Source organism: Pecten maximus, chromosome 12, assembly GCF_902652985.1.
Source record: "Pecten maximus chromosome 12, xPecMax1.1, whole genome shotgun sequence".
In the NCBI taxonomy this organism is placed as follows: domain Eukaryota; kingdom Metazoa; phylum Mollusca; class Bivalvia; order Pectinida; family Pectinidae; genus Pecten; species Pecten maximus.
The window spans coordinates 18,747,274-18,971,095 of NC_047026.1; the positions used below are offsets into that span (position 1 = coordinate 18,747,274).

At 36.5% G+C, this 223,822-nt stretch overlaps 7 protein-coding genes across 9 annotated transcripts; 5 read left to right on the forward strand and 2 right to left on the reverse strand.

Annotated features, from left to right (window-relative positions):
* Positions 1-5,187: 5,187 nt before the first annotated feature.
* On the forward strand, positions 5,188-29,810 carry LOC117339739 (delta-1-pyrroline-5-carboxylate synthase-like). 2 transcript variants are annotated; one of them, XM_033901452.1, is made up of 15 exons: positions 5,188-5,540; positions 16,102-16,423; positions 16,738-16,875; positions 17,187-17,291; positions 17,637-17,801; positions 19,260-19,478; positions 20,039-20,201; positions 21,522-21,665; positions 23,058-23,275; positions 23,671-23,808; positions 25,553-25,748; positions 26,167-26,288; positions 27,545-27,731; positions 28,102-28,197; positions 29,460-29,810. In XM_033901452.1, exons 2-15 carry the CDS (start codon positions 16,109-16,111, stop codon positions 29,675-29,677), a joined length of 2,424 nt encoding a protein of 807 aa, XP_033757343.1. In that variant the 5' UTR covers positions 5,188-5,540; positions 16,102-16,108; the 3' UTR covers positions 29,678-29,810. The 2 variants fall into 2 exon arrangements, with proteins under 2 accessions (XP_033757343.1, XP_033757344.1); XM_033901453.1 differs by having other exon boundaries at positions 5,189-5,540; positions 17,637-17,789.
* A 9,228-nt stretch (positions 29,811-39,038) lies between these two features.
* On the reverse strand, positions 39,039-71,117 carry LOC117339115 (puromycin-sensitive aminopeptidase-like). 2 transcript variants are annotated; one of them, XM_033900521.1, is made up of 22 exons: positions 71,100-71,117; positions 70,734-70,917; positions 61,645-61,720; positions 60,977-61,056; positions 60,100-60,225; positions 59,630-59,737; positions 57,235-57,435; positions 56,480-56,576; positions 56,162-56,310; positions 55,049-55,213; positions 53,181-53,285; positions 52,078-52,233; positions 51,148-51,229; positions 49,110-49,246; positions 48,644-48,778; positions 47,273-47,492; positions 44,940-45,082; positions 44,639-44,695; positions 44,198-44,305; positions 42,688-42,840; positions 42,355-42,402; positions 39,039-40,710 (listed from the first exon to the last, which is right to left on the reverse strand). In XM_033900521.1, exons 2-22 carry the CDS (start codon positions 70,854-70,856, stop codon positions 40,570-40,572), a joined length of 2,610 nt encoding a protein of 869 aa, XP_033756412.1. In that variant the 5' UTR covers positions 70,857-70,917; positions 71,100-71,117; the 3' UTR covers positions 39,039-40,569. The 2 variants fall into 2 exon arrangements, with proteins under 2 accessions (XP_033756412.1, XP_033756411.1); XM_033900520.1 differs by lacking the exon at positions 71,100-71,117 and having other exon boundaries at positions 70,734-71,083.
* Positions 71,118-71,400: 283 nt separating this feature from the next.
* Positions 71,401-96,786, forward strand: LOC117339114 (alanine--tRNA ligase, cytoplasmic-like). Its single transcript, XM_033900519.1, has 23 exons — positions 71,401-71,455; positions 77,907-78,150; positions 79,282-79,470; positions 79,748-79,893; positions 80,339-80,530; positions 81,918-82,062; positions 84,399-84,544; positions 85,436-85,544; positions 87,176-87,214; positions 87,391-87,511; positions 88,255-88,397; positions 88,647-88,773; positions 89,858-90,021; positions 90,575-90,691; positions 91,209-91,349; positions 91,704-91,844; positions 92,262-92,344; positions 93,167-93,275; positions 93,744-93,857; positions 94,372-94,485; positions 94,864-94,941; positions 95,127-95,225; positions 95,365-96,786. Exons 2-23 carry the CDS (start codon positions 77,920-77,922, stop codon positions 95,581-95,583), a joined length of 2,967 nt encoding a protein of 988 aa, XP_033756410.1. The 5' UTR covers positions 71,401-71,455; positions 77,907-77,919; the 3' UTR covers positions 95,584-96,786.
* A 5,800-nt stretch (positions 96,787-102,586) lies between these two features.
* LOC117339648 (deleted in malignant brain tumors 1 protein-like) lies at positions 102,587-130,516 on the forward strand. The gene is made up of 25 exons (XM_033901357.1): positions 102,587-102,775; positions 102,945-102,984; positions 107,609-107,753; positions 109,687-109,850; positions 111,208-111,358; positions 112,118-112,260; positions 113,183-113,333; positions 113,772-113,941; positions 114,280-114,430; positions 115,615-115,787; positions 115,955-116,111; positions 118,462-118,634; positions 118,890-119,034; positions 119,630-119,817; positions 120,355-120,499; positions 121,620-121,780; positions 122,481-122,625; positions 123,751-123,917; positions 124,660-124,829; positions 125,168-125,309; positions 126,892-127,094; positions 128,700-128,966; positions 129,524-129,678; positions 129,938-130,164; positions 130,420-130,516. Exons 1-25 carry the CDS (start codon positions 102,761-102,763, stop codon positions 130,458-130,460), a joined length of 3,789 nt encoding a protein of 1,262 aa, XP_033757248.1. The 5' UTR covers positions 102,587-102,760; the 3' UTR covers positions 130,461-130,516.
* A 7,358-nt stretch (positions 130,517-137,874) lies between these two features.
* Positions 137,875-161,435, forward strand: LOC117338898 (WD repeat-containing protein 6-like). Its single transcript, XM_033900263.1, is given in 25 exon segments — positions 137,875-138,171; positions 138,644-138,745; positions 139,004-139,155; positions 139,581-139,690; positions 140,180-140,327; positions 140,486-140,731; positions 141,147-141,209; positions 141,758-141,805; positions 142,404-142,505; positions 143,086-143,100; positions 143,102-143,160; positions 143,929-144,092; positions 144,598-144,725; positions 145,350-145,538; positions 146,654-146,806; positions 152,091-152,171; positions 153,741-153,920; positions 154,187-154,244; positions 155,157-155,225; positions 155,710-156,136; positions 157,764-158,349; positions 158,931-159,081; positions 160,106-160,197; positions 160,412-160,482; positions 161,155-161,435. Coding segments are annotated over 25 exon segments (3,552 nt in total). The 5' UTR covers positions 137,875-138,095; the 3' UTR covers positions 161,237-161,435.
* A 638-nt stretch (positions 161,436-162,073) lies between these two features.
* LOC117339161 (mitotic checkpoint protein BUB3-like) lies at positions 162,074-171,667 on the reverse strand. The gene is made up of 7 exons (XM_033900584.1): positions 171,578-171,667; positions 170,022-170,219; positions 169,446-169,515; positions 168,741-168,892; positions 165,850-166,033; positions 165,037-165,256; positions 162,074-164,711 (listed from the first exon to the last, which is right to left on the reverse strand). Exons 1-7 carry the CDS (start codon positions 171,578-171,580, stop codon positions 164,552-164,554), a joined length of 987 nt encoding a protein of 328 aa, XP_033756475.1. The 5' UTR covers positions 171,581-171,667; the 3' UTR covers positions 162,074-164,551.
* Positions 171,668-171,902: 235 nt separating this feature from the next.
* On the forward strand, positions 171,903-213,523 carry LOC117339139 (protein mono-ADP-ribosyltransferase PARP14-like). The gene is made up of 28 exons (XM_033900553.1): positions 171,903-172,033; positions 175,753-178,757; positions 179,168-179,202; positions 179,467-179,635; positions 180,308-180,538; positions 182,565-184,208; positions 185,654-185,787; positions 186,537-186,770; positions 187,791-188,009; positions 188,827-188,875; positions 189,292-189,365; positions 190,205-190,453; positions 190,608-190,829; positions 191,557-191,617; positions 193,768-193,835; positions 194,304-194,540; positions 195,535-195,750; positions 196,430-196,727; positions 197,205-197,318; positions 201,893-201,961; positions 203,110-203,289; positions 206,906-207,079; positions 207,834-207,997; positions 209,299-209,505; positions 210,414-210,621; positions 211,290-211,471; positions 211,729-211,915; positions 212,429-213,523. Exons 2-28 carry the CDS (start codon positions 175,763-175,765, stop codon positions 212,716-212,718), a joined length of 8,910 nt encoding a protein of 2,969 aa, XP_033756444.1. The 5' UTR covers positions 171,903-172,033; positions 175,753-175,762; the 3' UTR covers positions 212,719-213,523.
* The last annotated feature ends 10,299 nt before the right edge of the window (positions 213,524-223,822 follow it).

Genomic DNA, 223,822 nt, shown 5'->3' on the forward strand with positions numbered 1-223,822 from the left:
TATGGAAAACATACAGACCTGTGATTAGTAAATATCCGCTTAAAAAATGCGTTACAAACAGTGCAGCCATGTTGGAACTTCCTGTATATAGAAAATATGGGGCCCAAGATATGGGATTGGCTATTTCAAACTATCTTATTATGTCGGAAAACCCAGTTCAGGGTGTATTTTATTTTCCATTTATCTATTCATTTATTTATCTATTAAACAAGGTTGAAGAATTTTCAAATGTATATTTTAGATTTTATTAAATTCAAATTTAGTATACAATGATAAACATGTTTTGAATTCATTTAAAGAGTAAATATGTTTATTGTTAAAAAATCTTTTTTTTATTATTACCAAAGAACATGCATCTATACAATGCCTGTAGCTTGAATTTATCAGATAGCTGTTTCTGCCGAGGATTTCCGTTATTTCGGTTATTATCTAAAATCGTTTGGGTCTATATGACATACGTGTCGGGCCATTCCACCTCATTGCCAGTCAATACGTGTGCATTCTAGCACATCATCAAATGTTGAGCGTCTTGAGAGATCTTTGTTGATATACTGGACTCGATTCTAGAATGCACTGTTAGCTTACCATAGTTTGAAATAAATATATACATAAATAAATAAATAAAAACCGTGTTCTTCGTGGTTACAAATTAAAATAGAAATTTTCATTTAAAAGAAACTTATTGCAATAAAAACATTTTGATATTGTGTGTCAATCAGCCATGGAGAATGGGACATTCAGCTAATATTTTGACATATAGACACGCGTTTCCGGATCCACTAGTGTATTGAGACGTATCTCGTACACCTGTGTACCTCCTAATACAGATCTCCAATGCAGGGTGAGCATACTGCTATCTTTTCTCGATTGTTTACACTGCTTGTCGCCAAAACTTATAATATATCTAATTATCACCAATACGTCGAAAACCACCCTCACCCCAATATATCAGCGTCAACTACCTACCAAATCTTTCGGGGTGCAATAGTACATATCTAAATAATGGAGATAATAATTAAGGCAGGGATCCGTGAGGGGACCTTATAATACATCTAAATAAGGGAGATAATAATTAAGGCAGGGATCCGTGAGGGGACCTTATAATACATCTACATCTAAATAAGTGTAGGCTAAGGCAGGGATGCGTGAGGGGACTTTATAATACATCTAAATAAGTGTAGGATAAGGCAGGGATCCGTGAGGGGACCTTATAATACATCTACATAAGTGTGTGAATAAGTCAGAGATCCTTGGCGAGACCTTTATAATACATCTAAATAAGTGTAGGATAAGTCAGGGATCCGTGTGGGGACCTTATAATACATCTAAATAAGTGTAGGATAAGTCAGGGATCCGTTTGGGGACCTTACAATACATCTAAATAAGTGTGGGAATAAGGCAGGGATCCATGATATGACCTTATAATACATCTAAATAAGTGTAGGATAAGTCAGGGATCCGTGTGGGGACCTTACAATACATCTAAATAAGTGTGGGAATAAGGCAGGGATCCGTGAGGGGACATTATAATACATCTAAATAAGTGTAGGATAAGTCAGGGATTCGTGAGGGGACCTTATAATACATCTAAATAAGTGTGTGAATAAGGCAGGGATCCGTGAGGGGACCTTATAATACGTCTTAATAAGTGTAGGATAAGGCAGGATCCGTGTGGGGACCTTATGATACATCTACATAAGTGTAGGATAAGGCAGGGATCCATGAGGGGACCTTATAATACATTTAAATAAGTGTAGGAATAAGGCGGGGATCCGTGAGGGGACCTTATAATACATTTAAATAAGTGAGGGAATAAGGCAGGGATCCGTGCGAGGACCTAATAATACATCTAAATAAGTAAGAGAATAAGTCAGGAATCCATGGCGAGATCTTACAATGCATATCTAAATAAGTGTGGGAATAAGTCAGGGATCCGGGTTCGGACCTTATAATAAATCTAAATAAGTGAGAGAATAAGGAAGGGATCCGTGATATGACTTATAATACATCTAAATAAGTGTGTGAATAAGGCGGGGATCCGTGCGGGGACCTTATAATACATCTAAATAAGTGAGAGAATAAGGTACGGATCCGTGATATGACCTTATAATACATCTAAATAAGTGTGGCAATAAGTCAGGGATCCGCGAGGGGACATTATAATACATCTAAATAAGTGAGAGAATAAGGCAGTGATCTGTGGTGTGACCTTATAATACATCTAAATAAGTGTGTGAATAAGGCAGGGATCCGTGATATGACCTTATAGCACATCTAAATAAGTGTAGGATAAGGCAGGGATCCGTGGTGTGACCTTATAATACATCTAAATATGTGAGAGATTAAGGCAGGGATCCGTGATATGACCTTATAATACATCTAGATAAGTGTGGCAATAAGGCAGGGATCCGTGGTGTGACCTTATAATACATCTAAATAAGTGTGGCAATAAGGCAGGGATCCGTGGTGTGACCTTATAATACATCTAAATAAGTGTAGGATAAGTCAGGGATCCGTGGTGTGACCTTATAATACATCTAGATAAGTGTGGCAATAAGGCAGGGATCCGTGGTGTTACCTTATAATACATCTAAATAAGTGTGGCAATAAGGCAGGGATCCGTGGTGTGACCTTATAATACATCTAAATAAGTGTAGGATAAGTCAGGGATCCGTGGTGTGACCTTATAATACATCTAAATAAGTGTGGGATAAGTCAGGGATCCGTGGTGTGACCTTATAATACATCTAAATAAGTGTGGCAATAAGGCAGGGATCCGTTGCGAGACCTTTATAATACAGATGTGACAGAAGGCTTGGCTTGATCAAGTGATGTATAAAGATACCTTTAATTCGTCAGGACTTCACTGTACCAGCCGAAAATTAGTTAGAAATCCGAACACATGTGTTCACTATAAATAGCCCAGTAAATAAGGTGTGAATTACAATTAGATAGACATTTTACTGGTATGACCCCTCGTGGTTTCTTTACTAGAGTATACTTATCCAAGTTACAGCTCCATTACGACACCCAAAAAATCATGACAAAATTTAAGTCAATACACTCGTTGTGTTATATATGCGTACAGATAATGCAGTATTGAGAACGTATACATATGTATGTAAGGAATATAATGTGTATCTGTAGTAGATACCAGTGGAATCCTTGACGTTATTTTTCGGTTTTCTTCCCCGAAAGAAGTAAGCTATACTCTCTGTAGGGGAATGGCCTTTCTGTTATATAGAAGTTACTTCCCTTCCTTCATTTTTGTCTGTACATGTGTTTTGTCTCTAGTTTCATGTTAACCACAAAAACATAATGTTGCTTGGAATTAATTCTAATTATGAAGTAGTTTCTCATTCATGCATGATGTCGACAAAAACGTTATAGTCACATACTGGAACCACTCACATTATTTCCCCTTTGTTCGGCTGCGTATACGCACAATGCACATTATTTTAGTTTGTACAAAACCGAAGGATTGCTACATTTGTAGTTCGAAACCAGGCACGGACACTCTAGTGTATCCCTGAACAAGATAATTCACTCTGTTGTGTCCAAGTCGACACAGCTGTGAATTAGTGTTTGGTAGGTCAATTCAATAAATGTCGTGTATAAACTGTTACATAGGTGTAGCGCCGAGCCGTACGCTCCCCATGAAGTTGAAGAAGATACTGGCTGGCTTGCTTAAGGCCAAATAACCACGGTCAATAATCTGTGAAGTGCTTTAAGACGCCCATATTGCTGTGAAATGACGGTATATTGGAACTTCAATTATCATTAGAAAACAATCTTCCTTTTTTGACGAGTTTATTTTGATTAAATTCGCTAGATAATAATATTCTGTGTTGCGCAGTTTTGATGATACTTTGACCATTATGTTTTATTTATACACAGGAACAACTCACACTTTATTTCCCCAATATGATGCTTCATTTCATACATAAACAATAACCAAATGGGGAAAATATCAGTGTATTTGACAATTTCAAATTCTGGAGGGACGATGATATTTTATAAAAGGTTGATTTCGAAAGAAAATTTACCCCAAATGTGTTAGTGACACCCCAAATTCTTTATTTGTGTTCCCGTGTTAATATACAAATGTACCTAGTTGTCGTCCATAGTGTAGATCTATACAAACATAATTATAATATGTTCTAAGTAAACCTTGTCCCATTGTACAAATTGAGAGCAATTTCCCAAACCGGATATAAATATTTGCATTTTATCAGTGGTGCAAGTGGCTTTTGGGCGATATATATTTTTGTATTGTTATATTGAATTAATCGTTTGAATAAGATCTTTATATTTCATTTTACATTATTACTCTTAGACTGGCTACTAGCACCAGAGACATATATATATGTCTCTGCTAGCACATGAGTTTGTGAAATAATTGCCCAGATAAATTTGCACTGTACGCTACATTATTCCCTCCTTCGATTGAGGAACACATTTATAGAGTTCAATCTTATCTATAATATTAATAATAGTCTAAAGACACTGACCAGTCCGAGTATTATACCCTTTCCACTTATGTAAGTGGACTTTCCTTTAGTAGTACATACACTTGAACCCCTATAATCACGTGACAAACACGCGGCCCCAACGAGGCAGACATGCAGAACATTCGGATCACATGCAGAACACCGCCACGTGTGTACTCTATAAATTTACTTTCACGATCTTCCTCCATGTCGTCACTGCGTGAAGCAATGAAACTTTATTTTTAAATTTTCCCGACTCTCATTTTTTTTCTTATTTGCTTGTTTAGTTCTGTGATCCATTGTTTAATCAAGAAAATTGCGGTCCGCTGTGCTGTGTGAATTAATTAATATCATTTAATCACATTAAATTATTTTCCTACTGTAGAAACGTATGTGAATGTGCCTCTCTGTCTATTGTAACATTTAGCACTGAGTAAACACTGTACCTTATCAGCACGTTAACCTTAAATATGGAGTATTCATATGTATGTATAAAAAATATGTAAAGATATCTTCAATGCTTATGATTGTCTGTATTTATTAATCAAATGAATTGCATAATAATACATACATGTACATATAATATGTGTTAAATACACACAGAAGTGTTGCGGAAGTTTGTGATAAACATATGCCCGCTATGGTATAATTTACAGGAATCTGCTACAGTCGATAACTTCTATTCGCTACAAATACTGAGGTGATTGCATCATGGTCTCGCACTGAAAACACTGACTAAAACGCTGCTTTAGCTGAAAATAAACGAGGATTGCGTCAGCGGGTCCTGGCAGTAGTTGTACTGATAAGGTAGACGGCATATAGGACATCGAATTCAGATTTGATCAAGACGGTTCAAAGTCTAGCTAGTGAACGACCCTGTAGTGAAGTGATAGCTGACGATACTTACTGGAATTATATTATACGAGTTCTCATCAGAACACAGACAGGAACATAGTGTCACTCAATCACGTCCATACATGGATTATTAGACGAGAACAACTGTGGGTTTATATAAAAATAACCGGATATACATGGTAGATACATCTGTTGGTAAGTAGACTATAACTATAGTACAAAGATGCTGATACAAAGGAATGGAGTTGTTTAACATCAATATATAGTTAGTTTAAATCAATTTCATTGCAGATAAAAGCAAATAGATTGGACAAAAGTTATTCGGCAACTTACCTACGTCATTTCCGTAACAAGGGTGTATTTTGTCATGCAACAGATATTGTATTATAACGAAGACGGAGATAAAGATAGGAAGGAGATAAGGAACAAAACAAAAATAGAATGTGTTTTGTAAGGTGCAGAACATGTATGTGGTTTAATCAATATATAAATCTTTTTATCAATGTAACTTATATATGTTTTAATTAACATCTTGCCATAGTGAGGTTTAGCTATTACTAGTTTCCATTTAAAGTTTGTTATTTCTTTGAAAAATCTTATGTTTATTTAGTTAAATATCTGCCTATAGGGGGCAAGGATAAGGTGTATCGTTAGATATATGACAAGTCACTGTAGTGGTGTATGTTAGATATATGACAGGTTACTGTAGTGGTGTATCGTTAGATATATGACAAGTCACTGTAGTGGTGTATCGTTAGATATATAACAAGTCACTGTAGTTGTGTATCGTTAGATATATGACAAGTCACTGTAGTGGTGTATGTTAGATATATGACAAGTCACTGTAGTGGTGTATGTTAGATATATGACAAGTCACTGTAGTGGTGTATCGTTAGATATATGACAAGTCAGCGCTGTAGTGGTGTATGTTAGATATATGACAAGTCACTGTAGTGGTGTATGTTAGATATATGACAAGTCAGCACTGTAGTGGTGTATGTTAGATATATGACAAGTCACTGTAGTGGTGTTTGTTAGACATATGACAAGTCAGTGTAGTGGTGTATGTTAGATATATGACAAGTCAGCGCGGTAGTGGTGTATGTTAGATATATGACAAGTCACTGTAGTGGTGTATCGTTAGATATATGACAAGTCACTGTAGTGGTGTATGTTAGATATATGACAAGTCAGTGTAGTGGTGTATGTTAGATATATGACAAGTCACTGTAGTGGTGTATCGTTAGATACATGACAAGTCACTGTAGTGGTGTATCGTTAGATATATGACAAGTCACTGTAGTGGTGTATCGTTAGATATATGACAAGTCACTGTAGTGGTGTATCGTTAGATACATGACAAGTCACTGTAGTGGTGTATGTTAGATATATGACAAGTCACTGTAGTGGTGTATGTTAGATATATGACAAGTCACTGTAGTGGTGTATGTTAGATATATAACAAGTCACTGTAGTGGTGTATCGTTAGATATATGACAAGTCAGCGCTGTAGTGGTGTATGTTAGATATATGACAAGTCACTGTAGTGGTGTATCGTTAGATATATGACAAGTCACTGTAGTGGTGTATCGTTAGATATATGACAAGTCAGTGCTGTAGTGGTGTATCGTTAGATATATGACAAGTCAGTGTAGTGGTGTATCGTTAGATATATGACAAGTCACTGTAGTGGTGTATGTTAGATATATGACAAGTCACTGTAGTGGTGTATCGTTAGATATATGACAAGTCAGCGCTGTAGTGGTGTATCGTTAGATATATGACAAGTCAGTGTAGTGGTGTGTGTTAGATATATGATAAGTCAGCGCTGTAGTGGTGTATCGTTAGATATATGACAAGTCACTGTAGTGGTGTATGTTAGATATATGACAAGTCACTGTAGTGGTGTATCGTTAGATATATAACAAGTCACTGTAGTGGTGTATGTTAGATATATGACAAGTCACTGTAGTGGTGTATGTTAGATATATGACAAGTCACTGTAGTGGTGTATGTTAGATATATGACAAGTCACTGTAGTGGTGTATCGTTAGATATATGACAAGTCAGCGCTGTAGTGGTGTATCGTTAGATATATGACAAGTCACTGTAGTGGTGTATGTTAGATATATGACAAGTCACTGTAGTGGTGTATGGTTAGATATATGACAAGTCACTGTAGTGGTTTATCGTTAGATATATGACATGTCAGTCCTGTAGTGGTGTATGTTAGATATATGACAAGTCACTGTAGTGGTGTATGTTAGATATATAAAAAGTCACTGTATTGGTGTATCGTTAGATATATGACAGGTCAGTGCTGTAGTGGTGTATGTTTGATATATAAAAAGTCACTGTATTGGTGTATCGTTAGATATATGACAAGTCAGCACTGTAGTGGTGTATGTTTGATATATGACAAGTCACTGTAGTGTTGTATGTTAGATATATGACAAGTCGCTGTAGTGGTGTATCGTTAGATATATGACAAGTCACTGTAGTGGTGTATCGTTAGATATATGACAAGTCACTGTAGTGGTGTATCGTTAGATATATGACAAGTCACTGTAGTGGTGTATGTTAGATATATGACAAGTCACTGTAGTGGTGTATCGTTAGATATATGACAAGTCACTGTAGTGGTGTATGTTAGATATATGACAAGTCACTGTAGTGGTCTATGTTAGATATATGACAAGTCACTGTAGTGGTCTATGTTAGATATATGACAAGTCACTGTAGTGGTGTATCGTTAGATATATGACAAGTCACTGTAGTGGTGTATGTTAGATATATGACAAGTCACTGTAGTGGTGTATGGTTAGATATAGGACAAGTCACTGTAGTGGTCTATGTTAGATATATGACAAGTCACTGTAGTGGTGTATCGTTAGATATATGACAAGTCACTGTAGTGGTGTATGTTAGATATATGACAAGTCACTGTAGTGGTGTATGGTTAGATATAGGACAAGTCACTGTAGTGGTGTATCGTTAGATATATGACAAGTCACTGTAGTGGTGTATGTTAGATATATGACAAGTCAGCGCTGTAGTGGTGTATCGTTAGATATATGACAAGTCAGCGCTGTAGTGGTGTATCGTTAGATATATGACAAGTCACTGTAGTGGTGTATGTTAGATATATGACAAGTCACTGTAGTGGTGTATGTTAGATATATGACAAGTCACTGTAGTGGTGTATGTTAGATATATGACAAGTCACTGTAGTGGTTTATGTTAGATATATGACAAGTCACTGTAGTGGTGTATCGTTAGATATATGACAAGTCACTGTAGTGGTGTATGTTAGATATATGACAAGTCACTGTAGTGGTGTATGTTAGATATATGACAAGTCACTGTAGTGGTGTATGTTAGATATATGACAAGTCACTGTAGTGGTGTATGTTAGATATATGACAAGTCACTGTAGTGGTGTATGTTAGATATATGACAAGTCACTGTAGTGGTGTATGTTAGATATAGGACAAGTCACTGTAGTGGTGTATGTTAGATATATGACAAGTCAGTGTAGTGGTGTATGTTAGATATATGACAAGTCACTGTAGTGGTGTATGTTAGATATATGACAAGTCACTGTAGTGGTGTATCGTTAGATATATGACAAGTCAGCGTAGTGGTGTATGTTAGATATATGACAAGTCAGTGTAGTGGTGTATGTTAGATATATGACAAGTCAGTGTAGTGGTGTATCGTTAGATATATGACAAGTCAGCGCTGTAGTGGTGTATCGTTAGATATATGACAAGTCAGCGCTGTAGTGGTGTATCGTTAGATATATGACAAGTCACTGTAGTGGTGTATGTTAGATATATGACAAGTCAGCGCTGTAGTGGTGTATGTTAGATATATGACAAGTCACTGTAGTGGTGTATCGTTAGATATATAACGAATCACTGTAGTGGTGTATCGTTAGATATAAGACAGGTCACTGTAGTGGTGTATCGTTAGATATATGACAAGTCAGCGCTGTAGTGGTGTATGTTAGATATATGACAAGTCAGCACTGTAGTGGTGTATGTTAGATATATGACAAGTCAGTGTAGTGGTGTATCGTTAGATATATGACAAGTCACTGTAGTGGTGTATCGTTAGATATATGACAAGTCAGTGTAGTGGTGTATGTTAGATATATGACAAGTCACTGTAGTGGTGTATCGTTAGATATATGACAAGTCAGTGTAGTGGTGTATGTTAGATATATGACAAGTCAGTGTAGTGGTGTATGTTAGATATATGACAAGTCACTGTAGTGGTGTATCGTTAGATATATGACAAGTCACTGTAGTGGTGTGTGTTAGATATATGACAAGTCACTGTAGTGGTGTATGTTAGATATATGACAAGTCAGTGTAGTGGTGTATGTTAGATATATGACAAGTCAGTGTAGTGGTGTATCGTTAGATATATGACAAGTCAGTGTAGTGGTGTATGTTAGATATATGACAAGTCAGTGCTGTAGTGGTGTATCGTTAGATATATGACAAGTCACTGTAGTGGTGTATGTTAGATATATGACAAGTCACTGTAGTGGTGTATGTTAGATATATGACAGGTCAGTGTAGTGGTGTATCGTTAGATATATGACAAGTCAGTACTGTAGTGGTGTATTGTTAGATATATGACAAGTCACTGTAGTGGTGTATGTTAGATATATGACAAGTCAGTACCGTAGTGGTGTATGTTAGATATATGACAAGTCAGTACTGTAGTGGTGTATCGTTAGATATATGACAAGTCACTGTAGTGGTGTATGTTAGATATATGACAAGTCACTGTAGTGGTGTATCGTTAGATATATGACAAGTCACTGTAGTGGTGTATGTTAGATATATGACAAGTCACTGTAGTGGTGTATGTTAGATATATGACAAGTCACTGTAGTGGTGTATCGTTAGATATATGACAAGTCACTGTAGTGGTGTATGTTAGATATATGACAAGTCACTGTAGTGGTGTATCGTTAGATATATGACAAGTCACTGTAGTGGTGTATCGTTAGATATATGACAGGTCACTGTAGTAAAATATATATATGCTAAGTGTGTAGTGAGAGTCTGAGATGATGCAATCACAGTAGTAAAATATATATGCTAAGTGTGTAGTGAGGGTCTGAGATGATGCAATCACTGTTGTTAGGCAGTCGGAACGGGGCGCATGCTCTGTAGAATGTCACAAAGGAATTTATGACATTTGTGTTAGTAGCGGACATTAAATTACCATCATTATGACATTAACTATTCTCTAAGTAAGTCTATACTCTATACAGCGCAATAACACATTAGCAGGTCCCTCGCGGGATCCGTGTTATTGATGGCAGTGTGCCTGATGACCATGGTTCTCGTGATGTAAGGCCAACTTTTTAACATTATTTTTGCATTGTTCACGGTAGACAGGTAGGGGTAGGGCCAATATTTTACATGTCCTTGTCGTCATCTATGATGTGATTAATTCTATGGTTAAATGTGTGCGATGACATACAAATCTACTGTCTGTCTGTCTGTCTGTCTGTCTGCCTGCCTGCCTGCCTGCCTGCCTGCTTGCCTGCCTGCCTGCCTTTTTTGTCTGTCTGTCTGTCTGTCTGTCTGCCTGCCTTTTCTGTCTGTCTGCCTGCCTTTTCTGTCTGTCTGTCTGTCTGTCTGTCTGTCTGTCTGTCTGTCTGTCTGTCTGTCTGTCTGTCTGTCTGTCTGTCTGTCTGTCTGCTCTGTCTGCTCTGTCTGTCTGTCTGTCTGTCTGTCTGTCTGTCTGTCTGTCTGTCCATTTTATTCATATTTATCAAGGCATTATAATGAATATATTTCTGGAATTAGAAAAGAAGTTTCATAAAATCAATTTGTACCCTTGGTTAGATTTTGGTGGTCATCAGTTAAGGTTAATAGATCAAGGTCAAACACTTGATCGCACGCATAGTACAACGTACTTATAGTGTCCCGTGTATCTTCCATTGATTTAGTTCATTTAATACCATAGTTGCATAAAATGTATTCCATATTCATAAGCAGTATTTCAGTAAAGCTCGTGTTTCTGTAATTAGAAGCATTACGAGATCCCCTGATTATTAATAATATTAGCATGTTGGGTTTTTTGGGTTTTTTTTTTTTTACATCATTACGGCCTGTCAGCGGACAAGCTATCCTCTGATGTCTATACACGCGACATCTGGTGAAGGGTTTTACATGATATATATTACTACGAGGGAATGAGATATATTTATCTCGTCTTTCTCATTTATATGCACATACAGTAACTGTATACCTAACGTAAACCGGAAAACTGGAATGTATATCGCAGTGCACTATGGAGCTGACACTGCAGTAGGCTTGAGTTAACGCGCACTGTGCAGAAGTTAACATAGCAGTTCACTCAGGTAAATATAGTTCACTGAAGTTAACACTGTAGTACACTGGAGTTAACACTGTAGTACACTGAAGTTAACACTGTAGTACACTGGAGTTAGATTGTAGTGCAAGGGAGTTAACACTGTAGTACACTGAAGTTAACACTGTAGTACACTGAAGTTAACACTGTAGTACACTGAAGTTAACACTGTAGTACACTGGAGTTAACACTGTAGTACACTGAAGTTAACACTGTAGTACACTAGGGTTAACACTGTAGTACACTGAAGTTAACACTGTAGTACACTGGAGTTAACACTGTAGTACACTGAAGTTAACACTGTAGTACACTTAAGTTAACACTGTAGTTCATTGGAGTTAACACTGTAGTACACTAGGGTTAACACTGTAGTACACTGAAGTTAACACTGTAGTACACTAGGGTTAACACTGTAGTACACTGAAGTTAACAGTGTAGTTCATTGGAGTTAAGATTGTAGTGCAAGGGAGTTAACATCGAGGTTCACTCAACAAAACAAAATAAACTCTCCAATATCACATGTAGTGCGATACATCATTGTGATACGGGAAAGCTTGTAAGACAATTAACACCATACGAATGACCGCAACAGTTGTGTAACGGTTTTAAATAGGGGAAGATCTAGTTCGATAGAGTTGTATTAACTGTTAATGATCCGCTTTAAAATACTGTTCATTTTGAGTGTGGAATATTTCAACCATTCCCAAATATGTATTACAAAGGATTCTTGTCAAGTATAGAGATGTTCTAGAAAATAACAAAAACAAAGAAGGAGTACATGCTGAAAGAGCTCAGCTTCTGTTGGAAGAAAATCGGTTGAAGATATTAAATGCTCCCACAGAAATTGATGAGAATCAGGACGGTGTGCACGGAGTGTGACGAGGTGTACAAATATAATTATTTACATATCTGGTATGTACTCTCTATTTGGCGTTTCCAGTGATGTTGACGTATTTAGACTTTTACATTTCTGTGAACTTCAGTCTGGTGCGTAGGGATACATTGTTGACAGTGAGTGAGGTTGGGCCCCGATTCGGCATCAAGTTTAAACTATGATTCAAATCAAAGCATATATGAATACGTAAATTGAAGCTGTAAATGCATAAAATACCTAACGGAAATGGAACGAAAAGATGATGTTATTGTGGAACTATATTCGGTTTACTTAAGCATTGATGTCAATTTTTTTAGTTTCATAGCTACGCAGATTCATACAGTTTGCAAACAAAATTTGTTTCATACTCCGATGAAACTAAAAAAAATGACACCAATGCTTAAATGAAAAAAATCTCAACCAATCAGAAAGCCGCATTCTGCGTACAAACAATGGAAAATTAATTATTTCCTATTGACAACTTTTCTCAACCAAATTGGAATCAGCTGTTGCCAGACTATTCCGTTAGTGCTTATTGGTTGGTTTTTGTTTAACGTCCTATTAACAGCTAGGGTCATTCAAGAACGTGCCAGGTTTTGGAGGTGGAGGAAAGCCGGAGTACCTGGAGAAAAAAAACACCGGCCTACAGTCAGTACCTGGCAACTGCCCCACGTAGGTTTCGAACTTGCATCCGAGAGGTGGATGGGCTAGTGACGAAACCTTAACCACTCAGCCACCGCGGCCCCCTTCCGTTAGTGCGTGACTATTTAATTTGTTTAAGTAGTAAAAATGAAACAAATGTCAAACTTTAAATATAAGATTTTTTGTTCACTGTTGTGTACTAGCAAACAACAACAAATATTTCGGAAATAAGTTCTTTTAATGCCTTAAACAGTCATAACTACCAATTTTCATCCACTCTAGGATTTATGTTCGCTTTCACTCTGTAGCAGAGTTTATTATAAATGTGCTACAATGTGTGTTTTCTGTGTGTGTTCACATGTGTGCTTTTAAACACATTCGTGAAAACTATTTTTGAGTTACAGGGATTCGAACGTTCTTTTTAGCTTATTTGAAAAACATCGATCTATTTTATAGACTTTGATGTCCTTTTACATGTACCTTACTCTCTTTGACATTGATATCACAAAGTTCACATCAACTGTTCGTTATATTTTTTTTATTATTTTAACCCACTTTTTGATTTAATGATCTGAATATACAATACAAATGTATTCTTTAAAAATGAACATTTTATCTGATTTTAAACTCAAATCAAATAGAATTACAATATATTGTTCGGCCCTAAATGACCTTAGCTCTCGATGGGCCGTAAAACCCCAACAAGCAAGCAAACAAAATGTGTTTTATGTGTGTGTGTGTTTTATGTGTGTTTTTATGTGTCCTATATGTTATGTGTATGTTTTCTACGTGTATAGATGACATAACAATTTAATATATTGATTCGTTGACCTGTGACATTCAAGGCAATAACTGAACTGAAGAACTCAACCATCAAATTAATTAGGCACCAACGTAAGTTTTCTCCCAACCGTTCATATTTATCTACACTTGTACAACTGACCCATTCCACCACGAGGCAAGTGGAATATGGATACCTTGTCCCATTCACCAAGATACAAGTGGAATATGGACACCTTGTCTCATTCACCACGAGGCAAGTGGAATATGGACACCTTGTCCCATTCACCAAGATACAAGTGGAATATGGACACCTTGTCCCATTCACCACGATACAAGTGGAATATGGACACCTTGTCCCATTCACCACGATACAAGTGGAATATGGACACCTTGTCCCATTCACCACGATACAAGTGGAATATGGACACCTTGTCCCATTCACCACGATACAAGTGGAATATGGACACCTTGTCCCATTCACCAAGATACAAGTGGAATATGGACACCTTGTCCCATTCACCAAGATACAAGTGGAATATGGACACCTTGTCCCATTCACCAAGATACAAGTGGAATATGGACACCTTGTCCCATTCACCACGATACAAGTGGAATATGGACACCTTGTCCCATTCACCAAGATACAAGTGGAATATGGACACCTTGTCCCATTCACCACGATACAAGTGGAATATGGACACCTTGTCCCATTCACCACGATACAAGTGGAATATGGACACCTTGTCCCATTCACCACGATATAAGTGGAATATGGACACCTTGTCCCATTCACCAAGATATAAGTGGAATATGGACACCTTGTCCCATTCACCAAGATACAAGTGGAATATGGACACCTTGTCCCATTCACCACGATACAAGTGGAATATGGACATCTTGTCCCATTCACCAAGATACAAGTGGAATATGGACATCTTGTCCCATTCACCAAGATACAAGTGGAATATGGACACCTTGTCCCATTCACCACGATACAAGTGGAATATGGACATCTTGTCCCATTCACCAAGATACAAGTGGAATATGGACATCTTGTCCCATTCACCAAGATACAAGTGGAATATGGACACCTTGTCCCATTCACCAAGATACAAGTGGAATATGGACACCTGTTTGCATTCCACTACGATGCAAGTGGAATATGGACACCTTGTCCCATTCACCAAGATACAAGTGGAATATGGACACCTTGTCCCATTCACCACGATACAAGTGGAATATGGACACCTTGTCCCATTCACCAAGATACAAGTGGAATATGGACACCTTGTCCCATTCACCACGATACAAGTGGAATATGGACACCTTGTCCCATTCACCACGATACAAGTTGAATATGGACACCTGGTCGCATTCCACTACGATACAAGTAGAATATGGACACCTTGTCGCATTCCACTACGATACAAGTGGAATATGGACACCTGTTCGCATTCCACTACGATGCAAGTTGAATATGGACACCTGGTCCCATTCCACTTGGAGTCAAGTGGAATATGGACAACTAGTATTCCATCACGAGGCAAGTGGAATTAAAAGTTGATCCGATTACACTGCGAGAAAATTAGTGTATGATAATACCAACGCATTAGGTGTCAGATTCAAGAGGTTTCACTTTAATATCAGTCTATCCATCTACATCTATACATTATATACAGGTTATTGTCAAGTTAATGGCGTAAACTCATGTTAGATATATGACAAGTGTGTATTTATCACATATATATATATTATCAACCATCAAGTGTGTATCCGGAATTATAATTAATATCATCTGTTTATGTTAGTTTATATATTGTTCCGTAATTTGTGTCCGTCCATCACCGGAAGTTGTTTTTATGTTTAGTTGAGAAGAATAAAATATAAGTTGGAGGCAGCACGTGTTCGAGATTTTCTATATTGTACACACAGCCAAGCAACCCCCAACACAACATGAGATTTTCTATATTGTACACACAGCCAAGCAACCCCCAACACAACACTCAGACAATAATCAGAGTTTGAATACATTTAAACAATACTGTTTTGTTACAGGTAAATAATGTATCGGGTTCTACTAAAACAAGGATATCCAGTGTCCGGAGGGCGGTCCGTGTCTGTCGCACGGTCAATTGCGGAGGTTTGTGGATGTGGTCAAGCTAGACGCCCATATGAACTCGGCTACGTCACATCCGCCTTGACAAGACATGGAATGGCGATGTCATTCGGAACATCGGTTAGACGAGGTCAGAAGCATCATATCCGAAGTGACCTTCCGGAGTCAAAACGTGTGATTGTCAAACTTGGCAGTGCTGTTATAACGAGAGAGGATGAGTGTGGCTTGGCACTTGGACGTTTGGCTTCAATTGTAGAGCAGGTCAGTCAGTAATTTAGAGCATACAACTCCAAAATCTGTCATGTGGCTGTAAAAGCACTAACAGTGGAAGATTTTTCATGGAGGACATATTGCAAGTCCCCATGGTCTGCCGTAATCAGCATCTCACGTTTTATTCATTTTGATTAGTGACACGGTCCAGCAGATTATATATATTTATATACAGACGTTCGTTTGAAATCTAATGTTGAAAATTGTGATTTCAATGAATTATGGGAGATTACACTTCCCCATCCATACTTCATCAAATTGTCAAATGCAGAATCATTCTTTCGTTTATGTAAACATTGTACCAGGTATCGGAGTTACAAAATCGTGGAAAACAAATGATGATGGTCACCAGTGGCGCCATAGCGTTCGGGAAACAGCAGATGAGACAGGAACGCATAATGTCTATGAGTGTACGCCAGACATTGGCTAGTGCCACCAGACATGTAAGACATACGTCATCAGTCTTTTACGCGTAGTAATATGTAACTGTTTTGTTTATAATAACACTTCCGCCGGAAGTCCCTATAAAAATCCGATGTTTTATTAAAAATGTTTGTTTCCAGTGAGTTTTCCCATAAACCTGTGATTTAGATACAATGACGAAGAAAAAATGTAAACTTGAACATAAATCCTTCTTTTTATCCCGTGGATGTCGATTACTGGCATTTTCATCTTAAGTTAGCACAGCAAATAAGATAAATTCAACCGATAACTCTTCAAAAGTGTATTCATTTATTTGACGTCTTTTTTCCAGACCGGTCCTTTGATAGAGCCACGAGCTTGTGCAGCAGTCGGACAAAGTGGCTTGATGTCCCTCTATGAGGCGATGTTTATGCAGTATGGTGTAAAAACTGCACAGGTTAGCTGTTACATCAACTAATTTACAACAGAGGTCACGTGATTGTTAGCTATTATGCAATCACCACATTACAACATTTAGTCAATTTCCAGCCCGAACGGAATTTACCGAGATATGTCTGTGATTGTCCACCATGTCCATCACGATTTCCTTCAAACATGAAAAAAACGAACAAAAAACAATTGAAGGAGCAGATTTTGAGAAAGTGTTCATCCTGTCTGCGGTATGAAATACGGTATATGGTTCTATTTACATCCCTTTATATTAAAGCTTGGGACATTTGACAATCCTAATATTGGCGTCGTAAACGAGATCAGTTTTGAAGGTGTTCTTCTTTTTTAACAGGTGCTGATAACGAAACCTGACCTGTATCACGAGTCTAGTCGAATGAATCTCATGGAAACTTTGATGGAGCTTCTAAACCTAAACGTCGTTCCCATCCTTAACTCAAACGACGCTGTGTCACCACCACCTTTAGCTGACCAAGACCTTTCCGGGGTAGGTTCTCAGGTAACGACACTACTAACCAGACATATAGGACGTCACTTGTAACATACATGGCGTTATATATGGTCACGTGTAAAATACAGGGCGTTATATAACCTCACGTGTAAAATACAGGGCGTTATGTAACGTCACGTGTAACAAACAGGGAGTTATATAACGTCACGTGTAAAATACAGGGAGTTATATAACGTCACGTGTAAAATACAGGGCGTTATATAACGTAACGTGTAAAATACAGGGAGTTATATAACGTCACATGTAAAATACAGGGAGTTATATAAGGTCACGTGTAAAATACAGGGAGTTATATAAGGTCACGTGTAAAATACGTAACGTTATATACGTGGCGTTATATAACGTCACGTGTAAAATACATGGATTTATATAAGGTCACGTGTAAAATACAGGGAGTTATATAACGTCACATGTAAAATACAGGGAGTTATATAAGGCCACGTGTAAAATACAGGGAGTTATATAAGGTCACGTGTAAAATACAGGGAGTTATATAAGGTCACGTGTAAAATACGTAACGTTATATACGTGGCGTTATATAACGTCACGTGTAAAATACATGGATTTATATAAGGTCACGTGTAAAATACAGGGAGTTATATAACATCACATGTAAAATACAGGGAGTTATATAAGGTCACGTGTAAAATACAGGGAGTTATATAAGGTCACGTGTAAAATACAGGGAGTTATATAAGGTCACGTGTAAAATACGTGACGTTATATACGTGGCGTTATATAACGTCACGTGTAAAATACAGGGAGTTGTATAAGGTCACGTGTAAAATGCAGGGCGTTATATAACGTCACGTGTAAAATACAGGGAGTTATATAAGGTCACGTGTAAAATACAGGGAGTTATATAAGGTCACGTGTAAAATACAGGGAGTTATATAACGTCACGTGTAAAATACAGGGCGTTATATAACGTAACGTGTAAAATACAGGGAGTTATATAACGTCACATGTAAAATACAGGGAGTTATATAAGGTCACGTGTAAAATACAGGGAGTTATATAAGGTCACGTGTAAAATACAGGGAGTTATATAAGGTCACGTGTAAAATACAGGGAGTTATATAAGGTCACGTGTAAAATACGTGACGTTATATACGTGGCGTTATATAACGTCACGTGTAAAATACAGGGAGTTATATAATGGTCACGTGTAAAATGCAGGGAGTTATATAACGTCACATGTAAAATACAGGGAGTTATATAAGGTCACGTGTAAAATACAGGGCGTTATATCGGGTCACGTGTAAAATACAGGGCGTTATATCGGGTCACGTGTAAAAATTCTTGGTGTTATAAAACGTCACGTGTAAAATACAATGCGTTATAATACTTCTTGTCTTCCACAATAAAGCAGACAATGCGGTCGGTGCATTGTTTTTCATGTCTAACTACTCAATATTTTAAATCGAGTTGACCATACCTTTACAGGTGATCAGTCTGAAGGACAACGACAGCTTAGCCGCCCGCCTGGCGGTGGAAATAGACGCCGACCTGATGATAATTATGTCTGACGTTGACGGACTATACAACCGACCGCCTTCCATGGACGGGTCGTGTCTTCTCCACACATTCTGTCCGACCAAGCAAGGAGCGGGGGTCGTGTTCGGGGAGAAGTCGAGAGTGGGACTTGGGGGAATGGAATCTAAGGTAAACTTGCTTGAATACGGAAATACTTTGTTGGAATACTGAATAAGGAAAACTCTCTTTAATTCTTCAAAAAAGCGTCAAGAAACTTTCTTATTCTCTTTATACTGCAGGAACTGTACGATTATAATTAATGCTTTGTTTCAACAATATTTTTTAAGTAGCATGTGCCTGACCCGTCATGCCCAATAACACAACAATATGCAAGATTACGTGGCGGATTAAAATCCGAATACAAAATTGTCAAACGTTTCCATAATTGTCATAATATACATGTATATTTGTCATAAACGGTACATATGTCAAAACACTTTAACATGTAAAGCATGTCTATCCTTTCCAATCATAAAATTTTTGGTTTTCTGCATCGAGAACTTAAATTTACTTTTGAAAAATCTCTTCTATAGTTTAAACTTGAAGAACCCATCAGGTAAAGTTCGTTGGTAAAGTCTGATTGTAATATTAATCGTCGTCAGTTTATTTATCCATTTTCTGTCTTTCCCTACCCCTTTCTCTCTCTTTATTATGTCCTTGTTGTACCATTGATTATCGTCTCTCGTTAGGTACGAGCAGCCACCTGGGCGTTAGAAAATGGCGTCTCTGTTGTAATTTGTAATGGGACAGACAATCGAGCGATAGCTAACATCATTGACGGGAAGAAGATAGGGACGTTCTTCACCAAAGAAGAACCACGAGGGGCTACGGTCGAGGAGCAGGCTCTACAAGGTTTCTAAAACTATATAATTCAATCTTGCTTGTAACAAGTATTTTCATTGGCTTAAAATTTATCTGAACCCATAACGTAAAAAGTGAGGTCGTCGTTTGTAACGTCGCTTTTTATTGGCTTATTTAGGGGCGAAATAATTTCCACGAGAAAAGAGTTCGTCAATAAATGTGGATTACTAGAAGGATTGTGTTAAATTATAAGTATTAACTTGAACATATTTGTATGTAAGGGAGATAAAACTAAAACACGGAGTGTGCTCAAAATAAAACTGCAAAACGATTTATGATAGTAGTATAATTCTCCAGTTTTTGTTTTTTGTTTTAGCTTTATAACATAGAAATATATTCAAGTTAATCCTGAAATTACATCGCTTTTATTATTCGAAAGATAATTGGTTACAGCTTCCTATAATGATACTACAGTACTGCTTCAAACAAAAATCAATAAAATGGCACCCACAGTATTCAAATAAAATGAAAACAGCGCTCTAAAATGATCGGTTTTTAGACCGAAAGTTACATACACAATAGAGGCGTATTACAGTAGACTTTTCGGGATGCAATGGATTATTTGATCACTTCATATTTAAAAGATAAGAAGAGAAGCTCAATTTTGTTTGGATTGTTTACAGCGAAAAGTATGTAACCTTTGGCATTGTATACAAATATACAACAGTTAATTTATGTTTTCAATCGATCATTGGTCGGCGATGTAGCGCCTTAGAGTATACCGAATCAATACCAGTCCGTTGTCTATTTTATTTCTAATTATTTCACAATAACGAATGCCTTTCGACGCTCTTTAAAATATTGATAAAAATCGTAAATCCGTTGAAGTACAAATGAAACGAAATAAAAAATATGCCGATTTAATCATTTTGTTCATCGTATTACATCCAGATTACAATATATGCCATCGTGACATTCCTACCTGCATGTTAAGTAGTTAGTGTACACAAACATGGTTTCATCACTATGTCCATATCTAGTATTACATATATTTCCCCTCTATTCCCATATCTAATATTGCACATACATGTATTTAATACATTTAAAATAGAACATACCAACTGACGCACAGACCAAGGTATGGAATAACTAGGTATGGATTTACAGGTATGGAATTACAGGTATGAAATTACAGGTATGGAATTACAGGTATGGAATTACTAGTATCCTATACATTTATCATATCAAATTGTTTGATATTATCTAATTAATTCAAGATCAAATGTATGTTTGTTTGATACTAGAGATAAAAGGCAGACTAGCTTTAAATTTATCAAATAATGACTCTTTCCTTCTTCAATATTTTGATAGCGCGAGAGGGAAGTCGACAGCTTCAAGCGATTGCACCAAGCCAACGAACTGCTATTATTAACAGACTAGCGGACTTGTTGCTGGAGCGGACGCAGGATGTACTGGCAGCAAACAGGCTAGACGTCAGTTTGGCGGAGGAGAAAGGTAAATAGAATTTTACGGCGGAAAAAACCACGAAAGTATTTTGGTTTATTCATAGGTTATTGTACCAAACAGCAGTATCCGATATAGTCGGTGAGACGAAACCTGAAAATAGGCGGAGTTATATTTAGCCAGGAAACCAGTAACTAACTAAAGCTGACAGAACTCTGACGAGAGTCGGTGAGACGAAATGGTAGTAAACAAGTAGGTAGCTAACGTCGACAGAACACTGACGAGAGTCGGTGAGACGAAACCTTGCAATAGGCGGAGCTATGTAGCCAGTCAACCAGTAACTAGCTAACACCGACAGAACACTGACTATAGTCGGTGAGACAACACTAAACAAAAGATGTCATGTAGCCAGTTAACCAGTTAACATATAGATATCACCGACAGAACACTGACGAGAGTCGGTGAGACAACACTAAACAATAGATGTCATGTAGCCAGTTAACATATAGATATCACCGACAGAACACTGACGAGAGTCGGTGAGACAACACTAAACAATAGATGTCATGTAGCCAGTTAACATATAGATATCACCGACAGAACACTGACGAGAGTCGGTGAGACAACACTAAACACTAGATGTCATGTAGCCAGTTAACATATAGATATCACCGACAGAACACTGGCGAGAGTCGGTGAGACAACACTAAACACTAGATGTCATGTAGCCAGTTAACATATAGATATCACCGACAGAACACTGACGAGAGTCGGTGAGACAACACTAAACACTAGATGTCATGTAGCCAGTTAACATATAGATATCACCGACAGAACACTGACGAGAGTCGGTGAGACAACACTAAACAATAGATGTCATGTAGCCAGTTAACATATAGATATCACCGACAGAACAGAAGTCGGCGTAAAGTAGGCGACAAGTAACTAATACTGACTATTGTCGGTGAGACGAAGAACTTTAAACTAACTAATTAACTTGCTAACTAACTTATAACTAACTAATTTACCATAAGATCCGCTTAAACGATCAGGACAACTTTCCACGTCTGACCACGACGAGTGACGTAAGAAAGGTCTAGGTCTTCTTCAACCTACTGCAAGTACATCTGAGGCGACTGGTTCTACTGTATTATAGAGGGTATTTTTGTTTTCCTGATAAGAAAATACGTAATCTCACTACATTAGTTAATTAAAAACTATTTGAAAGTGGAACATTTTCAAGCACACCCTATTACTAAATAATTGATAATATTCGGGAATAATTTAATTTCGCTATATTAAAAACAAATGTACATTTGTATATAAGTGTTTACTGCAGAAAATTTTACACGACGTGTTGTCGAAATTTAATATTAGATCCGACGGAACCAACCCGATATATTACCCCAATGAAATTAAAGTAAACCATTTATATTATTGAAGGAATCGAGGGTCCCCTTGTTGCTCGTCTTGGTCTGACTGAGAGTAAGCTACAGACTCTTGCTACTGGACTACGACAGATCGCATCAGCCAGTGAGAACACCATAGGGCAGGTGTTACGACGAACGCGATTGGCTGATGGACTGGAGCTACAACAGGTCACGGCCCCACTCGGAGTGCTCATGGTTATCTTTGAATCTAGACCAGACGTTCTACCCCAGGTTAGGTATTCTATGCTGGTCACAATTGATAAGAGCATCTATTGAAAAAAATATATCAAATGTCAGAAAGATACTACATATCTACTATAAGGCACTACATCTAATTAAAAATTGACATCCTACCCCCTCTTTCAAAGTTTTTGCCCCGAACGCCGTTTTTCTTGCCAGTTTCTAAATCACCAGATTGCGGACACCACAAATCAAAATTTACAAACTGTAACAGAAAAGAGAGCTATTTGTTTATACTAAAGATCCAATACAAAGCTTCAGCATCCGAGTCCATCGCTTAAACTAAAGGACATTCCCCCTAGCTCGAAGTTGTGTACGACTGTTATCATATTTACAATGAATGTCTCAATATGACGTATATATATCTAGCCTTTCCCGTTTTGCAGGTTGCCGCCCTGGCTATAAGCAGTGGTAACGGACTTCTACTTAAAGGAGGAAAAGAGGCCGTCCACAGCAACCAGCTTCTTCATAGTCTGGTCCAGGAGGCCCTGCAACCATACGTTCCCAAGGAAACCGTCTCCTTGGTAAAGAACATGTTAATGTAAATGTTCCGATACATATTGTTACGGCATCACCTGTCAGATTATAGTGGTTTTTTACTGTTTGGTACCTTATCAAACTTACATTTAAGGCGACCGAGCTGGCCATTATCCGGGATTTGATACTGTACACCGCATTATATGGTGAAGTATTGAACGAATGAGCGGCAGATTTAGTCTAAAAAATAACAAGGATGAAATCTGCCTGTACGTCAAGGTTGCAGGAAAGCAACAGAGACTGTCCATATTAAAATATAATAGTAATTCCAACTCAAACTCAGTAAAACGAGGTCAAAATAATAAAAAGGTCTTCATTGACGACATCCGCCATGCAAATCTATGTCAAAATGAAAACTATGGTGTTGAAAACAGAATTATATCAACAAGCATAGAGCATGTCTTCATATCGAAGAAGGAAAAAGATTATTAACAAATTAGCTCGAACATTTTGCTATAATCTTCATCATCCCCCATTTCTCAATGCCTTCATTGCGTTGTTATATTTGCCCCATCAATAGTCAACATCTGTCACGGAATTGCGAAATTATTGTGTGGCAACAAGTCTTAATATCGAATCGACCGCACACGTAAACATCGTAGGTAGATGAAGCAGGGTTGTTACTAACTAGAAATGGAAAATTAACAATTGGAAAATAAAAAAAAATCACGCTTTTCATACAACTTAGTTGTACATGTAAACTGTCGCTGCTGGTTACGTTGTAAATAAATAAAGCATTATTTTCCTTTGTGCTAATGTGATACCATTATAAACAGCATATTTACCGCCCTGGTAGGTTAAAGTTTTTCCTACAGTAATATGTGAAGTAATAAACATGTCATATTCAAAAGTAGCAATGAACAGATATTTATCAGCAGTATGCAAACAACAATATGATACATACATGCAAGCAAAAACCCAATTATAACTCAAAACCAATAGACAAGTGCAAAATACGAAGGATCAAGTGTATCTCGCTAGAAAAAAAATGAAAATAGTAACACACCTGCTTCCCTTGAAACGATATTTACATGTCAGAGAGTGAAGGGATTGCTCCCATTATCAATATTGCATTGTTGACTGCTGACACAAAAATTCACAACGCAAAGTTTTCAGAGTATATACTAATGTATACACAAAGACAATATGACATCTCGTTGGGAAGTATTTGATTGCCTTGCTCGATATAAGGTTTTACCTTTACGATGCTCAAGATTATGTCTTGTAGTTCTGCTATCACCACTTTGATTCTAATTATGAGAGCATGACATTGGTTGGATTTTACCTGGCCTTTGCCGCGATGACATTAATTGGATTTTGCCTGGTTATTGTCGTCGATTACATTAGTTAGATTTACCTGGCTATTGTCGTCGATGACATTAATTGGAGTTTGCCTGGCTATTGTCGTCGATGACGTTAATTTGGATTTACCTGGCTATTGTCGTCGATGACGTTAATTTGGATTTTACCTAGCTATTGTTGTCGATGACATTCGTTGGATTTTACCTGGCTATTGTCGTCGATGAAACAGCAAAGGCTAATAACACCAGGTCTATTCATCCTTTACATCAATGTGATCTTAGTAATCTTAGCGATAAAGTCATCTTTTTCTTCATGTTTTGCCCTCGTTTTATTGACTTTGATATAGAATACTGGTTTTCGGTAGTGTCGTGTCCTTTCTTATATACTGTGACGTCATATATAGACTGACCTTGACACTTTATATTTCAGATCAGTAGACGCGAGGACATACACGACCTGATACAGCTGTCGGACTACATAGACCTGGTCATTCCTCGGGGTTCCAAGGAGCTCATCCGGGACATTTCGGATCATAGCAAAGGAATCCCCGTCCTAGGTCACAGCGAGGGTGTATGTCACGTGTACGTGGATAGAGAAGCAGACATTGCCACGGCAACCAGGATAGGTACAGTTATACATTGCATTAACCGATGTACATTATACAATAGAGAAATCCAAGTCACCATAATCCACCGCAGATATAATATTCGTCGTGATAGTTTTTATCTGAAATTTGAAGTTCTTGGTAATTATGGAACAAACTTTAAATTTACCTACTAGCTGTAAAACATGTAGTTCCATGCGCTCTAATGTTGAATTTATACAAGAAAGCCAAACAAAACATCGCATCTTCTGTTTTTTTTTTAGTGAATTCAAGACGTACTGTCCCTTCAGCGTCTAGAAAAATAGTCTTTGTAAAATGTTCTGCCTATATCTGCCATCACTCACTATGTCGTGGAAGCTGATTTTATAGATTTTGGCAAAATATTTAATATCTGTTTCATTTTATGTAAATGTTACCTATCCTTGTATCATTGTCCTAGTGTGTGACAGTAAATGTGACTACCCGGCCGCATGTAACACAGTAGAGACCCTCCTCGTCCACATTAACATGTTTGGTACCCACGACTTCGACACCCTCGTCGACACCCTCAAACAGAATTCAGTGAGTATTAGCTGTGACTCTGTAAGAAATGAAAATATCATGTAACACTGGTCATTCCGTATACAACAGGCAGAGGCAGATTTAGTGTTTATGAGGACGGGGTTATTGAAAACAAAAATTGTAAAATATCCTAGATGATAAAAGTGTTTTGTACATTTATAGAAACATTATTTTTGAATCTTTGGTTTTTTTGGGGGTTTTTTTTTTTGGGGGGGGGGGGGGGGGGGTTAACGTCCTATTAACAGCCAGGGTCATTTAAGGACGTGCCAGGTTTTTGAGGTGGAGGAAAGCCGGAGTACCCGGAGAATCGAGAATGCCATATGTGAATAATTTCAAATAAATAGCATCCCGTTCTTGTCGTATAATACACACAATTTATACAACTGGACAATGGACAATTTTCTAAATGATGACCAAGAGAGTATGATAAAAAATTCCGTGTGAGTAAGAATACCTTATGATGCCATAATCCTTAGCTAAGGACCTTTGACATACATGGAAAATTACTTGATGACATCCTATCATCAACTAAGGACCATGGACATTGGAAAAAAGTTCATAGACCGTGATACAAATATAGATTTTTGATACAGCATATTCATTACACAAAAAATCATTTTTATCAAAATTTCACCGTATTTCTTTAATGTTTATGAGTTAAGAAAAAAATGTAACCAAGCATTTCAATACTGTATAAAATGATGTGAAATAAGGCAAATGTTCATGTAATACATGCATATAAAACAGGCGGAGTTTCCTTGATTTTATTAATAACACAGGGAGTACATCCTGTTGATAAAGCTTAACATTTTAACTTACATCTATTTTAAATATCTATTTCAACCTCTGGTGAAACAACATATGATAAACCCGATATGCAAATGAAACCGTAATTTTAACTCAATATTGATTAAAGGGAGACAAGTAACGATCACACAGATGTGTATGGGGACTAATGAAGAAATACAGGGATAATAGCATAATGTGTTTCTCAAATCTTTCTCAATTTACCATCATTTTCCAACTAATTTGAATTATAAACAAGACAGTGACGGGCTTAATACATTACATTTAATTGTTCCACCTTAGACACACCCACTAACAAATATCAAATTAATATGGCCTTTGTTAGCCCTGGCACCATGTCTGGTGTAAGTAATTAAACTACACATAGTGTCAGGGCCAGAGGAAACCCAGGCTAGTCATATGTATACATGTTAGCCAGTACTTAGGGTTTTATATTGGAATCGTTACAGGTAAAGATATACGCTGGTCCAAGACTGGCCAACAAGATGAAATTTGGCCCTCCTCTTGCCAGATCTATGCACATAGAATATGGCGACCTTGAACTGACCTTGGAACTTGTTGATGACGTAGAGGATGCAATATCACATATCAATAAATATGGAAGTTCTCATACTGACACCATCGTCACAGAAAATGGTAATATACCCGAAGACTAAGTGTTCCAAATACTAACTAATACAAATCAATAGAGAAGAAAAGGTGAAAAAAAATGGAATACCAAAATAAAAAAAAAATAAAAAAAATAAAAAAAAAACTGTAGAAAAGAACAAAAATATTATCCTATGAAATACCATTATTTAAGTAACTATTTGCATCGGATAGAAATTTTCTAGTGAGAAATACAAACAAATATCGATCGTTAATATTAAAGAATTATTGATACGGAATATTCATCTTATTTCATGATCATATACATAAACTTTAAACACTTCTGTAACTTTTTTTCTCTATATGAATAATTTTGATTTAAAGGTACTGGTCCGTTTATGCGTTGTTTTTCTTGCAGAACACACAGCCGAAAGGTTCATCCAAGGTGTTGATAGCGCCTGTGTGTTTCACAATGCCAGCACTCGCTTTGCGGACGGATATAGATTTGGATTGGGTATGTATCGGTTATATTGAATTAAATCAAGTGTGCATGAACATTTAAAAAAAAAACACATCCTAAAATGTTATTGAACATCTGTTTATCATATTAATAGTCTTGTTTATACTGACAAACTTTAATAAAAGTTTTTGTTTTATGGAACAAGAATGATTTATGATATCAAAGCTTTCACGTACAGAAATAACAAAACATTGAGAGAGAAAATAGTCTTTATTTTCGCAAAGATAAGCAGATGATGATTAGCACACCAGTAACAATACTTGCCATTGAACACAATGCAAATACACTGTAATCAATAACTAACGCAGTCCTAATTTAGTAGAATGCGTCAATCCCGAAAACTGCTAAGATAAGATTACCGCCAAACTATGTATGTTTACAGTAAGTAAGCAAGACGATGTAATTATTTGTGGGGGAAATACGTTTAACGGCTGTTCTAAAATAGGATCAATTAACGAGGCAGAGTAACAGAGTTAATATATTTATAAAATGACAACGAAATCCGAGGTTTATTGAACGAAAATTAACTGAGAGAGAATATCTCTAATTGATGAATCAGAATAAATCATAAGCACGAAATTGATGGATACGTGTTTAAAATGCATTTAAAAAAAAACACTGGCTTAGGCAACAATGATAAACTGTGAGAACGTCATAGATTTGTAAAGTAATACATATAAATGCTTTGCAAACAAACATGTCATATTGCACAATATGACATGTTTGTTTGCAAAGCTCTGGCATCTATATCGACCATAGACACCAAAAAAAAGACAGTTTAATGCTTATATTTACATTCTCGACATATTCGTTTTGTTATATTTGAAAATTAGCATAAGAAATGCCAATATTCAGCGATTTCGTCAATGGGGTTCGACAAATAGAACAGCCTATTTTTTCAAAATTAATTTGTCATGTGCAGATTGGCAAACAAAAAAGTGCATTGAAATAATACGAAAAAAACACAGTCTGTTCAATTTTTTTTATTATTTGTGTAACAATATTGTATAAAATGTCTTTTTGATACTTTTTTATTAACATGAAAAACAATTTATGTTAGTTACAAGTAGTTCCGGTGGGTAAATATATTCATGCGCGGCATGGATTGATGTCACGTTTTGGGTGTCAATTATGGTCACATAGACTGCAAATCTTTTTACTGAGTTTATATCGTGGCTTTGCCACCAAAATGTAAATATTGAACCATTTACTCTCGGAGACGTTTTTTTACGCTCTGTTGTATTTATCTGGCCTAGGTGCTGAGGTTGGCATAAGTACGACCCGTATCCATGCCCGGGGACCTGTAGGCGTGGAAGGACTACTCACGACAAAGTGGCTTCTCCGGGGGTCAGGGCAGACGGTCCAAGATTTTAACAGTGGGAACTGCCAGTACATACACGAGAAACTGCCTATAGACAATATCAAAAATCACACGGACGACATAGAGGAGGAAGTACAAGCTAGCAGAGCATGACGTAAACTTATGTAAAATAATTTAATTATAACTTACACATAATCATTAATTTGTCTTTTTTAATAACTGACTCCATTTAAAATGTTCATGGGGATTTAGCAGGGGTAAAATAAATACACTGTATATCATCTGATTTTTTTTTATTTGTTATTATCTAAATGTGGATTTGAAGCCACACGGGGAGCAAAAGGATGAGATGGTAAGAGAACAGGATCGCCTACTCTGCCTTTTTATCAAGCGTAAAATTCCAAAGAGCTTTATTTGCAAACTCTTATTAGATAATTATTGTAAAAACAAATTATTTCAGTGCAATTTTACCATAAAGTATACACATAAGAAACTTGCACTTGTTTAACTCGAATCCCTGTATCAACTCATCCTTTGACTAGAGAATGTGGTATAATCACGTTCTTATAGATCACATAAGTCAAGAGTATAAAAATACAGGCATTGTAAAGAGTGTAACCAACGTGTATGGCGTGGTTTAAATAAAACTTGAAACACGATATCGATTGCCGTTAGGTATACAAATGTACATGTCCAGCAGAAGTACTTAAATTCCGTACCTCTAAAAATCCCGGTTAGAACAACAGAAATTTCGATTGTTCTATTTTGGATTTTTTTGTAAGTTCTACATGTAGTTTAGAAAATTTCCAACTGTAAGATCGATGAAACGAGGGGAGGGATAATAAAAAATGTAGATTTACATGGAGATCATGTAGAAGTACAAGGAGAATGAGACCAGGTGTTCTGGTAGAGTAAGCGCCTTTTGCTTCATTGACGACACCCGGTATACAAATCTAGGTCACGACAACACTCGGCATACAAATCTAGGTCACGACAACACCCGGCATACAAATCTAAGTCACGACAACACCCGCCATACAAATCTAGGTCAAATCAACGACACCCGCCATACAAATCAAGGTCACGACGATACCCACCATACAAATCTAGGTCACGACGACATCCGCCATACAAATCTAGGTCAAATCAACGACACCCGCCATACAAATCTAGGTCAAATCAACGACACCCGCCATACAAATCTAGGTAAAATCAACAACACCCGCCATGCAAATCTGGGTCAAATCCGTGTAAAGTCACATTCTCAGAATGAGAACTAGGGTGGTGACAAGAGATATGAGAACGATTAATTAACAGTTGTGGACCATTGCTAATGGCAACCAGGCATCAAACAAGTTTGTGGTAATTAACATAGTATAAAATATAAGCTTTATTCTCACCTTATTATTTATCACTATTGTTGGAAGGGCGCAAAGGTTCTTTCTGTGAGAGGACGTCGCAGTACACGGAGCAATCAATATGGTCAGGCAGGTGAAGAAAACAAAACTTTTTTTCATAATTATGGAGCAGAAAAACGTTGAATTGGACTTTGATACATACGGTATTAAAGCCATTTTTCCAGGTGGTACTAGAGGTGTGATTATGGTCGTTATCTTCGTTCAAGGATTAGACTGTCAATTGAGTGCAGTCTACTTGATCATAAACTCATTAAAAAATATTCTGTTAATGTCCTTCCGTCCATGATTCTTATCAGCGCAACTACTTCTACTTCCTTGGTGGATTTCGATGATTGGTAGAAAGGAAGACCATGGATGAAGGTGTGCCTTGAGTAAGGATTTTTTTTGGTGAGTGTTACGGCTTGTGACACAAATTGTATGCATCGCTATGTATATCTTGTGATAGCAACTCCTCCTACAGTTCATGTTGGAACACTGTGCGAGAGGCTATGAAAGAAAGATGACAGAAAAAGGACATTTAGGATGTTACCATTATTGTGAGTTTGACGGACCGTGACACTCAGAATTTTACGCATCGCTTTATATGTAGAGTTTGCTTTTGTGAACACAATTTTTCTACATTTCATAACAGATTTCGATGATAATTGTGGATGAAACACGTACACCCCAGTTGTTCAAAAAGTGATTAGGATAATCACAGTTTAACAACAATTTTAAAAGCCTGATCAAATCACTCCAGATTTTGAGGAAGATAAATGCAATGAGTTTTGAAGTAAAGAATTTTTTTTTTTACTAATCAAGTGATTAACCTAATCACTTTTGAACAACTGGGCTCTGAAGGAAGCTTACAGTGTCATTAAAATTAACAAACGGACTGGAATAGAAGGGGGAACCTACATATCAAATTTCAGGAAGATCCCTTCATTAGTTTCTTAGAAATAGCGATAACAAGTTTCAATTTTCGAAATCCAAGATGGCTGCCTGTCGGCCATGTTGTTTTTCGATTAGTCTCAAAATACAATATGCATAACTAGGCACCAAGGGGAACCTCCATATGAAATTTCAGGAAGATCCCTTCAATACTTTCTTAGAAATAGTGATAACAAACTTCAATTATCAAAATCCAAGATGGCTGCCTGTCGGCCATGTTGTTTTCCGATTCGTCTCAAAATGCAATATGCATAACTAGACACCTAGGGGAACCTACATATGAAATTTCAGGAAGATCCCTTCATTAGTTTCTTAGAAATAGCGATAACAACCTTCAATTGTCAAAATCCAAGATGGCTGCCTGTTGGCCATGTTGTTTTCCGATTAGTCTCAAAATGCAATATGCATAACTAAGCATCAAGGGGAACCTACATATGAAATTTGAGAAAGATCATTTCAGTACTTTCTGAGAAATAGCGATAACAAACTTCAATTGTCAAAATCCAAGATGGCTGCCTGTCGGCCATGTTGTTTTCTGATTGGTCTCAAAATGTAATATGCATAACTAAGCACCAAGAGGAACCTACATATGAAATTTGAGAAAGATCTTTTCTGTGCTTTCTGAGAATTAGCGATAACAAACTTCAATTGTCGAAATCCAAGATGGCTGCCTGTCGGCCATGTTGTTTTTCCGATTAGTCTCAAAATGCAATATGCATAACTAAGCATCAAGGGGAACCTACATATGAAATTTGAGAAAGATCCCTTCAGTATTTTCTGAGGAATAGCGATAACAAACTTCAATTGTCAAAATCCAAGATGGCTGCCTGTCGGCCATGTTGTTTTCCGATTAGTCTCAAAATGCAATAAGCATAACTAAGCATCAAGGGGAACCTACATATGAAGTTTGAGAAAGATCATTTCAGTACTTTCTGAGAAATAGCGATAACAAACTTCAATTGTCAAAATCCAAGATGGCTGCCTGTCGGCCATGTTGTTTTCTGATTGGTCTCAAAATGTAATATGCATAACTAAGCACCAAGAGGAACCTACATATGAAATTTGAGAAAGATCTTTTCTGTGCTTTCTGAGAATTAGCGATAACAAACTTCAATTGTCGAAATCCAAGATGGCTGCCTGTCGGCCATGTTGTTTTTCCGATTAGTCTCAAAATGCAATATGCATAACTAAGCATCAAGGGGAACCTACATATGAAATTTGAGAAAGATCCCTTCAGTATTTTCTGAGGAATAGCGATAACAAACTTCAATTGTCAAAATCCAAGATGGCTGCCTGTCGGTCATGTTGTTTTCCGATTGGTCTCAAAATGCAATCTGCATAACTAGGCACCAAGGGGAACCTACATATGAAGTTTGAGAAAGATCCCTTCAGTACTTTCTGTGAAATAGCGATAACAAGAATTGTTTACGGACGGACGGACGGACGGACCACGGACCACGGACGCAGGGCGATTTGAATAGCCCACCATCTGATGATGGTGGGCTAAAAACAGTCTGGTCACCCTTACAGATCATTCAAATTTACAGGAAAAGTTGCATTCACAAACAATAAGGACAGGCAGATGATTTTAATTTTATTTCAGGTGGTTCACAATTAGCTGCGATAAAGTAGCTCTGGACTACGAATGGACGACCTCTGGTGGAGGGTAGGCAGGGTATGAATATTCTTTAATACTAGTAGTTATTAGCAGACAGTGTCATCATTGAGTTCTGGTATTTCAAACTTGAATTTTACATTGGCCAAGGTGTATGTCGTGTATTGCACGACTGCTTTTCGTGCTTGCGATAAATTAAATTAATCTAATCAATCATCGGCTTTCTCAAGATATAAATTTGCTCACTCTAGGCATCGGTTACAAGTTTTCTTATATTATGTAAACTTTCATTCTTAGGAGCGATATATTTTCAGTACCTGACCACTTATAAATTCGTCCGGTGACTAAATTGTTCCTTTAGTGATGTTGACGTCAATGACAACTGACAAAGCATGATTGACAATGGCCAATTTGTCCCGTGAATTAAACAACTTCAGTTTGTTCATGTCATAGTATACTACAACCATTGAATTATACTGTACAAAAGACACAGACGATACAGCACCTTTCAATACAGAGAGCGATACAGTAGAATGAATGGCATCATACAGCTGTTTCCTCATTAACAGTAATACTATACAACATTGATATAGCGCTCTAAAACGCTTCACATTACATGATATGATTATATGTATTCCTAATGTTATACCATGCTCCAAAAATAGATCATATGTTCAGGATGTCTACTTCAGAGTCTTAAAAGCAAACGCAAACAAGTGAGCATCACCCCTTTCTTGAATCTGGCCAGAGTTTTCGACCTCCTATTGACATATGATAAGCCGTTCAAAAAGTGGCCGCTACCTTTCAAAAACAACGCTTACCGTAAATCACAGTACTGATTTTAAAATGTATAACAAGGGCTCTGTCTCCGATTGCTGTAATCATGACGGCTAAATAGATTCCCGTAAATACTGAGGAACTGGTCCATTTATTGTATTATATGTGTACATCAAAACAATGCACTTTGTCCTAAATCGGACAGGTAGCCAATGCACTGAATAGAGTACGGGTAGTCAGTACTCCAACAATCTTGGAGGATAACACGGCGAGAAACTTATGATGGGCGCGGCTGGCATCATAACCAAAAGAGAGAGAAAAAGCTAGCTGAAGTAGGGTAGTCAGGCGTATTGCAGTGTTCTGGACACACTGCTGACGGCTAATAAGTGTATCAGATACACCAAAGATCACTGCATTACCAAAGTCTAAACGAGAAAGAACAAGTCAACGCATGTATATTTGGTGACGATCTGCCGGAACAAACTTACAACAGTGTATACCTGTTTCTCCATGTTCAGAGAGCAATCGAAGTGGCCGCTTCCATACTTTGGGCACCGACCTTTAGCTGGAGACCTTTAGTGTACCGACACTTGTGGGAAAGGATGATCAGTTCAGTCTTTTCCCGATTAAGCTTCAGCATATTGGAGTTCTAGACTTGATGTCATCGTGTCCCGGTTCTCTTGGTCTGATAACCATATAGATTTGGGTATCTCCGGTATTGCAAAGGTACCGAGGCAATGGCGACGACGAATTTTCCCGATTGGTTCATAATAAAGACAGTATCATCTTTGTCCCAATACTGACCCCTTTGGAACCCCCGAAGTCTTAAGTATTGTTGTCAGAAGCAGTTGGCACTATGGTAACGAACTATTGTCGTTCTCTCAAAGTGGATTGGATCCAGTGTAGTAGCTCAATGTGTCTTGTTCGTTTATGCATACAAACCGGTTCGTTTGTTTTTAATTTTTTTTTTCATGTATATATCTTGACGGCCTGCATATGTCAATGCAGGCCTTGAAAGTTTTTGTCAAAAGCTTGTCTGAAACAACAAAATATCACCAGGTCTATCCTTATTTCATATACGAACTACTCTGGTCCAACCGTTTGGACCGCGATAAACGAAAACGGGCCTGTCATCCTATAAGGAGAACTCTAAACATTCGAAAAGTATATGTACATCATGGTCAATAACGCCAGAAGCACCGTACAGTTCAAGCATAAGAATCTCTCTACACTTGTTATCTTGGACGGTAGCTGTTTTACTGTGGACACGAGGTAAAACTGTTTCGGCGAAGTGCCCCATGCATGCAATGGAGATGAGCCTCTTAACGCTGGGGCACAATCTTCCCTCAAGATCATGCTCGAGTACAAAAGGAAAATTTGATACTGGAAGGTGGTTCTTTAATTCGTCCTTGTCCATCCCATGCCTGTTCATCATTGGTCTACTAACATAAACGTTCGCGAAGCACTATGGAACCTATGACTCAGCTACTGACTTTATTATGATTGATGTTATCAAGGGAGCAGTGCTTCAACAACACTGCGAGAAGCGGATCATCCTGGAAAAATCGCTTGACATGTTGGATATTGCTGTCTCATAAGAACAGCATGGCAGGAGGATTTTAACATTATGGCCCATTAGGTTTATGGCGAGTTTACAAAAGCTGTACCGAACTACATTCATCGTGCGATTTTGTAACCCTTCTTACATTGAATGAGTGCCAGTGGATGGTTAATTTAGTCTTTTGCTACTGTTTCTCAGTATTTCTCCGACTGTTCTGCATCATAAAGTTGTTGATCGTACCAAAGAGCGCTAGGTCTTGCAGTTATCACGTTTATTTTAAGAGGAGCGTGCTTCTCAATCAGAGCCTCAATACCAGATTTATGTGCTTCAACAAGACTGTCAACTCCACTCTCAGGAGACTGAATATGTCTGAATGTCTTTTGGTGAAATATGGTGCGGAAATACGCAGAATCTGACATGTTTCCTTGCACATCTACCACAATTTAGTGTGGCAAGGACAATAAGATAACCAGGTGGTTATGGGTTTCTCTTAGCATCGCTGAGAGACGGATCTGCCATTGGAGACCTTCAAGGGCATGTCAGTAATGCGAATGACCTTAAGTATGAATACTCCAAATTTGACGAAAGGAATGTCAAATAAACATGTATATATATACACATGTATATAGGGAGCTGCAAAAGTCCCGTAATTCAATATATATATACCAGGTATATACATGTATATAGGGAGCTGCAAAAGCCCAATAATTCAATATATATACATTTGTACATGTATATAGGGAGCTGCAAAAGCCCATTAATTCAATATATATACATGTATATAGGGAGCTGCAAAAGCCCAATAATTCAATATATATACATGTATATAGGGAGCTGCAAAAGCCCAATAATTCAATATATATACATGTATATGGGGAGCTGTAAAAGCCCATTAATTCAATATATATACATGTATATGGGGAGCTGCAAAAGCCCATTAATTCAATATATATACATGTATATGGGGAGCTGCAAAAGCCCAATTCAATATATATACATGTATATGGGGAGCTGCAAAAGCCCATTAATTCAATATATATACATGTATATGGGGAGCTGCAAAAGCCCAATAATTCAATATATATACATGTATATTTGGAGCTGCAAAAGCCCAATAATTCAATATATATACATGTATATTGGGAGCTGCAAAAGCCCAATAATTCAATATATATACATGTATATTGGGAGCTGCAAAATGTGTATATTCTGAATAGGCAGCTGTCAACTGATTTCAGATCAATATAGCTGGCCAGTACTCAGGTACATATACATGTATGACACATCAAACAAGTCATGCTAGCTGGTACGAAATATCAAACAAGTCATGATAGCTGGTACAACATATCAAACAAGTCACGTTAGCTGGTACGACATATCAAACAAGTCATGCTAGCTGGAACGACATATCAAACAAGTCACGTTAGCTGGAACGACATATCAAACAAGTCACGTTAGCTGGTACGACATATCAAACAAGTCACGTTAGCTGGTACGACATATCAAACAAGTCACGTTAGCTGGTACGACATATCAAACAAGTCACGTTAGCTGGTACGACATATCAAACAAGTCACGCTAGCTGATACGACATATCAAACAAGTCATGCTAGCTGGAACGACATATCAAACAAGTCACGTTAGCTGGTACGACATATCAAACAAGTCACGTTAGCTGGTACGACATATCAAACAAGTCACGTTAGCTGGAACGACATATCAAACAAGTCACGTTAGCTGGTACGACATATCAAACAAGTCACGTTAGCTGGTACAACATATCAAACAAGAGGCCCAGAGGGCCTGTATCGCTCACCTGGTTTCATGAGATATGAAACAAGAACTATGCTTAAGTATATTTGCCACTGGTATTGCTATGTCAATATATATCATATGCATTTTATATGGTTACATGAACATTGTTTTTATTGTAATTCTAAAAATGTCAATTTAGCCAAATTGATCCCTTTTGGCCCCGCCCCTCAGCCCCCCGGGGGTCAGCCCCACCAATTGTACAATTTTGAATCCCTACCCCAAGGGGATGCTACCAAGCGAATATGAGCGATATATATATATATCCATTGCTTAGTTTCAGAGAAGTTGTTTATATCAATTTAGGCAAATTGACCCCTTCTGGCCCACCCCTCAGCCCTCAGGGGGGTCAGCCCTATCATTTGTACAATTTTGAATCCCTACCCCAAGGGGATATTACCAGTGAAATATGTGAGATATCCATTGCTTAGTTTCAGAGGAGACGTCGTTTATATCAATCTAGCCAAACTGGCCCTTTTTGGCCCCGCCCCTAAGACACCCAGGGGGTTAGCCCCACCATTTGTACAATTTTGAATTCCTACCCCAAGTAGGTGCTACAAGGCAAATACGTGAGATATCCATTGCTTAGTTTCAGAGGAGAAGTTGTTTATATCAATTTAGCCAAATTGACCCTGTTTGGCCCCGCCCCTCAGCACCCCGGGGGGTCAGCCCCACCATTTGTACAATTTTGAGTCCCCACTCAGTAGTGATGCTACCAGGCAAATATGAGCGATATCAATTGCTCGGTTTCAGAGAAGAAGTCGTTTATATCAATAGAGCCCAATTGACCACATTTGGCCCCGCCCCTCAGGCCCCTGGGGGGTCAGCCCCATCATTTGTACAATTTTGAATCCCCACCACATAGTGATGCTACCAGGAAAATATGAGCGATATCCAATGCTCGGTTCCAGAGAAGAAGTCGTTTATATCAATATAGCCCAATTGACCACATTTGGCCCCGCCCCTCAGGCCCCTGGGGGGTCAGCCCCATCATTTGTACAATTTTGAATCCCCATCACATAGTGATGCTACCAGGAAAATATGAGCGCTATCCAATGCTCGGTTTCAGAGAAGAAGTCGTTTATATCAAAATAGCTAAATTGACCCCTTTTGGCCCCGCCCTAGAGGCGCCCAGGGGGTCAGCCCCATCATTTGTACAATTTTGAGTCCCCTACCCATAGGGATGCTTCTGACCAAATTTGGTGAAATTCCGATCAGCGGTTATGAAGAAGAAGTCAAATAAGTCAATTGTTGACGGACGGACGGACGGACGACGGACGACACGGTATGGCATAAGCTCACCTTGGTCCTTCGGACCAGGTGAGCTAACAAGTCATGCTAGCTGATATGACATATCAAACAAGTCACGTTAGCTGGTACGACATATCAAACAAGTCATGCTAGCTGATAATCCAATGTTTATTTTGTGATGAACCAACATCTTGATATGGTACTATACCACTTCTGACAATGAAATGTCTTTACAGTGATGTTAATCAACTCAAAATTACAAAACAAAAATAGATTCACAATTTAAAACATTGAAGAAGCGCTACATCCCCGATAAAGAGTACCAGAAAATTATAATTGATAAAAAAAAATTAATTTGCTGCAATTTATTTTATACAATTTCAAATGTTACATACTATTAACATTATAATAATTAATATAATTAGCTGGTCTATGAATATAATCTAAACCTTAAAACTTAATTATACTCTGGTTTTATGTCAAATCTTCTCTTGTTTTAAACCTCGCATTCATATTTCACATTCACAATTTTGATTATCTTTAAAACATTTTTCTGTAAGATTAAAATGCACGGTTTCTATAATCCTGCTTATTTGGATGAGTCTTACAATAGTTAACACTAAACTTAAATGTGGAGTAGCATTAAATAGTCTTTATTGTTCTTGATTTTAAGTCCTTTAAGTACAAAAGGAAAAACTGATTAAGTGGCTTTGACATTGTAGTTTGTCAAAATGATGACTCACTGAGTTCGATATACATAGAGTCAAAAAACATCACACATCTTGTCAACTATATCATGATTATACTGTGAGATACAGCCATTTAACTGGCTCTGTCTATTCTGAGTGGCCAGTCAGACCAAATATGGTGTATCAAAAGAGAGGCAAATGATTCTTCATTGAAACTAAAACTTGATGCACCAACCAAGCCTTACTAGTATTGTCTAAAAAACCTACAACTGCTTGTATCAAATTCATAATAAACAACAGACAACCAAAATACAAAATGGTCCCATTAAAAATGAATACACATTAATACATACTGTAACTTAATATCTGTTTAGGAGTATGTTAAACATTGGTTTATAATCTGGCTGATTAGTTTAGAATGGTTCACCTAAATCTCTAATTTACTATAAAATAAAACCTGTCTATAAAAAGCATCTCGGTATACCTATCAATGAATGGCACATCTGTATAGGAATACTTCCAAATATTAGTCTACAAAGAAACAAGCATGTAATTTTAAGCTGAAGTTTTAGTTTTTTCTTCATTTTATGTATGTTTTTATATCTATGGAATGTTCTTCCATTTTATTGTATCAATAAAGAAAATATACATTGGATAGCATCCATTGGTTTTTTTCTTGGTGAAGGTTACAACTATCTGTCCTTACAACATCATCAATACACAACAATCGGTATCAGCTAAAAATAATCATGTAAATTTTTGCACATAAATAATTGATAAATCATAATCAGCACTTTTTTTTCTGTAAATTTAAATAAATGTACAACACACTGATTGAGGAAATATATTCATTACATGAAATCCAAAGCTTTTTAAGCCAGTCTAAGTTGCACGCGATCTTGAATTCAATGTCAGTAGATGCTTGACATCTTGCACAAAATACTTTCATCAAAAGTTTTGGTTGTGATTTTTTGTTTGCTTTTGAATTGAGTCTACTTGTAAATTTGATTCTTCAAAAACTCTGAGACTTTAGCAGAGTCTCGCTGCATCCATTTGGCATTGAGGCGGATGTTTTCACAGGATTGTTGAATGGTTCTTTCAGCAGCTGGCGCAGAATGCTCATTGAAAAAGTTCTAAAAAAGATAAAACAATTGATGATACATAGATATACATGTACTTTGTTCAGCCTGACACTTAAATTTTTAAAGCTCTATTGCACATCAAGTGTATTGATATAAAATTTTGGCAGTATTTCGTTTTTTCAGTATCACTGACATTGACCCTCAGGCCTGAAAAGCTATCCCTATTCTTTCTTTTTTTTCAAATATTTCATTCCCCCAGCATTATTAATATATATATATATATACTTAAGCTATGCCATTGTTATATATATATACATAATTAATAGGGATTGCCAGGGTTTCTTTGGAGAAGCACAGAATAAAGTTGGAGTGCAATTTGTCCAGCAAACTCTAGGTAGACTGATTTCTATCTTAAATAACGGTGACCTTTGACCTCTGGGCCTATCCCTATCAAACACCTTATTTGAGGAAGCATTTCAGGATATGCGCAAGCAATTACCCTACAGAATACAAGACATATTCTACAAAATCCAAAAATGGATAGACAGATGGACTACCTGATTCCTATATGATACTGCAGGTGCCATCTCACAAAACGGTGAAAAAATTAACAATTTAAAGTATTATAGACTATTTCTTAATCATAAAGTTAAAGGTCTTGTTTTTGTATTGATTAATGTCCTATCATCTAAAGACGGCCTCTCCTGTTTGTCACATGCAGTCATGTAGTGCATGTGTGTGTGTTTTTAGAGGCTCAATATGTTCGTGTAAGTCTCCTTGTGATAGCGTCACCCAGTCACATTATACTGACAACAGACGAACCAGTCGTCCCACCCCACGCGGTCAAATTATACTTACAACAGATGAACCAGTCGTCCCACCCCACCCGGTCACATTATACTGACAACAGACGACAGACGAACCAGTCCACCCGGTCACATTATACTGACAAAAGACCAACCAGTCGTCCCACCCCACCCGGCCACATTATACTGACAACAGATGAACCAGTCGTCCCACCCCACCCGGCCACATTATACTGACAACAGACGAACCAGTCGTCCCACCCCACCCGGCCACATTATACTGACAACAGACGAACCAGTCGTCCCACCCCACCCGGTCACATTATACTGACAACAGACGAACCAGTCGTCCCACCCCACCCAGTCACATTATACTGACAACAGATGAACCAGTCGTCCCACCCCACCCGGTCACAATATACTGACAACGGACGAACCAGTCGTCCCACTCCACTCGGTCACATTATACTGACAACAGACGAACCAGTCGTCCCACCCCACCTGGTCACAATATACTGACAACAGACAAACCAGTCATCCCACTCCTACAATGCTAAGTATTCGGCAGGAGTGGTTACAACAATTGTATAGAATCTGAAATGTCTTGGCCAGGAGTCAAAAGACTTCCTCAAAAGAGTGAACTCACAACCAAGAGCCAAAATTGAGGTAGTGTCAAGGGAAACATTCGGAAGAAGAAAAATGTCTAGAAAGAAGATAAATTCTAAATTCTAAATTTAGCTGCTTCTTACGAAGCTAAAGGACAGGACTGATGAAAGCAGGTCCATTTAATTATCATAATATATAATGCTGTTCCCAGTTTTACAGTGCCATAATTCTAAACAAAACATTAACCTTTTTGTGATCATTTACGCCTTCTCAATCAGCTTACCTCAATTTCCTTAGCTTTGTCTTCTGTTACAAAGTTCTCCGTTGTGGTCTGAAACAAAATAAATTGATGCAATAATGGAATAATCAGTTTTGAGTTTTGACAAAAAAAATAAAAAATTCTGGTTTCAAGGTTGAGGTAGGGATCTTCAACTTGAAGTAACTTCCATTAGATTATTGAAGGAAAACTAAACGTTTTTTTTTTTAATCACAATGAATTTGACACTCTAAGCTTACACTAACTGAATTTTTTTTTCAGTTTTAAAAGCTTACTGTAAAGTTGTTATTTTACTCAGCATGCTATTTAAAGCCTGTGAGTTTAAGGTACTGGTATTACCTTCACAAGTCTTGACAGTAGGAAGCCTCCCTTGTAGCGGTTGTGAAGTTCTGTCCAGTTATCCTGTACAAACTGCCATGCTATTTCCCTGCCCTCCACAGAGCCAGTTATCCCGGCAATCACAAAGACTGTGTCCTGGGACCGCACTTTATCCTGGAGACACACAATATCATAAGCTCTACCAGAAATTTACTGCATAAAGGTATAATATATATATATAAATGGTACCGAGAATCAGAGGTGGAATGAGCCAATGGTCTGCACGTCCCAGACCGTTCATGGTTAGACCTCACAGCCATGCCAAATACTAGGACCATAACACATTATCTGAACTGTAGATCACTGAATTAACTTGTCAGAAAACTTAATCCAATTATTGACAGAAAGACAAATGGACACAAACAGATACGGCATACCATAATTTGTCCTTCAAAATATGAAGAGGGTATACTTTAATATAAATGTTAAACACTGAAAGGGTGATACAGACATTAGCACTTTTCATAGGATTTCTTGAATTAGTTAAGAAATAATTAACGATGATTCGTGTATCCGAGTCCGAGTTGTATATCCTGCAACAATACACGAGTCAAAGTTGATTATTTCTATTCTACCATGTACTGTTTAGTTCTGAGATCGACCTCTTTCTAATAGAAAAACAGCAAAGAAACCCCGGGAAAACCTTGTAATTTATTTCTTGAGTATTGCATTATTTGTTGATGAAATATACAGGCAATACAGTACTACGATCAAGAGCATCTATCATATGGCATTGATTTTGAAAATTTAAAAAAAGGATAAAAAAAAAAAAAAGAAAGTGGGGGCCTCCGTAGGATTCGAACTCGCGTCGTGATAAAAATATATTGAAAGACTAACCCATTAGCCCACTCGGCTATAGTAACCTTTTATGAAACGGGTGAATATTAGATATTTAAAATTGTAACAGCCGTGACTCACGAGCGTGTATTATTGGCACGAGCGTGGGTTATTGGAAAATAATACATGGTTTTTAACCAATCAAAACTGGCGTTACATAGCAAACATGGTAGAATTACTATTTTGATACAATAATCAAAACTAAATAAGAATGAAATTGTTTTCTCATATTTCGGAGAGGTCTGCCAGCAAGTGTGCGAGAATCGGGTGGTGGAATGAGACAAACCTTCCTGATTTGGGAAACAGGTGCAATACACGTGTATCTCTAATTGAGCAAGACCACATTGATGGGTATATAAAATCTTTGCTAGTTTGGTTGTAATTTTTCAAGTGTATTTTGATTTTGACTGAATATTCTATAAAGAATGGGAGCAGGATGTTTTGGCCATGGATGTACTAGAGAGAGGTGTGTTTTGAGGTATTGTGAAATTCATCAAATGTAAAGCTAGCACTTGGCACGGTGGAGTCTTTTGCAATTTATTTGAGATTTTGTGTTATTTCTGAACATGGGAGTTATGTTGAATGGATGACACTATACAGTGTTATATGAGAATGAAACACATGGCTGACTTACAGACATGGCAAACTGTAGAACTTTCTTTTTGAGTTCGGGAGATTTGATGCTGCCAAGAGATCTGCTGATGCGAACTCTCTCCTCCTGCATATCTGCTGCATCATACAACTGTTAACAGACAAAGTTAAAATGTCATTCCCAGTATCGAGACTTCGGAAAATATTGGTTACTGCTTCACCAATCAGAGGACTTTGTCACCTGGGATTAAACAAACTACCAAAGAAAAACATCATGGAATTTATATACTGTTAAAGATAAATAAAACAGAGCAGTAACTGTTAAAAGTTTTGGCACATCTTCAATTATCTTATGAAGCATTATTATTCAAATAACATTCAAGATTCCTTTTTTAAAAGCCCTCAACAAGGATTACAAATCACAATTTTTTGGGTTGATTGTAATTCAATATCCGATGTCAATCACTAAACATAGAGAACCTACCTGAAGCATTTTATTGAATGTGTCCTCATTACCATTTGCCAGCACTGTGATGTAGACCTAGAAAGCATATTAAAATTTCAATTTTTACACAAGAACAATATTCTGAAAACTAACAGCAAATTATGTTGAAGTGATGAACGATGAAAAATTGCACTGAGAAGTCCATTCAAAATGACATGGTATTGTTGTTAAGCTTACTCATCAAATATAATTATAATTGAATATCATACTAATACACTATTCTATCATATGTACGATTCTAAATGAAGAGGAAGCTATTCAATATCATCTATATACTTACAGAGGACCTAAGGTTGGCCAGTAACTGTGTGGCTCCAGACACATGAGCTTCAAATCTTTTATTGGCCTCTGCCACAACATCACTGTCACCACAACGGCCCATCTTAGTCAGCATTAAGTCCCTCAACATAGCGTTTAGAGGGCCTACAATGTATAATTGATAAGTAAATTTATCTCATACACAAAAGAAACTGTCAACATCATAAAGGGGGCTAAAATAGTTCAGAATGCCAGCCACTTAACATCAAGTGAGAGGTGCTCTGTATGGCATGCAATAGGCCTCATGTAAGATATTAGTGAGGTAGTCACCAACTACTACAAGGAGACCCTATCACAAAATAGCCCTGGATGTTCATGGGGCTGATATACCCAGAAAAGAAACAAATTCAACAAACATCATCAATATATTCTCGGTTTCCTGTGACCTTCAATGTAGGTCATTCATTTGAACAAACTTGGTAACCCTTCACTTCAGCATGCTTCATGCCAAATCTCAGGTCACTAGACCTCTTGGTTAATGAGAAGTTTTATAAAGATTTGAGCATATGATATTTGACCCCTGTGACCTTGATTGTATGTCATAAACATTCATTTGAACAAACTTGGAAGCCCTTAACCCCAGTATGCTACTAGCCCAATATCAGGTCCCTGGGCTTCTTGGTTATTTAAAAGAATCTGCTTAGAGATTTGAACATATTTGACCGTGTGACCCTGAATGTTGGTAATGTCATTTATTTGAAAAAAAACTTTGTATCCCTTCACTACAGCATGCCACTAGCCCAATACCAGGTCCCTTAATTGGCCTCTTGGTTATTGAGAAGTTGTTTAAAGAAAAAAGTTGATACAGGCTGGACAAAGGATGGAAGTATCAGGTGTACTAACAATGTTACAATAAATAGACAAACAGATTAATGGTGCCTGAATTACAACAATCATATAAATGTATACCAATCCTGGCAATAATTTTTCAATTGGTTCCCATAACTAGAACACTGACACGTCAGAAAGGGCCCCGCTATGTGTCTGACCCTTCAGGGTAAATGTAATAGTTATTGTCAGTGTTTTTCCTGCCTATATAACTGGGTGCGCCAAACGACCCCATTCTCAATGCGTTTTAGCCTGATTTTTTCCCAAAATCAACTCGAAAATTCCCAATAATTTCAACCAATCAGAAACCTCCATTTGTTACCATGGCAACAGACGGTTTCATAAGTGGTACCATTGTGTTTGGCTTCCCTAAAAACCACTATGTACCAATTTTCACCGAAATCGAACAATATAGAAATTTCAACCAATCAGAAACCTCCATTTGTTACCATGGCAACAGACGGTTTTGTAAGTGGTACCAATTTTCACCGAAATCCTTCAACTCTTGTCAATAATTTGGCGCAAAAGAAAAAAACGGACAGACGGACGGACAGACAGACAGACAACCTGATTACTATAGGGCACCACATCTTCGATGCGGGGCCCTAATAAACCAGGTTATTTATTAAACAAAACTACAGTTAACCTGGTTATTGCTACAAATTAAAATCAATCAGGTTATAAGATTAACCAGGTTATAAGTACAAACTTCAATGGGAAATTTATATAATTAACCAGGTTATTAGTACAAACTACAATAAGTTATATAATATTATATTCAACTTAGGTTATTAGTATAGGAGCAGTTGATGGTGATATCACGTCGGAAAACTAAGTAAGCACAAACATTTCATGTTATTAGATGATTTGTGCTGAATAAAGCCTTTTGAATAATGATAGGATTACATTCCTTTTCTAAAAAAAAAAAAGTAAACGACAATTTTAGACCTTTTAAATCCTTCAAACGAATTTAAATTGTTGAAGCAATCAAAGTTTCCAATTGAGAACAAGATCATTCATTGATAAGAAAATGTCAAAATTGTTTTGACTGCTAAAATCCAAAAGGGTTGATTACCTGGCATTTTGAAGCCGACCCAGGATGACCTTGACCGTTGACCTTTGAACTATGAGTTTGATCATTCTGTCAGTTAACTCTTGGTTTATTTCTTGACAACTTTGCATAATCGAATAGTGAACAGTTAAAAACAACAAAGATCCAGTATTTTCATGTTAATGTTAAAATCCAATATGGCCGCCTGACAGCCATTTTGAATCCGATTTGCATGAAATACTACACATCTGATCTAGGATGCATGAGGAATCATCAGTTCCAATTTGATACAAATCCTTCATCTCCTTCAATCATTTTTGTGCAGAAGAAAAAAAACGGACAGACGGACGGACGGACGGACAACCTGATTACTATAGGGCACCCGCATCTCTCGATGCGGGGCCCTAATTACTCACTTTCTCCATCCTTGGCATCCCAGCCCAGGGTCTTGTACACGTTTTTGTAGAGGTTGAGACAGAAGTTCTTGTAGGCTTTATCAGCATCAGTGTACTGAAGCAGAAGTCCCTGGCCACCCAGACTCCCAGACAAATCGGTCCACACAGTGTAGTTGTCCTCATTCACAAAGGCACTTGCCACCTTAAAGGCATCGACAGATGGCACCATACCTGCTCTGGCCTAAAATAACATACAACAAGCAAATTTGTGGATTTAATATCCTCAGCTTTCCTGACATGATATATTATACCATTGCAAGACTTCTGCCATACAAATTCTGTCAAGAATTTGATTGAGCCTTTAATACATTGAATCCTGTTCCTAAGTTGGAAGACTTAATTTAACGGCAAAAAACAATGTTTTCAAGAAATATTTGGGGGAGTTATTTAAAGGCGAAATAAAACAAGTTTTCATCAATTAAGGGAACATAACTCTGTTACTTAAGATTGATGATAATCCAATAATATTTGCTTGACTTATTGCATGAAACTGCAGCTTATATAACATACAAAAGTATCCCATACAGACACAATACCCACCCTGGCCTAATATAACATACAAAAGTATCCCATACAGACACCATACCCACCCTGGCCAAATATAACATACAAAAGTATCCCATACAGACACCATACCCACCCTGGCCAAATATAACATACAAAAGTATCCCATACAGACACCATACCCACCCTGGCCTAATATAACATACAAAAGTATCCCATACAGACACCATACCCACCCTGGCCTAATATAACATACAAAAGTATCCCATACAGACACAATACCCACCCTGGTCTAATATAACATACAAAAGTATCCCATACAGACACAATACCCACCCTGGCCTAATATAACATACAAAAGTATCCCATACAGACACAATACCCACCCTGGCCTAATATAACATACAAAAGTATCCCATACAGACACCATACCCACCCTGGCCTAATATAACATACAAAAGTATCCCATACAGACACAATACCCACCCTGGTCTAATATAACATACAAAAGTATCCCATACAGACACAATACCCACCCTGGTCTAATATAACATACAAAAGTATCCCATACAGACATCATACCCACCCTGGTCTAATATAACATACAAAAGTATCCCATACAGACACCATACCCCCCCCCCCCCCCCCCCCCCCCCCACCCCCCCTGGCCTAATATAACATACAAAAGTATCTCAAACAGAATAATAAGGGCTAGTTTATATGTGGACAGGGGAGCTTTTTTGCATATAAGTACAGTACAATGTAAAACCTATGCTACAGCCATATCATCTTCATTCAATTTCACTGAAAATATTAAGTCCTACATACCAAAGCAAACAGGTCGCTCTGTAGTCCTAATCTGTCCCTAGGGGGAAGGGTCCGGTCTTTTACTGCCGAGATCATGGTCTCGAGGGTGGCAGGTGCATATTGTACCCGATACACTCCCACTGTGCCACTGTTTAGCTGTGAAATACATGTTACCATATGATATATTATACAAAAGAAACAACACTTACTCTACTCAACAGAGTAAAATACATCATAAAATTGTGCCACAAGAGGCCCATATGACCCGTATTACTCACCTGCTACTAAAGTAAAGTTGATCTAGGTCATTTAACTTGATGCTGAACTGAATACTACTTTCTTCAACTAAGAGTAGGCCATGTTTTTTTAACATATTTTGTAGCCTTTGGCAAGTGAACTAAAGTTAATCCACATTTAAAGATGATAATATCATAATGTCATGTACAAATATAGGCCATATGCCATGTATATGAAGAACTTGACTGACCTTGACCCAGTCACCAGGCTTGACATTCTCCACAGTAACTGTTGTTGTGCTGTCTTCCATGAGGATATGTTTGACTGGTGAACTTGGGCTGCTGCTGCTACAGATACTAACTGGTGTCAACCACTTAGATTCATTACCTGTGTATAATATGACCGATCATTATTACCAACCACTTAGATGTACAACCTGTGTATAATATAATAACTGACCATTGTTACCAACCACTAAATGTACAACCTGTGTATAATATAATTACTGACCATTGTTACCAACCACTTAGACGTACAACCTGTGTATAATATAACAACTGACCATTGTTACCAACCACTTAGACAAACAACCTGTGTATAATATAATTACTGACCATTGTTACAAACCACTTAGACGTACAACCTGTGTATAATATAATTACTGACCATTGTTACCAACCACTTAGATGTACAACCTGTGTATAATATAATAACTGACCATTGTTACCAACCACTTAGATGTACAACATGTGTATAATATAATAATTGACCATTGTCACTAACTTCTTAGACATACAACCTGTGTATAATATGATCAATCATTAGTACCAACCACTTTAATGTACAATATGTATACAACCTATCATTGTTACCCACCATTTATGATATAAACCCTACATATAACAGTGGCAGAGATACCATTGATGCAAAATCGCTGCAGAGTTGCATACAGGAAAATTCATCAGAATGAAAGAAATAATATTGACAATTATAAAAAAACAAGTGCTGTTGGAGAACAGCATAGCTCGTCTCGCAAATGTTTATCAATAAATAATTAAAATATATTAATTGGTATGGTTTCGCAAATTACATTAACAATATTTATATTGTTTACTTTATCAGATTGTGTATTGTTAACTCATGCAATTTTCAAAACCATACCAATTTATATAGGTAAATTATTTATTGACAAACATTCGGGAGACAAGCTATGCTGTTGTAGATTGAATGAATATATTAAATACAAATGTGATTGCTTTTGGACCTATTTCTCCCATTTTTTTTTTATTAAATATTATCCTAATGAGAATTGTCTCCCTTGAAAAATGTGGACCAGTAGAAATTGTCTCATGTGAGCATTTTCACATTGTTTTTTTTTCAGTTTCACTTCAAGAAGGGATAGTGTAACTCGATCCAGAGGGACTCTTTAACCAAATATCAGCACCCTAGTACAATCACAAAGTGATGTGTTAATAGCTTTCAACACTTGCACAAAAATTTAAAAAAAAAAAAAGAAGTTTTTTCCCCCAAAAAAATCTTTCAGTTTAACTCCGGCAAGGGATAGTTTAACCCCCACAGGGAACCTAATACTATGCTTTAGTATGCCTTTCAACACTTGCAACCTAACCTAACACAAAGTCCAAAGATTTAAACAAAAAAACAAACAAAAAAACACAGATTTAAAAAGAAAAAATCCATTGTTTTTTAGTTTTACTCCAGGAAGGGATTTCTTACTCCATAGGGACTCTATTGCCAAATATCAGCACCCTAGTACAATTATAAAGTGACGTATTAAAACCTTTTAACACTTGCACCAAAAACTTAAGGCAGAAGTCCAAAAATTTGAGAAATCTGTTTTTTTCCCAAAATCTTTTAGTTTAACTCTGGCAGGGAATAGTTTAACTCCAGGGGGACTCTATTGCCAATTATCAGCACCCTAAGCCAATTATAAAGTGATGTATTAATACCTTTTAACACTTGCACCAAAAACTTAACGCAGAAATATTCGAAGTCCAAAAATTTGAAAAATCTGTTTTTTTCCCAAAAAATCTTTTAGTTTAACTCCGACAGGGGATAGTTTAACCCCCGCAGGGACCATATTACCATAAATTACTATGCCTTTCAACACTTGCACCAAAAACTTAACATTTGAAAAACCAACGCCGACGGGACAACATTAGCTCTCACTCTTCTTCGAAGAGACGAGCTAATGATCAGAAAATATTAGAATTTATGTTAAAGTCTATATTTTGACACAAAAGCATAAATTGAGACATTAGAAATCTTGCCTTCTGGAAGTTGACCATCAGCACAAAACTTCTCCTGTGTAAGGATAAGAACACGATTATCTCCCTCCTGCTTCTCGTCCACCTGTTTTAAACAGCAACAGTGAAAAACTATTCAGTTGAAGAATCAAGATAACGACATGTTTTCTACTTTGATGTAGTCTTTTAAACAATCATAACAGTATTTGTTTTCCTTTTGCATTGTATTGTAAATGCTCCTGCTTCAATCCTATATCATCTGTGTTTCTAAAGAAGAGTGTACAGGTACATTAGGCCAAACACAATTAATTGGTTCTCAGGCCTGCCTGCATATTTTATCGCATATTTGTCCATAACCTCAGTGGAAAAAAATCCAGAGAACTGTTCCGCATTTTAGTTCATGCTCGAGTCTTGCTGATATTTCAAGCGTTTGAACGAAAAGCAGTTACAAGCGCTTAAAAGACCTAGCTAGTTGATGCAAATGGATGAATATCTTCACGCAAGACGATGGCTTTGATATCTGTGCACACACTGTGTGCAGATTTGGAAAGGATCTGCAATAATACTGCCATGGAATGTACTTGGGAGATTTTCGGAAGCTTGTTCAATAGCTGAACTTATACATTTTGATAAAGGACGGGTCCATTGTGATTGTGACATGGACGTTTCTCGACAAACTGAAAGAATGCCATGTTTCGTTTTAGTGAAAATTTTGATGTTTCTTGTTGAAATTAATGAACACAGATGTTGCTCTAAAGGAATTATCAAAATATTTCATTTTTATGTGAATGGGAAATTTAAAAAAAATCGCCTGCATCTGTTTTGTATCCTATAAAATGGTAAAAAAAATGTCCTTCCTCATCTACTTTTTCAAAAATTGGCCCGAGAACCAACTGATTAATTTTACATGGCCTTATTAGAATTTTCCTTATTATCTGATCATTAATATACTACCTTGATGACCGGGAATCCCATCTGCTGGGTCCAAGTGGACATGACTTTCTCGACAGGTTTACCACTGGCCTTCTCCAGAGCTTCCCACAGATCTTCAGTGAAGGCATTGCTGTACTGGAATTTGTTGAGGTACTTGTTCATTCCGGTACGGAAATCCTACAAGGAGTTAACTTATACATTTGTACTTGAGGAAAGGAATACTATACACAAAATATACTTTACAGACTTACTAGTATGTTTTAGGATAGCATCAACTAAATACATTTACAGTTATTGTACATCGAGGTCAGTTATGTTTGTGGGAAGGAATTCAATACAATATAAACTAAATATAACATTACAAATAACATCAAACTAGGTCACTGCTGTATTTATCTGCAAACATACCAATGTCTACAAATAAGCCTCCTTCATTTTTACAAAATCATATCAATTAAGCTAAAAGTAGTTCACAAATAAGCCCTATATAAACATATAACACTACACCTTTACACTAGAGGAGGGAGCTAATTTGTGGATAAATATGGTGAAAACATCTTAACTGGGGAGGAGGATTATTTGAGGATAAATATGGTACGAAACCTTTATACTAGGGGGTGGATTTATCATCGAATCTGAGATCAAATGTCATACATAAGTAAATCAAAGTCACAGTAAGATAAGCTACTCCTTATACAGGAAATATCTGTAAGACATTGAATACCCCTGCTCCTATGCAACGATGTGTCCTGTGCAGATGAGTCAAAGATGACTTTTGACCCATTAACCTTGACCTATATCTACCAGAATGTGAGTAGGTGTAGATAAGCCAAATCTATTGAGGGGTTCTCAAGATAAGTCATTGATTTAGAGAGGGACAAAGAAAAGGAAGGGATGGAAGGACATGGATCACATCATATGACCCCCCCCTCCCCCCCTTATAGCTGGGGCATGATTAACATTTTATCACTGTAGTATATCAGTTCTGAATCCTTTAAAACACTGGAAACTTCACGGCCAGCTAACAACAACCTAACATTCAGTGCCAGCCAAATAATCCATCCAAGCCTACAGCTCAAATGTCATTCTGAAAGTAGAAAGGAAAAAAACAAGAAAGTACTTACCTTGTCTCCTATATAGTCATGCAACATCCTGATGACAGATGCTCCCTTACTGTAGGAAATGGCGTCAAAGATCTCATCAACTTCATCAGGATGACCAACTGGTACCTGGAGGTAAATGTTCAAAGAGGCATGAAATCCTCATTACAACTTATGGATAGTTGAATCACTCTAAATAAGTACTAGATTTACTGTACTTCGATACAGACTTGAATCAGCCTAAATAAGTACCAGATTTACTGTTTTTTTTATATAGACTATGTACATTACCCAAGTTCAAGTTTTTCATTCACCTTGAATCTTCTGACTCATCAGTAGCCGCAGCTTGTATGAACAGGTCCCATCTGCTATACATGTTGCTTCTCTAGCAAAATTCTAGGGATTTCTTTTGCCCATTTGACAATCTTTTGCTTTGTAACTAACACTGTAATCCTTTTCAACCGAAGACAACCATTTCTATTTACATGTATGTGGTGTGTTATCCATTTCTGTTTTACAGGTGTGTGGTGTGTGGTGTGTTGTCCATTTCCGTTTTACAGGTTTGTGGTGTGTTGTCCATTTCTATTTACAGGTGTGTGGTGTGTTGTCAATTTCTATTTACAGGTTTGTGGTGTGTTGTCCATTTCCGTTTTACAGGTGTGTGGTGTGTTGTCCCTTTCTGTTTACAGGTGTGTGGTGTGTTGTCTATTTCTGTTTACAGGTGTGTAGTGTGTTGTCCATTTCTGTTTTACAGTAATGTGGTGTGTTGTCCATTTCTGTTTACAGGTGTGTAGTGTGTTGTCCATTTCTGTTTTACAGTAATGTGGTGTGTTGTCCATTTCTGTTTTACAGGTGTGTAGTGTGTTGTCCATTTCTGTTTTACAGTAATGTGGTGTGTTGTCCATTTCTGTTTACAGGTGTGTGGTGTGTTGTCCATTTCTTTTTACAGGTTTGTGGTGTGTTGTCCATTTCTGTTTTACAGTAATGTGGTGTGTTGTCCATTTCTGTTTACAGGTGTGTGGTGTGTGTCCATTTCTGTTTACAGGTGTGTGGAGTGTTGTCCATTTCTGTTTTACAGGTTTGTGGCATACATGTTGTCCATTTCTGTTTTACAGGTGTGTGGTGTGTTGTCCATTTCTGTTTTACAGGTTTGTGGTGTGTTGTCCATTTCTGTTTACATGTGTGTGGTGTGTTGTCCATTTCTGTTTACAGGTGTGTGGTGTGTTGTCCATTTCTGTTTTACAGGTTTGTGGTGTGTTGTCCATTTCTGTTTACAGGTGTGTGGTGTGTTGTCCATTTCTGATTACAGGTGTGGGGTGTGTTGTCCATTTCTGTTTACAGCTGTGAGGTGTGTTGGGCACATGTTTTATCATACATTTGTATATGACCAAGAAATTTACATATCCTCTTTCTCTAAACTAATGTAAGGAAATCAATTTTAATTAACTTTAATAAAGTATGTTATTCAAAAAATGGCCTAAAATGGTAGCCATCTTGAATTTTGTAGTTTAACAATATTTCAGACACAACATTATCCTGTCCTGATCAATCACAGAAACCTTAAACTTAATCAAAGTTGCATCAGGTCAATGTGTAGCTTGAATTATACAAAATCTGTTTAATTTACTACATTTAAAATGTGTTACAAAGTTGCATCAGGTCAATGTGTAGCTTAAATTATACAAAATCTGTTTAATTTACTACATTTAAAATGTGTTACAAAGTCCATAGCCTGATGCTATTTCCCCTGTCTAAAACAACATTTTTTAACATCTAACTTTTATAAGCAATAGATAAAGATGCAGCAAGAAAACTGACAAATTCAATTGGTGTTTGATGGTTAACACATTATACAATCCCCACTCTGCTATGCCCATCGGCTAAATACTCACCTCTATGGCGTGACTGTTATGAAGGGCATCCAGTTCCAGGGCACGGCCTAAGTCTTGATTTACGAACTGTGTCCAGATGTCAAAGTCAGGGAAACAATGGTCGACACACAGATATTCTATCCAGGAAGCAAAGCCCTCGTTCAACCACAAATGTGTCCACCATTCCTGTAAAATTAATATATGGTTTAACTATACAAATCATGGAGAAATAGATTCAATTTCAAATGGGATCAGTTTTTGATCAGCTTCCATGGACCTTATTTAAAATCTGCATTAAAGAAAAGGTGAAAAAAAAACGTCTTATCAAAATCTTTATGAATTTACACAGGAGCATACAGTATTACATAATTATTCAGTAATTTATCAAACATCAATATAACCTTTAACTATGATTATTCTGATAAACAAGAATATACAGTATACACAATGTCATGTACATGTATATGTCGCAGGTTTTAGGATTTTTTTAATGTTATTTTTTTTTCAGAAAAGGTGTTCATGTGATAGTTGAATATTTGTTGTGACTGTTTAATTTCCTTTCATCACATTAACCCTTTCACCCCTACTGACCATATTGGACTTCACATTATGAAAGAATGGCATAGTCCACTAAAGTTTCATAGGGTTGAAAGGGTTAAGGTAATTTGAGACTATGTCTATACTTCAACAGGGCCAACTTCAGTACAATTTTACAGTGCAAATTCACTACAATACTAAGTCACAGGCCACACTTTAGCACGACAATAACGATGTTTAATAATAGAGATACAATTAATCTCTCCTGTTCAATATACATAGAGGTGTAGAGCCAACACCATACTTCTAGTTACTGTATGTTCCTTAATCCCTTGCTTGGATACCTCCAGGGAGACACAGTAATTTAGATACTAATCTGGACTGGTCGTGATTGATTTCTTAAGTCTCCAGTTCAATGACACCCACACTAGAACATGCCTGTTGGGTTCAGGATAATACTACGATATCCTAGAGAACATCATTGAGAGAGGCACAGAACTTGACCTGATTCTTAAAAAAAAATGTTGAATTTCTAACAATTATTGTAACAAGAGATAATGAGTATCATTTTTAATAATTGCAGAAAATTAAATGTACCATTGTAACAAGATTTCCAAACCACTGGTGGGCTAGTTCGTGTCCAACCACCAGGGCAACCCACTGACGAGTATTGGCAGATGATGTTGTTGGATCGATAAGCAAAGCTGTTTCTCTGTAGGTCACAAGGCCCCAGTTCTCCATAGCACCTTGAAATGATAAAGACAATATGGTGACATGTCGGTCAGAGTTACCTAGTATACAAAATTAATGTCAACTGAAGTTTATATTTTGAAGAATTGCTATTTAATATGAATAAAACTCTTTTGATCAAAACAATATGTAATGGTATTCTAGATCAGTAAGTACACCACCTACCTGCAGCAAAATCTGCTATGGCTATAAGGTCCATTTTTGGCAGGGGATACGCAATCTGGAAATAATCTTTGTAAAAAGGCAGGGTCTTCACAGCTACCTGTATAATGATAAAGGCAATTTTTCAGTAACCTTTAATGACAGTATTATATCGGTCTTGATTACTACAATATTATTCATAATTAAGACTCATTTTCCCTGAAATTTAAAAAAAATCAACATTTTCTTGACATTTGAAATAAAGGTGGCCAGAGTGACCTTCAAATCATTAGTGGGTGATAGAACTCCACCACTTTTTTTCATAAAGAAAGCTGTATCAATTTAAAATTACATACCAGATAAAATCTCACTGAAAACATTTAAACACATCTGACATTTTAGCTATCTAGCTCAAGGTCTTAAGTGTTGGTGATCTATAACCATAATGCTGTATACAACCCCAGGAAATGATACAGAAACATCTTCATCTGAATATCCTAAAATATTTAGCTTACACAACTATTCATCACACAATATCAGATGACCATTTATGGCTATTTGATTGGACTAAATTGACCAATGGGAGGAGGAGAATACTCCTGTAGAGAAGGACACCCCCCCCCCCCCCCCCCCCCCCACCCCCTCCCCCAACCTTTCTCTCCATAGTTTCAGAATGCCAGAAGAAGGACTGGAGCTGGAACTAAAAACCAGGTATTTCTTCCTTTTATTTTGATGACACCCACCATATCTATTAAAGTACGGAAACCACTAGTACATACATCCAGAGCAAACTGGCCCTGTTCCTTCTTGCCGACTGGTGTGTAGACTCGGACTAAGACTCCATCAGCATCTCTCCCTTCAACAAAATCATACTCTCCGACAACAAATGCCAGTAAGTAAGTCGGCATGACAGGTGTGCGGTCGTATGTCATCACCTTCCACTTGGTATCACCTCCCAGGGGGGACTCGGACTTCACCGGCTGGAATGTAATCAATGGACTATCAAATCAGACCAAAGAATTTGTGGTCAGCAATAGTCACAATCAGGGATGAAGAAATACTGCTTAAATGTATGAATCTAACTACAGAACAAAGTAAATATAGAGAATCATAATTATATTAAATCTTCATGAACAAATTCAAAACATCAGTTAAAATATCTTTAAAAGTTTTGAAATTTTAAACACAAACTATATGTCCTAGACTGGTATTATCATACTCAAATTTTGACAATGTATATAATAAAAGCAGTATTTTCCTTCTGTGATAAGTCTGTAAACAAACAGGGCTTTGTATTCATTTAATTTGTTGTGTGCAAACACAACCTTATCATGTTAGAGAGAACCACTCTGCCTTTGGAAACTTACCAAGCTAGAGAGAGACACTTTGTCTTTGGAAACTTACCAAGTTAGAGAGAGACACTTTGTCTTAGGAAAATTACCAAGCTAGAGAGAGACATTTTGTCTTTGGAAACTTACCAAGTTAGAGAGAGACACTTTGTCTTTGGAAACTTACCAAGTTAGAGAGAGACACTTTGTCTTTGGAAACTTACCAAGTTAGAGAGAGCCACTTTGTCTTTGGAAACTTACCAAGTTAGAGAGAGACACTTTGTCTTAGGAAACTTACCAAGTTAGAGAGAGACACTTTGTCTTTGGAAACTTACCAAGTTAGAGAGAGACACTTTGTCTTGGGAAACTTACCAAGCTAGAGAGAGACACTTTGTCTTTGGAAACTTACCAAGTTAGAGAGAGACACTTTGTCTTAGGAAAATTACCAAGCTAGAGAGAGACATTTTGTCTTTGGAAACTTACCAAGTTAGAGAGAGCCACTTTGTCTTTGGAAACTTACCAAGTTAGAGAGAGACACTTTGTCTTTGGAAACTTACCAAGTTAGAGAGAGCCACTTTGTCTTTGGAAACTTACCAAGTTAGAGAGAGACACTTTGTCTTAGGAAACTTACCAAGTTAGAGAGAGACACTTTGTCTTTGGAAACTTACCAAGTTAGAGAGAGCCACTTTGTCTTTGGAAACTTACCATGTTAGAGAGAGCCACTTTGTCTTTGGAAACTTACCAAGCTAGAGAGAGACACTTTGTCTTTGGAAACTTACCAAGTTAGAGAAAGCCACTTTGTCTTAGGAAACTTACCAAGTTAGAGAGAGACACTTTGTCTTTGGAAACTTACCAAGTTAGAGAGAGACACTTTGTCTTTGGAAACTTACCAAGCTAGAGAGAGCCACTTTGTCTTTGGAAACTTACCATGTTAGAGAGAGACACTTTGTCTTTGGAAACTTACCAAGCTAGAGAGAGCCACTTTGTCTTAGGAAACTCACCAAGTTAGAGAGAGCCACTTTGTCTTTGGGAACTTACCATGTAATAGAGAGACACTTTGTCTTTGGAAACTTACCATGTTAGAAACAGCAACTCTGTCTTTGGAAACTTACCAAGTTAGAGAGAGCCACTCTGTCTTTGGAAACTTACCATGTTAGAGAGAGCCACTCTGTCTTTGGAAACTTACCAAGTTAGAGTGAGCCACCTCTGTCTTAGGAAACTTACCAAGTTAGAGAGAGCCATTTTGTCTTAGGAAACTTACCAAGTTAGAGAGAGCCACTTTGTCTTTGGAAACTTACCAAGTTAGAGAGAGCCACTTTGTCTTTGGAAACTTACCAAGTTAGAGAGAGCCACTTTGTCTTTGGAAACTTACCAAGTTAGAGAGAGCCACTTTGTCTTTGGAAACTTACCAAGTTAGAGAGAGCCACTTTGTCTTAGGAAACTTACCAAGTTAGAGAGAGCCACTTTGTCTTTGGAAACTTACCAAGTTAGAGAGAGCCACTTTGTCTTTGGAAACTTACCAAGTTAGAGAGAGCCACTTTGTCTTTGGAAACTTACCAAGTTAGAGAGAGCCACTTTGTCTTTGGAAACTTACCAAGTAAGAGAAAGCCACTTTGTCTTTGGAGAACTTCCAATGTTAGAGAGAGACACTTTGTCTTTGGAAACTTACCATGTAATAGAGCCACTTTGGGAACTAAGCATGTCAGAGAGAGCAAGTCTGTCTTTGGGAACTTATAATGTTAGAGAGAGCAAGTCTGTCTTTGGGAACTTACAATGTTAGAGAGAGCAAGTCTGTCTTTGGAAACTTACAATGTTAGAGAGAGCAAGTCTGTCTTTGAGAACTTACCATGTTAGAGAGAGCCACTCTGTCTTTTGGAACCACCAGGGTGACATCAAATGTTGCTTTCACAGCAGGTTCGTCCCAGCAGGGGAAGGCACGCCGGGCGTCTGTGGCCTATGCACAACAAATACTTCAAAGTACAATACAATATAAATCTTTGTAACAAAACATTTGCATTTTGTTTTAACCGAAAATTCAGTTAATATTGTTTAAAAGTAGCTGCATGGTTCAGGAGTTATGACCTCTTAAGGCACTGCAGTGATCTGGACCCAGTTTCATCCATATTCCTTAAATTAATTAAAAAAAAATCCTAACTTAAAATTAATATCATATGGAAAACTTTAAGTTTAGGAATTTCCTTAAGATCCACTGATGAAACTTGGGCCCTATCATGATATTTGACCTTTTTGTTAAGAAGGGTCATGCTGTAGCCAAATACAGACATGTCTCAGGGCTCTGTGTAGAGAAGGACTAACCTCAAACTGTGTGACTGCTCCAATCCTCTCCTCCCCATCAGAGCTTGTGTACTTGCTGCGATAGAACCCCTTCATTTTATCATTCAGCTCACCACTGAATGATACAGATAAGGTTCCATTTCCAGACTAGAGAACACAAAAAAACAGCTCAACTATCTATGATTTAGGTTCCATTGCCAGGCTAGAGGACACCAAAAAAACAGCTAAACCACCAATGATTTCCACACTTCTCGTAAATTTGTGAAGTCATGCATGTGGTGTTTTAAATTAAAATTGAGGGTAAACGTTTAATGCCTCCTAGCTATTAAAAAGTAAACAAAGCATTAATTGTTGATTCAAACCAAATCTTGTAAAATATCAGATTTTGATTAACAAATAGATGAAATATTAGATTGTGTATTTCATTGGTATCTGTACACCCAATGCAGTGATAATATTCTTGTTACCTTTTCAATTACCAGGTCATGATTTTACATTTAGATATAAAAAAGATTAATTCTTCACAAAGAAAAATAAATAATACAATCAACACATTTGCAGACTTATACTAATAGACCTCTCTATCTACGGGCTTCTTCCGGCAGTAAACTGTGCAACCCTGAGTCTGGATTTTGTCTGAAGAAAGCTTTCACTGGCAGAAAGGTCAGACTTTGATTTGTTATCAATAATATGTAAATATTTTAAGTAACAATTGAAAAATTGTACCCATTGTTTACAAATTTTACTCCTACTTTCATAAAACATCACTCTTGTTTAAATTCCAAATTAATGTCAAGGGCAAAAACACTGTTTTCATTCATTGACAACCTTAAGTTTATACACATGATTGTTTGCTGTACAAACTTGAATTTAATATGGAATTAAATTGATTTCATACCTTAATTTCTGAAGGGAATGAGAATGTAACTGTTTCATCTTCTTTCTTATAAGAAATTTCTCCTTTGATTTTGTCAGATCCTGAAATAAACAAGAATGATTATATAGCTTCAGCTCAAGTTCAAGAACTTAAACCTTTCACATGAACAAGAATTACACGAAATTATGTGTGGCCTGTCCCACTTTGTCAATTCATCAAGCATTTTACATGAGCAATCAATGATATATTTGAAGAGACAAATGAATTTCATTGATTTTATTCTAAGTCCTGAAATTTGTGGTTTTTACCCAAAAAATTCAAAAATTGTAGAAATGCTAGTAAAGAGTGTAATGCATTCAGCTTTACATTCTGTGATACACCTTTAACCCCAATTTGGTTGCTCTAGCTTTTAGTTTGCAAGAGCTAAATGCAAAACCTTAACATTGTTACAGTTGATGCAAAATCCCCCGTCGGAAAAGCAACATCTATGTGCCGCCTTTCCAACATCTGTTATAGACGACACAGTGATAAGGATACTACATGTACTGTTAAGTAATCACTTTTATTTTGATGGTACATTACTGTAATGTAGTTGACTTCAATACCTTTTTTCAGAATGATAAATTAACATAGCTTATTCAGAGTTTTGGATTGTATTTATTACTACGTATTTAACATCAAGAACCTACCATCTGCTTGATAACTTGCTTCCTTCACATCAATATCACAACAATTCAGGGTAATGGATGTCAATGAGTTCTTTACCTGTAAAATTTTTCAAAAAAATGTAAAATATTCACATAAGAATTGTATAAATGAATAGTAGTACATATGTATTTTTTGTCTGTTTGGTTTATTGCTCCATCAGGACACAACAGCCAGGGTGATTTTAAGGTGTGTCCATAACTGCTGGTGGCTAATGAAAAATATTACAGGCGGCCCATCAGATGCCTATGTAATTTTGCCCAAAAACACACAACCAGGAAAGTACATAATTTGAATATTCTGGTGATCTTGGCTTCCTCATAACCACTGACCCACCTGGGGAAGAGAACTAAATTTCATGGATTTCAACTCAGGTTGCATGAGTCTGAGGTTCTGTGCACTGATCATGAATTAGCTTGCTCCCTTGAATGTGTATTGATAAAACATTCTAAACATTCTTCAAATTCCTTGATTCATTTGCACTTTTTAAGCAATTTATAGGTGACTTGAGGTCGGCTCAAGTCAATGGGAATTTTGGTCATGTGATATGTTATAACTTATTGTCAAGTCAAGGACAATTGGCCTATAGCTAGAGTCTGGCTCCACTGACAGCTCAGAAAATCATCTTAAGAAGTTGACACCTTCATGTGTATGCCAATGGATATTTCTAAGTTGAGTTATGTAAAATTTACGTTAACATAATGTTAATGCCAAAATGACCTCATTGTACAAGTGCCTTTGATTCACGATTACTATTATCATCAAATAAAATAAGTATAATCTATATCACATGTTAATTCATATTGCCAATGTTTTGGAAGTATAACGTTTATTTTCTGTTGGAAAGATATATAGGGGATTGCAATTGGTTAACATTGATTAGCATCCGATGGGTAAATTATTGCACTCTTCTACATTCTTTAAGTTGGAGAAAATCGCGAATGTCCAACTTGCCTATTACACACCAATTGAGGCATAGATTTGTTACTGTAAATGACTTAGAATTTGCAAATACTTTATTTCACGAACTTACATCTTCAGACATATTTCCGAATACATGATTTTGCGAATGCTGATCCGAAAATGACTTTAAATGTCACAAATAATCAGCTACTAGACATCATCATCACCACCACCACCATCATCATCACAATAACAGCAACTTGTAGGTTACATAATCCTAGCTCACACCTATCTACACATACTGCAACTACAGTGTACTAAAAAAAATGCAGTCTTCACGACACAATTTTTCGAATCCACTAGATTTAACCAATATTTAACATTCTAAATTTTCTGATATATTCTTAAGAATATCAACTTATTTCAAATTAGACTACAAGTTGACTTCTTAACTTTTAAAATCTTCTTACAAAATTGTAAATGTACAAATGTACATGCTGTGATTTTATTTACCTGAGGCTGGCCATTACGCCTGCTCAGTAAAAATAGAAGCAATATAACATCTAGATGTGTATGTGAATTAAATTGAGCCAATTCATGGACATACATGTATTTATTTAATACGATCTTTGCAAAGTTTCCATACAAATTCCTGGTCTTTTACCTTTCCATGCAATTACCTGGTTTAATATCTTTGTAAAATTTCTTGGTTTAAGATCTTTGTACAATTTCTTGGTTTAAGATCTTTGTACAATTTCTTGGTTTAAGATCTTTGTACAATTTCTTGGTTTAAGATCTTTGTACAATTTCTATTCAATTTCCTGATTTACTATATCTTTGTACAATTTCCTGGTTTAAGATCTTTGTACAATTTCCTGGTTTAAGATCTTTGTACAATTTCCTGGTTCATGATCTTAGTACAATTTCTTGGTTTAAGATCTTTGTACAATTTCTTGGTTTAAGATCTTTGTACAATTTCTATTCAATTTCCTGATTTACTATATCTTTGTACAATTTCCTGGTTTAAGATCTTTGTACAATTTCTTGGTTTAAGATCTTTGTACAATTTCTAAATAATAATATTAAGACTAAAGAATGTGATGCCTCTTTATGTTTATCTTTGGAGAATTTTGTCAGTTGTTTTCAAGGTAACTAACAGACATTTTAAAGATAAGACATATTTTATTTAAGAGTCACACATTTTAGAAAAATAAAAGTACATCAATTAAATACATAATTCACTAAAATGTCCCCCAGCCTTATCAGACTAAGAGACACTATAAACATTTACATTTTCAATTCTAAAATCAGATATACATAAAAACCATTTAAATCGCCTTTCACAGGATGCATTAATTTATTAATCTGTTCTTATATTTTGAATTGTTATTATCACTCTATAGATCTAGACATACTGATAAGAGTGTTAAAATAGATATACTTGAAAATCACTCAAGTCAAATTTTGCATGAGATTATATTCATAATTTGAACGATACATATATATGAATCTATACATTGAAAATAACATTTGAATTTTAAACTACATTTAAATCTCTATCACTGATTCAAAATGTCTAAAAGATGACATGTTTTGAACAGGCCAGACTTGTTTGTGCAGTGTTAAAAAGGATTATGCTTCGTGGGGAGTTTACATGATTATACCAACTACTGAAATTACTGCATACTAACTACCTCTTACAATGGAAAACTGGTGTAATAAATCCTTAATTATTACTATAGAAATTCATGCAATAACCTCATACAGTAGTTGTCCCTGCGGTAACATCTTTGACAGTTTTCCTACTGATTATTATGTAATTCAATAAAATAAATATTTTGCATGTTATAAACTATGTTATTGCGAAGGTTCTAGCACCAGCATGCCAAATACAATTTCGAATCAACAGGAGCAGCAGACAGGACTATACCCAATCACTATTAGTAATTACCGGTAAATGGAAGCTTACCAACTAATAATGGGAAACACAGAACCATACCAGACTGTTTACACGGATGTTGGATCTCCCAGCTCCCGTATATTCAACTAATAATATATTATTGTGGGGAGTGGGAAAATGTCATTGTTTTTATGAACAAATATATCTATTCAGTAGCCCATTCTTCACATGCGAGATGTTGAAAATAAAAATTGTTTGAATTGGACACTTATTATTATTATCATATCCAAATATACATAGGTAGGCAGGGATGTGCAGCAGATGTCTATACATTTCATTATAAAAATCCATTATTTATTTTCAATTTCACATGTTCATTACTTTGACCTGTTGATTTATTTTATTATAAATTTCTATGCATTTAAATTTATATATATAATTACTTATTCATTTCATTTGCATACACTTATTACTAGATCAGAAATTTTGGTATATTTTTTTCTTGTTTTGTGTTTGATACATTGAGAAAATGGTATAAGTAGTCTATGGAGCAACAAAAGCCTGTGTAAACATTCCTAAATATCACACTAGCTATGTATATAGAGTGCAAACAGGTATATATTTCTGTTACTCTGAAAATTTCTTAACTTGTATTCATGAAAACTTGAGCGCGTATATGATTCTTGTAACATTGCAGTAAATTTTAAACACGCCTTCATGACCTTTGATGAAGACGAAAGTTGTACATATCGTTGAATCGCCAGTTCAACTGTCGCAAATATTAAAGACAATATGATGAAGAATAGCCTAGTTCAGCTGCACCCTCCATTTATACAATGTTTGATCTCCTTTGCCAAATAATTCTCCAGACCAAATTTCATCAAAATTCATACTGGCCTTCAAGACTAATAGGGATTTACCTCAATTTTCCCTATTGGGCCCCACCACTCCTGGCTCCAGGGGAGCCACACCACAGTTTATACGTATGATCTCCTTTGCCCAATAATGATCCAGTCCAAATTTCTTTTTTTTTTCTCATTTTTTTTATTTTTCAAGTTCACCAAACAATATTACATTCAAGTATTTAACCCGGAGGTCAAAGCAAAAGTGTAACTTCCACAGAGGTTACTAATGAGCATTATTATTGTTTATACAGGAATCCTGTGGTAAATAACAATTAATATATACAATTAAATTTGTATTTTAGAGCAATTCTTTATTATTGGACCTCACTTTTACTATATGGCATTTTGCCTTTTTTTGTTAGAAATAATATTTATTTATCTTGTAACTATTATTGTACAATATTAACATTCGTATTCCCACAGTATTCCTGTATTATACAATTGTGTAAACATTTCAATAGTACCATATGCCAATACAACAGTAACTTAATATATATAATGAAAACACTTTGTATAGCAAATGACCTTAACTACATCAAATTCTAAGTTGTGAAATCATGTAAAGTTGTTGTTATTTATTTACTGTTCTAGTTGAAGTGCTAGGTCTATATTTGACCATCGTCTCCTTACTAGTTCTACCTTTCGCCGAGAGTAATAAAATAGACTCTGAGTATCAACTTGCTTGTAATATCTGAGCACTGCTCTTACTCCTTCAACAGATGGAATAGTCTTATTGCATCTACAAGTATATATATACTTTTTATAAGCAAGATACAGAAATTTATATCTACAAGTATATATATACTTTTTATAAGCAAGATACAGAAATTTATATCTTCAAATTGAGGATCATTGTTGTTACTTAAAAGAACCGAAATACACGTCATTGGGAAGTTGATATTGGTTTTGGACAAGAAACCATTTTTTTTTTAAATTCCCACGGAACTTGAGAAAATTCACATTCCATGCAAAGATGCTCCAAAATTCATCAAAATCCATTCAGGAGTTCAGGACTAGTAGCAATTTAAAGGATTTACCTTACTTTCCTCTATTGAGCTCCACCCCTCCGGCCCAAGGGGAGCCACACCCTCCATTTATACAACATCAGATTTCCTTTGCCCAATTATGCTCCAGACCAAATTTTATGAAAATTCATTCATGCGTTCAGTACTAGAAGAGATTTAAAGGATTTACCTCAATTTCTCTTAATCGGCCCTGCCCCTCCCGCCCCAGTGGAGCCACACCCTCCGTTTATACAACGTTCAATCTTCTTTGCCCAATAATGTTTCAGACCAAATATATGGGTAAATAAGATATTCATTTACCCCCAAACACTCATTTAGTCCCAAATCGGTGTTCTATTCCATCCATATAGACCCTCGCTTTACGCTGGTCAAAATTTCACACTATTAACCTGCCATTTTGTAAGTGACAGTGCAACTACATGAAACCTTTTTTTTTAAACAAATGACACCAGTTTAATTTTATCAAGAAGCATTATGTCAATAAGAAGTTGTTGGATTTTTAAAAGGAAAATTATTGTTTCTTAGTTATAAAAAAAAACTGGAAAAAAATATTGCTCGCACGACCAGAGACATAAGGTAGCAGTGTACAGTAAAAATGCCAAATTCTGAAAAATATGGCACATGTTTTAGATATGTAAACATTGCCAGTTAACCTTACATATAACCTCTAATAAAGTATATATATTTGAAATCTGTACAACATTTGCAATTTTAATAGAGCTCTGAAGGATAAGTAAACTGATATTTTCTGTGATTTTTAGAGCTGGGAATACCATGGTAACAGCTTAAAAAATTCTCAAAAATTGCAAAATATTATATGATATTTCACCCAAAATGGCACAATTCTCTACACAATTTTTTTTCTGAAACCTATTTAAAATTAAATATCTCTATCCCAAAGACAGAATTAATCTTGTTTGGACATATGTTGTAAATTAAGTTTTCCCGCTATCTTACCTTTTCTGTGGGCTTCCATTTTGCGCTGTAGGCAAAACTAAATTTCCTGTGTAAACACACGTTCGGAAAATCCGGATATTTAAAATCCGGAACCAATTTATTGATTTTTGTTTTAATAAATGTGAAGCCTGTATGTACTACTTCATACTGAATATACCAATTATAGTGTACATTTATTTTTTCATTTTTTATGCATATCATAATACAGGAGTTATTTGCTTAACAAAAAAATTGCCCATGGCCAGGCTGTCTTACTGTGGTGTGCTACCATATACATCACTTTTTTAAATTCTAATTTTACTAAGAACCCCATGAATGTCTAGAATATGTTCCGACGAACAAAATGACATATCGGGTTACTGTGTATCTTTAATAGTCACCGAGTATTGCTGATTTCCCTGAGAGGTGTATTTTGACAACTTTTTCTCCCAACCCAGTAATAAGGGGAGGTAATTTTAAAGATGAAAACTCCCATAATTCTGTATATCTCTTGAATAAAGTTGTGTTTTGAGTTGAATGTGGTACTTAGAGTCTCTGTGCATGTAATCAAGCAAAAAATACTATACAACTATAAAATTTAGCCTTGTAATATGACGTCATAGTTACCATGACGTCATCAGTAACTATGATGTCATCAGTAACTATGACGTCATCATATGGTATCTATGACGTCATAAATACTCAATGGTGTCATAATAAATAACCAAATTCCTTTCCAAACCTCAGCTTAGCAACACATGCAATATTCTAACTGATAAATCATGACATGACATCCAAGATTTCAAAATGTCATGCCTATGACATTACAGTCATCTGTTTCCACCCCGGTAATTCAGATATGTACCAATGATCATATGAAAGTGTCCGCTGATCCCCTTTTATGCGGAAAATGCTATTTTTTCTGCTTTACCGAAGGAAATGACAATAATTGACAATATTGTATCAACCGTACACTTAATCAATTGAAATTACATGCTTACCATTGTATAAATAAACTGAAAATAATGGTTTCACCAAATATTTCAAAAAATAACACTTACTGTAATAGTTTCCATGGATACGGGGTAATAAATCAGGTAAAACAAACCAGAATTCAGTCTATATGGTTTGTTAGATACCCAATAAGTTATTTTGGGTTTGTTATAAAGCACAGAATATCTTTTCAATTTACACTGACTCATTAACATTATGCTTAATTAACCCACCCTTAAAATGGGTAGATATGCGAGTTACCTCCCTTGATTCCTCTAATATGACAAGCCAGATAATAAACAAGTTTTAGATTGTTTTTATGCATTTTTGAGCAATAATGAATTAAAATGAAGCTTAATCAAGCATAATTAAGCACAATTTCCAAAAAATAACATTTTTCAGCCCTTATAAGGTAGCAGTGTACAGTAAAAATGCCAAATTCTGAAAAATATGGCACATGTTTTAGATATGTAAACATTGCCAGTTAACCTTACATATAACCTCTAATAAAGTATATATATTTGAAATCTGTACAACATTTGCAATTTTAATAGAGCTCTGAAGGATAAGTAAACTGATATTTTCTGTGATTTTTAGAGCTGGGAATACCATGGTAACAGCTTAAAAAATTCTCAAAAATTGCAAAATATTATATGATATTTCACCCAAAATGGCACAATTCTCTACACAATTTTTTTTCTGAAACCTATTTAAAATTAAATATCTCTATCCCAAAGACAGAATTAATCTTGTTTGGACATATGTTGTAAATTAAGTTTTCCCGCTATCTTACCTTTTCTGTGGGCTTCCATTTTGCGCTGTAGGCAAAACTAAATTTCCTGTGTAAACACACGTTCGGAAAATCCGGATATTTAAAATCCGGAACCAATTTATTGATTTTTGTTTTAATAAATGTGAAGCCTGTATGAACTACTTCATACTGAATATACCAATTATAGTGTACATTTATTTTTTTCATTTTTTATGCATATCATAATACAGGAGTTATTTGCTTAACAAAAAAATTGCCCATGGCCAGGCTGTCTTACTGTGGTGTGCTACCTATATAGAGAGATTGACAGCTCTCTATTTGCCCCTATGTCTCCGTGGTGGCCCCTGACCTTCCTACAATCCTTTGCGGTCGCTTGGTTCAGCTTTCACCTGACGCCATATTGAAGAAAACTTGAAAACCAGACACATAATTATCAATAATTTCTATTTAAAGTCATCTCCCAGATCCAATGATGTGCTTTAATTTTATTAATATCACAGTGCAGAAGTGTCATGAATATGAAATGTATCACAATTTGCTGTCAAAGTGTTTGTATTTCGAGTATGAAAGTCAAGCACACCGTAGGGAAGATCGGCGGGAATCTCCAATTTTCGAAAAGTCCCTATAGGTTTTTCGAAAATACGGATTAATGACAACAATGTGCATGATAAACAAGACCATATCCCAAAAGTATGATAGTTTTTAGATAGTGAAGTAACTTTGTTAGTGCCCTTCATAAAATGATATGCTTTTTGTGTGCGTTTAAAATTGACGATGTTTTGGTCTGACGTAATGACAGATTAATAACAAAACTACGACATGTCGAATAGGACCCGATGGATTTTCGAAAATACGGATTAATGACAATGTGCATGATCAAGAAGACTATCCCATAAGTATGATAGTTTTTGGATAATGAAGTAACTTGTGTAGTGGCCTAAATAAAACGATGTGCTTCTTGTGTGCGTTTAAAATTGACGATGTTTTGGTCTGACATAATGGCGGCGTAATTACAAAACTAGGACATGTCGAATAGGACCTAATTGATTATCGAAAATACGGATAAATGACAACAGTGTGCATAATCATCAAGACTATATCCCATAGGTATGATAGTTTTTGGATAATAAAGTAACTTTTGTAGTGGCCTAAATAAAACGATGTGCTTTTTGTGTGTATTTAAAATTGACGATGTTTTGGTCTGGCGTAATGGCGGATTAACCAGAACATGTCGAATAAGTTTCGGTATATCGATACCGATTTACCTGTGCTCGCTTGTGTTTGATAGGGGACAAGGCGCTCTCGATAAGGGATATGCTTGACTAGTCACGAATAAAGGGAGCCACCACTTGTACGAGAAAATAGCGATGTTTCTTATCTCTCTACTATATGTCTCTGGCACGACATCTCTAAATGGAATTTCCGGAAAAGTTAATTTCACTGTCGTGCTCCCTTTTATTTGTCCAATGTTCCAAAGAACAAATGATTAATTTGGTGTGGCTTTATTAGCAGCGACACCAAACGATGTCGGAGAATTCCATGTTTTCACATACAGTAGTAGTGCACTCTGGCCCTACACCAGACCTGTTGTACGGGCCAGAGGAAATTCGGGTTAATTTTTACAAAACATTATACTTGCCTCAACTTGAATTTCTTCTGATCCCTCAAACGTGAAGGCCTTCAGGTTTGGTTGAAGGCGGATGCTGTAGTTGACTGGACAAGCATCCAGTGGCAAACGCTGGAAAGGTTTTTTGTCTGGCATACCTACTCTGAGACTGAAGTTACGACAAACTACTGTCGGCGAGATAGACGGACGCCTGTATCTGCCAAATAATGAGTTAGTAAGGTTGAAAAAACCGTAAGTTTGTGCTGAAGAAGAACAGGATATGTGAAAAGGTATACGTCTAATGACTGACAAACCACTTAAACAATACAGCCGAAAAGAAAGTGGGAAAACCCCTTTCATAAAGCAGTCTACTCAGTACAGAAAAAGATCTACGCTCACGTTTCGGTCTGTGTCTGTTCGATGTTTGATACGAACCGCGTTCATTCACAGGGTTAGAAATGCGTCAGCGAACGAGGATTGCTCAATCATTGTTGAAGAGACGCTTACTGTAAATGAAGCACGGATTTAAAAGTGAAAGAAAGAAAAAAAAACTTGTTCTATGGAATGTTATGGCGTTTATTATATTCAAACTTTTTGTAAGTGAAGAAATTTTGACAATATCCACATAACTACAAAATCTGTTTATAATTTTACGGATACTGGTTTTAATATTAGTGTGCCTTTGGCAATTTCCGGTTAAAATTAAAGTCGTCTGCTGTGTGTTTAGCATGTGCTGGAAGACTACATTGGAAAACGTATGCTATATTTAATTTAGCCTCTCTATTTAAGTGAATTTTCAATATCCGTGTATATATAGCTTTAAAATTATATGCGTTACTTTATAGTACCATTCCACAAATCGGTAGAATCGCACTCGCTGTCCAATATCCCGTGTTTCTGCGTTTAGTCAGACTATCATCATAGTCACTTGTCGTCATCGTTTTGTTCTTCGAAGACATAAGGTTTACCACTGTACCCCAGACCTCAAATGAGTGATTTATCTCCACAAAAGTGACCTTACACCTCCCTCAACAGTTTACATGGCAGTATTATATTCCCAATTTTCAAGGACAGTCATTTTACTCTCTAAGAACTCGATAAGGATAACGAATCTTGAAAATTTGTCAAATTCCAAAAACGAAAAATGGTCTAACAAAGATTGTTTATAATAACTTCAAGAGGTGCGAATATATGAACCAAATATTGTCGCATAAACATGTCACTTTAGTCATAGTATAACCACATGGGGTTTGGTTTGGTTTATTTTGTTTAACGTCCTATTAACAGCTAAGGTCATTTAAGGACGGCCTCCCATGCGTGCGACATGCATGCGTGTGGTGAGTGCGTATGTGTGTTTTGGGAGGCTGTGGTATGTTCGTGTTAAGTCTCCTTGTGATAGGCCGGAACTTTTGCCGATTTATAGTGCTACCTCACTGAAGCATACTGCCGAAGACACCCAGCAGGACACCCCAACCGGTCACATTATACTGACAACGGGCGAACCAGTCGTCCCACTCCAAGTATGCTGAGCGCTAAGCAGGAGTAGCAACTACCATTTTAAAGGACTCTGGTATGTCTCGGCCAGGGGACAGAAGCCAAAGCCTTCCTCACAGGGGCGAACACTCAACAAAAGGCCAAAAGTGAGGCATTGTCAAGGGAGACATTAGGAAGAAGAAAGCTGTTAAGAAAGAATAGAAAAGATAAGATCCCAAATTTAGTCGCCTCTTACGATCATGCAATGGGGGCAGCAGGTACAATTCTTACGCCCTACCTGCAGGGCAAACCACAGGGGGTACATGTAGGTGTGGACCTACATTGTATACATGTATGTCACAAAAAATAATTGTCCGATAAAAAAATTGCCTCTTCCAGATATGACCCGTCCTAGAACTTAAAGATATATAGTCGTGGGATCGGTCATACTTGGAAAAGGCTATTTTTTTTATCTGACAATTATTTTTTTGTGATGCGCAGGTCCGTGCCTACCCCCTGTGGGTATAACCACCGGAAGTGGATGTTGCCCAAGTCTTCGGGCAAATTTGGCGAATAATTTTTTTCTTTTTTTTACATAATCTGACATCTTGACCTCGTGTAGTTTTCGAGTGAACTGATTGAATCTACTTTCTTAGTTAATTTTTTTGACACACTAAATCATGTGACACTATATATATGCGACAAAAAAGTTATTTTGATCATTGGTTCTCACGGATATATCGGTCATCACACTCGAGGGGTGAGGTCGCATATAAGGATTGAACCCGCCCCTCTCATGTGATAGCTGACATATCCACTCAAGCCTATGATATAGCCATTACTTTTACTTGCTGACAGTTCTTGACACAAAATTTACAATCTTATATATATAATTGTGTATTAAAGATTGTCATGATTTATATATCTGAATTGTTTACTTAAAAAAAAGAAAAAGAAAATATCTGTATAAGGGAAAAGGCCATAGCAGCTAGTCTCCATTATGACAAAAATGTTAGTTTTCATAGAACAAATGTTTAGTTTATTTTAAATGACAATGTATCACACTATCTCATATTATACAATGTATCATGATAATTTATACATGTACATGTTGTGTTATCTCTAAAGTACTTTTAATTACCAGAAACTTAGAAGCTTTGTTCAATATGATTTATTATCCACACATTCCAACCTGGAAGTTAGGAAGCAGGAGGACGGACCTTTCATGGAACGTCTGTGTGAAATAATGAAAACTAATAAGGAGAATGGGACAAAAGGTATTGAGGCTCGGTAAAAGGCCACAACAGCCAACCAAAGGAACCAAATCACAACCTGTCACAATTACATTTAAGGACCAACAAGCGAAAACTGCGTTTATGGGAAACGTAAAAAAAAATCTTGCAGATGAAACAAACGAAAATATTAAGAAAGTCAGTGTCGCACACGACATGACACAAGATGAAAGAAAATCCCTTAAAGAAAAGGTAGCTGAGGCTAAAATGCGTTCTGATAATTCGGGGGAATGGAAATACATTGTCCGCGGCCCGCCATGGGACATGCACATACTAAAATTGAAGAAAACGCAAAAAAATTAGGCCCATCTGACAAAGGATTACTTACTCGGTTTAGCATTCTCTTTACAAATGCAGATACCTTGATAAAATTTAAGTTACAAGAACTAAAAACAGAAGCAATGCGGGATATTCCAGATGTAATAGCTATTTCCGAAGTAAAACCAAAGAACTTTAAAAGAAAAATTGAACTGTCTGAATATAACATTGAGGGATATGTCACAATATACCTCTAAATATGTCCAAGTATCTGCCAGGGAGAGGCATGATCATGTACCTAAAGCAAGTCTTAAGTATTCCCAAATTACGTTAAGCAATATAGAATTTGTTGAGCTTAATTATCTTGTGTGAAGTAAAACTGAACTCTAAAGAAAACTTACTTGTTGGCTCTCTATACAGAAGCCCAAACTCATGAGAAGAAAATTTCAAAAACTTGTGTAAATTGTTACTAGAAACGGCTAAAAGGAAATACAGCTATAAAATATTAGTTGGGGATTTAAAGTTACCGGGGATCGAATGGTAAACTTGTAACACAAAAACCAACGAAACATCAACCGAGTTCAAGTTTATAGAAATCGCGCGGGATTCATACATGTATCAGCATGTGAGGCAACCAACCCGTGGAAGGGTTAAGACAATCCAAGCGTTATAGATTTAGTTCTAACAGATAAAGAAGATTATATTGAAGCTGTTCAATTCAACCCTCCTCTGGGCAAAAGTGATAATTCAGTTATCAATATCCGCTGTAATTTTACCGCCGAGATAGAAAATGTAAGAAAAAAGCGTTATTTCTACGATAAAGGAAATTTTCACGAACTGTCTCGAAAACTAAAATAAATTGGCAAGAATGTTTTTCGAAGTGCGAAAATGATGTAGAAAGACAATGGACAATATTTAAGGCGATATTAGAAGAATCAATCAGCGACACTATCCCAGTGCAGAAAATAAAATCACAGCGAAAATCCAATAACCACAAGATCCAATTAGATAAAAAGTGCTGAACAAAGTTAAAAGAAAGACTAAATTATGGAACAAATACCTGCGAACACAGGATCATGAAGTCTATTCAGAATATTGTAAAGTAAAGAATCAAGTGAGGACACTTACAAGGAAGGCAGTAAAACTCTATGAGATGCAAATAGCACAACAAGTGAAAGAAAATCCTAAAAAGTTCTGGAAATATGCAAAATCGAAAACAACGATCAAGTCTAATATTTCAAATTTATATACAAGCATGAATAAGGAGGATATTACGGCAACAGATTATGAAAAAGCCAGTCTACTCGCGGACTTTTTTCAAACATTATTTACGCAGACAGACGATCGAGAATTGCCGGAGATTGAAATGATAGATGTAGAACCAATTACTATACCCAATATTTCTCCAGAATCGGTAAAAAAGAAACTGATGGAATTAAAAATTTCGAAATCTCCAGGACCGGACATGATTAATCCTAGGGCCCTCGAAGAGGCTTGTAATGTCATAAGTCATCTGTTATCGTTGATATTTAAAACATCCATAGAGACAGGGAAACTACCTGAGGATTGGAAATGTGCTAATATAACAGCAATATTTAAGAAAGGAGATCATAAAGAAGCTTCCAACTACAGACCAGGTAAGCTTGACTAGTGTTGTTTGCAAGATACTTGAATCATTAATCGGAGAAGAAATTATGATCCACATGAGGAAAAATAGGTTATTTAGTAAAGCACAATTCGGCTTCATGAATGGTAGATCTACGGTTCAACAGCTTCTCAATGTCATGGAGAGATGGACAGATATTTTGGATAATGGAGGATGCGTGGATGTTATATACTGTGATTTTATGAAAGCCTTTGATAAAGTCCCTCATCAGCAAATCGTACATAAACTCTCCAAATATTTCCTCAATTTTCCTCTTGGATTATAGCCTTTTTACTTGGAAGCAAACAATGAGTCGTAGTGAACAGTGAAACATCACAATGGAATCCAGTAATAAGCGGTATACCACAAGGATCTGTGTTGGGACCACTTCCCTTTGTATTATATATAAATGATATGCCAGACGTAACGAGCAATGGAACCGGAACTTATCTTTTTGCTGACGACACGAAAGCATTTAGAGCAATTAATAATGAACAGGATTGTAAAATTCTTCAGCAAGATATATTTTCGTTAAACAAATGGTCAGAAACTTGGAAACTACAATTCCATCCAGAAAAATGCAAAATGATGCGTGTAGGATATACAAATATGGATCCCTTTAACTACAAATTAAAAGAAAGTGCTCAACACTTAACATTTGTTGACTCAGAAAAGGATATCGGTGTCACCATAGATAATAAACTTACATTTGATAAACATATCTGTGAAAAGGTTAACAAAGGTTAACAAAGCAAATTCTATCATGGGAGTATACACGGAGGACAATGGAGTACATGAACCCCTACAGATTTATAATGTTATACACGGCTTTAGTAAGACCTCACATCGAGTATGCGGTCCAAGTCTGGTGTCCTCATCTGGTGAAACATATAGAAACAATAGAGAATGTTCAACGTCGAGCAACAAAACAAGTTCCTGGTCTGTCTAATCTGTCATATTATGAACGTCTACAAAAACTGTCACTACCAACGTTAGCATATAGACGGTCTCGTTGAGACATGATTAAGGTCTATAAAATCATCTCCGTAAAATATGATGGGGAAGTCGCAAAATTGTTTTCTGTAAATGTTGGGCCAATCACTCACGGACGTAACTTAAAATACATAAAGGATTCTCAAGATTAGATGTCAGAAAATATTCTTTCACACAGAGAATTGTGGATATGTGGAATAGTCTCCCATTTGATGTTGTAAATGCCATATCAATTAAACAATTTGAATATAAACTTGATGAACATTGGAAAAATCAGCCACAGAAGTACTGTTTCAAAGAGAAATCAAGCTGTGAACTGAACAATTATTTATTATTTCAATAACTTTATTACGAGCTGACAATCAAAGGATGTAAATCCTGTACATATTTTATGTATGCTGTCAGAATAAATCTATGTATCTATGTATCATGTATAGTTGATGAACAGTTAGCTTTGATCTGGTGTTATCAAGCCTCTTCTAGAAGATCTATTGAAGGTAACAATTATCTCTTAAGTTTTCAATCTGAAATGTACTGTTACTGTCCAGTCTCAGAAATCTTCTAACGAATTATCATAAAACTCCAGTGGCTAATCCAACAGATTCTGTGCATAATATGACAAGATAACATACCCTAGTCAGGCTCCTCAGGCTAAGAATTGTCAAAAGTATCTTGCCGTGTAAAACCTCTAAAATTGTCGGAGTAGACCGTATTTTAGTCTAACCCAACCAGTCAAACGTCCCCATATTTTGGGGATATATACATGGACATAGAAACTATAGTCGACTTTAACAACAACTACTATAAAACCTATATTTTTGCCTCCACTGTAATAAAACTCTCTTCAAATTTATGACAAGTGCTTATCCCCCTCCCTTTTACAAATCAATTTGTTATTTGACATGTTACCTCCATGTTGTAGAGCTCTGTTTGCTGCATTGACTCATTCTAAATGCGTGTACCAATTAAATAAAAACCAGCAAGACAAATGTGTGGCGATAAATTGGCTCACTTTTTTAGGAGTGGCTGCAATTATTTTATTTTATTTTCATTCTTTTATGTTGATAATGATAATTGAAAAGATTTTGATTATTAATAGTATTTCTTTGAATTCTTTGTATGAATAACACCTTATACAGCAAAGGTGAGCGGAAGATAGATTAGTCCGCCAAAATGACAATATATAAATGATATATATTGTCATCCGCCACCCGAACTATCATTACATTGATAACTAAGGAGGGGGCCATTTGCCCCATATTTTCCAAAATGGCCCACCAACACTCACAAATATCTTCAATTTTCTATGTTTTGGCCCATACCTTTTATGAAATCTTGTCAAAATGCCCCATGATTTTTGAGTCCAGGGTGAACCCTGCGATTAGATATGAACATAATCATATTAATGGCATTTTAGATAGCAGTGACAACCATCACAATATTATTTATTCTTGCTATATCTTTTTTGCTGTTATTAGTGAAAATATGTATAGAAAATAGGAAAATACTGCATAAATATTAACATAAGGAATATTGTTTCTTCAGACTTCTATAGAAGATGTGGGCTCAGTCAAGCAGTGGAGGACAAAAAATTTGTCGAAGATGTCTGAGGTTCATCAGATCAACACAAAGATATATCAGTCATCAAGAAACATGGACATCACCCAAGATAAGGAAGGCTTTTGTAGACTTTTTCAAGGAGAATTATGATCACCAGATTATTCCTTCTTCGTCAATTATTCCTGTAAAAGACGGTGGAACATATTTCACAAATGCTGGAATGAATCAAGTATGTAGACTTTAAGCCTATCTAAATATCAAAAACAGCAAAACTGTTTAATATCAGCTGGTAGGATTTTCTAATCTCCTGTACAAAATTAGTTGCAGACCTCACAAAATTCTAATTGCATTAATATTTATTGACGTCTACAATTACACTTCATCAGAAATATATCATAGGTACGCCGATCTCACGAAATTCTATAGCTAACATAAGTCGAAGCATGAAAGTACCCCACTACTGTTAGTTATGCTTAGAAAAAATTTACCAATTTATGCATAAAAAGATTAATAAAGTTTGTACAGACTTGGCTTTTAAGCTTTTTCAGAGCAACAGCGCTAGCTAGTATATATAAAAAGCTTCCAATTAACACTTATAAAAATTGTTTTTACTGGAACATATTCCACCAACATAAACCTACCTATGTACATGCTTCTACTTTTCATTATAAATACTTGCTACTATGATGTGATAATTTGTGATAGACTTTATTGATTGTCATTGTTGATATGTACCTGTGACCATATTACCTTAGGTTTTGTGAGGTAATTTGATTATAAGCTTATACTTTGTCGCCGGTAAATGTAACGAGACACGGATCGGATCGCCCCATGTCAGTTATATTAACAGTAACAGTCTGATTACAGTAGCCATGCGAGTGGGCTTATCCTAAGCCAGGCTCCTGATACAGATGGGATGAGGTTATAGTTTTTAGAGTGTGAGAGGGTTTGTAAACAAGTTTGGCAGTGTTTCCGTATTTCACAGACCTCTGATGAGGGGACTACAAATATGCATCACTGGAAATACCGGTAGTAAAAGTAGTCGTCACTTAAATTATAGTAATTTGAAGCGTATCTGACATGTTTTTGGTTGCTTTTTTCTTATATTCTTATCATCTGAAATATTTTGATTGTTTTCCACTTTTAATTCAGAATAGTTGTGATCATAATGTTTTGAATTACATGTAGATTTTTTCTACACTGTATATGTTTCTTACTACATGTGAAATAATATGCATATGTGAATGCTGACTGATACATGTAACATTCAGCTAACAGTACAAAGTATCTCTTATAAAAAAATATCACCATAATCTTTTAACCATATTTATTAAATGATTCATATATTTTTATTTACAAGTTCAAGCCAATTTTCCTGGAAAGTGTTGATCCCAACAGCAAGATGGCTCACTACAAAAGAGTGACTAACCACCAAAAGTGTATTAGAGTTGGGGGTAAACATAATGATCTGGAGACTGTGGGAAAAGATCTTTATCACCATACTTTCTTTGAAATGTTAGGAAGTTGGTCTTTTGGTGATTATTTTAAGGTAAGAAGGATATACATTATTATAATTGTCATTAAAAAGCACTGGGAATAAAAACATAGTCTTACTAAATGATGCTTTGGAATCTTGTTTAACTTGTCAATTTCATTTTGGACTCTTGAAGTTATCTTGTATATTTCAACAAAAAAGATTTGATTATCATGAAATGAAACTTCAAAAGCTAATCAAGGATTTTTATTGCGGAACAGTTGAAGGTTTATATGTAGAGTGTCATTTTACCCAACAGAATGTATATATATAATTACCTTATGTTTAACAGGAGGAGGCATGTGCCATGGCGCTAGAGCTGTTAACTAAAGTTTATGGCCTGCCAGTTTCTCGTCTGTATTTTACATACTTCAGTGGTGATGCCAAACTTGGGCTGCATCCAGACCTAGAAACCAAAAATATATGGCAGAGTTTAGGGTATGTCTGCAACATGTATAGGAAGTCGAATTTGGTTTCATTAAAAAAACATTTTACAATTGCATTATCAACAAATTCCTTGTAGCCTTGTCTTCTATGATAAAATAGATAGATAATCACCAGATATCTTGTTATTTGTGAATGATTAAATGTAATGTTTCAGGGTATCTATCCCAACAGCAACTTTCAAAAAATGTAGCATAACAAAACCGTAAAATTTGCTCATTTCATTGGTGCTAATTTTGCAGTTTTCCAAACATATCAAAACAAACATGAAGTTACAATTATTCATGGAAACATCCTTGTGGAACAAACTATAATTTGATGTTTAATTTGCTTCTTTCAACTTAAAGGTACTTTTTTCATGATTTTGTTCTATCTTCAACAGGAGCTAAAATTGAACCCACCGAACCAACTTTAAAACTATTTTTCCTGTATATTGCAGCATACCTCAGAAGCGTGTCCTGCCTTTCTACATGGAGGACAACTTTTGGGACATGGGTAAGACAGGACCATGTGGTCCTTGTACGGAGATTCACTACGACCACACAGGGGATGGAACCGGAGTACACCTCGTCAATAGGGGCTCCCCACAGGTTGTGGAGATCTGGAATCTAGTCTTCATGCAGTATAACAGGTCAGTTATTTTCATTCAGTAATCAATTCTAATATAATTTCCATTAATTTATTAACTTAAAGTCTATATACCGATCACCATAATGTTTTATGTCAAATGGTTACTGGTCAGTTTTTATCATGGCCTTGCAATGTATCAAATTTGCTCGATAGTAAGGGTCAAAACCTAGTGATAATGCAGTTATTTATACCAAAACATGCAAAGAATTGCACCAAAATTTACAAAAAGACAGATATGGAATTTTCCCTTTTTAGCTCACCTGTACCAAAGGGCCAGGTGAGCTGATGCCGTGGTGTGTTGTCCGTCATCCATCTGACATCAACTTTTGATTCAAATGACTTCTCAAGAACCAAGAGGCCCAAAGGCCTGATATTTGGCCTGTAGCATGCTGGATGAAGGGCTACCAAGTTTATCCAAATGAATGACCATGAATTTTATTCAAAGTCATAGGAGTCAAATACACTAAAATCTTTAAACAACTTCTTCTCAATAACATGAGTCCAAGGGACCTGAAATTATGCCTGTAGCATGCTGGGGTAAAATAGCATGCTGAGGTGAGGGACTAAAAATTTGTTCTAATGAATGACTTTCACTTTTATTCACGGTCATAGGGGTCAAATAGACTAAAATATTTAAAAAACTTCTTCAAAATACCCAAGAGTCCAAGGGACCTGAAAGTAGGCCTATAGCATGCTGATGTATAGGGCTACGAGGTTTGTTCAAATGAATGTCCTTGTCCTACTTTCAAGATAACAGGGTCAAATCTTTAATCAACATATTCTCAATAAACAAGAAGCCCAGAGGCCTTATGTTAGGCATCTTACAAGCTGGAATGAAGAGCTACCTGATCTGTGTAAATGAAGGACCTTGGTTTATATCAAGGGTCACAGGGGTGAAATTTTATTTTAAACAATTCAAAAAATTCTCGCTTATAATGATGACATTTGGCCAGTGATATCCTGTAATGATCGAATCACATCAAGCTTAGGACATTGATATTCAAATGAATGACGTTAAGATAAAGATGTTTTACGTTAAACCCGACTTCTCAGATTAATGCCAGGTGACTGATACAGATCAATTGGGCCTCTTGTTTTGTAACTTTGTTATTAGTTAATTAGCAAGAGTCAATTTTATATTTCACATTACTTACAGTAAAATTAATTACAGTAATTAGCAAAGTTAATATTTCATATTTCAATTCTGATTGGATAAAATGTATATTTTTGATTGGTTAACTATCACTGTCAATACATGATTCTGATAAGTTAACTTGTACATCACAATACTCCTCATTGGTCAACTATTGCCGTACTTATTTCTAATCGGTTTAAAACACAATGCTTGATTTTTGATTGGTTAGCTATCACTGTAGACATAATTTTAGGTGTGAAGATTCCACTCTAACAAACCTTCAACGACATCATGTAGATACTGGGATGGGTCTGGAGAGGATTGCTGCTGTTCTTCAAAACACAGAGTCTAACTACAACACTGACCTCTTCTATCCTATATTTGATGCCATTGCGAAGGTAGGCTGCAGTAACTGTGAGCTAAGACCACGGTCCCTCAGATAAAGGTTTAAGAAATGAACAAGATAGTAGGACTATTAGGTTAGTTGTTTCTGCAACAATATCATGTTGGTTTCCCATATGCATTATTCTGCTGCATCAGAAATCATTGGCAACTCTTAGCAGCAGGATAGAAAAAGTTCAATAAAGCTAATATGTTATTTATGAACATCAATCAAAGGTAACTTTTAGTTCATGTATTAGGTGGTGAAACACAACCATTGGTTTATCACAATACTTTCAAATTGTGATATCCGGTGCATCAATACATATATTTGATGCCTTGAAAATAATCTAGATACCATTGTATGTTCATCCGATCCATCGTCTTTAAAAGTTTATATAACGCTCATTGAATATATCTCAAATAAACATTCTAACACGACTCGTTTGCAACTCATGTTTTGATTGGATACGGACCATGTTCTAATCTGTGATAGAACCATGATCAATCGCATTAAGCCCAACCCATCGCGATTAAGCCACGCCCTGTTTCTAATCGAAACAATATGGCGACAAGTCGCCTGTATGGAAATTAAATCCGCAACATTTAGGATTAAATTAAAACATATGCTCAGCGATATGATTAAAACCATTTCCAGTGCCACATCCCTAAATTACACATACACCAACCATTGTGTTAGGGCTACATCAATAACTGTTTTGTCACAAGCTGGAGTAGAGTCAAGGGCTATTATGAGAATTTCAGGTCACTGTAACGAGTCGTCACTGAAGCATTTTAATGCTAACAGTTCGGAGTTGCAAAAATGGCAATACTTTGACATTCTCCAAGCTAGAGCTGGTGTTAATCAGAAACCATCATGCCCGATTCAATGTTCTGAACAAACATTCACCAACATCCCCCTTCACAATCAGTTGGTTCGTCAGACCCAACAACAAAATAAACAACCTCGCCCTCAGCCGTCTGACGTCACTCAACAAAGTCAACTTATCTTTCATAAGAACTCTCAAAAATTCACAGGACAATTTGCAATTCATAATTCAACTGTCAATATCTATAATTATTATAGTTTAAATATGTACCTGTTAAGAAAGAATACTCTATATTCATCAAAAGTTTTAACAATGTCTGTATTTCTAGGTCCCTTATTTGTTAAAAATGTCAGGTGAACTGTAGGGCTAGGATTATAACCACGTAGCAAACACATGAACAGAAAGTATTGTACAGTACAAAATGGACTGTATTTTGTTGAATGAATTAAACAAATATAGTTGTAGCGGGACTGGACTGGGTCGATCATCGGTGACCAGGTAGCTCAATTGGTAGAGCATCCGGCTAGTGTTCGGAGGTCCCGGGTTCGAACCCCGGTCTGGCCGCTACATTTTCTCTCTCCTGTTACAAAATTGGCGCCCAACTAAAATACCCACGGTGGTGGTATAAGGGTCTCGTGTGTCTTCGAGGGCGAAGACTTGAAAAAAAGGAGGGAGGTGTGTAGCGGGACTGGACTGGGTCGATCATCGGTGACCAGGTAGCTCAATTGGTAGAGCATCCGGCTAGTGTTCGGAGGTCCCGGGTTCGAACCCCGGTCTGGCCGCTACATTTTCTCTCTCCTGTTACATAGTAAATATTGTTCTTACCGTCATTTATAATATTGATTAAAACGTTCATTCCGTCTGTTTGTAGGCATCTACAATGTAGATCTTGCCAAAAATCCAAAATGAAATGGAACAAGTGCACTGATTTTGTCGAAATGCACATATCGCTATGCATACAGAGTAAATCCAAATATGTATTTAAATCTTCGGTAACAAGTCTTTCACAACATTCCAAACACGCTGCTTCGTCAACATACAGATCGAACTCTCACGATTATGGGTGTGGCCAAATGACCGACTTTGAAAGCTTCTTTCTGATTGGTCAGTCCGCTATAGTATGACACGTCACTAGCGGAGGTCACAGAGTACTTTACAGCGTACTTGTAGCGATGTAAAACAATGTTTGTATGTATATTTGACAGTAAACGTGTTAGAATTGGGATAGTACTTTGTTTTTCTTGTTGATCTTGTAGCTATGTTGCCCATAGGGTCTAATAATGAAGATACTGAATACTACATAGCCTATAAAATTAATAACTTTATAGACTATTTTATAAAATTTATAACTTTATAGACTATTTTTCACAAAAATCAGATTGTTACCACAGAATATCAACCATTGACCGAGATAAATCAGCCTGAAACACAGCTAATGGAGTCTATTAATCTCAAAAATATCTCATAATGAGCGTTACACTATCAATGATACTATTTGTGCTGAAAATATTTGATTTTATTAGGAGACAAAGATGCAACCTTACCAGGGTTTGGTAGGAGAACAAGACAAGGGAGGGATTGATACTGCCTACAGGATTGTAGCCGATCATATTCGCATGTCATCCATATCCATCAGTGACAATCTATTGCCCAATAGAGCTGGTCTTGGGTAGGTTTTAATTACAGATTTAATAATTAACTTGAAGTCAGATTATGTTCGAACAGACTTTTTTGTCCCGGACCGATTTCTTTCCTATAATGTGTTATAACAGATCATGTGCAGATCATTTAGTCAAGGACTGACTTTCATCCAAACTGATAGTTTAGTCATGGACAGATTTAAACCTGAACATATTTATTTGTTCCCAACTTACTAATCTATTCCATATGAGACTTAAAAAGAACAGACAGATTGTTTCTATATGATAAGATAATACGATTTTGATGGCTCACCTGCCTGTTGTGTGTGGTGCAGTGTTTGTCTTCCATTGTCCCTCTGGCATACTCTTTTTCATTCAGTAAATTGTTTATGGACACATGATGAACAACTTGCAACAATAGAAAATAGACAATCACAATTTAGGTATCTTCTTTTCAATAACCAAATACCTAGAATTAAGATATTTAGCTGTTTAGGTTCCTGGGGTAAAGCCAAAGAGTTTCTGAAAAGAAATTACCTTGACCCATATCCAGGCTGAAAATGGCAACACACTCAAACAACTTTTAATTAACCTCAAGACCTAGACCTTATGATTGTCAGTGGAAGATTCCTAGGATTAAGCCTGACAAACTTTCAATAAGAAGTGACCTTGACCGAAGCTCATGACATTACAAGAATAGAATCATGATCTTAAACTAACATCTTCCTGTGATGAAGTCAAGCATATTTTGCAAAACAAAAGGACCTTAACCCATGCTAATCGGGGTTACAGGTTTTTCATGCCCACTTAATACTTGCAGTCCCAACTTATTATTTAGTTATTGTTTCATACATTATATTTAATTGGTGGATTATGTTCAGCGATTTCATGCAGATTTAATTCCATTTTACTTTGTACAGGTTAACCCTGAGATATGTCATGTCACAGTGTTTCCATCAGGCCTACCAGGTATTAGGAATGCCCCATGGCTCGGTGTCTGGGCTGGTGGATGTTGTTGTTGACAGTCTGGTGAGGACATAAACATAGAAAAGCTACATTATTTGATTTACGTTTATTTTGTTACATTCATTAGGACCTTGTATTCAATTAAATTGATGCAGATGCCGTAAGGTAATCATGATGTCCATCTTTTTATATGGGCAATCAGCATTTCTGGAGATATTGAAAAAAAATGAAATTCATCAAAGCTTAATTTTAAATGTTGTAAATGTTTTTAGACTTGTAAACATTTTGTTACGAAAATATGAGAATATATTTACAATTTAACAAGACATCAACTGATGAAATAGTCAGAATAGAAGTCAACTGTCAAAATAGTCAGTGTCACCCTGACCTATAACTGGTAATTTAATGTTCGAGGTAATCAGATCAGATGTCAATGTCAAATTTGGTATTGTAAGCCCACCATCATCAGATGGTGAGCTACAAATCGCCAAATGCCCAAGGTCCATCATTCGTCTGTCGCCCGCCTGACATCTGTCCATCTGTAAACAATCCTTGTTATCGCCATATCTTGAAAAGTACTAGAGGGATATTCCTCAAACTTCATGTGTAGGTTCCCCTTGGTCCTTAGTTATGCCATTTGAATTTAGATTTTTGATCAGAAAATCAAAATGGCCTACAAGCGGCCATCTTGGATTTTGAGAATTTAGTTTGTTATCTCTATTTCTCGAAAAGTACTAGAGGGATTATTCCTCAAACTTCATGTGTAGGTTTCCCTTGGTCCTTTGTTATGCCATTTGAATTTAGATTTTTGATCAGAAAAACAAAATGACTGACAGGCGGCCATCTTGGATTTCTAGAATTAAAGATTGTTATCACTTTTTCTTGAAAGTACTGAAGGTATATTCGTCAAACTTTCATGTGTAGATTCCCCTGGTGCCTAGTTGTGCCATTTGGATTTAGATTTTTGATCAGAAAACAAAATGGCAAAAAGGCGGCCATCTTGGTTTTTTATAATTGAAGTTTGTTATCACTATTTCTCGAAAAGTACTAGTCTGAGAGGAATATTCCTCAAACTTCATGTGTAGGTTCCCCTTGGTCCCTTGTTGTGCTATTTGAAATTATAATTTTGATCAGAAGAAAATATTGCCCACAGGTGGCCATCTCAGATTTTGATAATTGAAGTTTATTATCGCTATTTCTTGAAAAGTACTAGAGGAATATGCCTCAAACTTCATGTGTTGGTTCCTCTTGGTCCCTAGTTGTGCCATTTGAATTTAGATTTTGGATCAGAAGAACAAAATGGTAGACAGGTGGCCATCTTTGATTTTAATAATTGAAGTTCAATATCAATATTTCTTGAAAAATACTGGATTTCTTTGCAGAAAAGTACTGGAACGGATGTTTCTCAAACTTTGCATGTAGGTTCCATGTGTGTTTATGTTATCAGATTAGTGAGAGAAAAAAAAGAAAGAAGGGAAAAAAAGAGAGAAGAGCATGCAGTCTGACATGGAACCTATTCAGATCATTCTATGGTGGGCACCAGGCTCCCTTTGGGATCTCTTGTTTTCTGTAATATTTGCAAAAAAAAAAATTGTAGTAAAAAGGATCTTGAACTGAATTCCACTTCATGAAGGATAGATGAAACTCTTCCCACATTTTGGTTAACTATAGTTTTTGTTTAACTTTTAATTCAGGGAGAGGCCTACCCAGAACTACAAAAAAATCACTCAAAGGTAAGAATTCCTATGTAGTGCTTTACAGGTATATTTTATAATAAGAAAATCTTATAAAATGGGTGCTTTAAAGAATTTTTCATAGAGCAATTCTTCTCAAACTCTTTCTGTCCTGAACTTTTAAAACATTTAGCTCAAAATTTGTTTTCTCTATTGTTTTTGATTTCTGTATTTAGATTAGAAATATTACAAAAGACACAGAAAAGTGGTATACAAGTTTAGTTTCCAGTTCAGAAAAGGCTTTCAGCAGATTTGTTAAGAAGACTTCAAGCAAGAGGGATCATAACAATTTGTCAGGTATGTAAGAGACTAATGTCTCAACTTTCAGCTTCAAGCTTCGGTTTATAGCCCATCAGATCACTGGACTGTTTGTATTAATCTTCAGCAGTTGTCCATATCTGTCACTGATTCATTCTTAACTCTTGCTAAATGAGGCTTGATGATGGGCTGTTCAAATCTCCCATATACCTGTAAAAGTCTGTAGTAAGTCGTTTATCCTTAAACAATTTTTTTTTAAATTTCTCATTAAGTACTGCATGTTAAATAATTAATGGATTTAATTTTGTCTCTTTCTATGTCTTCATAATAGAGATGTTATTACATTATGATTCCCCTACCGGTAACCTATAGGTTTCCTCTCTGCCCAAATGTTGTAAAACCTCACACAATGATAAAGGACAATGATACCTCAAGTTTTAGTTTGAGGGATTTTGGGTCAAGGTCATGGTCACTGTTACTATTTTTAGCAGGGCTGGTAGGGCCGGGATATGTATTGCTTAGGCAATACTTAAGCAATACACAGTATGCTTGTTTTAATTCTTAATTATTTCACATACCGAGCTAATAACTGCATTAAAGTAGATATTCAAATCAGAATTTTGATACATTATATATTTGGAGACTGATCAGTACCAGAAGTGATATCAAAATACTGTTATATCAGATGAGAAATTTCATATTCAAACTGTTGAGTTTAAATTCCTGAACTTTGTGTTATTACCACATAATGATATACTGGTATACACTTTACTGTATATCAGTTGAAGACATGATGAACCTTCACAAAGGAAAATACGGTAGCAAAGTTCCACTCACCATTATGCAAGAAATTGCTGTGAAACAAGGATACTCATTGGATGATGTCGCCTTTCAGGAAGCCATTATACAAGAACAAGAGTTAGATGTAAGTTCATTTGTTTATTTATTGTCTTACAGGAACTGGGTCATAACCAGACATTGTTTTTCATAGGTAATAATAGCATTATATAAGTTGCCTATACATATAAGGTTAAATATTGCCAAACTGTGTTTGTGTTTTTTAATGCAATATTCTTGTTTTGAAAAGAGACCTTAAAAATTGTAATATTGATGTTTAAATGACATAGAATAAATGCACTTGTGTTAATAATATGTTATACTTGTTTCATTGTAGCATAATTCTGAGAAAAAAGACACACTGAAGTTAAATAGAAGTATGATAGAATCTCTACAACAACGAGGCATTCCCTGCACTGATGACAGTTTCAAATATAGCTACTCATCCAATGGAGGCAAATATGGTAGTATGAAGATCGACTTTCCTATGTAATATTATTTTCTTTTACCATATGACTGTAAATCTGTTACTATCATAGACAGCATTATTATCAACTACAGGGAAGATCTTATACTTCACAATATACCTAACAGCATATGTTTGCTTAATTTTTGAAATTTTGAGATATAGGAGAGATTGCACATAATCAAAATATCAAGCTTTAGAAAATAACCTGTGTTAAGTGCAAAAATGCTTTCAAACTACAAATACTTATATCTGAAATACCAATCTAATAGATTGATTACTATATCTGAAATACCAGTCTAATGGATTGATTATATTTTTATTATTTTAATAGAATTAAAATTAAAATTAAAATATTTTCTGTCTACGATTTGGGTAAAAGACTGGATTTCCCTGCAAATTTTGAAATTGTTTAAGCTAGAGAAAGCTATATAAGCCTTTTAAAGATTATGTCCCTGTAAATGATAAGTACTGTATTATCACCTTCATGTTCACTGAGGCATGAACCTCAAACCACACTTTTCTTTTAATTTACTTAAGTTTGAGTCCAGAATAGCAAACAAGGACAATCATTGCAGTTAGATGTGGTACATCGTACATCAATAAAAGGGGATGTCATAATAGTATATCAATGATAGATATAGCTCTGTTTATATCAGTTGAAATGGTCAGAAAACATGTGTACAGTGGTTGTCTTCATGAAGGTACCTAACACAAAGAAAGTCAGGTTAATGAAAGTTTAAGACTTAAATTTAGTAACATAATATCAAGGTATAGAATCTATACCTTGATATTATGTAAATAAAGTCTGAAACTGATCTAAAATTGTACAAATCATCTTTCATTCAGCCCTAATAATGGCTGTTCAGGTCAGATAAGCACTTGGCAACCACAGTTGGGTGTCAGACACTGAAGTTTTGAAAGAAGTTTAGTGTTGAAAAAATATACCCAGTTCATGCGCATGACCCCACCAAATGTCACCCTTATCTTAAGAACAACAACCCAATGTGATACTTATTTTGTCAATATTAAATGTTATAGAATGATACAAATTATCCTCAAATGTAATTTATCTATTTCAGCATTCCTTGATGATTTAAAGTGCAGTGTACTAGGACTTGTAGATGGTGAAGGCTTTGTGGATGAGATTGGTGCTGATGTTCAATGTGGAGTCATTGTTGACAAAAGCATGTTTTATAGTGAAGCTGGTGGCCAAACCGCAGACATTGGCTACATTAAGACGGAGGTACAATTTATGAAGCAACACTAATAGAATCTTTCACCTTCACTTCTAGAGGACATAGAAGGATTGTAAAAGCAAGGGAAAGATGTTTTATTTGCCAAATGTGAGGCTTGTCAAGGTTTTTGCATATTAAGAATTTTCCCAAGATTGAAATTGCTTACCTCGGCCCAAAAGAGGATCCTTTTTTGTCTCAACTCTGGTATACCTGTGATTTATGTGAAATTGATGTTTTACTAATCAGTGTATTGTTGACCTTAATTTAAATAATTGTAATTTGATATCTAAGATTTTTACAATCTATGCTTACAATGGTATCTCCTCTTCTCCACCTGTGTTGAGACAAGAGGATACAGAATCAAATTTGTAACATTGAATTCTAATGTGTAGTATCACAATTGATAAAAAAATCCTTCACTCTTGGGTTGTGAAATATAGATATTTGAATGTAGTTTTTTTCTCATACAACAAAAACATACTTTGGCACACCCAAATATACTATGTCAGGACATATTGGTTGTCAAGATGAAACTTTATCATGATGGTCTTCTTCAAACAGCATGGATCCTTTAAGGTAGAGGATGTGCAGTCATTTGATGGCTATGTGTTGCACATTGGGCGTGTTGAGAATGGAAACCTCAGTCTGGGTGAGACTGTGTCACAGATGATCGACCAGGTACTTGTCAGCCATATCAGAATTTATTGTATAAATGTGGTGATTTCTGATGCTCTATTACATGTTTTCTCTCTCTTAAATATCTTCCTTTCCATCAATTCTCACAAATATAAATATATATATCTATATAATTATGAGAATCTTCAAACATTTGTAAGCATGCTTCTCAACTTATAAATCAGTAAGATCTAACATTTGTGTTTAGTAAGTGTAATTTGATTGAACTTACAAAGGGCTTTTCCATTAAATTATCTACCCAACGGTAGGACTCCAGGCTTGTCGAACAGGGATTACCAAAAGAAGGCATTCAAAAATGACAAAAAGGATTAGACACAAGTTCTTACAACTTGGTTCAACACCTTTGATGTTTTACTGTCTATCAATTGTTTTTCAAACACTATATTCTTGAAGCTTTAAAAATATTTGATTGTGTAATTAAATGTTTACAATATGGTATTAATACTAATAATTTTATAGAATAAATATTGCTATTTAAAATGTATATCTTTTTGTGTAGAAACATAGGTTGGGATGTATGAGAAACCATACAGCTACACACCTATTGTTAGCAGCATTGCGTAAGATCATGGATACCAACATTGAACAGGCTGGTTCCAGCATCTACCCCGATAGCTTCTCATTTGACTTCACTACACCTGTAAGTCAATACATGGCTATGATAAGCCTGCACCAACAGATTTCCCCTGTGCAATATATTGAAACTACTCTTATTATACATGGGTAATTAGCGTAAATTTCCCCCTCGCATAAATTTCCACGTTTACAGTTCTCAATTGGACATTAAGAATTATCAGGGTCACCTTCCTGATCATGACCTCTTCAGTGGTTCTCCAGGCTCTTTGGTTTCCTGCAACAATAAGATAACACTTCCATCCGGACCAACAAGAATGATTGATATAACTTGTTTGCAATTGTTGTAAAATGAATAAATGTTTTTCTAGCAGATTTGGTTGTATTTCATTTTGTTGATATTGAAGTATTTTCTTTACAGGTTAAGATGGAATCTGACCATGTGACACAGGTAGAAGATGTAGTAAAGGAATCTATTCATAGGAATGAGCCAGTGGAGAGAAAAATGTATCCTCGAGATGTTGCTATGGAAATGGAGAACATTGTACCATTGAGGGATGAGGTACAATATTACCTTTTGTTCAAACAAACGTGTTGATTTATACTGTGGCATGCCCTCAGTTATTGATCCATCAACTAAATTTCCTTGAAAATCCATTATGCCAGAAATAGTGGACTAGATATCATTGTTGTTCTGTAGCGTGGATTGGTGAATGAGACTCCATTTTGTATAGATGGGAAGAAGAGGGGCTCTGCCTCACAAATAGAAATAGACATAAGTTCTTACATCCCTCTCCTTCTGTACTTATAAATGGAAGTTAACAAAATTTTGGTAAGGGGCATTTTTTGTATGAAATGGTCTCAATTTTTGTGTCTATATGTTCTGATTCTCCTGGGAGAAGCAGGGTATAGAGCCTAATAAGTGAAATTGAAGTCAGCTTTAAGTTTATGTTAGTTAAATTGTTTGCTGTTTTGACAGGTTTATCCCTCGGATGTGTATGTGCTTAGTATAGGAAATTCTGGGTCTGAAAATCTGAGATCTACAGAGCTTTGTGGAGGAACGTGAGTATAGTTAAATATTTTCCACATCTCTTATTTCAGAGATTGTTCTTGTTGTATTTCCTATATATTAATTGCTTTTAAACATTGAACATTTAATGATAAAGTTTAAAGGTAATTGATTACACTTAAACATATTTAGTATATACTTGTCAAAATTGGAGAAGGGTTTTGTGGTGTGGCATTGCCCATTTATCTGGCATAAAATTTGTTTGTTCTCAGTTTTTTTACCTTTTTTCTTTTGGTAAGCTTTATTATCACGAGACCTCGTGATTTTGTTTTAAAGTGATCTCTCTGAAACTTTATTGAATTTGTTTCCATGGCAGATGAGTTATGACTTCTTATAACTTTTTTATATTAATTTGCATTTTGTTAATACAAAAAAACTCACTTTAATAGCATCAGTCAGGCATACATTTTATATTGTTGATCTATAGTATTTTTTTTTTTTTTTCTTTCTTTGTCAACATTTTCATTTCAGTTTTCACTGTACTGTTTTGCAATATCTAGTGATTAAATCAGCCTTTAAACTTAATAGCATTACACTAATTTGTATATGTCATGTTTAATAGACTCAAGTTCAAACTCATTACATATAATGACATTTTTAATGTTCAAATTTTCAGATAAAATTTGGTCCTTTAAGTTCTAGTTACAAATGATGAAAATTTAGTGTGTTGTTGTTTTTTTCAGTATTTAGTATAATAGTCCAAACACTTTAATTAAAAGAATAACTTCCTCTACACAATATTGCTTCTGTTTAATTTTTGTTTACGTATAATAAATAACACTCTGTCAGGTTTAATGCGGTAGCTCTGTTTCCAGTCATGTCAGCAGTACTGGTGACATTGGAGATTTCTACATCACCTCAGTGATCAGGGCCAATCAGGCTACAAAGAGAATATATGCTGTAACAGGGCAACACACACAACAGGTAAAATATGATATTTCTGACCCATGTACACACAGCTCCACATAAATCACAGGGAATGCATTTCCCCCATACTTTGCAGGTACCGTTCATTTCAGTTTTAGGTAAGTTTCAGTTTTCATGTCAGTTTAAGCACAGAGATACTTGTTCGAGTGCTTTACGTTTATGTTATAGAAGAATTTAAAGGTTTTGAGGAAAATAGATGAAAATAGATTTTTCTATGTACATGTAATTACATCTGAAAATTTCAATAAGATTTTCATCTGCAGTGTATTGATAAAGATCCATAAATCTCACCCTAATGTAAAAGCAAATCAAGGTCCAATGTATATAACATAATTATTTATTTAAGTTCTAGACACCAAAAATCTAATATTTTGCAATTAAGGGCTGAATTTTCTGTAGCTGACACATACTTTCTATATTGAAAAACATTTTTCTTTTCATTAATCTGTTTCAATATGATTTAAGGTTTATGAAACAGGAAAGAGGGCACTGGAGTTACTCCAGAAGGTCAAGTCTGAAATTAATGACAAAGACAAAATCAAAGACCTTAATGAATGTGTCCAAGAACTCAATGATATGGTAGGTGCCGTTTTCCATATCATTAGATTAATACATGTTGTAAAAACATGAATGACGTCAAGGTTATTTTTAAGTTTTGCCTAGTTGTGCCATGTGTTGCCATGTATAATGAAAATCAAATATATCAAACCAGTTTGTGGTTTTGTATGAATTTGTACAAAGAAAATTGCTCTTTTACTGTGTTTGATACAAAGATTTTTTCAATTCAATTATTTGTTATAAGATATACCAAACATAATGTGTATACTTCCACTCAAGTGTCCAGTATTAGGGCCAAATAAAAAGGCCTAGATATTTTTCCCTGGGGCAGAGATGTGTTGATGTCACCTCCCACTGGAAATAAATATTTTTGGTTTCCTTTTAAGGTTTAAATATCACTGTTAAATACTTTTCATGCAAAAACCAGAATATTATTTAAAGACAAATGGATTTACAATATCCATCTGATAGAGATGTCAAATAGATAACATTTTTGTGATGATCACATAACAACTTTTTGTGATTTTGTTTCCAGTTTGGTTTAGTTATGCCAAAAGTAATGAGAGACCAAGTTTATCCAGAATTACCACAGCTGTCAAGGCACTTGTCCGGCCTAGAATCGGAACGGCTTACTGCTAATGCCCAACAGGTATAGAGTTTTATAGCACTGAGAATATAGTTAAGTGTACGAATATTGAATATAAACAAAGGGTCCAAAGGACTTTTCCATTTTAAGTATTAAGATTAAAAAAGTTCAAAAAAAATTAATTTTGGCATGACTTTGCCTAATTCAGTCAGAAATAAATGAAACATTCAATCTTTTTTAGAATTTCATTTTAATGCCAGATTAAAATTTGAAAACATTAAGCAAGGGCACAGCCACAAAAACCTTATACATTCCAGTCGGGAGATAGATATAGTGAAGCTTCCTTATCGACTTTTGAGTGTGGTTTGTTGGGGGTTTACAACTGCTTTTCCACTTTGAAAGGGAACTGGCCCTTTATTAACTTTTCATTTGTCATTTTAGGTTATTACTAAAGTAATTGAAGCCCAGCAACATTCAAGTTTTGTTCTATGCAGAAGTGATTTAAGAAAAGAGAAGCAGGTATGACATTATTAGTTTTGACATAAGATGGAGTCAGGTACTCATTTTATTGAGGTGATATCTGTACATAACCTCAAGTCCCTTTTTTGCTTTTAACAATACCCAGTTTGCTTGTTTTCAAATACATTTGTATTTTATTTCCATGTATACTGGATAGTCTGTTATGAAGTATCTTATACTTGTAGGGTATCAAGCTGTTACTCAGACAGGCAGACGTAGACAAACCTTTATGTCTGGTATCGGATCTGCAGGACTCCATCTTCATAGCTGTAACAGGCCCTAGGGTAAGACAAATGTCCTGACATTGTGAATATCACAACATTATAAAATGAGTCATAATTCTATAATATTCCCAGAAGAACTGATGTAAATAAATTGCAGTTGAAAACAATTCCTAAAAAAACCAATGTTTCATATTTTCAGACTTGTTCAAGGGAGATGAAGGATGTTGTAGATAAAGTGATGAAAACTTACAGCTGTGGAACCATGTTTGCTCAGAGTAAAAAGGACAGACAATTATATTCTACTGATCTGAAAAAACATCTGATGACCGCAGAAGAAGCTGATGTGGAGAAAGTGTATGAAGTTACTAGAACTATATTGAATTCTCTTTATGCAGAAGTTAAACAAGGACTAAACTAAATGTAACCAAGGATTAAACTAAATGTAAACAAGGAGTAAACTAAGTGTAAGAACATACTAGGACAGTACAAGATTCTGTTTGTGCTGAAGTTCAATGGGTATTAAACTTAACACTGAATAATGTATGTGATACAAGTTTTTATTTGAAAAAGAAAATGAAATTTGAAAAAAAAAAATTAAAAAAAAAATAATTTATTGACATGTTTTTTGAAGTAATCTTATAGTAAAACTTTTAAACTTCAGGTTAGAATCAAGATTGTTTTTTAAAATATGGCAAAGAAATCATCGCTGATGCTATACTGAGGCAGATTTAGTTAAAGGTGAAAATTCAATATAGCTGCAGCAGTACTTGTTTATGTTACCAAAGTGAATCAATGTGACTTAAGATTCGCTATGAAATGTTTGTCTTTTTTATGATGTTTGACAAAAATGCCTTTTTCCTCATACTTTATTTTTTTTTACATTGTGATATGTGTTCACTAAATGTGGACATCAATTGCTAACAAGTATTATAACTATAATTATATTCATTTACAATCTATGATGGCTTGAAAAATGTAACTCATTTGTGGGAGAACGAGAAAATTTAGAATATACATTTTAGTTACACAATAAAAAGAAGAAAAAAGAAATGATTGCTTTAGACTGTAAATGCACAAAGTTTTAGCATTGCAGCAATTAGGAGTTACTGGTATACAGTAACTGTATGATATGAAACTGCAAATGTTTAAAGCCCCCAAAAAATAAAATAATGTGCAAGTCACATGAAATTTCTGTTTTCCTGAATTTTTGATAATCTTACATTTATTTTAATTCATATATGAAAATCATTATATGTTCTGTGAAATGAAAATTCTAATAGTTCCTGTCAGAAATCTCATATAATGTGGGAACTTTGTGATCTTCAATACAGGTATATGTAATGGTCCATTTGATACTTGTTGATAAAAAAAAATTGGTAGGCTATCTTAACTATGGAAATACATCGTATACTGACTGTTATTATAACCATTGGTATGCACTATCTGTTTATATACATGGGTCTTTGTTGATATCAAAGTTCATGCATGGCCATATAGGCATGAACTGGTACTGAATTTTTGGATATTTTTACTTCAGTTATGTTCGACGTTATTGTTCTTGTAAAAGAAACTTGCTATGAAAACAAAACAAGACAAATAAATTTATGTATGCTTTGTACAATGAATTGCTGATTTTGTATGTTTGCTGAATGCTTTCCTAAGTAATAGATTAAGATAAACACAACAGCAAAAGAATACATTAAAGCCAAAATTGATTGAAACTGCATCATACAGCTTTGTCCTTTTAGGACTCGTCAGTTATAGTGGTCATAGGAGTCAACCAAAACACTGGAAATAGGTCAAAAGAAATGTCAAGATTTAGATGGTCAGGTACATGTACAAAAGACCATGATTTCAATAAATTCCATAATTTTCAATATTGGGTATTAAAAGAAAGTTATAATTAGCACATGTGTATATTCTGAGATGTGACACTATTCAAATATATTAAGACATGACAAGAAGGTAATGGTAAACCTCGGGGACTAAAAAACACCAGCATTGTCTACCACCTGCAATCTCAAACACATCTGACAAACACTTACAGCAGGGACACACCCCTCTATCTAGCATCATTACCATAAATTGTCTGTTTGCAAACAGTCATGTTTCAAATCGAATTTGGTTTTTATCCATTTTGAAGAAGATTAGCATCTTAAAGCAAAACTTCAGCCGTGTTCCCATTTTGGGGCCACGCCTCTTTGTCCCCATGGGTAGGGCCAGCCTCATTTATATGAATTAATATTGCCCTTCACCATTGATGTTTCACACTGAATATGGTTTTAATCAATTAAGGCATTAAGGGGGAGTAACATTTTAAAGCATTATTTAAGCTAAGTTCTCCTTTTAGGGGCCCCACCATTCTTCCCCCGTGTCGAACCAGACTTGTTTATATAAATTATGATTGCCGTCCTTTATGATATTTCAAACCATATTTGGTTGCAATCCATTAAAGAGGCTTGCCCGCAGAGAGATCAGAAAAATTGGCTAATAGAAAAAGATTTTTTACACATGACAGATTGTTGGAATTGTTGAGTTTTTCATTTTATTTTCCTTATAAAACGCTGAAAAGTGATATTAAAACCTCATTTTTAAATATTATTTATTTAATCGCAACCCGCAATAAGTCTAATTTGATTGACACATCAAAGAAACAAGCACGTGCACAGTGCCGAACGCTGAAAAGTGATATTAAAACCTCATTTTTAAATATTATTTATTTAATCGCAACCCGCAATAAGTCTAATTTGATTGACACATCAAAGAAACAAGCACGTGCACAGTGCCGAACGCTGAAAAGTGATATTAAAACCTCATTTTTAAATATTATTTATTTAATCGCAACCCGCAATAAGTCTAATTTGATTGACACATCAAAGAAACAAGCACGTGCACAGTGCCGCACAGTGATAACTTCAAAGGCAGCGGCGATTTACAAAGAAGATTTGCCGTTATATTCCATACATTTCCCTCTCAGGTTGAGTTTTAAAACGTCTTTTAAATACATATTCTGTAATTGTTTTCAAGAAATAAAGTCGGAAAGCCTCTAATTTTGTCACATAGAAACGTGTACTGAAGTTTATTTAGTGATCGGAGATGTGCTGTTTACTGGTCCGTCTGCGGGTAAGCCTCTTTAAGGCATTAAGTAGGGGTAGTGTTTTAATGCAAAATTTTAGCTAAGTTCCCCTTTTGGGGCCTCACTCCTCTGTCCCCAGGGATCACACCAGCCTCATTTATATAAATTATGATTGCCATTCCCTTATGATGTTTCACACACAATTTGGTTGTAATCTACTGAACAGTTTAGGAGGAGTAGCACATTAAAGCAAAATCACAGCAAAGTTCCCCTTTTGAGGTTCCACTAATCGGGCCCTATTGGTCACACTAGCCTCATTTATTAGCTCACCTGGACCGAAGGACCAAGGTGAACTTATGCCATACTGTAGCGTCAGGTGTCCGTCAGTCCGTCCGTCCGTCCGTCAACACAATTGACTTCTTCTGAACAGTTGATCAGAATTTAACCAAATTTGGTAGGAAGCATCCCTAGCTGGGTGGGATTCAAATTTCTACATATGATGAGGCTGACCCCCGAGGGGCGGGCCAAAAGGAGTCCATTTGGCAATATTGATATAAACGACTTCTTCTCTGGACCTAAGCAATGTATGACATCGATATTTCAGTGTTAGCATCCCTAGGTGGCTGGGATTCAAATTTGTAAAAATAATAGGGCTGACCCGCCAGGGGCCTGAGGGGCCGGACCAAAAGGGGTCCATTTGGCAATATTGATATTAACAACTTCTTCTCTGGACCTAAGCAATGTAAGACATTGATATTTCAACAGAAACATCCCTAGGTGGCTGGGATTCAAATTCATACATATGATGGGACTAACTCCCCAGGGGCCCGAGGGGTGGGGCCAAAAGGGGTCCATTTTCGCAATATTGATATAAAAGACTTCTTCTCTGGACATAAGCAATGTTTGACATTGATATTTCAGTGGTAACATCTCTAGGTGCCTGGGATTCATATTTATACAAATGATGGGGCTGACCCTGCAGGGGCCTGAGAGGCGGGGCCAAAAGTGGTTCTTTTGGCAATATTGATATATTAACAACTTCTTCTCTGGGCCTATTAACAATGTTTGACATTGATATTTCTGTGGTAACATCTCTAGGTGGCTTGGATTTAGATTGATACAAATGATAGGCTGATCCCCCAGGGGCCTCAAGGGCAGGGCAAAAGGAATCAATTTGACTACATTTGTATATTGCTATAATGGACTTATTTCATTTTTGAAACAATTAAGATCAACAGATGAACACAATCCTGATGTAAAAATAAGCCCAGGGGTCTTTCCCCACCCCCAAGGGACTTAATAGGTTTCTTTAAACACAATCATGTTGAGTCTTGACTTCGTTTCAAGGTTATATCTTTGAAGCAGTTGAGATCTTCACCCCATAATCATACATATACAGTGTAGCATTGTTGTAGACATTAACAAATATAGCATGAACATTATTTTTATGTTTGCTCAAATAAATCAGGTGAGCGACACAAGCCCTCTGGGCCTCTTGTATATGATTTCTCCCATGATGTTTTACACCCAACACAATTTGGAGGCGTAGGATTTTAGAGCAAAACTTCACCAAAGTTCTCCTTTTTTGGCTCCGCCTCTTTGGCCCTAGGGGTCAGCCCAGCTTCATTAAAAAAATGTAAGTTATAAATATGAATGCCCTCCACCAATGACTTTTCACATTCACCCAAAGGTTAGGATGGAGTTGGGTTTTAAAGCAAAACTTCACCAAAGTTCCCCATTTGAGGCTCAGGCCCTAGGGGTCACACCAGCCTCGTTTATATAAATATGATTGCCCTCCCCAATGATGCTTCAAACCAAATTTGGAAGTAATCCACCCAAGGGTTAAGGTTGGTTGTTGTTGTTATGAATTATGGTATAGCTTGAAGCAACGTACTAAAGACAAACGAATGGATAACAAAGTTTCCGTTATGAATATGGTAATAGCCAATGTTTGCCAATTATTAGATACTTTGCCGTCCTCTTCGGTGATACTAGAGGTCAACAGTGTTAATGTTAGAAAAGATCGTAGATCAGCCTAAACATTCTTTATATATAGTAGGGTGTGCACTAACGTCCACATGTTTCCTTTTTTTCTTATTAATTTTAATTAAAATGTAAACGGGTATTACAAGTGTACATGGATCCAGTCATTTGGAATCGAAGGATAGTTCAAAAACGCCATTTCTTTTATAAGTTATGATTCTCTACCTACAGATTTATAGATCTCTGTCTAACTTGAGCAACTTGGACCTTAACTTCACAAAAATCATACCTACTTTTCAGTTATTTACACATTATCAGCAAAGCTATATGTTTTATGGACTTGTGACCATCGTGGCCAACTGAGACATAGAAGTGATATATTGTTGTATGCCCGTCAACGACAGGTCATATTATGGTATACCCTGAGCTGTCTGTCCGTCCGTTTGTTAACTTTTTCTTGTTAGTGCTCGTCTTGTCTAAAAATGCAAGTTTTCTAGTATTTTTTTTATTCAATTTTTGTTTTTGTTCACTACAACAAGAAGCAATTATGTTCAACATATATTAGGGGTTTTTATACGCCCGTCAACGACGCTATAGTTTCCTGTGGTAGCTTTTCCAGTGACAGGCGTATCATATGCTCCCGTTTGCGACAATAACAATGACAATTGTTTATTCTCATAAACATAAACAGCGCAGTGCAGAGAATATGAACATTAACAAATGCGGAGCTTTTGTTTAACTTTGTAAATTTGGATTTCTTTAACATAAAAAATGTGTATATTTGAACCGGTGCCACTATTCGTAAGAGTACAGGCTTGATATGAAAGAGGGTAACACTATTTCGCTAACTTTTCGAGTAACTAAAATGTTGGTTTTCTTATATAATCAGAGGACATTAATAGTATATTAAACATTTTCAATCATTTTATTCTCAAGTCAGAAGGTTATTGAAATTTTATGATAGATGCATCATCTTAGAAATAGAAGATACTTGAAGCATGGTATGTTTATCCAATGAAATAGAAAGATGAACAGTATACTTATGCTTCAACATAAAGCCTTGGTCAAGCATATGTTACATAACGTACTCTGAAATAACCTAGTTCAGTGTAATTTAACGACCTTTAACGTACTTAACTCAGATCTATAAAAAAGGTAGTTATATAAATTGATCTCTGCTCTGAAGTTTCCTTATTCTTTATCCAACTTTTATTGCTTGTAACATTTAGGTGAATTTGTTTGTTTGTTGGGTTTATTGCCCCGTGAACAGCCAGGGTCTCCATGTAGTAGTTGGTGACTACCTCACTGAAAAACTTACGGGAGACTCGTTGCATGTATGCTTCCAGAGCAATAAGGGTAAAATTTCTGATAAAAATGCTGTCAAAACAAAATCTGTTTTCTATTTCAGCCAGTAGCTGATTTTTACTAAAAAGGAAATTAGTTTCGATTGTATTGCTATTTTAGAGCGATGTGTTATAAAGGCAAATTTTGAAACGGAGTAACTAATGTTCGAATTTCAATAAGTCAACTTGAACGAAATGTTGTTCTGTTACATGCTGCAGCAAAACACAAACATATCAAAGCTAAATATTTTATGTTAAAATACAGTTCGTCTGTCAGAAGCTGTATACAATACTATTAGAAATCCACTAAACGTTTTTATTTTACCGTGACAGGATTCTGATATGAAAGCACATTTACGTGTATAAAAAGGTCGCACATATATATTTATCAAGTGAATATTTACTGTCTACATCATAAACTACTGGTAGTCAAAAAATCATTATTAGAGATTTTTGGCAATTTGTTGCTTGCTAGATCAAATTCAACATTGAGTGTTTATAAACAGATACACGCTGCTCACAACGTTTACAACAAGCATAAGAATACGCAACATTCTTAATTTGTAAAACTATAATAATTAAAACGTTTTAGTTGAAATTAGAAATGTTTATAATTTGTAATTGTAAAATAAAAATAAATTAAACAAATAGCTACATTTGTAGATACTTATGTGAAGTGATCCTCCGGTAGTGATGTCGAATAACCAACAAGACGGCCAACGCCTTTAGATACAAAATGTATAGAAAAAATTGAGAGAGAAAAAGATATAGATTTAAGATACTGAATACAAATTCCAATATTCATAAGTAAATGGCAACCAGAGGATTGGTTAACTGTAAAAGCATATATCAATATCCTTATATCTTATCGTTACGGCACTTTGTGACTTACTGATAACAGCATTAGCTCTAACAGACGAGAATGGTGAGCCTAACAACGTTGCGTTATGCGACACTGTTGCTTGATCACATAAACTTTCTAATTTCTTTCCAAGGCATAAGTATTCATAATACATTTTCCCAAACCGAAGAATAAGTAAAATATGTTGCTATGTTATTGATGTATTGAAAAGGTAAATATTTAGACGTGAGGTAAGCTGACTGAAAAGCCAGACGCTAGGTTCATTCTGAAGTGTGACAGACAGACGGAAGATTAACTACATTCTTACACAAAGACACACGTACCGTAAAACATGCGGTCAGGATGGGTGCGTATAATATTATATCTATTTGATTTTTTCTATATTATTAATCTATATAAAAATGCAATATAATTTAAAACGTAACTCAGAAGACCACACTTGATGTAATTTAAAAGTCTTTCAAATGTTTCCATGACAACACAAATATTTAATTTATATATTTTTTATTCTACAGCTTTTGATCCTGAGTTTCTTGCTGCACATGGCAACAATAGGTAGGTTAAAATCAATTTCCAAATTAATATCTAAAAAAAGTAATATCCAAATTAATATTTGAATAATTAATATCCAAATATGTAGGTCGTTTAAGTTCTAAGTTCAAGGTGCTGATAATATTTAAATAAGAATACAAATGTACTTCCAATATTTATGTCTTTGAAGACAAACGTTCGTAATACGTTTTGAGGAGGTCAATATTCATATCCTGTGATGGTCAGTACGAGCGTCGTATTTGTACCCTTTTCTGTTGTCATTTCGTTGGCTGGTATTTTCTGTTTTGTCGTTTGACATGACTAATGTTGCAAAATCTATAACAAAAAGGTTGATAAGAGTTAAGTTGTTTCGAAATCTTCCACTTTCTATATCGTTACTGTATGTATATTTGACTGAGTTGAAATAAGATACTGTTTAAACTTGGTCTGCCAAATACAATCACTGGGTAAGCAGTTGTAACCCCCAAGAAGTGATAACTTGTGAGAAAATGGTTATCGGGACTTATAGGCATACAAAGACTAAATAAACACTATACGGTTTGCTGCCATAACGTTGCCAGACACTTCTTTCATTCTCAAAACATAAAACTACTAATGTAACATCAAAACATATTGATAATTTTAGATATATTAAACAATTAACTCGTATTGACCATATATAAACGTGATACACGTTATTCAAAACGTTGACAAGATACTGTTCACCATAACCTAAATACCAAAATACTAAAACAGTAAATATACCGCCGATAAATCATTTTTTAAGCATTTTATGAAAAAAAAACTTATAGATTAAGATATTTTGATTGTTTACCATTTTCAGTCCATTCAAAATCATTTAGCGTATAGAGAACTTTATTACTTACCCTAATCCCGCCCAAAAATTAAAACTTTAACATTTGTGCAAAATGGTAGCATTTTGGCTTTGAGGTATGTCACCATGACTTGTTTAACGATAGTGGACATAACAGACTACCCTGTGACAATTCAAACCTTAATGCACACACATGTCTTTGATTATATATGACATATAGCATAACGCATACAAGTTATACCGATATGTGTAGGCCACGTCCTTAAATGGCCATCGCTGTTAATTATAATTAGGACGTTAAATACGATATAAAATATGACATGACCGATATTGTCTAAACAAATCTTCCAAATCTTCCCATATACCCCAATCGCATTATTCTTTTGATATTACCTTTTCTTCAAGTAAATAGCTTTTATGTCCATGATTTGAAATTTATATAAAATCGCTTCTATCCTATTTACAAAATCTCACCTAATACAGTATCGTTCTCACAATGAGAGATAGGTGTGTAGGTGTGGTACTGTCCTCACAATGAGAGATAGGTGTGTAGGTGTGGTACTGTCCTCACAATGAGAGATAGGTGTGTAGGTGTGGTACTGTCCTCACAATGAGAGATAGGTGTGTAGGTGTGGTACTGTCCTCACAATGAGAGACAGGTGTGTAGGTGTGGTACTGTCCTCATAATGAGAGATAAGTGTGTAGGTGTGGTGCTGTCCTCACAATGAGAGATATGTGTGTAGGTGTGGTACTGTCCTCACAATGAGAGATAGGTGTGTAGGTGTGGTACTGTCCTCACAATGAGAGATAGGTGTGTAGGTGTGGTACTGTCCTCACAATGAGAGATAGGTGTGTAGGTGTGGATTGTGAAGTTGGCTTTAGGAGAGATATTAAAACCAAGAAATCGTTAGAAACATAATAGGTCCCCAGTACAATTGGTTGCTTGATGTTTTAAAAGCAGATGACAATAACTTAACTTATGATCAATATATTGACATGGGTGCAAAGTTTTTTCAAGAATTATCAGAAACTAAAGCCGTAACCTGAAGATCAAAACATTGGTGTTGATGATGATACGTGGCGGAACATCCCATCCTAAGAAGATCTATGTTATGGCCAGACTTCCTAAGCCAAATGCACACTATGAATGAATAGTTTCAATCAAAACTCGAACATTTTGCCCAAGCGCGCAGAACATCAACTCATCTTTCATCACAAACTGTGGTGTCCTTGGTCCTAAAGTATTTGTTCACATCGTCAAGATGATCTTAACCCTTACTTCGAAATTCGCTGTAATGAAAGAGAAATGTTGCCTTTTAGGCTTCCTTCCAGATCAGAGGAAATCATCAATGCTCTATTTAAGATATTCTTTTCTTATTCTTATTTTTGGAGCTTTTTTACTCTGCGTTTTTCCTCTTTGGATGATGCTCAAGAACACAGTTTCTAGAAATTCTTTAACATGTCAGTATCCAGTATATCGAAAACATTTCATTAATGGATAGTAAAAGCATTAGACGTAACTATTGTTTAATTGTTCCTTGGACGTGAACAACATTCTGGAGCACAACACATTATCCTCCAAACCTTTGTTTGGCAAGCAGGCGACTGCCATACTAAACAGTACATCTTTATTCCCGAGTTCTGATCACAAACTCCAGAGAATCGCCTACAGTCTCCAGAAGAAGCGGACCTATTTGAAGTTCATGAGTATTGCCCTGCCTAATGGTTACATTCTGGACACAGTAGGACATTTTCCCTAGAAGCGATAATGATGCGAAATATTACAAAAGCCATCATGGAAAGTCTCTCCCGGCTTAAGAAAGATGGCAATATTGTTCTTGATTGAGAGTTGTTTAGGGATGTTGTGCCGGATTTGGAATCACGTGGTTTGGCAATAAAGATGCCGTCATATCCTAAACCTGGGCAGACTCAACATGACGACCTTCAAGGTAACCTTGATAGACCCATATCTAAATCCAGTTGTAGGTGGAGTCATATCACGCACAATTCAAGTAATGAATGTTTATCAAAACACAATTTGCCTTCAACTGTTTCATTGATGTCATCGCGACACTCTCTAGAGTAGTAAAAGTCTGTCTATATGGAATCCGATGACCCATATATGTCAGAACACCAGAGCGAGATACATTGGCGAGGGAGCTGGCTGACAAAATGAAAGTCCCTTAGTGTTCAAACACCTTAGCTCAGCGTGTGAAAGATGAGCCAGATTCTACAAGAAGGGCCAATTTATTATTGGTCAAACTAGATGCAACTGCGGCTTTCCAGAATAAGACATGGAATACCTTCGGACAGTAACCTGTGGTACATATCAAATATCACTGACAGCTGGCTACATTAGTGAGAACCTCAGTGATGGTGGTGACTACGAGATCTGGATCTATCGGCACACAACGGGCATGGTACGATGTCAGATCCATTGGAGGCATATGGCGCAATGTACAGTGCAATGGTTGGATCCAGCATGACAGCTCCGTCATCATCAATCCCATGAAATAGTATTGCCAGTGTCCGTGTGGACAGAGAATCATGAGAGATATGCGCCCACGCAGCCAGTATCCTGTACTAATTCGGATTCTACATGCATTTGGAAACAAGTAAGCCTTTGCATCCAAAAGTCAAAATGTTTAATACAAACCTTAGGTAATGTAGATTTTGCTATCAACCCGTCATCTTCCAGGTATTAGGTATGGTCGACTTGGACAATTAGATCTACGATGTAGACCAACACGGACATGGGCAATCAGAGTCTAGGCCAAGGAAGCCAAATTGGATTCCAGATTAGATGGTTTAATATGTAAACCAACATAAAGCGTTATTGCCACAGAATTGATTCAGCAGTCAGAACATTTAACATTTATGATTATCAGAGAAAATGGCGCCCATTTTGAAAATGTAAATTTCACTTTAGTTGGTAATTAGCGTAGGTGTCGGTTCCTGGGTACTAATGAAATCAAGTAAAATATTCTATTTCAGTTCACGCTCGTATTTCCTTTAAAAAAATCACATAGTAATGTTGTCAAGCAAGTTTGATTACTTTAAACAAAACTCCTGATTACTATTTTCGGGCCATTTATTTTATTTTGCTTGGAGGTGTATTTTAGCACATAATTACGAATGGACTGCAATAAAATGTTGTATTTTTGACCTTCAGAAAATTTCGCTTAGTGTAAAAAGGGCATATTCTTACTCAAAATCCATCAAATTATCTTCTGTTCCTAATGTGTCCAAAATTGTAACTTCTTGCTTTTGTATATATGATATCGAATATGTTACTATCAGCATGTTCATGTTTAGTTTTCTCAAAAATGAAGAATTGATATTGTAGCATTTTCCCCGAAAACCATACATTTTTTCAATTTTAGCACCAAAAAAGCGCTATATTCTTCCGTATGTACATGCTTGGAATCAAATACATATTTTAAACGTATGGCTATAAAGGCTACCAATAGCACATACAAGTTACCGTATTTACTTCCTAGGCCATTTTGAAACCCAACCTTTAGTAGGAAGCATTCATATGTGACTGGGATTCAAATTTATGCAAATGATTGGGCTGACCCCCAGGGGCCTGAGGGGCGGAGCCAAAAGGGATCCTTTTAGCAATATTAATATTATTGACTTCTATGGAACTAAGCAATGTATGACATTTATATTTTTAGTTGTAACATCCATAGATGGCTGGGATTCCAATGCATACAAATGATAGTTCAGAAACATGAACGTTATTTTGACGTTTGCTCAAATCAACCAGGTGAGCGATACAAGCCCTCTGGGCCACTTGTTATGTTCTAGATTCGACCTCAATCAGATTAGAGCCTAGTGGTGGACATCAAGGTCGGGTCGAGATTTACTATAACGGATGGGGGACTATTTGTGACGACATGTTCGGCTTCCAAGAGGCGGTTGTGATCTGCCGGATGTTGGGATACAAATTAGTGTAAGTAAATTGAAATAGTTGTAAATATTCCTGACACGAATTTACTTTACGCTTATAAGTCAACAGTTGCCTAAAATTCTGGTGCGAGTTTCTTCTGTGGTGTACAGTTCAGTCCCATACTGTGTTATTGTCTTTGACATAAATGTTCTAGTGGGGTTTTAACAAAAATAATGATGTTGAATGACTTCGTGTAAATAGTTTTTTAACTCCGATTTTTTAAGATGTTTGTGATTTTGTTTGTTTCTGTTTTTGTTTTTGTTTTTGTTTTGTTTTTGTTTTTTTTTTTTTTTTATTTTGTTAGCTCACCGGTTACGAGTAACCGTGGACTAATGCTGTCACCCCGGCGTCGGCGTCGGCGTCCCACCCCAAAACTTTAAAGTTTTTGGGTTAAGTTTTTGGAAAGTTTGTAAGTCCAAAAGTATACACCTCACACCCTTCTAGTTTGGTTTTTACATTCATTAGGGATCCAGGAGTAATGTTGTGGCAAAATCATGCAGAAAAAACTGTGACTTTTTCACATTTTACCATTTTGTGGACTTAACTTTTTTGGCACCAAAACTCACTTTAAAGTTTTTGGGGTAAGTCCAAAAGTATACACCTATCACCCTTCTAATTTGATTTATACATTCATTAGAGATCCAGGGGTGGTGTTGTAGCAAAATCATGCAGAAAAAGTCTCTTTATCAAGGAATAAAGTTGTAGTTGCTTTATTTACCATTCATTTCAAATAACTCATGAACTTTAATGAAATATAATGAAGAAACAATGTGCTATCTATATTTGTGACACTATATGGGATATAGGTCTGTTGATGCCCCTAGGTGTGGATGCTGAATTTGTCCTACATTAGGCTGATCCATATTAGACACGATATCTTCTGATGGGGTTTAAAGTTATACATCATATTACTCAAAACATTTTAAATATTTGAAATAAGGAACTTGATTAGATGGGTTGTTTCCTTGAATTCAGAGGTATTTGGCATTACATTTGGGGAAACAATGAAATCAGATTTGAACTTTGTAGTAATGACTATTGATCGATGAAAGTGTTTTAATTTGGAAGAAATGACAGCGGCTACAAGGTATATATAAATATATGTATAAAAACTAAGAAATACTGGGTTTGTTTTTCATTTTAGATATTCTCGAGTCAAAATACCGACATTAAAATGCCTTGCATTATTGCATTAAGATCAATTACAAGCTTATTGTATACTTTTCATTTTCCCAAACTTACACCAAAGGACAACAATGTAAAATCGAGCCAAAGGTTTCGGTAATATATGATATACTCGTTATTATTTTCTTTTTATTCATTGTGATCATAATATGCTTTTTCTCAATTTATATATTATGTGTTGTGTAGAGGGCCTTAGTAATGTTGTAATCATTTTTGCCTAAACCCTTATGCTTTTGAACCAAAGAAAAATATATTTAAATGAAAAAAAGAACACTATCTTAAATCATTACTGTGAAGAACTCTCGGCGACATGTATTGCTTTAGCAATACTCAGTATGCTTGTTTAGTATTAATTAGCAGGTTGGTTTGAGTTTTCTTGTCAATTGTAGTACGGGGAAAATATAAACAATCACTTGTAACAAATGATTACAAATAACAAATATAGCTGTCGTTATTTGTTTTACTGTGTTGAACTATTGATAGGTAAGAAGCAATTTGGGTTACTAGCAACACATAAAGGATATTATTTGATACTGTCCTATGTAATAACTGTACATTTCACGGGTTGAGCTTTTGTCTTTTTCATTTGTGCAGAACGAGTTAAAGATACCCAATTACTGTTGCACGAGTGAAATTAACACTATTTACGAGCTGATATTTATCTTTCATGCACTGGAAAATATAATAGATCAATAAATATCCACCAATGCTGTTAATTGTAGTTTATACATCTGAAATAATGTCTTATCAGTGTGGCCAAGGCTTACAGCTCAGCACACTTTGGTGAGGGAGGCGGTACCATATTGATGGACTCTCTCCAATGTTCGGGGAGTGAGACGGACATCGCCAATTGTCACTTTGACGGATGGGGCAAAAATGACTGTAGCCACAGTGAGGACGCCGGCGTGAGTTGTTGTGAGTAGGATACTAAAATAGAATACATAAGTCATTTTATACCATGTTTGAGTGTTTTAATAATACGAAGGTTTCCTTTAACTTAAGGTGTTTTCCTGTAAAAGAAAAGAAAATGCTAATCAATGAGATGGCGATGGATGGCTGAAATCGACATACATAACGAAAGTTGTCACTTGAAGTTAACCTGTTTAGCTATGAAAATAATATTCATTATGTCGGCAACTTGTTATTTATCATCATTTATCAACAAAGTCGGGGAGGGGATATAGCGTTTCGTCCATACGTGGGTGCGTACATTCGTATAGTTCACGATTATTTTTGTCAGTGCTCTGCTCAAGAAACATAATTTTAAACGGAATTTGTGTAAATCTCCTAAAGTGGTATGAGAATACCTCAAACGAGTCCATGATTCAGGGTGCGCATGTCAAGCACAAGGTTTCTATTACTATTTACAGAAAACCTTTGTCAGCACTCTAGTGACTTCAATTTTAATTGTCAAGTAAGAGAATACGAGGTCGTATTTCAGAGTGTCAAGGTCAAAGACAAGGTCACTGCTACGATTTATAGAAAGTATTGGATATCGCCCCAGCGTCTTCATTATTTGATGTATTTTAATCAAACTTGATAGATCGGTCAAGTATTAGAAGACTCCAAACGAGTTCGTGTTTCAGGTGTAAAGGTCAAAGACAAGGTCACTGACTGTTACTGTTTAAAGAAAAAAATGTAACGAGTTCATTATTTTAACCAAACGTCATTTATTGATCAAGTATGATATTACCTCGAGCAAGTTTGTGTTTCATGGTGCCAAGGGCGAGGTCACTGTAACTATCTTAGTGCAATACCCTTTACGCGACTTCTTTTTTAAACATATTTTGATAAAACTTCATAGATTCGTCTAGTATGAGAATACTAGAATAATACTCATGCGAGGGAATGTGTGTTGCTTGCGATGCCTCGTATTTATTATAATGGGGTGGATAGAGTAGGGATCATAGGTAGTATCCGGGTCAAACCGGAGCTATATTTGGAGATAATCACTGTGTAACACAATGTATATTAGCACATATATAATTGCCAGCCTTCTGTAGATGTCATGCATTCTTGAATGACATTTTATGGGAATATTTGTATATAGAAACCTTCATTAAAATGAAAACGTTGGGGTTTTTGTTTGTTTTGTTATTTTCAATTATTATTATCATTTTATTTGCTGGTTGTATTTTTTTTATTGTAGTGTGTCTTTTATGTATAATGATACATGATAGCATGTATATTGATCAGGGATTAATTTTAAATTCCGTTAATATTCTAGATAATATATTGAGATGTTTCATGTTAATTCTTATCTTGTAAATAGCTGAATTACACATGCGACTTGCGGGCGGAAGTGGTCCATATGAGGGTCGTCTAGAGGTGCAGAATACGGCCGATGTGTGGGGTGAGGTTGTCAACACCAGTGTAACAGCATCAGACGCCGTTGGGATATGTCGTACCCTGGGACTCGGAACGTACGTATTCAGTGTTTGTAAAGGGGGTTTAATCGACATATACAATGTAGGACTGAAATTCATTACACTATGTGTGAATATTTTAAGGATCTTCTATATAGAAGACAGGCTAGAAACTGTATAAGCCTATATAACATGTATATATCGCTACTAGCGCCTAATTTTAAAGAAATAACTCGGACTTTTTGTCTTGTAATTTGCCCTAGCTGTTTGCGAATTTTGGCAAAACATGCACAAAATGCACATATCAGGATTCCATTATGCTTCAATTAAAGCTCATTAAATGTTCCTTTTAGATTTATTAGATATAAAGACTTCTGATTATGGTAAGAATACTCTTTTCAAAACAAAGAGTAAAACTGGAGTTTTATGGGGGGTTTTTTACCAGAAAACATTGTATTTCGTATCACAAACTTAGCGATTGACCTATTTTTTCCTAAACACTTTTTGGTATGTTAAGAGTTCTTAATAGTGTCAAATAAGAGCATGTTTTGATTATTGAAATGCATCTCTATGTGCTGTAATATTATCATGATATTATTCACAACTTCCATTTGCTTTTCAAGGTCCGCGATAAGGCATTATGTATACTTAAAACCAATTAAGTTACCAGCTCATCAGTTTGCTATATATACAAGAAAAGACAGTTTGAAACAAAAAACAAAACTTAAAAATCTTAAACAAACATTTTATTTTTGGAAACTTGAAACAATGTACCCCTTTTTGAATATATCATATATTACACCCCTACTCTATTAGGTTTGGTAAGATCGTTGATGGGACAAAGTTCGTCCAGGGTGCTCACACTCAGTTCAGAGGTAACTTAACCTGTGTCATCAACGGTGAGTGTGATAGTGATCCCTTCATCCAAACTCATGGTGCTCCGCTTGGTATAGAATGTGGTGAGTAGAATGTTCCTGGATGTTACAGACTGTGGGAAATGATATTGAAATGACAAAGAACAAAAGAGGTTAAAAATAAATAATGAATAAATCAAAATTACTAAAAATATATAAATACGTATATCTAAGCGATGAACTGAAAAAGTTTTGTGTCATTTTTTTCTGGAATTGTTAGTATTAAATGTGCTGCAGACATTTCAAGCAATGTTGAGGGATTATTGAAATAGAATATAACGTGATACACACCGCAAAGGAGGTACCGGCAAGAAAACGAAAGACAAAGTGTTTCAGAAGATCAAGCACCTTCGGCTTCATCGACGGCACCCGTCATGTGTATGTTAAATCTAGATAATGTCACATTCTTAAGATAAGAACTTGGCTTGCGCCAACAGATCCACAAGGCATATCAATAAGCATTAAACATATACTTCATATCGGGAAATTGATATCACATTCTCCTGCTCTTCATCGACCTACTCATCAGTTGATATCGGAAACGCAAATAATGGTGATGGAATTCAATCTTTGAATAAATAATTCATTGTTAAAGAAAAGGCTTTAGCATCTGTGAGGAAATCAGCCTGGAATGAAAACAAGTGGGCTAAGAAAGGGATTCATTTTCTCCCAATGTTTTTGACATCAAACCGAAGGAATTCAATTATTCTCACGGTTTCATCATCGATGTGCTACATCCTGTCGCATTTTTAACGGAATATGATATAGTAAGCATAGTTTACTTGTATCACTTAATTTCGACTTTCATGGAAGGAAGAATACTTTCAAGAGAATAATAGAACGAGGACATCTATAACTGAGCGCAAGATGGAGAATTTTTTTTTCTGCAGCTGATCTTCAATAATCATCAATACATTGTCAGGGCAAATGATTTCTTTTTCTAATGCATATTAACTCTTTTCGGAAGCACACACACCAGTGAGGCTCGTAGATGGAAGATACCCGCTAGAGGGCAGGGTTGAAGTCCTTCACAATGGCATATGGGGGACAGTCTGTGCCGAACACTTCACCCCACTTGACGCTAAAATGATTTGCACGTCCCTGGGTGTCGACATGAGGTAACAACAATATAATTTTATTATCACGTACCGAGGGATATATATAAGTAAATTAAGGCATTCGAATTTCTTTCAATAATTTAATTTAAAAAAAACGGATAAAAATGGTAACTAGTTACACAAATACAGAGTAATTGAGTACATTGTAATATGTTAAGTGTAAAGTTAACTTTTAAGTTTATCGAAAAGGCAAATATCAACTATGGACACGTTTTTATGTGATATCTCTTGTTTTTTGATAATTAGATTGTGCTAATATTGACCTCGCATGAGATTAACTCGTTGCCAAAATATTTGATATATTTACATGTATTATTCATCGAATAACACGAAGTTATGGTGATGCATATGAATGAAAATGTAGGAAAGAAGCAAGAAATCATCAATATCAAATCAATAGGCCATTTGATTTTATCTTACTTTCCTCTTTATCTTCAGTCATCAGAATGCTACAGTTTACAGTAATGGAGAATTTGGAAAAGGCAGTGGACCATCGTGGTTATCGAACGTACAGTGTACCGGAAGTGAAAAAGATTTTTTGGAGTGTAGAAATACGTCATGGTCTTATCATACCTGTACATCAGGAAATGCAGCGGCGATAGCATGTCGTACGTACTAGTATTGTTGTACAGAAAAAAATGAATATGATTTTGTTTTGATACACAATTTAGATAAATTAATTTAAATAAGAAATAACATAAATGATAATTAATAAGTTGCACGTTTGTTGGTCATTTTGTTAGAATCTCGTAAATGCAATTAACTATTTTTATATAAAACTTACAATTGATAGACAGTTTAAGTAACGTTTTCATTTTCAGAGTTAAAAAGATAAAGATGCAATAGTAAATATTTCTTTTCTAGATTATAATATTGTATGGCGTCATGTTTGCATACTAGACAAATTATTTGTATTCCACATTTATTTTGTGATTTTGTCCGAAAGCTCAAACCAAAATCCGGTTAGATGGTGGTGTTGGACCATGGGAAGGCCGACTGGATGTGTATCACGGTGGGCGATGGGGATCAGTGTGTAGTCAAGGATTCGGACAACCGGAAGCGGATGTAGTATGCAGAATGCTAGGATATAACGCAAGGTTGTAATCGGAATCCATTAGCAGTTATGCGTTTAGATGCTTCGTTGAAAAATGTTTTATGTAATATTTTATAACACATTTTAGTCAGAATACATATTCAAGCTGCCTTGCTGCTCGAATGTATTGGTGAACGACTATTAAAAAAAGAACATTTTCGTTTGCAACGTTAGTGCTCTCTTTCTAGCGTATTCTGTGTCGCTATTCCTAATGATTTTATAAATATAAATATACTGTATTAAAGACAACTGCATTAAAAGCACTTTTTAATATTACTGTAGTAATTGAAGAATTAGATTCCGAATCATAGATAAAACAGCTGTTTCGTCATCAATTAAAGCACTTTTATTATGATGTAAGGGGCCAAGCATATGGGGATCCAGAAGAACAAAGATAAAAATGGGTCTAAATACAGTTAAAATAAGGACGGGAAAACTCGATACTATTATAAGTTTGGTAAAATTGGGTAATGGATACTTTAAATAGAAGACCTGAATACGTTTGAAATGGTGTAATCATGCAGTTCCATGCTCTAGTATCACTGATGGGTTTGATGTTTCGGCGTCCCCTTTCGTTCCATCTTTTAATTCCCACAAATATTGACACGTACTTCTTGGTGTTCTTCTAAAAAAATATCTTATTTTTGATTTATTGGTTAATGCAGCATCCCTTCTATACTGTTACGTATATGTTTAGGTGAGTTTCCAACCTTTCCGTCTTGAATTCCAGATATTGGTCCCTATCATCACCGACAGCTTCATGGTGCAGTTTTATATCTATTATTAGGCATCTGCTACATTTTTTGTATATACGAGTATATTATCTTATTCATATCTAAGGTGTTGTTTATTTGTGTGTCTCGTATCAACCTTCTAAAATGGTTTTCTAATTGGTTTCATTATTAATTTGAAATGAAGCAAACATCTTGGTCATGTGGTATTTCCATTAGCCATGACACGACAGTATATATAAGATCCCGTAGCGTATTTCCTGTTCGTTACGTCAAATGTAGTAGGAAGAACCCTTTAAAGAAAAGAGGTATTCTCAAATCATTTTGAGCATTTACCATATCCCCATGTTAAGAATAAGATGTCTGCAGTTGAAGATTGCAACCTCTTCTTTCTTTGACCTCGCTGCATTTCCCAAAGACAACTTGTTGTGAATTCGTTCTTTATTTCATTACTTAGAGATGTTGTTGCTGAGATACTGCCCAACTCTTATTACCGACATGTCGAACACCGAGCCATATTGTTAGATCAACTTGGTTGCCAGGGAACCGAAGCTGATATTGAATTTTGCCGAACTCAGGACTGGGGTGTTACCAACTGTTCCAGCACACAAGAAGTCGGCGTCCGATGTGGTGTGTATTTTGTTTTCTTTTTCTTAATCTATTGGAGTCATCCAAACACTTTAAGATATTTATGTAGAAAGTAACATTATAAGACTCTCTAGGGATCAAAATTTCAATAACGCTCTCTATAATTGCATTAGATTAAAAAGGGTTTCAAATACACTTCTTGATTTTAGAGACAAAGAACATTCGTCTTGTTGGTGGATCACATTCACTAGAGGGTAGGGTAGAGGTCAAGGTCAATGGGTCATGGTCAACCATCTGTGACGATGATTGGAATGACGTTGATGCCATGACCGTTTGTCGGAGTTTGCTGCAATATCCAATCGATGGGTAAGTAAATGGTCAAATGAATAAATAATCATAGCATGTTATGTAAAATGTTAAATATTAATATATTTTATACATGACTTCGGACATGACAAGCTTGTTGACCAAAGAAGACAAACAACTAAACCCATAGATTGAATTGAAATTGGCCGTTTATTTATTAAACGACAATTGAAACAAACTTGCAATACAAGTTGATATTCATAAAATCAACCATATGAATCGAACTTTGGTCCAAGGTGGGGATACAAAACCGCCACCTTAAACTAAAAACTTAAGTTACAACAAAATACTCATATGTGTGAAACTTAGATGTAAAGGTAGTTACAAAAATTGACCACATACAATATCCAGAAATTCAATGATATAATCATGTTGACATAAAATGTTCAAAATTGATACAGGTAACATAGTATAACACAAGGAGGATGCTGGGGAGGAGGCGGGTAGATAAATTCCAACCTTAAAATGATGTAAACACAAACTGACCTTGACTTGTGTCCATTAGTGATGCAGTCTGTTTCAGTGGCTGGGTAGCTACTGTTACCGTGTAATAGGTATACGTGTGTATATAGTAAAATCACTGCGCGTGACCTTTCACCTCCATAACCCTGCGCCCTCACTCTGTTATGAAACCCTTTGATAGGGACTATAACAAGCATTTAATATATGCTACATAATTCAAGATGTATTTTAATTTACTCCTTAGCATGTATAAATGATATTAAAATTGCATTTTAATTGTTTAGTAGCTGTTTTATCTATATTTATACCTAGTAATGTCCGTTTTAGTACTATAAACCGAGATGAATATGATCTTGAGATTAAAGTAAACAAAAATGCAGATCACACCTTTCTCTCGTTTGGATGAGAAGTGATAGAAATGTAGCCAATGCTTTTTATCCTCGTTAAAGCACAATCTTGCATCACGTTTTGAAAAAAAATGCATAAAATTTGTCAAAATTGAATAAGTAAGGTCAGACAACATTTGTAGGCCATCGTGATTGTCAGAATGCCCCGTATCATTTCAGTATCGTCTGAAATAATGAAGGCATGCAAGCTGACACGATATACATGTATCTGGAGAAATATGATTCGCACCCTTAGAAACAATGTAATGCGTGCATTCGGCTTTCATGGCACTCAATATATAACGTCCATGTCTCCGATTTCAACAAACAACTGGACACACGCATATTTTACATGACACCCGCTTTACTCAGTTTTCAAATGACAATTTACAAAAATGTATATTTATTGCGCTTAAATACAAAAGATGGCAAGTTGTGAACTGATTTAGATATAAAGATTTTGATTAAGAACATTGGTGCATGAAAGTGTTCGTCCCGGGAACAGGAACATACACTATGGGCTCTCCCGCTAATTTTACATTCCAGATGCTCTTGGAAATATCTTTGTACATTCTGTCGTAATAATTTTTTTCATATTAGGTAAAGGAGTGGAATTATACATTTGGCCTATAACCCGAAACGAAGTGTAGTTTAATGTATGGCAAGCCAAGTTATCATTTATTCGTGGAGCAATGTAGATCCAGTATTTTACCAAATTATATAAGATATTTTATATGTTTATGAGATATCTTATATGTTTATAAGATATAATCTTATATATCTATAAGATATCTTATTTAAAGTTTATGAGATATATTATGTAATATATAAACATACGTGGCTCCGTGAATAAATGACAACTTGGCTTGCCATATTAATGCTTAAATATGATGGGGACTACGAAAGCTTGACCGGTAGACCATCCTACTAATACTCCCTCAGGTGAAGATCTGAGATATTTGGTTTGAGCTCTACCTCGAGTGAATATCAGATGTGTGGTTTGATCCCTACCTCAGTTGAAGATCTGGGATGTGTGGTTTTATCTCTACCTCAGTTGAAGATCTGGGATGTATAGTTTGATCCCTACCTCAGTTGAAGATCTGAGATGTGTTGTTTGATCTCTACCTCAGTTGAAGATCTGGGATGTATGGTTTGATCACTACCTCAGTTGAAGATCTGAGATGTGTGGTTTGATCTCTACCTCAGGAGAAGATCTGAATTTTGTGGCTTGATCGCTACACAGGGGCTGAGATCACGGTCCATTCTGTGCTGACCTGTATGTGAATCTTGCTTTGGATAATGCGATGGTACTCCCACTTATAACAAGAAGACCCCACTCAAAATGACCCTAGCGGGGCGATCAACTATTGAAATAAAGATTTATAGCATTTTATTTACATTACAGATTTACATTATCATACTGTGAATATTAAAAATCACAGTTTAATTGGTTGTACGTTGTCGTATTTCTACTTAAGCCTAATTTAATTGTAACATACCAGAGACGTTATCGGGAAGGCATATCATGGAGGGGTGTTTGGACGGGGTACTGGGCAAGTGGCACTATCGGGCGTACAATGTGTCGGTTCAGAAGAGGATCTATTCCAATGCCCGACGACTGGAAAAAGGCGTGTCAACTGTGATCATACCAGAGATGCGGGGGTAGCCTGCTACAGTGAGTTTTAGTAGTTCCTTTAATTAGGTGTCTTGCGTTCGTAACGAGATCCAGCATCCCATCATGTAATAAGTAAAATTCAGTGGACTATTCCATTCTGAAAGAAAAAAGAAACGCATTTAGAAATTGCCCCGTTTACTACGGGAAATAAAAAGATATAGAATATCTTTTAATTGCACCATTCTGTAACATTTGATGATATAAATATCTTATTGACGAGGGCAGTTAATGTCCTGTACGTTATGTCTATTTTAGTACAAGGTTATAACACAACACTTGTCGGCAGTACAAACATCACAAGCGACAAAGAAGGAAGTATCCACATCTCAGGAAATGCGATATGTGACGAGAGTTGGGACGAGGATGACGCAAGATCTGTTTGTAGGTCGCTAGGTTATTGGTGAGTTCCCTGAGGTGATGTTTTACTTACAAAGGCTTATTCAAACATCGTAGACGATCTGGGTTCAGTTTGTTGACATTTCAGTATTACAAAATAACGTACAAAATCACTAAGAAATGTCTTTATAACTACATAAAATACTTTACAATGCTTTGCAAACTGTATAAATACGATTACATTTCGACTTGGTATGTAATTTGGCTGTTAGCAGCTCATTTTCAATAGAATGGGAGGACATTATCCACTGTTACACATATTTCGTAAAAATGTTGAAAGCTGTCTTGAGAACGCATGTTGGGTACAGATTTAATAGTCAACGCGGGAAAGTACTTTTATAAACTAGTAATGTAAAGGTAACCAAAATTAAATGGTGGTTCAACTGACTTTGGTGTAAGTTTTAGCCAATACTAGTCCAATCCTACTGTAGTTCCTCGGATATGTGAAGCAATGTGAGCTAACAGTGAAAATGATTTATGGTGTAACTGAGTTTCACCGAACAGCAAGGTAACAGTGTTTCATGAATCAAGTCAGTGAACATGTAAACTGATTTATAAAACAATACGAGTTTTAACCAATATCAAATCCCCTCCAATAGGAGCAGCTCACCGACAGTGTATCTGGACAACTGGTTTGGATCATCGTCTGGTGGTGGGAATAACATCTCTCCTCACTGTAGGGGAAACGAAGCCAATCTGGTATTCTGTCCTCTGGCAAAGGAGTGGGGCAAAGTCACATGCTCTACAGGTGACATCGCTGGTGTCAGGTGTAATCCAACACCCCTTGGTAAGTTCTGTAATAGTATTCAGTTTCGTCGGACACGAACTTTGATATAGAAGTGTTCTCAAAATAAAAAGTTCAAAAAAGTAAACTTATCGACATATTTGTACATGTTTGTAAAGATTGTGTACAACAGAAAGGGTAAAATTGTGCAATACGTCATTATACCGAGGCCCACGAGATGTATTGAAGTGTATATCTAAAAGTACTTTTTACGAAACATACATTTTGCAGAAAATGTAATATTCAATGTGTTTCAATATCGTCGAAACAAATCTTAATTAGCCCTCACCAGGAAAACGTATAATGATTGTGCCTTTCTTCCATGTCGGGCAAAATATTAATCTGACTATAGAATAACATACGATGCGACACTATGGATAGACAGTGAGATAGGACAGATAGTAATTTAGGTAATTGGATAGGTAGGCGCGCAATGGCTGCATATGTAATTGGTCATGTCATAGAAATCCAACATCGTAAGTTCCTTAAATTTGTAATCGTGATTTTCAGGGACCTATAATTTTAACATCATGTATTTAGGTTACCGTCGTGTGAGGCTAGAGAACGGAGACCAGCCTGGTAGGGGGCGCCTCCTGGTGGAATACAATAGCAACTGGGGATATGTATGTCATAACGGCTGGACGGAGCGAGATACGGTGGTAGTGTGTAGGATGTTACGTTACAGGTGAGAATAATTCAAACGGTGACGGAAATACCCGAATCGTTCCGATTCCTCGCCTGATGAAAGTGGTAACATATGAAAATACGAATTCTCGCAACATTTCCCTAAAAAAACGATAAAGATCAATAAATTGAAGGGAAATATGAACGGTATAGAATTACACTAAGACCTTCCAAAAAGCACGATGATAAGAACAAGTGTTCAGGAAGAATATGGACGTCTTTTTCTCCATCAACGAAACCCACTTTGTAAATCGAGTCAAATTCAGATAATGCCTCATTAAACATATTTTTCAAAACGCGCATCATTCATACGTTTGAACAAAACTATGTTGCATATATGATATATATATATACGAGTATTGAAAAGGTACAATTCAGACATAAGATATATCTCTTCATTACATTTACACACATTTAAAAATAAATTAGAAAACGAGACTGTTATTCTAACCCAAGATCGATGAAATGAGGGTTATTTGATGTACAGGTTATAGAATAACATCGATGACATCATACATGACTTGAAATTATGGCCTATATACTACATTTACTTAGATCGCCTGTTGTAAATTATCTGTTTCTGGATAGTAACATTTCTGATTCAACCTATGGTGTTTACATGTCTTAGTTGATTCGATAGTCAGGCTATTGCTCCCAAATGCACTACATCCTTGATAAATGTCGACTGCTGACAGGAGTTTCGGTTGATGGAGATTGATGAACGCCATGGTAATAGCTTTATGGCCGAAATCAAAATATAACTGCAAATATTTCTTTAAATATATTATGGTGAGTTTTTGATTGAAATCGCGATTTTGTTTCACCGGAATAATTTTGAGTCCTCCCTCCTCTAATGATACCCACACATAAGTATGGTTCATCAATGTGGTGGATGACTGCATTTTCCAAGCACAAGTGTCTATGAATAAAAATGGTATGGGTAACTCGTTAGTAAAAATTCGATATTTACACCATTTCCACTGGAATATTGCTTATTTTGCTATAATTAATGCAATTAAACTAATTAGTCTGTCATTGATATGTTATTACAAAACTTGTTATGGGTATACCAAATACCTTTAACTTGTTACCTGACATTCTGTAAAATTATCTGGTTGAAGATCTTACAACATGACGTCGACTGCATTATCCAAAGGGACCACCAATCCGATGCTTATTGGAAAGGTAGATTGTCACGGAAACGAGACAGACATCGGGCTGTGTAAAGCAAACTTGGATAAATCTAACTGTACCGACACGGTGGTAGGACTAGATTGTACAGGTAGGTGACGTGGTTCCTTACTAGACCCTGTTCACGTTTAGAATGTGTAAAAATCAAGTAATTTCGTGTTTTTGTTTTAAATTCAGGAGATATAATAGCACTGTCTAATTGTTCAGCAATACGTATAATGTATAACATTGATTCCAATGAATCATTAAGTAGATATAAAAGACCTGCACACATAATTCGCAAGGTGAGACTTACTTGGGAATAAGGTAACGTGGTAGTAATGTAACAAAAAACTCCATTATTTCATTAATGGAGACCATTTGGGTCTGCTGGAGGAAGAGGAAGTGCTACAGTAAAAAAGCATATATCTACAATAATAGAACAGTTTAAGATATTATCGTGGTGCAATATCACAAACGAGCTTAAGAGTAAGGGAATAGTTTCAAAGTGATTTTACCATTTAAATCGAAAACAGTCCGATCTGAAAAATAAACCTTGAAATAAATCTTGAAAATACGCCTGCATATATTTTCTTACGAGCAAATGTACCATGCTATTAGAACTGTCCATATGGAGAGTTATTTATAAATATTTGATAGAAAGTTTTTGTAGTTGTGTTGACGTGATATGTACGAATCTTACATTAGTAACATATATAAACCTTTAAGATACTTAGGCGTATCATTTGCTCTCGCCATTTTGTTATACGACTTCCATGATGCAATAAAGAAGTATATGACCGTTTCCCTAGACAACGTCAAAGCGCGCCTGGTAAACGGTTCCACGGCCCTGGACGGTCATCTAGAGGTATTCAAGGACGGACAATGGGGCATGGTCTGTAGCAGTGCGGTAGATACCACCGATGCAAAGGTGTTCTGTAACATGCTGGGTTACAGGTAAGGTTATATATGTATATACGAATATATCGCCTTAGGGTTACAGGTAAGGTTATACATGTATGTACGAATATGACCTAAGGTTACAAGTAAGGTGATATATACGAATCTTACCTTAGGGTTACAGGTAAGGTTATATGTACGAATCTTACATTAGGGTTACAGGTAAGGTGATATGTACGAATTTTACATTAGGGTTACAGGTAAGGTGATATGTATGAATCTTACATTAGGGTTACAGGTAAGGTGATATGTACGAATTTTACATTAGGGTTGCATGCAAGGCGATATGTACGAATCTTAACTTAGGGTTACAGGTTAGGTGATATGTACAAATTTTACATTAGGGCTACTGGTAAGGTGATATGTAAGAATCTTAACTTAGGGTTACAGGTTAGGTGATATGTACGAACGTGCCTTATCTGACTTAACACTATCACAAGCAATTAAATAGTTAAGGCAGTTTGTTCCCTTTAGGTCATCTTATACAGCTTCAAATGTCAACAAAGCCTAATACCTCGTAAGGTGTAATTGATCCGAAAAGCGTATTCACCTAAATGTTGATTTCCTGGCTACATCATTTTTGTATTGGTTACCCAATCGTTGTAATGTACGCGGCTTGTTTATGTGACGTAGTCTTTGGACATTTTCTCATTAATTTGAATACATTTATTATATAAAAAAAAAAAAAACATAGAGAAGCATGTTCTTCTTACCTTCTTCAATGTAGCTTCTTTAACCTTGCAGAAGCATTCTAACCGTCCTTGTCGTTTAGTCGGGCATACTAGTATATTATATCTAGGTAGCTTACAATGAGTGTTATACAGGTGTCTTAAAAATAAAGGTTATTGAGGTATCTTGGAGTGAGTGTTATACAGGTGTCTTAAAATGCGTGTGATTAAGATGTTTTAAAAATGCTTTTTAGCCAACTAGTGTCTTAAAAATGAGTGTTCTCCCAGGTGTCGTAGAATGCATGCTACCCATGTGTTTTAAAATGCGTATTAACTTGTTGTCATAGAAATATGTATTTACCATGTACATTTGAAAATATTTTCATTATTATTGACCTAACTACTTTCAGTGAGGAAGACAAATATTAACGAAAAAAATGCCATTTTTCCACAGCCATACAAAACCGATTCTTAAAACATTTACTGGTGCAGAAAGTCACGTGTCCGTCAACCAGGTCACGTGTGAAGGATGGGAAGAGCACATTGGTCAATGTTTGCACCAATCAGTCTCCGGGTCTGGATGTAGTCATAATGACACGTATGTCAGTCTGCAATGTTTCAGTAAGTGTTTATATTCTTCCGCACGATTGTATCGACACGGCTAAGCGTATGAAAGTAGTCCAATGTGGCACAGTGGAAAAGAACATTTAAAAATCATCAGCTTGTTTATTTTCATAAAAAGTTCAGTTTTTAATTCTTCGATATTTCAGAAATCGATTAGGTTTGAGGCATTGATTTTTACTTTGCATGCTATTAATGAGATTTATTGTGTACGTGAGTTTTCACAGGACCACAATGAAACAACGTTAGAACGTTATTGTGGGTTCTGACGTTACGTTCATGCACCTGTTACAATAAAGCGTAAGTAAGACAAGCCAGGCCACGTTATTACAATGCACAAATGTACTTTTTAATTGCTTTCGTCATTCCTTAGTCTATTGCCTCGTCTTGTGATTTTCGGGAAAGTGATACTTAAATACTATTTTTGCCTCACGTTTGAACAAAGTTATTGAAGCTGTATTTCTGTAAAGTACTGTGCTTTATGTTATTGATTTTAAAATTTTCAATTGCAAACAAACTTGAAATAATTTGTTGCAAAATGTGTCAAACTAACCTAAATGCGCCTAATTTGTAAAAGAATGATTTTGTTGGGTTTTTTGTTGTTGTTTTTTTTCATTTTAGTTTACGTATAGAGGAAAAATTATATAAAGGTGCTAGAAAATTTGCGTTGAAAAGATTGACATTACAAGAATGTCGATGGCAAACGCAATCCCTTTAAAACATGTCGCCTGTAAAATTGCAGATTGTTCAAGCAGTTATTCGACAGAGACAGGTGAAATTTATTCTATGAACTACCCCCAAAACTACGAAAACAATGCTGACTGTTTGTACGCCATCATACCTCCTTCAAACGGGGTTTATGGACTCGTCATCCAGGATCTGCTCATGCGTGACGGTGAAGATTTTATAGATGTGAGTTCATTGCTGTATTTACGATATATAGATTTCGTTGGGAATAATTGAGTTTTTTTATTGGGCACAAAGTGTACATAAAAGTTAATTTTCGTTATATTCGAAATAGATTTACATGGTGAATGCGTTTGCATAGCTTATATAATGTAATCGTATGTAGATGTAGTTTTACTGTAACTATTAATTTACTTAACTTAAATAACATACTTATTTGTTGAATACAAAGTAACATAATACTGTACGTGTTCACATTTATCAAGGTTTAGTTTATAAGGAGTAGCATTATGTTATTTCTCATATACCGGTATATACAATAAAACATATATTGTATTGTTAAGATACGAGAGGAACCGAATGGCCCTAGCTTGGGAACTTTCTCACATGGTGACGTATTTCCTGTTATACCGGGCCGGAAATTTTACGTGAGGTTCCAAACCAACGGAGCTGGAACTGAAAAAGGCTTCAGAATAACATGGAAGCGTGAGTTTACATTGTCAGAGAAATTTCGGTTGATGTCAAGTGAATACACTGGATTCTCGATATTAGAAAGAAATAGTTCTACCGTAATACAGGGGGCCATGATACCAAGTCACGTTCGTGAGATAATTCTCTTACTGAGCATTCAAATTGAGTAATTAGCCTAATATGTTTAAAAATTATTTAATAGAATCCATCTGAATTTGAAAGCAGTCATCACAATAAACAGATAAACCAATGTATTTATATTAAGGTGTCTTGTGTCAAGAGTACAAATCGTTCATAGGAGAGCATATGGTATTGTATTGAAATTGACACATGTCTTGCAATGATAAGTTGGATGATACATAATATAAGAACTTTTTATACAATATAAAACCAAGTGGTAGCTGAACTTTTTTTTTGTATACATATCCTGTTTCTGATGGCGCGGGAAGGATGTCATAATTCAATATTTTTGCCTATGCAAAATTATTTTTGTATAAGCAATATTTTATTTTTGCAAAATTAGTTTTGCCTAAGCATAACTAATTTTGCACAGGCAATAATAAAAGCAATTTCATTATGCTTCAACCTATGAAAACAACTTATAGGGAACAAATAGGGACTAGTTTGTTCAATGGATCCAATGAAATCTATATTTCCAAGCGTAGTGAATCATGTTCTTGAAAAAATGACAGCCAATCGCGACCGGATTCTTCGGCAATGTGACCATATTGTCCAGACTACTGTGATGTTTGTCCGCATAAACGAACAAGCTCCTGGTACGAACCCAGTAAAGGAACGTACGGATAGTTTAGACTTGGTTACCATCCAGTAAACTTACTGCATCTTAGACTGAACTTACTGGGGAAATTAATCTTGGTAACGTTGGCGAAGTTGACGTCATCTCATCCATTTTCGTTTTTTCGAAACTTCTATCGTGTAGGAATATTTAGCAAGTTGTAAGGTTATTTTTGATTGGCTTTTAAAAAGAACAGAATTCGAATTTTGCCAAGGCAAAAATATTTAGTTATGACATCCTCCCCGCCATAGTTTTTAACGCATTTTGGGATAAGCATCACAGGTAGCTTTAAACTCCACCATGCAGCCTCCATTAGTATCCAATAACGGGTTGTGTCATTTTCCAATTGTCCTTTTCCATATAACATATAAAGGCATGTTGTTAATGCACTGATTTTGGTGCACTCAAATTTTCGCTCATCTCCATGTTTAGCGCAATGAACAATTGGCGCATATATGAAAGTTTAATAAGCCTAATAATGATTTAGAGTTGATAATAGTTTCTATTTATCCATTATATGTTGTTGGTGCACTCACATTTTTGCGTATTTCCAGACTGGCACAATATATTTACTATAAAAATATAAAAGGAAGAATTTTAATCTGGCGCCCTAAAACGTCTAAAATGTACGATATACACTTGGGTAGGTCCAAATACCAAAGACAGTGACAAATTATCATGACCTTTTTATGTAAAGTTCAATCAGCTCAATCATAATATAGAATAATTCGCCCAAGTGACTATGTGTATAACGTGTTGAAGTGACCATGTCGTATAAAACACAAATTAATTGTTGAGCAGCTCTGACGTTAGAGGATGCAATGACCTTGAACTGTGGCAGTACCACCTGGAATGCTGTCGTCAATATGACGATGCTGAAGTCGCTGTACCCGAATATTGGGGTGTCCGACATATATCTCTCAGATCAGTCTTGTACGGGGACTGTCGTTGATGACCTTGTGGTATTCCAGCAATCCTATACAGAATGCTCGTCCTCCAAAACGGTAAACATCAAAAGAAAATAACACAAGATTTCTTATCATATAGAAACACTTTTACAGATATCAAAAATGTAAAGAAAAATTAACAAAACCGTAATAATATAAAAAAAAACTTATCACATTAATTCAACAAAGTTCGGTCTTTAATAGAACTATGTTCGTGGTATATTTCGAATATTTAGATATTGACAGATACGAATTCAAATATTTAAATTCATAATTTGTGTAATTATCTTCCAATAGTACGAAATTATTTTCCAGAATCGTGTAATAAATCCTCCAGTAGTATGTAAGAGGTACCCTCCAGTAGTATTTTAATTAATCTAAAGTAATATGTAATTATCCTCCAGTAGTATGTTATTATCCTCCAGTAGTATGTAATTATCCTCCAGTAGTATGGAATTACCCTCCTATAGTAGGTAATTACCCTCTGGTAGTATGTAATTATCCTCCAGTAATATGTAATTATCCTCCAGTAGCATGTAATTATCCTCCAGTAGTATGTAATTATCCTCTGATAGTATGTAATTATCCTCCAGTAGTATGGAATTACCCTCCTATAGTATGTAATTATCCTCCAGTAGTATGTAATTATCCTCTGATAGTATGTAATTATCCTCCAGTAGTGTGTAATTATCGTCCTATAGTGTGTAATTATCCTCCAGTAGTATGTAATTACCCTCCAATAGTATGTAATTATCCTCCTATAGTGTGTAATTATCCTCCAGTAGTGTGTAATCATCCTCTGATAGTGTAATTATCCTTCAGTAGTATTTAAATATTCTTCGGTAGTATGTAATTATCCTCCTCCAGTAATATGTAATGATCCTTCGTTATTATGTAATTATCCTCCTATAGTGTGTAATTATCCTCCAGTAGTATGTAATTATCCTCCTATAGTGTGTAATTATCCTCCAGTAGTATGTAATTATCCTCCAGTAGTATGTAATTATCCTCTGATAGTATGTAATTATCCTCCAGTAGTATGTAATTATCCTCTGATAGTATGTAATTATCCTCCAGTAGAATGTAATTATCCTCTGATAGTATGTAATTATCCTCCAGTAGTATGTAATTATCCTCTGATAGTATGTAATTATCCTCCAGTAATATGTAATTATCCTCCTATAGTATGTAATTATCCTCCAGTAGTATGTAATTATCCTCCTATAGTGTGTTATTATCCTCCTATAGTGTGTAATTATCCTCCAGTAGTGTGTAATTATCCTCTGATAGTGTAATTATCCTTCAGTAGTATGTAAATATTCTTCGGTAGTATGTAATTATCCTCCTCCAGTAATATGTAATGATCCTTCGTTATTATGTAATTGTCCTCCAGTAGTTTGCTAGTATCCTCTTGTAGATAAAATATCATGAGAAACACCTATCTTTTTAACATGACACAAACAAGAGAGATTGTTAAGTGACTTTCGCTGTATTCTTATTGATTTTGCCACTGACAACAATGTATCCAATTAAAACGCTAGACACATTCCTTTTTAGAATAATTTAATGTTGTAGATACTGTAGTTGCATTTCGAAAACAAGTTATACAGTCTAGTCCACATATTAATGCTGAAGACTTTCAACCTGTTTTGCTTTATCTAGACGACAGACAGTGAAATCATCTACCACAACCAACTGGTGAGCCCAAACTCGGCCACATCCTTCCCTGTTATAGTTCACGGGTACCGTTGGCGGGTAGACATAGATTGTAAGGTAAAGCGACAGACGAACGTTACCCATAACTACATACCGATTGCCCCGACCGCAACACAGACCATAGACTCCGGTCATCATCACCTTTCTGGGTCTTCCAACTACGACATACACCTCGCATTTTACCAAGACCCAGGCTTCTACCAGCAAATACAGGTATGAAAAGTTTGTTTCAGAAATAGTCTAGACCCAGGCTTAATACAGGTATGAAAAGATTGTAACAGAAATAGTCTAGATCCAGGCTAATACAGGCATGACAATTTTGTCACAGAAATAGTCTAGACCCAGCCCAGTATATACAGGAACCAACAAATTAGGGGAAATACAATCAATGTTTGGGTGTCTACCAGCAAATACGGAGATCAGTTTCTCAGGGTTCTGCCAACAAACACAGGTATGATAAGTTCTCAGATCTCAGAAACCGTCTCTGACCCTGAGTTTAATGAACAAATACAGACACATATGTACGTTCGTTTCAGATACAGTCATGAAAATGCCTTCTCACACGTGGGTGTTGTGTGTTTTCTACAACCATATAGATGATATTTCAATAGTTGTATACAGTCTCAAAACAATTGGGTCTTTCATATCTCATTGCTTGAGTATGAGACCAATTTGATTCGGAGACATTGAGAGACATTCATGTCAATAGCTTGAGCAAGTGATCGGGGTTAGAACTGTGATTTTATTATTTTATGTTATAACTTATATAGGGAAATCCTATTACAACACACATTGGAGACAACGTGTATGTCAAGGTCGTTGTCAACACAAATGACCCGGAAGTAAAAATGAGACTAAACACATGCGTAGCGAAGCCAACGGCAGATGCAGGACCCGCTCTAACTTATCCTCTCATAGCAAACGGGTAAATGTTTCGTTATCCTTTCTTTACGCTTAGATGTACTGACAAGAATGTTGTCCTCTGATCAGCTTCTCGATTAGAGATATAAAAGTATAAGTATTTCTGGTATATGTAGTCTTAATGTGTCGATATATGTATTGTCCACAAATCGCTATGGTTATATGCAAAATCTCAATCTTTCTTCACATTTTTACTGAAAGAAAGAAGAATCGGTAAAAGTTTATTATTTATTCATACCATTCACATTCTTATCATTTTGTAGGTGTGTAGTTGACCAGGATACCACGATACTATCTCAGAGTTCACACGAAACAAAGTTTCTGTTCAACGCGTTTGAATTTCCGGCAAATCACAACTCTGTGGTGGTGTCATGCAACGCCACCTTCTGTAGGACAGATGAACTAACATCCCGTTGTTTACAAACCTGCCAGTCGCGAAGATCAAATGATGAAACTATGATCACACGAACCAACTTACATAAACTCATAAGTAAGCATGGCGGATCTGTTTTATATTTCATGTTTAATCATGCGTAATGATTTTGGATTAATGTTTCACAATGAACACGTACATCAGGCATTTAATCTTACTTTTTTTGTTAATCTTCATTGAAGAATGGGACAAAAACCATTAATTGATATTCCAAATAGACATGTATGCCTCGCTTTTTTCTAACAAAACTTTTTTTTTTTTTTTGTAAGTATATATCTATTATGGTATTTAACCTGCTACTTTCTATTTCAGCTATCTACATTTCACAGGACGAGGGAAGAAACAGTATCTAGCTGCTAAAGTAACTACATGTATATGTATTATATCAAATATAAAGTAATACATCGATGTATGGATTTTTGTTTTATTGCTTTCGTTAAAAATGTTGCATTTCAAGCCATTTTTACAGTAGTTAAACCCTGTATTCAATTTAAGTAGAATCGTGAAAAACTACATTGCTTGAAATCACCAATGTAACATTGAAAATATTACGGAAGAATGAATATATGTAGGATTAAACGAGCTTTTATTTCATTTGAGATTTTATGAAGCATGTCTAACATGTAGTGACATTTTTTTTTACCTGACGAACAAAGAAATAAAACTTAGTGACAAGTTTCTAAAAATATCTTATGAAATGAAAACAAATTCACGATACCCTTTAACTCGGAAAAGTTACAGTTTGGCTGGTTTTAAGGTAAACATTTGGAGGGATTAATCAAACGAAGACAGCAATTCATGACACTATTGACATTTGCAAAAATATAACCGGGCGAATTCATTGGATACCAGCCCGATTACGTGATTAAAGTAATTTCAGTGTATGCGGTAATTGAAATATTAAATCAAACATCAAAAATTACAATTTTATATAATTGCTTATATAGTTTATGTAATATAGTGTATAAGGACATTCTATAATATTTTAAAGAACATATCTAAAATCAGTTTATGATGCGCATTATCAGCATTGCTTCTGGAATAACTTAACAAGGAAAATATTGAGACAGGTAAGTCAGGTTTAGTATCGTATTACTAGATAAAAGTGATAAGTGACAGCAATTATTTCTTCCCGTTGTCCCTTGCTCAATATGTTACCAGTATGGTTTTGGGTTATTTCACGGATACAGTTGTGTGCAAAAAGTTCATAATTGCTGTAAATTGTAGTGCAGAATTATTTTTCACATTTTCAACACAGATCAAAACAGGCGCACAATTAGTTTATCTCACTGGAGGATGAAACAAAACAAAAGTAATGAAGTTCGTTTTTTCAAGAACTTCTCCGCTTGCTTTTGACGAGTCGTTTTTATTCAATAGGAAAATGAGCCAAGGGATTTCACTTTTACATTAATTTTCGAACGCGTTATGTACTAGATACTTTATCAGGAATCAGCTTCCGTATACATGTTTGATATCGGGTTACCGGGTAGAATGCTGTGATTTTATCTAAATATGATGAAGCCATGCGAAGTTGTGATCATAGAATTACATAGAAACCCGTCTTAGCTGTCATTCTACATCCGGATCATATCCCAACGAAACAAACCAGAAACATAACAGTACAAGTGTTTGTTGGAGACAAAGTAAATGTTTGAGTACACTCACTGCTTAAAATATCTGCATATGTTACAATACTGTTAAACAACGTAATTTGATATGCCAAATTTTTTTTCAACTTGATGCCTACAGCCTACTTTTTGTGGAAAAATAAGTGTATTATATGATAGAGGTAATATAACACAGCCAATGTGATATTTAAGAGCGTGTCGTTTAGATGACTACACTGTTACCTTTCACCTTCATCAGACTAATGACTTATGTAGTTTCAGAGATGGTAATAGACTAAATCGACTGGTTAGGATGTTTCTTCTCTCAATCATGATCCTAATGACACCATGGCCGAAAATAGTGTGACGAGATGGTAAAAATAAAAATAGAACCATCATAACCCCCTCCCTGATTAGTATTGGGCCGCTGCGGCGTATCCAGATGGCCTCCTTGACCTGCCGCTTGAACTGGTTGTTTTCCCTGTCAGTTTTTTTTTTAATTCTCCCAATCAATTATGTGATTTTGCTGCACAGAATGGTACGTTAGTGCCGATTTGGTAAACTATGACTAAGATTGCCTCCTCTCTGATATGGTGATTGTTTTCCTTCTTGGGATTCCTCGCCTTTCAAATGTTCGTTAAGTCGGACTCCTCTTCTGTACGCTTCCTCGATATAGGATGCGTCGCAGTTCTTGTATCCTATTTTGTATATACACTTGGCGACGTTCTTTTTAAGTGTTTTATCCTTTTGGTGGACTAAGATACTTCGGAGAATCTTGTAAGGTTTCATGGCTGTCGCAATCCCATAACCACGATAAATTCTCTGGGTGGTTTCTGACAGTGATTTGACACAAGGAATAACTACCTGCCATTTCGTTTTGATCTTTTCTTTGGTGTTCCGCCTCCTGGTCATTAATTTCCTATAGCTCGTTGTTAACGTTCTGGATTCCGAGTCGGGGTATCTTCATCTTTCTACAAAGCTATAAATGTGAGTTTTCTCTTATTTCTTGTGATCTTCCGTGACAATAGTTTCACATTTGTTGAGCAAACTTCGTACGACGCTCAACTTCTGGTGTAAGGGCTAATGCGATCGCAAGTTGAGGTATTGGTCTGTGTTAGTCTGTTTCCTATAGACCAATGCTTTGATAGTACCGTCATCTTTCTTAATCAGGAGTGTGTTGAGGAATGGCATAGTGCAATCTTTAGTTCTTCACATGTGAACTTGATGCTGTTGGTGGTATCTACGGTGTTGATGTGTGCAGTCAAATCCTACTGTGACCCCTTCTTGACTATTTCCAAAATGGCATCAACATATCATTTCCACAGGCTAGGTTTGAATTCCACGCCGGCCGTTGCTATGGCCTCCTATTCCAAGTATTCTTTGAATAAGTTAGATCGGAGACACTGGACTGCCCATGGCTGTACCAAAACGCTGCTGATAGATGGTATATCGAAAATGTGAGTACAAATTCTAGCAAATCCATGATGTCATGGATATGGAGATTGGTGTTCTTTCGCCATGACCGGTCTTGCTCAAGGCGGCTCCGAATGCTTTCAAGTGCTTTTTGAGTGGGTGTGTTGGTGTAAAGACACACTTGATCGTGTGGAATAAATTCCTGGTCAATTGGACGAGTACTGTCGACATACTTTCAGTAAGGTTTTGACATGATGTTCCGATGTCCCAACAAGTGATCCTAGAATATATGCGCGTGACCTGGACACATTGTAACAAATCGAACCAGTATAGTCCACTATGAGTAGAGGGTTTCCTTCTTTATGGATCTGGGGTGTGCATAACATTCTTGGGGTGTTCTCTGCAGTGGGATACGGGTGTCTATATTGTGATTCTATTTTCTCGGTCAAGTTTTGATAAGATAGCTACCAGTCGCTGTTTGAATCTCTGGATAAGATTTTTCTTGAGTTTTTCATAAATTTTGTTATCGTCAAACATAGCGACACTTTGTTCTAATATTCGTCAGTGTCCATGACAACTATGGCTTTGCCCTTGTCTGCTGGTAAAGTCATGATTGATTTGTCCTTTCTTAATTGTCTGCATGAATGCCAAACGTTCTTCTTTCAATATGTTCTCTGCTGGTAATTTTTAAGACGTCGGTCACTTGTGAGAACAGTTGAACAGCCTCTGCGTAGCTCAATTTCGTACACGCCTGTTCTGGTGCTTCAATAAAATCATCAACTGGAATTTTGTCTGGAACAATTGAATTGTTCAAACCCTAAGCTAGTAGAGTTTTATTGCTATCTGTAATCTGTTTGTTAGATATGTTAATAAAACACGTATTAAACATGGTTTCATTTAATCCTGCATGCGTGTTATTATTCGTAGATCTTTCTGTCATACTAAACAGTCGATCGGGTCCATTACCCTTTCGGATACTACATATGTCAGTGCTGGTGCTTCACATTGGTCATTATTCTGATGAAGGTGACAGTGTAGTCATCGAAACGTCACACTATGAAATATCATATTGGTTGTGTTATATAACTTTTATATCATACATGTATTATCAACCTGAAAAAAAATGTTCCAGAATTCAGTGTATAGTTGTATTTAAGCATTGATGTCATTTCTTTTTTAGTTTCATCAGGGTATGAAACAAATTTTGTTTGCAAACTGTATGAATCCGCGTTGCGGATTCTTACAGAAGTTTGCAAACAAAACAAAATCAATACGCAACGTCAATTGTCGTATTGTGACGTCACATTTGTCGCGCCATTCTCGGAATTTCTTTCATAGAAAAATGTAAAGAATTTTTCGACCAATCACATTTGAGTATTTACCATGAAAACAAAGAAAAAGTAATTATCATATTATGAACTAAAGTGTACAAGTGTATCTATCAACGGAGCTCATCATGGGCTTTTTGAGCGTTAACTTTCCAATTTTCATTTTCATCAGCATTTAGATACAACGCATGTATAACGTAGAGTTTAAACAGAGTGCTTCAACTGTACTTTCGAGATTTTATATATGTTACTTCTTCCGTAACAACATAATGTTGACTGCGGATTTCGTTCGTTATGTAATGAATGATCATGCAAGCATGTATCTTCTCTGTAAAGTTTGTATATTGCACGCGTGATAATATCGAAAGTATTTGTTGGATTAGTCGGTCTACATGACTACCTGCACAATAAGAATATAGCACCTAGATAACTACCCGTATGATAAAAATATAACATCCACATAACTACCCGTATGATAAAATATAACATCTAGATAACTACCCGTATGATAAAAATATAACATCTAGATAACTAACCGTATGATAAAAATATAACATCTAGATAACTAACCGTATGATAAAAATATAACATCTAGATAACTAACCGTATGATAAAATATAACATCTAGATAACTAACCGTATGATAAAAATATAACATCTAGATAACTACCCGTATGATAAAAATATAACATCTAGATAACTACCCGTATGATAAAAATATAACATCCACATAACTACCCGTATGATAAAAATATTACATCTAGATAACTACCCGTATGATAAAAATATTACATCTAGATAACTAACCGTATGATAAAATATAACATCTAGATAACTAACCGTATGATAAAAATATAGCATCCACATAACTACAAGCAGAATATAAATGTAAAATCTACATAACAGCTGCAAAATACAAATATAACATCTACGTAACTACCCAGACTACTACCCGCGCGATATAAATATTCCATCTACGTAGCTACATGCAAAATTCAGATATACAAGAGATTCCAGGGGAATCTTGGTGGCTACCATTGAATGATCCATATCAGTCAAATGAATGACTGATCTTTTCTCTTCTTTTCCTTCTTTCACTCTTCCTTCAAAGCATTTAATAACTTTATATAACAACATTATATACTGTATATGTAGCAGGATCAACCTGCAATTGTCAAGATCAAAGATGGCCATACTCTTTGTCATCCACCTAGTTCTTTCAATCAGACTTGCATACACAATTAACTGGAGACCAAGGGGAACGTCTACACTCAAATTTGAGACTGACCCATAATAGACATTTAGTACTTACACTGGTTATATCAGAGAAGGAACAGCGACGCAAAAGAAGAGCAGTTGAGCTGGGGCAACAGACATCGTGATATGGTCGCATCAGAGCCGACAGACCGTCTTGGTGGAACGGACAGTTCCGACGAAGTGTGTGATGAGGCACATGAATGATAACCTTCCAACTACCAAGATATTTCAGAGCAGTGTAGACAAAAGAGATCGGACACTTGGCTGTTCCCGTTCGAGATTGGTGCCAGAGGGTTCCATGCACAGTCAATGTTGAAGGTGATTCAGAAAATGGGACTGACAGGCGCAAAACGAATTGCATCTATCATGGACATAGCAGAGCAAGCAGAGATGACATCATGCTGGTTATGGTGCAGACGCGATGAGCCAAACTGGATACTAGTGATTGATCCCCACCGTTGACCTGCCCACCAGAGGACGTCGTGCGTGGAATATGGGATGAAACTATGGCAAGCCAAGTTGCCATTTATTCGCGGACAATATTGATCCAGTATTTTTACCAAATTATACAAGATATCTTATATATTATATAAGATATCTTATATGTTTATGAGATATCTTATTTAAAGTTTATAAGATATCTTATATAATATATGAGATATCTCATAAAAGATATAAGATATCTTATATAATATATCAGATATCTTATAAACTTGTCTTTATAAGATATCTTATATAATTTGGGTAATGCCTGGATCAACGTTGCTCCGTGAATAAATGACAACTTGGCTTGCCATACGAAACGGCCGATGATGGTTGGAATCTCCAGAGCTCCATGTCGCAAATGCCTGATCGAAGTAGCGGTTGGGTTCATCAAATGTAGTGAAATAGGTAAGTTTGTATGCCACCTTTTAGCAAATTGATATCAGCAATTCATTGTGTTGACATCACCTTTTCAATATGAATTGGATCATTGTTGTAATAACACCAAAATGATCACTATAATGAATTGGTGATATCACTTCGTTCTAGTAATATCACTTCATGAATTATGATATCACTAATTTTGTATCATACACTGATTGGTCTACACCGATCACGTGTTATCCCAGTTTTACTGCGACAGTGATAAAACATCTTTGCGCGACAGCGAAATATGATTTTCTTTTTATTATTATTATTATCAAAAATGCGGTATTTATGACCCTGTTGTGAATATTATGGAATCATGTGCTATCTAAATGGCATGGGACCGCGGTGGCCGAGTGGTTAAGGTGTTCCGATACTGTATCACTAGCCCTCCACCTCTGGGTTGCGAGTTCGAAACCTATGTGGGGCAGTTGCCAGGTACTGACGGTAGGTCGGTGGTTTTTCTCTGGGTTCTCCGGCTTTCCTCTATCTCCAAAACTTGCACGCCCTTAAATGACCCTGGCTGTTAATAGGACGTTAAACAAAAACAAACCAGACGAAACCAAACCAGAATCGGCGATGTCATCATAATCTTTGACATTGAAAAGTTATATAAAACACAGAAAATGATTCTATTATGAGTGCCACTGATTCATCCATATATTAAATTCCTCAAGGAAAAGAATGCTTGTCTCTTCAGAGAACAAGCTTCGTCAGAATTTCTAAACAAGAAATATCTTTAAGCAAGAAATATCTTTAAACAAGAAATATCTTTAAAAAATAATAAATGCGCCGTTTCAGCACGGATAACAAAATTATATCAGTTTGAATCATTTTTGGTGATAATAAGATTGCATTTAAATCAGGAATATAATTTTATCAATGTGTCATTTGAAAAGATACACCCACTTATTCAGCTTGCATTCAATCTTAACTTTGTTTCGTTTTTACATTTGTAACTATAGACATCTGTATTTTGCATTTACCGCTACATTGACCAATCACATACTTCATCTTGACCAGTAACGCCACCTGTCGCGTCATATCCGGGACCAAAAGACATACGACATATGCCGAACAAGCATGTTGAAGCGTTCTATTGAGTCTCTGAACAAGCATTATATGGCTTTCTACTTGTAAATTGTAAAAGTAAATCTGGGTCGGAGTCGGAGGGTTAGGGTTGTAATGTGAGTGTTTCTAAACGAACACGACGTTTTCTTGAAATGCGCATAGAACGCGCCATTATCAATTTCCGGTTTCTCACTTCCGGAGTAAACAACGTGTGCTGGCACCCCGGCCCATGTGTTAACAACTCGACAACAGGGACAAAACGGGCGTACACACAACAAGAACAATGATAGATATGTGCGACATAATGAACACAAACATGTTTTCAATAAAATCTTGTCGCTTTCATATAATTACCTTTTTCGAAAGGAGTAATTTATGATTACCTGTACAGCCAAACGAAGTGATGGCGGATGTCAAGTCCATTTATCACACGGGTCCAGTTACGTCCCTGTGTGTTATCAAAGGAAACGTAGTTGCAGGTAAGACTGTTCATATCATTAGTAACCCAGGCTAACTCATGACCGCTTGGTCCAGTTCACAGGCGCTTGTTTCTGTTCAGTGTTTATCAATAAATTAAACATTTTGAATCTTGCATATGCTGGCCAAAACTTTTTTTTCTGGTCAATAAAAACGAGCTCAAAAGTTTTAGATTTATTTCGCTTACTTTTAGATACATGGTCTTTCCAATTGATAAAAATAATAATAGTTATTCATGTAAAATATGGTGATTGATTTGAGAGAAACATGTATCTGTGTATGCATAGTCACATATCTGTATTCACAGATCCATACCTGTTTAGCTTTTCTCACAATTTGACACTATCTTGTAACACTAACAGGTGAACACTTTATATATATATAACTCTCTAGCTTTCAGATTAATAAAACACTATAGTCTATCAATACAGAATACTGCTGGATACAGTCTTCATATACATGTATACTTTACAGGTATTGGAAACAGCCTTTACTTGTATGACTTGGTGGAGAGGCAATGTATGTTAAAATGTGCAGGTGTGATACTGAGTGGCACTATTCATGGAATCCGGAAATGTAAGTAGTCTAACATGATGTATGCAAGAAAATAAGTATGCGTATAATAGTTTTGTCAAATTTCTGTAAAAATAAATGTTTCTCATTGTCAGTTTGCTTCCAAATGATACTTGATTTATATACAGCTTTGCTGTACTGGAAAGATTCATTTCTTCATTACTTTGAACAGAAGTGTCTAAGAATGAAGATTTTTTTTGTAATGATCTGCATTAGTGTCATTTTTTTGTACATAAATGTCAACATTACTATTGTTTTCAGCTGCATACAACGAGGCATTGCTGTGTGCATTTGGAGGTAAAGTTTTACGAGTGATAAGAGTTGGAATGAGCCCTGGGGTGAGAACTTTGGTCCCCCAGGGTGAGGAATATTTGGCTGATGATTGGATCTGGGATGTGTGTTGGCTACAGCAGGTATGTTTTTTTTTATTTGAGCATTTTGAGGCTTTTTAAATGGTTTTAATATTATCATATGTTTTAAGGTAAAGGGAATGATTAAGATAGGATGCATGTGCTTTTTGAGACTTGGACATTATTCACACATACATGCATCTTGCACAAAGGGAAGGCTATCCTTAAATGACCATAGCCATTGATAGTTCATTAAACAATCAAAACAAAACCATCTTGTTTTTTCTGTGGAACTCGTTCAAGTATTGATTACCCACTTTATATATTTGTATTTAGAGTCTTTGGACTCATCAGAATTTTGGTATTTTGAAATGGTATTATGGACTTGCCTGAAAAATACCCACCAAAATTACAGAGTGTTATTGATATTGATAAGTTTACAGTTTAAATATTCAATATAGAAATACAGGTGTTTCTGTGTTTTGTAGCAAGGAGAAAAGGACCAGTTGGCGGTGGCCACAGCTCACAATGTGGTGTTTAGACTCGACCACACGCTGAGAAAGCTAGAACAAGTTGCCTGTGTTGAGAACTGTATTCTGTATCCTTTTTACCTCCATCTAGGTTTATAGTGATAATGGAAGATATTTTTTAGTTTTAAAACAAAATGCCATATGTCTTAAGCAGCATATATGTATATATATGAAACAAAAAGTCATGCTTTGAAGTAGCACTTGAATGACAGTGTCTTTTACAAGTAGAAAAAACATCTCTGTCCCTTGTCTCTATGTAGTAAGCCATTTACTAAGAAAATTTGACCTTGATCCCTTAATTTATTGAATCTACTTTATACACTGTAAGCCAGTTACAAAGGTTATTTGACCTTAACCCTTGAACTAATGTATCAAGTCCTTACATTATAAAGCCAGTTTACCAAGAATGTTTGACCTTGCTTTAAGAATAGCTTGACCACTACTAGGTACTTTACAGTTCATGATGCTATGCCAGGTTCCTACCGTGTAAACCAGTCAACTGTGCTGAATTTTATTGTATGATTGTGAAAATATTTATTTAAACTTGACACCTGCAGTTACTGTGCCAAATTTCTAGGTACTTGCTGGGAACACCTTATCCTTGCAGCAGGGACAGTCTTCAACCAGGTGCTTCTCTGGGCTCCAAATGGTCAGACAAACACTAGTGGACAGTCATTGGTCATCCACAAGCTGGTTGGTCATCAGGTACCCTTTTACCATTTTTGATAAATGGAATTGATAAAGTATTATATCATGAAAAATTGTCAAAAGTGTGAGTAATGCTAAATCTTTGCTGCTATCACCATGCATTGAATATGAACATTAATATGCAATGTATACAAATGCACATGTTTCTATTCCAGGGTGTAATATTTTCTATCGAGTTCAGTGTGACCCGGCGTCAGATCTGCACTGTGTCTGATGATCGCAGTGTGCGGGTCTGGCAGTTAAGGTTCCCCGAGGTAGCAGCAGACATTGACTGTGCTGGAGTTATCCCCCTTGATTGGTGGCACCACTGTCAAAGCACAGAACTGTTTGTGTTGTATGGACATTCTGCCAGAGTGTGGGATGTGAAAATCCTCACCTCTACTATTGTCAGCGTAGGAGAGGTAATTAAGGCTTTAAATAGATAGGGATATGAAATCAAAATGACTTCAATTGCACTGATAGATTTCTTTAAAATAATGAGTTGAAAAAGATGATTGGTCTTGGTAATTTCACATATTACAGATACATAGATGTGTGTGAATAATTTGATAACTTGCAGTACAACATGTCAGAAACCCACAAGGCTCTTGTCTGTTGTTTGTGACATAAACGACAGAGCAACTAGTCTTGTGGGTTTTTGACGATGGCAATAGAGTTGGTTTTTTTATATCACAGAATGGAAGTTGCTGATCTGATTCTGTATTCTGATTCTGATGGGGAAAAACTTAAATGTCTGACATAACATTACAGATATTTGTGAAATAGGTACTAGAATATGTACATTTTTAGGCCACACAAGTGTTTTAAATGTTGCAGGACTCAACTTGTTGTGTGTGGGACAACCAAGGGAAGATAACCCAGAGGTTCAAAGGTCATAAGGTAGATTTATTCAAATATGATATCGGTATATATGCCTGTCAAATATCCAGTTTTATACTGAAATCTCCAGTCAATAGATTCAGAAGTTTTTGCCATTTCCGTTGCATATTTTTTCACCTCAAACTTAAGATTTTGAAACTTTTTATTTTCAGTTAATATCTGATGTGTGTTTTTTTTTTAAACGGAGTTAATAACAGTATATTAGGGTGTACAATAAGGTGCTTTAGCTTCAAAACAATTAAAACTTAAGTCTCACAAACATGTATAAGAAGTTTATAAGAAGTCTACAACTCCAACTATGATATCATATTATAGCGCATGGCAAAAACATATAACTTTGTCATGCCCCAGCTACATCAGTATTTATAAAGAAGATTTCCTTATCAAATATGTTTCCTTAATTCAAATAATACTTTCCAACAGAAAATATTAAGTTAGGAACATTGATGAACCTGGGGCCAGATTTGGATAACATCACACTACATAATTATGCTACAAAATTTTCTCTTCTTCTAACTCCAATACAACAATAAATCAAATCTTTGTAGGGCAAGAGTATATGGAGCTTGGCAGTAGAGGATACAGGAAAATTTGCTGTAAGTATTAAAATAATTAGGTTAAAAATGTTACCTTTTTTTTTACAACAATTGAGAAACAAGTTATACTATAAATTGTTTCTCAATTGTTATAAAACAATAAAAAAGGTAACATTTGTTATTGCAACTGTATAAATCACTCTTGTTGGCCCGGATGGAAGTGTGCGAGGGGTCTAATTGTGGGAGGAAACAAGAGTACCCGGAGAAAACCCACGTGGTCGGGCAGGTGACTCCATACCTTTTCACGTCCAATTGGGGAATCGAACCCCTGGCCACCTACATGAAGGGCAAGTGTGTTACCACTTTGCCACCTGACCACCCTAATTTAGGGGTGTTACATATTTATATCACGGAGAATGTGACATCATGCATAATGTTTATAATGTCAATGCAAATGATTGACAGTTAAAAATTTACCTGGAAGTAAATATCTGTCTCATTAGCTGCACATACATTAATATAAGTTCTTTGGTCATTTCTAAATATAGTTTAAATTTTGAAATTCAAATGAACACCTAGCTTTAGTTGATAACATACTTAAAACCACAAATTCACGACTGTGTATTTTACTATGTGAACTTTAATTACACATGTGTAGGTGACTGGAGGTGGTGACAGTAGCATCAGAGTCTGGCATATGGATGAAGCAAAGACGTCCGACCAGTTGGTTTCTCATGTGTTAGTCCCACCAAAGCAACAGGTAGGACTCTCAACAGATTTTTCACATAGTCAGCTGTAATTATCAGAGGCATTTTATACAGTAATTTGTGGTCACTTGAGCCATGTTTGATACCGTTTCCAATACATCTTTGTCTATTGTTATGCATTGTTTGTGAACCACATGTATATCATATTTTTGACTTTTGATGAAAAACTACTCTGAGGATTTCAATCAGATTTGAAAAAAAAACAAAAAACACTTAAAATAATTGCCAATAACAAGGTTTATAATGTAAATTGTATGATTCCTCCATTTATTAAGGACTCTATAGGGTCCAAAAGGGTAATGTTTGTTAACATTTTAAAAGAATTCTTCCCCCTAGACAAAAATTCTGTCAAATAAATTGAATGAAAAAGTTGCATTGTGTTTTATTTATGAAGTAAATCGTTATTTCTGGGTTTCTAATATTCACTGAAAAGAGGTAAAATCTACTATTAAAGAAAATGATACTATGATATTTTTGTTATCTATTTTTAGTAATAAATAATTCAAGTTTGACAGGAATGGTACAAAAATTAAGAATCTGACCCTAAATTTTTCTACTGTGATTGCCTTACAGAATAAGGACACTGATTTTCCCCCGTATTGTTGCCATGGTTTCCTGGGATTGTGTGATGGTCATGACCAATGAGGGGTAAGTAGTTATCTCTATGTTACCTATGGACCAGGAAGTGCAGCAGCTACAGACCAAACAGATTGTGGCCATTGTTTTGGTTTAAGGACCTCAGATTCCTTAGAATTTTAACATAACCTCTGTACTTCTGAATTTCATTAGAAGGTGTTTTAAATTTGTTTACAGTTTTATGTCTTCACAACAGCTACCATATCATATGAAGATGGGTTATTTTCATTTCAACACATTTTAGCTCAGATTATTTATCTTATGAAGAGATTAAACAATATATATGAGACTAAGTCTATATCAGGTCTTACCTATGTGGGCTGTGACAGCTCAGTCGGTTAGAGTGCTGGCAATATAACGTAAGTGAAGATCCAAGGTGTGTGGTGTGATACTCCCTACCTGTGTTGGTTTGGGTTTTGCTGGAAGCTGAGAAACTGGCCGGTCTGTGCTATCGTGGTTGGGTCCTTGGGCAAGATACTTCCCCCCGAATTGCTCTGGATGACATTTGACGAGCTTCACGTATGTTATTCAGTGAGGTAGTCACCAACTACTACAAGGAGATCCCACCTCAAAATGACCTTGGCTATTCATGGGATGATAAACCCAGCAAATAAACAAAACAAATACCTATGGGCCTCATAGAATTAAGCACATATAATATCTGGTATTACTCTGTATATTACTTGCAAACTTGGATAATATGTCATTTTTGTGTCGCATGTGTGAAAAATTGTAAAATATTTCATGTTTGAATGTCCTTCCAACAATGTATGTTTACAGGCGACTATTGTTACACAGCCAGACTGACAGGACCTGGAGCACACTGATGTCTGATGTGACCTTCACCTCCTATACTGTTCTGTCCCTTAGTCCTTACCACACTCACCTTGTTGCCCTTGGCAACATCACTGGGACGCTTCGCTTATTGTTTACCAGTCAATCTGGTAATGGGCACATTATTGATCCTATCACTATGATTTAACTTTTTTAACACATAACTGTCCTGTTTTATCATGTCATACAGCCATGTCATAATTAATATACAAAGACACCTGTGTAATAACATTTCAAATCAAATAAAAAAACTAATAGATATTAAAATAAATCAAATACAATATTATATCAATTGATCTTTCTATTTGACAAAATAGGACAGAAATGCAAGCGATATTATTATAAGTTAACTTCTTTATTCAATTAATGTGTATCATAATTGCAGAATTTGATACAGTATCTATTTTACAGTCACTGTGGTAAACTAAAAGTTGTTCAGAAATAAGCCTCCTTCAAACTTGAATATCAAAATTTTATATTAGAGAAGGGGGCTTATTTGTGAAAAAATAAGTTAATTTAACCAAGTGTTCAGAAAAATATAAATGGGTGTGGCACCCAACTATCATAGCCTGTGGAAATGCTGACGCTCTATTCCATATTGTATTTTATAAACAGATACATCCTGCAGTACAATGGATATGGAGTGGTGTCAGAAAGATTTTGATGTACATACTGGGAAGGTTTACAGTATTAACTGGATCTCGGCCACCAGTCTACTGACAAGTGGGCCAGATGGTAAAATGGTCAGTATATTATTGTAAAAATAATTGGGTACAAAATTTAACACTTAATGCTGTACTGTAATATCTATATATATATATGTATAGTTAAAATACTGATCACGGTGTCCTTAAGTTAGAACTGCATCAACTTGTTATTTGGTATAAAATATTATATTTAATAGAATTAATGCTGTACTGTAAAATACCCGGTAGATAGCTACATCGATATCATGTGTTATGCTCAACATGCTATGCTTCCACAAGATTTCACCAACACTATAGACTCAAATGTTTGATGTTCGCAATCTGAGCAATTCTGTTTAATGAAACTAAACAATTTGTGACAAGGATGGTTATCTATATACCCTGTAGATAAATTTTGTGAGATTTTAGCAGAGGAAATATAGACATTTTTAAAAGGAGCTTATATATCCCTACACTAACTTTAATAAAAATTAAGAATTGAAGAATAAATATCTGAGTTTATAACAAATACCCGTATGTCTGTATCACATGGCATGATTACAACAAATACCTGTATGTCTGTATCACATGGCATGATTACAACAAATACCCGTATGTCTGTATCACATGGCATGATTACAACAAATACCTGTATGTCTGTATCACATGGCATGATTACAGATCTTCTGGGAGTTGAGGCTCTCATCAAACCAGGCAACCCTACATAAAAAATGTAGTCTAGAGTTACCTCCCTGTAAACACCGGTGGGTTTCAGCAGCCACCATGACCTCTGACCTCTTGGTATGTGGAGACCGAGGCGGTAGTGTTCATGTTTACAGCATGAGGACATCATTCAGCCCACATTCACAGGTATGTTGTTTAGTCCTGTGAATTTTACAAACACATTTCACCCTCTTTAGGACGGAGAAAATATTGCAAGAAAAATTTATTGAATGCTGCATTAGAGAATAACAAAATTGCTGATGATGATATCAATTTACCATTTCCTTCACTGATTATATGTCTTAGTTGTACTGTTTGGTATAGATAATGAAAAGGAAAATGTTTTATACTCAAATGTTTATTGGAATGATATCTTCTTGTTAGTTATTGATAACTTGCAATTGATTAAGAATTATATTTCTAAGGCTTAATTCTGTCAACTTAGGGTGGGTATGATACTGGATAATGCGTTAGCAGTAATTCAGAAGGTACTTGTAAGTTTAGACACAGGATAATGTATGTACACATATTTATTGCATTTTTGCCAGTGAGATATAGAAATTTATCAAACTAATAAAACTTATATTTTCACTGCAGCGATTTTTGTATTAACCTCGTTGAAACTTGCCGATTTTTCCAATTGAAGTGGAGATAGATAAATTGGTTATTTTGCTGTATTTCTGAAATTTTCAGACTAGTTTTTGACAAAATACTCACTTGACGTTAGCTATTCATGCACAGATTCTCCTATAGCAGCAGAAAACGCTTAAATTGCGCTGATCAGTCCTTTCAAAATGGTGCCTTCAAGTTGACATGGAGTAACGTCACAAAGAGATGACGTCATTACTGATTCCCGCACTTTTTGAAGCTATTAATTTTTCGATGTTTTAAATTTTGTTTTTTTTTAGTATATGAAATGCAATAAAAAGAAAATTGAATGGTTTCCTGTTAAATATAACATATATTTCACTCATATGGCAGAATATTTCGATATTTTTCACTCGTGATTGGCACTCGTGAAAATATCAATATTCTGTCATACTCGTGAAATATATGTTATATTAAACGGGAAACCATTCAATATCCTCTATATATTGGTCATAAGGTTGTGAGTTTGTCCCAAGTCCCTGTGTTTGTAGAATTAGTTAGTAACTGGTTTACTGTCTAAATGTTTGTTGCTAGTTTTTGTCTCACTGACTGTAGTACGGCTCCTGACATTATGTTAGTAGACTTACTACATTTGAATCTTATTTCAAATTCAGTCACCTGTTCAAACATTCTACCGGATTCATGGGAAAACTTGTGTGACTCACATCTGCTGCCATGACAACTATATCTACACAGCAGGAAGAGATGGCACATATAATCAGTATGAAGTTAATGAAGAGAAACTGGTTCTTCTCCACAGTAACAAGGTAAGTCCTTAGTAACAAGGTGTATGTCCTCCACAGTAACAAGGTAAGTCCTTAGTAACAAGGTGTAAGTCCTTAGTAACAAGGTGTATGTCCTCCACAGTAACAAGCTTAGGTAAGTCTTAGTAACAAGGTGTATGTCCTCCATAGTAACAAGGTAAGTCTTAGTAACAAGGTGTATGTCCTCCATAGTAACAAGGTGTAAGTCCTTAGTAACAAGGTGTATGTCCTCCATAGTAACAAGGTAAGTCTTAGTAACAAGGTGTATGTCCTCAACAGTAACAAGTTAAGTCCTTAGTAACAAGGTTTAAGTCCTCCACAGTAGCAATGTAAGTCCTCCATAGTAAAAGGTAAGTCTTAGTAACAAGGTGTATGTCCTCAATAGTAACAAGGTAAGTCCTTAGTAACAAGGTGTATGTCCTCCACAGTAACAATGTAAGTCCTTAGTAACAAGATGTATGTCCTCCATAGTAAAAGGTAAGTCTTAGTAACAAGGTTATGTCCTCCACAGTAACAAGTTAAAGTCTTAGTAACAAGGTGTATGTCCTCAACAGTAACAATGTAAGTCCTAAGTAACAAGGTGTCTGTCTCACAGGTAACAAGATAAGTCTTAGTTACAAGGTGTATGTCCTCAACAGTAACAATGTAAGTCCTAAGTAACAAGGTATATGTCCTCAACGGTAACAAGGTAAGTCCTTAGTTACAAAGTGTATGTCCTCAGAGGTAACAAGGTAAGTCTTAGTAACAAGGTGTATGTCCTCAACGGTAACAAGGTAAGTCCTTAGTTACAAGGTGTATGTCCTCAACGGTAACAAGGTAAGTCTTAGTACAAGTGTAGTGTCCTCAATGGTAAACAAGGGGTAAGTCCTTAGTTACAAGGTGTATGTCCTCAACGGTAACAAGGTAAGTCCTTAGTAACAAGGTGTATGTCCTCAACGGTAACAAGGTGTATATCCTCAACGGTAACAAGGTGTATGTCCTCAATAGTAACAAGGTAAGTCCTTAGTAACAAGGTGTATGTCCTCCATAGTAACAAGGTAAGTCTTAGTAACAAGGTGTATGTCCTCAACAGTAACAATGTAAGTCCTCCATAGTAACAAGGTAAGTCTTAGTAACAAGGTGTATGTCCTCCATAGTAACAAGGTAAGTCCTTAGTAACAAGGTTTAAGTCCTCCACAGTAACAAAGTAAGTCCTTAGTAACAAGGTGTATATCCTCAACGGTAACCAGGTGTATATCCTCAACGGTAACAAGGTGTATGTCCTCAACGGTAACAAGGTAAGTCCTTAGTAACAAGGTGTATATCCTCAACAGTAACAAGGTGTATATCCTCAACAGTAACAAGGTAAGTCCTTAGTAACAAGGTGTATGTCCTCAACGGTAACAAGATAAGTCCTTAGTTACAAGGTGTATGTCCGCCACAGTAACAAGGTAAGTCCTTAGTAACAAAGTGTTTGTACTCCAAAGTAACAAAGTGTATGTCCTCCAAAGTAACAAGGTGTATGTCCTCCACAGTAACCAGGTGTATGTCCGCCACAGTAACAAGGTGTATGTCCTCCACAGTAACCAGGTGTATGTCCTCCAAAGTAACAAGGTGTATGTCCGCCACAGTAACAAGGTGTATGTCCTCCACAGTAACAAGGTGTATGTCCTCCACAGTAACAAAGTGTATGTCCTCCACAGTAACCAGGTGTATGTCCTCCACAGTAACAAGGTGTATGTCCTCAACAGTAACCAGGTGTATGTCCTCCACAGTAACAAGGTGTATGTCATCCAAAGTAACCAGGTGTATGTCCTCCACAGTAACCAGGTGTATGTCCTCCACAGTAACAAAGTGTATGTCCTCCACAGTAACAAAGTGTATGTCCTCCACAATAACCAGGTGTATGTCATCCAAAGTAACCAGGTGTATGTCCTCCACAGTAACAAAGTGTATGTCCTCCACAGTAACAAGGTGTATGTCCTCCACAGTAACAAAGTGTATGTCCTCCACAGTAACCAGGTGTATGTCCTCCACAGTAACCAGGTGTATGTCCTCCACAGTAACCAGGTGTATGTCCTCCACAGTAACAAAGTGTATGTCCTCCACAGTAACAAAGTGTATGTCCTCCACAGTAACAAAGTGTATGTCCTCCACAGTAACCAGGTGTATGTCCTCCACAGTAACCAGGTGTATGTCCTCCACAGTAACCAGGTGTATGTCCTCCACAGTAACCAGGTGTATGTCCTCCACAGTAACAAAGTGTATGTCCTCCACAGTAACCAGGTGTATGTCCTCCACAGTAACCAGGTGTATGTCCTCCACAGTAACAAAGTGTATGTCCTCCACAGTAACCAGGTGTATGTCCTCCACAGTAACCAGGTGTATGTCCTCCACAGTAACCAGGTGTATGTCCTCCACAGTAACAAGGTGTATGTCCTCCACAGTAACAAGGTGTATGTCCTCCACAGTAACCAGGTGTATGTCCTCCACAGTAACAAGGTAAGTCTTAGTAACAAGGTGTATGTCCTCCATAGTAAAAGGTAAGTCCTTAGTAACAAAGTGTATGTCCTCCAAAGTAACAAAGTGTATGTCCTCCACAGTAACAAAGTGTATGTCCTCCACAGTAACCAGGTGTATGTCCTCCACAGTAACCAGGTGTATGTCCTCCACAGTAACCAGGTGTATGTCCTCCAAAGTAACAAGGTGTATGTCCTCCACAGTAACCAGGTGTATGTCCTCCACAGTAACAAGGTGTATGTCCTCCACAGTAACAAAGTGTATGTCCTCCACAGTAACAAATTGTATGTCCTCCACAGTAACAAGGTGTATGTCCTCCACAGTAACAAGGTGTATGTCCTCCACAGTAACAAGGTGTATGTCCTCCACAGTAACAAGGTGTATGTCCTCCACAGTAACCAGGTGTATGTCCTCCACAGTAACAAGGTGTATGTCATCCAAAGTAACAAGGTGTATGTCCTCCACAGTAACCAGGTGTATGTCCGCCACAGTAACCAGGTGTATGTCCTCCACAGTAACCAGGTGTATGTCCTCCACAGTAACCAGGTGTATGTCCTCCACAGTAACCAGGTGTATGTCCTCCACAGTAACAAGGTGTATGTCATCCAAAGTAACCAGGTGTATGTCCTCCACAGTAACCAGGTGTATGTCCGCCACAGTAACCAGGTGTATGTCCTCCACAGTAACCAGGTGTATGTCCTCCACAGTAACCAGGTGTATGTCCTCCACAGTAACAAGGTGTATGTCCTCCACAGTAACCAGGTGTATGTCCTCCACAGTAACAAGGTGTATGTCCTCCACAGTAACCAGGTGTATGTCCTCAACAGTAACCAGGTGTATGTCCTCCACAGTAACCAGGTGTATGTCCTCCACAGTAACAAGGTGTATGTCCTCCACAGTAACCAGGTGTATGTCCTCCACAGTAACCAGGTGTATGTCCTCCAAGGTGTATGTCCTCCACAGTAACCAGGTGTATGTCCTCAACAGTAACAAGGTGTATGTCCTCCACAGTAACAAGGTGTATGTCCTCCACAGTAACCAGGTGTATGTCCTCCACAGTAACAAGGTGTATGTCCTCCACAGTAACCAGGTGTATGTCCTCAACAGTAACCAGGTGTATGTCCTCCACAGTAACAAGGTGTATGTCCGCCACAGTAACCAGGTGTATGTCCGCCACAGTAACAAGGTGTATGTCCTCCACAGTAACAAGGTGTATGTCCTCCACAGTAACAAGGTGTATGTCCTCCACAGTAACAAAGTGTATGTCCTCCACAGTAACAAATTGTATGTCCTCCACAGTAACCAGGTGTATGTCCTCCACAGTAACAAGGTGTATGTCCTCCACAGTAACAAGGTGTATGTCCTCCACAGTAACAAAGTGTATGTCCTCCACAGTAACAAGGTGTATGTCCTCCACAGTAACCAGGTGTATGTCCTCCACAGTAACAAGGTGTATGTCATCCAAAGTAACAAGGTGTATGTCCTCCACAGTAACCAGGTGTATGTCCGCCACAGTAACCAGGTGTATGTCCTCCACAGTAACCAGGTGTATGTCCTCCACAGTAACCAGGTGTATGTCCTCCACAGTAACCAGGTGTATGTCCTCCACAGTAACAAGGTGTATGTCATCCAAAGTAACCAGGTGTATGTCCTCCACAGTAACCAGGTGTATGTCCGCCACAGTAACCAGGTGTATGTCCTCCACAGTAACCAGGTGTATGTCCTCCACAGTAACCAGGTGTATGTCCTCCACAGTAACAAGGTGTATGTCCTCCACAGTAACCAGGTGTATGTCCTCCACAGTAACAAGGTGTATGTCCTCCACAGTAACCAGGTGTATGTCCTCAACAGTAACCAGGTGTATGTCCTCCACAGTAACAAGGTGTATGTCCTCCACAGTAACAAGGTGTATGTCCTCCACAGTAACCAGGTGTATGTCCTCCACAGTAACCAGGTGTATGTCCTCCAAGGTGTATGTCCTCCACAGTAACCAGGTGTATGTCCTCAACAGTAACAAGGTGTATGTCCTCCACAGTAACAAGGTGTATGTCCTCCACAGTAACCAGGTGTATGTCCTCCACAGTAACAAGGTGTATGTCCTCCACAGTAACCAGGTGTATGTCCTCAACAGTAACCAGGTGTATGTCCTCCACAGTAACAAGGTGTATGTCCGCCACAGTAACCAGGTGTATGTCCGCCACAGTAACAAGGTGTATGTCCTCCACAGTAACAAGGTGTATGTCCTCCACAGTAACAAGGTGTATGTCCTCCACAGTAACAAGGTGTATGTCCTCCACAGTAACCAGGTGTATGTCCTCCACAGTAACAAGGTGTATGTCCTCCACAGTAACAAGGTGTATGTCCTCCACAGTAACCAGGTGTATGTCCTCCACAGTAACAAGGTGTATGTCCTCCACAGTAACAAGGTGTATGTCCTCCACAGTAACAAGGTGTATGTCCTCCACAGTAACAAGGTGTATGTCCTCCACAGTAACAAGTTATCAGCTGTTTGCAGAAATGAAATTTCGTACAGCTAAGACTGAATGGTCAAGGCTTATTTGTTATGGATGAATATTTATTGGTGAATGGTCATGTATGAATGGTAACGGATAAATGGTAACAAGTGAATGGTCATGGGCGGGTGGTTATGGTGAAGTGTTACAGGTGAGTGGTTATGGAGAATAGCTACAGTTGGGTGAATTATTATGGCGAATATTAGTGGGTGAATGGTTAATGGTGCTATTATTAAATACATATGTATACAGTGTATATTTCTTTGTTATCACAGATACACAAAGGATTCGATTGGTTAGACAGATTGGATTTTACTGGTAAAGATGGAGACCTCCTTGTCTATGGTTTCCATTCGGTAAGTCTGTGCTGTAAACATACTGGTTAATTATGTTAAAATATTATTAGTCAGAATTATCAACACACATTTAAAAGTTCTGTGAAAGTTAGACTTTATGACACAACCAATGGGAACCGTAACATATTTGTGGTTTCTTTAATATCCTAGGGAACTAGATAAAAAAAACACCGAAAGTGACCATTAACACTTTTGACTTTCTGACACACACTCAAACAAGCACATTCAATGATTCCATGAATAAACTTGAGTTTTGCCAGCGGAAAAGAATTGGAGTTAATATGTGGAAAACATTTTTGGCTCGCCAAAACTAAGTCCAGGGAAGCTGCTGCTATGGTAGCACACCACAGTAAGACAGCCTGGCCATGGGCAATTTTTTTGTTAAGGAAATAACTCCTGTATTATGATATGCATAAAAAATGAAAAAATAAATGTACACTATAATTGGTATATTCAGTATGAAGTAGTACATACAGGCTTCACATTTATTAAAACAAAAATCAATAAATTGGTTCCGGATTTTAAATATCCGGATTTTCCGAACGTGTGTTTACACAGGAAATTTAGTTTTGCCTACAGCGCAAAATGGAAGCCCACAGAAAAGGTAAGATAGCGGAAAAACTTAATTTACAACATATGTCCAAACAAGATTAATTCTGTCTTTGGGATAGAGATAGTTAATTTTAAATAGGTTTCAGAAAAAAAATTGTGTAGAGAATTGTGCCATTTTGGGTCAAATATCATAATATTTTGCAATTTTTGAGAATTTTTTAAGCTGTTACCATGGTATTCACAGCTCTAAAAATCACAGAAAATATCAGTTTACTTATCCTTCAGAGCTCTATTAAAATTGCAAATGTTGTACAGATTTCAAATATATATACTTTATTAGAGGTTATATGTAAGGTTAACTGGCAATGTTTACATATCTAAAACATGTGCCATATTTTTCAGAATTTGGCATTTTTACTGTACACTGCTACCTATACATCCTGGCATTGGCGCTGTCTGTAGACACCTAGATTAATTGTTTTTTTAAAACAGTGTTGTGTCAATACTTAGCAGGATACAGCTTAGGTATTTGACATATGTTTTCCTTGTGACAAGACCTTTCTATTGGTACTACATTTGGAGACCTTCTGACCTTGACTTTGACCTTTGCCTAGTTTAACCTACTTTTAAAAAACTAATTCTGAATTTCAACCCACTCAGCAAGCTATGTTGTCTTTTGCCAATCTTTGTACCATTAGTATTAATGACCTCAGACTAAACTAGCTAGAGGTAGGCTATAAGTGATTATTATTACTGTATATCTCACAGGGACTTGGTGCAAATGTCCAACCCATTTATATATTTATAGGAGCATGGGATGGGAATTTGTGCCAAATCTCTGTGGTATGTCTGATTTCATTAACATTAACTTCAAAATTCCTATACTTCATTACAGACATATAAGGAAAGTTCCTTCACTCATATTTTTTTTACTTAAACCCACTAATGCCTTCCTATGGAAAATTAAAGTTGAGGCCAGATTTATGTAGATTAACCTACAGCCATATTGATTTATAGAACAACTTCGTGCTGTGGAGTAGTCAGAACAATCAGAGACTGGTACAGATACCATGTGGGGGTGGACACAGAGCCTGGGACAGCCGTATCCATGGCAACACTATCCGATATGTGTATATCAGGACAGGAGAAGTAGTTTTTTGTGAGACAGAACTCTCTACAAACCAAGTCCTACTCAAGGTAATAGTATAGAAGATTCATTGGCTCAACAGTTAACTCAATGAACTTCTTCATGTTTTGATATTTTCTTCTGTTCATCAAACTGATATGTTTATTCACAAGTGTTGATAAATACAGATAGTCATATCATTATAATTCAGAACTAAGAGGATCCTTATACAAAGTTTTTAACCAAATTGATTCATGTAGTGATGACAGATTGATGAAAGTCTTTGTTGTTCAATTTTTCTACAATACAATGTATGTATTTACATATCTCTTTAAAGGAAAGTCTACATGGCAGAGAAATAACAGATATTCTTCATATTAGGACTTATGATCAAGGTAAGAAACAGGGTTCTTATGATCAAGGTAAGAAACAGCAAAGGTGCTTAAGATCAAGGTAAGAAATAGGGTTTTTATGATCAAGGTAGAAATAGCTAGGTTTCTTATGATTAAGGTAACATTTTATCATAGAAAGATATCTATAAATAATATATACAATGTATTTATATATGTCATTATATCATGTCAGAGTATCGGGCCGACCATCACTGCATCATTAAAACGTTCATTTTAAGAATGCCGATGTGGTGCAGCGGTATAAGCTGTGGGTATTTCTGGCTAGGCGATTGGGTGCCGTAGATCATGAGTTTGAGGCCCGTTCAGGGCACGATCGAGTAAAAAAGATGTCTTCCTTCGTCATTCGTGTTACTATGTTATATAACTATTTATTAGCACAATGTATCATATATATTATGTGTTGGTTGGTGATTCGAAGATATAGATTTGAATTTCCTGTCGTAGTTGTACCGAGAGAAATATTTATAATATATGTACAATCGGTATCCATGTATGTAAATACATTGCGATCTGGGTATTCATATCATCTAATAGACAACTTCCACAATGATCGTGTCAAGAGTATCGGGCCGACCATCACTGCGCCAGTAAAATGTTCTTTTTTAAGAACGCCAATGTGGCGCAGCGGTATAAGCTGTGGGTATATCTGACTAGGCAATTGGGTGCTGTAGATCATGAGTTCAATGCCCGGTCAGAGCATGAGTCAAAAAGTTGTCTTCCTTCCTCATTTGTGTTACTATGAGTTGAATCTTTTTACCACTCAAGAGTACACCATCAGTTACATTTTCATTCTGCATATAATTCCTTAGTATAAAATTCTTTTCGAAAAAAAAATACATGTTCAGGTGAGTATATATAATATGTATATAAATCCTTCATTTGTTTCCTCACCAGGTGGCAGCCCTGTACATGTCATTGGCACATGCAGTGAAGATACCCAGGTCAATTTTCTGTCACTTACATGTATCCTTTAGTCAAAGTAAGCATTTATCTGTACAATATAACACTGAAACAGTTAACATTGTCCTCTAACTCCAATATCAGTAAGTGGTAAGTGTTTAAATAATGTTTACTTTAATATGCTGTTTGTTTTGTTTTTTTGTCATCACCATTTTAGTGGGGGAGGGGAAGGGGTTAATGTTATCCATGCCCATTCAGTCCCATCCCATTCCAAACAGATTTGGATCACATTCTGGTGGTCATTGGTCAGGGTTAAAGGGTCAAAGGTCTCTTTTACCCCTTCGGCATGGAACACATTATTGCAAATGAGCATCCAGAGCATTAATTTCCAGTTACATGTAGCTATAATGTTCAGTAATTCAATTACCAGAAACTAGGAAATGGATTATCATTCAAGCTGTAATAGAAAATACCGTAAATATTGTCCAGAAAATTATAAGTTAGATAGTGAGATTGTACTGTCTGTCTTCCGTAACAAACTCTAAAGACAACCGCTATGGAGTGATGAACCTAAATCAGCTAGCTTCTCTTCAAGGTCACATCTCCAGTGTCCGTACTCTGGCTGTGTGTGATTCAGGGTTACCATGGAAACAGTCAAGTTCTGAAAGGATTCTGTTGTTTTCTGGGGGAGGTCGAGCACAGCTCCTCATATGGAGAGTGACAATTCCAAAGTCCTCTGGTCTCCATGGAAATGCAGATTTAATGGCAGACAATTTTTCACATGAAACTCTGTGTAATTACATGATGGATCATTGGAACAACAGGAACAGGAAACCATGGAAAGGTCATGACCTCAAACCGAACCCGGAGACACGCTTCATGGACCTGGCAGCTGTGAAAGCACAGGATGTTTGGCCATTAGCGCCACCTGGTGTCCACGTTCTAATGGTTGCCTGCTCAGATGGCTATGTTAGGTATGCATTCTACTCAATATTAAATGTCAGTTGGGTAAGTATATATCAGAAATGATTATTATATACTTAATTATTATGAATATTGTGGATTGCATGAAGGAATACATGTCTGTTGGGCCTCTTCTTGGAAAGAATTATTTGGCAAATTAAGAACTAATGAAGTGATCTCCTTAAATAATTTCATTGAAGACTGATAATATAGTACAGTACCTGTAGTTGATTACTAACCATGCAACAGGTACCTATAAACATGAAATATATTTGTGGATAATTTCTTATGCAGAGTCTTAGAAGTTATTTAGATTGTTTTGTGCTACAGATTTTCAGAATGTTTCATATTAAAAGTTTGTGGTCAAGCTTTTCAACTGAATTCCCATGATTTATTTTTGTAGTTCTTATTAACCACAAAATTTATTTTTCGTATGCACATTTCTTGTTATAGAGTAGAAGGAAAGAATAAAAAATGGTACCCATGGTATAGACTATCTCTCATTAGCACCAACAAATGAAGAAAAAAAAAGAGTAATTACATCCTAAACATCATCACTTATAGGATCAAAAAATCAAGTTAGTTTTGTTAGATAAATCATTATAGGACAATCCATTTAGTGGAATGTTCCTTTTACACGGGTACAAACCTGCTGTTCCCATTGATAGAATGTGATGTTCCCCTCCAGAACAAACTGATTATTTAGGAATATTTTCTTTGAGGGTCAAGTTCAACCTAATATGGACGGCAACGAAAGGTCTTCTAATTCACTATATTGTATATGATCTTGGTAATAACCATTTAAACTGGATTTAATTGTGATATTATACTTATTGACTTTGAAACTTGCCACAGTTAGTAAAACTTAATAAGATGAGGTAATACGCATACTTCTATCACAATACCCTGTGTTATTCAACTCTCAGACCATCAGTTAATCATTACAGCTGTTGATTAACAATCTGTTTATACCACACGTGGTATAAACTCTGTACGCATTTCAATTGGCTAACACGGTGAACTTTGACCCAAGCTGCAATTGTTATTGACGTCATCAATAATCTAATGACGTCACATCACCGGGTCCCGGACGTCACCGGTACACTTTATTTGCTTACGCGAAATTATACTTGGCCACGTTTCAATTTGATTCAAGCCGATATTATTGTGGTAGAAACAGGTCACACGACTCGAAATTGTTGGATATGGAATTTATTTCACACTCGTAAGTTATTTTTTTAAAAGTTGCAAAAAACACTCGCTAAAGCTCGTGTCTTTTGTAACTTTTAAAAAATAACTTACTCGTGTGAAATAAATTCCATATCCAACAACCACTCGTTGTGTAGCCTCTATTTATACCATAGCTTGACAGATTTCAGAATTGGAACAATGAGGTCTTTACTGAAAAAAAAAATCTCTTTTTTATTTATTACTTATACATTGTATTAGAATCAAACATTCTTGAACATAATTGGAAATGAACCAATTGAATGCAATTTGGTTGGCCATATTCAAGATAGCTTTACTGGTGGTCAGTTTATATTATTACATGTTCAAATTTTGACATCTGTGAAATTAAACCATTTGTAATACCGTGTCTGAAATGAATTAATTGATTATCAAAAATAATTATTTCAGGTTCTACTGTTTTGATGAGGAGTTACGGACCCTTACCCTCCTAGGGGAGTCTGTGTTCCATGACCACTGTGTGCTTCAAGTGCGGAGCATGATCCATTGCGTGCCCGATAACAGCAGGCATCTTGTGTGCATCTCTGCAGCCACCGATGGACGTGTTGCATTCTGGGACCTAAATCACATCGTCTTACATTACATAGAAAAAACTTATCCCGAAATAAAATCTGCTAATGAAATGTTGTGTATATGTTCCAGTGAAAGAAAAGGACCTATTGACCAAACTTCATTAGACAGTGGTAATGATTTGAAAAATATATGTGAAGGAGAAATATCACTCAATAAACATTGTCTTTATCATAAACATTTACAGCCAGAAAGTGTTCCTGGTCAGGGACAAGACAACTCCTGTCAGGAAGATTGTGATGACACAAAGGATAAACAGGGTGGTCAGAGAGGCTCGGTTGAAACCCAACATTGTAATAGGACAAAGAAAATGATGGCTGCTACCACTTTCAGAGATACTTTGGATCCTGTTTTTGTGATACCGTCACATCAATCAGGAGTGAACAGTCTACATGTCTTCAAATTAGCAGGTTAGCACAGTCCTAAAATTAGCATTTTACCAGGCCTTGAATTAGCAGGTTAGAAGGTTAGCAGTCTTTAGGTTAGTAGATTAGCAGTCTTAAGGTTAGTAGCCTTTGTAATCACAATCCTACAATAAGCAAGTTATCACAGTAATTCAAATTAGCAAGTTACTAGTTGTTTACACCATAGATGTTATTTACTATTTTGTACAAGTTAATAGTCTACAAATTAGCAGGTAAGTACAGCTTCAAATTTACAAGTTCAAATTAGCAGTTAACAGTTTTCAAACCAGCAGACTAACCGTCTACAAATTAGCTGATTATCATGCACAGTCATCAAATTAACAGGTTAGCACAGCCTTCAAACTAGCAAGTTAACAGAGTCTTATTTCAAATTAGCAAGTTAACAGACTTCAACTTAGCAGGCTAATCAGTTAACACAGGTTTATTTTTTAAGAAAATCAATTGATTTGTAATGCTGTTATAGATTCCCTCACCTGTAAATTGATACATGATATTGGCTATAAGTATGGGGCTGCATTCATTATAGTTTAACACTTGATGTGCCCATGTATATATATTACAGAATGTCCGGTATATGGTAGGGAGTGGGGGAGATGACAATGCTCTTAGGGTGTCAAACATCACCATGGCATCCAACAAGGGCAGCAGCCAATTAGAGATCACCTTGAACTGGAGTGTGTTGGAAGGAAATGCCCATTCTGCCCAGATTACAGGTGAGAATGGACAGGTGTGTTTGGTATGCAGCAGTAGTGCTAAGGCTATTTGTGGGAGTGTGCTAAATATTTACGAATATAGAGTCACTAATATTTACCAGACTTTTTCATGAAGGCCCTAAAAGATATGTGTTTCTGCTTACCCTACCAACTTATATTTTTGTGCATACTCTGAATTTCATTTGGCCACTTTGAAGGAAGGTCCATTTAAGAATGATTCCCTATCTATAAAACCTTTATATAGTAAAAACTATTGAAAAATAAAGATTTCCCCACCTACCTTCCCTATTTTTTTTGGCATGTTAGTGATAACATATGTATTATTTCCTGAGGCCTAACCATTATAGATTGTCCTGGAAATATGAAAATCCATGGATGGGATTGTACCACTGAAGGTTTCCAATAGGAGAAATACAAACATTTTAACAACTGAACCAATTCTTTAGCTCACCTGGTCTGAAGTCAAAGTTGAGTCAAAGTTTGTTATAATCATTGAAGTTGAGTGCTGGAATAACGGAAGTATTATAATATTGTATATACTATTAGGTAAAGGAAAGTGTTGAATACCATGCATGGTACTGAGAAATGCATTCCACAATTATGGGAAAAGTATTTGTAATATATCTTCAATGAGAGCGTTATGCCAATAACACCGATACATCCAGGCCCTTTGGGCCTTTTGTTTCTGTGCAGCTTTACCATATTCTTTCTACACTTCAAGAATACTGCATACCAATACTTGTAATGCATCTGTAGGTTAAGGTTCCACAGACACCAGAAACCATTTCTGAAAATTTTATATACATATGTACATCATACAGAACAGAGTTCTTTTAGACATTGTATAATTTAATTTGCACTAGGTTTTGGTTTGTCATGAATTAATTTTGTAGTTAGACAAATTTTGATAAAGATCAAGTGAAATGGTATTGATATGGCTGTAATAGTTATACAACAGAGACAATTAATTGAAGCAAAAATTAATAAAATGATAATAATGATAATGATTATTGCCTTATCCCAGGACTATGTGTGATCGAAGACAGACGAGTGTTGACCGCCTCTGTGGACCAGAGGGTGTGTCTATGGGACGTCTCTACAGAAATGGTTCCTCAGGTATGTTACCACCTACAGGTTTCTGCCTATTGGTAGCTATAGGTTTCATCTTACAAACTATTGTCAGTGTTCTGTCAGCATTCAGGTAAGTACATGTACTGTAGGTGTATTGTATAGGTGATTCAGTGACCAAGAAAATGTTTATTGTTTGTCAATGGCTTGTTTACATATATGCTATACTGTAAAATTCCTACAAATTTATATTGTTTTTCAGGTACAACTAGTGTGGTGTAAATTTGTACAGGTGTCTGACATTTCCAGTATGGCTGTGTGGGGCTCCGACAGGTGAGACATGTGTTACTCAACTTCTGTACCTTAATAGACAGGTGAAAAATGACTCTCAAGTACTAGTTGAGTTTAGATCTCAGGGAATCGGCATTAATTCCCAACCCATATGTGTATTGTATGTATCAGCACATCCTCTTTCACCCACATGTCCATTAAGAAAATTTGTTGTTGGCTCTTCATTTTTCATTAAAATAAATATACATTGTAGATGGAAGCAGTTTGGTAAACATGCTCAAAGGTTTTTTAGAACAAAACAAAAAACTTCAGTATTGAAAATTATGAAAATTGAAAATTATGAAATGACAACTACATACCTCCCTGTCAAAAGTGTCCATTATTGAGAAAACTTCAAGGGAATGCTGCAGAATGTTCAGAATATGGGCATTTTCTTTGGAATGTTAAGAAAGTATGTCTGAATGACTTCACAAGGTCTTCGTTACTTGTTTTAATAAGTTTGACCTTGTAAGAAAAGAAGGACAGTTTGTTATTTGATGGAACAAGTTCACAAGCTTGCCTCCAAATTTAAGATATTCATAGTTTGTCAATAAAACCATTCCAGTCATTCCAACATTTTCCTGTATTTGTTATTTTCCCTCATATGTTTAAAGCCAATGCAACATTATTAATAGATTTCTGTGGATTACAGTGTTGACATGGTATTTGTTTCAGGCTGAACATTCTAACTGCTGGTGTGGGCTTAGAAATGCTGTGTGCTGAGAAAGACAGTCAAGTTGCAGTTTCCTCTCGGTGAATGCCGTCATTTTCAGAGATCTCAGAGACAAGACTCTGTCTTATACATGTAAACATATACATGCCAAATCATTAGGACAAGGAACATAGTAATATAGCATGCTTCTGTTAAGTCATTGAGGTAATGCTGCAGTACATTATCATATTGACAAACTACCTTTTCTGTCAATCCGTGAATAAATTTTACATAATTTTTATAATATCCGTAGTATTATTTGTTATTTTGTAGAGTGATAAAACTTCAAATAAAGAGTTCAGAAAATTTGCTACAAAACTTTGAAGGTTACCATAACATCCAATTTGGTGTCATATACAGTGGACATTATGGTTTCCTACACAATGTCTTTTCCCTAGTCAATTTGAATTTACTATTTTAACCAAGTATATCTTTGATGGTTGACCACACTGTCACCCCTACTTTCAGTCTAAGGAAGGTTGTATGTTGGCCCCCTTGGCTTTTTACAGGATAAATACAGTATACCTGATGACCTTGGGGAGGCAGAGTGTAGCATAACAAAAAGCATTCTTACATTAGTGTAAATCTAGTTGACATGTGTACATGTACCAAATACGACACAGGGACCTGGAAATTTGTATAAGAAACAGCACAGGGACCTGAAAATTTGTACCAGATACAGCACAGGGACCTGAAAATTTGTACTAGTTACAACACAAAAACCTTTAACATCGGTAAAAATTACACCCCAAGTTTTAATTACATAGAGTTCTAAATAAAAGTTGCTATACAATTAATGGAAAATCAGGCTATACAGTAACTATAGAAAGACTTTTAAATTGATACAACTGTTTTACAAAAAAAAAACAGAAAACAATTTCAATCATTGCATTCTCATTTAATAATTCAATCTGATCTACATGCCTGACATGATACAAATTGTGAGTTAAACATCCTTTTACTAATAAAAGAGCAACCTACAAATAGGATCTTGGCTTAGATGTTTGATTATCAAAAATAATGACCTTGAATTTAGATGGACTGGAACTGTATGAGGTTTCGCACGCTGACATCACAATTTAGATTAGCTTCTGTTATATGTACATGTACCACAACATAGATATATCGATGTAATACATGGTATTAGTACTACATGACATATCAAACATCTTACAATGTACAAGAGCTTTATGGTAGTCACAATTCACTCTTATAAAGGTTAGACTAGGGACTGTATTCATCATAATTAGCACAAAGCTTCCCAGATTTCACAGCAAGAGAGATTTTAGGAACAGAAAGGTACGACAGGAAAGATGTGTAGTGATTGGTAGTACACCAGTGGTTTTTACCCGAGAGATTACACCTAGCAGAAATTGGGGAACACAGATTCCTGAATTCTGTGCCCTTACATAAAAAATATTTGATTAAAAGATTTTGGGAATTATGATGGCTTCATTGGGAAATACAAAAAGAATACATATTGTATATAGAATGTAGACAATTGTGAATACAGCTTATATTTGGATCCAAAAGTATGTGTATTATATACTGTTGGGAAAGTATTATATACTGTTGGGAAAGTATTATATACTGTTGGGACACTTTCCCAAACTAATCGTATTAAATAACAAGAGAACTGCGGGGTAGAACAATACATGTACACCACTGGAATGCCATATAGTGTCATATACTGCCTTACTTTGAAATAAGATTGCATCACCTTAAGAATGGCTAGGTGGCATGCTATAACCCTCCCCTTTCATTCCATGTAAAAATTAAGTCAGTGGTTACTTTTCTTACAGTTTGAGGAATACAAGTTATCAGTGATTAGTCTTAAACTCGTTCCACACAACTTGATATGATTACAAGTAAAGCCTACCAAGCTTCAAAGAAATCGGTAGAAAACTGTAGATGATCTCTGGACAAAAAAAAGCTAATGAATAATAAATGTGGTTCAGGGAAACACAATTACATATGATTATAATGCATACCAAGTTTCAAACCAATTGGTGGGAAAATGTAGGAGATCTCGGGACAAACTAAAGTTTATGCAGGATGAATGATGCCACACCATAATATTCCTGTCAAATTTGACAGGCATATATTTGTCTGCTAATTTACCAATTTTCTTCAGAAGCACAAACAAGTGTAGAGAAAAATAAAGGAGAGGATGCTAGTAGTCACAGAAAAATGGTAGATGTTCCAGCTAAATTGTGTAATAAAATATTGATGAAGTATCAATTTCACCTCCATACATATGCCCATCCAGTAAAGTTTTAAAGAACGTTTTTAGCATTCAGCATGTAAGTACTATAGTGTCATTGTAACATCAATTAATTATAATAAATAGGAATTTTGATTTCTGACACTGTCAAGGAAATGTTGCTCGACATTTATATACTTACATTAAAAGTAGAACTATGTACAAGAATTCAGCACATCACATTAAAATTGAACATTACAAACCATTCTATAACTGTAACAGTAGAGAAATGTGGTACACTTGTATTTCCAACAGTAAAATATACATGTTTACATAACATAGAATTCTTCCAAATCTAAAAATACAAATATGCTAGGTTTTGCCTGCTGCTGCCTTCATTCAAGTTAGGATCAGTAAAATATCTACCCAACAGGAGGACTCCAAGTATGGGAAACAGGTTACTACCACCAATATAAGTTAATTAGGACAGTATCATGTAGCAAAATTGTCTCCCCTGCCTATCATGCATAATATTTTTAATTGGTGGAGCCCTCTTGTAGGATGTGTGTATATATTTTACTAACTGGAATAGCTCTATGAATCTTCTAATATATAGGAAAGTTACATTTTAAATGAAAACTATTAATGGTAGTCTTGGTTTTGCTGTAACAAATGTCTATACAAGTGTAGATATGTCATCTGCTATATAACACTGATCAATAAAAAAAGCTATGCTAATACAAAATATCTCTGAAATTCTGTCATAGGGTCTGCATCTGTAGTAGCCAAGTACTTGTTCATTTATGCAGACAATCTGGATCATATATTTTTAAATGTAAAATTTCCAGCATAAATCCTGACTGACCTACTACATGTAACTATTCACAGGCCTTGACGTCTTTGTTGTGGCTCTCCAGAATGTGAAGTAAGATCAACAGGTCATTTAGACTGCACTATGATCTGTACTATATCATAAACATTGTACTCTTATTAACTCTTAATGTACAATGACAAATCTTCTCAACGTGCAAATTCTATAACAAATTCATTCAACATTGAAGCCATTTTTACAATGTAAATTGCAGCAAAACATGTTTGGGTCCCTTAACATTCAATTGAACACAGCCTATGTCTTTATTTTTTGTGCACCAAGGCCATCAGGTCTTTGGTTTCGTTTCCTGGTCACTAACATTTCGAATATATATTGCATCCTCTGGTATGTCCTTGATCTCGTCCGCCTCGTACATGTAAGATGTGGCTATAGCCAAAGCCTGCCCATCATTGCTGAAGGCAAGGGAGGAGATTCCATTGGGGTATCTGTAGTAAAGAAATACAGGTAAGTTTTGGCCTATCGAGATTCTCAAATGTATGGGACTGTTAGGAAATACTTTTGCAAGAACAATGAAAAAATTTGGCATGTGAAGTAATATTTGAGACAACTTGGTTTGATTCCATCAGAAAACCATCTAATATGTCACACTTTTTTTTAAACATTCAAAATGTTGTTATCTTATCTTGAGTTGTACAGGTATGGGATAGTGTGAGAAAACATTACTATTGTGTAACATGAGAAGCAATGTATTCTCCAAGAAAGAAGTTGTTCCTGTTATGACTTTTAAAAGATAATATAACGCATGTTTACCTATGGAACTGACAGAGGCGTTTCTTGTTGAAGCCGTCCCAGATATTTACAAATCCGTCAGAGCCTCCAGAAGCGAAAGTGTTGTGTTGGGTGTGAAATGCTATTGCATTGACTGGATAGATAGATTCAATTCCGTTCTCCTTTATTCGGTGACATTTGAAGGCATACTTCTTCTTCTGTACCTCAGGGCTGGGATCAAGGTACTCAACAGCTACACGGCCTGAAAGTATATCACACAATGCTGTCATGCAAAAAATTTCTCATTGAAAAACATAAAGAACAATTGTCTAGAGTTCACAGACATAAATGAATTTCATACAAAACTAACTTGATGTAATATTTAGAACAGGCATGATGTCCCTTACTTGCCCCTGCTAAAATAGTAATAGTCACCTTGACCTTGACCCAAAAACCCTGAAACTCAAACTTGATCTGTAGCTACTAATACTGAAGTTACATACCAACTTTCATCCAAACATACCTTGAAGTATAGCTGAGGAAAGTGTGGAAAAATTAATGAACAGACAGACAGACAGGGAGGAAACCTATAGTCCCCCATGGCTTCATCGGAAGGGGACTGACAAGGCAGTTCAGTGAATTACATTCATATACATGACCCACCACCTCGGTAACTTGACCTCAGTTAACCTATGCTCCACGTATATGCTAAAGTGTGGAAGGATGAAGAACAGATGGACACAATGCAATCCTATAGTTTTAACCCCCTCCCTACCATTCCTCAGTTAAATTCCTCCTGTGGGACTATCAAGGCTCCTTGTTTCTCCATAATAAATTCTATTCTGTATATTTTACCTTCTATTGAGCTGAGGACGTAGCCTTGTTTGTTGGGGAAACATCGAATACAGCGAGTCTGGTACTTGAGGCTGGATTCCCTTCGCTGCTGAACATAGCCCATGTTACGAAGATCCCACACCAATATCCTGCGACCTGCTGTCCCTACCACCAGCCGGTCACCACAAACTGACATGGTGTATACCTACAAAAAAAACATAACAAGTCATAATTCCACTATTCCAGCATAATTTACAGTCACTAAGAGTATTAAGAAACACAGTAAAATTCAAATAGCTCAGAAACATTTGATCTAGACTTTCAGGTATCAACCATTGGCCAACTGAAGAATAAACTAGCTTGTGATGTTTGTTTGTTTTTGTTTAACATCCTATTAACAGCCAAGGTCAATTAAGGACGTGCCAGGTTTTGGAGGTGGAAGAGAGCCAGAGTACCCGGAGAAAAACCACAGGCCTACGTTCAGTACCTGGCAACTGTCCCACGTAGGTTTCGAACTCGCATCGGTACACCTTAACCACTCGGCCACCGCGGCCCATTTGTGATGTTGCCTTTAAGCTACCTAGCTAATCACTGACAGTGTACACCTGAATTCATATAACCATCAGCCAGTTCCAGGATACTTCACCCTTTGTAACAGGTTCTCTGTTTTGTTATTTTGTATTGTCATATCTCTATTTTGTAATCTTTATATCAAAACTGATGAAATTTTACTTACGTAAAAAAAATATTACAGTTAACCCTTAAATAATTTAATTTTGCTTGTATTATTTACATTGGCTCAAAAAATTATGTTATCATCTCATAACATAAAAAAAACAAGAGGCCCATGGGGCCTGTATCGCTCACCTGGTTGGATTTGACCAAATGTCAAAATAATGTTCATGTTCAATTCCTTTTGTTTGTTAACCTCAAACAATGCTATATATGGTTATAGTGCGGGGATCCCAACATGCATTTATAACTTTATGACTAGTAGCGATTTAAAGGAATTACCTCTATTTCCCCTATGGGGCCCCGCCTCTTTGGCCCTTCGGGGGTCAGAGTCATCATTTATGCAAAATCTGTTCCCCTTCCCGCAAGAATGTTTCTGACCAAATTGGGTTCAAATCCATTCATAACTTTATGACTAGTAGCGATTTGAAGGAATTACCTCTATTTCCCCATTAGGCCCCGCCCTTTTGGCCCCTTGGGGGTCAGAGTCATCATTTATGCAAAATCTGTTCCCCTTCACATAAGAATGTTTCTGACCAAATTGGGTTAAAATCCATTCATAACTTTATGACCAGTAGCGATTTGAAGGAATTACCTCTATTTCCCCATTAGGCCCGGCCGCTTTGGTCCCTTGGGGGTCAGAGTCACCATTTATGCAAAATCTGTTCCCCTTCCCCCAAGAATGTTTCTGACCAAATTGGGTTCAAATCCATTCATAACTTTATGACAAGTAGCAAATTGAAGGAATTACCTCTATTTCCCCATTAGGCCCCGCCCCCTTTGGCCCCTCGGGGGTCAGAGTCACCATTTATGCAAAATCTGTTCCCCTTTCCCCAAGGATGTTTAAATTTTCATTGCGGCTATGAATACAAGTAGCTAGCTACATATCCCGTGGCGCGCGTAGCGGTAGCGCGCCTCGGAGGATATGTAGCTAGCTACTGGTATTTATAGCCGCAATGAAAATTTTAAAAATCTATTCAATTCATATATTTACATAACCTTGATTTAAAAAATTTATATCGAGAAAACGAAAAATTTTATTAAAAAGAAATATTTGTCATGTATACGACGAAACGCCAAATTGTTAGAACAGCTGGGAGATCCCGCCTATGCACCACGCCATTGTTTAAATGTCGTTCCGCATTTTCCAGTCTTTTTTGTTTAATTTTGTATAAAACAAAAAGAAAGAAGTATTAAAGTAAAAATAATATTAAATACAATCATTCAATTCAAATCATATTTATTTTATGTGAACAAATTGCAACAAAAACACAATATTTTCATAATTGAAAGGCGGACTATTTTTTTGATGGCGTATTAATATGACCCGATTAATCAGGTGATTTGCACGAGAGACAATGTTTTCATACGGTTTTCATAGTGTATTCATGGTCATATGTTTGTTGTTTTCACTTGGTATGTTCATATCAGCAAACCACATTAGGAATGTAAATATAACTTTATGACTAGTAGCGATTTAAAGGAATTGCCTCAATTTCCCCACAAACATAACAGCACTGGTCTGGTGAATAATCACCTTTGCCAGATAGAGACAGGTTTAAAAGTGGGACATGTACATGACAAATGTTATATTCTTATAGGTTAAAACCGTTTTTTTAAAGCATTTATCATACAATTTAGATAGAAAACCACTTTAAGAAGTCTTATTTTATTTGTGTGGTAAGTGAAATATTTGTGAGGCTATCAAACAAAATTAATGTTAATTTTTCTTAAGTACCATATAAGAATGTTTAGACAATAGAAATAAAACAAACATGCTGGGTATTGCTACTGCCCCCCCCCCGCTAAAAATAGTAAGTGACCTTGACCCAAAAACCCTGAAACTCAAACTTGATATGTAGCTACTCATACTGAAGTTACATACCAACTTTCATTAACATACCATGAAGCATGGCTGAGAAAAAGTGCAGAAAACTGAGTGGACGGACAGACGGACGGACGGGGAGAAAACCCCAGTAGGGGAACTATAATAATCTCCACAAATAAAACATAACAATTACACATGTATATGCAAGTTGTAATTTAGTGGTCAACAGCAAAATAGTAGAGCCTTTAAAATATATTTTGACACCGGTACCATCTACCATAACAAACCTAGCAAATTGACTTACAATAATAAAATAACATATAACACCTGGAGACTTATACGTTGTATATACCTTATCTGGTTGGCTGAAGGAGCCTGCCCCACAAGGTGTCCGCGGGTCCCATAGTTTCACTGTCGAGTCCCAGCTTCCTGTGATGACCACATTTACGCTGGGACAGTACTCTACACATCTCACCGCTGAGTCATGTGTGCCCACAGTAGTTCCTGAAGAGGAGGTAAAATACAGTCAGTGTTAGACTCTGTATCAAAATATATATAATTGTTAAAATATGTTATATGCTCCTCTTTTTCACATCACTGTAAATAATTTTGCATGTAGTTAAAACAATTAGTAAACCTGGTGAATTTTGCTCTCTTAAAAAACAGCTGCAACTCACTTAAATGTGGAGGCATGCATATTGCACGTAAGAATATCTACATACATGTTAGTCGTGTGAAATTGATGTACATGTATATCATATAAACTTCTTAATAAAAATTGTTTAAAGAATTACAGACGTGGATATTCTATACAAGAGGTCACATTACCATAATTTCCTGCATATACCCATAACTCTACAGGTCTATTATTGGTTCTATACAACTTTTAACATCTGAAGATCATAGATGTCATTTTTATGGGCTATCTAGAGTGAAGCAGGCTACTTGCATTTTCTTTAACACATATATACCTATGCAAGGTAAACTTTACATTGTTTCTCAATGAGACCAGTAACCTTGACCTTTTAAGACTTATTTTAATGAAAATGATATTCACCTGAATTGGTGTTAAAGTCGAACATCATAACAGTATTGTCCAGTCCTCCACTGTAAGAATGTACAGCATCCTGAAACATTTCAATTTGTGAACGAGCCTTCAAATATAAAGTGATCCAATATGTAAGAAAATGGATATATACATGTACATGTATAAAATCTTTACTGGAATTTACCTAGATAATGTCAGAAATATTAATTTTTTTTTTTTTTAGTTTTCTGCAGAGTTTCAGGAGTAGTTCTTGGTCATGAATATTAATGTAACAGAGTTTCAAGGTTTTGAAAATCGATTCTCCTGTATGAATTATAGTGTTGGAAATCACTATCAAATTTGTTATTGAAAATCATGAACAGAATAGGAAACATCTACAAAAAGCATTCATCAAAATAGGGGAAAATATTACAAATATGTTTTAAACATCTAGCTTTGTTTTAATGCATTTTGATGTAAATTCACCAGTGCCTTTGTTTATTTATTCATTGTTCAATTCCATTGTATTTGTAAATCCCTAACTCTTTTGTTTACTTTGGATATTTACCAAGAAACAAATTCTAACTATGACATAGTAAAACTTACATGAAAGCAGCAGTCTAGTACTGGAGCTGGATGCTGGTAAGAGAGTCGCATATTGTTGGCCACAACATCATACAGACGAACTGAAGTGTCCCAGGATGACACCAGCAGAAACTGACTTGAATTCGGACCAAATTTTGCCGCTGAAATTCCATCTGTTGGAGGGTTCTTTAATTTGAATTCATTTGGTGTTTCCGCCATCTAAAATGAATAATATTATTTTCAAGAGAAACTTTACAATAAATACTTAATACAGGAGTAGTTTGATGTGATAGAAATATAGCTGGCTGCTGCAGGTGATGATGAGGTCATGATCATATATATATACTCAATAGAAAAACAGATGATGGGGATGACTATAATAGCTATATAGTCTAGTGATTGTGAGTTGTGACTGAATAATAGTCACTATCATTCAGTCACAACTCACAATCACTAAGGCTGTAGACACAAGACACTTGATTTTATGTTCTGTCGAAATTTTATAAACATATATATTCTTTATTTTGGAAAGACACAGATCAAAACAAAGTACCTTATACTGTACAGTAATGCAGTATGCAAAAAGAGAAATGTTATGTTACAAATTAAATATAAAGCATCAATATATATCACGGTACACTCTTTTCAGGTCATGCTTTTCTTATTCTTTTTTTTTTTATATCAAGTGAATATCAAGTAGGATGGACTTGTATACGTATGTAGCAGGCATACTGTATGCTATACAGCAAGTAAATTGAACAGGTCGGGGAAACCCCGAGATCGGCGTATAATACCTCGATCGGCCTATTATACGCCGATTGAAGTATGGATTTGTTACTAAAAATAGCTCAAATCAATTTAAACTCATCTTTTTAAAAAATTCTATCCAAGTCGCATTTATTTAGGCATTAAACATTATACAAATACAAAAATTAAATTTATTTGAGTGCGGGAAAGAACTGAAAACAGATGTAATACTTCCGGTCTATATGGCCTATGTTACGATGGTAGTGTTACTACGGCGGCATCAAGTTTCTAAGTAGCCACTGCTTCCATTAAACATATTTCAGCAAAATATTATTTATTTTGTCATAAATTCATGCGACTTGGATAGAAAATTTTAAAAAGATGAGTTTAAATTGATTTGAGCTATTTTTAGTAACAAATCCATACCTCAATCGGTGTATAATAGGCCGATCGAGGTATTATACGCCGATCTCGGGGTTTCCCCGACCTGTTGAAGTTGTTTTGAATTCAACACATTGAGTAATGGCGGAGGTACATGCATGTAATGCTAACTAAAGCAGTTCAAATATATAAAGTGGACTTGATACACAATTCTACTTTTTCTGTATATGGCTGATTTGATATCACTCTTCATAATCATAATTTACATATATATGCGTATGTTACAAGGTATATTGTTTATAAATATCTGTTTCTTGAAAAGCCGGTTACAAACATCAGCCAGAAGCACAATGTCACAAATCATTTAATAAACCAATAGGACTACTGTAGTCAATGTTATGTGCATTCATTGTAAACACCCCATATCAAATAATATATCATTTACTTACCATACAAATAGATATTTTAACAGCAAAATGAGTTGTCAAATGCCGCGTTTTTAAAACAGGAAATAGCTATTTGATTGTAAGTTTCGAAATGGAAGTCGTTTGGTTTTTTTCCGGTTTGTTATTAAAAAGCTGTATTATTTAAGTATATTATGCACTTATTTATTTTACAACAATGGATAACTTATTTATGCATTCCAGTAATAGGAATTGAATGCATTATTTTTTTTTGAGATATTTGACAAAATAATGACGTAATTTAGGTAGCCAATCACAAGTACGATCAAAACGAAAGTAGAAAACCACCTCCTCGTCGTTGAGGCGTCGTTACGGAGAAACCCATTGACGATTCTCAGTCGTCTTTCATTCGATGCTTTTCAGCTGCAAACTAATCAAGCTATATGGTTTATTGAATTGTAGAGGACAACTCCAAACTGCTAAAGACTCTCTGGATTGTTGGTAAGTATTCAAACGAAAGTTTATCATGGTAGGAATTGTCCTTTTAAAAACTGGAAAAAAATGCACAATAGGCAAAGTTCAGATTGGAATTGTTAAATTCGCAGTATTTATATAAAGAATAACCCGATGATTTACGTGATAATGTTATGTTAAGATAACCGATCAAGACATATTACTAGATATATTACAAAATATTAAAAATATTGATATTAATGAAAAATTTGAGTTTTTACTTTCGTTTTTGATTTTCATGCATATGTGTGTGCGTTTATAGAGTGTTGGTCACTTTTGATATTGTTCATCTAACTAAAGTTCCAATCTATACATTATTTAACAAAACATTAACACAATAAAAAATGATAATTTTAAATATATAGTTTTGTAACTATATGTGTTTGAAACCAGTGTTTAACCTACATTTGTACTTTCGTTTTCAGTAGATTATGGAGACATTTTAATTGAGCTCTATCTCAAATTCCACTCGTGCTATCATAGTCGTAGCATGTTTACTGCTACATGTATATATGTTTTATAAAGATGAAGCAAGATCAAAGTTTAAAAATAAAGCAATTGCCAATATTATTTACATGTATAATAAAAATATGTTTTTAGCCTATCTGTTGAGCAATATACTTCCTCCTTATGATTGATGCTTTCAAAATGTCAAAATATATTTGTAAATGAGGAACATTGAGATGTGATTTGGTCATTTAAGAAAGAGAGAGAAGTGAGATGCAATGAATATGATGATAATAATAATAATGATTGATAATAATAATATAATTGTAGCGAAATAGCCGGGGAACTATAATCAAAGTCCCGCAGCCCTCGGTAGATGTCCTCGAGGTAGCGTCAGACACCTGCCACAATACCTGAGTTTAGAATTAAATAGTATGGGTCGTCGAGAAACACAATTCAACACCGTCGTAAAGTTTCAGTCTATGTATTCAGCAACATCAGCAGTGTACAGAGCATATATAAATGGCAACACCGCTCTCGCTTTCATCAGCATACGTAGCAACATCCAGCAAAGTAACACCTAGGCACTCCAACTCGATCTCTCCCTCGAACTTCAACTAACTCTCTGAACTCCACGAACTCCCTCTACTGAACTTCGACTCCGCTCTTGCTTTCAGTTATCCCTTTTATACGAAAACCTGCCGGAGCAGTGCCGGAGCGGTGCACACCTGTGCTGGAGCCTTCCGCTCCGGTGACTTAAATGTGTAAATAACAATGTACATATAACACTTAGAAAAACAATTAGCCGCGAGTAAATGTTGACCATGTGTAGTAAAGATGGGGCATCGCTAGAGCTCCCAGACAGGTCCAGCCATTTGTAGTGGGTAATAGGGATGAGAGGCGATTAATACCTCTCTGACAGGGGGTAATAAACATGAACGGGAGCCTGACAGACGATTACTGCCACGGGCGTGGTGAATTGATTACTTCACGGGATATCATCCCGACGTGTCCCCCCCCCATCTAATTACCAACGGTCAACAGATTGACGGGCTATTAAAATTCCTAAAGCAAAGATGGTATAACAGAAAATAGAAACATACTACACTAGTATAGAAAAATACTACACTATGATAATAAATCAGTGCATATTTTAAAACTATTGACAGAGTACTGAAATGAAAAACGAAAATCTGTAACCCTGACAAAATATCGAAATATTGAAAAAGAAACAAATGTTCAATGCTTAAAATAAAAGGTATACAAATAACATGTTCTTCTGATATTCTTAATTACCTTTGGCTGAACTATAGCTTTGCTAAATTATACTAATTGTAATGTTAAATATTAATACTTTATTGACATTAATTATTTTGATGTTATACAAGTGTATCAGGTACAATGTACGTCACAATAGATATAAAATGGTGCATGATTGTTTCTAGAGAAAAAAAAATACTGTCAGAGCCAAAATTCTTATACTTATTCATAAATAGAAAAAATTTCAGTTTTCACATAATTCTCAAACCATTTAATTATATGACGTTATAAACAAAATCTTATTACACTTGTGATTATCTCATCTGGAATTGTTAACGTAAACTTTATTTATTTTACAACAATTTTGAAAAAAAAATCACCAACTTAACTTATATTAATCACTTTTGTTGGCCCGGATGTGGGTACGTATTAATCACTTTTGTTGGCCCGGATGTGGGTACGTATTAATCACTTTTGTTGGCCCGGATGTGGGTACGTATTAATCACTTTTGTTGGCTCGGATGTGGGTACGTCTTACTGTGGGAGGAAACCCGAATACCGAGGGAAAACCCATGTGGTCAAGCAGGTGACCACATACTTTTTCGCGTCCAATCGGGGAATCAAACCTCAATCACCTGGTACCACTGTGGCACCTGACCACTTGCATCTCATCTGGAATTTCATAAGCAAGTCCAATAATTTGAAATCTACCACTTAATTATCTATAAAAACCTGTGACATCCGATATCAGAGTTATTGATCTTGTTAGATAAAGCCAAATCTTTGATACAATGTCTGACATATCATTGTACTTTGATGGTCATAAATTGAATCAATATCATCATTAAGGAGGAATGTAACAAATAGAATAGCTGAGTATGAAGTACAAATGTAGTTTAAAAAAGATTTAAGGATCTGAGATTTCAGTCACATTGAAGTCTCGTTTCGATCTTACATAAAACGTTTTGTAATATATAACCAAAAAAATGGCTGTTTTATAGCAAGATTGTATCTGAAAAATGTGTCAAAATTTCAGACTTCTTATTTAAGTAGATTTGATTTTAGAAGAATTTTAAAAAATAGTTCACTTTGAAAATTGCTGTCTCTTGCATTTTGTGTAAGGCTCAACATTTTTGGACTTAACTGTTTTTACTAATACCATCATTGCATTGGCAATTTTGAATGTTTTTTATTCATTTTTGCTGCAAAACTTTGCAATGTACAAGTCAATGAAAATAATAAACAACAAAGAGGGAAATTACTCCGGTTTTGCATTTTATTTTCATATTTTATTAGTGTAAATGGAGCACTTAAAAATATTTTCCCGAAAAAACTGAAAAATAATTAATATTAGTTCAGGACAAAAAAGTAAGCACACTGACCCCACATTTTTTTCAGTTTTAGAAAGAAAAACCTTTTCCCATTTGATCTGCAAAATATCTTAAAAAGTTTTTCAGCAGAATTTTTTATATTGGGGAGCATATTTATTTAAATCTAGCAAAAATGGTGAAAATTGAGTATATTATGCTTCAAAATTTAGTGGTAGGGGTTACATGAATTGCTATTCTGGTTAAAAAATAATTGGCTAGAACTTTTAACACCTAAATTTAAAAAGAATATGCTTGTTTTGTCAATTCCAAGAACATTCATACATATCTGATAACACCTTTTCAGAAATTGTTTTGATTTGTTGTGTGTGGTCAAAACAGCAGAATTCAGGTAAAATCACATATCATGTCAAATTTTAATCTTTGATCCACCATAGCTCAAAAAACGAACACACCGAAATATGATTTTATTTTTTCATTTTTTTTTATATCTCTGTATTCTCCCCATTAAATGAGGTATAATATTTAAAAAGTTAGTCATCAGAAAATTTTGACTTTTCACCAGAGCTGATCCTTAACATGATTTTGAAGTGATAAGGTTTTAACTCTTCTGTTATTTTGACAGTTTATCTTAGAAACTCACAGTTTCTATTTTTTTTTTTTTTTTTCTAGATAATTTGTGATGTCATCTGATGAAAGCAAAAATACTGAGGATGCTGCTCAGGAGCAGCGTAGCGAGTCCACTACAGGAGGAACTGCTGAAAGAGGGACGAGGTCAATTATATCTCAGATAGAAAAAAGACAGTCAAATCGGCAAAGGTCTGATAAACAGAAAGACAATGTCGGCAATGCTTGGACTTCTGCTTTACGAGGATGTATTCCAAATTATCCGGAAAGTATGTATAGTACAAATGAAAATTTAGAAATTAGAAGAGAAGAATCAAGTGATAGTCTGACAATGGAGGAGAAAAGTGATGATGATGATATGAAAGGAGATATATATGTTATACCACCTTTAAAAAAGCCACAACCAATCCCTCCAAAACCTCCTGAGAAACAAAAATATACTGATATGGCTGAGGAACCTCTGACAGCCGCCGTTCAAACAACTGCAGGTGGCAACACCAACATACAGTCACCTGAAGGTGGCAGCACCAACATACAGTCACCTGAAGGTGGCAGCACCAACATTCAGTCACCTGAAGGTGGCAGCACCAACATTCAGTCACCTGAAGGTGGTAGTGCCAGCATACAGTCACCTGAAGGTGGCAGCACCAACATTCAGTCACCTGAAGGTGGCAGCACCAACATTCAGTCACCTGAAGGTGGCAGCACCAACATTCAGTCACCTGAAGGTGGCAGCACTAACACACAGTCACCTGAAGGTGGCAGCACTAACACACAGTCACCTGAAGGTGGCAGCACCAACATACATCAAACTGAAGGTGGCAGCACCAACATACATCAAACTGAAGGTGGCAGCACCAACATACATCAAACTGAAGGTGGCAGCACCAACATACAGTCACCCAAAGGTGGCAGCATCAATATACATCCTATTGAAGGTGGCAGCACCAACACACAGTCACTTGAAGGTGGCAGCACCAACATAAAACCACCTGAAGATAGCAGCACCAACATAAAACCACCTGAAGGTGGCAACACCAACATAAAACCACCTGAAGTTGAAAGTATTGAACTTGATTCCAAGGGAAGACCTGATAAGAAAACTGAGGAAATGGAAAGATCACAAATGAAACCACCTGAAATTCTTTCTGACAGGCCTAAACTGTTAAGATTTATTGTTGATGGAGGATCAGTTCCAGAACGATCAAGATCTGCAGACAGGATCATACCAAAGAAATTTGACGAAGATACTAAATCTCTAGATATGCAGCCTTCGACTAAAGACGTTTCTTCAGGAGTTGTACTGGAGAAAAGAAAATCTATCCAGGAAATGTTGCATATATTTGAAAAATCAGAGCCAAGTAAACCTGTACCCAAACAGAGGCCAGATCCTAATAAAGACAAATCAAAAACACCAAGCCCTGACAAAGACTCATTTAGGCCGTCAGGCTCTGAAAAGCAGACTCAAATCTCTGACAAGAAAAATACCTTTGACTGTGACAAAGATACATCCAGGACCCCAGGCAACACTGCTGGTGGGCATCCATTAAATGAGGAAATAGATAAAGATAGAGAGGAGGAGGAGGAGGAGGATAGTTATGAAACTGCAGAAGAAGATCAGAATGAAGATAGCCAGAGAGACTCCAGAGAAGTAGAGGGAGCTACAGTCTTTCCTTCTCAATCTGTTGTCCAGTTAACAACTTCACAAGGGACAGACATCAGTGACAACGACGTTGCCAGCATGCGGTCTGATACCTCAGAGGGTCTAGGCTCAGATAATATAGAAAGTGTGACAAGAAGTTATGTTATGGCTAATTCAGCAGCTTCAAGTCTAAATCAGCCTCCATCTCAGCCTGCTCAACAACAACCTGTTATACTTGAAGGGGACCAGTCAATAATACAGGAAAACACTGAACTAGACGACCAAGGAGCTACTCCTGTACCAACAGTACAGCAACAAACCGTCCCTCAACAAGCTACATCAGTAACAGAGACGATATCGCAACATATGGAACAGCAAGGTAGACATGGACCCACACCACCAACTGAAAGTCATCATATCCACCAAGAAAACCCCCCTGAAGTTCTAGTTATGTATGGAGGACAATACCAAAGTCAAGGAGAAAAGGAATTTCATCAACAGGCAGTACATGAAGAACAATATCAAGATCAACATTTTCAGTCACCATATTCTCAAGGTTACCCAACTCAGCCACCTCACTCTCAAGGTCAACCAACTGAGCCACTTCACTTTCAAGGTCACCCATCTCAGCCCCCTCACTCTCAAGGTCAACCAACTCAGATACTACAGAGTGAAGGTTACCCAACTTGGACACATCACTCTCAAGGACATCCAAATCAGCCACCTCAGCAACTAATACAGCCACCTCATTTTCAAGGTCAGCCAACACAGCCACCACACTCTCAAGATCAAACTTTTCAGCCACCACACTCTCAAGGTCAAACTTTTCAGCCACCACACTCTCAAGATCAAACTTTTCAACCACCACACTCTCAAGATCAAACTTTTCAACCACCATATTCTCAAGGTCAACATCAATATTTTTATCAACATCAGCATCTGCAGCATTACTCTGGAATGTTGGATGGAAACTTTGGAAAGATATCCCCACAACAACACCATATGTATGATCCCCAGCACTATCACATGTATGGCCCACCTGGAGTTGACAAACCACACACAATGGAAGAAGATCATTTGCATCAGGAACATGAAAGAGGGACACAAAATCCTCAGGTACACCAACAGAACCCTTCTGCTAAAAAGTTACAGGTGAAACAAGAGAAAAAACCAGAGGAGAAACCAAAGGGTAAACCAAAGGAGAAACCAGAGGGGCAACCGAAGGGACAACCAAAGGGGCAACCAAAGGGGAAACTAAAGGATAAACCAGAGGGGCAACCAAAGGGGAAACTAAAGGATAAACCAGAGGGGCAACCAAAGGGGAAACCAGAAGAGAAACCAAAGGAGAAACCAAAGGAGAAACCAAAGGAGAAACCGGAGGGGAAATCGAAAGGGAAACCAAACATAGGTAAGTACCCCAGTGTTCACATGCTGTAGGCATTTAAATATTCATTCTTCAGTAGACAACTATAAATAAACTTATTATGAAGTCCTGCAAGTAATGACAGCACACTTGTGTGACTTGGATCATTCAGAGTTGTACTACATGTTTAAACTTGTAAAGAAATAGGAACATTTCTTGGAAACATAACTAAGGCACTGATGTAAGATCTCTACAGAAAGTACTTCGTAAAATGACTGAGAGACAGTCAATATGAACTCTTAAAAGTTCAGGAAATTGCTCTTCAAGCTTGTAATAGTTTACTGATTCTGCTTTGAGGTAAAATACTTTCTCAGATATTTTTTAAATATCAGATCAATAGAAATTACAAGTACCCATGAATGATGCGTTCAGCTTTCTTTTCTTTTTATTTACAGATGAAAAAAGGAAAAAAGATGTGGCTAAATCCAAGGTAAAACTCTTTCATTTTGATATCAAACACTGTTTAAGTACTTTATCTTGTATTTCAAATACTCAGTTTTTAGCTTACCTAGTCCAAAGAGAACTGGTGTATTTATGCCATAGTGCATCTATCCGTCAACTTTTCCTTTAAATCTGTATATAAAATAATCTATAGATGTAGATATATAAATAAACATGTTATGATATCTGAAGTCTAACACATTGTATATGTTTCTGTAGTAGATATCTATTATTCTGTTCTATGTCATTGCAGAAGCCAGAAAAATCCTATGTGTGTGTGAAAGGACTGGCTGCCAAAACAGGGTTAGATACACTGTGGCTGTTTCTAGAGAACAAATCAGGCGGTGATGTTGACAAGTCATCCATCTTCTTCACCAGTGACAAGAATATGGCAGTTGCTACTCTCCTTCATACTCCAGCTAGTAAGGGCTACATTGTTATGGTCACTTAACACTCAACTTTACCTTGTAATATCCTTATCAATTTATATATATTTAATGAAACTAGTATTACTTCAAATAATCATTAACAGGGATCAATCTTGGTTTGATCTACTATCATTTATGAGGAGCATTCTACGGTTAGTTAAAATTTCTCCCAGGAAGCTAAAGAAATCCCCTTTGGAGCTAAATATAGCTTGTTTTCAATATAGTTTTTTTTCTTCAAAATTTTCCTCATTGTGATTTTCCTACTGTCAATTTGGATGGTTGAAGATACATTACTTTTCACAATACATTTTCATAATTTCTGTATATTCCAATTTGATTATCAAAAATCTACAATTTGGCTCAAAAACCATGTTTTACTGAAGTTTAAAAGACAATTGTTTTTTCACTATAAGTACTTTTTTCTAGAAATTGATGACAGTTTTTGCCTTAATGACAATTGTCAAATTCTCCCAAAACATCTACAATCTTTCCCTTTTCTGACAAAGAGCAGTTTCCCCAAAAACATAGATTGGTCCCTGATTGAATTTTTTGTCATTTTTCATTAATGATTTTACTGGAACTAAGAATCCCACAAAAAAATGGATTAAGATATATTCCATATTGATATCACTATGGTGACTACTTTATAAAACATTTTCTTTTCAGACTTTGAAGAATTCAAGAAAAAATGCCACCAGAAAAATTTAGAAGGCGCCAGTGTCGAAGTCTGTTTGGTACCAGCTCCAGTCACTGTGATTGTGAGCTCAGAACAACATCTACCTTCCGATAGGGAACTGAAGGCACATTTCGAACAGGACAAGTTTGGAGGGGTCAAAGTAAAAAATATCAAGATGACTGAAGATGGCTGCTACAGAGTGGACTTTAAGGACAATACTGGTAAGCTAAAGGCTATTGGTTCAATTTAATATATTTACATTTAGTACCACAGTCTCTCATTGCCTCATGTATGTCCCATGTATGTCCATTATGTCCTGTCTTATGTCCCATGTATGTCCAGTGTGTCCTGTCTTATGTCCCATGTCTGTCCATTGTACCCTGTCTTATGTCCCATGTCTGTCCATTGTACCCTGTCTTATGTCCCATGTATGTCCATTGTGTCCTGTCTTATGTCCCATGTATGTCCAGTGTGTCCTGTCTTATGTCCCATGTCTGTCCATTGTACCCTGTCTTATGTCCCATGTATGTCCATTGTGTCCTGTCTTATGTCCCATGTCTGTCCATTGTGTCCTGTCTTATGTCCCATGTATGTCCAGTGTGTCCTGTCTTATGTCCCATGTCTGTCCATTGTACCCTGTCTTATGTCCCATGTATGTCCATTGTGTCCTGTCTTATGTCCCATGTCTGTCCATTGTGTCCTGTTTTATGTCCCATGTCTGTCCATTGTGTCCTGTCTTATGTCCCATGTCTGTCCAATATGTCCTATCTTATGTCCCATGTCTGTCCATTGTGTCCTGTCTTATGTCCCATTTCTGTCCAATCTGTCATGTCTTCTTATGTCCCATGTCTGTCCATTGTGTCCTGTCTTATGTCCCATGTCTGTCCATTGTGTCCTGTTTTATGTCCCATGTCTGTCCATTGTGTCCTGTCTTATATCCATGTCTGTCCATTGTGTCCTGTCTTATGTCCCAGTCTGTCCATTGTGTCCTGTCTTATGTCCCATGTCTGTCCATTGTGTCCTGTCGTATGTCCCATTTCTGCCCATTGTGTCCTGTCTTATGTCCCATTTCTGTCCATTGTGTCCTGTCTTATGTCCCATGTCTGTCCAATATGTCCTATCTTATGTCCCATGTCTGTCCATTGTGTCCTGTCTTATGTCCCATGTCTGTCCATTGTGTCCTGTCTTATGTCCCATGTCTGTCCAATCTGTCATGTCTTCTAATGTCCCATGTCTGTCCATTGTGTCCTGTCTTATGTCCCATGTCTGTCCATTGTGTCCTGTCTTATGTCCCATGTCTGTCCAATCTGTCATGTCTTCTAATGTCCCATGTCTGTCCATTGTGTCCTGTCTTATGTCCCATGTCTGTCCAATCTGTCATGTCTTCTAATGTCCCATGTCTGTCCATTGTGTCCTGTCTTATGTCCCATGTCTGTCCATAATGTCCTTTCTTATGTCCCATGTCTGTTCATTGTGTCCTGTTTTTTGTCCCATGTCTGTCCATTGTGTCCTGTCTATGTCCCATGTCTGTCCATTGTTTCCTGTCTATTTCCCATGTCTGTCCATTGTGTCCTGTGTTATGTCCCATGTCTGTCCATTGTGTCCTGTGTTATGTCCCATGTCTGTCCATTGTGTCCTGTCTATGTCCCATGTCTGTCCATTGTGTCCTGTCTTATGTCCCATGTCTGTCCATTGTGTCCTGTCTTATGTCCCATGTCTGTCCATTGTGTCCTGTCTTATGTCTGTCCATTGTGTCCTGGTTTTTGTCCCATGTATGTCCATTGTGTCATCTTTTGGTTGTGGAAATTTTACCTTTCAAGTTGAAACAAGCCTGTCTTTTACGTAAATCAATTCCAGAGTTTTTGAGATGAGTTTTCACACTTTTTCTCATAAATATGAGCTGTGTGATGAACAGTGTCAATATATTATATATAATGGAATTGATTAACCTTGTTAAATAATTTCCATATTACATTAAAACTAATGTAAGATCCTCTATATTCCACATGCACAATGTACTGTATAGCACTTTTAATGTAGGGGGGAGGGGGGAGTCAATGTTTCGTTGAGTTATATTATCATGGAGTAAGGATGCGATACTATATGACACATCTCTGTAATGTTTGTGTACCAGTTGTGTTAATTTTTTCCTGTGTTTAGAATTCCATGATTTTTGTGGAAATGTGAATATAGTGATAATAAAAAACCCACAATCACTATACAGTATTGACTGATGTTTACTTACAGCTTTGGAGAAAGTTTGTCACAGCCCCTACCCACACAGGATACAAGGGACAAGTCTGTGTGTGACCGCACTCTATGAGTGTGAATTCGGGGAGATCTGGGAAATTGACAAACACAAAGTATGCATCCCTGAGGACACTGAACTGACACATGATGACAACCATAAACTGGTACTGGTAAAGAAATATCAACATGTTACGGATTTATTGAAATCAAAACTGAAGCCGAAGCATGCAAAGCTCAAGGTCACAGATCAACTTTGTGTGGAGTGTACAATGGACCAAATGACCGTAGATGTTCGCCGTCTCGTAAAAGTTTGGGAACCAGACATCAAGGAAATCTGGAAGGAATTTATTGATGAGACTGTACAGCAAAGAGAAATTCTGGTCAAATCAGAAGTTTGGAAGCTTCTTATTGATCATATCAGAGAGCACCAAGAGCACACAACTGTTCATGTGGACTACAAGGAGTACCAGGGAGATGTGAGGCTGGTCGTTGTCGGGGTCGAATCAATGTTTAGCACTGTCACCGAAAACATACATCACCACAAAGAATCCATTGAAAATGCTATAGAAAGAAAAAAACAAATCACTACAATCACAAAGAGCTTCAAACCCTTAGAAATCCGACTTCTAGGCCGATTAGAAATCTTAACACAAGTGAACCGTCTGGATGATGATTTAAATGTGACAGGAAATGAAGAGTTTGGTACTATAACTTTTAACGGTGTTATGGAAGATATTGACACAGCTCAAACCGTCATAGCTGAGACGGCACAGCAGTTTCATATATGGACAATTCAGGAAGACAATGAAATGAACAAGGACCAAGTGAGACTCCTACAGAACCCTGAAGTTCTTGAAATGTTAAAAGTGAAGTTTTCAGAACACAAACTGGTTGTAGAATTTGACTTGAAAGGTGATACACTAAAGGTCGGCACAGTGTCACCAATTGCAGGCAAAAACGTGACCAAGATTATACAGGAAACTGTCCTTATTTCTGATGTGCCATTGACAGAAAGAGAAAAGATTGAAGTTCTGAACACTGATGCCTGGAGGCACCTGTGTCGTCAAACAGAAAGACAAAACAATGGTCAAGTTATCATTTCCACAAAGACGGATTATGGATTCTCTGTGGCCTCTATAGATGTTGTTCATCAGGACACCCTGAGAGAACTGTTGGACTTCACAGACGATCACGCCACGTACAATGATACATATGACATGAAGGATGAGAATAAAAGGAAATTTTTTAAAAAACATTACTCACAGGAAATCAAAGAAATGGAATTTGAACTGTCATCCATGTGTGTATCCATAAAAATTCTGGACAAAAGACTGGCTCTGACTGGCACCAGGATGGGCATCAAACAAGCCAAGGACAGACTCATAGAATTCGAGAAAAGAATCGAAACAAAACAACACAACATACAGAAGTATGGTATCAGCACTGTTATTTCCTCCGACAATCCGGATATGTTCTCTGGAATCGAGAATGCTACTTCAACTATTGTAATACAGAAGGATACCATGACCCAAATCTACTCAAGGTCACAGGGGTCAAGTGATGAGGATGAGGATGAAGAGGACTTCTATGGAACCGAGGAAAGTCACACATGGGGCCGAACAGGCCGCAAGGGTCATACAGGTAGGCTGTGTAGAGAATTTAAATCAGAAACAATTACTATTATGGTTTAGCAAACTGAAAGAAAGTACTGTATTTGGAAAAAAAGAAAGAAACTTATTTGAAGTGCTACATCACTAACTAAGAGTAATAATAATGATACACTGAAAACAAGAACAGATCGATAGTTGTATATTTTAATAGAATACCAAAACTTACAGTATTACCACCTTCAAAAAGTTTGAGCTTCTAATTTTCATCTTTTGGATTTAAAGTATTTACATGTATACAGTAAATAATTTATTGCTTAGCCAAGAAATAATTTATAATAATTTATCTTATAAATGAAATTTTTTTAGGAAGCTGTTACATGTATATTTTTTTTTATTTAAGTTTTACTATCAAATTGCTACTTCTTCTTCATGCAAAAGTGGATTTCAACCAAATTTGGTCTGAAACATAATTGGAGGACGGCAATCATAATTTGTATCAATGAGGCTGGTTTAACACCTGGGGACAAGAGGCAAAGCCTCAAAATGTTATCATGCACCACAAATTTGGTCTGAAACATCATTGGGGGACGGAAATCATAATTTATATAATTGTCGAGGCTAGCTCGTTCAATCCCTTGAGAGAGAGTGGCGGGATCTCAAAAGGGGAACTTTGTTGAAATTTTGTTTAAAAGCACTACTCTAGGTATTGCCTGCATTGGATTACAACTAAATTTGGTCTGAAACATCATTGGCGAAAGGCGATAATATTTTATATAAATCAGATTAGTTCTACCCCTGAGGGCAGAGGGGTCGGGCCCTAATAGGGGATCTTTGCTGAAATCTTCTTGAAAACACTACTTCTCCTTCATGCCTGAGTGGATTACAACCAAATTTGGCCTGAAACATCATTAGAAAGGGCAATCATAATTTATATAAATGAGGCTTAAAAGTTAGATTCCTTGGGACAGTGGTAGGGGTTTCAAAAAGTGAACTTTGCTTAAAATTTAACCTTAAAACATTACTCTTCCTTAATGCTTCATTGAATTACACTTCAATTTGGCCTGAAATAATATTGGCAAATGGCAATCATATTTTAAATAAGTACAGTTAGTTTGACGCCCGGGGACAGAGAGGTGAAGTCTTGGCTTTAAATGTTTTTGATGATTATAATGACAAGTCGTTTTCCACTGCTGACCAAAACTATCATTATGAAAATCAAATTCTTGGTATTTTATGGCAAATAATGTGAACATAACAGTTATCATTCTCCATGTTGTAAATCTTAAGTCTGTAGTCAGATAACCATTTAATAGGCCCATGGGCCTCTTGTCGTGAGAAGCAGTATATATACACTAACTGTCAGCTATAAATTGCTATTTGATAGAAATATGTTAACATATTGTCTTGTGGGTAAAATGTTTATCCATTATCTGTTAAAATGGTATGACTGACCTGTTGATATGGTTTATATAACAGGGATGTTGGGTACACTCCCAGAAGTCACAGCACCAAAACCTCCTGTTACCAAGGCAACAAGTGAGCAACCGGTAGTAACATGTAAAAATGGCCTGAAAATCAAACTCATCAGAGGAGAGATAGGGAAAGAGAAGGTAAGGATCTACATATTATCTAATGAAAAAGACATCATTGTGTAATATTTAAAGTAATCAAATTAAACAGTGTAGATTTTTAAAATATTCAATGATAAAGTTAGGCATGATGTTCAATGGTAAAATTAGCTTAATATTCCATGGTAAATTATTGCCATCATATTCCATTGTAAAATTGTCAAATATCATATTCCATAATAAATTATTAACATATTATTTTTTGGTAAATATTGACATGCTATTCAATGGTAAATATTGACATGATATTTAATGGTAAATATTGACATGATATTCAATGGTAAATATTGACATGATATTCGATGGTAAATATTGATATGATATTCAATGGTAAATATTGATATGATATTCAATGGTAAATATTGACATGATATTCAATGGTAAATATTGATATGATATTCAATGGTAAATATTGACATGATATTCAATGGTAAATATTGACATGATATTCAATGGTAAATATTGACATGATATTAAATTGTTAATATTGACATGATATACTATTCCAAGACAAATATTTGAAGAAATATTAATGGTAAATATTGATATGATATCAATAAACAATATTGACATATTTCAATGGTGGAATCCGCTTAATGTTCAATGGTAAAGATCAGGATTATGTTCATTAGTTTGTCATATATTTAAATGATTTAGGTTTATTTTTTGTTAATTGTAACTGAATTGTAATTTTGTTCCTGAAGTCTGTAGCTAAATACACATTTCTTTAGGCTGATGTCCTGATCATATCCACTAGTCAGGACCTCAAACTGGAAAAGGGAGGAGCAGGGAAGAGTCTGGTAAAGTATGGAGGGCCAGGATTACAGGCCGAACTTCAGGCTAACTATTCGGCCAAGATCAACCATGGAGAAGTAATCGCAATCGGTCCTGGAAAACTCAAGTGTAAGCAGGTCTTTCTGTCTAATCTGCCTGATTGGGAAAAAGACAAGAATAACAAACCATTGGTAGGTATTGTAACATATTTATCAACCAATGAAAGGGATTGTAACATAAGTGCCCACCAATAACATGTATTTTGATATAATTATGTTCCAGCCAATAGCAGTTATTATTACATATGTATCAACCAATTATATTTATTTTTACATATAGACTATACAATGGTAGAAGTTGTTTTATGTTGAATAGCAAGTGTTAATTGCTTTCTTCAGGGATTGGGAAGAAAATTAGACAAAACTTAAAAGGAGAGAAAGTCTTATAACAGATTTGGACTTGATTGAACATCAGATTTGAGGTTTGGGACTGAATTATGATTTCATCCTGGGTTTTTTTCATCTATAGAGGTACAAACAGCTGGACCAGTTGGACCAAAGTTATTTGTTTATGAAATAATGACGGACCCAAAGATTTTACGCTACTTTTGGAGATGTCTTGACAAAGATTTCAAGGCCTGTTTAAATATCTACAGGTCTGTCAAGATTTATACCTGAAATGCTACAATTTAAAAATTGATGAACTGGTTTGTCCACATAAAGGAACAGGCCAGAGGTCTAAGACAATTTCCTTGTTATGTGTCCTGTTTGAACTTGTATTCTGCTGAAAGTGGCCTTGATAGCTCAAGGTGCATGGTCCGAGGCCTCGATAGCTCAAGATGCATGGTCCGAGGCCTCGATAGCTCAAGGTGCATGGTTGCATGGGCATTCCCTACTCAAATCTGTTTGTGTTTCTGGGGAATCTGAAAAGGTCTGTGTTGCAGTGGTTGTGTCCTTGAGCAAGACACTTGTATACCCTAATTGCTCTGGATGCCATACGACGGGCCTCCCATATGTTGTTCAGTGAGGTAGTCACCAACTACAACAAGAAGACCCCGCCTCAAATTGACCCTGGTTCATGGGGCGATAAACCCAACAACTAAACCAGCAAACAAACAAAGCTTGAAATAGGTAGAAATAACAGACTATATAAATATATAATATATGCGTCTCTAATGGAAACAATGGTAAAAAGATAAAATCTCTTCTCAGGTAATCACCAAGGTCGTCCTGGAGTGTTTGAACAAGGCCTCTAGAGCAAATTACAGTTCAGTCAAGATTGTGGCCCTGGGAACGGGTGCCCTAAAGTATCCTCCACAGACTGTTGCCGAGGTTATGTATGATGCTGTCCGTGAGTTTGATGCCAAGGGAACCAGTTCAGTCTTACTGGTGACGTTTGTACTCTACAGTGGTGACCATCGAACCATCAGTGTAAGCTAAATCAATCAGTTTCTTCAGAAAAGAACACCTGCCCCTTTTAACAGTAGGTTTAGGGATTTTTAAAGAAATCCACTTCCCCTATGAAATAATTTTGTAATGTCTACTTTCCCTTCTCTTAACTTCTTGTACCTTCAAGGAGCAAATGATTCCAATTTTCATTTTTCATTAAAATTTAGTTGAGACAATGAGGACTTCTACAAGAATTATTTAATTTATTTCAAAACATTGTACTTGATTTCTGAATTATTCTTCTGAAGTTCAATCTCAACCTGAATCAAAATATTCAATATGGTCACTACTGACAATCTTGGATTTTAATACCTATGTGAAAGGAAGCTTTGATAATCATGTAATTTCCTGATGCCTAGTAAATTATTTGTATTGTTTGTTTTCTGTAGGACTTAATACATGTAACAAAGAAATTGATGTCATCTTTTTTCCTTTGACTTCTATGGTATCACTGTAAATCACCTAGATTTTTTTAATACTTTATTTCACAAATTTACCTCTTTAGACATATTCGCAAATGTATGATTTTGTGAAAGCTGATCTAGAATGAATTTCAATTCGTGATTGATTAGCTATTAGAGCCATTGACTTTGCAAGATTCCTATATCGGCAGCTGATAGCTTGGTTGCCATCCCAAGGTGTTATTTTTGTACAAATAATCGCGAAGGATTTTAATTCATGATTGACTCTCCTAGCGTATTAACGCAAAAATAAATCCCTCGTGAACTATAAGTGATTCACAGTATATTTTTGAAAAAAAATCATGGCAATGTTATTTACTTATTTTGTTTATTTTTAGGCTTTTGAGGATGAGGAATACAAACAGATTCATCCTGGGAGACAAACAGGTCAGTGTTATATTGATAATATATATATTGTCATTGAATGGTAATAAGAATGAACTGGAAATAGCAACCTCATATTTTATTCCCTAAGCACTGTTACCAATAGGCTAATGGGATTTTGATTTACCACCAGGTGGAGCTAAGAAGACAATTTATACTCACAACTTTATATGTATACTTTCTTTGATCCTGAAAGACCAACACAACTCAAGTTCTGAATAAAAACTCCAATACAGCTTCTTAATCTTCTATAGCTTAATCTCACCAATTTTTCATAATTATGAAAAAAAAAAACAGAAAAATACAAAATAATCAATTTTGCAATAAAGCCACCTAAACTGCCTATATTAAGTGTCTTGTACTTCATACTGATTTGATCATTAACAACTTACTGTTGGTGTGATGAATTTGTGACCCAGGGCCGAGTGTACCATTGGACACAAAACATGGGATCAAAATCACACTGGTCAAGGGACTAATGGACAAACAAACAGTGAGTAAAATCTTTTATTACCATGACAGCCGCCTAGCGGTCAAACATGTCAACAACCTCTAGACGACAATAAAGAAGATACATTTTCTTGGATGTTGAGAAGCCTTTATTTCTATGCATTATAGTCTACATAATTTAACTATCAGTAAATATGTAATTTTTAAATTGACATTCTTTTGAAAGACAATATTGAAAATTGAAAATTATTTATGGGACTTTTGAACCTCGATTTCTATCTACATTTCTTCCGACCCTTAACATCACTGACAAGTCCTACAGGGACGAAACAGCTGTATGATGTCCCTAGCATCACTGATGAGTCCTACAGGGACGAAACAGCTGTATGATGTCCCTAGCATCACTGACGAGTCCTAGAGGGACGAAACAGCTGTATGATGTCCCTAACATCACTGACGAGTCCTAAAGGGACGAATTAAACAGCTGTATGATGTTCCTAGCATCACTGATGAGTCCTACAGGGACGAAACAGCTGTATGATGTCCCTAGCATCACTGACGAGTCCTAGAGGGACGAAACAGCTGTATGATGTCCTTAGCATCACTGATGAGTCCTAGAGAAACGAAACAGCTGTATGATGTCCCTAGCATCACTGACGAGTCCTAGAGGGACGAAACAGCTGTATAATGACCCTAACATCACTGACGAGTCCTAGAAGGACGAAACAGCTGTATGATGTTCCTAGCATCACTGAGGAGTCCTAGAAGGACAAAACAGCTGTATGGTTCAATATAATTAATTTTTGGCACAATGCTGTAGCTAGCTCTCCATTAGTATTTAAAGATACTATTGTCTTCGATGTTATTATTACAATCCTTTAGGTGGACGTGATGGCTTGTGCCACATCAAAGAACCTCGACATGGGCGGGGGGGTGGCAACAGCGATTGCCAAGGCTGCGGGACCAGACATCATACAGGCTGACTGTAAAGCTAAGTATCCGTCAGGAATAGAGTTTGGAGGTCTGGCTGTCATCACCAACGGCAACCTGAAGACATGTAAATCCATCTATCTGATTTCCTTACCAGGCTGGAAGAATCAGGATGGCACTAAGCGCAATGATGCAGATAAAGTAAGTTACAAATACTATTGTATATTGAAAACTTTTGTCCACTGTCTATTGAATTTCACCCCAATAAGAATTTTTCCTGAATTAATTTGAAATGAACAGTGGATGACTAAAACTAAACTAAAAAGTTGGTGATATTGTTTGTTTCACCACACAGTTGCTCAACACAGCAGTTACAGCTTGCCTACAGAAGGCGGCCCAGTCAGGGATGAAATCCGTGGCCTTCCCTGCCTTTGGTACAGGACAGGTGGCGTACCCCAACGACACAGTCGCCAAACTCATGTACAGCTGTGTGATAGACTTCGCTACAAAGAACACAGGCACATCCCTAACTGATGTCAGATTTGTGCTTCATCAGAAGGACTGGAAAACAATCATGGTATTTAATTCTTTTTCCTGTTAGACTAATAAAACAATATTGGGTACTTTATGATGAAAAATACTGCAAAAAAACAATTTTATGTCGTTAAAATGTGGCCTCTCTAGAGGGTGGCAACCTTGTCATAAGTAACCATCCGGGAATGTACAATTACTTCCTACCATGTTTTACTTACATACATCTTGTTTGATGCCCTTATTTTAATACTTCATACACATCACCTATGAGTGGCCTTCTCATTGTCACATTAGTTAATATATTTCATTCATCCTGTATTTAAGCCTAGGGGGCCAAAACATTAACTTTGACTCCAGCATTGGGTGCAGGTTTTGGGTGTTGTTGGTTGGGTTTATTACCAGACATGGGCTTATTGCTGGATAAATAAGGTATTTGTTTGGTGTTGGATGTTGATCGGTGGGTTTCTTACCAGACATGGGCTTATGGCTGCTTAAATGTGGTATTTGTTATTTGTTGAGTGTTGTTGGTTGGGATTATTACCAGACATGGACTTATTGCTGGATAAATATGGTATTTGTTTTGTGTTAAGTATTGTTGGGTGGGCTTATTACCAGACATGGTTATGTGGAAAAATAACTGGCATTGATCTGAGCAATCAATCTTATAACTACATATGTAGCCTTAACCCAAAGAAAGAAAACACCTGCAAATTTGAAATTTCTTATAGATTTCATTGTTATATCAGGGAGTTTAACCATCAATTTTTCAGGCTTTTGAGAATGAAATGCACACAAGGCAGCCATCAAAGCCTTACAGCAGTGTTCCTCACAGTAAGTACAAACTGTAGATGTATTATCCTGTAAAAGTGGGATGTATAAAGTTACCTTTAAACAGGCTCAGGCTAGAAGGAATTCCCCTTTAGCCTATTGATTAGATTTAGCCTTAGAGAGTGAAAGGTCACTAGTTTGAGCCCTAGTGTACAGAGTGAGAGGTTGATAGTTTGAGCCCTAGTGTACAGAGTGAGAGATTGATAGTTTGAGCCCTAGTGTACAGAGTGAGAGGTTGATAATTTGAGCCCTAGTGTACAGAGTGAGGGGTTGATAGTTTGACCCCTAGTGTACAGAGTGAGAGGTTGATAGTTTGACCCCTAGAGTACAGAGTGAGAGGTTGATAGTTTGACCCCTAGTGTACAGAGTGAGAGATTGATAGTTTGACCACTAGTGTACAGAGTGAGAGGTTGATAATTTGAGCCCTAGTGTACAGAGTGAGGGGTTGATAGTTTGACCCCTAGTGTACAGAGTGAGATGTTGATAGTTTGAGCCCTAGTGTACAGAGTGAGAGGTTGATAGTTTGACCCCTAGTGTACAGAGTGAGAGGTTGATAATTTGACCCCTAGTGTACAGAGTGAGAAGTTGATAATTTAAGCCCCAAATGTACAGAGTGAGAGGTTGATAGTTTGAGCCCTAGTGTACAGAGTGAGAGGTTGATAATTTGAGCCCTAGTGTACAGAGTGAGGGGTTGATAGTTTGACCCCTAGTGTACAGAGTGAGAGGTTGATAGTTTGACCCCTAGTGTACAGAGTGAGAGGTTGATAATTTGACCCCTAGTGTACAGAGTGAGAGGTTGATAATTTAAGCCCCAAATGTACAGAGTGAGAGGTTGATAGTTTGAGCCCTAGTGTACAGAGTGAGAGGTTGATAATTTGAGCCCTAGTGTACAGAGTGAGGGGTTGATAGTTTGATCCCTAGTGTACAGAGTGAGAGGTTGATAGTTTGACCCCTAGTGTACAGAGTGAGAGGTCGTTAGTTTGAGCCCTAGTGTACAGAGTGAGAGATTGATAGTTTGAGCCCTAGTGTACAGAGTTAGAGGTCGTTAGTTTGAGCCCTAGTGTACAGAGTGAGAGGTTGATAGTTTGAGCCCTAGTGTACAGATTGAGAGGTTGATAGTTTGAGCCCTAGTGTACAGAGTAAGAGGTTGATAGTTTGAGCCCTAGTGTACAGAGTTAGAGGTCGTTAGTTTGAGCCCTAGTGTACAGATTGAGAGGTTGATAGTTTGAGCCCTAGTGTACAGAGTAAGAGGTCGCTAGTTTGAGCCCTAGTGTACAGAGTGAGAGGTTGATAGTTTGAGCCCTAGTGTACAGAGTGAGAGGTTGATAGTTTGAGCCCTAGTGTACAGATTGAGAGGTTGATAGTTTGAGCCCTAGTGTACAGAGTGAGAGGTTGATAGTTTGAGCCCTAGTGTACAGATTGAGAGGTTGATAGTTTGACCCCTAGTGTACAGAGTGAGAGGTTGATAGTTTGACCCCTAGTGTACAGAGTGAGAGGTTGATAGTTTGACCCCTAGTGTACAGAGTGAGGGGTTGATAGTTTGACCCCTAGTGTACAGAGTGAGGGGTTGATAGTTTGACCCCTAGTGTACAGAGTGAGAGGTTGATAGTTTGAGCCCTAGTGTACAGAGTGAGAGGTTGATATTTTAACCCCTAGTGTACAGAGTGAGAGGTTGATAGTTTGAGCCCTAGTGTACAGAGTGAGAGGTTGATAGTTTGAGCCCTAGTGTACAGAGTGAGGGGTCCATAGTTGTAGTCCCAGTGCAGCAGGATCTTTTTCATTACTCCTTCCTTTTTACAGATTTGGTACCAATGGCCAATCCAATTATACTATAGCTATGTAGGAAATTGAGAGGCATCCTTGCAGCTTAATAACCGGGGTTGATAAGGGACAAAAAAAAAGTGGAAAATCACAGAGAGTTTATAGTCTGACTTTACTAGCTCAGGCTAGTGGGAATTTCCCTTTTGCCAAGAAGTAGGACATGTGTGTGAGAGTGAGAGGTCACTATATCAAGTTCCAGTGTGGGCAGAATGGTTTCCATAACTCCTTCCTATTATTCTTATCAACTTTGTTGAAACATTCAAATGACTTCTTATTATGTTTATATTCTTACTTTTTGTGCATTGTGTATATCATATTTCTATTATTTGCAGAATCTTTCTTTACAAAAGCAAACAGACTCCAGGTATCAATAGAAACATGCAGTATTGCTGAATTCAAGGTGAGTGGAAATAATTTGTCCCCAGAGGCAAGATGATCTGATTTCAGTGATTTTCTCACCGGGACCATTCTACTTAACTATGACTGTGCCCTAATTGCAGTTTTTCTGCATTGTCTTTTAAGTGTTGTTAAGGGTTATGCTAACTACTTATTCTTCTAATCTGTTTTAATTTGGTTTTACGCTAAAATTTTAGTACAGCAAAAAAGCTGGTTAACTGTATCTATTTATAACAGGAGTCAGGGAAAATGCAGCGATCAGACGAGGACTCGAATTGAGGACCTCAGAACTGTGCGCCATTTGAGCCTCCTGGCAACTGGCCCGCAGCCCAGTCCAGTTCTATTACACTATTAAATCAGAGTGCAAATCATGTACAAAATCTGTTACAAGTGTTAAGGGGTTTCAGACTTGTAGTTATCTATCTTGTATTGAATAAACTCTTAAAAACTTATTTCCATTTCTTGCATTCAGAAGGCTGATGTGATAGCAGCCACTGTAGCAGAAAACCTTGACATTTCAAAGGGCAGTGCCATGGCTGCTCTAAACAGTAAATGTGGTCCAACTTTGAAAGCTGATTGTGATACAAAATACCCAAATGGGATCAAGATTGGTGACCTGGCTGAGATTTCCGCGGGAAATTTGAGCTGTAAGGCTTTGTATCTAGGAACACTTCCCTCCTATAACACCGGAGCCAACGTAGCAGAAAAGGTCCGTATAGGTATAGTCCTGTACTGGTAATGTGTACAGGACCACAAATATTGATGAGTTGAAAACATGTATCTCTCTATGAGACAATGCCAGAACAAAAGTATATTGATTTTGTCAGTGATTATGGATAGCACAAACTTATTGTCAATTTTGAACAATGATTTGTTACTAACCGTTTAGGGATTTTTTGGTCATTTTTGATGAGTTTTACAATATTGTTTATGTTAATTTAAGTGAAAATGACATGAAAGGTATCATTTTGAGGTCTTACTCTTTATAAAAAAAAACTCTCAAGCAATGATATTTCCATATTTGTCCTCAAGTAAGGACCTCCCCTAGTAAAAAGTTTTTGGGAGGGCTTATTTGTGAAGTACTTTTAGATTACTATTTTGAATTAATGATTTGTTTGTGGACTTGGGCTTATTTAAGCATTGAACTGCTCAAACTGGACAAAGGCGAATTTAATGAAGCTCGCTTGCGCTTCATGTTAAATTTGCCTTTGTACAGTTGGCATTATCAGCCCATAATTGCCAACTGAAAAAATTTCAATGCTTATATTTACCACTTGTGATTTTTTTTAAATCACTATAGTTAAGGAAATTCAAATTTCCCCACCATTCTCTGTTGTGAGCCTGTTAACAGCTCTACCACGTTGTTCTGCGCAAAAAAAATAGTGCTTAAGATAATAGAAAACAAGACAAGAATAAACAATCTAATACAAATATCTAATGTGAATTAACATTATGAAAATACACCTTTTTGATAATAAACTTTCCATCTAGTTTTTCAAAAAGGAAAATGTGTATTTAATATTTTTCCGCAACTGCGCATGCGATGTGCTTCACTTGGCACACTATTAATGCGCCGGTTGGCAGTTTATGAGATGGTAATGCTCAACTACTCTTGGTAAGGTTATATAGTGACAATGTCTTAGAGTGGTAAATATTTTCTAATAAATGCGGGGTATCTGACCTTATTTTGCTTTACCATTTAGGCCTTGGATAGATATGTTCGGAAAGTCTTGGAGACAGCAGCATCAAAGGGTTACACCTCTGTAGCATTTCCTGCTGTAGGAACAGGATTTAACAGATACCCTCATAATCGTGCCGCTACGCTGTGCTACGAGGCTGTTCAGCATTTTGATAAGAAACCAAGCTCCATCAAAGTTGTTTACTTTGTCATCCTGCAGAGAGATGTCTCCTCGTTACAGGTACATTGTACTTAAATTTATAAAATCTTCAGCAATCCTATTGTTATAACACTTGAATTATGTGGTATATATATAGGATAATGCTCTTAATTTACACTTAAGTAGTCAGCAGTATATTCCCTCTCAGATATAAAAAAAGAATGGTCACCAGCCTGATCTTACTCCATTTGCTTTCCACAATAAGATGGATATCTTTCATCTAGCTCAACAAGAGTGATTACCGTAATGAAAGATACCCCCTACCCCTTCTATATATCAACATGACTTGTCCTTGTTAATTGACCAGGACAGAAGTGTGCTTTGGGTACTTATTCCTGCGGAAGAAAACCAAACCACTTTGTCAATCAAGTGTCACCCTATATCTTTTCATATCCAATTGGGTGTGGAGTAGACCCCTGGTGAAAAGCAGCATGTTAACACTATGTTACCTTAAAACCCAAAACTGCTATAGAGTCACTGTTGCACAAATCATTAAATGACCATTATGAAGGATCACTGACACTATTTTGTTTCAAAATAATTGCTTTTTTGACTATTGAAGTAATGAAAGTGTGTTATTTGCCCGTCTTTGCTTCTGTGATTAGTTAATGTATATGTGTGGGTGTTCTTGTTGACTCTCCAGATTAAGTGATTTAATACAGTTTTTGATTGCATAATCATCAACAATTTTACTTCACAGGCCTTTCAAAGGGAGGAAAAAAAGAGAAATAGTTTCCCCTATGGTGCCTCACAAAATCCAGGGGGTGCAACAGGGGGTGCAACAGGGGGTACTCGTGGGTTTACCAGGCAGGGAAAATTTACCAGGGTCTTCTCTAAAAGGAACGAAGAAGATGAAGTCCCACTGAAGAGACAAACAACTAGATCTGGAGGTAGGACACGCCGGACACGATATGGTGCACAAGGTCAAGGTCATCCAGCTACACTTCCTGCAGGCTCTCATATAGGCCTTATGTCCATGCAAGGTGGCAATCCTAATCGTATGTATTTGTATTCTATCTGTACTCATAATCAAAGCATCATCCTACATACTCCAGGGGTTGTGTGCATTTTTGCTTTCTGAACCCATGGAATATGTCATGCCATAAATGAAGGCAAACATCTATATGTTTGATTGTGTCAAGAAAAATATCCTGACTAGGTACCAACCTGAGGGATCATTTCCACCAGTCAATTTAATGGTACGGTGACCTCGAGATTCATCTTGTACATCAAAGGATTAAACTATAGTTCTTGTTTTATCCACAAGATGATGCAGGTGAATGAGCCTATAATTTTGCAATCCCAGGGGTGCAGAGAGCAAAAGCATTGGTAATAGATTCTCCGTTTTGTGACATGAAAGTGTTCCATGGTCTGACAGATGTCATCAGATGTCAATATTTCCATGCACTTTAAAATTGATCTGAGGATACAAGTATTTTGGTTTCTATATAAAAATTATGATTAATATGCTTCAGAGTTTTTGTATGGGAAGGTCACCCTCAAGGTCAATGTGGAGAATATTGTAAAGATGAAGGAGCCAATTGATGTCATCGTCAACAGCACAAACAAGGATCTGGATTTCACCCAAGGTATAACAAAAAACAATGGCATGATAACACCAGTCATTGTCCCGATATTACCAGTCACTGTCCCAATAACACCAGTCACTGTCCCAATAACACCAGTCATTGTCCGAATAACACCAGTCACTGTCCCGATAACACCAGTCACTGTCCCAATAACACCAGTCACTGTCCTGATAACACCGGTCACTGTCCTGATAACACCAGTCACTGTCACAATAACACCAGTCACTGTCCCGATAACACCAGTCACTGTCCCAATAACACCAGTCACTGTCCCGATAACACCAGTCACTGTCACAATAACACCAGTCACTGTCACAATAACACCAGTCACTGTCCCAATAACACCAGTCACTGTCCCGATAACACCAGTCACTGTCACAATAACACCAGTCACTGTCACAATAACACCAGTCACTGTCCCGATAACACCAGTCACTGTCCCAATAACACCAGTCACTGTCCCGATAACACCAGTCACTGTCCCGATAACACCGGTCACTGTCACAATAACACCAGTTACTGTCCCAATAACACCAGTCACTGTCCTGATAACACCAGTCACTGTCCCGATAACACCAGTCACTGTCCTGATAACACCAGTCACTGTCCTGATAACACCAGTCACTGTCCTGATAACACCAGTCACTGTCCCAATAACACCAGTCACTGTTCCGATAACACCAATCACTGTCCTGATAACACCAGTCACTGTCCTGATAACACCAGTCACTGTCCTGATAACACCAGTCACTGTCCTGATAACACCAGCCACTGTCCCGATAACACCAGCCACTGTTCTGATAACACCAGTCACTGTCACAATAACACCAGTCACTGTCCCAATAACACCAGTCACTGTCCTAATAACACCAGTCACTGTCCTGATAACACCAGTCACTGTCCCAATAACACCAGTCACTGTCCCAATAACACCAGTCACTGTCCTGATAACACCAGTCACTGTCCCGATAACACCAGTCACTGTCCCGATAACACCAGTCACTGTCCCGATAACACCAGCCACTGTCCCGATAACACCAGTCACTGTCCTGATAACACCAGCCACTGTCCTGATAACACCAGTCATTGTCCTGATAACACCAGTCACTGTCCTGATAACACCAGTCACTGTCCCGATAACATCGGTCACTGTTCCAATAACACCAGCCACTGTCCTGATAACACCAGTCACTATCCTGATAACACCAGTCACTGTCCCAATAACACCAGTCACTGTCCTGATAACACCAGTCACTGTCCTGATAACACCAGTCACTGTCCCAATAACACCAGTCACTGTCCTGATAACACCAGTCACTGTCCTGATAACACTGGTCACTGTCCTGATAACACCAGTCACTGTCCTGATAACACCAGTCACTGTCCTGATAACACCAGTCACTGTCCTGATAACACCAGTCACTGTCCCAATAACACCAGTCACTGTCCCGATAACACCAGTCACTGTCCCGATAACACCAGTCACTGTACCGATAACACCAGTCACTGTCCTGATAACACCAGTCACTGTCCTGATAACACCAGTCACTGTCCTGATAACACCAGTCACTGTCCTGATAACACCAGTCACTGTCCCGATAACACCAGTCACTGTCCCGATAACATCGGTCACTGTTCCAATAACACCAGTCACTGTCCTGATAACACCAGTCACTATCCTGATAACACCAGTCACTGTCCCAATAACACCAGTCACTGTCCTGATAACACCAGTCACTGTCCCGATAACACCAGTCACTGTCCCGATAACACCAGTCACTGTCCCGATAACACCAGCCACTGTCCCGATAACACCAGTCACTGTCCTGATAACACCAGCCACTGTCCTGATAACACCAGTCATTGTCCTGATAACACCAGTCACTGTCCTGATAACACCAGTCACTGTCCCGATAACATCGGTCACTGTTCCAATAACACCAGCCACTGTCCTGATAACACCAGTCACTATCCTGATAACACCAGTCACTGTCCCAATAACACCAGTCACTGTCCTGATAACACCAGTCACTGTCCTGATAACACCAGTCACTGTCCCAATAACACCAGTCACTGTCCTGATAACACCAGTCACTGTCCTGATAACACTGGTCACTGTCCTGATAACACCAGTCACTGTCCTGATAACACCAGTCACTGTCCTGATAACACCAGTCACTGTCCCGATAACACCAGTCACTGTCCCAATAACACCAGTCACTGTCCCGATAACACCAGTCACTGTCCCGATAACACCAGTCACTGTTCCGATAACACCAGTCACTGTCCTGATAACACCAGTCACTGTCCTGATAACACCAGTCACTGTCCTGATAACACCAGTCACTGTCCTGATAACACCAGTCACTGTCCTGATAACACCAGTCACTGTCCCGATAACACCAGTCACTGTCCCGATAACATCGGTCACTGTTCCAATAACACCAGTCACTGTCCCGATAACACCAGTCACTGTCCCGATAACACCAGTCACTGTCCCAATAACACCAGTCACTGTCCCAATAACACCAGTCACTGTCCCGATAACACCAGTCACTGTCCCGATAACACCAGTCACTGTCCCAATAACACCAGTCACTGTCCCAATAACACCAGTCACTGTCCCGATAACACCAGTCACTGTCCCGATAACACCAGTCACTGTCCTGATAACACCAGTCACTGTCCCGATAACACCGGTCACTGTCACGATAACACCGGTCACTGTCCTGATAACACAAGTCACTGTCCCAATAACACCTGTCACTGTCCCAATAACACCAGTCACTGTCCCAATAACACCAGTGACTGTCCTGATAACACCAGTCACTGTCACAATAACACCAGTTACTGTCCCAATAACACCAGTGACTGTCCTGATAACACCAGTCACTGTCCCGATAACACCAGTCATTGTCCCGATAACACCAGTCACTGTCCCGATAACACCAGTCATTGTCCTGATAACACCAGTCATTGTCCTGATAACACCAGTCATTGTCCTGATAACACCAGTCACTGTCCTGATAACACCAGTCACTGTTCTGATAACACCAGTCACTGTCACAATAACACCAGTCACTGTCCCAATAACACCAGTCACTGTCCTGATAACACCAGTCACTGTCCTGATAACACCAGTCACTGTCCCAATAACACCAGTCACTGTCCCAATAACACCAGTCACTGTCCTGATAACACCAGTCACTGTCCCGATAACACCAGTCACTGTCCCGATAACACTAGTCACTGTCCCGATAACACCAGCCACTGTCCCGATAACACCAGTCACTGTCCTGATAACACCAGCCACTGTCCTGATAACACCAGTCATTGTCCTGATAACACCAGTCACTGTCCTGATAACACCAGTCACTGTCCCGATAACATCGGTCACTGTTCCAATAACACCAGCCACTGTCCTGATAACACCAGTCACTATCCTGATAACACCAGTCACTGTCCCAATAACACCAGTCACTGTCCTGATAACACCAGTCACTGTCCCGATAACACCAGTCACTGTCCCAATAACACCAGTCACTGTCCTGATAACACCAGTCACTGTCCTGATAACACTGGTCACTGTTCCAATAACACCAGTCACTGTCCTGATAACACCAGTCACTGTCCTGATAACACCAGTCACTGTCCCGATAACACCAGCCACTGTCCCGATAACACCAGTCACTGTCCCGATAACACCAGTCACTGTCCTGATAACACCAGTCACTGTCCCAATAACACCAGTCACTGTCCCGATAACACCAGTCACTGTCCCGATAACACCAGTCACTGTCCCAATAACACCAGTCACTGTCCCGATAACACCAGTCACTGTCCTGATAACACCAGTCACTGTCACAATAACACCAGTCACTGTCACAATAACACCAGTCACTGTCCTGATAACACCAGTCACTGTCCCGATAACACCAGTCACTGTCCCGATAACACCGGTCACTGTCCCGATAACACCGGTCACTGTCCCGATAACACCAGTCACTGTCCCGATAACACCAGTCACTGTCCTGATAACACCAGTCACTGTCCTGATAACACCAGTCACTGTCCTGATAACACCAGTCACTGTCCTGATAACACCATCACTGTCCTGATAACACCAGTCACTGTCCTGATAACACCAGTCACTGTCCCAATAACACCAGTCACTGTCCTGATAACACCAGTCACTGTCCCGATAACACCAGTCACTGTCCCGATAACACCAGTCACTGTCCCGATAACACCAGTCACTGTCCTGATAACACCAGTCACTGTCCTGATAACACCAGTCACTGTCCCAATAACACCAGTCACTGTCCCAATAACACCAGTCACTGTCCCAATAACACCAGTCACTGTCCCAATAACACCAGTCACTGTCCCGATAAAATCGGTCTCTGTTCCAATAACACAAGTCACTGTCCTGATAACACCACTGTCTGTTAAATGATTTTGATATGATTGTTAAATTTGTGTCAATGGCTTGAAAATTTAGATAAAAGAATCATTCATATTTCACTCCAGAATGTAGACAACTGACTGATATATTGTATTTACTTTAATATAAGGTGCAGTGTCTAAAGAAATAATGAAGGAATGTAATGCTAAGCAACTTACTGATGAATGTGACAAACTGAGTAAGTAATACTTCTGTTTTTGTTGACCTTATGAATATTTGACAATGTGTCTTTCTGTACACTAATTTACAGTCCTCAGATTTAGATGTGTAATGTAGAGTTGATCTATCTCATGTTCTCAGATGATCGTCAATTTGAATGTTGTTTTAAAAGACCTGAGATTTTGAAAACTTTGGAGTTTTTTGCCGGGGGAAACTTTCATCATCTTACAAAAATATATTGTCGCCCTAATTTGAAAATTACTGTGAAAGTTTATAAGGTGTTAACACTAGGGAGTAGTGAAGGTTTTACTATATTGTTAAATTTTCCCACTTCCTATTGGGCACAAATGGGTGACAGTAACAAATGATTGTGAAAGTTTCTTATCATATTGTTATTTGTTTCATGATCATTCCCTGATATTTTGCAATAACCCCTGTAAGCGTATATATATACGTATATAAAATGTTAAAATTGGCAGTGTACAAGACATATATATATATATAAGACACATATATTTCATCTTAAATCTTCAGATGCTTTACAAATAATTTTGCTACCTTTTAATTAGTAGGCCTACACGATATGGTCTGAAGATTTAAGGTGAAACCTTGACTTATGATTTACCGGTCGGAGTGTTTCCAATTATATTATTTATAATATATGTAGAATTACATAACTGGCCTGTTCTGCGAAGTCATAAGGCCATGTCATAAATATCAGAAGACACAATAACACTTTTGTCACATCATAATAAATGAATATGTGACATCAAAAATGATATCAAATATGTGACGTGCATGATTATCTGGGTAGACAGAAACATCCATTCCGAACCAGATTTTACCTGTCTTATATAGAAACCAAAATTAAAAGCTTTCTGCTTATGTTCTCATAAAAAGTAGAATCTGATGTTTGTGGCTATGTCATATGAAATTTATTGAACTCATTTAATAAATTCCATGTGACATAGCCACTCATGGTAATATCCTCTACATATATAAACATAGCTATATAAAACAAAACGATTTGAACAGCTATGAAAGTGCTCAGTATATCTACAGATTACAGTTGTGTTATAGACTCCTTAATAAGGACTAATCAGCTCTATCTTATATATATAAATGTACAGATTCTATAGTTTGAAATAAATGTTTTCTTCCTCATAGAACAAGAGATGAAAAGTAACGGCATGGTATGTACCAGTGGATGTGGGCTGTCCTGTAAAGCTATTCTCCATCTTGTTGCACAGACCTCTCTCAAAAACTGGGGGAAGATGATACTGGTCTGCTTACAGGAGGTAGACAAACGTGGACACACTTCTGTCGCCTTCCCAGCCCTGGGCACAGGTATATTTAAGATCTCTTTCAGTATTTATTGGTGAATAAACCCTGCCCCTTTCTTCATTTTTGTAGAATCATCAGTTTTAGAATAGTAATCTAAAAATGGTTCACCAAAAAGACCTTTCCGGGCTCTAATCTAAGCTTTTACATTAGGTGAGGGTGCTTGTTTGAGGATACCATACATTAAGTGATAATTACCAAACTCTTGTCTTTACAAAAATGAACAGAATATTCTTATTTGCTTGATGAATTGTTTCCTATAACTTACACATAATTTAGAGGTCATCACATTTTAGCAGTTTTGCACCGAAATATTTCTGCTGACTGCGCTAATAGCAGTGTTTTTTTAATCTTCTTGTTTTCCGAGACAGGTACACTCTCACTTTCACAGTGGTTGAGCTGGTTCATCATATTGTGCAAGTTATTGAGTGCACTAGAATGTGAACAGTATTCTGCTTGTGTTATGCACTTGTGTCAATGTATATCGAAATACTAATAAATGATATGGGACAACTACATTAGAAGCTATTGTTAGAGGCGGAGCTGTGAGATAGCTGAATTAAGGGTGGCTGAATAGTGGTACACAACAAGATCTCCTGGGTCAAAGTTCTCCAGGCATGTGTAGAAATAAAATCCTGTAAAAACACAAAACACATATATTAATAAAAACTCATCGCTCTCACTCACAGACACGACATGTGAGACGTATATGACTAAGCGAAGGGAAACAACTCTTATAATAAAAATTAGCATTAACTTATGATATGAAATAGTACACGTAAAACGCATTGCACAAATAGAACACTATACACAGACAGACTCACAATTAAATGATGTGTTCACACATTAAGGTGGCTTGACACAGTAGATGTTGACATAGCAGACATTGACACAGAAGACTTTGGCACAGTAGATGTTGACAGTAGACATTGACACAGTAGATGTTGACATAGCAGACATTGACACAGTAGATGTTGACACAGTAGACGTTGACACAGTAGATGTTGACACGGTAGAACAGTAGAAATTGACACAGTAGAAATTGACACAGTAGACATTGACACAGTAGAAGTTGACACAGTAGATGTTGACACAGTAGATGTTGACACAGTAGACGTTGATACAGTAGAACAGCAGATGTTGACACCACAGACGTTGACACAGTAGACATTGACACGGTAGATGTTGACACAGTAGAACAGTAGAAATTGACACAGTAGAAATTGACACAGTAGACATTGACACAGTAGAAGTTGACACAGTAGATGTTGTCACAGTAGATGTTGACACAGTAGATGTTGACACAGTAGACGTTGATACAGTAGAACAGCAGATGTTGACACCACAGACGTTGACACAGTAGACATTGACACGGTAGATGTTGACACGGTAGAACAGTAGAAATTGACACAGTAGACATTGACACAGTAGAAGTTGACACGGTAGACGTTGACACAGTAGACATTGACACAGTAGACATTGACACACCAGACATTGACACAGTAGACATTGACACACCAGACATTGACACACCAGACATTGACACAGTAGACATTGACACACCAGACATTGACACAGTAGACATTGACACAGTAGACATTGACACCGCAGACGTTGACACAGTAGAACAGTAGAAATTGACACAGAAGACATTGACACAGTAGACGTTGACATAGTAGAACAGTAGAAATTGACACAGAAGACATTGACACAGTAGACGTTGACATAGTAGAACAGCAGACGTTGACACCACAGATGTTGACACAGTAGATGTTGACACAGTAGATGTTGACACAGTAGACATTGATACAGTAGATGTTGACACGGTAGATGTTGACACGGTAGATGTTGACATGGTAGACGTTGACACGGTAGACTTTGACATGGTAGATGTTGACACGGTAGAACAGTAGAAATTGACACAGTAGAAATTGACACAGTAGACGTTGACACGGTAGACGTTGACACGGTAGAACAGTAGACATTGACACAGTAGAAATTGACACAGTAGACATTGACACAGTAGACATTGACACAGTAGACGTTGACACGGTAGATGTTGACACACCAGACGTTGACACACCAGACGTTGACACACCAGACGTTGACACAGTAGACGTTGACAAAGCAGGCGTTGACACAGTAGACGTTGACACAGCAGACATTGACACAGTTTATGTTGACACAGTAGAACAGTAGAAATTGACACAGTAGACATTGACACAGTAGACATTGACACAGTAGACGTTGACACACCAGACATTGACACACCAGACATTGACACAGTAGACGTTGACACGGTAGATGTTAACACGGTAGAACAGTAGAAATTGACACAGAAGACATTGACACAGTAGACGTTGACATAGTAGAACAGCAGACGTTGACACCACAGATGTTGACACAGTAGATGTTGACACAGTAGACATTGATACAGTATATGTTGACACGGTAGATGTTGACACGGTAGATGTTGACACGGTAGATGTTGACATGGTAGATGTTGACATGGTAGAATTTGACATGGTAGATGTTGACACGGTAAACGTTGACACGGTAGACATTGACACGGTAGACATTGACACACCAGACATTGACACAGTAGACATTGACACAGTAGACGTTGACACAGTAGATGTTGACACGGTAGAACAGTAGAAATTGACACAGAAGACATTGACACAGTAGACGTTGACATAGTAGAACAGCAGACGTTGACACCACATATGTTGACACAGTAGATGTTGACACAGTAGATGTTGACACAGTAGACATTGATACAGTATATGTTGACACGGTAGATGTTGACACGGTAGATGTTGACACGGTAGATGTTGACATGGTAGATGTTGACATGGTAGACGTTGACACGGTAGACTTTGACACGGTAGAACAGTAGAAATTGACACAGTAGACATTGACACAGTAGTCGTTGACATAGTAGAACAGTAGAAATTGACACAGAAGAAATTGACACAGTAGACATTGATACAGCAGACGTTGACACAGTAGACGTTGACACAGTAGACGTTGACACAGCAGGCATTGACAAAGCAGGCGTTGACACAGTAGACATTGACACAGTTTATGTTGACACAGTAGATGTTGACACAGTAGACATTGACACAGTAGACATTGACACAGTAGACATTGACACCGCAGACGTTGACACGGTAGATGTTGACATGGTAGAACAGTAGAAATTGACACAGAAGACATTGACACAGTAGACGTTGACATAGTAGAACAGCAGACGTTGACACCACAGATGTTGACACAGTAGACATTGATACAGTATATGTTGACACGGTAGATGTTGACACGGTAGATGTTAACATGGTAGATGTTGACATGGTAGACTTTGACATGGTAGACGTTGACACGGTAGACGTTGACACGGTAGATGTTGACATGTTGACAGTGTAACAGTGGGACAACTTGACTGCGGGTGGCTGCTCAATTATGAGAAGCAAATTAAAATTCAATGTTCAAAGATTTCTGTATGACATAATTTAGTAAGAGTAAAAAGTATGTCTTGAGTGAAATTTGTTTTAATGTATACAAATTGCTAGTCCTCCTCCTGATGATACTATCAGATATAATTAAACTTTTCTTTGTTTAGCTGGAGGAAGTGTTCAGTTTAAACCAGAAGAGATTGCGGAGACACTTCACGAGGCATTGCTTCACTTTTCTGGTTCTAACCTCACCCTGGTACGACTCGTGATCTTCGACCCAAATATGCTCTGGAAAATGACAAAGGTGTTCCGAGACAACATCGAGAAACCAAGTACATCAGGTAGGTTCCTGTTACAACTCGCAGATGAAGATTTCCGACCAAATCTACACACATAATCAAATTACTATGGACATTTTTAATTCCTTTGAATCAATCACATCAATGGCACTGGATTACTGATGTTGTAAATGTAGTCATACAGATTGAGAGATAGGTCTAAACAGACAGTACCAGCATAACAGCATCTTTGCATTAATAATATATATTATGTTTGATTAGTCTATTAACTTTAACTTTTCCTCATAATAAGAAAATGACCTTTGACACTCATTTACTATTGAATATTCCCCAAATCTGGAATAGGATTTGATTGTTCACTTTTGCCCCATGAACAGCCAGGGTACTTCTCAGAAGTGGTTTTCTTGTAGAAGCTGATGGCTACCTCACTGAAAAACTTGTCACATGCTATCCTGAGTAATAAGAATAAATTGTTGTTGTCCAAATTCACAACTATGGTAGCATAGCGGGCCCTGATTGAAAATTGTCAACATTCCTTAACTTAATGAAATTTTCCATTCAAAAGCATTATTGTATTTAAAGAAAAAATCTTGAATTTTTCGTAAACTGTAATGGACCAATTTAAGTTAAGAAATTTCCTGAAGCTAAGGTGTACATTTATGATAAAACTGTCACTTTTAGCTATCTCAGGAATGTAAATGCCTAAAATAGAACTCTGTGTAGACTCACCTGACATCTTGTCTTAATACTCTTTCCACAAAATTAAATTGTTACTTTGGTGTCATCCCTGGAACAGGGCCCTCGTCCGAAGCTGATTTGTCACAAGTGTCTCTATGGATACTCGGCACCAGTGATGACAACATTCAGGATGCTATAGACAGGATTGAAAAATTAATTGACAAAAAGTATCTGTCCAAATCTATTGATGACACATTGATAGCAGTTCTGAGTGACAATGAGGTATGTATGATATATTAATCATTAGAGAATAATAGGAATTTTCTTGTCAGTCAGATGAAAAGATCTGAGAGATGCTATATACCAGTATGAAAATAGTCTCTCTCAATCTGTCCATCCGTCCCTTATATCTCTTAGTTTGTTTTAGTAGGGAAATATACTGGAATCATTCCTCCTGTCTTTCCATCTGTCTGCATTTTACAAAATTTTGTTAAAACTTTTCTTTCTAAATAACTGGATCAAAGTCAACAAAAGCTAGTATACAAGATCAGCTCGTCATGTACTTGTGATATGTTGTCATAGTTTAACTAATTTCCTTCAAGCATATGACGTGTAACCATAATGGAGATTGCAAAACACCACACTGGACAGAAGAATGTTTGTTGTCATGGTAACTTACACACTCTAGAGGCATCCAATTCATTAAATAAACCTTTCTCTTTTAGGATTGTATATAAAACTGCAATGGGAATAAAAAAAATATGTCGCTAGGTAACTAAAATTCTCTGATTTGTCAAAATTAAGTCATTGTATGATATATATTGTATCTGAAAATTTGTGAGAGATTGTGAGTACAATATTGTTAGCTCGCCAGCCCAAAGAGCTATCTTATCGAGCTTATGACATTACAGGAGGCCGAGTGTCATGATGTTGGGCTAGTGCCCAGTGCTTTGCTGTAAGGCTCCTAAGCTCTTTAAATGAATGACCTTGACCTATTCTCAAGGCCACAGGGATCAAATGTGCTTAAATTTTTTAACTACACAATGTACTTCTTCTCAATAACCAAAAGGTCCATGGTATTTAGCCTGTAGCATGCTTGGGTTTAATTCTGTACTTGACAAACTTCAGAACAGCTGTGCAATACAGGCCAATTGGGCCTCTTTTTCCATTTACAACTACGGTAACTTAGAAAAACAAAGAAGGTCTCTCAGAGATTAAAGATTGGCATTTAAGTGACACTTGGTTGTATTTGCTACTGAAATTTGTCTTGAATTAGGGAACTATGGGTTGTTTATTTATGTTTTTAACCTACGTAAAAACCACAAAACGTGGACAAAGCCTTGGTGCTATTTTAACATTCTGCAGGGTCTTTATCAGATTCATTTACAAAGTCGACAAAATTCGGCAGTCAGGAAAAACTCATAATCCGGACGGTTTGGGATTGGAACGAAGGTGTCCGGATTATGGAGGGTTCACTGTATTGATGTTTTTGGAATGAAAATAAAAAGATTCTAAATGAAAAAAAATATATATAAATAAATTAAGTATAAAAAACTTGACCATCTTCTGTTTTTGCTCTTCAGATGAAAGAAATTAAGAAGATAGATGAGAGATTTCTGGTAACTATGAAGGTACACAAACAGTCAAGTGTGATAGAACTGGAGGGCCCACAGAAAGAAGCAGACGGTGCCTTGCAGGAAGTCTACAGCCTCCTACGCGCCTTTCAGAAGGAGAGATTCTTGGATGGAGAGGCAGCCTTTGTTGAATCAGTAGTGCAATGGTTTTATAAGGTATTTTAGCATCATTTCATTCTTACTCACTCAGTTCCATGCTTCGATCTTCATCTGAGAACGTCACATCAAACGAGTGACTGGTATCAGAGGACTCTAGAGGTGTAATTGATATACAACTTGGATACAAAAATAAGACTACTTACTGGTGTAATTCCAGTATGTAATCCTATATGAAGATGGATATGAAAAGCATAATTCTATCAATCTGTACATGGAAAATTATTATTTTCATGGGGTAAAAACAATGATGTGTTCAAACTCTCCATTGTTTCAAACTGACCAGATCTCTTAAAACATGTATGCATCATCCTCTCTCACAACATGATTTAAATAAAATCACTAATTGATTATGAGCCGAATATTCACTGTTTATTTTACCTGCATAAGAATAAGATAAGTCGAACTGCTCAACAGTACAAAGTAATAGATGAATCTATATTCACGCGTAGTTCTCAGATGTTTTGTAAATAGTGGTAAGTGTTTCATACAAAGACAGGTTCATGCCATAATTTCTTGTGTTTTGCTCTTTAGATTGTTTATGTAAAGGTCAAAATAATTTATTTATGAATTAAAGATTACCTTTTTGTTGTATTTTATCAAATTTCAATAATACTTCCACCCCTCATTATACTGCCAAAATTGTTGTGGACAAAAGGTTGCTGTATAACAAGGCTAGACTGTATATGCTTTGATAATTGAATCCTTAGATTTGTATCCCTATTTGACAAATATTTTATAACCAGCTGTTTTTATGATTTTTGAAAAACATTTTGTAAGAAATCTAGCATCATTAGATAGCCACCAGAAGGCATTTTTTTTAATGTCTTAAATTGTATAATCCACTGGCAATAAATAAAAAACAAATCATCCACCAAATACGTCTAAATCATATTTGTGTTTTTCAGGAAACAGACTCTCAGGGAATGCCAACGTTATCTAAATACCCTCCGCGGGTTAACATGGGATTGGAGAACTCACGGAAAGGCAACCACTCTAAGTTCCGATTCCGGGCAAATAATGAAGACTATGAGGTTGACGTGTTAAATATGAAGGAATATTCATTGAAAGATCCAAATGATTCTGTTGATGTGATACGCAGAGAAATACAAAATGGTAAGTTTACGTTTATTTTATACGATTGATTATGTGAACATTTCCTTTTAAGATGTTCTGAGTCTTTAGATTTCTTAGCCAACCAACATTATGTAGAGCGCTTTTTAAAAAGCTTTTTCATCCAGGCTCCTTTTGTCAATTTGAATCGTAAACAAATCTTGCTACTGCAGGATGTTTCGAAAACTAATGGGATCTTCACGACACATTCAGTAAGAGTTCTAGTTGTACATCTCACATTTTGAAAGTGAGAGGTATTCAAGATGGCCGTCATCCACCCATGTATAATTTTGATGTTTGACATTCATTGCTACTATTACTTCAGAACTATCACCTCTCCATTCATCTGTTTTAACCCTTTCCACCCTAAGAAACTTTAGTGGACTCTGCCATTCATTCATCATATGAAGTCCAATATGGTCATTAGGGGTGAAAGGGTTAATTATATTTGACTAACATATGACACAGGTGAGAGCTCTGTTGTCCTCCTCTCTTTTTACATCTTCTAAAAAAACTATTGGCAAACTGGCAAGTGATAAAATGGTCAGGAAGTACTTTTTGTATTTCCACCAAAAAATGTTTCAACTGAAAATAAACAAAATCCATCTTGGCTATCTAAGATGTGTATAAAGCTTGGATATTTTAAACATCTTATTCTGTTTTAACTTTAGACAGTGCAATTGAGCTACCAGCTGAATGGGAAGAAATGGCAGACCCAAATGTAAATGTCGAGGTCTTCCCTCTAGTTGCTTCTTCACAAAAATACCAGGATCTAGAGATGATGTTCAGAAATTCCGTTCTGAAAGGACAATATGCCAGCCAGTTTAATGCTTCAAAGCTGAAAGTGCACAAGGTGATTTTGGCTGTACTGGTCAAGATAGAGTCGGTTCAGTCAGAAACTTTTATCTTCTTTTTTTTTTCACTCAGGGCTTTGGTTCTGTACTTTTTAGTGTTATTTATGGTAATACAAATTCATTCTATCAAAAACTTATTTTGAAAAGTCAAATGAGAATACATGTACATGTAATCTAAATTGCCAGTGTAGCCCAAGCAAGATAATTTTGATGGGAAAAGGAATTTTATTTTTGTTGTTTTTGTTGTTATTTTTAGATTGAAAGGATCCAGAATCGAATACTGTTCCAACAGTACTCCATCAAGCAGCAGTTATTGGAAGCGAAAAATCCGCAGGGTACCACTAATGAACAGATGCTGTGGCATGGGACTGGTGATGCTGCGATCACCAGCATCAACTACTATGGTTTCAACCGCAGTTACTGTGGTGGTGACCCAAGCAAGGGTAAGTCATTGTAACTCAGGTAGAATTTTCCCCACATTATACCTCTCAGCTAGAGAGGACTACTATTTAGTTCGATTGGTTGAGGGCAAGTCTAGTAATCCAGAGGTCCCAGGTCCCATCCTTAGCATAGGCCGTGATTTAAATTGAATTAATCATATGCTCTGTTACATAATTAGTATATTTATTTAATTTTCAATTTCATCACCTTACCACAAATAGTCTACCGGTACCTACTTTGAAGGGTTTCCGTCCTACCAGGGCTGCATCTATACAGTGACCACAAGGTGTCCGTGAAAAATGTAGAACGCCAAGATTTTTTTAGTAGGATCCCTTATAGATGTATTCCATATTACATTGTTACATCACATCATCAAGTTCTACATCTGTTTAGATTTTGGTGGCCATCAGTCAAAGGTTAAAGGTCAGAGATTGGCTTGACCACTCGATTACAAGGTTGGGGGTATTGGGTATATCTATGGAAACCTCACTCTTTTTGTTTTTATTTTCCTACAGGTCAGTGTTGGTATGGAGCAGGAGTTTACTTTGCCAACGATGCCTCTTATTCAGCACGTGATTGGGTGTCTGTGCCGTCCAATCAAAAGAAGAAGATGTACCTGTGCAGAGTTCTAACAGGAGTCACTTGTGAAGCAAAGAAAGACATGAAATATCTGCCTCCATTACCGGGCAACCCTGCAGAAAATTACGATTGTGCTGTACAACCCATCAAAAACCCGTTAGAGTTTGTTATATTTAATGACACGCAGGCTTATCCGGAATTTCTTATCACCTTTTCTACAACTTAGGCTGGATTTAGTTACATGTAGTGAATTGGTGATTTGAAAATTTGATTCAGTTTTTCTGAACTGTTGGTGCAATTAAAAACACTTGTTGAGTGCTGTGATCAAATTATATATGTGTCTATGCTCTGGATGAATAATAATCCTGGTTTCATATAAATCTAGACCAAGAACTTATTGGAATAATTTCAGCTGAATACTTCCTTCATCAGCCTGGTGAACTTCTTACTGCAAAATAGCTGGGAACTGTTGCTATGTTAACATTTGACTAGTTTAAAAAAGCACAGCCATTTTGTCTCCCATATTTACATGTCTGTCATATGGGGGTCACATGTGCTGAACAAGGTTCTTGTATTCCTGTGAAAAAGTAAATGTGTCGGTCAAGACAATGATATTTTTGAATTGAAATTAAACTTAGTTACTTAGTTACAACATTCAAATCCAAATTAAGAAAACTTGGTTGAACTTTTTCTGAATCTGTCTCTATCTGTCTCTGGCAAATCTTTCTGGATGATTCCAATCAATAATGTACAAAATGCAAATTATTTTCTAACATGGCAATCAGTTGATGGATTCATTTCAGCAAGTTGAAATGTATTGTATATATATACCATATTTATCTTGCAATAAGCCCAAGCTACAAAGAGGAATGCTGACAGACTTAGACCCCTCATCCTACGAACCTATCAACTAACTAATGCAAGGCAAGTCAGAAGTGGGGGATAGGCTTATTACTGGGCATGGGCTTATTACTGGACATGGGCTTATTACTGGACATGGGCTTATTGCTGGACATGGTCTTATTACTGGACATGGGCTTATTACTGGACATGGGCTTATTGCTAGACATGGGCTTATTACTGGACATGGGCTTATTGCCAGACATGGGCTTATTACTGGACATGGGCTTATTACTGGACATGGGCTTATTACTGGGCAAGGTCTTATTGCTGGACATGGTCTTATTACTGGACATGGGCTTATTGCCAGACATGGGCTTATTACTGGACATGGGCTTATTACTGGGCAAGGTCTTATTGCTGGACATGGGCTTATTACTGGACATGGGCTTATTGCTGGACATGGTCTTATTACTGGGCAAGGTCTTATTACTGGGCAAGGTCTTATTGCTGGACATGGGCTTATTACTGGACATGGGCTTATTACTGGACATGGGCTTATTACCGGACATGGGCTTATTGCCAGACATGGGCTTATTACTGGACATGGGCTTATTGCCAGACATGGGCTTATTACTGGACATGGGCTTATTGCTGGACATGGGCTTATTGCCGGACATGGGCTTATTACTGGACATGGGCTTATTACTGGGCAAGGTCTTATTACTGGACATGGGCTTATTACTGGGCAAGGTCTTATTACTGGACATGGGCTTATTGCCAGACATGGGCTTATTACTGGACATGGGCTTATTGCCAGACATGGGCTTATTACTGGACATGGGCTTATTACTGGACATGGGCTTATTACTGGGCAAGGTCTTATTACTGGACATGGGCTTATTACTGGACATGGGCTTATTACTGGGCAAGGTCTTATTGCCAGACATGGGCTTATTGCCAGACATGGGCTTATTACTGGATATAGTCTTATTGCCAGACAAATGTATAATCACATGTACAATGTAATTCTTGTTTTCTAAATTTTAATATACGGTATATTTAATATTTATCTATATGTACATTTTTTTTGTATATACAGGTGCTTGATACATTCATATGACCTAGAATGAGATCTTAACCTCAGGGTCTGTCCTCCAGACCACTTAAGAGTATTATTGTCAAGCACCCAATATATATTACTATACTTTTTCACATAATTGACCTGAATTCGCTTATGTAATATATTTGCATATGTCACTAGTTTAATATATTCTGGAGCACTTTTCATTGGCTTCATAATATGGAAAAATGAAATGACTTCATGAACTGCAAATGGCTCAACAAAACATCTGTTTGATTAAGCTGCCATATTTTTGCTTTAAAACTGTCAAAATGAGTTATGATAAAAAATTTCTTAAATTTGTTTTCATTTTATTTGAGATTTTACAGAAACTTGTCTCTAAAAACAAAATAAAATAAGTTTTAATTTTTGCTCACCAAGGCTCACAAAAAAGGATTGTTTCATAAAGCCTCATATGAACTGAAAACTCCTGATCCTATGTATAATGTAGAGGCCAGACTTCTGTACTATGTATACATAGTGGCTAATAATGACTTATAAAGATGGATAATATATTAAATAAATTTAATATCATTGTTATGATATTGATTTTCAAAGGTGAAGGAAATGATGTACCCATGGCAACCAAGTTTTATACTGATGTCTTTCAAATTTAGCTTAGAATGACTTACCAACAAGTTTTTAGTGCTTTTTAAAAATTAGAAATCATTGTGCAATACCATATTTATCCACAAATAAGCCCCCTCCACTTTTGTATCAATTTAGTACTGTTTTTATCCTCAAATAAGCCCCTCCCTTTGTGTATAAATTAAGTACTGTATTCATCCTCAAATAAGCCCCATCCCCTGGTGAAAATATTTAGTATTCAAGTTTACTATTTTGAAATTGATGATTCTGCAAAAATGAAGAATGGGGCCAATGTGTGGACATGGGGGCTAATTGGTAGATTAATATGGTGTCTGTTAATTTCATGATGAGTTCTGAGTGTTGATGATGAAACAATAAAGTTGTGGTAATCAATGAATATTCATTCCGAGCTGATGAGTGAATTAGGCATAGCATGATGACTGGGTTGTGAGATTGTAAGACACAAATCTTAATTATTTTATATTTGTGAGTGCTACACCAGATAATACATACATGTACCGTATTTATTCCAATAAATGCCTTTGATGTCCAAAGACGAAGCATTTAATAGAACTAGTGATAACTGGTATTACAGAATTATTGGCTGTTTATGATCATTTCACCAGGTAACACATATCATATTTATTCTAAAAAATGCCCTTGGTGTTCACATTCTCCGGTAAGAGACGTTTAAAAGCACAATAATAATTATTACAGAGGTATCAGATAGGTTTGATGTTTATATACATACATATATAGGCCATATTTATTCGAATGAATGGTTCATGTACTTCATATGCTTCAAGAAAAGGGTGTTTGAAAGAGCACTAGCATAAGTAGGTCAGTGATTAACACAGATTCATTCAGAATGAAAGTTTATGCAACTTGCTTCATTCCTTCTGTTTTTATATTGTGGTCTAGAGTGATTTAACATAAAGGCAGTTTGTAATAGAAAAAATTACCTGTTGCCTTGTTTTGGATTTCAGTTATCAGTAGTCAGAAATATTTTGATATTTTATAGATTTTTTAAAAATTTTGGTCTGGTGTTAAGAGATCCCAGACTGCAGATGAAAAATTGAAACCACTGAAAGGTAGGAAAAATATTTAATGGACTTGACTTCAGTTGCATTTCTGTGAATATGCATTAATGGGGGCGTTAATTGGGGGTGTTAATCAGAATCAATACGGGATAATTAGATTAGATGCTTTGTCATTCAATTCACTACCGTACCTTATTTTTATGCTTGTTAAATGTTGATTAAATGTATGTTATACTTATAGATTATTTAAGGATTGTTCAAGATAATAAAATTGTCAATCGACCAAAAACTGAATTAGCCAGATATAGCATGCACAATGATGTTAGCCTGCAAAGATACTTTATCAAGACAGTTCAAATCTTAAATAAAAATGGAGACAATTAGGATGATGGTGACTTGAGCAATGAAAAACATGGTTCCTGCAATGTTTGCCATAGAATTGTTCTCATCATGTGATGAAATTGATGTTGAAATTTGTTTCCATTTGGCAGGACGTTAGTAGACTGTGAAAGGAGTACTGAAAATGGCTCAGAAACATATCATCTGCCTTTCTTTTCTTTTTTTTTAAATTGAACAGCAGATGTTGATAATGATTTATTCTTAACCACTGTGACCTTGACCTTTGGAAATTTTTAAACCCCTTTTGAACCTTCTGCATATCACATCTCCCAAAACAAAAGTGCTGGTGGAAACTGTTATTGCTACAGGGCTGTAATTAGGACGTCAAACAAAATAAACCAAAACTACAGCCCTATTATTAAGATGTTAAATAAAATAAACCAAAACTACAGCGCTGATATTAGGACATTAAACAAAATAAACCAAACCTACAGGGCTGTTATTAGGGTGTTAAACAAAATAAACCAAAACTACAGCCCTATTATTAAGATGTTAAATAAAATAAACCAAAACTACAGTGCTGTTATTAGGACATTAAACAAAATAAACCAAAACTACAGGGCTGTTATTAGGGTGTTAAACAAAATAAACCAAAACTATAGGACATCCGCAATGCGGGGCCTTTACTACCAACCTAAATACTGTAATTAACTCAAATTTATGAGGAAAACAATAATGGGAAGTGAAAATTATGTATTTTATTATCAAATTTTTACCAAACTGAAACCAAAAAAAAAATTAATTTGCAATGGAAATTGCAAAATTTACCGAAACAAATTGAATTCTGAACCGTACACACCGGTGATATATGTTTTTGTTAACTATACTAGTATATCCAAATCATCTGTTTGATGAACATATTCAACATATAAAACCTTGCCATAATGATAAGTTTGATCATTTGAAATGAACTAAATTGGTGTCTAAGGTGGCCTGTTTGTTAAACACAGGTTAACCTCTAGTTTGTTTGATATATGTTTTATACATTGTATATAGGCCTATATGTGTATGTCTTGATGAAGAGGCAGACAGCCTTCACAATTTGACATAAATGTACTTCTTCATATCTATTCCATTTGTGCATATAATCCGATACATTGTAATATATGCAATATGTAGCAGTTTGCTTCATTTTTGTTTATTAAATAGTATGCTTATATCAAAACCCTTGGCTTGTGATGTTGTTTGTTACACAGCATGCTATCAACTGATATAGTTTATTTCTGTCCAAAAAATTAATTGACACTAACAGAGAATGTTTGTGAAATAGCTAACTTTGTATACATTCGTCTTCCATCACATTGATGAAAATATATGAGAATGAAATATGAAATGTAAATTTTTAAGCCATTGTGTATCGTCTGTCGTCTCAATTAAGCTCCAACATTTAGTTGAATTGAACTCAAGCTTGTCTAAATGATCCTGAGATGATTGTCCTGACCAAATTTGGTTATTTTTAGCTCACCTGCCTGAAGGTCAAGTGAGCTTATGCCGTGGTGCGGCGTCCGTCATCCGTCCGTCCGGCCGTCCGTCCGACTTCCGTCCGTCCGTTCATCCAGCGTCAACTTTTTCATTCAAACAACTTCTTCTCAATAACCAAGAGGCCCAAGGACTTGATATTGGGCCTGTAGCATGCTGGGGTGAAGGGCTACAAAGTTTGTTCAAATAAATGACCTTGACCTTCATTCAAGGTCACATGGGTCAAATATGCTATAATCTTCAAACGACTTCTTCTCAATAACCAAGAGGCCCAGGGACTTGATATTGGGCCTGTAGCATGCTGGGGTGAAGGGCTACAAAGTTTGTTCAAATAAATGATCTTGACCTTCATTCAAGGTCACATGGGTCAAATAGGCTATAATCTTCAAACAACTTCTTCTGAATGACCAAGAGGCCCAGGGACTTGATATTGGGCCAATAGTATGCTTGAATGAAGGACTAGAAAATATATTGACATGAATAAACCTAGCTTACTCTGTTATTTGAATAAAGTTGTTATCAACATAGTAGCTGTAGAAATGACCTCAATCAACTGCAAATTTGCTGTAGAGCCAGGTGAGCGATACAGGCCCATTGGGCCTCTTGTTTGGTTCTGTCTGAAATCCAAGATGGCCACCATAATGGTCATCTTTAAACTTTGCAAGATCCACCAGATTTCTTTGGATTCAACTCTTAACTTCCCTGAAATGATCCGTAGATGGTCTTAGCCAAGTGTTGTTATTTTTCAGTTAGGTCTGAAATCCAAGATGGATGCAATGGCCGCCATTTCAAAAGAAAAAAAAACTTTTCAAACTTCGTCAGTTCCACCAGATGGTTTCAACTCAAACTTGCCTGGAATGATCCGGAGATGGTTCTGACCAAGTGTTCTTATTTTTGGCTCGGTCCGAAATCAAAGATATCTGTCATAACCAATATACAGTATAACAGTTACTGTCAATACCACTCAGTACTGCGATGGAGTATGTATACTACAATAGTACTAGGGTCTGTTAAAGTCAAATGATTGTTAATGCCTGTGGGCCTCTTGTTTAAAACTGGAGTTACCTCCCCTATAATGGCTGATATGCAAGTGTGACTTGTATGCAATAAATTTTCGCATTCTTGGCTTTAAATATATTGGACACGAAATGAAAAAAATAAATAAATAAAAATTTAAGGAAAAATGTTTTGAAAACGTATAGAGTCCAATTAAAATTAAATTCAAAATTTACTTTGACAATTCAAATCCATCCCGTCAAAGTCTAAATAAATGTTTGTATTGTGTAGAAGGATCAGCAACAGTGACCTCACAGGAAGCTCATTGGAGGCAGCATTATTGATAATTTTTAGAATGTTGACCTTCAAAAAATTAAGGTCGTTTTACAATTTGAATCCCCCTGGTGAGTATGAGTATAAGAGTATAAGATAAAGACAAAAGCTTGGGAGTATATTTCCAACAGTACTCGAGTATCATTTTGGAAAACAACTTCCTAGGATAGTTTGGAATTTCCAGAATACAATAATGTATAATCTCACAATGCTGTAGTAAAACCCCTCAGGAACTTCATCTTCATTACTAAGAGACCAAATTAAGGGTCATGTTGGTGACCCATAATAGTATGCTATGATGAATGGCTACCAAATTTGTTCAAATGACTGACCTCAACCTACATTCAAGTTTTTCGGGGTCAATAGTGCTGAAACCTTCAGTTTTTTCTGAATAATCAAGAAGCCAAGGGTTATGATATTAAATGTGTAGTATGGTATTATTTCATCCTTATCAGTGACTTGATGTTTGTAAGTCACATGAATCAGTCTGATTAAAATACAGATCATTATTATACAGTGGTCTGTAAGGGATTGTGTTCAAATGACTTTGATGCTTACCAAGTTACCATACACCAGGATTCTTTCAGCCAATCAAATCGTGTCTCTTATATGCCTGTTCAGTAGCGGAACATTGTTCTTAAACGTTAATCAGTTTGTGATCTTTATCTCCTTCCGGACAGTTTCCTTTATAACAAAGGAAAATTGACAAACTACACATACTTTGTCCTACAAATACATTGTTTTGGGCATGAAGTGACTTGCAATGGGTACTGCCATCTTGGCTCGATTGACATTCGGAACACTCGGGAATTATTAATGGCAGAAAGACCCACCACGATGGGTGCTGAAGGGAAACATTAACAGACTCGGTTGGTTTAAAGGTCATCTGAACATGACCCCATACTTGCCATTACCCCGCTGACAGCAAAAATCTCACCACCCCATTGGTTAAAACAACATCACATGTTTCTTGATGATCCCGTATCAGGTTACTGAAAATCTGTATCACTTCACAAGAAATCAATTCCACGTCAGTGGCGAGTTTCTATTCCTGAAAGAACTCTCGATTCAATAACATTCATAGTTGCTATTACACACTTCATAGAAGATGAATTTACTGAGAAACGCTTGAAAGTATTTTATCTAATTAATTACGGGGGTATAAGCCTTCAGCAGGATAAATTTATTACACAGTTTGTTAGTGACCTGATACAGAACAAGAGATCCCAGAGGGATCTTGGCGCCCACCATTGAATGATCTTTATAGGTTCCATGTCAGATTGATCTTTTCTCTACTTTTCCCTTCCTCTAAGTCTTACTTATCTGTGTAAATTCAGAAACAGCCCTCTAGTACTTTTCAATCAAGGGTAACCTATATATAGAATTTAAGATTTAGCTATAATGGCTGTCTGTCGGCCATGTTGTTTTGTATTGGTCACAATATAAACTAGGCACTGAGGGGAACCTACATATGAAATTTGAAAAAGATCCCTTCAGTACTTTCACAGAAATAGCGATAAAAAACTTCAATTGTCAAAATCCGAGATGGCTGCCTGTCGTCCATGTTGTTTTCTGATTAGTCTCAAAATGCAATATGCATAACTAGGCACCGACGGGAACATGCATATGAAATTTTAGAAAGATCCCTTCATTACCTTCTGAGAAATAGCGATAACAAACTTCAATTGTCAAAATCGAAGATAGCTGCCTGTCAGCCATGTTGTTTTCCGATTGGTCTCAAAATGCAATATGCATAACTAGGCACTGAGAGGAACCTGCATATGAAATTTCAGAAAGATCCCTTCATTACTTTCACAGAAATAGCCATAACAAACTTTAATTGTCAGAATCCAAGATGGCTGCCTGTCGGCCATGTTGTTTTCTGATTAGTCTCAAAATGCAATATGCATAACCAGGCACAGAGGGGAACCTGCATATGAAATTTGAGAAAGATCCCTTCAGTATTTTCACAGAAATAGCGATAACAAACTTCAATTGTCAAAATCCAAGATGGCTGCCTGTCGGCCATTTTGTTTTCCGATTGGTCTCAAAATGCAATATGCATAACTAGGCACCAAAGGGAACCTACATATGAAATTTGAGAAAGATCCCTTCAGTGCTTTCACAGAAATAGCGATAACAAACTTCAATTGTCAAAATCCAAGATGGCTGCCTGTCGGCCATTTTGTTTTCCGATTGGTCCCAAAATGCAATATGCATAACTAGGCACCAAAGGGAACCTACATATGAAATTTGAGAAAGATCCCTTCAGTACTTCCTCAGAAATAGTGATAACAAACTCCAATTGTCAAAATCCAAGATGGCTGCCTGTCGGCCATGTTGTTTTCCGATTGGTCCCAAAATGCAATACATGTATGCATAACTAGGCACCAAAGGGAACCTACATATGAAATTTGAGAAAGATCCCTTCAATACTTCCTCAGAAATTGCGATAACAAACTCTAATTGTCAAAATCCAAGATGGCTGCCTGTCGGCCATGTTGTTTTCCGATTGGTCTCAAAATGCAATATGCATAACTAGGCACTGAGGGGAACCTGCATATAAAATTTCAGAAAGATCCCTTCATTACTTTCACAGAAATAGCCATAACAAACTTTAATTGTCAGAATCCAAGATGGCTGCCTGTCGGCCATGTTGTTTTCTGATTAGTCTCAAAATGCAATATGCATAACCAGGCACAAAGAGGAACCTGCATATGAAATTTGAGAAAGATCCCTTCAGTACTTTCACAGAAATAGCGATAACAAACTTCAATTGTCAAAATCCAAGATGGCTGCCTGTCGGCCATTTTGTTTTCCGATTGGTCCCAAAATGCAATATGCATAACTAGGCACCAAAGGGAACCTACATATGAAATTTGAGAAAGATCCCTTCAGTACTTCCTCAGAAATAGCGATAACAAACTCCAATTGTCAAAATCCAAGATGGCTGCCTGTTGGCCATGTTGTTTTCCGATTGGTCCCAAAATGCAATATGCATAACTAGGCACCAAAGGGAACCTACATATGAAATTTGAGAAAGATCCCTTCAGTACTTCCTCAGAAATAGCGATAACAAACTCCAATTGTCAAAATCCAAGATGGCTGCCTGTCGGCCATGTTGTTTTCTGATCGGTCCCAAAATGCAATATGCATAACTAGGCACCAAGGGGAACCTACATATGAAATTTGAGAAAGATCCCTTTAATACTTTCTCAGAAATAGAGATAACAAACTTCAATTGTCAAAATCCAAGATGGCTGCCTGTCGGCCATGTTGTTTTCTGATCGGTCCCAAAATGCAATATGCATAACTAGGCACCAAAGGGAACCTACATATGAAATTTGAGAAAGATCCCTTCAGTGCTTTCACAGAAATAGCGATAACAAACTTCAATTGTCAAAATCCAAGATGGCTGCCTGTCGGCCATTTTGTTTTCCGATTGGTCCCAAAATGCAATATGCATAACTAGGCACCAAAGGGAACCTACATATGAAATTTGAGAAAGATCCCTTCAGTACTTCCTCAGAAATAGTGATAACAAACTCCAATTGTCAAAATCCAAGATGGCTGCCTGTCGGCCATGTTGTTTTCCGATTGGTCCCAAAATGCAATACATGTATGCATAACTAGGCACCAAAGGGAACCTACATATGAAATTTGAGAAAGATCCCTTCAATACTTCCTCAGAAATTGCGATAACAAACTCTAATTGTCAAAATCCAAGATGGCTGCCTGTCGGCCATGTTGTTTTCCGATTGGTCTCAAAATGCAATATGCATAACTAGGCACTGAGGGGAACCTGCATATAAAATTTCAGAAAGATCCCTTCATTACTTTCACAGAAATAGCCATAACAAACTTTAATTGTCAGAATCCAAGATGGCTGCCTGTCGGCCATGTTGTTTTCTGATTAGTCTCAAAATGCAATATGCATAACCAGGCACAAAGAGGAACCTGCATATGTAAATAAAAATTTAAGGAAAAATGTTTTGAAAACGTATAGAGTCCAATTAAAATTAAATTCAAAATTTACTTTGACAATTCAAATCCATCCCGTCAAAGTCTAAATAAATGTTTGTATTGTGTAGAAGGAACAGCAACAGTGACCTCACAGGAAGCTCATTGGAGGCAGCATTATTGAGAATTTTTAGAATGTTGACCTTCAAAAAATTAAGGTCGTTTTACAATTTGAATCCCCCTGGTGAGTATGAGTATAAGAGTATAAGATAAAGACAAAAGCTTGGGAGTATATTTCCAACAGTACTCGAGTATCATTTTGGAAAACAACTTCCTAGGATAGTTTGGAATTTCCAGAATACAATAATGTATAATCCCACAATGCTGTAGTAAAACCCCTCAGGAACTTCATCTTCATTACTAAGAGACCAAATTAAGGGTCATGTTGGTGACCCATAATAGTATGCTATGATGAATGGCTACCAAATTTGTTCAAATGACTGACCTCAACCTACATTCAAGTTTTTCGGGGTCAATGGTGCTGAAACCTTCAGTTTTTTCTGAATAATCAA

Bases quoted from the DNA above. Each gene is read 5' to 3' on its own strand.
- LOC117339115 (XM_033900520.1), bottom strand. From the start codon at position 71,060: ATGAAAGGGGTTTTCCCACTTTCTTTTCGGCTGTATTGTTTAAGTGGT. The intron at 59,738-60,099 runs GTTAGTCCTTCT...TGTTGTGCATAG, and splicing joins GAGCAGTCACACAGTTTGAG to GCCACAGACGCCCGGCGTGC. The intron at 45,083-47,272 runs GTGAGTAATTAG...TATACATTGTAG, and splicing joins GGATGCCAAGGATGGAGAAA to GCCCTCTAAACGCTATGTTG.
- LOC117339739 (XM_033901452.1), top strand. From the start codon at position 16,109: ATGTATCGGGTTCTACTAAAACAAGGATATCCAGTGTCCGGAGGGCGG. The intron at 17,292-17,636 runs GTTAGCTGTTAC...CTTTTTTAACAG, and splicing joins ATGGTGTAAAAACTGCACAG to GTGCTGATAACGAAACCTGA. The intron at 25,749-26,166 runs GTACAGTTATAC...TCATTGTCCTAG, and splicing joins TGCCACGGCAACCAGGATAG to TGTGTGACAGTAAATGTGAC.
- LOC117339161 (XM_033900584.1), bottom strand. The intron at 168,893-169,445 runs GTGAATATCATT...CCTCCTCTTCAG, and splicing joins CGACTTTAACACCAATTCAG to GAACTACTGTGGGCACACAT. The intron at 165,257-165,849 runs GTAAAATATACA...ATATACTTTCAG, and splicing joins CGTCCTCAGCTCAATAGAAG to GCCGTGTAGCTGTTGAGTAC.
- LOC117339648 (XM_033901357.1), top strand. The intron at 113,942-114,279 runs GTACGTACTAGT...TTTGTCCGAAAG, and splicing joins TGCAGCGGCGATAGCATGTC to CTCAAACCAAAATCCGGTTA. The intron at 114,431-115,614 runs GTTGTAATCGGA...TTCATTACTTAG, and splicing joins ATGCTAGGATATAACGCAAG to AGATGTTGTTGCTGAGATAC.
- LOC117339139 (XM_033900553.1), top strand. From the start codon at position 175,763: ATGTCATCTGATGAAAGCAAAAATACTGAGGATGCTGCTCAGGAGCAG. The intron at 193,836-194,303 runs GTGAGTGGAAAT...TCTTGCATTCAG, and splicing joins GCAGTATTGCTGAATTCAAG to AAGGCTGATGTGATAGCAGC. The intron at 211,916-212,428 runs GTAAGTCATTGT...ATTTTCCTACAG, and splicing joins TGGTGGTGACCCAAGCAAGG to GTCAGTGTTGGTATGGAGCA.
- LOC117339114 (XM_033900519.1), top strand. From the start codon at position 77,920: ATGTGGGCTCAGTCAAGCAGTGGAGGACAAAAAATTTGTCGAAGATGT. The intron at 84,545-85,435 runs GTAGGTTTTAAT...TACTTTGTACAG, and splicing joins CCCAATAGAGCTGGTCTTGG to GTTAACCCTGAGATATGTCA. The intron at 87,512-88,254 runs GTATGTAAGAGA...ACTGTATATCAG, and splicing joins GGATCATAACAATTTGTCAG to TTGAAGACATGATGAACCTT.